The sequence below is a fragment of the Emydura macquarii genome, unplaced genomic scaffold, assembly GCF_026122565.2.
Source record: "Emydura macquarii macquarii isolate MOO-44397 ecotype Brisbane River unplaced genomic scaffold, CSIRO-AGI_Emac_v2 contig_2680, whole genome shotgun sequence".
Classification (NCBI taxonomy): Eukaryota; Metazoa; Chordata; order Testudines; family Chelidae; genus Emydura; species Emydura macquarii.
In genome coordinates, this window is record NW_027132817.1 from 628,483 (window position 1) to 879,217 (window position 250,735).

At 40.6% G+C, this 250,735-nt stretch overlaps 2 protein-coding genes across 8 annotated transcripts; both read left to right on the forward strand.

Moving 5' to 3' along the window:
- The first annotated feature begins 537 nt into the window (after positions 1-537).
- LOC137164623 (uncharacterized) lies at positions 538-27,882 on the forward strand. The gene is made up of 8 exons (XM_067565527.1): positions 538-576; positions 2,151-2,357; positions 4,458-4,709; positions 5,993-6,082; positions 6,833-6,910; positions 8,644-8,739; positions 27,565-27,592; positions 27,791-27,882. The coding sequence occupies exons 1-8, from the start codon at positions 538-540 to the stop codon at positions 27,826-27,828; spliced, it is 828 nt and encodes a 275-aa protein (XP_067421628.1). The 3' UTR covers positions 27,829-27,882.
- Positions 27,883-39,536: 11,654 nt separating this feature from the next.
- MLIP (muscular LMNA interacting protein) lies at positions 39,537-181,059 on the forward strand. 7 transcript variants are annotated; one of them, XM_067565471.1, is made up of 17 exons: positions 39,537-39,673; positions 76,632-76,715; positions 94,100-94,258; positions 96,600-96,986; positions 102,896-104,533; positions 120,307-120,378; positions 128,994-129,059; positions 129,144-129,227; positions 129,325-129,384; positions 131,546-131,590; positions 135,540-135,584; positions 143,527-143,652; positions 152,341-152,529; positions 168,652-168,705; positions 177,854-178,009; positions 179,705-179,739; positions 180,715-181,059. In XM_067565471.1, the coding sequence occupies exons 1-15, from the start codon at positions 39,611-39,613 to the stop codon at positions 178,004-178,006; spliced, it is 3,225 nt and encodes a 1,074-aa protein (XP_067421572.1). In that variant the 5' UTR covers positions 39,537-39,610; the 3' UTR covers positions 178,007-178,009; positions 179,705-179,739; positions 180,715-181,059. The 7 variants fall into 7 exon arrangements, with proteins under 7 accessions (XP_067421572.1, XP_067421574.1, XP_067421573.1 ...); XM_067565473.1 differs by lacking the exon at positions 152,341-152,529; XM_067565472.1 differs by lacking the exon at positions 120,307-120,378.
- The last annotated feature ends 69,676 nt before the right edge of the window (positions 181,060-250,735 follow it).

A 250,735-nucleotide genomic window follows, 5' to 3' on the forward strand; every position in this document is an offset into this window, starting at 1 on the left:
TATTGTCATCGATTGCTTTATTATTGTACAATACAGATTGCACTATCTGTTGTGCTGACACCAGTAATTTGTGTATGTGCAAAGTCTCGTGAAATAATGATGCTGCATTAAAAACACAAAAGAAATAAGAAGAAAACCATTTGTTATCAACCATTTGAATCAACATCAGGTTAAACAGCATGAGTGCCACCATGTGTTGAGGATGGAATGTTTTTGAGGCAGCCTTTTCTGAAGTTTGTCTTGTCTAGAACTGTCCTCCATCTCTTTGTTCTCATTGACATGTATGTGTCTGTGTATGCACACACACATTTATTTTATTTTACATTTTGCTCTGTGACTCATGGATACATTCAGAAGATGGACTGAATTCATCACAAATAATTTGTGTAGTATGAATGGGATGGAAACCTCTGCTGGAGTCCAAGTTAGATGTCTTGAAATTGGCAGGACCTGACAAAATAAATCTTAGATCACCTTCAACCAATTCTTTAAGTATTCTCTGAGCCATTAACAATTAACTTTGAGAACTTGTGGACGATGGGAGAGATCCCAGAAGACTGGAAAAGGTCAAATATAGTAACTATCTATCAAAAAGGGGAATAAGGACAACCCAAGGAATTACAGACCAGTCAACTTAACTTCAGTACCCAGAAAGATAATGGAGCAAATAATCAAACAATCAGTTTGTAAGCACCTAGAAGATAATAAGGTGATAGGTAACAGTCCACATAGATTTGTCAAAAATAAATCATGTCAAATCAACCGAATATCCTTCTATCACAGGTTAACAAGCAATAGATCTGTTATATCTCGACTTTAATAAGGCTTTTGATACTGTGACTCATTATCTTCTCATAAGCAAATTAGGGAAATATAGCCTAGAGGAACCTAGTAAATGGTGCACAACTGGTTGAGAAACCATATTCTGAAACCAGTTATTAATGATTCACAGTCAAGCTGGAAGGCCATATAGAGTGGGATCCCACAGGTATTTGTCCTGGGTCCAGTTCTATTTAATATCTTCATAAATGATTTGGACAACGGCATAGAGAGGATACTTATAAAGTTTGTGGATGATACCAAGATGGGAAGGGTTGCAAGTGCTTTGGAGGATGAGATTAGATTCCAAGATGGTCTTAGATTCCAAGATGGTTTTGGCAAACTGGAGAAATGGTCTGAAATAAATAGGATAAAATTCAATAAAAGGACAAATGCAAAGTAATATGAAATGTGTAAATTTGGGTGGGTAAAAGTGATGACTATTTTTGTATAGCTTTAATGAGAGGTCCACATGTTGTGAAAACTGGATTAAAATGCTACACCGTACATTATAATAGGGTGCTATGTGGCTCTCGAAGTTACCTCTTTTCTTTTCTCCTTAGTTTTTTCACAGTGTTTTGGATATCAGAGAACTTAAAAAAAATATATATGAATTTCATGTTTCTTATCTTTTGTTGGCAATGCTTTTAAAATAAAACACTTCATTCAAGGATAGCGAAAGCAAAAACTTAACTATAGCTGGGATTCTTAATACAAGAGGTGGGGAAAAACAGTAACAGCTCTCTCATACTATTGGTTTTAACAGAGCGGTATAAAAGCCATCCCATGGTGCCATCACAGACAATATTGTGAATTAGGTTTATGAGTATGAGCAGCAAGCTCCTTCTTTAAGATGCTGAATGTGGGCCTGATTCAATGCCCACTGATTTCAATGGCCTTCAGATCATGCCCCACGCCACCAGTAAAGCCTATTTGCTCCCTAAGGGTACATCTACACTGCAGTTGAAAGCATGATTTTCCAGGTCAGGAACGTGTGTTTGTGCTATCTTTAATCTAGCTAGCACAGATAAAACCAGCGCGAAGACATGGTGGCATGGGCTTCAGCTTTCAGTGTGTTTAGCTAGATTAAAACTGGTGCAAATCATACCTTCCATTGCAGGGTAGACATACCTTAAATGTCTCTGTTGGACTAAAGACGCTTTCCTAGGTGCAATGCTTACCTCCATGTAAGCCAACAAACCTTTTTGGTGATGACACACTCAACCATACTTGCCAGACCATCTCCCTACTAGGTAGATATTGGCTGTAATACAGTCACATTTTTAAAACGTATTCATTGCCCGTCATTTTGTTTTATTCTTCCTCACCAGGACTCTGTTAAGTGGCTTCCCAAGTCTCCTAAGCTCTACAGCGGCCATAACTGGAGCTCGCAGGGTTCTCGCTGGGCCTCATTAAAGGGAAGGGAAAGTTTTCATGGGGGCAGTCTGTACAAATTCAGCCCAGCCAATGAAAAATGGAAGGAAGGGAGAATCAGTCCTGAGCAAGAAGCAGAGGAATTGGAAGATCCTGATGAGGATGTAAGTAGCTTCCCTTACAATCTCACAGATGTAATATAGCCGATTAAAAATATATATATAAATTTTTCAACTGGTTAAATTTCTAAGTAGATTAACATCTGGATCCTCCTGGTTAGAAAGGAGTTGTAGCTTCTTGAACTGGACTGGTTGCTGTTGTAATCCACAGTTTCAATGTTCCTGTTTGTGTTTTGTGTATTTCTTTTGATGGAAATACATTTAGGCAAATGCCTCTCCCAGATTTTAGGAGCCTTAACAATTATCTAAAACAAAACCACTCAGGAGCAGAGCCCCTAACCAACACTTAAAAAAAAATAAAAATCTGGCTATCAATGAAAAAACGAAATAGCCTCTGTTTCCTGAGAAATCCCTAACCCTACAGATCCTCAGTTCTAGCTAAGTGGGCCATTCAGCATGAAGATCAGTGGGTTTAGACTATGGGAGGAGAAGGAGGAGGGGAATGGAGAGTGAATTCCAGAGACAAGGGACCTCAGGTTAATTAGTTATATCCATACAAATGCTAGTGTGGAGAAGCTATAGAAGTCTGAAGTGCTTTGAATTGAGTAAAGAGAGGTTATTCGGCTAACACTGCATTCAGTACAGTCCTTATGAAAATCAGTATATAAATCCATGACCAGTGCTATCCAAAAGCTAGATTGTGACTTGGTGTACTCACTCATATAAGAACTCCTCTTATGCCCCACATAGTGCGCAAGCAATTCCTACCCCTGAAGCATGTAGGCAGAGACTTGGCTCTTCCCCCTTAAATCACTGACCAGAAGAGCTGAGCTTGCTGTAATTTGCTTCTGGTACAGACCAGCAGCTAACTTCTACCCCTTGAATCAAAAGGAAGTAGTGAGGTATTTGTGCCATGGAGCCAGAATCCCTTACCTGTTCTTCTCCTGGCTGGTGCTGCTGCTCCAAACCCCATCCACAGGGTTTGTGGAAAAGCCAAAATCTAGCCTTAAAAATTAATGCCCAGGAGGAAAGGAAAATTAATGCTCAAGGAAAGATGGCATGATTAGGCCTATGGTCTTGCTTTGCATTAAGCACTGAAACTTTAGAAAGGGAGGCTGAAGTGCAGGCCCCGTTGTTCATGCACCATATGTATATGAAATCATTTTACTTCCAGCTAAAGGTGTAAAGGATGCAGAAGTCAAAAGATCTTATCCAAACCTTTAGCTGCCAAGTTAGAAAGAAAAAAGCAGCTGTATACAAATATGAAACCTGTAAATATGAGCCAAGTTAGAAGAGAGTGGCTGGGATTTGGTTAGCCAGCTTGCTAATGCCTCTCTAATAAAAATAGTATCAAGAAAATTAAAATGCATCTGTGAAGACTGGGAAATCTGTGTTCTTTGAAACCAGACCTTTCTCAAGCATCTGCTCAGCCTGAATTAATTATTTGGTGTGTTTTATGTGGGTAGTTTATATTTATGTTCTTCTTCACTACTTCTTGTAGCTTGAGCTCAAAACAGTGGGTTGGATCACCACTTGCTCATGGATCCTGGGGTTACTACACAGATCTCTGGGGATCCACAGGAGATATAAGGTCGTCTGCATGGAGGCCCTTTGCCTCTGCGCCATGCATTTGTCTCCACTGCCCCATTCACATTTCCTGGCAGCCTGGCGCCACGGTAGCTGTTGTACCAAGGATTCCAGCTGCCCCCTACTCCCTTAATGGAGGATTCCCACTGCAGAGTAGGTTCTACATATCAGGTAATCCAGTCCCAGGCTGAATGACCTTATCTCCATGGGTTCAGAGCAGATGGAGGCCTCAACCCTGCCAAGAAGAGTACACCCACTGCCCACCTTCACCCTTACCCAGTCCCCTCCTGTGGCTTGTCAATCCCAAACTGCATTCTCCACAGATTTTGAGAATTTGGAGGTGGTCCCACAGAGGCAGCTGTACGGAGGGTCCTCTTTGCACATTATTTTTGGGGACACAGTTAGGTCCAGTGTCTTCAGTGGAGTTACCCCCAATCTACACCAATGTGACCGAGAAAAATGACTCTAATTTTACTGAATATAATGTCTAGACTGCTAGACAGTAATTAGGTATTTACATTTCTGTTGTTTTCTTTCTCTTTTTTCCCTAACAAGCAGGAGCCTATATCCAAGTTTTCTGGCAGTCTTTTTGATACTGATGATAACATTAAAGACCAAAGAAACACTAGAACAGCTCTTCAGGAAAAGCACAAAGCAGCAACTAAATTGAAACCTTTTCCAGAGGCTAACAACAAGCCACAGAGTTCTGCCTCAACAGCAGGCAGCTTTCCAACAGAGAGCAACAGGTTTCCAGAGGAAACGAAAGAGCAGGTTCCAAGAGCTGCAGATGTGACACAGCCACCATTAAAGGTAATGCATCACCTCACTGATGTGGCTTTAATCCTATCCAGTTCTATGAATCTTGGTTTATACAAGAAACTTTGAATTTAAAGGAAGACAGTCTTTAAGTGTGACATGTAAAAACAAGAAATATCCTCATCTGACTTGCATTATATTCATAAATGTTGTCAGGAGTCCATTCCTGCTCCCATTGGTTTCAGTAGGAACAGGGGTTGACCCACATGCTTAGTTATTTGTAGCCAAACTTTTCAAAAACAGCTGCTCTTTTGGGTGCCTTAATTTTTGGATGCCCAGCGTCAGAAACCTTGGACTGATTTGTCAGAAGTGCTGCACACTCGCAAGTCTAAGTGAAGTCCATGGGAACTGTGGGTGCTCCGCATCTATGAAGATCAATCACAAGATGTCTCAAGCTGGGCACCCAAAACCAGTGGTTACTTGTGAACATTTGGGCCTTAATGACTCACAGCCTCACAGACCCTTACCTGTTTGTACAGGCCTTGCTTACTGGAATATCTCATTGAAGCTGATGGGAATGTTCAGTTGAGCAAGGACTAGTGTTATGAGTGGGAATTGCAAAATTGGGCCATGGATTTACAGAAAAAACTACTGTGTGGGTGGGTGGAGGGGAGACAGGGAAGGTTAGATCATGGTTTGACCACAGCCCTAGGCATGGCATTCATACCTAGGTGCACTTCCCCTGGAGTAGACAGAGAAGGAGCTGCATGCTTCCAGGTTGCTCTAGGGCCGTGCTTCTCAAGCTTTGTGATGCCAGGGACCGGCTTATTGCCTTTCTACATTGTGTCAAGGAGGGTCTCAAATGGATACCTGATGATCAGAATACAATGAATAGCACTAGCTATTTCACGTTGGGTGGAATCTTCTCCTCGTTGAAGTCTATGGGAGTTTTGCCATTGCTTTCAATAGGACTAGGTTTTCATCCATTCAGTAGTACCTGACTCCATAAATAGTCTTCTTAAAAGCCACGGGACTGATCACAGAGTGAGGTACTCTGTAGACAAGGGTGACAAAATCAGGCCCATGATGAGAACCTGTAAGCTTCCAGAATTGTCTTTGCATGGCTTTAAAACCAAATCTGGAAATGCCGTTTCTTTGTGCTTCTGGGCTGCAGCATAAACACCATATTACTATACCATAAACACCCTTTTTCTTTGCATTGAATTAGGCAGAATGTTTGTATACAGAATGGGAATTACAGTAGTGTTGCCTGTGTAATGTACGGGGTGCTGTTTGATTAATCAGGCCACTTGTTATTAACTATAATTCTCTTGCAGATAACCATTACTGTGTGCAGTCAAATGGGGACTCTTGGTATTAGCATTGCTGGTGGAAAGGGCTCATCTCCATATAAAGAAAATGATGAGGTGCATTTCATTACTCCAACATTTACCAAGTAACCTTTCAGAAAGAGGGGGAAAAAGCAATTTTTGGATGCTAGCCTTTTTATTTACCAAGTAACCTTTCAGAAAGAGGGGGAAAAAGCAATTTTTGGATGCTAGCCTTTTTAGCTGTTTTCTTTTCGAAGTTTTAATCAGTGTAATGCTATAATCTTAGTAAAACAGTTGACAAGGGGAACCAAAGGGTTGTACTATATTTGCCTCCCAAACTGACGTTGAAGTTGGTGATAGCTTTTCGACTGTGACGCCTCTTTGAGTAATGATCTTTGCAAGAAAGCATCATGTGAACGGTTAGTTCCTGAAGAAGGCCTCACAGCTGAAATCCCATTGGTTATTTTCCACCTGAATTCAAGATAACTCCATTTGCAGCCCACACATTAATGCAGCTTCCATCCCACCTACTCATTCACACTAACCCCTTTTTGACTAGTTCTTGTCTTTTCTCAGTTTATCATCACTGAAATCCTTATTCTCAAATATGTCCCTCATGGCACTGGGTAAACTGTTAATGACTTTTGTTCATTGCTGTTTGTGTCAGTCAGCATTGAGTGGTTTTATTTTTCTGTTGCTGTGCCGATTAAGTCATTTAGCTTCTATTTATTTAGAGGCAGCTGAGTGACAGGTTTTGAAAATCAGTTGCTGCCTGAGAACTTTTTAACATCCCAGAGCAATGGGATAAACTCTGTTGGATCTAAAATTTGTGTTTTATGTTACCAGGCAATCTTAATTGCACGGGTGGCCAAAGATGGCCCAGCAGACTTGGCTGGGGTACAAACAGGAGACAAAGTGCTGGAGGTAGAAAGCTTGATCTGTTAATGCTGTATTTTCTTATGTGAGTGATCGAATTCCCCCCCTCATCCACCACAGGGTCATATAAACACTTGTTTAATCTGACTTTCTATGATGCACTTGAACCAAAATCCTTAATCTGAATATCTCAGATTTTGGAATTTTGACTCCAGATTTGGATTTTGCAGTTTGGAATCATTTCTTGTTTCAATATGAAAATCATTAATGAAATGACATCCTTGACTTCTGTGCTAACTCTCATTATTTACTGTGTATTTTTCAGATCTTATACTTTCTAAGTGTATAACAAAATATTCTGATCTTTAATGACTAATTCATAAAGAAAAAAGAATGCCCTTAAAATGAATCTGAAAATGCAGTGCCTTTATTAATGGTTAGTGGCTTGCCAGGGCTAACTTGGGATGAATGTGACCCCCTGACTGGTGCTACTATTCCCTAACACCTATTCCTCAGCTATTGTTCTCAAACTAGTAGTCTTTTAGTATTGTTGCTAGCACTCTATTGTTGTTGTTACTAGAGTTAATACTATTTATTCTGACATGTTTCTTGGTGAATCAAAGTAGATTCAGTAAAGATTACTGTATATATATTAAGCTGTCTACTTTAGGGATATAATGCATGATCTACAAAGCCTACTTTTATAGAAAAGTCCTAGAGAATTTGATAGGGATACAAAAAAAAATAAGGATGTATAAAAATGAAACAGGATTCTAGAGAAATTACTCCAAGAAATTATAGAATTTAACAGCATTATATTCTTTCTCTTGAATATTTAAAACTACCCTGTAGAATTTAATGGAGGATTATATTCTTGTAGTTGAATTCTACAGACTGGTTGAAAAATTCTTGGGAAAGGTTATAATTCTCTGTTAAATGTTATACGACTTTTCCATTGTCTGAATACAAACTTTCTTTTGAATAAAGGACTATTATTACCTGAAAAAAGTTGGATTTTGGCAAACTGAAAATTTGAAAGAAACATTAAATTATCCATATATATTTCATATCATCAGATTATCTGCAAAATAAATCCACTTTTCTAATCACTATCGGCCCTACTGTGCCCTCAATCTTGAAGTAGAATTCTTGATTGAAATCAATAGAAAGTTCTGCGTAAAAAAATCAGTGGTGCAGTATGGCCCCATGTAGTAATAATACCTTAGAACCCACAGAGTTGCTCAGCACGTATTAGCTATTAAATACTGTTCAGTTGCTGAGCGTGTAAAATCAAGAACCAAAAAGGGAAGACATTCCTTCTCAAATATGCTGCTGATTCTACAAGTATCTGCATTTTCTGTGTGTGCCACAAGATGGCACCATTAGCAGAACAATTAATATATTTAAAGAATATGGGAAAAGATTTCACTTTTTTGCAAGATGAAAAGGAATTAAATACTTTAAAATATGTTAATAAGGGAGTTTTAATGTTTTGACCACAGGACATGTCTATGTTCAAGAGACTAAAATTGTCACTTGGCTTTGTGTTTTAAAAGTTTTTAGTGTTCTGACCTTTTCAAAAACTCAAACACATATATTTAGTGAATTAGAGAACAGTGAGAGAGGAATTACTGTACCCTGTTTGAATTTACCCTTGTGAAATCCTACATGACAATGGGTCTAGTCGCTGTTTAAACTGATCTGAGTGAGTTAGTCATCTTTTATTTTAGCAGTACCCAGAAAATAAAGGTGGTCATTTTATGCTTTTTTTTTCCCCTAAGGGATCCATCCTTTTAGAACCAAACACACCTGATTCTGGTCCTGTTGAAGCACCAGCTAAAAGCAGCCCATTCCAGACAGTAAACCACGTCATAACAGTAAGTGAAGATGGTGAATTCAGTTAACAGACAGCAATTTTTTCACAGATGTTTTGTGAGCTATGTGTTATAAATGCTGCCATGGCATTCCAACATGGAACATTAGCAAAAAATGTGAATTAAGCAAAAAAAAAAAAAAAGAAAAAAAAGTTGAATAATAAAAGGAACACTGAACTGGGGTCCAGATTATCAAGTACTTAAGCAGCCATAATCAGGATCAAATTTCCAAAAGAGCTCAACTCTGCTGCTGCTGATGCTGAAGAAGGAGCCAACCAGCCAGAGCTGTTCTGGGTGCTGAGATGCTTCAGTACATGGTGTTTTCTGCAGAGAAACCTTTACATTGAAATCTTCATAAATGCCTCTCTGCAAGAGACTTATTCACAGAAGTCTTTATGTTGATTTGTGCATATTACCGTGCCTTTGGCTCAGGGCAGTATACAACACTCTGTATCCTGGGGAATGTTTTCCAGTTGACTTTGGATCTAGTCAATCTGTCATGTTATGTTCTTACTCAGTTTTTACTCAGGCAAAGCTCCTGTTTACCCTGAGAGAGACTGCAGCATTGGGTCAATACATGGGGAGAAAAGACTTTTGGTATTCAGAGTGGTGGACTAGATGATGCAGATGGTCCTAACTAAAGCTCTGGTGGGCTAGAATCTTCCTCTTATTAAAGATCTAGGGCATAACATTATAATGTTATCTCCGGCCTTAGCAGAGTATTCTTCTCCCCTGTATTTCTGATCATGCCTCAAAAACAGAGAGGAACATCTTCCTCTACATTTATTCAGTTATAAATTCAGGAATAAAACACGTCTGTGTGTGTTTTAATCAGGAAAACCTCTCCTTTTTATTATCAATAATAACTTCTTTTCTTTCACCAACCTGCCTGGCCTCTTTTATCTCCTTAATAATGTCTCCACAGATGTTATCATTGCCATGACAAAAGATGTCTCCATAGATTCAATTTCTCCTCTCTGGTCTTCCATTCTTCAAAGAGTCGGTTGTTCCAGATTGTTTTGAAAGGCTCATTTGAATTTTATCTAGTCCAAAATCTAGATGCTTAAATGCCAGCTTTCAGATTTAATGCCACTTTGAATTATCAGTAATTAGTTGGACAAACAAGAAAAGCTCTTTCACTCTGACTCACTGTTTTTTCAAAGGAAAAATTAGAAACAGACTAACCTTTTTTAAAAATTTGTGATTGATCAGTTTAACTTTTGAAATTTACAGTCACATAAACTTAAATTACAATTAAATAGAGTTTTAATTGCCAAACTTTACAAACTTTTCATAGCTATCCACAAAATTACTGGCACACAGCAAAATGACAGCATCAGTTTTAATTCGCATCCTTTTTTATATTGGGGTAAGTCTGTGGGGACATTCTTGTTTCAGAATAAAAGTGTCTTAGTTTGAGTTATCTTAAGTTGATTCCTTACTAATTTAAACTAAATAAAAATAAGACGCTCTGAATCCACGTAAGAGTGTCCACACTCAGACTTCCAAAAAGGCTTGAATTAAAACTGATGTAGTCATTTCAGTGCCAGCTGTGTGCACCCAAGTCGTGAGAAGCCAAAAGACCAAAAAATACCCTAATGGCACGGGACTCAGATTGCTAACTGTGGAGCTCTGTGCTTCCAGGGCCAATCCTGACTTCACATATTTCCAACAGGACCACATCACTCAGGCTTGCCCTTTACTATGCTCTCTTGGATTCTGCATGCTTTTTATCTGATTCTATTTCTTTATCTTCCCCATCTTTCTCTTTTTCCTCCTGGAGTAATAGTTGCTGCTTCTGCATTGACCCTGATCCACTTGCACTGCCTGGCTTTCTCTAAGAACACAATTTTCTGCTATTTTATTTCTCTCAGTCTTCAGTATCTGCTACTGTTTCTAGAGACTAGACAGTTGCTCCTCAGTTTAAAGGAAATCACACCTTGTTCTCCAACTCTGAGTTTTCACTTCCAGTGGACTGTCTCCAATACCAAAAGTTATCCGCATCACCTCTCCTTCTCTTCTGAAGTGCTTCAGCATGTCCTCCTTCTTTTCTGGTCAATCTTTGTTGCAACTTTTGACCTATATTAATATTGACCTATCCTTAATATTACCAGACTGTTTGGACTTAATATCATTTCTAAGTCCTGTCATGTAATATCTCATCAGTGTCCTTTACAATTAATTCTCCTTATCTTTCTCTCTGAAACCTGCAAATTTCCCATGTTTCCTCTGGTGTAGTTTTGTATGTGGTTTATTAATAGTAATTGATAATTGCTAATTATGGCTGATTTTCAAAGAAGCCTACAAGTATTTAAAGGAGAGTGGGGCATCTATTCCCATAGGTGTCTTTCCTTCTCTCCCCCTCAGGCATTGCAATCATCAATCACACCTTATTGTTTAACAGAGCTGGAGGGGAAACATTTTTTCCATCTTGCGAAACATTGTTTCCATCTTTGGAAATTTAAAAAAAATTCCCATTCCTCGTCAGGATGAAACAGAGATCAGGGCAGGGACTTGAACCTGGGTCACCTGCATTCAAGTGAGTGTCCTAACTGCTGGGCCATAGAATCAGTCTGTCTGTCACGCCATGAATATTTCATTATTTATACAAAGTGGAACTGCTCCAACAGGAGAGACTGTGCAAGACCCACCCCAGAATACCACAGTCTGGTGATCAGGACACACCTGGGGTGTAGGAGACCCAGCTTTAAGTCCCTGGTCTGAATCAGGCATAGCTGGGCCTTGAACCTGAATTTCCCACAGCCCAGATAAATGCCCTAACTACGAAACTATTGGCTATTCTAGGGGCTTGCGCATTCTCTCTCAACCTGCAGAAGAATGGTGGTGGGTAAAGGATGTTCATAACCACTGCTTTCCCAGAGATCCTTGAGTTGGTCAGCACACCCCCAAAGAGGGTGGCACTGACCAATGAGTGTGCAGAGTAAAGTTCTCCTTCTGGGGGAGGCAATGCAAAAAAGCCCTGGTGTGAAAAGCCCTGGGTGTACATATCCCAATTAGTGGGTCTGCCCCTCAATTTGCAGCCCTCCATCAGTTGGGCTGGTTAATGTAGGCATTCATCACTCTGTCTTTCATTCACATGGCTCAGACATGATCCAAGAAAATTTTTAAATTAATTAGAATCAAAATGGACGTATCTTTTTCATCTACAATTAATCCAGGCTTTGCAAGAAAATGTCCTGATGCAGGACTGATTAAAAACTCAGATGTAAGCATCAATAATTTCTTTCCATTCTTCTTAGTAATTTTTGCTATAGCAGGAAAATGTAAATTTTTTACTGAAATGTGATAAATTTTCCTCTCCGTACTTGAGACATCACCTCATCTTTGTCATTTATTGAAAAAAAAGTAATTGAATGTTCAGCTCAAAGAAGCAGAAGACAAAACAGACAATTTAAATGGAATACAGAATGCTTTAATCATCTTCAAAGATAGCTCAAACTTTTCTCCTAAAATTGTTTTAAACAAATGAAATTTTCAGAGTGAATGCTCTGAGTAACCTATTATCCTGACATTATATGATTTGATATTATTTTCAGACCCTAAAGTTGTATATGAAGAATTGTATGATCATTGATCAAAAACACCTACGTGGTCCTTAGTGCTGTCAGATCAGTTTTTTAACATTCCCTTCTAATGAGGTAATTTTAGAGATTACAAGGTCTGCTTCTCAACAGCCTTGCCTCTTGTCTCATCATTTACACCTCTGAAAGTGTGTGCAAGATGCAAACATTCTGATTTGGTTGCACTTTACATCCACTTTGCACAGGTGGAAGGACCCAATCCTACAAAGCACTTAGGCACAAACATAGTTTGCTCATGTGAATAGTCCCCAGGAAGTCAATTTGGCAATTCATGTGAGAAAAGCCATGCATGTTCTTAACTGCTTTGTAGGATCAGGCCATGGATAATTACACAAGATGAAAGACAGTGGAGACTCAAGTCCTCCTGAATCTAATTTAGGGCATATCACTCAATATGGTTTTGTCTGATATTTCAGCATCATATGTTGCTAACTTTGATTCTAAGGCTCTTCTGTATAGGAAGTTAGTGAGCAGCAAGCTAGGGGGTGAATTTAAAGTGCTTGAACTAATTCTCTGTGTGGACAAATGTACTGCACACTAAAAGTACACTTTAAAGCGTACCAAGCTAAACCACTCAAGGGCACTTTTAGTGCTCAGTAATAGTGTCCATGTGAGGAATCAGTATTGGAGTAGCTAGTTCACAGTAAATTCACATCCTGGCTTTACTGTGATTAACCGTTTCCTTTGTAGATAAGCTCGCTTCAAATCACAGTGATGGACCTAGGGTGATGAAATGTCAGACAAAACCATATTGAACGATATGTCAGAAGATGAGGGAGCTGGAGTGAAGACATCAGCAACATCTCGAACAACATCTAAACCTGCTGTGGTCAAAGGGGGTTGTGAATGTAATGGGAGAATAAGGGAACACATTTGTCTTTCTCCATCATTTTTGCCTTTTGCTAAATCTGAGCCTATGCATTTTTCTCTAATTTCAGCTTCCTTGTTTTTAATTTGTTCCTTGGAGGAGAGGGGATATTATACTAGTAGCAACTAAGGAGAAGAATGGGGAGAAAATACAATTCTCTTTTAAGCTTGACTCCTCTGCCTCCAACAACATAGGAAATATACAATTTAAAAAACCACAACATAATTGGGGAAATATATAAAATATTTAAAGTGGGATCCATCTCTTCTTAATTATATCATGATTTAGTTTAAAAAAAAGTAACAGAGAGAAGCACTAAATCCTTAACCTTGTCTCAAAAAAAATCAAACACTAGAAGATTCAGAAAAGCACAGTAGAAAAAAGAGTCTGCAAGGATGTTCCCAAGGGCATTGGAAGGGTTTATGCCTCTCTTTTATTTTGTTCTTATTTTGTTCTTTGCTTGAGGAGTTTGCTTCTCTTTCATATCTCTCTGACTGGAATGAATTCACACTTTTATTTGCCTGTCTTGGCTGTCTTTTGAAGTTTGATATATTTCTTCAACACACAATCAGCTCATTTTAAGGCTAAGGCTTTTTCTTTCAATGGAAAAGCAAACTGTTGAACATGGAGATAAAGTTGAAACATTTAGAGCTTGTCTATTTAAAAAATACATGTCAACTGGAACATTTTAACAAACATGTTTTAAAACTACTATAGAGAAGGAAATCATATTGCATGTATACATTTAGCTGTGCAGTTTCATATGTATTTTGTATGCAGTTGTGTGCTTGATACGTTTGAAAATCTGGAACAGACTATAATGTCTGCCTATTTTGTCTGTCTAATCTATTATGCCAGCCCTGTAAGTGCTCAAACAACACAGTTATTAACTTTATCCCAATAGGCAAAGCTCCTTTTGAATTACACAGGCCACAGAACTTCACCCACCACTCCTGTAATAGACCCCTAACCTGAGACTGAGTTATTGAAGTCCTCATGTAATTTAAAGACTTCCAGGTACAGAGAATCCACCAGCAAGTGACCTGTGCTCCATGCTACAGAGGAAGGTGAAAACCCCACAGGGTCTATGCCAATCTGCTCTGGGGGAAAATTCCTTCCCAACCCCAAATATGGCGATCAGTTAAACCCTGAGCATTTGGGCAAGGCTCACCAACCAGATACCCAGAAAGAATTATCTGTAGTAACTCAGAACCCAACCTGCCTAACACCCCTTCACAGGCCATTGGACATATTTACCACTAGTAATCTAAGATCAGTCAACTGCCAAATTAGACTGTACCATCATACCATCCCTTCCATAAAACTTATCAAGCTCAGTCTTGAAGCCAGCTAGGTTTCTTGCCCCCATGGTTCCTCTGGGAAGGCTGTTCCAGAACTTCACTCCCCTGATGGTTAGAACCTTCATCTAATTTCAAGTCTAAACTTCCTGATGGCCAGTTTATATCCATTTATTCTTGTGTCCACATTGGTGCTGAACTTAAATAACTCCTCTGCTTCCCTGGTATTTATCGCTTTGATGTATTTATAGAGAGCAATCATATCTCCCCTCAGCCTTCTTTTGGTTAGGCTAAACAGCCAAGCTCTTTGAGTCTCCTCTCATAAGGCAGGTTTTTCCATTCCTCGGATCATCCTAGTAGCCCTTCTCTGCACCTGTTCCAGTTTTAATTAATCTTTCTTAAACATGGGAGACCAGAACTGAGGTCTGACCAATGCCTTGTATAACGGTACTAACAACTCCCTATCTCTACTGGAAATACCTCACCTGATGCATCCTAGGACCACATTAGCTTTTTTCATGGCCACATCACATTGGTGATCAACCAATACACCCAGGTCCTTCTCTTCCTCTGTCACTTCTAACTGATGCATCCCCAGGTTATAGCAAAAGTTCTTGTTATTAGTCCCTAAATGCATGACCTTGCACTTTCCACTATTAAATTTCATCCTATTTCTATTATTCCAGTTTACAAGATCATCTGGATCTTCTTGTATGATATCCTGGTCTTTCTCTGTATTAGCAATACCTCCCAACTTTGTATCATCCACAAACTTTATTAGCATACTCCCACTTTTTGTGACAAGGTCAGTAATAAAAAGGTTAAATAAGATTGGTCTGAAGACTGATCCCTAAGGAACTCCACTAGTAACCTCCCTCCAGCCTGACAGTTCACCTTTCAGTATGACCCGTTGTCGTCTCCTCTTTAACCAGTTCCTTATCCATCTTTCAATTTTCACATTAATCACCATCTTTTCCAATGTAGCTAATAATTCCCCATGTGGAACCGTATCAAATGCCTTACTGAAATCTAGGTAAATTAGAGCCACTGCATTCCCTTTGTCTAAAAAAATCTGTTATCTTTAAAAAGGAGATCAGGTTGTTCTGGCATGATCTATCTTTTGTAAAGCCATGTTGTATGTTGTCCCAATTACCGTTAGCCTCGATGTCCTTAACTACTTTCTCTTTCAAAATTTTTTCCAACACCTTGCATACTACTGAGGTCAAACTAACAGGCCTGTAATTACCTGGATCACTTTTTTTCCCTCTCTTCAAATTAGAAACTATGTTAGCAATTCTCCAGTCATACGGTACAACCACTGAGTTTACAGATTCATTAAAAATCCTTGCTAATGGGCTTGCAATTTCATGTGCTAGTTCCTTTAATATCCTTGGATGGAGATTATCCAGGCTCACCCGATTTAGTCCCATTAAGCAGTTCAAGTTTGGCTTCTACTTTGGATGTGGTAATTTCTATCTCCCAAGCCTCAAACCCATTGCCCCACCTGCCACTATCCCTAAACTTTTCATTAACCTCATTAAAAACTGAGGCAAAGTATTTGCATTCTTGTATCTTTAACTTGTGTTTTCTTTGTTTTCTCTCAGAGAGATGGTTGTGCCGTCTGCCTTGTATTTATTTAACTGTCACTTTATTACATTAATTTAAAAGCCAGCAGATGTCAGTATTATCTAACTCATGGGAAAGCTGATAAATACATTCACTACTACAATTCTCTGACACATCTTCTGATAAAAAATATTATTATTTTAAAAAAGAGCTATATGTAATTAGTTTTCTCAGGGATTAGTAGGAATGACCTCTTTCATTCACTCAGAGTAAAGAAATTTAACTACAATATCTGTTATGGATATAGATACCAATCCAAACTTTTGCTGGTGTATACACAGTAAAATACACATTTTCAATCTCTGATGAGTCAGGTGTGTAACGCTGTTTTACTTTTGTTAAAGTTTAACCATTATTGCCTTCATCAGTGCTAATTAGAAAACAATATTAATCTAGATTTGAACTTGTCAATACTTTTCACACACAAACCAAAAGTTCTGATCTAGGGAGGTGTGTTCTGTTTAAAACAAATCTCTCTAAAACATGTTCCTGTCTCAGGTGCTAGTACCACCATTGTTTCAGTAGAAAGAAAAGTGGGGAGTTGTATCCCTGCTGAAACAAACTTTTTTAAAGAAAGTTTTATTTAAGTAAATTGATCTGACCTTGTTCCTGTTTTCTTAAGCTTATTAAAAATTAGCTTGTCTGAAATGGGGATTAAAAATTCCCACCTTTCCAACTTCATCTACCACCAGCCAGTCCAAATGCCCCTTTCCCATCCTGTTTATCTGCCCTGGCTGCTCTCATCTTCTTTTGGTTACTGATTGCCAGCCTGGCTCCTCCTATCCCCCACTCAGCTAGTGCTGGCTGGCCTGGATCTCTACTTTCTCTCTTTGACCTATTGCTTCTGGATGACTTCGTTAAGGTGCTGGTAGTACTCTCCAAATGCTCCTAGCATGATAGTATCAGGAGGTATGTTCAGCTGTCATGCAACCTAATGATAATCAGCTGTGTTAAAAGACATGGGAAAGTACTTAAGACCTGATCCAAAGCCCATTGAAATCAATGCAAGTCTTTCCATTGGTTTTATTGGACTTTGGATTTGGCCTCTAGTGAAATGTTGCAGGGACTGGAATTAAATTCAATCTCATTTAATGTTTTCCATGACTTGGAAGAGTAAGCAAACAGCCTGTTAATTAAATCTATGGAAGACACTAAATTAGAAATGGGTTTTAAGTATGAAAAAGGGCAGAGATATATTACAAAGGCTGGTGAGGTGGATGGTTAAGATGGAAACACGGGCAGGGAATAAAATGAGATTCAAATGGGAAAACTAGTGACCAAAAAGATCAATGAAATGTGGTTTATATACACAAAGACGTCATGTCATGATGCCTGGTGAACCAGTAACCATTTGTTTTCTGTGCAGTTCTGGTGAGACCAGCACTGAAAAACAGTAGTGTATTTAGTTCTGGGTGGCACATCCAAGGGTGATACTGATAAAGCGGAAGGTATTTTCTTTAGGCTGTTTGAATCAAATTTATGGACATAGATTTTAGATAGCCTTCATCTCTATACAGAAGCCAAGAAGCAACATATAAACAGTATTCAAATGGAACCAGCCGAATGAGAGTTCTATCTTCCCACAATGTCAAAACTATTTCCAGACTCTTAGTAAAGTTTTGTTCCTCAAATTAAGATCCCATAGTGAAATGCATTTGAATATTGTCTCTCACTTGTGCAGTGGATGAACCTGAGAACATATCGATTTTTAAAATTTTTTTTTTTTAAGAAAAGGTCCTAAACAGAGAATTTTAATTTGGTACAAGTGAGATCAAGGAGTGGATTCTGATCTCACTTACACCAGTGTAGAACAGGAGTAACTAGCTTGTTGTCAATAGAGAGACTCACGTGAGATCAGAATCAGGTCTATGTGGCTTTTCTGGGCCCACCTCCATTAGCACCCTAAATCTCTCTCTCTTTTGAGTACCTTGCAACTGCAGATATTGGGGTTTATTATTCTGCAGCTTTCACTCTAATACTCTGAGTTCCTTTTGAGTGCTCTGGTTTTGATTAAACCAGAGAACTCAAAAGGATTTGATTTCATGTTCTAGACCAAATCTCTCTGCTATACTTTGGCAACAAGTGGTTCATACACGGAGTGAGAGAGTTGGCGGTGGGAGAATAGTCAGAGTCAGACTTATGATGACTCCACTACACGTCTTCTCTACTCAGTAAATGAAGGAATACACAGTGCACCAGCAGACGGTGTCAATGAGCAGGGAATGAGTGATTCTTGTGAGAGACTGCCTACTAGAAACTCGTGATGTGAGAAGGTGAGAGGGACAAGAAAGTGCCAAGAAAGCAGATAGGAATCTTTAGTGAAATCCCAGTCATACTGATTTCAGTGGGGCCAGGATTTCACTTGCTCTCTGTTACTGCTAAGGGCACTAGTTATGGAAATTTAACTAGAGAGGAGATCAGTAGGAAAGATGCAGTTTTTGTGAGAGAGAAATTAAGATGATGAGCTAGTTTTTTTTGTTTAGTTTTTGAGAGTGATTAGATCATACCCAACAAATGGCTTCTTTTAGAGGGTGCTATGACCACAGTCAGCACACGTTTTATTATGAGATAGGAAGGAAATTGTATGCATTGCATTGCAAGTGAGGTAGTATAAAACTGACCAGATGCAACTATAAACAAAAGTGAAACTGACTTGTCTCTTCATTGTTCAAGCAGAGAGAAATGTAAGAAGTAAGTGAACAGCAGAAATAGAAAAAATTAAGTCCTACAAACAGTTAATTTGGTGTAGGGCAAATTCTTTCTATAAAACATAATAGAAATAGAAATGATGTGAAATTTACTTTTGAATAACATGGAAATATATTTTCAGAAGAAGAGCAAAAATAACAAATAATCTGTTTCAAATTGTAACTCACACTTTTCTCCTGAAAATATATTTTTATATACATTTATGGGCTTTGAATTGATGCCTTGGTGCTATTACAATAATAATAATTATTTCATGACAGTAGAGTAAGAAACGGGAGACTTTGACTTTCAGCAAGGAACATTTTGGAACAATTCAGGGAACATTGAATAAAACCAAATGGGGTAGAGCAATGGAAATGATACCAAGAGGAAGCGAGATGTATGTATTAAAATATACATCTTAAAAATAACCCAAAAAGCAATGCTTGCCTTCTAAATAAAGTGAAGCTAAAGTCAACAAAGAAGAGCATAGAAATTTCAAAAAGGCAATAAGGGTAAGAAAGACTTGTAAATCTGAAATGTATAAAGCATTAGATGAAGATGAGGATTTGAAAGCAAGATAGAAAAATATAATGAAAATCAAGAATCAAACAAATGATAAGAAAAGCAAAGATGGATCATGAAAGGAAGACAATGGAATGGAATGGCTATCTCATTACAAGAAGTAATTTGCTCTGACGACCCATTCTCACCTCCTACTCAATGGTTGTCATCAAGCCTCAAGTACCCAGCTTCCCCATTGTTATCTATGCCCTTGGATATGTACATGTTGCCTTCTATATATTTTCTATGTTTCCTGTTTTGCTGTATCATTTCTATCAACTGCATCTGAGGAAGTGAGCTGAGGCTCACGAAAGCTTATGCCTACTGAAATTAAAATTGTTTGTCTTTAAAGTGCTACAGAATTCAAGTTGTTTTTGCTGTATACAGACTAACGCAGCCACCCCTCTGGAACAAAAGGTTAGGTTCAAATAAAGATTCTTCTGGGACCGGGGAAAATAAAAGAATTCTTTACCTCAGTTTTTCACAAAGAAAATAGGTCAATGACTTCTGTCATTTGGGCAAGAGTACCAGGATAGAAGAAGGACGCTTGAGTTTCCTGTTACTCAATTCTGTTTACATAGGGGCAACTCCATTAACTTCACTGAGGTTACTCTAGATTTACACTGGCGTAAGAATTATTTCATCATCAATGCCTACCGGTCAGTTCCAACAATGGCATTAAATACTCCGTTAGACATAGCAACATTCACCACTGTATGGAAAGTTAGCATGCAATGAAACAATGGAAGGTTAAGGGTGTGATGGACAAAAAGATTGGGGAAATATATGGTAAGGCCTAGCATGGGGTTCAGGAAACAGAATGACTAGAGAGACAAGCAGAAACTAGGTGGACAGGAGAGGAGGCACTGTGGCAGACTATAGACCTTTCCTTACAGTCTGGGCTGCAATTGGGCAAGATAAACCCCTTCTCACCTGAAGAAGAAACTCACTGGTATCCCTTCAGTAGCTGCAGTACTGAGTGTGAGAACATGCTCCCTTATGCTAGCTGGTGGTGCTTAGAAAGAATATAAAGGAATTTCTGTAGATGACAGCTGACTGTGCTCTCTCTTCCTGTGGCTCACAAGTCCCCAAACTCTAGTCCTTGGACCCGTATTGGTCTGCAAAGTGATTTAATATAGTCTGTATAGAGTTGGCTGATCACATGGTGATGACTTTTTTTCCCCAGCTGCAAAACTGCATGCAGAGACAGCTAAAAAACACATGAAATAACTTCCTGATGCTACTTTTTCATAGAGGCAATGGCTGTGGTTGCCATAGTGATGTTGTGGAATCAAGAATGAGAAGCAAGGTGGCCTGTGTCATAATAACGGGAGGTGTCTGAGAAAAATCTTTCTACTCATAAGTGTGCTACCTGCTTTCACTCAAAACGGTAGAGGCCTGTGTTTTTGGAACTAAAAGCTCAGTGTTCTTCTTGGAGTGATTGCTCATGTCCATTCCTCTATAGGCGAGTGCACGCCACTGTGCACGGTTACCGGAACTCTTTTCCCCTTAGCAGACCCCGTAGGGTTGGCTCTGGTGCCCCCTGGAGTCCCATGCGCATGCCACGGTATCTATGAAGCACTGCCAGACCTACGCCCCCTCAGTTCCTTCTTTCTGCCCGTGATGGTTGCTGGAACTCGCTTTGCTCTCTGCAAGTACTATTCCACTTCGTTGAACTCTTTGTTGTTCGAAATACTTTAGTTAGTTTTAAGTAGTTGTTAAGTGTTGTTAAGTGTTTGTTTGTTACATAAGAAGTCCCTGAGGGACTTAGAGTGGCCAGGCCATGCCCCGGTCACCTGAATTTAAGCTGTGTGCCTCCTGCAGGAAGGCTTTCCCGCTCAGCGACCCCCACAATTGGTGCCTTAAGTGCCTGCGGGAAGAGCACAGGAAAGATAAATGTAAGATCTGCAGGGCTTTTAAACTGTGGACTCAGAAGGACTGAGAGATCCGGTTAAAAGCCCTGCTTATGGAGGTAGTGCTCGCCCAGTGTCCGAGCTGTCCCACTCCACCTCGGCACCGAGCATCACCTTGGTGTAGAGTGTACTGCTGGCACCGGGCTCGACTCGGCACCGAGCAACATCCTTGGTGCCGAAGAAGAATAGACAGTGTGTGGAGTGCTGACACTCCCCTGCGCTGTTGGTACAGGCAGGGTCAAGTGCGGAGATACACTGGCCATGTCGAGCCTTCTCCGGTGCCTGCATCTCTGAGCAGGGAGCCTCCCCTGACTCCTGGAAGTGGGAGAGTGCCCCTGCTGGCGCCGGCGACACTGGAGGCTTTTCAGGCAGCAAGAACCTTGTTGGCCTTGCCTATTCCACTTCCTCCCTGCCCTCTACTGAGGGAGAAGGGGCTGGTGTCCCGGGGCAAGCCCATGTTGGGTCCCCCAAAGGGCGGTGGAGATCCCTGGTACAGGGAGCAAAGTCACCCACCAGGCGGCCACTGAGGGTAGAGCAAGAATGCTCCCCCAGCAGTCACTCCAGGTTGGCATCGTCGAGCTGGCCTGCTTTGACTCAAGATGTGGAGTCTCCCTCTCAGCACCGACGTTGGTCCCCAGCACCGGAGGAGCGCAAGGCAAGAGGCGGCACTGGTCAAAGTCCACCAGGCAGTGCTCAAACACCTCCTGCTCTAGATCCCGGGCACCGAGGAGTTCGCCTGCACTGAGGCGGCGCAGGACCTGGACACTGTCGGGGGACTTGGCACCGAAGGGTTTGACTGCACTGAGGTGGCGCGGAATCCGGTCACCATACAAAGACCCCACACCACGCAGTCCCCGACACAGAACCCGGTTGCTAGAGTCAGGCGTGGCACTGCGGAGTTTGGAGTGGTGCTGGTCTCGATCACCAAGGGGCAAGTGGCACCACAAGTCCTCTGTACTGAGATGGGGCTCTGGTACTGAGAGCTCTTCAGAGCGTGCCTCCGTCTGTCAGCACCACTCGTGGCGATTGGAAGTGGTCCTCGTCATTCTCCACATCGGAGACGTCGAGAGGACGGTCCCCGGCTCGGCACGGCCCCCGGGGCCGAGGATGGCCATGTCACCACCAGTCTAGTGGCTCGGGGTCCCACAGGGCGGACAGTCGTTGGGACAGCCGGTGGCACATTCAGCCTCGGTTTGGCCCCAGGGACAATGGCTGCAACAATGGCCTTACTGGGCACCATGGGGCATCCAGATGGGACCAGGGCCCCAATCCACCCTGTCAACTGGGGTACAGTCCATACCCCCGACACAAGAGAAGGCCCATAGACACCGCTCCTTGGATGAGGAGTCAGACCCCATGGAGGGACCCTCTAGGGGTGCATCCCTTCGGCAGGCAGGGGATCTGTATTTAGGATGACATTTCCTGGTAAATTTTACTTAAGTTAAAGATTTGTGTCTTTTAATGGACTGTTTTATTATATATATTTACTTCTATTAAGTGCTTATCTCTGTCTATAGTAACAAAGACAATAAAACAAAGAACAAAGACACGTGCAGTGGGCTGGGACTGCTCATAAACAAGCAGAAGTCCACACTAACTCCAGTGCAATGCATAGAATTAATTGGGGCCACCCTGGACGCTACTCAGGCCAGAGCCTTCCTGCCTCAGCCACATTTCGAGGTGATGGTCTCTATCATCTCCCAGCTGCACCGATGCCCCACAACAACAGCCAGGCACTGCCTACAGCTGTTAGGCCACATAGCGGCCTGCACATACGTAGTGAGACTAGCTCTCCTGAGGCTCAGGCAGCTTCAGGCGTGGTTGGTCTCAATGTATGTGCCGAGCAGACACCCAATGAATTGGGTGGTCACAGTTCCCCCGCCCATCTTAGCCTCCCTAGACTGGTGGAGGTCTCCCAGGGCAGTGTTGAAGGGTGTTCCATTCAGGGAACTGGTCCCGTCGGTCACCCTAATCTCTGACGCCTCGGATGTGGGATGGGGAGCCCACATCAGCACCAACCTGAGCACTCAGGGGCTCTGGTCGGGGGAGGACAGGTGCCTACACATCAAAGTGAAGGAGCTGAGGGCTATTCACCTAGTGTGCATGATCCCGCAGGCGAGAGAGGACATGGGATTTGGCAGAGCTGTGCTGAGGGCAGCTCACTGGTAACTGCTACCCACCTCCAAGGTATTGCTTGTTAGTCACCTATAGTGGAATGGACATGAGCAATCACTCAAAGACGAAAACAAGGTTATTTACCAGTAACTGATGTTCTTCGAGATGTGTTGCTTATGTCCATTCCACAACTCACCCCCCCCGTCCCTGCTGCCGGAATTGGCAGAAAGAAGGGACTGAGGGGGCGTAGGGCCAGCAGTGCCTAATATACTGCGGCATGCGCGTGGGACTCCAGGGGGCACCAGAGCCAGCCCTACGGGGTCTGCTAAGGGGAAAAATGTTCCGGGAACCGTGCATGGTGGCGTGCACTCACCTATAGTGGAATGGACCTGAGCAACACATCTCGAAGAATATCAGTTTACTGGTAAGTAACCCTGTTTTCCAGTCTTGGCACTCTAGGTATGTGTTATACTATGGAGAAGGCATAGTCCTTCCAGAGTTAAAACTGCAACTCTGTCCAGGTCCTTACCTGTCAGCTTGCCAAAGCCCGAATGTGGGATGAGATTAAGACTGAAATGAGTGATGTCTCTTGAATTGAAGGTTGTTTAAGGGCAACATTTAATTTTTTAGTTCCAGCTCACTGACAACGAGAATATTTTGACATTTTTGATTAAATGAAGTAAGCACTTTTTGTGATTGAAAGACATAAAATTGGCTCCTTCTAGACATTTTTTCAAAACATCTAATTTTTTGTGTCTCAACCTGCCCAATGAAATCAAATTACATCACGATATTTGAAGCATAGTTACATTTGACATTGGCTCATGTAAAATGCAGATTTCAAAAGCAGGGCTACTAAAATGTTTAAGAAATTGCTTTATTTGAAAACTAGACATGATTCTGACATCTCCTTCTAGATGTCTAGCCATCAGCTCAAGATCAACAGGGCTAAAACAGTTCTTAATCCCCACACACAAGCCTCCCTGGTACTTCTTTTCTCAGTCACTGTGGACAACACCACCTTTCTGCCTGTCACTCAGGCATTTAACTTGGGTGTTAGACTTCCCTCCGGATCCTCACATCCAGGCTATGTTTAAGTCATACAGAGTCTTTGCATAACATCTCTAAGATATGGCCTTTCCTATCTATCCACACAGCTAAAACCCTCAGTCAGGCTTTCATCAACTTTCATCTCAATTATTCCAACATCTTTCTTTCTGGCCTTGCTAAATGCAGTCTTGTCCCACTCATATTCATTCAGTATGCTGCTGCAAATATCATTTTCCTAGCCTGTCACTTTGACCATGTCACCCCTCTCTTTGCAACCCTCCATCTCTCTTATCTATCGTTGGCAACCATAAGCAATTTGTGTCCACTTACCAGGCCCTTTGCAGCCTATCCTGTCCCTACTTATCCTCTGTCACTGACTATTGAGCTATTGACTCCTGAATCTGATCAGCCCATGGTGCCAGCCTCCATTGCTCACTTGTTAAAATTTCAAACAAGCACCTTCATGCTTTCTCCCACTGCTGCCTCCCATGCCAGAGAAGAACTTCCTGTAAACATCTGCAAAACAAACTCATCATCCTCCTTCAGATCCCTCCTTAAAACTTCCCTTTGCTTTGATGCCTACAAAAATCTTACAACAGTTAGGCTGCTGGTGTGCTGAGATCATGGCCTATATGCTGACCATTGCTTCTTTGTACTCCCCCATCAGTCTGTCTGTATTCATCTGTTGTCTCTTGTCTTAGAGTTAGATTGTAAGCTTTTGAGACGGAAACTTTTTGTCTTTTTGTTCTGTGTTTGTACAGCACCTAGCACAATGGGATCCTGATCCAGGACTGGGGCTCTTTGGAGCTACAATAATATAAATAATTTTTTTTTGCCACTGAGATCTCTGAAGGAGAAGCCTAAATCTTTCCCACTAGCCCACAGTGCCTCTCATTCACATTAGTACAAATCTCTGTTAGGCCATCTGAGGTCTACTGGATTGGATGTTAGGTGTAGAACAAAGCAACTTGGGTTCTAGTCTTGGTTTTGATGTATAGCACCTTATGCCAACATTCACTGTTAAGGTAGGTGGTTCTATGTTTGGATGCAAAACTAATTCATCTATGTAGTGAACATACATCTTTTCTCAAGGTGTACTGAATGAGGCACATCTCCTCAGGAGCTCTTCTCAGGTTGTCTAGCACCTCACTCACTATTAATTAAATATGGTGACCTCTTTATCACATTTTAAAAAAAATTTCAAACACTGGGTCTTTAATTTTTTCCTTTTGCTTAGGTTAATTAAGATGTTAAGATGTAAGAGAGGACGGGAAAAAACAATGAACCAAAAATTACTTGGGAAATTCCTAAAACCAAAACCTAATTTTTTAGTTCATGGTTGAAGTTGCTAAGTGACATCTGTGCACTTACCTACCACACAGTCTACAAAAACGAAACAATTAAGAGCAAGGAAATGAATGGTTAAGGATATGATAAATTGTATTCTACCAACATAATTAACAAGCATGTCATTCTTATCAAGCATAAAGAAATGCACAGTCCAACACAATTAAGCAACCTTAAATCTTATCCACAATAACTACTACTTTCATCAGTACTCTCAAAATTTAAACATACACACACCTTTCTCAAAAAGAAACACAACTATATATATCTATGTTTCTTTTTGAGAAAGAATATATAAAATATATAAAAGAATAATATATAAAAATCGTGGACTCAGAGCGGCCTGAAAGGAGTGTGGGTCTCTGGAAGCAGAGGAGTTGCCTCAGCCAAGGGGCGGGGATGACTGAACAAGAATACGAATAGGGCTTTAACTGAAGAAATATGGCTCATTTATTTAGTCATTAATATTAAATAAAGAGCATAAATGTAAACAATACAAACATGAAACCAAAGAAGGATACAAAGGCCTAATATTTTTCTATGCATGCAATCATTTCTCATAATACACAATTCTATTATTGGTCATTTATGTTTACAGACAGATATTCGCTTGTAAACTCTGTTATTTACAAACAGATGGTCGTTTGTAAAATCCTAGTTACTTTTCACAGACAGATAGATAGATGTTCGTTTGTTATCTTAAAGCAAGTGCTACTTTCATACGTTACCAAAAGCGCTTCTCTCCTTAAGCCCTTTTGGCTGAGTCGACTATGATAAGTGTTAGCCGTCCCGTGGATGCCGCTGGTTCATAGAAGGGCTCAGTCCAGCTATCGAGGATCCCAGCGGGCTGCAGTCCGAAGTGCCACTCACTTTTGGGGGTTTAAATACTCTCAGGCTGATCACCAAACTGATGCGCTTAATCAGTATGTAACCAACCTGTGAACGGTGTCACTTTTGCTATCAGTATGTAACCAATTAGTGAACAGTGTCACTTTTGCAGTCAGCTTAACCAATCAGTGAACAGTGTCACTTTTGGGTCAGTATCATGATCAGTGAGCATTTCTGCTGAGGCATCCTGACTTATAGGCACTTTCAAGTGTTATTTAGCTGGGTGTGGTCAGTTCTGGTCAGCTTTTGTTTTTATGTTTGTCCTCTATTTGTGCTGTGCTGGTGCCCAGACAGCCCTTATCAGGTCCTTCCAGCCCTTTTCCCAAGCTATATCCTTTACTATTCTATCTTAAAGCACAAAACCCATTAAGTATTCTTTCTATAGTCTACGAAAATATATAAAATATAATATTTATAAATATATATAAAATAAAACATTCATCAGCCTCAAATAAAAATCCATATACAGTCATAATTTTACTATCAATCACAATGTCATGTACTTACCTATTAATAAAAATTGATAATTATTAAATAAAATTAAATCACACTCAACAATTCTCAAAGCACATCAGTTATAAGTACTTTACCAAAATTATTTAGTCATGTGACAAATAATATATTAATTGTTACATTGATTAACACTTCCCCCCCTTTTTTTAAATGTATCCCTTAAAAGAAAATACAAATACTTTAAAATCAAAATAATATATTTTTCAAACCCAAATAATTAATGTATCAGAGTTAAGGGACTTTGTGTTATGATGAAGTGTGCACTTCCTGATACCTAATAAGAATATTGTTTTGTTTGTTTTGTTGAGAATGAAAGATTTATGAGGTTCTTAATAACTCATTTCCTTGCTTTCAAGTGCATGGATTTTGTAAAAGGTATGTTAGGTAAGTTTATTCTTCATACACTTTCATCTGCCACAGATCTCTGCTGTATTGCTCATATCTGTTGCACATTTTAATTGCATTAGTTATTTTATTCATCGGCTGTGTTCGCTTTTCATTCAATATAATTTTGTTTTCTTGTGCTTTCCTGTTTTTGAACTCTCATCCCTTTTCTCTGAAATGATTTCTATTTTACCCAAGATACCTCGAATCATCCTAACACGCCCTTCCACTTCTGATGAGGACACCGACCAGTTAACCCAAGATCCAGATGACTTTGAGCCTGAGGAGACGGATAGTGCAGAAAGCCACGTCTATTCAGAGTGTTTAAATAATGCTTTTTATCCTCCCTAATAAAGTACTCTTATAGAAGAACTTCATGGTATTATTTTTTCACTGTTGTTCTGTTTCTTTTAAGGTAGTACTTGAACCACTATGCCTTACTCATAGTTGAAACCAATACATGGGCTGAATTTGAATTGAAGAAACAAAACCAAACTTACGTTTATGTTGATTTGCCTTGAATTTGACTTCATTTGGAATTAATACACTTGAAAAGGAATGATCTGTATAAAGTTATGTGAATGTCACCAGTCAAGTGTTTCAAATATCCACTTTAAGTGCATTCTGTAACAATTCAATGTGATGATAAAGATTTGTATCCATTTGGGGGGGTACCACAACCTATCTGGAAACATGATAAAAGCAAATGTATAGATGTATTTATTTTTTAAACCCAGGTGCATATTCTAAATGGCCAATCCCCTGTTTTATCTACATAGTCTTTTGGACTGTCCCCTTTTATGTTGTTTTCTATCTGAATAAAATATTACTCTTCAGTCTAAAGAATGGCTCTCTCTTTTGTAGATAGATGTAATTCACCCTGGAAATGTGCAAGTCACGCAAAAGAATTAAAGGAGGTTTCTCTGAGTACATATTTTATGTGATCCACATGTGAGATTTTTACAAAGACCTGTAAGTATGGATCCCATTAGATAAAAACTTAGAGAGGCCTCTGCTTTAGCCATGAACCAGGGAATGGGTTGAGAAAGAGCTTCTTAACCCAGAGTGATTTCCATGGCTCGTCTCTTCCTCCTCAATTTGCATATAAAATGTAACACCCAAAATTGGCTTGAAACTTTGGCATGTGTTTTTCATAGTAAACAGAAATATGTATGGTAAGGAACAGACACCAAATGTTCCTGCTCCTGAGCAGTCAACACTCTTTCTCTTCACCAGAATCTATACTTCCATACTGTTCAAGCACCTACCACATTTTTAGTCAAAAAATAATGGATTATTGGAACTAAGTACAACACATGGTATTGGCTAGTGTGTATATAGTTCTGTATTTCGGTGGAATCAGATGACTCAGGTGTGTGTTTGTCACTTAAGTGGTAAGTACTAATGGTACCAGCTAGTAAGGAAGGTCTCCCTTAGTTAAAGTGGTAGAGACCACTCCTACAGGAGAAGGATGTACTGAGTTTTATTCCAAACGTACATTAGGCCTGTTTTGCTGGTGACCCTCATCTGTGTTTATGTAAACATGGATTCTTTATAATGTGCGAACGCACTATAGCCCAGTGACTTGGTAGAGCCTCGTTTTCTATTCAAATACATGGGCAATCAGCTGATATAACTCTCAGAACGACTGAATGACATTGTAGTAGTTAGCAGTCCTAATCTACAGGATTGCTATCATATTGTTCGGAAATCACCCCTAATAAGCGTGAAGGAAATGTAATTTGAAAAATTAGGATAACACTGATAATTCATGATATGGGGATTTATCGTCCATCACTAGTTGTTTCCACCACAGTTTTCTCTTTATTTTGCACTTTGTTGAAATGAAGATAATTTACCAGTGACATGAATATTAAATTAATTTTCATTAATTCTGGGACTTGAGCATTACTACACAATCTGCTAATGCTGTGATAAGGACTATATTAATTACACAATCTTCCTAGTTTGACTCAGGGTATAAACCTCAGTGGATGAAATTAAATTTTTAAAAATAACATTTGTTCTCAACCTCTCTTCTGCCACACACATCTTTGCTCCATGGTGACATAGTCCTTATTCAGTGTACAATGCAAAATTATTATTAAAATCTGGCTCTCTCCACTAGTAAATGGCTTTGCAATCCAGTGTATGATATGCAATATTTTTATTTACTCTATCAGTATTGAATTATGTCTTCCTAGACTGCAGGAATAGGAAACTGTAGATATTACACCCTTATAAACCAATTACTGGTTTCAGAAATGAACCTCAGCTAACTAAGGGAATGAAATGAGGATTCTATTCTATTCATATTTTCATGACTTTGCTCTACTACAGCCCTGTCTTCTTTAGATATATAACTTTGATACTGCTTTCCAAAATACTCAAGAATGGCAGGGTGATTGTATGCTAGTGTATACTATGCACTTCAGCCTATGTTTTCAAAAGTGGCTTCTAATTTTCAGTGCCTTGATTTTTTGGGTGTTCATCTTGTGATTTCTTGAGGCTATACTGACTTCAGCTGATGTCATGGGCCTCTGAAATTAAGACCTTTAATGTTTAAGTTATTCCCACCAAAACAGAAGCACCCTAATTTGTAGGTTTTTTTGGTTTTTTGAAAATGTAGAGATTTATTTATTCATTTTTAATTGAACTTGCAAAATTCAGACGGCAGAGTGGAGATTTTTGCTCCAGATATGAACACAGACATAATTCTCATTCCAATGGATGTACTGATCACATGTTAACAGGTGGTGTTTTTATGGACTTTGTTCAATAACATCACTATACAGACACATTACTCTAGTGTATTATTAATTAGACAGCACCATGAATGTGCATGGCCCTTTACAAAAGATGAAAAGCCAAATCTTGAAGCCTTTACTCAATTTTTGCTCAGACTTTACTCATGCAAAATTTCCATTCACTTCAAGGAGAGGTTTGCTTCCATAGGGGGTAAATAAAAAATTAAGGGCCAAATTCTTTCACTGTGACTGGTGCTGTGTTATGCTCACACACTTGAACCACTGTTGACAAAAGATTGGGCAGACACAGGCCCTGAATGAAGCCTTCAGTCAATTCTGTCATAACCATTGCCCAGTTCTTATACTTATTAGTTAATTACAGCATAGACCAGCTATTTACAGCTCCCCGTGGAGCATTTGCTGGTTGTCTATGTGCTGCTGACTCCTCCTTGTTACTAGCTGCAAAATTGCATTAAAAGATAATTAAGAATGTCTTAAATACCTCTCTAATGTTGCTTTTTCCTTTTAAGAAATTGTTATAGTTGCCACAGGGATGTGATTCTGAGTGAGAGGAGTGGTTGGTCTGTACCAGGGATGCGTGGAAGGGTTGGGGGAAGGGATGATCTCCATGTAAACGTGGTTCACACTGTGAAGTAGTTTGACAATGCCTGGTGTAGACAATTTTTTTTTTTTGAGGCATAAATGTAGGGTATTGTGTGTGTGAAAACAATTACTCATGTTAAAGCAACAGATGTCAAATGAAGAAGGGCTTGTTTGTTTCTGAGATGTTCTTTACCTCTCAGTCATAGCATCTACAGTATGTTGTCATTGAACCGTTGTCTGTAGTAGTCCACTTTCAATCAATAAACTGACAGTAACTGTTATCAGAGTGGTCTGTTCTCAATGCCTACTGACTTTAGTGGAGCAAGAACAACCTCAGAATGGTCTGTTTAATGTAGTGCAATAAATAACCTCTGCAACATTCTTCCTAGAATCAATGCAGTCAAAAAGGTTCTCTTCTGAGGAAACTTGAAGAAGAGATTCATATACATTGTATGTGGTTTGTAATGCTTTTACGTATTGGTTCCCCATGTATGAGGTGAGGATTTATACTGCATGTAATAATTTCCCTCTTTCGCCATGCCTATTATCTCTCCCTCCCCTGAGTATTTACAGAGTAAGCAGATTGTCCAAGGAGTGACAGCAGCAGCTGCTGGGGTTGCTGCTGCAGACGTGGACTGTGACCCCTTGCGAGGATTAACTTCCCACCCTCAGATTCCATGTCAATTGAAAGGTAAGCATTCTTAGTATGAACTGCAGGCAACTTCAGCACGCATTCATTTCTGCTGATATAATATAAAATACGTGCTAGAAAAGCATCTGGAATCCTGATGTTTTATACATGTGCACCTAGCATATGCATGTGCACCTAGCATATGCAGACAGATACTTGCTGGCTTGTCATACTTCAGGGGAACAATTGCTAGAGTCAAAAAGAAATGAGAAATCTTAACTTGTAATTTCTTCATGAACTGCAGTCAGATGGGAGTGGATCGATCTATTTGAGTACTGTGGGATTTTTTACCTTTTGAATTGTTTTTTAAAATGAACAATCAAAATGTTCTTCCCAAACCTTAAGAAATCTTAAGATTTCTGTATTACTTGTAGACTTCTTAGCTGACATATATGGCTTATTACCTAAATAAGATATATGTCAGGACTCCATGTTGGACCTAACGGTGTGTTTTGGCACTGGACAGTCATAAAGACATTTGTCTCTGAAGTTAAGACAGAGACGATAAATATCAGACACACATTTCACACAATCTGGGGATCCAGAATTGTAGTAGCATGACTGGGTGCTACACAAATGTGAATAGTAAGCGAAATACTGGAGTTGTTGAATAAAAATGACGTGGAAATTATTGTTACTAACCTATTTTCTTTTTCCAAGCACTGCAGATTATTTGAGCACAGAAAATATATCTCATTAAATTGTCAACCTATAAAATGCTTCTATATGGGGACTGCAACAATTCCATCCCCCTCTCCCCCGCCAAATATGGGTCTCTCTCTTGGCCTCCTGCTGTGTTGCTCATAGTTTGGTGCCATGTGCTGAAAAGAAAAGTGTCAGAGTGAAGAAATTACTGGAAATAGTACAATAATGTATGGAGAAAAAGCCCATACAATACATATTACTCAAAATCCGAGGAGGAGTATTGTTCTTTGTAAACAAAAAATAGGAAATATGAAAGTTGCTGACACAGTATAGTAGAAATAATGACTTTACATCATAAGGACTAAATACTCCCCCTCTCCCCCCGAATAACCCAGGGAAGAGGGAAAAGTGCTTCTAGACCTATGTGGGGTTCAACTCGTAGGGTCACTACTACAGTCCTAAAATCATAGAACCATAGGATTAGAAGAGACCACAGGGTCATTTAGTCTAACCTCCTGGCAAGATACAGGTTTTGTTGTGTAACCATCCCAGACAGATGACTATCAGCCTCTTTTTGAAAACCTCAGTGAAGAAGCTTCCACAATCTCACTAGCCAGTCTGTTCCATTGTCCTACTGTTCTTACAGTTAGGAAATTTTTCCTGAGATTTAATTTAAATCTGCTATGCTGTAGTTTGAACACACTGCCTCTTGTCATGCCCTCTGTGGCAAGAGGGAACAACTTTTCTCCATCTTTTTTATGGCAACCTTTCAAGTATTTGAAGACATCTAGCATGTCCCTCTCTTAATCTCCTGTTGTCCAAATTAAACATATTCAGTTCCTTCAGCCTTTGCTTATATGTTCCTTTGATCATCTTTGTCACTTGCCTCTGGATCCTTTCCAGTTTTACTACATCCATTCTATACAGTGGTGACCAAAATTGGACACCGAACTCCAGCTGAGGCCTAACCAGCACCAAGTAGAGCGGTATTATCACCTCTCATGACTTGCATGCTATGTCTCTGTTAATGCAACCTAAGGCCATGTCTATACTAAGGGCGGCAAATTCACCGCCGCCAGATCGATCTTTCTGGATTGATTGAGCAGTCAGTGTAGATCTGCTCAATCGATCAGGAAGTCGACTGAGTAAAACTACCCCCTCAATTAGTGTAGCGCTGCGTCGACGGGAACGCTGTACCTACCGACACAGCACAGTGTAGACGGTGCACAGAAAGGAAGCAGAGCATTCAACGTGAGTTATGCAAGCCACTCAGCGTAGTTTGTGTCACTCCTTTCGACTGCCGCTAAATCGCCAGGTAAGTTAGACCAGGGCTAAAATTGCATTTGCTTTTTTAGCAACAGCATCATATTGTTGACTCATGTTGAGGTTGTGATCCACCAGAACTACCAGATCCTTCTTGGCATTGCTGCTGCAAAAACAGTTATCCCCCATTCTATATTTATGCATTTGGTTTTTCTTCCCTAAGTCCCTAAGTGTAGCACCTTACATTTCTCTTTGTTGAATTTCATTTTGTTGTTTATAGCTTAGTTCTCCAATTTATCATATCTTTGAATTTTAGCTCTCTCCTCCAAAATGTTTGCAACCCCCCCCAACTTTGTGTCATTTGCAAATTTGATCAGTACGCTCTCTATTCCTACATCCAGGTCATTAATAAAGATGTTAAATAACACTGGACCCAAGACTGATCCCTTTGGAATCGCACGTAAGACCTCCTTCCAATATGACATCATTCCATTAATAGCTACTCTTTGTTGTAGTTGTTTAACCAATTATATATCCACTTAACAGTAGTTATGCCGAGCCTACATTTCTCCAGCTTACTTATCAGAATGTCATGTGGGACTGTGTCAAAAGCCTTGCTAAAGTCCAGGTATATTATGTCCACTGCATTCCCCGTATCCACCAAACCAGTTACCCTATCAAACAAGGAAATCACGTTGGTTTGGACATAAGTCTCCCCTTGTGTTTGTCCTCCAAATCACAAAGAGTCTGAGGTTGTCGGGGGCATTTTGCTTCCAATCCATTAGATTTCAGGATGTTGAAGCCCCTTTACTCTATTTCCTGGGTTACTCTCCCCTACTGGCAGCAGAGTCACTCAGGAATCATGATACTGTTAGTCCTGATGCTACACCTATGGCTGACATTCCCAGTGTTTTATCCAGCAGATCATCAGAACAGCAGCTGCTCTCTGGTTTCATCCCTACCTTCAATGAAACTTGCTCCCACTCTGTGGGTGAGCCATGGAGAGCCAGTTGAATGCAATATATGGGGATGTGATTATGCATTCTTATAGGGAGTGGGGGAATAACTGCAGCTCTACATTCTGTTATTTTTACCCTTTTCAGGATTATTTTCCCACACATTTTTTGTATTCCTCTGTTCAGGGCATGGTAGATGCACATTGTGATGGAGACATTTAGCCCAATGTTTTTATAGTAAGAGACTTGGTGGATAGATTTAATAGGCAACACTGTCTGGGTGTGGATGGAAAATCATTATTGAAACATGAATTGTCTGTAGTCTCTATTTTAAATTGAATTGATAGTTCTGTGTTAAAGTATAGTGCCCCTAGGGAGTGAGCTTGGCTCTTGTGGCTCTACATTTTTCAGAGCAATAGGGTGAATGTTATCCTTTGATTCTCTTAAATGCCTTACGAACAGAAGAAGAATGAAGACAATGACCACAAATACAGTCACAAGTCAGGAATCTTGTCTGTATTATAAGTTGTACTAAGCAGATGATTAAGGTTACAATCACACATATGTATACAAAACCTGAGAGAACCCATTCAATAGCTACTGCTGTATTCATATTCACATAGAACATGCAACATACACAAAGATGTTATAGAGGCTGGTGGTGGGTCACTGGTGGGTGATTCCTACTGGAGTCTTCCCTCCCTATCCACACCAGGGAACCCTCTTCATTCTGTTATGACCACACCTAATACCTTATGCACATGCGTGAGGGTTCCTACTACCTCCTTTTCTTTATTCGTACTTCCACACACCATAAATGTGGGATTGTCCCATTTCTCATAGGTTGTTCTTCTAGTTCCCCTTACTCTTATTAACATCTTATTAACATTTACATAAATGTGTTCCCGTGGTAACTTGCAGTAAGAGCAGTGCTTTTCATAATGATTTTACAATCTGGTGCCTTGTGGTTTAGATTGAAGTATATTTTCCCACATCACCTATTGGCACATTCTTTTCAGTAATCTTATAACTTTGCTGGCATAGGGTTATTCCTGGATCACCAACTTATCTCAAACCTCCTTAAGGCTCTAAGCTGAAATCTTACAGGCTTTAGCCTATAGGCCTTGCATTATGGCCTTATTTTACTTATATACCTAATACACACTCGTCATCCCTAAATACTTGTCTATCTTATACTCCTATAATCCTGTCCTACTTGTGTCTATACCTATATCTACAGCTTAAATCTATTCATCACATTTTGATTAGATAGGAAATAACATACGAATTTGCCATGAGAGTAGATAACACAATTAAACGATAAAATGAACCTCATTGGGTACGTGTCATAAGGATCTTATGTTATTCTCAATCCCTCCCTTGATATCACTTGACTTTGAGACATCTTGATGTTAAGGGTGGGGTTGTTACTCAGTAACTTTTCTGCATGATTCAGGAGCAGCACTGAAAGGTTCTGGAGAGAGCCATGTCCAGGTGCCCTTGGGTGAGACAAAAGTGGCAACCATAAAAGACATTGAAAGTGAGTAAAAACTGGTGGGTCCTTAGAGCCCAAATAAAGTTTCAAAGAAGCATCCACCACCATGAAACATAAACCATACGCTAGTCTGCCCTCTATTGGGCCCTATTCTCCAATGGGCTGAATGGGACATCAGCATGACCACAAATTGTCCTTCTTTCTCAATGTCCTGTGCAGCTCAGTGATAATCTTGGGCCTGCTCTAAAGCTGATTGAGGTGAATGGAAAGCCTCCCACTGGCTGTACTGGGCTTTGCATCAGGCCATTCATGATAATTCTGTATGGGAACAAAACACAAGACTTACAAATACAGGGGGCTGAGCTTTCTTAGAAGCTGGTTCATGACTATTGCACTTGCTTTCTGCAGAGTTTAGGAACATCACAAAGCTCAGCGCCCACAGAGCAAGATTCAGATTGACTTTTTAAATTTAGCTTTCCTATAATAAGTAATATATTAAAATGCATAATCATATCAATAGGGGGAAGGAATTGAAAAGAATAAGATCTTTTAAGCTAGAGAAAGTGCTCATATATCATGGGGATGTGCCTGGTGCAGGCAGATTTGATTATCCTGGGAGTTATGCTCATGTGCTTATGTTCAGAAGGAATCATATGCTCTTCTTGGCTGCATTTGACAGGGGCCAGCAGACATCCTGACATCCTCTGCAACTGAACTATGTGTCCCTCAATAGCGTAGCTATAAGATTTACTACATGTATAACTTGCATGTCTTGTGTTAGCAAGTCGTGACTTTTCTAGTATAGGCAGTCACGTAACACATAGCTTAGACCCCTAATAAAGTGCAGTCTGCCTCCACCTCATCCTTGGATCTAAACCAATAGCCTGATCTAGAGGCCATCAAAGTCAGCAGGAAACTTTCCATGGACTTCAGTAGGCTTTGGATCAGGGGTAGTCCAAGGATTTATTGCTTCTCTATTTGGACACCCTGGGCCTGATTCTCCTTTCCCTTTCAGCAAAGAAAATCAGGAGTAAGTCCACTAAAATCAATAGAGTTACATTGGTGTAAAAGTAATATAAGTAAGAGGAGAAGCAGGCCACCTTTTATTAAAAATGCAGAGAATAAACTCTTACAGGCCAGATCTTCAGTTTGTGTCAAATGGTGTAGCTCCGTTGAAGTTAGCATCCCACTTTACTCTGTGCTCCGCAAGTAACTTTCTATTCTGGGCTTCACCACTACCTCATATTGGTTTTTCTTGCATTTTGGGAACAGAAGCAGATTTTCTAATGCATTTTTATGAATTTTGAGTATGTGATTCCCATCTGTCTATGTATAGTGAAAACACTAACTAAATGACCAAGATGCCAATGATGCAGTGATAAACTGTGGCTCCAAAGTAGAATTTATATTACATTGCTTCACATTTATTCTCTTTGGAACACCAGGGAAGAATATTTTGATTTGGGACAGTTTGGTTACTTTCTGTCATCTGAAATTACTTCAGAATGCCAGATTAATAGTAAAAGAGCTTTCAATTTTTCATCTGTGTTAAGGGAATTTTCAGAAAGCAGATGGTACAATTTTGTAATCCACTTAGCTCTGGCATACTCAAATTAGAAAATGCCTGGAAGAGAACAAGGAACATTGTTGTGCTTCTGTGGCACTTCTCCATGGACGGATTAGTGAGTTAGGGTGACATTCACCCCTTTGCAACAGTGTAATATAAGCTGCTATTTAAATCCCACTTAAGCACTGTTTTGATGGCATAAGTGGTGCATAGGCCTCTAGTCCCTCTACCCGGGGATGAATTTCATCCTTACAGAAGAGAGGTGAGACATGGATTCTTTGTACTTTTCTCATTCCTGATTGAGAGAGGGGTGATGCTATTACTTCCCTACATTTATGCCATTTATTTGTGTTTTTTCTGCCCTACCTTTTTCAGAAGAATCAATGAGGGTATATAGATATTTTTAGCCTCTGAATTTTAAGCAATTTTATATTTTTTTCTGCTAGTCTCACCCTTGTAAATTTGTGTGGTTCTTTACATTTCCCTTCCTCCACTCTTCCATCCACTGTCTTACACTTCCACAAAGCAAAGATAAGAGAGACAATAAAAGATAACCACGGAAATAACTTTTTCTTTGTTATGAACAAAGAAGGAAAAATGTGATTTTTGCCAACTTTTTCTTTGACAGTTTTATTTAATGTTGTCCTATGACTTTTCCCCACTCCTCTTTCCTTTCCACCTGAAGCTCTGGAGATCCTGTGAATACAATTCATAACAAAAATAAGCAATGCAGGAAGAAATGTGTTTAGCTTTGACTGTCACTTCCACAGTGACACACAAGTAATAATTCCAAGAAGCCAAAACTAGGTTTTTACTATATAAACCTGTTTCTGGTTTTAGTGCAAGAGTTTCAGGCAAAAGAGCAGGGTCTTGTACTAGTAACTGAAATTTTCATAATATAATCAGAGCATGTGACACCTACAATGCCAATTTCATGAAGGAAAGTTTAATTTTTCTGATATGTCCCAGAACCATCAAAGAAGCTATTCTGTAGCAAAGTAATCTGTTCAGTAGCAAAGTTTTTTTTTTTTTGTTTGTTTTTTTTTTTTTTTACAGAACTCTGTTTGCAATTGGACTTTTCCCTTTTAGTATCCAGGAATTTCAGAACAAACTGTGCGTGTGAATCACTCAAAAGTCAATCAGCATTGAGCTAGTTGATGTAGCAACCAGTGGTTGTGTTGTAAACCTTGGAATCTACAGCAGAGCCAAGGAGAGAATCTCCTCCCACCACAGATTCTAATATTAGACTCCTGACTTTATCATCAGGAACCTGAATCATGCTATTCTTCTATAGTTAACTCACTTTAAAAGCTCACAGTCCATCTCCCTTGTTATGTAATGGGCTTTAAATACAGTGATATTTTATATATACATTGAACAGTTCTTGAATGTATTAACACTTGTAGCACAGATATGTTCTGATTTTATTTCTGCATTTCAGAAGATCAAGACGACATTTAATATATCATGTTCTATTATTAGAAGGACATAAGGAGAATACATCTCAATATTAAATTCTAGTGGGACCACCCAATACCAGGCACTGGTAACTGAGAAAGATCAATAGACAAACGAATGTATCCTTTTTCAAATGTTGCTTTGGTTACTCTCGATGTCTATGTAACATCATAGCACACAAGCTGATCATATTTGTCATTTTAATTGGCTAATAAACTGTGCATACAAGAATAAGTTTTACTGCAATCTGGCTATTATTTTTCAGTTCCTTTTCAGGGAGTCTCTAAACACAAACTTATTTTTTGGGGGGCCAGGTAGCGAAAAAAACCTGTTAAAACAGTACTCATGTTAAACAGTTTGCTTTGATGCCAAAATAACAATTATTGTTATCTAGGCCAGCTGCCCGCCTTCTCTCTGGGATTCTATTTGTGAAGTTTCTACGTCTATAAATGGAAACACTAGCTAACCAGAAATTGTCACCAGCACTGCCTGATAGAGTTCTGTCTCACAACTTGAAAAGTACAGTGATATCTAATATGTATTCAGATTAAATCACTTCTACCCAGGATCTGAGACTTTTTTTTTTCTGGGATATGGAGTTAGAAAAGCATGAACGAGAAATTTCAGCAAAACTGTCCTTAAAGGAGAAGCTGACGGTAAGATTTGCTGAGGTTTATTCTAGAAACATTTAAAACTTAATGGTGAGGAGAAAAGGCAAAGCACTGTTGAAGCTTAGAAAGGTTCCAATAATATTTCCATGCGTCCCCTAGCCAGTGACCTTGAAGATTAACAGGTTCAGTGCTGTCTGTTGAAAATAATTATGATGATATCTTCCAGTGGAAATGATGGAATTTCATTAGTGACATTTGTGTAGCTGCAAAGTGCAAAACTAATTCAGAATAATTATATAACCCAAGTTCATGTCTATTACTCAGTTTTCTTCCAGGATTTTCTTATCAGAGAGTTTTCATGCCCTTGCAGTTTATTTTACATAACTGAACTTCAGTGAAGGGCAGGTTGATTAGGAAATCTTATCAGGTCGTTTACTGGAAACTTCAAAATGAATATAAGCTGAAATAGGTGACCAAAAGAAAAAAGAATGGTCAAAAATGCAATTTTATTTTTGAGTAACATAGTATTTAAATACAGGTCTACATTGCAAAATAGAACCTGTTAATGCCAAAGGTCATTTCCCAGACAGCAGCAAAATGTCATATTGTTCTTGACTTTGCAAACTGATAAGCTGTACTTAGTGCAAGTGGTGGTCATCTTTCTTTAAGAAACAAATAAGCAATGTACTGTGATCCTGAGAGCAAGGCAATACTATTTTAGCATTATTCACACTAGTTTCCACTAATTTGTCTTCAGTGTATAGTGTGTGTGAGCTATGATTACTACCTGCTGTATGACATACTAATTCTATATTTTATACCCTGTGAATTAGACTACACCGCAATATTTTAAATTCTGACTTATACTTTGCTGATTGTTCCAAATATTTCCACCCACGTGTTCACTAGAACAAAGATCTGATCACAGGTTTCTACAGTTCTCAGAAATTTTCAATGACTACCCATTAACCAGAGACTAGTTCATACTCAAGGTATGTCTTCAAGATGGGACAGCCTCACTGTATGTAAAGAAGTTATTGCCATCTGATTCTTTGATAAACAGGAATTATTGTCCCCTTACGTCTTCTGCAATCTGATTTTGTTGCTCATTCAACACACACTGTGGACCAGAACCTCAGCTAGTGTAAATCAGTTTACATTGAAAGTATGGATGATTTACTATGACCAGTGAGGGTCTAGTTCTGTATGTCCCCATAGACCCTGAAAGTTCTTTGTTTTGTGCCTCATAAATATATGGCACTCTGTTCTATCGCAGGTGAAGTCACTTAATAATTTCCAGACTTGACTTTAAAGAACTCCCCTTACCTGGGCTTGTTGGAGCAAGTCTTTTTATTGTCAAGCTCTCTGGGAGAATTTTTTTAAAAGGGACTGTGGAAATGAAAGGTTATGCTAGTTCTATTTTGTGACAGTAAAGTAAAATGAAATGTATACTTATATTTTAAAGAAACTCTATCTCTATTAATATTCAGTAGATCAGCCTAAACAGATTCATGGAGCTATCCTTTTACACTTCTGATTTTGGATTTTGTGATTCACGAGGCAGAGGGATTTCTGGATCTCCCCTATTGATATGAAGATAGATACTGAGTTCAAAATATTCATCCTTTTTCTATTCCTGATTCCTCCTCCACTGATATAGAAAGGCTTTTATTATATTTCACATTTTACCTATTTCTTCTCTGAACAATTTTAGCAAATTGACACAGAGAACGTGCAATCTTTGCATTAGCATTTCTTTAAGTTTATAAAATACATTTGACTTTTAGAATAAATTAAATAATGGTAAAGAAAAGCCACAGAGGGACAAATAATTAAGCCAAACAAATATGCAGAGTGGAAAAATTAGCATGTTTTGCTTGATGAGGTATTAGGACATATGCTCTATATAAGAAAGGAAGGCAGGATTTAGGCTAGTACAGAACCAAATGATTTAAATCAAATCCCCCAAAGGCAAAAGTTGCTATTATGATTATTTATGATCATTTACTGGTTATGTGATGGTAGCAGCAAAAGATAGACTCCCTTCTGGATCAGGCCCTCACTCTACAATTAGGAAGAGACAGAGCATGCCCAGCAGATTTTGCAGTCTCAAGGACCAATACCAGATAAGATATCACATACGGATGATCACTGGCACACATTTCAACTTACTTGCTGTTTGTTTTGGTGGGGGGTAGAGGAAAGGTAAAAGGAATGGCAGAAGTGGTCTCAATGTGTAAGGGAATAGGGAGGGTAAGGGGGATTTTGAAGAGAAAAAGGTAGCGTTGGGAAGCGCAGGAAGAGTGAGTCTGGTATTGAGAAGGAATAAGGGTGGGGCAAACGACGTATGAATGCTACAGAACTGTAACTGCTATTCCACTAGATGTGGCACTTGCTTTGGTGTAGGAGGGTGCCTGGTTCTTTTTAGTCCACTCCAGAGGGAGATTGTTCTCTGTTCACTGGCAACAGGATCAGGGGGTTATTCACTAGTGATGGCTTTTTATTTGTTTTTGCATGTTGCCTCAAGTCTTTGAGGATTCATGCCCTGGGTACTCACCTTTCTGTGAGAACTATTACAGTTTACAGAATAGGTAGCTCTGTGCTCTGAGGAGTCAGTGAAGCAATCTGAAGAGTGAGAGGTGATGAACTTTGTTTGGAAAGACGAGAAAGTAAAATGGTTTATCAGTAAAGCCAAACAGCACATTAGACTCTCAAACAAATATCCCAGTTTCCTCACTCTCTTGCACTTAGCCAGACCTTCCTGAACCCCACTGTCCCTGAGACATCCAAGCGGGACCTTAATCATCTTGCTAATAGGTGGGTGTATACACAGCCATCAGTGCAAGGAGCGCCATTATTTTTCAGGCCCATCTGGCAGACCTGTGCAGACAATGTAATTGTCTTTTAGACAATAGTAGAAATCTGTACAATAGAGTTGTGACCAGCTGCAGTTCACACCATCAGAGAATCTATGCTACAGGTCTTAGCTGTGTACTCCATCAGTGCAAAGGCCCATCACTTGAACTTCTCTTCCAACTTACCTGAGTGTAATCGAATTACTGTGCTGGCTGGGTCTGTGTGTGTGTGGCATGTCCACAGACAGCCCCTAAAAGATGTGATGCTCCTCCCAGACAGGAAGGACCCTGACTCAGAAATAACCCTGGAAAGAGGTTCGGGGTGGGATGTGGTTTCTGCCCACAGAAAGCAGAAATGTTTTGGAATCAGGATCAGGAGGGGAGTTGCCTCTGTCCCGACTTCCAGGAATAAATACATGCTCTGTTGTTACTGAGTTTATGCCTGTGTTGTCATTCTGGGGACTCTGCCTGCTTGTGCTAACTCACCAAGAAGGCGATTATGCGGTCATGCAACAGTGCCTTTGCAGGGCAGCCCCTCATCCCGGTGGGATATTCTCTTGTCTGTTGGCAGATCAGACATAGTTTCCATCTATTAGACTGCTACTGCATCAATGAGCAGGCAGCTTGGGTGGAGGGGTATCATGCTGTGGAACGCTTGTCCTCTGCATTTGTTCTTCTCCCTTCTGCCTGTGGAGGGAGTACTGGCTCTAGCAGGTTATTGTAAAGAGTAGTAACTGAGCTCACTTGGTTCAGGAAAGATGGGAGGGGACTTAGTGGTGGAGACAAACTCACAACTCTGCCAAAACTTTTCTCTCTCCTATTTTCTGAGCAGGTCTCTCCATTGACTCTGTTCTAGTTGGGGAGCTTGTAGAAATATGTTGTATCTTCCACACACTTTTTCTTCCTGTGACTTTCCTTGTCTAGTGGGTTAATATTGGAGAGTTACTCTCAGCAGTGTATGTCAAACTCTAAATAGGTGTACACAGTAACTACCATACACAGTTAGGTGCAGCTCTCTGTATGTGAATACATCATTCCAGTTTATCAGAGAGGAATGAGTTGCAGCCTGCTTTAAAGAAGGTTAGACTCCACATCACTCTGACCATCATTTGGGAGCTTGTGTCACAGCTGTGTTCCCCCCTCACTAGTGGATGTGTTGTCTGCAGTTCCTATATACTTTGGGGGTTTGTGAGCTTCCTTGTCCCAAAGAAGTGCAACTGGCTTGGGGGGTCATAGAAGAAGACATGGTCATTGCAATAGCTGGGTACATACCGCTGAATGGCTTTGAAGATCAGAATCAAAGGCTTGAGCTGACAATGAGAGTGGACTGAGAGTCCAGGGAACCACACAGATGTAATGCTCCAAATGTCCTGTCCGGCCAAGGGGGTGGGCTGCTGCACTGCACGAACTGGAGCTTCTGCATTGCTTCCCCTTGGAGCCCCTGAGATAGTGAGATATAATAATCCTGCCTGGAGGTGTGGAATGTGTGGTCCACCGTAGCCAGATTATCATCTCAGAGGTAGGAATGAACTTTCCTAGCAAGCTGTAGGTGCCAGAATGCTTGTCGTCACTCATACTAACTGATCGTCTAGCTTTAGTAATGAATCAGAGGATCAAAGCTGTTCACCATTTTGAAAAATGAGGGGGAGATTCCTTTGATGAAGGGGGGAATCCTGGAAAATCCTGGAAATGTTTCCCCGATCTGATCAGCATCACTTTACTTTTGCCTGAGTTGGGTTAAAGCCAGTTGCTCTTCATCCAAATGCTAGTCACATGCAGGCATTGTGAAATCCTTGGGATTGCATTGATTGCACCTGTGAAAAAGGAAAGCTACAGATGGTGTCATCAGCACATTCTTGGCAGCAGGTTCCTTGAATTGTCACCAAGATGATGATGAAGAGAGGAGAGGGACAGATCCTAAGCGAGCCTGCAGGTCAGGCACGTAAGAGATGATCAACAGTTGTATATTTGCCACTCTCTGGATCTTCTTGGTGAGGAATGACTGTCATTGTAATGTTGCACCATCTACTGTAGGAAAGGCATGGAAGATGATCAGGGACACATTGTGAGCCACTGTAATGAAGACTGTAGAGACCTGGAGTAGCATTAGCATTGAAACATAGCCTGGGCGGTATGCTGATCTAAAACCTGATTATGAGCCATTCAGAATGTTGGCAAATGTTGCTTGTTTCCAAAAGATTCCCCCCTAGGGATGTGAAATTGGAGGTAGGTTGATGGCTTCTATGTTCTTTGCTGGCTTTTTGACGGTTTGTCAACAATGGCATTTTTTTTTTTTTAAATCGTAGTTTTCATAGATTCATAGATTCCAAGGCCAGAAAGGGACCACTATGAACATCTAGCCTGACCTGCTGTTAACACAGGTCTTAGAAAGGCCCCAAAATAATTCCTAGGCATATCTTTTAAAAAAAATCCAATGTTGATTTAAAAATTGTCAGTATACACCATAACCCTCAGTAAGTTGTTCCAATGGTTAACTACCTACTTCTGTTTCCAAACCCTCTTAAGCCTTTGGTTCCTATCTTTAAACCAGTTACTGATCCAAGAGAGGACCTTCCCTTAGTTTCCTTAAGAGCCTTTGGTAAGAGATCTTGTCAAAGGCTTTCTGAAAATCCCAAGTATACTATAGTGAGTAGATCACCCTCATCCTCATGCTTGTTGACTCCCTCAAAGAATTCTACTAGATGGGTGAGGCATGGCTTCTCTTTACAAAAGCTGTGTTGACTTTTCCTCTAACAAATCCTGTTTATCTATGTGTCTGCTAATTCTGTTCTTTACTATCGTTTCTACCAATTTGCCTGGTACTGAAGTTAGGCTTAGTGGCCTGTAACTGCCAGGATCTTCTATGAAGCTCTTTTTTTTAAAAATCAGCATTGTGTTAGCTACCTTCCTGTCATCTCCGACAAAGGCTGATGTCAGTGACAGGTTACATACCACAGTGAGTAATTCTGCAATTTCATATTTGAGTTCCTTCAGGACTCTTGGCTAAATAACATCCGGCCCTGGTGACCTACTACTGTTTAGCTGATCAATTTGTTCCAAGTCCAAGTGTTTGAATGGCTTTCATTCCCATAGGATTCTGCCATGCTGTATTCCACTGAGTAGAGGATTCATACAGTTGGTGCTTAGCTGCCTTTGATGCAGCTAGAGTCACCCCAACCTCACCACACTGTTCCACTCTTATCTCATCTCTGTCTGGTGCTACCCCATGATAAAAGCCAGTGCTGTATGGGGAAACACTGTATGACGCTGGCCAAGGAAAAGATGGAAAGAGTTTGGGTGCACACATGACTGGAGGTTGGAGAAGAGAGCTGAAAGAGGCAGGGAAAGTGACTGGAAGAAAAGAGAGAGAGAGATTCCTTGGATGAGAAAGGGAGTCAGAAATGGAAGGAACACAGAAAAAGAATTAAAATAAGTATATAATAAGATGTATATTAAAATGCTAAAGTAAAAACACAAAAGGAAAAAGACAGTAGGAGAGAGGTCAAGGGATGTAAAAACCATCTAGAAAAAAACAACTCGGAATTCTTTTGGGGGAAGTTCAATGGCCCATAGGAGTATCAGAGAAGATCATCATAATGGTCCCTTCTGGTCTTGGAATCTCTGAATCTAATAGGAAAGAGATGAAAACATGAGCAATACTAAAAACAATACATGCAATATTTTAATAAACTGGAGATTGAACAAGGAGAGAAAAGAGAGAACAAAAAAGGGGCGACAGGATGGGCTGGGATGGACTTTCCACCCTCTCGCACTTTTTGTAGCCATTTACATCTGCGCAGAGTGCTCAGTAAGGTTTTTTATTAACTTAGTCCAATCACACTTCATTCCATTTATAAATAGTTGACATGGAGTTAATATAGAATTACTAGATTTTTTTTAATGGGAAATCAATTGTTAGAGTCCAACAGATCAATAGGTTGCTTATAAGTGTGGCTCATACCCATTTCTAGATCACCTTCTACTGATGTGCTTATAATCATCTATGGCCCATATAAAGCATGTCAGTAACATGACTTAACATCTATTAATCATTAAATATTTATAAACCAATCACAAATAATGCAGGAGGTAACATTTTACAATAAGGATTTGTCATATATTGCCTGGATAGGGTGTTTAAATATATGGAGTGAAATCTTGGCCCTATTGGAGTCAATGGAAGTTTTGTCATTGGCTTCCTTAAGGCCTGGAGTTGCCTCATGGTTAGGAGTGATTCTAGAGAATTACACTTTACTTACCATTACGTGCTTCCCCTGAGTTCCACATACTACCTTCTCCACTCTTCTTCAAACCAAGTTTTACACAGGGCTTGCCACCCAAGCCCTCCGGCATCCCAAACATGGAACTTGGATGCATTATTTACTCATCTTTCAGACTCTTCAATATTAATAGTTTTTTTTTAAAAATGGCACCTCTCCTTGCAGAGAATCCAAGGGTAGCTAGTTATCTGGCAATAAAACTTTCCCTCATGCCCTCGAGTAACTGTCTGAGTACAACCTCGCCCTGTGTGAGGAAAAACGTCAGCCTGGGAAAGGAGCCTGCAGTATAGTATCCGTTCCAGAAATGCACAGGCACTTTGCTTGGTTTACTTTACTATTATTATTTCCATGGTTAATTTCCGTTTGATTTCAGGCTATGTCCAACCTGGCTGTTGTTACTTCAGTGCTGAAGTAGCCTTCTCATGCATCAGCACATTGTCACCAAACGTTATGTGATTCCTTCTACCTTCCATTTTTGGTGTTTGCAGAAGTCTCTAGCACCATGGCTCACCTCCAGAGATGTGAGACGACTGATACATTCCAGCCTGACTTTAGTCTTGGGCCTAGGAATGAGATTGTTCTTTGCAGCATGCTGATTCATGGGTATGTTCTATTCTAGTAACCAGCATAAATGACCATGGAGCATTACTGGATGATATACATAAAATGGAGGGGTTGCTTTTGTTTGCAACATATTGAACTATATCATTGCCAGTTTATTCCCATACTCATTCGGATAAAGGTCCTGTTGGATTTGAAGCCTCTCGAGGAGCTAAGCAACTAAGCCAGGTCAAGCAGAGACACAAATTTGGGGCTCTCACCTCTTCGGAGAGTGCCCTGACCATTGGACTATAGGGTGTTCTGGAGGGAGGTCATTCTCAGTCTGTCTTGTTGAAGCTGTTCCACTGTGTTTAAATAATTACATGTTCTCTGGGTCAGAGAGACAGTTTTAGACAGCCTCTATCGTCTAGTGGTCAGGGTGCTTGCCTGGGAGGTAGAATATTCACGTTCAAGTCCCTGCTCCCCATCAAGCAGATGAAGTAGCTGGTTTAATTGGATGTTGGTTTCTCACATCCTGGTTGAGTGCTCTAACCACTGAGATTCCCCCAGTCATTTTGTGTTGGTTAAGATGTGCTCAGAAAAAGTCTAGTGGACTGGACCCCCAATAGCAAGATAGCTGGGGGAATGCCTACCTGTCAATCCTGCTGGGACTTGGGCATAAATTGGGGGCCAAACTGTGGCACGATTTCAGATCTGAGGCATTTGTATGCATGCCCAGCTCCCAAAATGTAGATGCCTCGGGCACTTTAATGGCACCAACTAGGTATGGGATTTGTAAATACCAATGACTCCTAAATGTTGTGCTTAGGCACCTAAAGTGCCATTCAGTGAATCCCACCCCTAGTTTATCCTGCTGCTTCTGCTTTTAGTCATTAATGGAGCCTCTGCAAGGCTTGGTAAGGTGAAAAGAGAGCCAAAGAGTCCATTTTCAGTCCATCACAAGAGTTGACTCTTATTATCTCATGTAGCAGATGTCGTAGTAAAGCAGTTCATTTTATGGCTGATGCTGTAAATAAGGACACTGTGCAAGACACAAAATACTTTTTGACACACAGGTTCTGAGATGTCCATCCAAGCTCGAGTGCTGCTTTGGTTGTATCTACAGCTGACCTCTGAGCTTCGGTTTTGACTGGAAAAAACACACGTATACATTTAAAAAAAATAACTTATGTGGCTGTTTTAGTACAGGAAAGCAATTGATTCTGATGGAAGCTGCATGGCTAACTGACATCAGTGCTTTCAAATGGAGGGACGGGGCCAGTTTTTAGCGCATATTAAACCATTTTAATGAGCACGGTTTCCCCTTCTGTCCCCCTCCTGCCATAGTAGTAAGGCTGCGGCAATTCAGTCACCAGAGTGAGTCACACAATAAGATTTTAGTATACCCTAGCAATAGAGTCTGTAGTCAAGTTCTGCCGCTATTCTTAGCAGTTCCACACCCTGTGCCCAAAAAGATGGAAGGTGAGCCTGTTGATGACGGGTCATGTTTCTGAGAAATAGAATGGATAGTATCAAGTAGATGTTTGGCTTCTAGGCCAGCTACGCTTATGAGTAAACAACCCTACTAAAATAATGTACAGGGAGCAGAGAACCAGACCAGCTGTCCCATTGGTGTAAAACTGGCTTAGTTGAATTGATTACTTGAGGATTAACTCAGCATAGGGGAATCCCTGGCTGGCATAGGGCTTCATACTGCCCCCACTCTGGACAGTTCCCGTGTAAGCATGCTGGGGGTGTTCCTGTCCAACAGCCATCTTCTTTCTCCCTTGTGTCCCACACTAAACATATTTTGGATAGACCTGAGTGTTGAGCCCAATATCTTTAACTTGCCTATGTTTTGCATGAGTGTTGCAGCCCCTATATCCCTGTTTTGGGGACTTTGAGCTCAGACCACTACGGAATCTTACATACTATGGTGCAAATTGTGGTATGTAGCCACTGGCCCTATTTGGGAGTTGCATCGGCCTAGGAGGCAATTATCCGCCCACAGGAAGTCAAGCCCTCCCCAGGAAGCCTGGAGAGCAGATGGTGCTGCCCGCATTAGGAGCGGCCCATTTTACGAAAGAAGCCTCTAGTGCGGCCTATCCTTCCTTGTTGGTCTCACTTGTAGGTTTCTTGAGTGTGTGTTGAATTTGTGCTATATATATATCCTCTGAAAAGGGTTAGTCATCCCATACAGCAAAGAGAAATGACAATGAAAACTCATCCTTCTTAATGCAGTGGAAATGGAGCTAGATGGGTTTTACTCTCTGCTTAAAAATATTGTTACCCCTTTTTGACCTGAGCAGCTAGTCAAAGTTCAAGGTCATGGGGATGTTTCAGCTGGAAGTAGAAATTGATGGAGTCTGTTGTTCTTTTTGATGCAGTCGTCTTTATGTAACCCATGTCTGCTTGGTGTGGCTCTCTGTCCCCCTCTAGTGGCAGCTATACCATCTAAAGATTGACGAACCTGCCTAAGCGGCTAAGAGAGATGTCTCTTTAGCTTATGTTGTAGAGGTTAAGCTCCAGAGATCCCAGGTTTGATCCGGGCCATCATTGACTGGGGTCTGTCAGCATTACATTTACAAAGACCTTCTCCAAACGCAGGATGAGACAAGTGGGACAGATATGGCCATTTCCTGCAGTATCTTGCGGAACTTTTACTGTATTAAGTTTATGTATCAGTATGGACCAGGGACTGTATGTAATTCCATGGGGGAGGGGGAACACAGCCCCCTCTGGGACTTAAGAACATTGGGGGCAGATTAGGCAAAGTCACTCAGATTGCAACATCTCCAGAGAAGTACCACCTCCTGGGGAGACTCCTATATACTAGTTCAAACTGAATTCTCCAGGGACCAACAGACACAGAAAGCACTTTTGGATAAACAGCCTGAATTTAAACTGTCTCAGGGCCTTCTTTCTGATCCAGCAAATGGACAGGACCTTCTGTCCCAGGGGAGGATCTCAGTCTTTAGGGCAAGGTTGGACAGACTGACATTGACCAGAGCCCTTGTTAGAGTTGGGAGTGTGTGATCTTTGGTAAGATTCTTAGTCTGGTTCTTTTGTTCTGAATATGTTCACTCTGTAATGCTTTCACCTTGAGAATAAATGTGCTTGCTTAGAAAGAGTGGTGTGGGGACTTAAAACCGTGGACAATTACAACCGGTCATAGCTTTTGAAGAGAAAGCAAAGCGCAGACTTTGGCCTTTTGGGTGGGTTAACTTACTGGAGAATTCACAGTGCAGTCAGGGAACTGGGAAGCCTGGAAATATCCTGGTCAGGAGGAAGAGACATGCAGGTCTCTGCCCAAGAGAGTTGATGACATTTGTGGAGGCAGAATCTTAAGAGCGGGTGTCCTTGATGGACCATAGAGGGGCAATACAGATGCAGTTGCCCTGAATTGTGACACTAAGAACAAAAGGACAGTTTCTTAGCTTACAGTCCAAAGTCTCTTTAGCCAACAGACCAAAAGCATGACTCTAGCTTTTTCCAGTGTCAACTTGTGCCTAAAATTGCTTGGCTCTCTTCCTGCCTCTTCGCTTCCCCTATTTTCTTGCTTGTCTTTCTCATCCCTTGTCACAATACCCAGTTGAACAAACGTGCACACAAGCAGCTCCCCCTCACAGTCACAGTACCCAGTCAAACTTTCTGCCTGCATGGTACTAGTTTATGGGCAGACTTTATTAGGCCTGGTTTTAGGTGTGGCTCCTTAAGTGTTTCTTACAACGATTTTAAGTGAAGGGTGTGTTCACACATCCATTTTAACAAGGTTTTAACTCAACCCCTAAAAAGGTTTCACCCCATTAATAACAATATTTTTCAAATGACTTTAGGTTTTTTCCACTATTCACAGACAGCCCATTTCTGGGAAGATTTAAATGTTTAATTAGTAATTTAAAGAAGGTTTTAAGTACAGCTGCTTTCTAAAGGTCATAGAGAACTTTTTGATTAATGCGTCTCTTTTGTGTGTGTGTGTGTGTGTGTGTGTGTGTGTTCCCTCGTATCTTTAAATTTTTCTATCTTTGTTTGTTTTTTATTTTGTTTATTTTCTCTTTTGTTTCTGTATTATTCAGTGCTCACTTTTATTGCCTGTTTATAAAAGGATTTAATTCACCACTGAAATACAGTAACCTTTGCATTAGAATGTGGGTGGCAGCTGTTTAACAGTGCACATGCACAACCTTTTAGGTGGGAAGTTAAGGATACTATAGACAAATGAACCTGTAGGGAAATTTTAGATTGAAATATGGCCAGGGTTCCAGGGAAAATATTCTTACTGTTGTGAAAAGTGCAAACATTTTCAATGGCCATGATTTTTAATGTTCAGAAAGAGCTGAAACTTCAACACCATAATAGGTACATCAATGGCATTTAATAATTTACATAGAATTTCCCTGAAGCTTTTTATCCTTTTTATATTTATTTTCATGTGTTGAATATTTATTTTTATTTCATAATTTTATTACAGTTAATATTTAGATTTACTTATTTATGAACCTCACATTTTAGAATAATTTATGCTGGTAGTTGTAGTCTTTTCCCACATAACCTGATTACATATTGTACTATGTCCTGATTCAAAGATTATAAGGCCAGAAGGGAACATTGTGATCAGTTGGTCTGACTTCCTGCATAACAGAGGCCAGAGGGCCTCCTGGATTAATTCCTGTTTCAACTATTTTATAGGAAAACAGCCAATCTTGATTTAAAAATTCTTTGGTAAATTATTTCTCACTGTTAAAAAATGCTGCCTTATTTCTAGGGCTGTACCAAAGTCATGATCCATTTTAGTCAATTTCACAGCCATAACATTTTAAAATTAGTCAGTTTCATGGCTTCAGATGTTTACAGCTGAAATTTCACAATGTTGTAACTGTGGAGATCCCAGTCCAAAAATGGGTCCTGGAACAAGCTGTCATGGGGTAAAAGGGAAGGTCCTTGCATGGATCAGTAACTGGTTAAAAGATAGGAAACAAAGAGTAGGAATAAATGGTCAGTTTTCAGAATGGAGAAAGGTAAATAGTGTTGTCCCTCAGGAGTCTGGATAGGGACAAGTACTGTTCAACATATATTCATCAATGATCTGGAAGAAGGGGTAAGCAGTGAGGTAGAAAAATTTGCAGCTGATACAAAACTACTCAAGAGAGTTAAACCCAAAGCTGACTGCGAAGAGTTACAAAGGGATCTCACAAGACTGGATGATGGGGCAACAAAATGGCAGATGAAATTCAATGTTGATAAATCCAATGTGCATTACACTTTGCAAAACATAATCCCAACTATATATATAAAATGATGGGGTCTAAATGAGCTGTTACCACTCAAGAAAGAGATCTTGGAGTCATTGTGGATAGTTCTCTGAAAACATCCACTCAATGTACAGTGAAAAAAGCTAACAACATTGAAAATCATTAGGAAAGGGATAGTTTCTCTCTTATTCTCTATCATACTGCCTCTATATAAATCCATGGTATGCTCACATCTTGAATACTACGTGCAGATCTGGTTGCCTCATGTCAAAAAGGTTATATTGGAGTTGGAAAAGGTACAGAAAAGAGCAACAAAAATTATTTGGGATATGGAATAGTTTAACAATGAGGAGAGATTAAAAAGACTAGGACTTTTTATCTTGGAAATGAGATGACTAAGGGGGACAAGATAGAGGTCTATAAAATCACGACTGGTGTATAGAAAGTAAAAGAGGAAGTGTTATTTACTCCTTCTCATAACACAACAACTAGGGGTCACCAAATGAAATGAATAGGCAGCAGGTTAAAAACAAACAAAAGGAAGTATTTCTTCACATAATGCATAGTCAACCTGTGGAACTCTTTGCCAGAGGATGTTATTAAGGCCAAGAATATAATAGGGTTAAAAAAAGAACTAGATAGCCATTAATGGACCTATTGTCCATGAATTTGTTAGCCAGGATGGGCAGGGATGCAAATCCATGCTCTGAAGTGTCCCTAGCCTCTGTTTGCCAGAAATTGGGAATGGGCGACGGGCTGGATCACTTGATGATTAACTGATCTGTTCATTCCCTCTAAAGCACCTGGCATTGGCCACTGGCAGAAGACAGGACACTGGGCTGGATGGACCATTGGTCTGACCCAGTATAGCCGTTCTGATGTTCTTAGGTGGGTCATGGGGTGTAGCACAGAGGTTGCCAATGTCACTTCTGCACAGCCTTGAGAGCTGGGTTCTCGGAGGTGTCTCTGATCTCCGCCAAGAGCGGCTGTGCAGGGGAAGGGAAAGTCCTGTCCCTCCTCAGCCCTGCCGGGGATCTGGTGCACAGTAGGATCCCCCGGCTCCTTTTCCTCCAATAGCAAGATCTCACAGGGAGGTCTGATTCAATGGCATACCAAGGGTCTCCGGTGCCTTGCGCACATTTGCGCACCCTAGGCCTCTTGCCTCTCCCCTCCCCGCACTTACCCGGCGCATGGTGCCCACCTCTCCTGCTGCAGCCCCGCAGCCCCGCGCCGGCTTGGATGGGGCAGCCTGGGGAGAGGGGCTGGGCCAGCCCTTCACAGTGTGTAGGGGGGGAGGTGCTGAAGGCACCCCTCAGAGCCTCATGCGCTCCCCGCACTTACCCTCCGCTTCAGCCCTGCAGCCTGGCGCTGGCTCGGATGGGGGGCAGCCTCACCCCCCTAGCTTGGGGGGGGGGGGGGGGGCGGGGCACCGGGTCTGTTCCTCATGTAGGGAACAGCCTGGGATCAAGTCACCCCTTAACCTTCTCTTTATTAAGCTAAATACATTGAGCTCCTTGAGTCTATCACTGTAAGGCATGTTTTCTAATATTTTAATTAAATTCATTTAATTTGCTCCAATTTATCAACGTCCTATTTGAATTGTGGACACCGGAACTGGACACAGAGTGGCACTGGTCTCTTCCTGATGGGGTTGTGGAAGGGGGAGGTGAGCTAGACAGAAAATTGGGCGCGGGAGCAGTTCCATCGTGTGGGCACATGCCACCCTTAGCTCTCAGTTCTGCACTGCTGCCGCTGGCCCTGCCAGCAGCTGCCACTCTCCAGCCGCCCAATGCCGAAGGCAGCACTGCTGCCGGCAGCAGTGGAAAAGTAAGGGTGGCAAACCATACCATGCCACTGTTACTGCTGCATAACGTTTGACCTTTGCGCTGGCAGGGGTGGCTACTGGGATGCTAAGGCAAATTTTGGGGTGGCTATAGCCCCTGCAAGCAACCCCGCCTCCCCCCAACGCACATCTGACTGGACATGGTATTCCAGCAGTGCTTGCACCAGTGGCATATACAGAGGTAATATAACCTCTCTGCTCCTACTCGAGAGTCCCCTGTTTACACATACAAGGATCTCATTAGCCCCTGTGGGCAAAGTGTTGCACCGGGAGCTGATTATCGACGATGATCCCCAAATTTTTTTCAGAGTCACTTCTTCCCAGCATAGAGTCCCCCATCCTGTGAATACGGCCTACGTTCTTAGGCATATGACTTTACTGGCATACTTTTTGCTTGCACCTAGGTTTCCAAGTGATAAAGTCAATAGTGTCGATGTAATATTCTGAGACTTCTGCAAGCATTTGACTTGGTACTGCACAACATTCTGATGAAAAAACTAGAGGGTACAAAATCAACATGGCACATACTAAATGGATTAAAAACTGGCCTGCTTCTGGGTCTCATGAAACCTGGGCCTCTTTGTCTGACATGATCTGTGCTGCTGCCTTCTCCTTCTCTCACACTCCCTGCCCTAGATCAGACTGGGGTGAGTATGTAGGGCTTCTCTTCTGTTCCAGCTATGGCAAACCTCCCTCTTCCCCCTCTTTTTAGCAACATCTAAAACTCCTCTCGCCTTCCCCCACTTGTTGTGTCATCTACTGTCTCCCATCTCCTCCCTGTTACCCTTCCTCTCTGATTTCAACTCTTGGCTAACTTGCTTCTCTTCTTCTCACTATCTCATATGCTCATCTTTAGTAACTTCAGCTTCCATTTTGATGGCCCATCTGATGTCTTAGCTGCATGTTTCCTTGCCTTCACCTCTTCACTGGTTTTTAGTTCTCTGCTCACTTCCTTTTTATCTGCCAAGATGAGGTCTAATACTGAATTCCCCAATGCTGAATGCAACACTTTTTGAGTAAGAAAACTGTCATCTATAACACATACATTCTAAAGTTGTTTTAGTCCTGGCAGCATGAGACCTCCTGCATCTGTCTCTCAGCATCTGTTCCTATAGTAACACAGCTTTTTCCCTACGCAATATAAATGTGTTTAAGAAGCCAGTCATCCTTGCCCCTAGTGTGATTTGGTGGTCTGTAGCAGATATCACCTGTCCCATACTTCATCTTTTTGGACATTGATCCATAAGTATTCAAGATCATTTTCTTTTGAGTGGTCAGTGACTCTGAAACAAGTGATGTCATTTATGAAATAGAGTGTCATGCCCCCCCCCCCTCCTTTCATCCACTCAATCCTTCCTAAATAGGTTATAACCATTGACTTTAACACTCCTATCACATAAATCTTCCTGCCAACTTTCAATAAGATCAACTAGATCAAATTTATGCTCATAACTGATCAATTACCGTTCCTCTTGACTATTACCCAGGCTCCTAGCATTGGTGTGCATGCAACTGAAGAAATTCTTCTCTTCACATCTTTTAGTATCATGATTAACTTAGTTCTCAACATTTTGATTTTTTGCTAAATGATTGCTCGTTTCATTCTCCCCTCTTGTTGTTAGTTTGAATGCCCTCGTGACTACTCTAGCCAGCCTGTCCCCTACAAGTTGGTTTCCTTCTGTTGAAGTGGAGGCCATCCAAACTATACTGCCCCCTTTCCCCATAGAAGGAGGACCAATATTCCACAAAACCAAAACCCTTCACCACTTACCTAGCCAGTGGTTCACTTCCAGAAGCTTTGTTCTTCTATACAAACTGAAATTTTGAACAAAGGACTGAGAGACCCGCCAAGCTGTGGATGTGTTCCAGAGGGACTTAACCATAATCTGATATATGGATCCGGAAGGCATATGTATGTATCTGATTGCTTTGATCATTTAACAACTATAAACCTTTGGCTTTAGATACTAAAGGACTGGCTGGCAGCGTGGTATTTTGGATAAGATAAGATCCAAACTAGTACTGATCTGGTAATGTGGCTAGCCCTTGGAGATCAGAAGAATATTTTGTATAGTGAATAGAATTTTAAATAACTTTTCACTTTACTAGATCTATTTGCTGATTTGTGAGACAGAGACTGGAATGCAATAAAGGGAGCTGTGTGATTTTGTTTTTTTCAGCTTCTTGATAACCAGTGTGGGGGGATCAGGAGCACCGTTTGTTACTGGTTGGTGAATCTAACTACAGTATTAACCACCAGACTGGTATATCTGTCAAATGTACAAGATCCTATTTCTCTTTCTCACCAGCATGATAGGGGATACAACGGCTGAGAAAAATAAGATAGGTATATGTACTGCAGTTTGCAGAAGTAAGCCCTCTGGCCTGAAGTCCTAGAGAGAAGGGAGCTTGCTTTTGACACCTGTTGGTGAAAAAGGAGAAAAGCATCCAGGAGCTGATTCAGAACTCCAGGCAAACAGATGTTTCATAGGGGAAAGAACTGTCTGCTGCCATCTATTGGTAAGCAAGGGGAAATGACTGAATGGACAATTTGGGGCATTTTGCTAAAAATTCAGTTAAATTTTTAGTTTGGAGACAATAAAACTTATTATCCCCATTGAGAAATGAAAGTACAAGAGAACTGCACCAAATACGCCTGGGCTGAGGGTGACCCTACCTGAAGCCACAGTGTGGCATGGTTGAGTACTGGAGTCTGGACACAGTTCAAAAGGGGGCTTCTATCCTCTGATGCAATTTTTTTTTTTTTTTTTTTGTATTTCTGGAGGCAATAGCCCTGTTCAGGGTCCTACCTGCAAGTGGTCTCTCTCTGAAGACTTTGGAAAGAGGTGGTGCAAAGATACCTTTTATGAATAAGAGGTGGTTTACCTTAGAGTCAGTTATTGCTAAATCTGCAGAGGGCAACAACATAGCTGAAGAATCAATAAAAGCTGTAATCATGGTGGAGCCCCAGAGCAGTCCAGGCAGCACTTCCTTTAGGACTGCAGCTGGTCCTTTCCAAACTCTGGGATTCGCTCTGGACGATAACGTGAGAATGGAGTTGCATGGGAGGAGGGAGGTGGCTACTGCAGGAAAACATTGCCTTGTTGGATGCTTATAACCACGGGTGGAGAACTGAGTTTAAGGTTATTGCCAAGACACCTGGGAGTGGGGGCAGTCTTATTGAATAGCTATATACAGACATTGTTGATTAATTATTACTGATTTTCTCAAGTTTATTCTGTGCCCCTTGCCCTCAGCCCTCCCCGCATAAAGTTTTCTCTGTCTGTACAACAGACTGAGTTCTTGAGCAGGGGAAGTATTACCTATCCAGGTTTCTGGGTGGGGACTTGAGCTGCTGTTATTTGTTAAGTTTACAGAAGGAACCCCTGAATAGTTGAACCCAGGGTTTTGCTGCTGACAACATCTGACAGAAAGGCTATACATATGTAATAATAAGTTATTTTGTTCTTCATAAGGCAATGTAGTCATCAATGTCTCAATCCCATTGGTGCAGTGCCTCCCATCCATATGTAGTCCCACTGAAGTAAACTGACTGACCCCTTTTGAAAGGCCTAAGCCACAGAATTGTCATTTATGCTAAAATGTTTTTGATATTCAAGATGTTGAACACAATTAAATGTCAATCTGACAACGAAGAGGAAAAAAAATTGTGCAGAGAAGAGCTATACTTTTGAGATTATGCAATCACATTTCCAACTATTTTCCCTAAACTTTTCTGTTATATGGCCGAGGGAACTATCTGCTGCCTGTGAGTATTTGGGAATTATGTTCTGTTTTTAGGAGGTGGAAAGAGAGATGTAGAGAAGAAATCCTAATGCTGTGTTTCAAACAGCTTACATAAAACTCTTTCTCAGTAATAATTTTCATAAGGACCCTTATCAAAGTAGATAACAAAAGTACATTCCTGAATTGCATCAATCGCTCTGTTTTCCTTGGAAGTAGACTGAAGATTTCAAATATTTTCATTTGGGCTGCAAGGAAGAATCTGATAGTGTCATTCATAAATGTGGGAAACAGAAAGATGTGGTGGTTAGAGGCTTCCAGTTCATTATACTAAATTAAATTATAACTTTATGCCTCAAGCCCAACAGTGAAATGAAAAACCCAGGCACTGGAAAGCATGTTGGACCACATTCTCAGCTGGAGTCAATGGAATTACGCCATCAGAGAATCTGGCCCATTATTCTTGGCTTATTTTCCACTTTTGTTGTACAAATGGAATGCAGAGCTGTTCAACACTCACGGAAAGAAACATGTGAAAACAGAAAACATTGTGGCAGATATGATGCCTTTGATAAAAGATGTTTTAGTTGCACACAGGGTACTTGGTTTATAAATAATAAACAAAGGAGTAACCTGCTGAGAGGGCACCTGGGGCATATGACAAAATGTGTTGAATGTCTCCTGATGCAGTAATAGCTCTCATCAAAGCACCTAGCTAGACAATGTGGTGAATACACAGCATCTTTCAAGATCTCGCAGTGCATACAAATATTAATTAATTCTCCCAGCACACACACACACACACGATTAAACACATTTTCCTAATGGATAAATTTGGGCCTGGAGGGGGTGTGATTAGGCTACGGTTATACCATGAGTAAATGGCAAAGGCAGGAATAACATCCAGGAGTCTTGACTCCTCCTCCCTTGCTCCAAGATCTGAAGCACACACCCTTCATATATTATCATCGCAGATGAATCCATTTAGCAAAAACATAACACAGCTACCTCATTCTCTGCATCAGTGCACCTGTCCTCGAACTTGGATGATTTGCTCTCCTGTTAATTCTTCTGTGGGAAAATCAGGACCCCTGGGTTGTACTCCCTCCTGTAATAGACTGCTCTGCAGAATAGTGTTCCCACTGGGCAGCGGGAAAAATTGCATAAATCATGAATAATTTAGTTCTGCAAAGACAGAATATGTGAGGTACTATTGGAAAAAGACAACGCCACCCAAAGCATGTAATTTGCGCTGGTGACAGTCTAACTGAAATGGAAAGGAAGTAGTATGTGAAGATTCTGCAAATAGCCCTGGTGCAGTCTGAAGAGGGAGCATATTCTTGTCATCAGGTTAGTCCCACACTGGTCACTAGATTGTTTGGTTTGATTTGTAAACTCTATCAGACTGAGTAACTGCAGCTTTAGCCTGAAGATAAGCAGTACTGCGTTGACATATACCCAACTGAACATTGGTTAGTTGCAATTTGCCACTTTTGGAAATTGTGAAATTGAAGTGGTTTTATTTGGTACTGGTGTGGAGGTGTAAAAGCTCTACCCTGATGGTGTTATGTCTCCAGTGGATCCACAAGGTCCACAAGGGTCTTGTGGATCTGAGGGGCTTAGACGGGGAAAGAGGGAGCCCCATTTGCCCAATGCGCGAATTTGAAGGGAGCTTCTCAAAGGGAATCTGAGTTTTCTCTTTCCTCCCAGCCCCTCCCCAAAGTAAGGAATGATCTCACCCGTTAAGCCCAGAATTCTAGTCCAAATTTCTCATTGGTTTCATTATACAATAATGCTCCTGGATGGGGCTCATCTGCAGGGACTGAACACGTGTGTTCAAAGGCACATGCCTCTACTGCTCCAGCTCACACTCCCTTGGCTTGCAGACAGTAACAGAGTCACAGACTGCTCTATATGTGGTCTAGGCACTTGGAGGAGACAAAGAGCTACACTGGGTTAGCAAGAATTATAATGAGTTTTAGCTGGGTAAGGACAGAGGCCGCATCTGTACAAAAATAAAACAAAACAAATTATAGAATGAAAGGAACCAAAGCGCATATGGATCCTGCCCCTTTAGCCTTTACTCTGTGGGGCTAAGTACCCACACGATCATCCCATTGGAGTCAATAGGGCTGCTTGTAAGAGTAACTGCTCATCCATGAGAGTAAGTGGCTTACAACCTGGTTCTTCCTGAATAAGGGTGCCATGATCGCAGCCTTACTAAGTTAAATTTCTCTAATTGAATTCAATACTCAGATTTCAGAAATAGAAACAAAAGACTTAAATGCAAAAGGCAAAGGAAGGACAGGGCATAAAACATGCTGTAAATGATCACATGGAACAGTGTTCTCTCCCATCTTTTGTGATGCGAGGCTCATAGGATTTTGATCTGGTTATTGCAGGAGGAAAACCACCTGTCAATGTTTTAAGGCATATCAAATGCCATTCATTAGCTTAGGCTGACCAAAGATATTCTCTGCCATGCTATTTCCCAGTCTTTTCTTTGTATGGTCTAGTGAGAATAATTAGGTATAAGAGGGGACCTACTATCATTATCACAGTGTATTTTCCAAAACGATGGGCCTGAGGCTAGCACTGCAGAAAGCCTTCAATTCCCATTGAGTTTAGTGGCAGATGGAGGTGCTTGGTACCAATAACCTCACATTATATGTTCATAAAATGATTTACTTAAGGGATCATGTTGCTTTTAATTTTTTCTATTAGGAAAAAAGAAGTCCCTAAGAGGATTCCACACATTTTAGGATAAAATAGCAGCAATATATCAAAGCAGTACACATGGCATCATGATATGAAGATTATTTTTAGGAGATTTATTCTAAAATAAATCTAGATTCTTCCTGTTTATTTTCAATTTTATATTACCTTACTTTATTTAGCACTGGCAAAATGGCGAGGGATAAAAAAAATAAATAAATAGCTGTAACACACACACACACACACACACACACACAATAGCAAGCTGGGTCACTGAACAAGGTAAGGCCCACTTTAGTAAAAGTGTTACTAATCATACACAATATACACTGGCTACAAAAATCTTGCATTTACTGTCTTTGCACAGTGTGCAAAGAGGGTGTAAACCACTACCAAATTGGAATTTGCTGCTCACACTAGCAGTAGAGCTTTAGAATCACCCTGTACAAGTCAATACACGGTGCAAAGCAGTGGGACATCAAAGTCTAGGCTTAGATTCAAATTCATGAAGCTTGCATTTCTGCTGTCACATTTTAGTCAACAGGGTTGCCTGTGTGTCATTGTAGGGGACTGGCCACATAACTTCTATTCAGTGTTTTCAGCTGCAAAGTCATTCAGAAACCCTGTAAATAAAACAGCACTCTGCAATAAACTCCAAACAAGTAAAGGAAGAAAGTATCCGCTGTGTCTGTTTAACTGTTACCTTTCCCTACCTTTGTATTGGGAACCTCACCACTTGTGGGGCAGAAAAAGTAACTCAGCTCTACAAATATCTGTAGAACCATACAAGCCATACATATTCTAAGGCTGATATTCATACGACAATAATGAAATGCGATGGCAAAATCTCAGATACTACTAGTGTTTAGAAAGGGGATGTGGGCTAAATCAAAATGTATAAGAAAGAAATATAAGCCATAGCTATAGATTCATGGTCATTAGAGATGGAAAATATCTATTAGGTCCTTATCTACTTTCCTCTGCCACTGAAGGATTGCTCTTGCCAGTGGATTACTGACCATTGTCCAGTTTTAAATAACTCTAGTATAAAGCTATCCTCATGCTCCTTGGCGTCCAATAGATGCCACTGTTGGGAAATGTTTCCTCATATCCAGCTTATATATTTCTTTGCTTCTAGTTCCCCAGATTCTCAGCTAGTGTGAATCAATGTAGCTTCTCTGAGGTAGATGGAACCATGCTGATTCACAGTGGCTGAAGATGTAGATCGCAATCCCTTTTTATCACCAGAAACAAACTCTCTTTTGCCTTTGTGTTTCCTTCTTCCAATAACATAAGCATATACTCCCTCATTTCTCCACCGCCATAGGTGTCCTTCAGCCATACTGTAAATTGTTAGGTTTTTTTTTTAAGCTGCCGCCATAAACTATTCCCCTCAAAGTTAACAATGTTCATTGTCCTCCTCTGAATTCCCTCTAACTGAAACAATTTCAGGGTTATTTTAAGATCAGTACTGTTGATATCATTTGAGATCTTAACATAAAAAAAAAAAAAGACTGTATTACGGCATAAATAGTAAATGAGCTCAACATTGCACCACATTATTCTTGTAACAGCTGGTTTAATAGCCATAAAAGATACCATTCTAAAGAAGCAATGACTGTCAACCCAGTATATCACCCTCGCCTGGGGAAGAACAAACAGCTAAACCTTGATGGTGTCACTTGTTTAACACGGACTCAATGATTTGTGCTAATGAAAGCGGAGTGGGTTTACTTATCCCAAAGGGTTTAATTACGGGGATCATGGCTCAGCTAGGAATTCCAAAGCAGGGTTAATGGCTTATCTTGTTAGCTGCATCAAATGTTTGACATATAATTTAGAAGACAAAGGATACTTACAAGTCAGGGTGAATAGGTCAGAGAACCAGGTATTATTTGCTTTTCCTTCCTCGGCTTCAGATACATAGATTAATTTATCAGTTCTGCTACAATTAGGCTTACTATTTAGTCCAATTTCCATAGAATGGTTATTTTCTGGAGCATATACATTTTCTGGGATATATTTTGAAGTCTGTTACAAAATATAATTCAGCAAAGGGTGTGAATAGTTTTTGCATGATTTTTAGTGCGAGATTGATTATGTTTGGAGATAATGGACTAAATGTATCTTTGACATCAGTGGAGTAGCCTCAATGTAGGTAACACCAGGAATGACTTTCTTCTGCAATGAGGTTGGGGGCGGGGGAAATGTAACTGGCTTTCTTGTCCAGCAGAACATTCTGCACAGGCAACTGCAAATATGTTTTGCTATGGTTTACAGATAATTGACTGGGATGATTTTATAACAATGAGCACCACAAATCTGAAGTCTCATTTTAGAGATAAATAAAGATGGCAGAGGTCACACTTTATATTCAGGTTAATTACTTTAGTTTACAAAGGGTTAATACATGATTGATAGATGTTTTATTGGTGAATAAATGGTTATAGAGTCTCACATGTGATGGATTATACTCATTGATAACACTCTTCTGCCGTGCTTATAACTATACATAGCACATATTACTTACATCTGGAACGTGCTCATAGCATCTATTAATTATTAATCTTATAAACTATTCATAAAGGTACCTTAATATAGAAGTATGAAAAAAGTCCCAAGTTATTCCACCTTTCCCATGGAGTTCTGCTTCTGATTATAAAAACACACCATCTTTCTTTGCCCTACTGCAGTGGCATTCATCTCAGCCATGGCCCACCTCTGAAAGCCCTCACACCTACCATGGGTAGAACACGGGGTGCATAAATAAATGAACAAAATGTAAGGAAAATAAATAAAATAAGGGGAAATAGGGAACAGAATCAGAATGGGGCAGAAAACTGAGGGAATAAAGTAGAGTTGGTTGCAAGTGTGCCAGGTACTTCACCAAAGCAAATCATATATAAGGTCCAAAACAACTTGACAAAGTAAGCAAAGCAGATGTCACGTTAAACGGTGTCATGGTCCTTCCTTTTCCAGTCCCCTGAATGCACCCCTTCTATGTGGCAAGCCCATGGCTTCACTTTTTCTTGAGGTGGGATCCCACAACCCAACCACACTCTGACTGGGTCTCCGGGTTATACCGTCTTGCCTGCCAACTGTGTTATCTTGCAGGTCCAACTGGGCTTGGGCCCTGCAGAGTCAGTAATAGCAGGCAATGACACAGAAGCAGTTTCTCTAAAACAAAATATGATTTATTTGCCCAAACAGTATACAGAGCTTACAGAAGGGATTTAAAAACATTAAAGAGACCTATTTGCCTATTGTTTTACCTACGTGTGGCATTCCCCTCAAGCCTCTAGGCTGACTTGACTTTAGCCTTGGTGTCTCCTTTCTCTCCGAGCACAAAGTTACAGCACGGTGGCTGCAGATCCTGTCTCCAAGGTCAGTCAGTCAGTCAGTCTGCATGTCAGCCTCACTGCATGCTGACACTGTCTCTGTCATCTTCCAGCTGAGCTGACCATGTCTCCCTCCCTTTCTGTCAGGGTTACTTTATTAATTCCATAGGTTTTCTGATCTCAGCTCTGATCGGAGGAAGAGAAAAACATCCTGATCTGGATGGTGCCAGCCAGATAGGTTTTTCCCCCAATTGATGGCCAAGCTATTGCTGTCTTAATGCCTTTGAAGCAGGTTCCTGCTTCTTTGCTGTCTTATCTGTGTCACTATTTTACTCTTCCTGGGTTCCTTAACAACCCCCATGTATAGCCTCCTTTGATTTGACTATATGGATTCAGTCAGACAGCAATATAAAATTGAATAGGGAAACTAAGCCATACATAATATTCCTAAGAAATAATTCAGACATTTTCCCAGTTTGTCACAAAAGGCATAAAGTTAGCCGTTGAAAAGAAAACAACAACCCATCATTCAGATAGTCACTCTTTAGTGTTGTAGCTTTTCAGTGACAATTTGTCTGAATTCCTTTAAAGTAATTCCTGAATATAGTGTAGTATTTTACCTTTAACAAAAAGATATAATTATTGTCTCGAAGAGAAGAAAATATTTTCTAATGTGCTTATGGCATTTTGTGTTGCTCTAGTCCAGATAGTGCTTTCTGTGCTTTCAACATGAAAGTACAATTGCTACCCAGATAAACTGATGAAGCTATTACAAAGAAATTCTTGGGTAATTTTGGCAAAGATTTTGCAACTAACTGCATTTACTTTAGTAAAATCATCAGATTCTCTGGGTAATAACGCAACTAGCACCTGTTACCAAGGATGCTTCAAATCTTGTGACACCTATCCTCTTACCTTTTCTTATGAAGTTATATAGAAGGAAGAGTAGCACACATGAAAACAAGAAATAAATAACCAAAGCCCACTTGTTACCACCCTGGTGTCTTCTATACTATGTAGACCAAAATATTTCCCTATGACTTTGTGTGATCAATGTCAAATAGTACAAATGTGTAGTATGACTTGGACTTTACAGTAGCCCCCAGCAATGTGATCTTCTGTTTCATAATCCATAAACATTCTGTTCTGGAAACTGTTAAAGTTTTCTGGATGCTTCTAGTGATGAGTTTATACGTCAAAGTGAGAAAACAAAATATGCAAGTGGATATAAGCTATTCCCAATCCACACAACCCAAATTCAGCCCCAGGGTTTTTGTTCATGACAGAAAGCAACATCCCTACCTCATTTGACAGGAATACATTCATGAAAACACTTCACGCAAAATTCTAAGGCATTAGAAAGCAGTTGCAAATCTTCTACTGACTTCAATGGGCTACAGTTTCCACCCTTACTCCCCATTGCATCCTTATATATTCAGAGGAACACCATTGGTTTCATTTTGTTTTAAATCCATGTATCTGAGATCAGAATATGGGCCTTAGTTGTATTACACTCCAGACCTTCTAGGGACCTGAACACCCTCAGCTTCCACTAACATCAACTCTTGCTGAAGTTTGCTTCATGGGCGCGAAGAGTTTCTCAGTACCTTGCAGGATCAGATCCTTAAACTGGAAATTAAATTTCTTAACAGATCAGGGGCCTTTCTTTAATTCATGTGATTTTTGTATGCAGAAGGGCTGCCGTCACTCAAAGAGGTTCTCATTTAGAAGGCTACATTATTTGAAACATCACATAAAAACACATAATTCAAAAAAGCTAATATTGCATTCATTTCAGTCTCTTGTGACACCTTTTGATGGCTGTCTCCAATAATAGAAACCAAGGACATGAGCCAGAATGATGGCACAATGCACAATGTCTTCTTTGTTTATCACACACTCAGGGAAGTGTGTAGAAAGTGGTTTAAGAAAGTATAAAAGTGAAACGTGCCATCTGCATGCTTCTGTCAGAATACTTCCACCCTTATGAATACTATATTGGGACCAACACGCACGTTGAAACTTGTGCAATATATTTTCAGGGTTCTTGTATAGATAGTCAAACAGTCTAACACTCTGCAACTTTGAATTTTACAATACCAATTGGATGATAAAGATGTTAGGAAAAATATCTCAGTCGGCACTAATACAAAAAACTTTGTTGTATCATCCATTCTTTGCTAGTCTCTTTTGGTCACTCACATTTGGAGGAATCTCAGTGCATTTGCAGTCCTTGAAGATTTAGGCAAGTGAACCTTTTCCATCATTTACTGATGAGGTAGATAGCCTTGATTTCTTCAGTTTCTATTAAGAAAGCATACTGACTGCCAGTACTTGTCCAGAAGAGACTGACATCTATTATGTTTTTCTAATCACTGGTTTGATACTTGCAGAGAAAAGTGTTGTCATGTACACAGTGCATTATCACTAGTGAAGTTTAACTGTTGTTCACACACAGGCATATTGCCATTAAGGCATCTTGATAATTGACACTGTTATTAGAAGCACCACTTTTGACACCAACTAGTCAAAACTTTGCCCCAGGACTCTATTTTGATGTACTAATAGTTTTAATGTGTATTTGTGTACATATCACATTGACATCCTCATGACCCATCCTTCAACATTACTGAGATTATTGTATACTGCTTTTGCTGATGCTCATTTGTTGATATTGACCTAGCTATCTGGTTCAGAGGACAAGACTTGTCTTCATAATGGTGGCAGATAGTGCATGTTGATTTAGATGTCGGCTGTCTCAGGGCTGACAGCTGACAACTAAGAAAGGTTGTCACACAACTTCACCTCCTTACAAACAGCTTGAAATATTACATGTAGGATTTGGTATCAGTGTGTGGCTTTTTTTGTGTGTGCAAAGGATCCCTGAAACAATTTTGAACATTTCCATCTAAATGAGCTCTAAATGTGTGAAAAAGTGAAACCCTGATATTATTAATAAAATAATATATTGTGTAATGTAGCTTAAAATGTTAGTCATCTAGTATCAGTTTGAAACTACTTTGGAATACTAACTTTGGAAGTCTGATCCATCCATCCAGAATCAAAATTTGTTAATTTGATTTGCTGCTGATGTGTGGAACCAAATACCTTGCAAATTACATGAGGCCTACAATGTCAATAGAGAAATTCCTCACAGATGTAGTTGGCACATAACATGAAGGTGGTAATGAGAAGCTGAGTTATATTACATTTGTATGCACAGCTGCATTGGTATAATTTACACAAGACCAAGATATATCAGTTTGTGTATATTCCTGAAATAAATTGGATGGAAGATTAAAATTAGAGCTGACCAAAAACATCTTGTGGGAATAGTTTTCTAATGAAAAATTCCCTTTTCACAAAACCAAAATTTTCCATGAGAAAACTTCATATTTGCTGGAAAAAACATTGATTTTTCCCTGGATAAAACTGAAATGATTGCTCCCTGGCTCCCCACTCAGAAGGCTCCTGTCAATTTCACTTTCTGCAAGGTGAGAGTGACAAAAGCAGAAAACCTCAGTTGCTTTGCCTCCCTGCCCATCCCCAGTTCCAGAAACCCAAAAGACAGAGAAAGCTCTGCCAGACTGGAGACCCTTGTCTTCTGGGGCCCACAGCTCCAGGGCAGCTCCACCATACCAGGATTTCCAGGAATCCAGGCTGTAAACTGGCTTTGGCTCCTGCTGGCCAGGGTTCTCAGACTTCCAGATTCTCTGCTGCAGAACCAAGAAGCTGGAAATCCTGGGACCAGCTCCCAGTGCCAATGGCTCTTGGGCCACCCCACTGCAGACCGCCGCATGCTGAGGACCCCAGGCCTTCCAGACTGATGGGCTGGCTGCGGACTTGAACCCAGACTGGGAACTTGAATCCACGTTTCCCACATCCCAGATGAGTGTTCTAACCACTGAGTTATAGGGTGTAAGTGGGGCAGTACCACTATTGCTGAGCTATAGAGTGTGAGGGAGTGGCGCCACCATCTTTTGTGTATGGCCTGATCCAGTAGGTGTACTCTTAGGCAGCCTTTGAGAATGCCTACTGGACTGGGCCCGGCGGTGAGAGAACGCTGAGTTTGAGTATCCCACCAGGCCTCTGGTGTCAAGCGGCTTCGTGGCGTATTGACTTAGGCAACTTTATGCATGTGCACTGGCAGAAATTGAGGGGCCCTTACTGGTGGAAATGCAGGGTATGTCTACGCTGCGATAAACAACCTGCAGCACCAAATCTCAGAGCCTGGATCAGCTGCCTTGGGCTCCAGTTGCCAGGCTAAAAATTGCAGTGTTAGGGCTTGTGCTGGAGCCTGAGCTCTGAGACCCTCTCTCCGGGTGGGGTCTCAAAGCCTGGGCTCAAGGCCGACCCCAAACATCTACATTGCAATTTTATAGCCCCGCAGCCCAAACCCCACGAGCCTGAGTCAGCTGCAGCTGTGCCGTGAGGCTTCTATCACAGTGTAGACGTACCCATGGACACCTACAGGGTTAGCCTGCAGCTAAGCTAGGCTCTACAGTTTGGATTTAGGCACCTACAGTGTCAGTTGGGCACTTAAATCTCTTTGTGGATCTAGCCTTTAGTTGCTTAGTTGAAAATTCCAACCTAGATGCTTTGTAACTGCACGTTTCTATTAGGCAGTTCCGTTATTTTGGCAAGTGAACACATTAGTTAGCAGTAGTGGTGCAGCACTTACTTTCGGAATGTATTTTTCCTTGCTTCCTCAGTAAGAGTTCTTCATCTGAGCTCTCTTGCTCTAGCGGCTTGTTGTTCATCAGAATGCTTTACTTTGAATGGTCTCAGGTTGTTAAGATATTTTATATTTTTATCAGAAATAGGCACTGTACAAACGTCTTTGAAAAAAATAAATTATAGGTGATGGAAAGAACAAACACTGAATTACTACGTTTAGTCGTCTCTCTTTCCTTCCCCACCACTCACTGCTATTCAGATAGATTGCAACATTTACTCTCAGATGCAATGCGTGGTCTACTTTTGGATGTGCCTCAGAGCCATTCTGGATCTTTATTCTCCTTTTAGAGTCACATACCATTAGTCACCAAGGGTGAAATTCACTCCTTTGTAGAAGACAAACATGAGGTGTGTGCACCAAATAAGTCCTTGAAGCAATGTTTTTGCAGATTTGTTTCATAAACATCATGTTGACCCTCTTCATAAGGATGAATTTCACCTTGAAAGAATTAAGCAAAGTTAGGCGTCAGAGCAGAGAGCATCTATCTATGCCTATTTATCTTGGTGATCAGCAACACAAAATACAGTACAAGGGAGTATTACCACATGTAGACTTTTCAAGTTTGCCCCTGTGGGGCAGGTATTCAAACATTGACCTCCAAAGGCTAGAGATTTAAAGTTGATGCAGTTCCTTGATGCTGAATGAAACCACTGTGGCATATTGCTGTATGGTAGAGTCACCTTTGAATTTCTTTGTTTTTGTTATTTTACATTGCAACCTTTGTTTCAGAACATGCAACATGTAGTGTGTGGGTGTATTGCTATGCCCTCAGAGATCCCCATTGAAATTAAGGGGAAAGAGCAGGATTGGGGCTTTATTGAAATGCAGCTTAATTCGGTTTACGAGAGAGAGAGAGAGAGAGAGAGAGAGAGAGAGCTTTATAAGGCACTGGTTTTTTAAGACTCTTAAAAATAATTACCATCTGAATGCATTACTGTATACAGAATGAAATTCTGAACCTATTGAAGTCCATATCAAAACTCCCATTAACATTGGCCTGGCCAGGGTTTCACCCATAGTATTTAAGCATGCACAATGTTTAGGGCTGTGCAATAGCTTTATTTTTTATCTGTTTATGTAATATGAGCCTGGTTTTGCAAGGGAATCAGAAGTGAGACAGCATGTTCTTGTGGTATTTGTGGTCTGACTGGAAGTAACAAGAGTGGGAAATCTTGCAAGGAAACCTCTGGTTTGATTTTTGAAGATCTAAGAGGTTTACATAGTTTGGCTTAACTTCAGCTAAAAATACAAACCTTTGGGGGCTTATTCAGAACTAGACTAAATGTCGAAACCTTTTAAGGTTTCTCAGTCACAGAACTGCAAAGGTGGGAAAAGGGTCAGTCATTTAGTATCTGGTCCATTGACATGAACTGGTATTTTACTTGTGGGATCAGGGTCTTAATTTGTACTTACAGGAAGTAATATATTTTTCATGTATTCCGTTGTAATAATATATACAATTCATTAGTTCCCCTATTTATAATGTTCATTCTCTCTCAGACCATTAATACACATTTATTTATTTTGATTTTTTAAAAATGAGTTCATTCAGAAACTGCACAATAAGTTGAACCACCATCTAAATTCTCCCAGGGGACCACAGAAACTAACCCACAGCTTCTGCATGAACCAACCCCCCTGGTTTTAAGAGGAGTTCATATGAAAGCAGAGGTATGCTCACATAGAGTTATTTGCAAGATCAGGGCCTAAAACTCCACCCAGTCCTCTCCCATCCATGCAGCTCTTCCCCGTCCTCCCACACACACTCCCTCCAAAAAGGCTGGAGTACAGAGAAGTCATAGAAGGATCTGAAGGGCAGCATATTCAGGTTCTAGGAAACCAATGGGGGAAAATAGATACCAAACTGTAGGAGGTGAATAGTTTGGGATCCCTCTGGTGGGATCCCTTATCTTCCATTGAAGAAGCTAGAGCAGCAGTGCGTTTATATGTTGCTAAACCTTGTATGTTTGTATATAGGTAATAAAAATAGTTTTTGAAATCCAACTGTGCCTGCATGGGTTCCTAGTATTCTTAATGGTGTGTGAAGAACAGAGGTCCAAGACAAAGATAGGCAATCCTCACTGTAAGCACTCCACCTCCAGCCCCTCATTTGTAACTAGTGATTTGTGAATTTGAGCACTTCTGCTGACCTCAAGTGCTGTATCACACAACGAGGGAGTTGCCAGCTGGGAGAGCAGAGCAAGAGGTGCCCTTTCAATGTTCTGCACAACTGATGGGTTGTCCATTGGAGATCCTCCCCATCTTCTTTGTGGACTGACATTCTGATGTCATCCCCCAAGGGCTGAGGAGGCAATGACAGCATGGGTAGTGCTCAGTGACCATGTAACTGTAATTTGTACTGCGGAGGTGTGAGCTTCCCTGACCACACGGGCAGTGCAGAGCCAGTCAAGGCAGTGCTCCCCCAACAGGCTCTGCACGTCTGTACTCCCATTTACATTAAAAGCAACTTTTCATTGATTTTAAAATGTCATAAGCTACCAGAATGTCAGCATTCCTACAAGGATTTTAGCTGGGAAACAGAGGGAAAATAAATCCTCGGTACAGTAGAGCTTATGAATCATTTCCAGAAATATCCTGCTTCATTTCCTTTGCTTTCAAACATGATTTTTTTCTTCAATGCTAACTTCTGAAGGATCCCTCTGCAAAGTGCTTTTGATCACGTGCAGGGAATCTGAGAAATGGGACGCTAGAGTGTAAAGACTGGGCGACATGATGTTAGACTGCAACTACTCTAAGGAAGCTTGAATGAGCTTGTCATTTGATTAAATGCCCTTTGAAAATATGAGAAAAGGCCTTTCAGAAAGGTTAATGGTCTGTTCCTGCAAACACTTGTGCATACGCTTAACTTCATGCAGTTGAGCAGTCCCAGAGAACTGTACCCTCTGTTGTAAAGTTGGTAATTTCTGCAAGATTGAGCCTCAAACTTCTAATCACAGGCCTTGCTTGAGGAAACAGATGTAATCAGAAGGAATGTAAAAATATTACCATCGAAATAGAATTTAACAGCATTAGTGCAAACAATAAACTAATACCCTTTTTGTTACTACAAAATGCACAGATTTTTTTTTGACATGCACAGAACATAAATGAGTAAAACTAGGTTATACCACAAATAAATTACCATTAGTGTATTCTTACAGTGATGCCTCATTCACCTTTTTAGCCCCTATTTACTTATAGCTTGAGCCAAGGTTCACTTTTTTCTCTAGGTCTTTTGAAGCTGTTTCACAACATGTTGATTATGAAGCTCACATGGTGCTTTATCCCCACAGATGTGAAAACTTTATTAGAAACACTTGTGATTCCTTAATATTCATCAAAAAATGTATACAATCTTTGGGATGAAGAATCTTAGCAAAAGATATTTGCAGAACCCTAAGAAGGAGAGTTTATTGTAGTTCAAATCCACAAATCTGTTTCTAATCTTTAAATCTTCTCACTTGTCAAAACATTGAGTAAGGGAGTAGCATAGGAGTGATCTAGTTTTCCTCCTGGAATTCAAATGAAGGATTTGTTTTTGGTTTGTGGTGTAATGCTTTAAGTACATTGAAATAAAAAAATGAAACATACTAAAAATAACAAAGGGAGAATTAAGGCATTAAAATTTCCCCTTCTTCCTGCTCCTGTATTTCCCTCCTACTTCCTACTATTTGAATGACATAATCTAAGTTTTTCCTGAAAAGTATATTTTTAGCAAGAGAGAGGAAAAATGGAACCCCCTGAAAACCCATTTTATGCCCCATGATGTAAAATGATTTGCACTTATTTCCAGTGCTTTTTGAAGTTGGACTTGACAAATCATATTTCACATTTCATCAGAAAGCATTTTTAAAAAGCATGAGTTATAACCCCTTGAAATCCCTGAATTTATAAAGCACTCCTTAATGAAAGAGTGGTGATTCCGAGTGCCTTCACATGCCATTACGATGCAGGTAATTTGAAATACCTTGCATGGTCAGAAGCGTTCCTCTAGGCTAATAGCAACCATGCTCTTGCTGACCGTTGTTACCACTCTGGGTAATAATGAAAACAGGAAGATGTATTAGGCAGAAAAAAATTTCCAAGTGGCATCTCAGACTTGTTTCTTTCCTTTCTTGTTACAAATCTGGGACTAAATTCCAAAGTCCTCACTCAGGTGAAACTCCCCTGGACTTCAGTAGTATTTTTCCCCCCCACCAAGGCATGACTAAAAACTCCACTATGGGGAAATAAAACAGTTTCTTTTCAATGTTTCCATCAGGTCACAGTCTTTGCCCTCCTGCAGAAAGGGCCTAAAAGTTTTACCTCTTAACCTACACATCTTGGAAGATCACAGGGAGCGAGGAGCATTTCCAAGCTTGATAAATCTGCTTCTTAGTATGTCCACATTGAAATCGGGATGCGTGTGACTGCAGCATGTGTAGGCATACATGAGCTAGTTTTAGTCTAGCAGGCTTGCGTACTGACAGCAGTGAAGCCACGGCAGCATGCGATGTTGTGCAGGCTGTACGAACCTGCTTGGAACTCTGGGTAGATACTTGGGCTGCCAGGCCCAGATGTACATGCTGCCATGGCATCAACTACTCTGGTACACCAAGCTAGTTAGATTAAAGCTAGCTCACGTATGTCTACATGTGGTACAATTACATCCCCAGTTGCAATCTAGAGATACCCTTAGGCCCAATGCAGCTGTCTGCTGTGAGGGTAAAGAAAAGAGAGCCTTCCCTGGTGCTAGTCCAAGGCTGTGTAACAAACTCCTATAAACTTAAGAATCAAGACAAACCTTACCACCTTCCACACCAAGTGCACTTCTTTGGCCTTTGGTAATACAAATGCACAGCGTGCTGTATAATTTTTAAAACTATCAAACAAAAAGCCCCCCCCATAAACCAACCCAAATCAAAACTCTCTACTGCACACACACTTTTCTCTTTGGGGGAGAGAATGAGAGAGAGAGAGAGAATGAACCATGCTTCACAGATGTTTTCCAGTTCTTAACATGCTACTGGAAGGCATTGAGGTATACGGCGATGATGCCGGTATAAGAACATGCATAGAATAGTGTAGCTGATATTAGAAACAACTTTAATAGTACAGGATGGGTTTCTATATAGTGTGGGAAATTTGGGGTTTGAAATGTTTTTTTTAAAGTTGATGCTAATGTTTATTTAAAAAAAAAAAATCCCTGTGACAGATCTGACAATAAATTGTCTAAATTGTTTCTTATCTAGAGCTACACAGATAGAGCTAGCCATAATTAACAGCTATCACTAGTTTTTAAAATAATCAAATTAAAGCTCAAATACACAGGGAGTGAATGCCGTGTTAGTATTTGTGTTATTTTTGCCACTTACAAAATCATTTTCCTCTAAATTATTTATATTCTTAAACTGAAAAATTTAGCTGCCCATCTGGATATCAAATCAAATGACAGTGATTGATTATTTCAAAGGGGGATTATGTCACTCTTTAAAAGAGTCATCATTTTGATTAGCTTATGTTAACATTCTGTTTGGATAACATTATTTACAGATGCGGCTAGCCCAAAGCCTAAAATAAGTAAAGAAATTTTGATTCTTTAATAAATAATACTGAATTGGCTTTGATCCATTCAGGGAAATAACGATCATACTATTTTCATTGTAATCCAGTTAAGATTGATTCCAGATGCACAGTATTATTCTTGTCTCTACTTGACCTACAAAGTAGCTGCTTTTCAGAACTGGATAAGAACATTGGGCAATTGGAGATAACGATGTATGAAATGCTAAGATTTTCTGGTGCCTTTGTAAAGGCTCATATTTGACTCTATCCACTGCTTAAAATAAAAGGAAACCTCCTATCCAAGGAATACTAACTAACATCAAGTAATAAAAGTGTGTAGTATATTAAACCATTTTTGAAAATCATTTCTGTACTTCAAAATTATCTACACTCCTTTGTGCTTGCTTTTGGAGGGATCTACTGTAGAAGAATGCCACCAGTAGTATATCAAGACCAAACTTGACTATGTCCTTTGTCAGATTTTCTTTCATCAAATGGGCCACATTCTACAGGTTTGCTTCATGTGCTGCAAAATCTATGTGGCAAAATTTGTATACAGTTTTGCAAACCGGGTAGGATCTTTTTAGGAGTCATATGTTATTTGACATAATGGAAGGAAGTACAAGTAGAGGGGGAGAGGCTAGTGGAGAGAAATACGACTCAGGCGAAGAGAAGACAGATGTAGATGAGAGACAGAAGAGACAGAGAGAATAGTAAGGGCTGTATAAAAAAGGAGGTGAAACCAGGATAGACGGCTGACCTACTAGCTGACCTGGGAATAAGAGGCCAACCAAACAGGAGAGGCTAGAAAGGAGGAAAAGCTGACTGCTGAGATAAGCAATATAATTCATATTTCAATTTTGACAGGGACATTCCCTGGCAGAAGAGCACAGATGGAGCTTAATTTGTGTATAGCCCAATGGAAAAGTGGCAGCCTTAATTGGATCCTTCTAATTATCAAAACCTCACCATTCTGTTGAAATGGGAATTCTGCCTGAGTAAACTATTGAATTTAAGAGTTAGGAATGCAGAGAGTTCTTCACATTCTTTTAGATAAGGGTGTGGGTGAATCACTTCAGTTTTATCTGGTTTCTTAGGGAGAACTAATAGCACCATTGCGCCTGTTATGCTAGCACTTGAATGCACAATCGCTGGGATACATGACAAGACAACTTCAGAACAAGTGCAGTCACAACAACAGTGTCAATACTTGGGTACCATTGCAAGCACTTTTGCCTGTGGATACCTAAGTAATTACAGACATGTTACAGAGTTACAATTATACATGCATTGACAAAATATTTAGGGTAGATAAGCTTCCAGTGGCTTGCCCAGAGTCACGCAGGAAGTCTGTGGCAGAGCTGGGAAAAGAAGCCCACCAGCCTAGTGCCCAGTTCTGAAGCTATAGGACCTTCCACTATTCATTATATTGTTTTTCTCAGTAAAAAATGTACAAGTAACTTCTTGAAAAGCTATTTCTGTTCTCTCCCTCCCACATTCTAAAACATTTGGGGAATGGAGCATGACTCTGTTTAGTGGATTGATTGAAGCAGTTTGCAAAACAGAAAACAGAAAATATATCTTTTCCCAATGAGACAAAGTGAAGTTTGGAACAAACAACTGAAAATTTCCAACAGAACCACTTTTATTTTTAAAAAAAGCATTTAGTAAAATGGTGCCATTACAACACATACAGCTGTTCTTGGAAATAAATAAATCCATACAAAAAATGGATCTGTTTAGGATGTATCACTTCTGTGGTGGCACTGATGTGCATATTTGGCATGTAGGGAAATTAACTTTGCAATTCAAGTGAAATATCAAATGTTTAAAAACAACTACTTTTAATGATTAGCACAATCAAAAAAGAAATAGAAATCATATGCTGACACCATCTCCTCTCTGTAAATGTATTCAAGAAGCAAACAATCATTTCATCTTTACCATGTTACATTTTAGTAGCTGGGTGCTTGAACAGTCTCTCTTTGTATCCAAAATTCTTTTAGGCCCACACACACCTATTCAGAAAATATCTTGTAGAAGGCCCTCTAGAAATCATTGCTGAACAGTGAAAAATTAAATATCATCTCTTCTTCAATCTCTCATACTGATTCACATGGTTGTTTAAAACCTGTCCTTTTATTTTTTTTCAAGCCGCATCCTACACATCCTGGACAGCAATTTGGAAAAAGAGACACACAAGTCACCAGTCCATTGAGTTTCCTTAGCACAGAACAGGTAAGACATTTTTTTTTAGAGAATGCTACATTGCATCTTTGTAAAATATCTCACAGAGATGACCAAAGGATTGATATTGGGATTTGTTATGCAATAACAATTTTTAGATTATCGTTCCCAATATAAAAGTCTGGCTTTAAACCTATTGTTAATAACATTTGGCTAAGTGCTGCAGTCCTTAACAGAGCAAAGTCCCAATTGACTTCACTTGTGCTCAGTTAAGGACCAAAGAATTTAATCTCTGGTGTTTTCCAGAATGTTTCATTAGTCTGAAATAGTGCTAATGAGAACACTTTAGGGCTCAGTTGTACGCTGTAATATATTAATTTCTATTTTGGAAGACCAAGCATCTGGTAGATGGTTGTATAAGACACTCGTTGCTGCTGGTTATGTGGCAGAAAGCTGGGCAGACCCTTAGACTCTAGTTATATAGTTGATGCTTTGCCTCGTGGATTAATCCACTGAATTAAGCTAATTTGGAACAAATCACTATTATTCTGGAATTAATCATGGAGTTAATCATGTATAACTCCCCCTGTAGAGAAGCCTGGAGACTCCTTTGAAAAACCAAGCCATGGTGCGGTAAATGCTGTACAGCTCTTTATACACATTGGTTCACTTCCCCTAGAATTTGTAGCCCTAATAAGACAAAGTGTCCAAATACCAAGTGTGGCACAGGTCTGCTGTTCAGAAGAGACGAGGTATTTGATGAAAAACTGTTGTTTTAAAGAGAGATTGAAAGAAGTTTGAATGGGTGCTTTGTGGATGAGGACAGGGAGAACGTCTGAGGCATAAAAAGACACGCAGTTGAGGGCAGAGCTAGCTGAATATTTGTATGAACTTTCTGTTGACAAAAAATGACTCACTGAGGAAACAAAAACTTGTTTTTCATTTTTCAAGTTTTCATCAAAACCCTCAAATCCTCAAACCAATTTGTTTTTGTTTTTGACAGTTTCTGAAAACTTCTATTTTTTTAAAACAAAACCTGAAAAATGCCACAAAAATATAAATGTATCTTTTTATATCAGCTGCAGATGAAAGAAAATTTAAGAAGCCAATGGGAGCAGTAGGTTGACAGAATTAGGGATATTCCTAGGGCATAGGAGACTGTAGGAGTAACATGAGAGCATTGTGGTTACAGCGACTCTACAGACATGAACATGTGTACTTACCAAAGCCAGTGCTGGGCTTCACATTTAGTCTGCAAAAAAGAAAAATGAGGGGGGGATTTGATAGCAGCCTTTAACTACCTGAAAGGGTGTTCCAGGGAGGATGGAGCTAGGCTGTTTTCAGTGGTAGTAGATGACAGAACAAGGAGCAATGGTCTCAAGTTGCAGTTGGGGAGGTCTAGGTTGGACATTAGGAAAAGGTTTTTCACTAGGAGGGTGGTGAAGCACTGGAATGGGTTACCTAGGGAGGTGGTGGAATCTCCATCTTTAGAAGTTTTTAAGCTGCGGCTTGACAAAGCCCTGGCTGGGATGATTTAGCTGAGGTTAGTCCTGCTTTGAGCAGGGGGTTGAACTAGATGACCTCCTGAGGTCTCTTCCAACTCTATGATTCTATGATTCTAGAGTATGGGGGACTGGAGCCAGACGGGGCTAACTTCTTAAACAATGGAGTACTTTCCCATCTTTTTTAAAAGCTACTATTGCATTTTTAATAGTATTACCAATAATCAATAGAAAAGTAATCCCGGAAAAATAAATGCAAAAATTTGCCTCAGCTGGGAAGCAAATTGCTCCACCTCCCGCAGAAGAAATGCTCATCCCTCCTGGGGGCGTCATGCCGGTATCTCTAATGCTGGTCCTCCAGTGGATCTAGTATTGAACGACAGGAAACATCAAATTAGTTCTGATGGGAGCTGCACGTGTGTGGAAGCTGTGGCACAGTGGGTAACTGTTGTGAAATGATTGACAGTGAGACTATCACAGCAGGCCATTTTGGGAGATCAGTACTGAGATGCATGCAGGTCTGGTACTGACGTCGCTGAAAAGAAAAACAATTAGACTGAATTCCATCTGGCACCCAACCGTCTAGGCATGTTTAGAAACTAAAGTGCAAATGACTGATGCATGCTGCAATAAAATTAAATTAAAGTTCCCCATTAACATCATCCCTGAGGACTGATCTCTCGACCATGACAGATAAAAGCTGAGATTCATTTCTGTTCTCTCTGCTTGATTTGATAATTATGTCTCCTTAAGATATAGTAGCTGCGGCTTTTAGAAAAGGAAAATAAGAAAAATTATGTCATGCAAAATTATGAAAGAGCAGTCCTAGAACATTGTGTGACTTACCTTGGGAGTAGGAAAGGTGGAACTGCAGTACTACGTTGTAGGACTGTAATCATGCAGTTTTCTCACAGGCAAAATTCCAGTTGAAGTTAATTTTGAAACTCTTACTACTATAGCACTGATAGCAGAATGAAAGGCAGTTCAAGGCCCTCAGTGCTGCTGCTTTCAGCAGAATATTTTATATACCTAATATATAAACACGTGCATATATTTTATATATAAACTCCACACTGCAAGTGGAACTAAGAGGCTTTGGATTATCTAGTAGATGCACTCGTAGTATCTTCCATCTGAGGACATCAGTGCCTTTCGAACACTGAGTTAAACATTACAATCCTATTGTTTATCCCTACTTTACAAGGAGGAAAGTGAGTCTGAGAAGTTAAGTGACTTGCCTAAGGTCACACAGCAAGTCTTTGGCAGAGACAGGAGAAGACCCCTGCTGCTTTTTCTTTGTATCCTGTGCGTTAGCCATAAAACCATCTTTACTCTTTGAGTGCATTGCTCACTTCAGTCCATGTCAACAATACTGAATCATCAGCTACAATGTTATGAAATACACTAGCAAAATCTAATTTAAATAATGTATTGTCGAAAGGAAACATTTAACTGGCACTTCAAATAGTAGATTACAATTCTAGAACACCTTTTCTCCAACTCTTTTCTAGTTCTTTACAGATATTAATTTTCACAACACCTTTTTACTTAGATAAGTTTTATTATGTCCCTCTTCTTCTTCTTTATTACATCCTTCTCTGGTGCACAGGGTGGAAACTAGCCCCTTCCATCCCTCTCTGTCATTGGCTACTGCTTCTTTCTGCTCTGTGTTGTTGAGATTGGCTCTCCCTGCTAAGGGTTTTCCTCAGGCAGCAGTTCCCAAAGTGTGGTTCGTGACCCCAGCTGTGGTCACACTCTCAGCAGATGGAGTCGTGGCGATCCCTCCCATGCGGAGGATATCATTTTGCTTGCAGAGCATGACCTCGAATGCGCAATGCATGAGGTCACACTGTACAGAGGACATCATTTTGTAGAGCAAAATGGCATCCTCCATGTGCTGTGACCTCACACGTAGGGTACATGCAAAGTCATAGTGTGTGGAGGATGACATACTGTTCTTCAAAATGGCATTCTCCATGCTGGGGTCCCAGCAGGAAAGACTTAATTAAAATGGGGTCATGCCGGCAGAAAGTTTGGGAACCTCCGTCCTAAGATTTCTCTTCGATTCCCTTGTTTCCTCACACTGTCGATTTCCATTTCACGAGGGAGTCTGTGCGTTGGCATCTGGAGTACGTGCCGCAAACATGTCCAACGCTTCCTTCTAATTCTTGTGGACGTGACCTGCTGGTTTGTAATTTCTTGCATCTCTTCACTGGCAATAGTGTCTCCATTCGATGCACAGAATCTTTTTTGGGCACTTATTTTCGAAAGCATCTCATTTTCTGTCTAACATTTTAATAGATCTCCAACTCCCACAGCTGCATGTTAGCACTGATATTACGTTTGAGTTGCAAATTCTCAGTTTTGTTTTGGTATTGTATATCTCTGATTTCCATACATTGCTGAGTTTAGTGAATGTCGTGGATGCCTTTCCTATCTTTGACATCACTTCTTTCTTGAGGTCTCTGTTTGGGTAGAATGGTGCTACTCAGGTAAACGAACTGTTCTATTTTCTTGAAGTTTTTGCCTTCTAATATGTTGTTACTGATTGATGTCTGGGTTTCAAGGATGTTTGCTTTGGTGTAACTGATTCTGAGCCCTGCTTGGCCTGCTGTTTTTGCTAAGACGTCTGTCTCTGTTTGTAGCTTTTTGGGGGTGCTGCTCAATAGTGCAATATCATCAGCAGAGCTTAGGTCTTCTAGACAGTTGCCATCTCTCCATGCTATGACAGTTTTTGTGTTGCTAATACACTTCTTCATTATCCAGTCTATTGCAATGCCAAACAACAGTGGAGATAGACTGCAACCCAGTGTTCACTGTGAACTACTCTGTCTCGTTGTTCACCCTCTGTATTGCTTGTGCAGCTGTGATGTTGATGACTTGAGCTGAAATTACATAAAAATATATGCCAATGCAGGCTGTCAAATGCCTTTTGAAAGAATAAGTGAAACTGATAATAAGAGGAGCCTGCCATTCTATACATTCTTCTACAATGATCCTTAGTGTGAATATATGAGCTACACAGGATCTCTTGAGCCTGAAGCCAACCTGACCTTCTCTAAACTTTGCATCCAATGCTTCTTTCATCCTTTGTCAGTATCGCACTACAGAAGACTTTCCCTACAACACAGAGACTCCTCTCCAGTTATTACAATTTGTAAGACCAACCATTTTGTGTATTCTGATAATTGTTCCATATTTTCACTGGTCAGGAGGAGTCTTTCTTTCCCAGACTTCATGGAACAGCTCTGCCAGTTTTGTTAACGTGGTTGTGTCAGCTGCATTTAACATTTCAGCTGTCATCTGATCATCTCCTGCTGCTTTGTTGTTTTTCAGCTTCTTGAGTGTAGACTGTGCTTCTGACATCTCCGTTGGACTGATATTGATATCTAGTTGATCAGGTTCACATGTTTCATCATACTCTGGGGCTGATGTAGGCTTGATCTGTAGAGCACTTCTCTGAAGTGCTTTGCACATCTGTTATTCTGTCCTATCTCAGTTGTTAGCATTTACCAACTTTACTTCTTATTGGCCTATTTCCTAGTTTGAAGTTTCCACACAGGGTTTTAGTCACTTGGTAAATGATTCCCTGGTTTCCTATCATAGCAGCAGCTTCAGCTTCAACTGAAGGTCTTCAGCATATCTCCATTTATATTTTCTTGCATTGTTTTTAATTATATTGTCTGCTTTCTTCTACTTCCCCTTTGCTTTTCCCAGCATTTCATTGGTCTTTGCATTCAGGAATTTTCCTTTCAGTGCTTTTTGGAACTCTTGGCTTATCATATTCTTGCTCTGTCAATGTTGATATCTCAACGTGCTGCAACTTAAATCATATTGTCTCTGAGCACAGCACATTTTTCTCCAGGTTCAGTCTGTGTCTCACCTTCCTCTGCCTCTGATCTCTTCTTTAGTTCAAGTTAGAATTTGTCACAAAAGGACTCTTTTGTTTTCAATTCTGTACTGTTGATTTTTCTTTGCAGCTTTTGGAATGTTGATTTTTCTCCGTTTTAATTTCAGTTTTGCTGCTGACACCTGCTGTTCAATATGCCTTTACATCTTGGACAGATGACCTCTATCTCAAGCTGATGCAGATGTGATTGATCTAGTGTTTTGTCTTGCCATCTGGTGAACTCCATTTTTCTTTTAGAGGGAATAGGGTGCGTGCAAGAAGTAGGCTGGACACCAAGCACAACTCAATGAGTCTCTCCCATTTTGGTTGATCTTTTCCAACCCATCCTTCCTCATTCCATTCTTTTGTTGTCACAGCCTAGTTCAACATTAAAGAAACCCATTTCAAGGTGTAAATCATGTTTTGGTATTCTATCTGTCACACTTGGAGACAATTATTTTTATTAATAATAATCACAGGTGATAAGTGATTTTTCCACAGACTCTGTCATAATGAGTGCTGCACTATCTGCGCCTACCATCATGATCTGAATAGATTAGCTGTTCCTTCTCCTGCTTGAAGTGCTTTTTATCTGCATCTGTCAGCCTGCTCTCTCTGATGCCCAGGATTTCAAGTCTATAGTTGTCTATCTGCCTCATGATCTGTGAGATCTTTGATGTTTGAAACTTTGTTCTCACATTACAATAACTGACTTTGAAGTGTTCTTGCTGCCAGAATCAAACTTTCTGTGGTTCTGGCTCCCAAAGACTGGTTTTTACTGGGAACCTTCGTACACCATGAGGCGTTGGCAGTGTTTTCTACTGAGCAGCCATTTTGACAGGAATGGTAGCCTGGTTCTGTTTCTATAACCATTGAGATTGGTAGTGTTTTGTTTTGTTGATAGTGAGGCCTTGTGCTCAATCATCCCCACTGTATCTGGGCTTGGGACAGGCAGCCATATTAAAGTGTAGCAGGCAGGGTTCCCTCTTTATGGGTAGGTAAACTGCAAAAGGTTAGGTGACTTACTAAGGATGAGACAGAGTATAAATGATAGAGCTAGGAAGAGAACTTAGGAGATCTGGGGTGAAATCCTGGACCCACTGAAGTCAATGGGAATTTTGTCACTGACTTCAGTTGGGCCCACGTGTTCACCCTAATTTTCAGTTCCACTTTTTAACCAGTACATCATATTTTCAGGGAATTACATTTATTGTTTGGATGAGCATCTACTACAGCCAACATTGTCTACAATGGGGCTTAGATGAGACATTATATAGTGGTCATCTAATCTGTTTTCTTTTGCTATGATATATACAAGTGAAGATGTGAGAATATTGCTGTAGATTTCTTATTTCTTGCTTTAACCAATAAAAGCTAACTATCTAGATCAGGGGTGGGGAACCATTTTTATGTCAAGGGCCTGATGGTGGCCCTGGCGGCGGGAGAGAATTCGGCAGCGGGGGAGAATTTGGCGGCGGCGCGGTTTCACGGTGGCGGCGGGGTTCCATAGGGGGTGGGGACAGTGCCCGCCGCCGAAGTCCCCCCGCCGCCGAAAAGGGACGTTCCCTACCCCTGATCTAGATGATGAGGCATAAGTGTTTGCATCTGTACTAATAGGTGAGCTTAATATTTTGTCTACAAAAAGTACTAGATTGATTCTGAGGCATGGCTTGGACTAAAATAAGTATAATAAAGTCTAATTAGAGGTTGGTCAAAATCTGCAAAACATGCTTCAGAAGGCGTATCATTTATTCACATGCACAAACATGTCTAGCCTCTTCTTAGAATCTTCCAATGACAGGGATTCTACAACCACCCTTGGAAGATTAACTATTCTTCAAGCTAAAAGGTTTGGCTTCACTGAGAAATTTAGGTTAGATATTAATCTAACTTAAATCTCCATCACGGTAGAATCATCTGATTACTTTCTGTCCTAGCTTCAGTAGACATGGAGGACAATTGATCACCATCCTCTTTATAACAGCCCTTAACATATTTGAAGACTGTTAGCAGATCCTCCCTAAGTCTTCTTTTCTGAAGACAATACATGCCCAGTTTTTTTTTAATTTTTCCTCATAGGTCAGGTTTTCCAATCCTTTTTATCATTTTTGTAGCTTTCATCTGGACTCTCTCCAGTTGTCCATATCTTTCCTGAAGCATGGTGTCCAGAATTGGAAAGAGTACTCCAGCTGAGGCCTCACCAGCTCCAAGTAGAGTGGAACAATTACCTTCTGTGTCTTAAACAGGACACTCCTGTTAATACACTGGAATTATATTAGCCTTTTCCAAAACTGCATCCCGTTGTTGGCTCATATTCACTATAACCTCAGATTTTTGACAACAGAACTACTGCCTAGCCAGTTTTTCCCAGTTTTGTAGTTGTACATTTGATTTTTTTTCTTCTAAACTGTGATATTTTGCACTTCCCTTTATTTCATCGTTTTGATCTCAGATCTGTTCTCCATTTTTAATTCTAAGCTTGTCTTACAAAGTTCTTGCAACCTCTCCCGCTTGATGTCATCTACAAATTTTAAAAGCATACTATCCACTCCCATTATCTAAGTCATTAATGAAAATATTGAATAATACTGGATCCAGGACAGACCCCACTAAATACGTCCTCCCAGTTTGATAGTGAGCCATAAACACTTTTTGAATATGGTCTTTCAACCATTTATGCACCCACTGTGACAGTTATGGCATTTCCTGCCATAGTTTTGAAATACCTTATTGTATTAAGTTTATGCATTTTTGTGGTCCAGGATCACATATAACCTTTCTCGGAGGGGAAATGTGATAGATTTTGCAGCCTCATACATATCTTTGGGGTCCATTGTTTAAAATAAATAGTTTATATATGATTGTGTGCTACTATGGGGTGGAGGGCTACCACAGCTCCATCAGGAACTGAAAACAGCAGTGGTGATTAAGGTAAATCAGAGGGGTTGTAACTCCTCAGAAAAGTATCACTTTCTGAGGAGGCTCTCATTTACTAATTCAAATGGGATTCTCCAGATACTGACAAAGAAAGACCTTTTGGATGAAAAGCCTGAGTTTAACTGGCTTGGGGCCTTCTTTCTGGCCTAACAAACAACAGGACCTTCTGTCCAAGGGGGCCCCAGTCCTTGTGGAAAGGTTGATAAGGCTTGATCTACTGTTCATAATCTCTGGAGAGAAAGCACAGTGTGGATGCTGGCCTTAGATAGTCTGGCTTGCTGTGGATATCATAATGTGGTCATACTTGAGAGCATTATTAGTGCCCACGGGGATGAGCAGTATGGGATAGTCATCTGAGGGATGGATGAGCCTCAGCAACCTTTCCATGATGTCTCAGGTGTGGGCTTCAGGCAGGCAGTGCACATCCTGGAACAGATGTCAGATCAGCAGATGGATGCCTTTGTCCCCCTCAGGCGAGGATCCCTGAACACCCCCACCTTATGTCTCTTCTTCTTGGGTTGGGTGGCCGTGAGCCTCTCAGCCTTGGGGGGATGTGGCAGTTCTTTCTCAGCCATTGAGATCTGCTCGAGAGGGCCAGCAGCCAATCTCCTCCCTGCAGAGCAACCAGTTCTCTTTCCTCCCCTGGTGTTGCTGCAGTCATCTGTAGCTGGCTAGCATCCTCTAGCTTGGATGTCTCCATATACATCCAGTTGTTGAAGTCCTCATGCAACTAGATGCTATGTAGATGAGCCACCTTTTCCTTCAGCTCTCTTACCTGCTACCTGAGGGACTCCACTAACAGACACCTCTCAAACTGGGTGGTTCCCTGTGCCTGGCTTTCATCAGCAGGGACATGCAGGCTGCGATCCCAGCAAGTTAAGACCAGGGCCTGGATAGAAGCTTCCAGAGTCAGGATGGCTGTCTGGCCAGGACCCCTCAGAGATGCAGGCAGAAGAAGAGCTCACTGTGAAGTTGGCAGTGTGCCATTTTCTTCCCATTGCAGGTTCTTCATTGTACACCCTGAAAGATAAGGGGTATAGGGAAGGAAACTCTTCAGTGGACTCAGCTGGCTAACTCTATAACCAGCCACTGAAAGCCCCAATGCTTTTGAAAACTTGGGCCTCCCACACAGCTGGAATGATGACTCACCCTGTCTCACTCAGCTGTCTCTAATTGCTGGCCTATTCAAAGAACCCTGAAATGCTCTGATGTTAAAGATCCCTGAAAGAAATCAGGAACTAACCCACCTAACTGCAGGGCAGCTTAATACAGACACTTAGCAACGAAGCCTAGATTTCAAACACCAAACACAGCAAACCAATAGACCAGCCCAGCATCCTGTGAAACTCAATGGCAGGTCCCAGTACAGAAAAGTGCTCTGTTTTTGTCCCCCAACATTAATCAACAGCAATAAGACAGAAGTGCTTCAGAAATACTCACCAGCTGGCTAACTCCCATATTTGTTATTTGTTACTTTCCCAATGAGCATAATATATTAATATCTGTGTTAAATGGTGCTCTTTTCTTTATTATTTCTTCAAATTGCATTGTTGTGAAGTAAATTTATTCTGTGACTCGTTTCCTTAGATTTCCTTCCTGACTGAAGATTGTTAATATGAAATTGATTACTGTTGTTGAAGTAACAGCCTTTTCCAGCTATTTGCTAAAGTAATCAACTTCAATAATAGCAGAATGGTAGTTCACTGCTAGTGTGTCAGAAAGTCTATTTTAATAGCAAACATTTACTTTTATGGGTTTTATGTATATATCTAAAAACATATCTGTACACACACACACGTATATATATATATATCTAATAATATGTTTTTGATATTTGTTACTTTGTTATTACACATAGAGGTATTTCTGTCTCTTCCCTTTCATTAAATAAATTCAATTAAAACCCATACAAGAAAATGTTTGCTATTACATAGTTAGTCTTGCTGACATAGTAGCAGTGAAAACTGCCATTCTGTTATTACTGAACTTGATTACTTTAGCAAATAGCTGGAAAAGATTGTTATTTCAATAACAGTGGTCTATTTCATATTAACAGTCTTCAAGCATGAAAGAAATCTAAGGAAACTAGTCACGGAGACTAAATTTAATTTACAACAATGCAATCTGAAGAAATTATAAAGGAGAGAGAGAGACATTTAACAGAGATATTAATTTATTATCTTCAGGCTCCTGGGGAAACAGAACATGTTAATTATGCATTATGTTTGCAAACCACTGGCAAGCCCTGGAAATCATTTACCATAAATTTCTTGTTTAATAACTAAGCACTCTGCAATGTCAGAGCCTGGATCCTTCCAGTAGAATTACTAACAGAAAAAACTATTCAGACTATGTTAAACATTAATATTCTTCAAAGGCCTAATCAGATAAAAAATCAGAATTAAAGGTAGGCAATTATTTCACTGTGAATAGAATAAGTTAGATAGACAAAAAGTGATTATTTAATATTTTCTTGAATAGATATAGTGGGCCAAATTTTCTGCGGCTGTAATTTCTGGGTTCCAGTTGAGTTACGCCAGCTAAAAGCAAGAGCCATTGAATTCATGCTGTTATTTTTGCGCTCTGGAATCTAGATCCCAGTCTGCTGTAGGTTTTTGTATGTATTCTGATGAATTTAGGGCTATTTTCTCTTTCTCAGATCAGTAACCTGTAGAATCCAGAGGAGCTGGTAAAAGAAATATAATGTAAATGCTGAGAGTAGCCATGTTATCCATTTCCTTCAAACTTTCAGAGTTCTGAAATGTCTGCCAGGAAAGTACAGCAAAGTAAGGAAGTAAAAATAAGTTAATTAAATTCTCTTGTGTAAAAGAGGTGTGTCCTATTTTATGTATGCCCTACTCACATTTCTTCACCTCTTTTGTTCTCTCCTTCCATTTCTTCTCATTTTGTCCATCCAATTATTTTATTTCTTTTTTTTCTCTTTTTCTTTCTCTTACTCCAAAAAGTAACAGCTAATTTCCTCTCATTATTGCTTTTTTTGTAGTCATCCCAATTATTTTGAACGAACAATGAAAATTCAAAATAAAAGTTAGATAACATTTGATTTTCCTTTTCTAGAATCAGTTTGAAGTATGAATCCTGATTCAAGAAAACACTTAAGCACCTCTTTATCTTTAGGGACTTGTTTAAGTCTCATCAATTTACAATTAAACTTAAGCACAAGTGCCTAAAGTTAAGCAGGTGATTATGTTCTTTCCTGAATGGGGATGCTTTCCTGATTTATGGTTTTAGAAAACAAATGTTATCTTACATTTGTCACCTGTTTAGCCTTCCTATCTTGCACTTTACTTTTCTTTTTAGACAACTTTTGATTAACTTATTCAGCTGGAAAAAGTGCAAAACAGAAAAGTCCATGAAAACATTTTCCAGCTGGAAAAAAACAGTAAAAAATTGTTGTAAAGTGGGTTGCTTTCCATTTCCATGCTTTTTGACCTTCATTCTCTTCCAGTGGGGGTGAGGAGGGATGGAGGGTGAGTAAATAACCAGGAGAGCAAGAGAGGGAGGGGAAACCTGCTGAAAATCTAGAAACCAAAAATGGAAAGCTGAAATCTTTGTTTCCAAAATCCAAACTGAAGCCATATTTGAACTCAAATAGAAATGATAATATTAATTTCAAAATATGTTTTGAAAAATGAATGAAATTAAATTTTTCACTGTGTTTTCAAAATTCCCATGGGAAACCAATTTTTCAGTGGAAAAAAGGATTTTTCCACTGAAAAACATTAGGTTTCTGACCAGCTCTGTTTATCAAGTATCTTCTCGTTCTATTGCTAACATAACTTAGCCTGATTTGCATGACTGTAGTTGTATCTGCTACAAGTTCCTGTCTCTGTTTGCAAGTCTGAGCGAATCAACAGGAAGTGTGGCACTGAGTACTTTCCTATGTACCATGTGGTTACTTGAAACTTTCTGTATAAGCCTAACCCTATATAACACAGGAAGAAATTCTAATTGGAGGTTGACACAGAATTAAAATATACTGAATTCAAACAATCATCAATTTAATGGCATCCTCCAAAAGAAGAAAATGGTGGTGAACGGAAGTCATGTAGTAGTTGGTGGATGATGCTGTCTAATTTATAAGTTCTTGCACACACCTCTTAAATTTAATTTTTCAAGTATAATTTTATCTTTCTATTAATGTTGATGGTTAATTCCATCATATATTTAAGTTAAAAAGCAATAAGGCCTTCACCACTGTTTTATTCAAGTTTTACACCAAAGTAATAGAGATATACCAGTGGTGTAACAGTGGCAAATCTGGCCAAGGGAATCTTAGCTGGGCTATATTCAATACCAGAAGGATGCCATAGTACAACGCACCAGTCGTTATATAATTTCTTCTTGCTTGCATTCCCATTTTGAAAGTATGCATATAAATAGTTGTAAAAAATGTTTTTTTAATGTTTGTTTATTGCTACAAATGCTTGCTCTCTGTGTACTTGGTATTCTCTCTGCTTCAATGAGCTTTTAAAAATGTATTAGTCTGAAAACTAACTAATAACCCCTGTTAAATATTAATATTACTTCCATGTCTGATCACATAAAATATCTGATATCAAGTGTCAAACAACTGCGTTGCAAACGAGGAGGTAACAAGAGAAAGCATTAGCAAATGCATCAGCTAGCAAGGATGCTTCAGTACTTGCATTTCTTAACTAGAGTTGGAAGGTCAAAGTGCAATCACAGATCCATAAAAAAAAATCCAAATTTGTTTTTAAAGAGATTTGAAAGGCTGCCTGCAACAGATTGCAGTGAAGATCCAGGTGCTGCAAAGACTGTGATGGATGGTGTCAGCTTTACAAAGCTCACTCAACAGCAACCTAATATGAAGGATGCCCCAGACTGAGGGAAGGTGATCACAAATGCCGTCATAAATATTTGCTCAGGAAAGTGCTGGGGTGATATCAATCTTTCTGTAAGTTTCTACAACAAGGAAATGCAATCTGCATGGATTGTGCTTCTTCTGAAAAGTACCAGCAGTTTTTGGTGTGAAGATTACGGACCGGACTGCATTCTAGTTACCCAATCCTGAAAACAAATATGCGCATGTGTGACGGTGGCATCCAGGTGAGCCATGCTGAGATGGCTTAAACAGGGCAATCTGCAAAGAATGGGGCAGGCAAAGCCCTAAATACTGGTGGTTTTTCTTCCATAAGATATACGAACAACAAACAGCTTCTGATGACCTTACTGGTCATTCAGTAGACAAAAACACAGTTTCCTTAAAGCTATCCAGTCCTTTGGCTAGCACCCAGACAGCCCAGTCAAATATGATGGGGGTTACTGAAAATCTTTATCCATTATATGTAAAAAAAATTCTACCAATCCCAAAGGATCAGACACATTTACCATGCAGATCAATGAATAGTTCAGGTCTCACCCAAATACACGCTTAAAGTCAACACTTATTAAGTAAAATAATATTTATTTAAAAAAAAGAAGAGAGAGTAATGGTTAAAAGGTCAGTGTACAAACTCAGATGAAAATAAAGCTCTTAGGTCAGTATCAGAGTAGAGATGATAATTGAGTTGCAAACCTCTGAAATTGCAAAGCCTCTGAAATTACCCAAACAGCTTGAGGTCATCAGTCCTTGTTTAGAGCTTCTTTGTTAGAAATCCAGGCCAGGGAAATGAAGACTAAATAGTCCATGTGCAGAGTTTGTTCAAATTCTCCCATGAGAATTAGCAGGATGATTCCAGCTGGTGCTGGGATCCCAGTCTTGTAATCCAAACTTTCCCTGACAAGCTTGGACAGATTTGAGATAAAAAAGGATCAGTCCACTAGAGTCTTTTATAGATCCATGCAGGCTGGCCAAAACCGTCTTGACAGTCTTGAACAATTAATAGATGATTACTTGGGACTCTGAAATATCTCCTATGTCCTGTGCACACTGGTAACTAGTGACATTAGCATAAGGTAATTGGCCATTTACAACCATTCACAGGTATTTACTACTTAAACTTCAAAGAGAAATAAAAACAATAGTATTGTTACATTCAAATTCCATCTAAATGTTAATATTCCCTTTCGACCTCTTAATCAAATAAAATAACCGTGATAGACAGGAAAGCAGTTTATCTACATTGCTAACCTCTAACTAGATATATGCAAACAACATCAGATAACTACCAACAATACACTAGCAAATCAAATCTCTATTCTACTTGTAAGGAATGATCCTCACTATCACTGTATTTTCCTATAGTATGTCTCTAAAGGTCAGAGTTGGGTCATGCAACTTGCAAACTTACCTAGTTTTTTCTGCATAGATCATGCTCATTCTGAAAAATACTAGCGTTTTTGGTGTGTAGATTACTGACCAGACTGCATTCTAGTCACCCAATACTGAAAACAAATATGCGCATGCTTACCTTTATGCACATGAATAGTCCCAAAATCAACAAGAACAACAAGAGTCCTGTAGCACTTTAAAGACTAACAAATTTAGTTTCTGAGGACATAAGCTTTTGTGGACTGTAACCCACTTTGTCCTATGTAAGGAATAGAAATCAAATAGGAAGTATATATATATATACATCTAAGGGTAAAGGAACAACAATGGGGAAGCAAAGTCCATTCAGTTAGAGTAGTTGAGGCCTAATCAAAACCATTGATTAGGAGGTGAGAATGTGTGAGCAGTGACAATGACTTCTTGTAATGAGATAACCATTCCCGGTCCCTATCCAGACCCAGTTTGATTGTGTCAAGTTTGCAGATGAGTTCCAATTCTGCTGAATTTAGCTGTATGAAATGGAAATCTACCAACTTCATGAAAAAACTCCCATACCCCTCCAGAAAATCAACACGATAACTTGCCTATGTCCCTCTTTGCAGGAGCAAGGCCTAGGTATTCTATTGTGTGCAGAATCCTTGCCAGGCTGCCTACCTGACAATTGCATCTCTGAGTCATGGAGACCAAGGGCCAGATGGAAGCACAGATCCCACTGGGGGAAAGGCAGAGCTGCATAGTTGCAGAGCAAACTCCAAAAAGCAGCGTGCCTTCTCGAAGCAAAATACCACCCAAAGCGACCCATGAAAAGGAGTATCTAGCCTTCACTCCTCCCCACAGCAGCCCGCGGGTCATGTGCCATGTTCTTCCATGCATTGCCAATCAGCTCCAGTCTCTCTCTTTTCCCCATCCCTTTGTAACCTGCATCTGGAAGCAAGGAGCAATTCTAGAATGTATAACACATTCAGATGGGTTTGTGAACAAAAGTTAAGACTTGTGAGGTCATATTGTTCACAAGCTTTGAGATGACTACCATGTATTCAGTGCTTTTACTTATGAAGATCTTAAAGCATTGCTCGTTCAGAATTAGATCTAGTGAAATACAAAATTGTTCTTGACTCTGTCTTGGAGAATAGAGCTCTTATCCCAAATTGTAAAACAAACTCCTTTTGTGTAAATAATCTGATTGCCTCATGTAGGTCATTTTCCGATAATGAAAACAGCAGTGACTCAAATTCTTTTATCTGAAAATCTGTGGTTCTCATTTTTAACATTGCAGCAGCTGGAAGGCTAGTCTTGCTTTGAGTTATATGAGTGTTTTTCATCTCTATGTCCTAAAATTGCTACTTGCTTAGAGATGCAAATTACAAAGGAGCGTAAATAGTAGCACGTTGCTCAAATTTCTGTTTCACTGTAAATGAGAAAACCATGGGGGAGAACTCCCTAGATTGCTGCTGTTCTGTTACAGCATAATTCAATTCAATTTAGTCCTGTATTATTATTTTGTTTGAAAATTAGATTAACCATTACAGTCTGAAGTCAGATTTTAGGGATAAACTCCATGAATTCCTTTCATATTCTTCCATCAGGATGATGGGTCTTGCACCCAATATCCACCCATAGAAGAATCAGTGAGTCCTGGTCCACAATTCTTCCCAGAGCTGCTATGGGGTCCTGTTGAGGCTACACCCTGGAGGGGCTTGCAGCCTCTCTCCAATCTCTGGTAGTTTTATAGCAGCTGCACTACAAGGGCTTCTTCTGTCGGCACTTTTCCCCCCATGACCTCCTATAAAGGGGGATTTCACTGGTTGTAGAGGGCCGTGGAAACGCTTTGTGCTGTCTTTTAGACGGAATTCCCATTATGTGCTGAGGAGAAAAATGCACAGCCCACCCTCTTGACCCCAGCCTGCACTCTTCCTTCTCAGTCTTTGTGTGGTACCACAAATGGGCAGGAAAGGATGAGAAGGAGGTGGGGCCATCCCTTGCCCTGACACCTTCCCATATATCCAGACAATTGGCCTGTGTGGGACTGGGTGTCCCTGATGTGGAGGTGAAAGAGGAAGTATACTGTAACCTCTATTTGCAGGGGCTCTGTTGGAAGTAGAATTCATCCCCAAACGCATTCATGGTTAGCAATGGCTCCATTCCAACTCTTACTTTGGGAAGTGTGTCATTTGCACAAACTAGCAATATGACAAAAGCAATGAAGCAAGTTTGGATTTTCTTCTATTTCCTGAATTATTTTCACAGGTAAAACACTTGGGTGGGTTGATTTTAGATAAGATATAATGGTTGTAAGAGAAAGCCATGATAAATGATTGCATGGTTCCATTAAGCTTCCAGCTCTATTCCTATGTCATTTGCTAAATTTAAAGGTGTCTTGTTTCTCAAACAGCTTTTTCAATTTGTGTTCAATTCGTACGCAAAAGGTTTTTCATCCATAACCTGCATTCAATCACACTGGTATAAAGCTGGCGTCACTCTGCTGAAGGCAGTGGGAGTTACACAGTAGCATATGCAGACTAGAGGTGAGCAAAACTGGACCCTTCGTTGCTGATGGAGGAGAATTATGGAACATCAAACTATGGGCCAAATTCTCCCCTGAGATACTCACTATGCAATTGTATCGATGCAATGTGGTAGGATTGGGTGTGAGCCTTTATGAAAATAATTTCTCAGAATCGATTAGAAAATACATATATTGTTAGGACCCAAAACCCATCCATCAGGAAAGCTAGTGCAATAAGCATAAGGATGTATGTGGATCATTCAAAGGAATTTAACTAATTATTTCTTCTTTGGCAAAAATAATCTCCATCAAGATTAAAAACTGCATTCATTGTATATCTTGTAGGTCCCCTCTGGAGAACCTGGAACCAAACCTTTGACCTTCACATTTGTTCCATCTATCGGACGACTTCCAACTCACTTTCAGGGTGTAGATGTCTCTAAACTCCTTGTGAGCACTTCAGAGGAGCCAAACAATGAAAGCAGTCAAAAAATTATAAATCGGGTAGGATTTTATATTTACTTAGTTTCACACTTATTTGAAAAGTATGGAAAAGTCTTCCTGACCATCACTGAACTGTATTGTTTCTCCTTAATCTCTTCCCTGTTGGGGTTTGATTGTAAATTCCAGGACCACCAGAGAAGCAGCCATGCTATATACAGAGACACATCGGAGTTGCTGTAATGGAGCAAACCGATGGTCTGCCTAATAAGATATTTTGCCTTTGGCAGAGTTTATACCTGAAGCAAACCACTCCCTACCTCCATAATGTGGTCTGCCAATTATGTAACAATATATCACAATGACATGTTGAGGGTGGGAAAGGGACATGAATAAGTGCATGTGAATTATCGTACTGGAATACACCAGTAAGTCACAGAATCCTGCCTTCAGCAGTGGGCCACCACTGCAGGAGCCAGTCCCCATTATTCTAATTATGCAAAAATACTGTGGTAAAATTGATGCTTCTTTTGTTTTGAAACCTCCAATGAGTTTGAGACAGATGCTCTACAGTTCAAATTGGGAATACCACAGGAAGCAGGTATCCTTTGCTAACTGGGACAGTCTTTAAAGTACAACCCCTGAACAGCATAGAGAACATGTCTTACTGACTTCAGCTGGTGATCATCTTATCTCCTGCAGACCAATATCCTGTATAACTTCTGGATTTAGCTTGTGTAACTACAAATGTTCCTCTTGATCATATATACATATTTTTTAAAATGCTGCTAAACTATTTGTCTGTGTGATTTCCTGTGATAATGAATTCCCCAAGCTGACATTACACTGCATAGGGTAAACATATTTCCTTGTGTAATTTGACAGCATAAATACGATCCTCTGATTAATTCCCATGAGTGCTTTACACACTCTTTTTGGTCTTGGCCCTCCACCTCCTTGTATGCTGCATAGCAGGGAATGCAATTTGGTGGCACTCCAGTTAAAATAAACATAAGCTACACGTGAGGGCAAGTAATGTGTGGCACTAGGAATAGTCTCTGAACTGAATGGACATCGCAAGCATTTTGAACATCCTCTCCCTGAAGGACAGCACTAAAAAAGCGTTTGAATGTGTGCATTTTTCTCCTCAGCGTGTCTGAGGAGGTTGAGTTTAAATGTAATCCTCTGCATGCAAATAAATACTCAGTTACCTGCTCTTTTGTTTGGCCGTTTAACTGCTACTAGCTGTGCTCTTAGTAAAGCAGAATCAGGTTCCCCTAAGTTCTGTGCCTGTCCATCCCATTTCAGTATGCTCTTATACAGACAGCACTCACGTATGCTGAGCAGCATTAAGATCTTCATAAGATCTTCATCTTCATCTCCTTTTCAAACTGAGCATAGCCCAGATTTTCACAAGTGAGTCACCCAAGCTCATACTTAGATATCTAAATAAGTAGTCTGATTTTTGAAAGAGCTGATTTCCCTGTAACTCCCATTGCAGTCAATAAGAATCTAATTCTGTAGCATGCCCCTTACAGAGGATCCATATGTATGCTCTATCGGTAGGATTTATTTCATATGTCCATTCCTTTCTCTGATTATCTACTTCTAGAGAAACAAACTATATCAATAGTTTCAAATATTGGGTGACTCAGCTATGTGTATGACAGAGGCAAAGGATAACACCAGTGCTGCTTTTACTCAAAGGGCACTTGTGGGGTTAAATACTAGAAACTGAAAAAAAGAGAATATTATCTGCTATAAAAAGAACAATTGTGCTTTGTGCTAAAATGCGTACCCTTAAATGTACAGTAAAGCTCCCTGACCTCCAATTCTTTTGTTTCCTCTTTCCAGAGAATGTCCTGGATTGAGATCCTTTGTTCTTTGTTGCTATGTATGGGTTTTGCCCCAGATTTCTCTGTCAGATAGTTGTGAGAGGTATTGTCTGCTTTTGTGGATCCCACAGTCAGAATTCCATCCTCATCATGTCTGGTTTAGACTGGCCTCATAGATCATTCTGCTTGACTGCACCTTCCCTCCTCCCAATTCCAGTGTTATTCCCAACATCAAGTCCAATCTATCATTTTGACTTGAGTCCTCTATTTCAGAGTTATGTAGCTAGAAAGATGACAAGTGTCTCCCTTTATAACAGACTTCATGTATCGGCCAGTGTGCTGGTGGGAGGGAAGGTGCTGGGAGTGGGAAAGCATGCTAGTGGAACAATAGAAGAGCCATCTTCTGTTTCTCTGACACGCCCAGCTTAGGCTGGAGCCTGAGATCATGACTTATCTTCTGGAAGATTGTAGCATAGTAACAGCTAGTGCTGCAAACTAAAGGTTCCTTCTGTTTTTATGGAGAACAAATAACGTTCAGCTACATTAGAATTTATTTTAATGTTTTGCAGTATAACGTAGGCTCTGAAGACCTGCCCTTAAAAAGTGGAATCAGGCAAGACAGTGAATACACCTATCACACAGGCACCAGACAAAAGATTTTCCAGCCAAAAGGGTCTAAGATGAGCAAAGGAGAAATGCAGGAGACTGACCTTTTCAAGGCTGAATTTGTCTTTATTACGGACTCTGATGAAGGAGATGAAGAGACTATTTCCAAAAACAATGTTCAACAGCCTTCTATAGGTCCTGGTAATGGGCACGCAAGATGCCAGTTATTGGCCACATCCCACATTTCTCCTGGTGGTGAGTCAAGCAAACCTCTTAGTGACCTGAATGTTCCTGAGTCACAATGTGCTGTGCTGTCTCCCAGTGCTACCAGTCGTCCAAAACAACGACAGGTATGTTGTTATTTTAACTTTCCTGTGTGGGTGCAGGTGTTTGTGTGGGTATGCGTGTCAAATTTGATTTGCCATCTCTTTTGGGATGTGGTCATTCAATTCAGCTCGTGACTGGGTGTTGATTACTGGCCGCTTTTTTACGGATTATTAGTAACTTCTCCCTTTTGCCACAGTCAATAGTTCTTCACTTCTAGCTAAAAGTTGGTATGTGTCTCACAATAGAGATGATGTATAAAGGGAGTTGTTAGCAGGGGTGGATAGCTGGGGCCGATCTGTTAAACTTTTTCTTCTTTCCCTCTCTGATCTACTCATCACAACACAATCTAAAGGTATAGGGCTAGATTCTCTGCTTTTGCAAATTGGCGCAGCTCCATTGAAATCAGTGGATCTTGGAACTATGCTGATTTACAGCTGAGGATCTGGTTTGTGAGTTTTCACTTCTTTGCACCTTATGCCATCATTTCCATCCAAAGAGGGTGTAAATGCTTCTGTTCTGACTTAGTGTCATTTTGTGTTGTCCTTGCACAGGTGTAAATGATAACTCAAGGTGTAAGGCCCATTCTGTGGGCTTGTCTTCACGGCAACAGTTAGTACACTTGAGTTACTGTGCTTGAGTCCACTTCAGAACCACACAAATAGTGACTGGATTAGCAGAATGATTACATCGTATTAGTTGATGATGAGTTGTTGTAATTTGAGCTACAATACACACCTTGAGCCAGGTAGGTTGAGTTTAGACTACAGGTTATTTTGTGTGGATGGGAGACAAGTTACGGGTAACACTTGAGTTATAACTCAAGCTAACTGTGCTGTGAAGACACACCCTCTGTTTATCCTATACAAGGCACATGATTTTATATTAGGCAAAATTTAGGGCTCTAAAGAAAAAAAAATTAACAAATGTTGCTCAGAGTTGATTTTATTTGGAGATGTATGAACTTGAACTAGAGGGTAAATAAATTGCAATTATGTTCAGAAACTTGATCTCTGATATCTCTGGAAAGAGCGCTGATTGGCCAGATCCTCAGTGTAAGTGTAAACTGATGTAAATCCCTTCACTTCAATAGAGCTATGCTAATTTGCACCATCTGAAACTCCAGTCCTTCAATGTTTTTAAAGAGAAAATAAGACCAGTTGCTTTCTTGGCCTAACAAAATGGATAATTCTTGATGCCCCAGGCTCAAATCCTGATGATGTCCTTCTTCAGTTTTTAGTCAAATTCCCACTGATGTCAATGTTCTCATGTGACTTTGTGACTGAGTAAAATTTGAACAAGAAAGGACTTTAGGATTTATTCATTTGGACATACAAAGTCCAAGTGGGGTCAATGGAAGTGTGTTGGGGCATACAAACCGCACACTGAGCAACACAGGGTTAAGGAGCTAATGTGGGCTCAGGCCACTTTGCCCCATGGCACCTGTGAGAGATGTCAGTATTGGAGAGAGGACCTTAAAAGGAAGAAACCCAGCTCAGTTGGTGGCACATCAGTCCGGAATGCAGGTCTCCAGTCCTCAGGGCCTGGAGCAAGAACTGGCTAAAGGCAAGAAGTCCTTAGGTGAGCACTGCTTGGAGACCCTTCTCGGAAGGAAGGAAGGACAAATCTGTTGTGGATCCACCTGTGACGGGACTACTGTTTTTCAGTACTGGTGACCTAGTTGGGCCCACAGCTTTCCAGAAGCATTCTGAGGGAAGAGAGCTTTACCCCATTTGTGGGATGACTTGTTGGTGTGTGTTTGTTGGCAACCCCTAGAATGGTTGACTATCCGGGACTCAGCCAGAAGGCAGAGCCTCATGAGACTGGACTGGCAAGCAGAACCACCTGGACACTGCAGAGCAGAGGCTTGGGTGACTGCTGGGGCCGGGCCCAGGGCATACCAAGTGCCTACCAGGAACCCTGATAATAGGGAGTTTTGTCTGAGTAAGGAGCAAAAGATCTAGTCTTTGTAGAGGCAGCTTTCAATAAATGAAGGATCTAGAAAATAAAAATTTACTTGTGGTAGTTTGAGCCCACATAGATCATGGAAGGGTTAATTAGGAATGTTCTCCAATGGCTGCTATCAAATGTATGGCAAAGCTTTTATGAGGGAAGTAGAGAGTAATATATATGCTGCAGTTTCTTGCATTTTTGAAGGTCTGACAAGCAATAGGAGACTTGATTGGCAGAGTAAGAAAAAAAAATAGCCTTTGGCCTTCTGTGCAAAGTTTGGAAGAATTCAGATAAAGTCTGTTCAACTGTATTAATCATATCCCTGAGTTTATATAGAGCAAATGTGGATTATGCCTGATATGTACACCTTAAGCATATACCTTTTTAGGTCATTGTTCTAAAAACATACGGCTGACAGATCAACAACTTTACGTATTCTTCCCATCTTCTTTATTTTCTAAATAATATCTGTTGCCCTGTATGTGTTAAACAGAATACATTTTGACTAAGCTGTTGTTCTCTGATGTTCAAAGTCTATCTCTACTGAGCCCCTCTCAATATTTCTACGATAACTATTTACTCTCAGTGGTTTAGTATTTAGTGTAGTGATCCACCCTAAAATGAAAGGAAATTATGAAAATTTAAAATAGCTACCTTACTTATCTGCTAGTAAATTTACTGGTATTCTCTACAGAGGATTCTTTTACATAGGGGTCTACGTGGTCAAATGATCTTGGTTATAAAATCGATATCATGATCAATTTAGGTGATTGTACATATAATAAAACATTTGTTTAAAAGACTCAATAACATATTAATTTCCTGTTGGTGGGGAAAGGAGAACAATGACTGACAATGAAGTAAATAGATATTCCAACCACCCTCAATTTGCTTGACCTCTGCTGCTAGAAAATTAATGCCATATTCAAAGTATGAAAAGTAATTCAGTATTTAAAATGTAATGATCTATTAGTTATCACTTCTTCTGCTCCTATCACTTCTTGTGAGGCAGCAGTGATTGCTGAAGTAGCTGGGAATTGTATAGCAGGCAGTGATCCTAAACCAACCAGTCCTCTCTTTTTTCTCTTCAGTAAGGCTCATGCTCCACCCACAAGGCATAATGCAGCACCAGCTTCCCCAGAAGCGAGAGCCACTAGATCAGCTCATGTGTTAATAAATTACTAACAGATCAAGAAGTCAATAGGGAGGAATAAACAAATAATGTTCCATGTTAAAATATGGCTTATGTAATAGATTCAGCTGATGAACGATGGCAGTTGCACATAAGGCCACAGGGTGGCTCATCCTTTGTAGCTGTGTAGGAGGGCATGGAGAGAACATTCCCTCATTTCCCCTTTGTGCCCCTACGTAAACCCCATCACTTTGTAGCTGGGGGTATTGGTTCTTTCTCCAATCCCTTCCGCATCTGCCAAGGAAGCTGGTGATGCATAGATGAGAGTGAATGGTGCACCAGCTCTGGGTACAGGTTCTCGCTTCAGGCCACAATCTAGCCCTTATTAGAGAAAATAAACTAGAATAATTTGTAGTTTATCAGCATTCTGGATTCTGTTCCAATGGTATCTTTGAGAGTCTGCTTTTCAGATTGGCTCCCACTCCACAGACTCAGTGAAATTTACAGGAAATGTGTAAGCGTTTCAGTATCAGATCTTTGTGTTTGTCTTTGGCTGACCTATGTGCAAATCCCAGTTTATCAGGCGGGATGTCCCAGATGGTTTTTTTCTGACCCTATTACGACCTAAGATTCCATGAAATAGCTAACAGGAAAGATAATCATTAAAACTTAAAAAACTCATTAACCTTTTCATGAATCCAGCCCAATGTTTTATGTCCTTACTGATCATAAACAGAAATAGAAAAAAATGCAGTCTGTTTATCTACCTCTAACATGTTCCACATGGTACAGGCACCTCACATCAACAAACACCTTTCATTCTTATTATGACATTGGATTTCAGTATTTCACCAATACTTTTGCAAGATCATCGTTTGTCTAGTGAAATTTTTCTTTAAAGTTGTGTTTGTGTGTATACATATATATATATAAAAATATATGTACATGTATATCCCATATATATGTGAAGGTGGGTATATTTAAAACCCAGTTATGAACATAATTATGAGAAACCTAAAAAACAACGTGCCCATCAAAGAGTTCATTGTAGCTTCAACTAGACTGTAGGATCCTTGAAGTAGGGGACATACTGTCTTTTGTTTGTAAACGGCCAAAGCCATTGCTCAATAGATGATAAGAATAGTCAGAAGAAAACAGACTGCCAGATGGCGTTCTTTCCTCTAAACTGCTACTGCACTAATCCCTTACATGGTGATAGCACAGTGCTGTAGGAGGTGCTGCTTTTTAGCATGAGACATTAAAAATTAGGACCTAAGCACTTCTAGGACCTGATTCTCATTTGCACAAAAGCCCGCTTTCTACTGCTCTGGCACTGTACAGAGGCATTAACATGGGAGCAAGTTACATCTACACCCACTTTAAGGCCTGATTACACAATCAGAGTGATGTAAAGCAGCTGTAAAGCAAATGAGAATCAGGCTCCTAATCTTTAAAGATCCAAATGTACTGTAATGTAAGAAATGGGGTGTTAGCCCTGGCGTCCTGTGCATATTCCATTTCTCCTGCATGTACTTATATTCTCTATTTCTACGTTTCCTCAATAAACTCTGCTCTTCTTCCTTGCCACCCTTATGTGTTGGTAGGCGGTAGCTGCAGTCAACCTGAGAGGAAGCTGCATTTCAGCAGTGTGACTTGATCTATATACACATTCAATGGTTGCCTTTTAAAATGTAAACAACAGTTACCACGAAGGGTCAGTTTCTTCCTGTACTTAAATTAGGAAAGACCATAACTGTTAGAAATTGCTGACTTTGTTTGAACCATGATGCTTTTGTTTAATTCTTTTTAGCAATAGAAAATAGAAATGGTGCTCGCTGTAGATAAAGGGCCTAGTCTTACTCTGATGAAAGCTAGTAGCAGTTTTTCCATTGACTTCAGTGGGGGCAAGATCATGCCTGAAGTTTTTAAATGGTTTGGGACCATCTGGAATGAAAGATGCTCTCTCAGTCTCAGATAATATTAGTAGTTAGAAGTATTTGTTAAAATGTGAAAGTCAATGGGTAATGTGTAGAAATTATTTGTTAAAAGAACTTAACAACAACCCGCAAACATTTTCCTCCTTATTTGTCTGACACAGATGTAACAGAGTCGTGGTAATTCAAGTATGGTATGATGCAAAGCAAACCCAGCAACATAGCTAATTATCTGAAAAATTCTAAACCATATGGACGAAAGCTTGAAGTACTTACTTAGGAAAATCATTGCCTGACTAAGGATATCCATACCTAGTCCTATATGAATTGTAGGGGGTTTCTATTGTATTTTAAATGGCGGGAGATATCTTTCACATGTGATTATGACGTTACAAGGGATAATCCTCTTGATAACAGATGGTCCAAATTCTGTCACCTTTATATTTAGTAGGACCTTATTTCATAAGGGACAGAATTGGGCACTAAATATATTATACATATTTTGGACCACATTCTGCTCTCACACCAATGTAACTGTTATTGTGATCACTGATATTGACATATATGCTGTTGGGCTACCATAACTTTGAGTTGCATCATATATTTATTGACGCTTCAGATTTTGCTTAAATGGAAAATACAATAGCCTTGAGCCCAGTGAAATGGTAACTTATTTATACGCACAAAATCTTCATCAAAGTAACTTATGTGCACAAGTTGTTTGTTCTAAGTCATGTCTCATTAGAAAGCAGCCCATCAGGCTGTATCACTGACCATTAAGATATCCCTGTGCCTTTAGCTTATAATATAGTACTAATATAAACACTTCATGCATGATCATGCAACTGATGTATAGGATTTCAACAGTTTCCCTGCTCTCACCCTATTTTAACACTTCTCTTTCTTTTTTCCCCAGTTAACTTCTCCTTCTACCTCTGATCATCTTTCTCATAAACCACCTGCTGTCTGCTTAATTTCTCCAACTAAACTGAAAGTAGAATGTGACATGGTTAATCCAAATCAAGCCTCTTCTCTGGAAGGATCCCATAACAAGTGGCAGTCTGCAACTAGGTCTTCTAAATATGATTCATCTACCTGTTTTCAGGCTACTGATCACAGTTCACCTCTTCACATGTCCCAGAGATCTCCCTCTGTATTAAACAGCCCTTCTTCCAGTGCTCAGTTCTCCAGTAACCTTCAAATGCCTAAAATCTCTATGCCTAACTATGTTTACAAAACATCTGAATTCACAACATCATCTGTTCCAATCAAGAGTCCAGCTCCAGTTTCATATTTTCCCAATTCTGCAGGAATGCCAGGTTCACCAGATCAGCCTGTATCTCCCTGTTCTTTTAAGAGATTTAACACATTTTTTGACACCCCTGTCCATATCACAACACATTCATTATCTCCTAGTCCTAAACCACTGCTCTCCCCATTTTATGGTTCCTCATCAACCATATGTAGTATAAATGAGCCTGGTAGCAGAATGTCATCTAGTGGAAACCTGGTAAAGTCAGGAATTAGGACCCATCTGCCAACCAGACTCTCTTTTTTAACTGCTATTCTGAAATCAGGCCCATCTCAGCAAAGATCACTCTCACCTGCATCCTGTCCCCCTACCTTTTCTCCTAACTCCCTTCGCTCCTCAACACTCACAATAGATCAAAAGTTTAAAACAAGTCCCCCTACTCCTAAGAAATCTGCCTCAAGCTTTTCTATTAGGTCAAATTCTCCAAGCCAAGAGGAACATTGGCCTTCAGTATTTTCTCACTCGCCCATTCATGTGCCTTTATCTTCAAAGCCCATCTCTGCCCCTTGGGCTAGGTCCTTTTCCCCTAAAAAGCACCCTCATACCAGAATGCTTTCTCCTGACTCATTGTGTCCTCTGTCATCCACCATTTCTTCCTATAGGAAAACTATTTTGTCTCCACTGTCACCATCCAAATCCTCTTCAATACCTTCCCCTGCCCCAAGACACTCCTCTTCCCTAAACCCTGTACTTTCACCTACAAAACGTCTGCCTTACTCTGTCCACAAACCCCACGGGCCTGAAAAGTCTAGGAGAGTCCATACCTATTCACCCACTTTCACTTGTAAATCATATCCTTTGTCTTCTCCTTCCAACCAAAGAGGCACATTCTCCCCTACCCTAGAAAAATGTTCCTCTTCTTCTCCAAATATTTTGTATTCAGCCTATAAATCAAAAACAGGTTTATCCCAGCCGTCTGCTCAGGAACTGAATCGTGTTTCCCCTACCCCTTCAAATGTCTCAACCCTTTGGTCTTCCTCACCTGCTAATTCTCCATTGCCTCTTCCCCCACTTTATAATATTCATTCCCACTCACCACAACTTAATTCTTCCTCAGTGCACCCAAAATATAGAGTTTATTCCTCAGATGCAAGACCTAAGCAGTTGCCCACTATATCAGTAACACCATGTAGATCTCCTGTCCCAGGGCAGTCACCTTGTACACTGTTGTCAAGATCCAGGGAGCTGAGTTCACCAAAGTCTTTTTCCCTGCCTCCTGCTCAAGAAAACCTGAAACCCAAGGTACTTGTCTTGCATGCTTATTTTCTAATAGACCTTTGGCTTTCATTCAAAATGTACACCCATTTTGCATGGTGATGGTAAAATTAAGCAACTGGGTAATTTTTTAAAAGAGCAAAACTTATTGTATTAATGGTGTACATTCAAAATCACAGCATCAAACGTTGCTAACAGCTTGTTTTATATTATGGATGCAGCCATTTTGAGAGTTTTGAGTGTAAAAAGGTATTGTCAACAGGTGGGAGGAGGAGCTGATGGAGATTGACTTGTTGGCCGTTGCTTGGCAATTGATTTGATTATTTTTTATAAAACTCAGATAAAACATTGCTGGATATAATATTAATCATTAAACTTGTTTTGTGCAAGTTAAGAGAGCAGATCCTCAACAGCTGTAAGTCAGCATAGTTCCCCACTGAAAACAATGGAAGTATACCAATTTATATAAGCTGTGGAGAGGCAGAGAAAGAATCCGTCTGTTCTCTCTGTTTTTACTGTTGATCTCTGCTGCTCTCATGCCCAGTCCTGGCAGCTTATTACATTTTGGCTAACGTCCCAGCTCTTCTGCAGCTCTGTCCTAACCCTTTTGCCTCATTCTGCTGTGTCCACATGCTGAAGAGGAGCTCTGTGTAGCTGAAAGCGTGTCTCTCTCACCAAGAGAAGTTGGGCCAATAAAAGACATTACCTCACCCCCACTTGTCTCTGTACTACACTGTAGATATGTCATCTCCATTAACTTGGTTGGTAAAGTGCTGACTTGATTCCTGTACTTCTGTGTCCTTGTTGTAAATTTTGTGTTTCGAAAAAAGAAACCTCTCAACTAGATTTGCTGCTGCAAATATGTCTGCCCGGCCCTCTGCTGAATCATCTGTGCCTCCGCTTGTTTGTCACTCACAAGAAGAGGGGGGGGAAAGTCCCAGCAGAGGGAGGACAAATAGCAAAGGCAATTGCTGTCAGAGGATTTGGACATCAGTGACACCTTTTTAAAATGCTTGATGTGGAAGGCGAAGTAAGAAAGAAGGAAGGGGGGGCAGAGAAAGGAAAAGATGGGTGGGCCATAAAGAATGCAACAGAAGTGTACATGTGAGAACAAAGGAAGCTAGAAAACACAAAAAGGAGATGATGACAGAAGAAAACAGAACTCATGATTTCTTTCCCCCTTAGCCATTATTTTGCATTCCGCATTTTCCTTTATTCCTCTTCTTTCTTAGCCCTGGTCTACACTTACCAGGCGGCAGTCAACAGGAATTACCCAAGCTACGCAGAGTAGCTTGCGTAACTCCCATCGACTGCGGTGCTTCCCTTCTGCGCGCCATCTTCACTGCACTGCGCCACTTGAGGGGATGGATTAACAGTGTTGATTACTGGATTGATTGAGCGGGTCTTCACTGACCGCTCAATCGATCCAGAGAGGTCGATCTGACAGCGGTGACTTTGCCGCCCTCAGTCTAAATGTACCCTTACCTCTCAGCTCTCCTGTTACAGTTGAAGCACAGTTACTATCTTAGAATAGTATATTTTAGTATACAGTTACTATCTTAGAATATTATACTTCATTTAATCATTCACAATCCAGTACAATATGGTTTCCTAGATCAAGGTATGTTAGATAGAAACTCCTAACATCCAAGCTGTTATGATAATTATAACTAGCTCAAGCTAGTCAAATTCAAACTAGAAATACGGCACAATTTTTATCAGTAATATTTACCAATAATTAACCACTGAAAAAACTTACCCAGGGATATGGCAGGTTCTCCATCACTTGAACTCTTCTAAATCAAGACTGGATGTTTTTCCAAAAGAAATGCTCTAGTGCAACCAAAAGTAACAGACTGGATTCAGGAATCCATGAGTGAAATTTTATGGCCTGTGTTATACAGCAGGTCATCCTATATGATCACAGGGCTCCTTTCTGGCTTCAACATCTATGAATTTATTAATGGTTGATAACAGTATCCATTAAATGCCTCCCTCCCCTGTCTGCACTGAGTTGGACCAAGAGCTCCACAAACTCACTGGTTTGGTAGGCTGTTGCTCATTTGTCGATTCTGGTTACCATCCCGTCTCAAATATTCCCTTTTTTTTAATTTTTAGAAGGTTGGAGGTGAGACAGCTCTAGCAATACACAGAGTTCACAGGTCTCGTTAGCCTCAATCAGCTTGATTTTTGCACTAAGTACTGCACAGAGACTGTAGTGACTGATATTAATTACTGCATAGCATAACATAAACTGTATATCTGAGTTTCTACAATGTGATTAAGCTGACACTGAGGGAAATAACAACTTTTGAATTTGTTGACTTATGAGTGCTTGATTTTGCATTCTTATTGCTGTATTAACACTAGTTTTTTGCATTTTAAAAAATTAATCTTATCTATCTGATGTGCTTTCAGCAACCCCATCATTAACACAAAATCAAAGTGATAATGCTTTCTCATCAACAGAGCGTAGTTTACAGAAAAAGTGTCTTAATGGAACATGACATGTTTGGGTGCTGAACCATTTGTGCTGTCATTTTTTCAACACAGATTTGCTAAAAAAAGGACAAGAATTATACAGAACATATTGACCTGATTTAATTTTTACTGAGGGGACGTGTCAACTCTAATGCGAAATATTGATTAAACCATTCAGCTGCCAACTCTGTTTTTCTTTGGTTTTGTTAGGAATGTACCATGCTAGTTTTATATATATACACATTTTAAAATGCTTATGTAACTGTACAAATGATTACATATATAGGTATAGAAATAGCATACAAATTTTAGTATTCTCAGAAGCTATATTTTTTTAAACTGAGTCTTTATTTTGCAATTTGCACAGTATAGATAAAATAGAAATGAGAATGTACAGAAAACATATTTTTAGCTACCATGCAACTACAAATTTCAATACAAATGCTGTCTTTATTTTGAGTAATTTTGAGAACAATCAGTAGTGATTTCATGGACTCTCACTCCTATTGATTGACAAAAACTAGGTCAGAGCCAGCTTTGCACTGGGTCTAACATTCTCTGTCTTAACTCTCTCCTTGCTTAGAAAACACTTGTTTACCAAGAGCTGTAAAGCCTGGAAAAACCACAGAACAGCAGCTTTCTAAAATGTAGGGATGGCTGAGCTTCTTTAGTCAAATGTCAATCACACTCAAAAATCCTGAGTTTGAAAGTCTGACTTGAACATGAAGGAGATCATATTCTGCTTACAAGAGACTGAGACCTGAAGAGGAGCTCTGTGTAGGCACAAAAGCTTGTCCCTTTCACCAACAGAAGTTGGTCCAGTAAAAGATATTACCTCACCCACCTCATCTCTGTGAGAAAACGGGGAGAGAACATTTGATGGACATATTAAAAGAATTTCTAAACATCATCTTAGTGAAGTGTGTAGCTCATTTTGGGGCACTGTATAATAATACATATAATGAATAAGTGCTTGATTCAAAAGAAAGATGGAGAAAAATCATTCCCTCTAGAGAAGGTCATCTCTAGCAGGCTCGCTGCCTCTGGGTCCTCAACGAGTCCCCATGTGTAATGGGTTCGCACAGGGCCCCCCTGCTGCTCAGGTCCTCTGCTCCCAAAAACCACTCGCAAGTTTCAGCTTTGTGCTTCCACCAGTGATCTTTATTTACAGGTTGTTACCCATCACCATCTGTCCATGCACACTATGGCATAACAGCCCCAGGAGCCTCACTGTTCCAGCCACTGTTCAAGGGAAGCACGCCCTCCTTCTGTAGCTTCTCCCTATGCTGGCTGTTTGCCCCAAACATCCCCCCTGGCATCCTTCCTGTGAGCCTTTACAGGGGCTTGCTAACTCCTTTATAACTAACTTTATAGTGGCAGCTGCTCCTCATCGGCCCACTTTGTGCAGGTTTACTCAGCTAGTTCCAATTCCCCTCAATCAGGGCTCCAGTGGCAGGGGGCTGATTCAGCCTGCTTTCTCCCAGCACACTGTCACAGCATCCCTTCTCTGGATATCTCTCAATCCTCCCTGCCAATGACACTTCTGTACTTGTCTCCTAAAGGACATGATTCAGCAACACACACACACACATGGCTTAGGCATGTGAATGGTCCCATAGACTTGCTGGTCTTGCATCCTCCACCTGAATGCTTGACTTTAGTAGAACCGCTCATGGGCTTAAAATTATATATGTGCTTAAGTGTGTTGCTGGCTCTGGACACAGATTCTCCTGAAGACCATAACTCTTTATCCATGGAATACTCCATTCTGCATGTATTTTTCCACAAAATTTCTTGGGGGAGAATAACCCCAATCCTCTTTATCCCCATTCGGGAAATAATGTATTTCAAATGCTAAAACTAGCCTTTCACAGCTAGAGACCTAGGGTAAAGCACTAGACCCACTGAAGTGAATGGGAGTTTTGCCATTGAATCCAACTGAGCTATGCCTTCACTCCTGAATTCAAATCTTTCCATAGGTCGCAGATGAACAAGTAGGCTCCAGTGCTGCAGGCCTCACTCATGTGAGTAGTCCCATTGAAGTCAGTAGAGCTATTCATGGAAAAGCTGCAGAATCCTACCCTCAGTGTGGTGGGCTCAGATGAATTGCTAGTTGTCCATATTACAAAGAACACTACGTAGTTAGTAACTGGCTGGCTCTGCTTAGGACTGGGACTGAGAGTGATGTAAGACAGGATGTACTGCAAGTGCATTGACACAGCAATGAAGGGCTGCATACAGTGCACCTGTCTGCACTGTGGGCCAGATCCAAAGTTAATTGACATCCGTGAAAAGATTCCAGTTGACACCAGAGGGCTTTGGATCACGCCCTGCTTGAGGTCAATCCTCTTAGTTTAATGGATACCGTATTAATCCATTAAAAGAAAAGCATATATTTTAAATTTCACAAGCACCGGCTACTTGTAAAAAAACCATCACTATCTATTGTCTGCTCTTTTCATAGTGGCCCTCTCTGTATAAACACTTTTGATCGGATTTTAATAACTGGAATGGCAAGTCATAATTGGAGTACCTGCAACTTGCAGGCACAAACTGGATTGTTTTCTTTCAATCATTTAATACCTATCTGACTGAGTTTAACTACTTGCAGATTCATGTATTTTTTCTCATTATGTGCAAATTAAATATTTTCTCATATTTGTATCTTGGGAGTACCTGTTCTTGGACTATGCTTTCTCGTGTGTATGAGAAATTTATTTCAGAAGCAGGTCTCAATAGCAGTGTTTGCACCTTGCCCTCTTCTTGTTTTGTGTATCCCAATCTATGAGAATAAGAGCTTGCAAAAACGTGTCCCCATCGTGAGGGCTGCTGAGCCCTTGCAGCTCCCACTGAAGTCACAGGTGGCCAGCTCCTCTCAGGATCAGCCCTGCAGAAAAAAAAAAAGTCCAATGCAACTATCTGTGCCTAAATTTTAATACATATATAAGTACTTTCCTGGATGGGGGCTTCATTGAATAAGTAAAAGAATGCATTATTGGAAATTATTAATTATCATCTGGGCTGGTGCAAATACTTGCATCAATTTTTTTTATTGAAAATTGGGTTTTTAATTAACTAATTTTTTGGTGTGGAAATTGTCTGCTTTCTTCTAAGTTTGGATTTTTCATTTGAAAAACGAAAACAAACAAATAACCCAATTAGCATTTTTGGCCAAAAAATTCAAGTTTGACAAAAAGAGACAAAATATCCCATAGGAAAAAAAAATCCATTTTCCATTGAGCTCTAGTTATCACCTTTACCAGTGAAAAATTCTTACATAGCCAGCAAGTAAGAAAAATACTGTTAACACAATACTTCTTAAAATTTAGCATTAGGAGATTAGTAGACATTACATCTGGTGTAACATATTTGCGTTTAGAAACAGTTGAGCTTTTTGTCTCCTTTTTTATCTCTCGCCTTTCCTTCCTCTTTCTTATTTTGCTGTAGTGTTGAAAATACTGTACTGATTGCCCCAATTATGTAGGGTAAGAGGATCATTCAGTACCAGTACATTGTCTTAAACATGCCTTTTTTTCTATGCTTCCTACATGTTTGGCTCTCAGTGTAATGTCCCCAGCATGTGTTCTGCTGAGGATATCACTCAACCATTGAAAGGCATTCAGGCATGTAGGCTTGTAAAGAATGGCATCCATTTTTCAGTGCTTCATAATGTTTCCAATGTTTCTGTCTAATAACCTTGATGTTGGTTCCTGGTTTCCCAAATCAACTAAGTAGATAAAACCCCTCCCATATTTTCCTTTTCTCCATTTTCCATGTTGTTCCCTATCACTCTTTTTGTTCCCACATACCTTGGCCTCCTCCTTTGTCTTAATCTTCTCCTTATTATGGTGGAGAACTTGTCTTCTGTCTGTGTAATATCTTTCCACAGGTTATGTTCCTGGGAATGTGGTCCCAGACAACAGCCACTTCTTTCAGCCTTTCTAAGGATGGACTTCAGTGGGGCCAGAATTTCACCTTGGAGTGTTGAATTTTCTGAGTTGGACAACTTGTTCCTTCATTGAAAATTCTCCAAGACATTGTGTCTTCCCAGAAGTATGGGTGGGGACTGCCTCCCTATGCATATTTGCTTAAGACTTGCAAATTTTTGTTTTACATAGAACAACTCAAAGATTGCATGGGCTTTGAAGAAGTCATTATGATCTCAGGGGAATATCCATAAGAATATTAATGAAAGAGCAGTTGGTCAAAAAGGATTGATGCAGTTTCAGTAACAGTGTCTGACCAATTTTTACCAGAGCTTTTAAGATTTGGTCATTTTGTGTGGGTCTATGTAGATTATATATATAAAATATTAAATACAACCAATATACTGTGCTTTATAGTAACACTGAAGGCCAAAGTTTCAAGGAATGAAACTAGTTTGCCCACAAAATCCACATATGTTCACACACAACCTGTGCTTCTGTTAGAAATCAAATAATTGAACATTCAGATAGGTATGCAATTACTACATTTGCTTCCGGATTTTTACAATTCTAATGAGCATGCCCACTCTTGAAAATTTCCCCCTAATGTTATATGATCTAAACCCAGAAATGTTTCATTTACTTTATTGTGCCCAAGTATTGCAGAAAGCTGAGCACAATGTGTGAGTGTCAGGAATAAAGATGAATGAAGGATATTTAACTCTGAGTTTCTTCTCTTTGGAGGTTTATCATGGTACATTGCATGACTGGACTTTACTTAATTGTAGTTTCATTGGTTATTTTCCCTTTATGGATCTATTTTCCTTTTTTATGTATTTTTTTAACCTGAATCTAGTGCCATTGAAGTGAACAGCAAAATGCTACTCACTTTGGTAGGAGGAGGACTGCGGCCCTTTTTTTCTGCGTTGTGCTTCTTTGTATATAATGACACTGACTCTAGCCTGGCCTCATATCAGCTTTCAGTATTGTGCATACAATTTTGCACATGGCAATTAAATGTGAGCATAAGTAGACCCTCAGATGCACCTATTTAGACATCCCATCTGACTTGCAAGTGCATTCAGATCATTAGGCACCAAAACATGCAATTGCTGGTGCAAAAAGGCATGCCCGTAATACTGAAGGGTTTTATTTGTTTTGAATATTTAGCTCTTTATGTATTTATATACCATAGATGTATATATATATATAAGCTTGTTCCATCTTCTGCCCTGGAAACTCTGGCTGGTAAGCCCTCATGGTGATTCAACAGCACGCACACATTCCACCACGGTACCTTCATCAACCGTCTTTATTATTTCTTGCCTGATGCTTCAGATACAGCACTATGTGGCAGCACATAGAAAGGGCCTCCCTCCTGCTCCCTGGATGAGCCTTTTATATTGCTTGCTTTCTTTTCTGAGCTATCCAATTCATGAGCTAATTACTTCACTAGCTCATCTGACGCCTTACAAGTGCAAATGATCTCCATTAACCTTCCAAACTCAAACTATGTAACTCCTTCCTACTCTAACTTCCAAAGTCAGCTTTTGTTGACAAAACAGTGGTGGTGTATGTAGTAAGAAGTGAGAGCTTAAGGCCTGTAAAACAGGCTAAGGCCTAAATGGAAAAAGCCAAGTGAACAGAAGTATAAGGGGTTACTTAAGTTAACTGAAACTGGTACAGGAAAGTGCTGATACTGCAAGATTGTAAGACTGCCAAAATATTACTAAAATATGTAGCAGGTATAGGAGGTACCAAGATACTAACTCTCTGAAATGACACTTTTATGGATAGAAATGATACATGGAGTGGCGGTGCCCAAATTAGCCAATTAACAGAAAAAGGTGGTATTAGACTACGTTAGGAGAGTGGCAACTACCTACGTTAAAGGGGACAGAACGAAAGTGTATGTAACAGTGTATAAAAGAGGGTGTCAGAGGGAATACCAGTGTCCGGTCTAGGGGATAACGGAAAGTCCCGTCGTTGGGCCGAGACCATTGTAACGCCGCCAATATGAAAATGACCCAGAGATACTCTGTAAGTTATTTCTCATTGTGCCGCACGCAATAAATCTGGCCTGGGTGCCTTCGTTGCTCAGCTAATCTGTGGTCGTGTCGACTCATTCGATCGTAAGAGCCGTCTCAGTTTCCTGATTAGAGCTGGGACAGCATCTACACAGGGACCCATGCACTCAGCCTACACTGATAAACATCGGTGACCAACACACCAATTACAACAGTGTACACACAGCAACCCCCCACCTGCACTGACGCAACTGCCCTGATTTTTCAACAAAACCAAACCACCTTGATGAGAGGCGTAGAGATTTTTTTAACCCAATTTGTGTCAACAAAACATCAGTATAGATATCACATTTGGTTATGTCGCGGTAAATGGCCTCCAGGAAGTGTCCCACAATGCCCTTCCAGACTGCTCTGGCCATCAATTTGAACTCTGCTGCCCTGCAGACATCCGCCTCACCCCCTTTAATGTCCCAGGAATTTTTGAAATTCCACTTCCTGCTTGGTTGGCATGGAGAGCCCACATCTCCTCTTCCCAGCTGACCATGGTTGCTCCACACATCAACCGTTCTCCCCTTGGAGATCTCATCAGAATTTGGGGAGAGGAGGCCATGCAGTCCCAGCTCTGCTCCAGTTGAAGGAACTACAATATCTATGGCCAGATTTGTCATGCCATGGAGAAGAAGGGCTATGAATGGGGGACACTGCAGTGCCGAGCAAAAATCAAGAAGCTGTGGCAGGACTATCAGAAGACTAAGGAGGCAAATCGTTGCTCTGGTGCAAGAGCCAAAGACCTGCCACTTTTATAAGGACCTGGAAGCCATCATCAGTGTTGACCCCACATCCACCCTTGGATACCTCCGCGGGCCTGGAGTCAGTGGACATTGGACTCAACCCCAATGAAGAAGTTTTGGATGATGGGGTAAAGTTGGATGATGCGGAGCTGGGGAATGGGTCATTTAGTGATGTGGGGAGTCAGCCTCTCTTCCTGACCCCAGAAGGTCACAGCCCTACAGCTCTGGCATACAGGATGCAGGAGAGAGGAGCTCTGGTAAGTGTTTTTTTGGAGCTGATGCTGCTTGTTTATAGGTGGTATGTCTGTCTTTTGCTTTGATAAATGATAGAGGTGATTAAAGGGATAGAGATGCACACAACTAGCTGTGTTTGCATGTGCTTCCCATTCCACTGTTCAGCTACCCAGTGCATTGGAGAAGTGTGTTAATATATGCTAAGATTTTACAGGAGTCCTCCAAAGAGATCTCTAGGAAACTTTCCTGTAGCTACTCGGCAATGCTCTGCCTGAGATTCCTTTGGAAAGCGGCTTTGTTTCTTCCCCCATTGTAGGACACTTTCCAACACCAAATGGCAATAACTTGTGCAGCTTGCACGGAGGAGATGAACTCCAGCATCCCTGCTTATTCTCAGGAGTGAGATATCAGCTTCTATAGCCCCCACCTATTGAGAATGTTGGCACAATTTGAAAATTTGTCCCTGTCCACTTGCATTAATACCTGAAACAGGCTTCCACCTTTTTCCCAGCTTCAGGACCCCACACCCCACCTCCCCGGACACAGCTCACTGTGTCCTGGTTGATTGTCGAGCTCTGAGTTTGCTAGGGGCCAGTGCGAAAGAGGTGTATTGTAACATAATGCATCAATGCTGTTATTTCAGTCAAAATAATGCATCTGTTCATTGTTTATTGTGCTTCTACAGGTGTGCCCTTGACACCAAAACATCCCACACCTGTGGAATGCCTGCGGTTGATAAGAAAATGACTTTGGAGAAGCAAAGAGAAGATGTTCCAAGAACTCCTCCAGGCCTCTGAGGCTGGAAAAAGAGAAAAAAAGGGCATAGAGGCACGCTGTGTCCGAAAGTCAGAAAATTGATAGACAGAAGAGAAAGGAAAAACATGATCGAGTACTAGCAGGTCACGAGCACATGATCAAAGCCATAGAGGAGCAAACAAAGCTGCTAAAGACAATCATTACAGTGCAGATAGGGTCCGTACTTGCTCGTCCCTCCTTGCAGCCAATACAGAACTGCTTTCCATACCCTCCCCAAACTCACTCCCCACACATTCCTATGAAACTTCTGGACTGTCTTGGTACCCCCTTCAGTCCACCCCTTCAGACAGCTACGAGAGCGATAGTTGGACATACAACCAGCTATCTCACTGACCCTCACTGCTTTCTCCCCTCCAGCATCGTGTTTTGTGTGTGTAATGAATTGCTTTTATTTAATAAAGACATGCTGAGTGAAAAGAACTCTTTATTTGTGTGTTGCAAATGGTGGTTGCACCTGTCATTGATGCACAGCTCAAGCTGTATAGTCATAGCAGTCATAGTGTGGCACAGTGCTGTTTACACAGACACCTTACTGGTGCTCATTGTCAAAAACAGTCCCTCAAGGCCTTCCTGATTTGAATGGCCCCCCGCTTTCCCTCCCCACCCCTCCATTGTTCCCCTCTTATAGCCCTGACGTCTGGTTGCTCATATTCAGATGCAAGGTGATCCACCTCTGTGTTCCACTCTGTGGGAAGCTTTTCACTCTTACATTCACATATATTATGGAGTACATAGCAGGCGGCTATACCCATTGAAATATTTGTCTTCATTTAGATCTAACCTGCCGTAAAGGCATCGCCAACAAGCCTTTAATCTGCCAAATGCACATTCAACTGTCATTTGGCTCCTGCTCAGCCTGATACTGAAGCACTCCTTGTTGCTGTCCGGGTTGCCTGTATAAGGCTTCATGAGCCATGGCATTAAGGGGTAGGTTGGGTCTCCCAGGATCACAATGGGCATTTCAACATCCCCCATAGAAATCTTTTGGTCTGGAAAGAAAGTGCCTGCTTCCAGCTTTCTGTACAGACCAGTGCTCCTGAAGATGCATGTGTCATGTACCTTCTCTGACCACCCTGCATTGATGTCAGTGATACGCCCGTGGTGATCCACAAACTCCTGCAGTACCACAGAGAAGTACCCTTTTCTCTTGATGTACTCCATTGCAAGATGGGCCAATTGGATATGCGTGCCATTTATTGCCCCGCCACAGTTAGGGAATCCCATTGCTGTGAAGCCATCCACTATTCCCTAGACTCACAGTCCTTCACAGCAGAATGCGATTAATGGCCCTGCACATTTGTGATAACACAGCGCCAACGGTGGACTTCACGACTCCAAACCAATTAGTGACAGATCGGTAGCAGTCTGGTGTTGCCAGCTTCCACACAGCAGTCGCCACGCAATTTGTCACCGAGAGGGCAGCGCTCATTGTGGTGTCCTTGCATCATAGGGCAGGGGCGAGTTTCACACAGAGTTCCATGAAGGTGGTTTTGCGCATTCAAAAGTTCTGCAGCCACAGCTTGTCATCCCAGACCTGAATAATGATGAGATCCCACCAATCAGTGCTTATTTTGCGTGCCCAAAAGAGATGGTGCACCGTGTGCAAATGCTCCGTGAATGCAAACAGTAATCGGGTGGTGTGTGTTTGCAAGGAACACACAGATCAGATTCTTGTTCTGATTGGGAGCTCATGATATACTGCATAACCATCTGTGATGTTTTCAGAACATGACAGCAACTGTGGAGAGCTGTGCAGAATCCAGCCTTTCAGCCAAAGATGGCCAATGCTCAAGAAACTCTGTTGGAGCCATTGAAAAATGCCATGAAATGCAGTTGGAAACCCACGGAATGACAAGACAGAAATCAATGCAGCATGGGATGTTAAGCCTGCACCCATGATGCACTGTGATCCTCTCTGCCTTTCCACAACTCTAGAAATACAAGGTGGCCAGTTGCACAGTGGGATAGCTTCCCACAGTACACTGCTCTCAATGTCGATGCTAGAGCACCAAGTGTGGACACTTTTGATCATCGCTGTATCTTGCGTTGACAAAACTTTCTAGTGTAGGCAGTGACTAAGCTATATCTGTTAAGGGGTAATGACTTGCACGTGGAGGGAGCTACCTTGATCTCCAGTTGTTTGTCTGTAAACAGCCAAGTGTACTGTGAAAAGGAGAGTCTGTCTGTAATTGTCTATCTGTTGGGAGAGGCAATTTGCCTGTTAAGGAAGCTGTCCTTCCTCCCCATTGTCTGTTAGGAAAAACTGCCTAGCTGTTGACAGTAAAGGAGTTTGTAAACAAACAGGGAGTGTCTTTCTGCCTATGTTGGTTGAGAATTTGTGAGTTGTACGAGGGGTGATACTGGATTCAACTAAAACCCAGGAAGGAAGTGTTCCTAAGCCTATATCTCTTGATGGTGATGACATTATGACACGGTTTAATACGGTTAGTGTCATAACTGGACTCCAGAATCCAGATGATTTTGATACTTCTAGTTTGCTTCTTGCTGATGTGTTTCTGAATAAGGGTAGTGACATTATAATGAGGTTGCATCCAGTTAGTGTCATAACTGGACACCAGGGTCCAGATAATCCTGAGACTTCTAGTTTGCCAGTCATTGATGTGTTTCTGGGTATGGATATAACAACTTTGTCTAAACAGGTTAATATCATGACTAAGGCACAAGGAAAGCATGAAGGAGATTTGACAATGTTACCCACTACCAGTGTAGAAATTTGTGACAATGAGAAAATGACATCTGAAGCCTGTATGTGTTCAGCCTGATAGCTTGCATGTTGTCAGAAAGACAAACTGAAGAGGTGATGGGAATGTCTCTAATCCTCTGACTATGGCATCTAGCAGCTTATCTGAAAGGGGGACTGTATATAAAGCCTCCAAATGTGCCAGAAATATTTCTGGATTTCAGTGAAACTCAGAAAGAGTTTATTGTGGTAACTCAGCAGAGCAATGTTTCTGTGGCGCAAGATATCGAGATTGTTCCTTAGGGAAACTTCTGGCAGAATAAAACCTCCTGGTAGCTTTTGCAAGCAATTTGCTACAATTGAAGGATGTAAAAGTGGTTTGACTGAGTTAGCTCAGAGTAAATCGCAATCTGTAGAAAGCAATAATTTATCTGATGAAAGAGGCGTGCCAGCTCTGATTGGCCAGAGTATTTCAAATGTATATGAATCTTCTAACCTTGAGATGAAGAGGGGTCCCACCTTGGAATTGGTGTTTCAAAGCTAGTGTCCTGTTTTGATGCTAATGACCTGCATGACAGAAAGGAGAAAAGCAAGTAAACCCTTGAAAGCAGAATATCCTTACAGTCTTACCTCACTCAATGTTAACACACCAGAACTCCAGGGATGTAATTAAACTAAAAGATTATGCAAAGGGAAACACCCAGGTGAAAAAGAAGCTGACTCATGGTGTGCAAAAATTCGAGAAGGGCAATAAGCAAACTAATCATAGTGACAAACACACTTGTGTAAGCATGCTTGTGATAGGTCCAATGTTGCTATGGATGCTAATAAATCTTGGAATGAATGCAATGTTAATGTCAAAATCTGTAAAAATGTACTTTGTGTTTGACTTATGAGAAAAATCTTGAAACATGCTGGAAATGGTACATGAGAACACACTCACTATGTGATAAAAATCCTTACGGTTATGCAGATTTGTTGAGTGAGAGCTCACTTTGTGGTAAAAAGCCTGATGATGTTAAAATTTTACAGCTAATGTCTATGATCAACCCTAGAACTTTTCATAGCAGAAAAGCCATTACAAATCTAATCTGCTGTGTAGAAAAGGGAAACTGAGGCACAACACCTCACAGACTTCATGCCTAAATGTCAGAGTGACTGCAGTTTGGAGGACATGAATGTCTATGCTAAATCAACACATAGGCCAGACCCCGGAATCACTAAAGTGATTCAGAGTGTTGACTGAATTACTAACCTTTGTCAAAGCATACGTCAATGTCTTGGCCCTGCAAGGAATTCAGTATGAACATGATTCATACCAAAAAAAAAAAAAAAAAAAAAAAAAAGGTGGCTAATGCCATATCAAGATTGTGAGGCCCTTGAGGTGTATTTAGGAGCTCTGATTACTCCCTCCTACACCAGTATCATGTTGGGGGTATGACACTGTGCTAGAAAGGGTTGAGGAACTCTGCAAGCTGCATGTCCCAGCTTCTTATGGAAGAAAAACTATCAGTACTGGGGGTCTGCCTGCCCCATTCTTTGCAGTTTTGCCCTGTTTAAGCTGTCTGAGCATGGTTCCCATGGAGGCCAACATCACAGCAGGAAAATGTATTAACTGAAGAACCCAAAAGTATAACTTGTTACCCAATCTTCAATGTAAGAATTGACTTGCCTCTGATACAACACAGTGAAAAAGCAAAGTTGATATTTTTGTTGCTTCATTTCTAGAACTGGATGAACACTGCAAAAAAAGTATTCATTAACATTTGTTTACATGAAAACTGACCATTCACTTTGGTGGTATTTGTGACCACTTTTTACTTACTTTTTTCATGACGATTCATGCGAATGAAATTTTGTTCATCAGAATATTTGTGAAAAGGAAAAATGTCACAAATAAACATTTAAGTATCTAGTCAGGCATGCAAATAATTATGTGAACAGTGGTGCCATCCCTCACAATATGGTATTTCACTAAAAGTTCTAGCCCTTTAAATCATGCAATTTTATGAGCATTTAAGCATTCTTTTTTTTTTTAAAGTAAGTTTCAAACTCTCAGAGTTGCGGAGAAAATCTCGAAAGTATGAACCCTAAAGGCTCATAAACTAGAAGGCAAATAAAAAGAATCTAAAATGTATTTTTTTAAAAAACTCATGATTTTTAGGGACCTGATTTATGATTTTTTGGATGCTTGAGGTTGGTAAAACTCTGAATATCGCACAGCTATATACAATGGAAGGGTCCACAGAGATGTCTTGAAAGATCTTCTTGGGTTTGGAGTTGCCTAGACAGGGATCAAAACAATACCACAGGTTAGTTTACCAATCCACAGAGCGCAAATAGTATCGAGGCAATAGGGCCTGAGTCTGCCTCATTAAAATCAATGACAAAACTTCCACTAGCTTCAATGGTCCAGAAGCAGACCACAGTTGTAGGGGACAGTTCATGAGAAATAGATAGACAGGAATATGTTTGCACAGTCCTTTCACTGAGTTATTTAAAAAAAAAGTTTTAAAAAAGAAAACAAACCTTTCTTTATAGATACTTTTCCAAGATAAGTGAAGAAATTGTGTGCTGCTAACAGTTCCCCAGCTCTACTTAATGTCTTATATATAAAATATTCATGGTAATTTTTAAAAATACTTATAAAAACATGAAATTAGCACCCTGGAGTAAAAACTATGTAGTTCTTCTATAAGAAAAAACGTTTTCAAACCAAATGTAATCACTTTATTATTGATAATTTGTCAGAGATTGGTAGAATTATCTTTAATTCTATCATACTTTTTTTCCCATTCCTGCTTTTCTGGCTTATCCCTTCTAGCAATACAAGATCAAGACAAGCTACAAGGCTTTTGCAGCAATCCCTACAAACACCTTGCTTATGGAGCAGAAGGTTAGTGTTTGCTCAAGAGCATGGAAATTGCCTTATGTACCCAAGGATGTTCCACTTAAGAACATTTCATAATTAAGATTTGCCTGACATTTATGTTGGGAATATTTCAAAACATAAACTCTGTGGGCTGACTACTCAGGATTTTACATGCTACTCTTCTTCAAGGCCAGTAGTTTCTTATAAAATATGTGAGACTTCATTATTCTGAATTTCTACAAAAATTCCCTGTGGAAAATATTTTTTCTCATGGGAACTGCAGTTTACATCACAGTGTCTAAAATGTTCTTTGCAAACTTCAAAGGGCCAGGTTTTCACAGTTCTGGGACCGTGACAAATGTCTGGTGCTAAATTTTGATTACACAAAGAAGGCCAAATTGTGCAGTTTTTACTCATACAAAGCAACCACTGAATACAATGATGCACATGAAAACTTTAATTTTGAATGAAAGATTAAATTTTCAAAACACCTGTGATTTAGAAGCCTAAGAACCATTGACTGTCATTGAAAATTTTGTCCAGCATCAGTTTTGTATTGTATTAAAGTCAATAGAAAGACTTCCATTGATTTCAGTGGGAGTTAACACCTAACCTGCTTTGACATTTTTGTAAATCCCATCCTCAGGCACCTAAATACCTTTGAAAAATTGGCTCGTAGGCGTCTAAGCCCCATTAACTTTCAATAAGACTTGAGATCATAAGTGCCCAAGTCACTTTTTAAAATAGGTTTTAGGGTCATATGTCACTTAGGGCATGGTTACATTGCATTGTAAACCTGAATATGTGGGACTCAGTGTCTCCAAAACTGCACTTGAGCATCCACCTTGTAAATTGTAAAGATCTCACATCTATGTTAATGTGTTCATACTGCACTGTGCAGACCTTCTGACCGAGGTCTGAGACTTGAACTGCATCCACACTGCAAAATGGCAGGGCTTGGACCCAAGTCACAATGGGTATTGGACTCTGACCCACACCTTCTAGTAAGGTCCTAGGACTTGGGTCCTGCCTTTTTGCTGATTGATTTGTCAGATTGATTTGTGTGTGGATGGAAGCAGGATTTGGGTTAAAATCTGAGTCTGAGCCTGGGCTTACTAGGCAGTGGAGATGTACCCATAGGTGCTTTTTAGAATTTTACCCCTGCTCAAGTATTATTAATGTAGCCCAGCAGATAATAATTGGCATATTTGAAAGTCACACCACTGTTAACAGATACAAACTTGATTTTTTTCTTCAAACAATGTAATATATTTATTTAAAAAAATTTTTAATGCTTGATTGAAGTTTTTTATTGATTGTTATTTAAGTCTTGTGTGCCCAACTTTTTCCTGAACATTGATTTCATGTATAACAAATCAAGGATGATTCCATTTTAGGAATGGAATGTGGTAATTTCTACCTTTTTCTAGTTCTATGCACCTTATTCCCAATACATTACATTGAGGTTGTAGAAACTGATGAGAGGGCCATCAGAAAATGAAGGTACTGTCTGAAATGACACCAGCATTTGGAGAGAAACCCTTGATAATCACCCTTTCTAATGAAAATATTGGTACATTCTGAGAGGGAGAAGAAAACAAAGTCATGTAATGTCAGTAGAAATTAGATTTTCTAAGGCAGGATTTGGGTCTCGTGATTAGATAATTTAGCCTATAATGTACTAGCTTATGCCTTTAACTGCCTAAACTGTACCACAAATAGGCATGGGAAGTATTATGACTCAAGGTACAGCTCCCTCCCTGCTTCTCTTTTATTTTGGGGTGGGGAGGAAGAGTAATTTCCTCCTGGCCTATACCAGCAGCTAATTATAACATCCTGCTCAGCTGGGTTGGTTGATGCACATTCTCCACCTATCAGGTCCAAGAGGGAGTAAGTAGACACACAGCACCTATTAACCCCAGGGCACTCAGTCCTGGTAGCCTGCACAATGTGTAAGGAGAGGGGGATTATTATTTCTGTGTAGGTATGTAGTTCAAGTCACAGTCTAGCCCACAGTTATTGCTATTGCCAATAATTTTTTCCCAGCTATCATTTCAATTTTTGAACCTAATGTTTTTGTAAAGAGAGGTGCAAGAGAACAAGGTTTGGTGATGCAAATCACTTTTTCTTAGCATATAATTCTTGGCAAGATAAGGGCAGTTTAGGTGAAAAGTCTTAAGGTATGTCTACCCATTGAGCTGGAGGTGTGGTTTTCAGACATAGTCGACCTAGCTGTGCTTGTGCTAGCACGCTAAAAAGAGAGTGCTTCTGTGGTTGTGCACAAGGTGGTGGTGGTGGGGGGTAGTTGCCCCAAGGACAAGCCCGTCTGGGACACTAGATACATATCCGGGCAGTTAGCTGCACTATTGTGGCTACACTTCTATTTTTAGCACACTAGTTTGATCAGAGCTAGAGTGAGTATCTCTTCTTGAGCTGGAAATTGCACTTCCAGCTTGAATTATAGACCTACCCTTAGAGCTACATTTATTGCACCAAGAAATGCTGTTCTGCAATATCCAACACAGACATTCATTTGTCATGATAGTCACTACTGAACACAGGCTGAGCATGTATCATCTGCTTATAAATTGATATCACTGCATAAGAGGTGAAACAAAGATTTTCTTAGAGGGGTAGCCTTGTTAGTCTGTATACAGTAAAAACAACAAGAGTCCTGTAGCACTTTAAAAACTAACTAATTTAATTTCTGCAGGCATAAGCTTTTGTGGGCTGCAACCCACTTCATCAGATGCAAGAAATAGAAATCAGATGGGGAGTATATATATACATCCAAGGGTAAGGAATAACAATGAGGAGGGTAGGCGTTAGCAAAGTCCATTCACTTTGGGTAGATGAGGCCTATTCACAACCATTGATTAGAAGGTGAGAATGTGTGAACAGTGACAATTACTTCTTGTAATGAGATAACCATTCCAAGTCTCTACTCAGACCCAGTTTGATTGTGTCAAGTTTGCATATGAGTTCCAGCTCTGCAGTTTCTCGATGAAGTCTGTTTTTGAAGTTTTTTTGTAGAAGTATGCCACTACAGAAAAATAAGACAATCCTTGTTTCACTTTTGAAGCAGAAATATCTAACTATTCGAGAGGTCAAGAGAAATGTGCTTGCCCAGAGCCTTGAAGTCTATGGTTGAGTCACAATTCATATGATGTACCATATTTCATGATAAAAAAGGTGACAGTGATTTTGTTTCTATTGCTAATATGTTTCCCTCCCTGTATCTAACTTTTATTTGTCCAATCAATCCATCTCTAATCACGCTTTCTCTCTCTGTATGCATAATGTTTGGGAGCATATATTTTTTAAACTTCCTTTTATGGATCCTCAATATACCATTGTCATTTTAACATCTGAGGGTCAAGAAAGATAATAATTTGAATCCTTTTTCCTCCTCCGAGTCTGCTGGTAGAAGTGAGGTCTTTAACTTTTTTCCCATTGTTAGATAAGAGGCTCATTATTTTTTCATCTGATGGTTTTTTCATTGTTTTTTCATCCAATTGGTCAATTAATGGAGCTCTTCACTCCCTGAGATTGATTTAAATTGGGATACTCTTGGGCCAGAGGCAGAAGCTCTGCAAAGTGAACTAAAGGGAAGACCCCTTGTGATCTAGACAGTAAGGGCAACTCAATTTTTTCCATGTAGACAATGCATCATTGTACATCATATGCTTTCCTTCCCTTACCAGTGCAAACATACAGAATCCTACTCTTATTGCCAACTGTAAAGTTGCTATCTATTTGTAAGCCAGTCCAAGCAAAGGTGTATCAAACCAGTGGAATACTCCATTCAAGGGTTGAACATTGCATAGGAAGCTGAAACTCCATACCAGGACCTCTGTAATCCAAAGGTGTTAGCTCTACTGGGGAGTGCTTCTACATGGCTGAGCCAAAATAAAATGTGCCATTTTCCTCCCTCAACTGAAAGTTACTTTCACAAGCATAATTTACTTCCTTAGTCCTTCAGGAAACTAGTTTACACTATTGCCTCCTCCCTTCTGCTCTTCACAAACCCCTATACAGTCAGAAATCAGTGGACCACGTAGGCCAGTGGAATTAGCCCATCTCTTTATCTCCACCATGCTCCAGTGACAATGTGACTCTAGTGAGCTACCTATCAATCTGCTAATGGCAGTCATCAAAGTGAATCTAGCAATGTATATCAGTAAAAACATTTATTTTGACATGTTAAAGGATTGCATCTTCATAAACTTACTACGTTATAATATTTGGCACAATTAATTCTCAATATCTGATTTGCAACAGGAGTCTTTAACTCCTTATGTGCTTTGCTGAATATATACCCCACACTGGTATCTCTTTCATTACTGAAGCATTTCATTTTTTCTTGTATCACAGCATCCATCAGTGTTGGACTAATGATGGGGCCAATCCTTCAATCATTGTGCATAGATAAGGGATGGAGGATTGGGCCTGATTAATACTGAGTAATATATTACCTTTGTTCAGCAAGTATCCAAAAAGCTAGGCCATGTACTGTGATTGCACTTATTATGTATTCTAAATTACTCCTCAAACCCTGATTCTTATATTCCATTATTTAAATATTATGAGGCTAGATTCTAATTCAAAAATTGCAGTTTTGGGACAGATTATTTCTTTTTCAAACATAATGTATTAATTATTTAGAGATTTCATTTATCAAATGTGCCATAAAGGTGCCTTTTACTCAAAATGGATCATGATAAAGGGCTTTGTTTCAAAGAATACTGAGTAAACTGACTCAAAACTATCTATAATGGACATTTCATTAAAGCTACTCTCAGGACTCTATTAAGGCTCTATTAGGACTCTATTTTCCCCTGAATAAAAGAGATTTTTAAAATAGAGCCTTGAGTAGATAATTCTTTAAATGAAACCATCTTCAGACTCAGCAACGATTGTTTGGTTTTCAAATAGAAACCAAATTGGACAGTTCATTAATGCAAAACCTCCAGTAACTCTGGAGTCACAAGCCAAGAAAGTCTGCCCTACTTTAGCTGATCTCTAGCTCTCAAGAGGGAATATTTATCCTGTGCTGTTTGTTTCTGTGACTTCTCATTCTGATTTTCATAAATAGCATACGACTATGGTATCATGTTTTGGCTTTGGAATACTGAGAATAACTTTACATTATTTGGATTTAGCCATTCAGGGATATGCTTTGCCATCCCCATTTGAATAATATCATTTGATTAATATCATATGGTTCTAAAACAATATTTCAAGAGGATTTAGACCCATATGATTATACAGGAAACCCTAATCATCACACATTTGACACATGAATATTTGGCATCAAAGAATCATGCTCACCCCAAAGAAAAAACATTTACTTCTTAGCTGGAGACCGATCTACAGGCGTAAAATGGAAAATAAATTGTTTATCAGTTCATGTGGTTGTTAAGATGGTAGAGCCCATCTGTATTGTCTTGAGCTTGTCAATATGCAATTTTGCAAAGCAGGATCTGGAGCTCCCTCTTTCTTTTTAAAAGCTATTGAAGACTTTTTGAGTTTTAACTGTATCAAACTTTCATGGTATTCAGGTCCCTTCAGTGTCATTTCTTGGGGTCTTTAAGAAATTATATTATATTATAATTATATTATTATATGAGAAGCTGATAATAACTGAAGTTCCCTCATATGGAAGGGACTTTTTGTACATGCTGAGGCTTTGGAAATATATTGATAAGGAAAAATGTACTAGAGACATGAAATAATACTTCCCCTTTTGCCCCACCCAAAGAAACCCTTCACCTGTTTTGCTCAACATAGGATTCTGAAAATTCATACGATAAGCAAATTGTTATGGAGGGTGGCTGGTACAGAACAGAGTATAGGCCCTAAACCACTTTAAAAATAGATAATTTCACTAGTGAGTGAAGTGATTCCTGTACATTCTATACTGTAATGAGCCTTGATTCTTCTAATCCATTATCCAGACCCAAAATCAGATTGTTCATCAGTTTCCTTTCTGCTTTAATACTGGTTTAGCAAACACAGGAATTTTTGGCGTCCATGCTGTCAACACCGACTTCAATGAGATGCAGGCTTGCACCCACAAAAAATTCTCACGTTTGGAAGGATAAATGAGCAGCTAGACATGTAATTATCTGATTTACACACTCAAATGCACAGAGAACTATATTTACACTCTCTCTATTACACTTCACTTTGGAAATATTTCTCCTTCTGTCTAATGGTTAAACAAAAGATGAAGTGCATAAGTAGAAATGCTATTTTTCATACTGTTAAACCAGTAGAACAGGATGACAAGCTTGACTTGTTCTGTCCATATAGTGGATAGCAACAATAATGCTGCAAAGTAATAGTATATGACATCACCAGTGGCTGGCTGAGAAATGCCAGTCTAAATTAAAAAAAAAAAAACTTTACTTTTCAAATAATTTAGAGAACCTACATGCTTTTTTTTTTACCATGTGAAAGTTCAGAATATTGCACTGATCAAAAAAGAATGAAGCTATATTTTGATATGCTACTAATGTATTACAATGAATCAATTTGGGTACAGGCACTGGATAACCAGTTTCCTCTTATCTCTTCCACTGCTTTGGAGAGAGAAAATAAGAGTAATTGAAAAGTGGTGAAACTCATTAATGTGTGTGGTTCTTTTTTTTTTAAATAGTGATGTAATGCTTGGGAAAGATCAATGACCTTAAAGATTTAAATTATCCATGTCTCCAGGTACAACAAGGGCAACAAGCAGCGCAAATTTCCCCAAAGCGGATATCACACCATAACAGCATTCCGAAGGGATTATTCATATGTTGTCTTAAATTGCCCACTTGAGTACTTTTGAGTACCTTGTGGAAAGACTAGTTAGATGCTGCTTAGGTAATTGTTTCCTCATCTCAGAGTGAGTTCAGCCACTCGGAGCAATCTGATGTTATAAAGCTTTTTTCTAGTATCCTAATGGAGGTAGATTTCTTTGAGAAGCTTAGCAGAGTCTCCATTCAGAGGGTTTACTTGGTTTAAGCATCTAAATAAAATAGGTTGTTTTTCTAACATATCCAGACGCATTACCAGTTACTAGAACTGGGCAGAGGGCAGAAATTCCATTTTGTGAAGGGTTTTGAGATCTCAGAATTTGTTTTCATTTTGACTTGGAACAAAACCCAAATATTTAAAAATTTTCCATGAAAGTTCTGTTTAAAAAAAAAATCCCTGAGATTGATGGAGACCTTTTGTTTTGATTGTGACTGTTAAATGATGTATTATGCAATAGACAACAATTGAAACAGCTGCAAAGGTAAAAGACCAGTAATTTTACAATTTTCTGTTGGAAGTCCTCAATAGCTGGGCAAAGAGGGGTATTCTGTGCCTCACTACTTAAACGCATGCTTATTTTCAAACCACAACATCTCGTGTGATGGGGAGCCTGGACATGGCTGAGATGTCACGGTTCGCACATAACCCCACATAAGCAGGGATCATGCAGCGGGCAGGGTAACTAATTTTAAAGAAATATATTTTGCTCTTTTCATAGCTTTAAAAAAATTAAATAATAAAAAGGAAACTGAAAAAGCACAATCTCTTAAAAGATCCACGGATCCGACCCCTGTAGTCTAGCCTCATCCTCCAGCGGATTGCAGGGTCATTATGGTATCTCAGCGTGGAGTCTGCTTGGAAGTCACTTCAAAGCAGGAGCAGGGTAACAGCAACTACAGTGTATGTCAGAACCTAGAAGAAGTAAGGAAAAGAGGAATAAGTTTCTGAATTCTCCTCTAAAAGCCTCGCTTTTGTGGGTACTCTGCACTTACCGGTAAAGTTAGGGATGGGCAAATTCACTTTCATTAATTTCAAGTTGATACCAACTGCGAAGGTTTGAACGTTTGACCTGTACTCAAAGCACACTGGGTTTGTGTTCTGCTTTGGAGGGATTGTGGTGAGAGGAAGTGAGGAAAAAAATCAAAAGGAAATCTGAACAGATACCCATAAATAAATCACCTACTCCAGCCACTGAGGTTTTAGCAATTTTTTCTTTCATTAATGTATAGCAAAGATTTTCTTTTATCTATACAATTTTTTGTTTAGAATCCCCACCCAAAAACTTGCTGCATCCTTTCTCAAGTTATATGGAATCTCAGCACTTCTTAAGTAGGAGCCATTTATTAAAGAAAGTAGCCACAGACACAAACCAAAAGGCTTCCACACAGATTTGATCCCAGTCTTTTCTCTCTTGTCGTTGACCACACTTTGTCTTGAATGCTGTACAGCACATAGAGACATCTAATGGCTATATAACATACTGCAAGTAAACATATTACACCCTTAATAGGGAGACAATGGGTTTAAATTACATGGGGGAAAATTGCCATCTAAGATACTGTTCTGAACTCCAGGAATAATTAGGCTCAAGACAACCGCATTCTGCAGGAGGTTCTCCCCCTGCCTAGTAATATCACAGGAATTTGGTGCTCTGTCTGTGGAGAACATCTTTAATGTCTCAAGATATCATCACTTTCATTTGACTAAGCTTAGTACAGAGCTATCTTCTTTCCCGGCTGATATGGGGAAGTACCAAGTAAGGAAACTTTCTGGCTAAAAATAAAAACATATTTTTCAGTATATCTAACATCTAAACAATTTTTATTTATCTCTAGGCATTAGAAGAGCCAATTAAAACAGAAAAAGGGACTGAGGACACCTCTTTGGATACACATTTGGAAGTAGGTAATCACAAATAAATCCCTAGCATTTCATTTGGAATCACAAAGCTAACACTAATCCAGCTGTTTCTTTTACTTTTCCAGATGTGCTCCCCTGCCAAGCTCAGGCAACAAACCGAAGAACTCTGTGCTGCCATTGATCAAGTTTTACAGGATCCCTTGCCCATGGTAATACAACACTAATGTGGAATTAAAACGTTCTCTCTGTTTTCCTTCTTCTCTTCTTATTAACAAAGTCTGTGCTCTTTTTAATCCCATTTTTCAGCGCCGGTGTGAATCTTCTCCATCTTCCCTGCACACATCAATGGATTCAGATGTAGGCAAAGTAAGTGGGTAAACTTGGCCACATACCATAGATACAAAACCTGTAGAAAGCTACAGAACGTCTTGAAAGAGGCAAGATCAATTCAGATCTTCCCCTTAGTGTCCATAAAAACAGATGGCGATGGAGGATAGGGCAGCTACAGCTCTTGAGCCACTTCCTCTCCACTGCGACATGTCTACTTGGAGGCAGAAATAGTTGCAGTGTCTGAAGAAAAGGAATTTGTCTTTTGAAGGTCCAGAGGTCAGGGAAGAATCCTTGGATACCTGGCCTTCCACAGAGGAGGACGTCTGAGTGAATGGCCAACAGGCTGGTTACTGAACCCAGCCGTAGGTGCTGCATAACTCACTCCTCCGGCCCCTTACTGCCGAGCCCCAGCAAGCTTTCTACACTCCCTCAGCCCAGATAATATAGCGAGGGCTCACAGATGGGCAATGAGGAAAAATTAGAGGCATAGACAGACTTATATTTTAGGAGAAGCCGTAAAGACAGTGACTGTTTAGTTCAGAGGGGAGGTGAATAAGAGACACTGAACCTTTAGGTCCAATTGCACCAGATTATTTGTATTTGGGGGGAGAGGGGGAAGAGAAGTTGGCAGCACAGGTATCCCTTCTGTAGGGCTGCTGGAGCCTCCTTAGGCAGTCACAGCTGCTCCATCTATTCCTGTCCCTTTGATGTAGCAGTGTACCTGGCAAAGGGGATGGAATTTATTGGCTTATTACAACAATCTGTAACCCTCTAACCCCTCTTTTTGTCCTATGACTGCAGGGGTGTTAACAGGCCACTTCTCCTTGAATAATCCTTTAGAATATGTGCTAACTACTTATGCTAAACTATCAGTTTGATCTTTTATTTAGCTGTGATACTCTCAATATCTTTCCAAGATCTGAAAGAGAACTCTGTGGAGCACAAAAGCTTGTCTCTCTCACCAGCAGAAACTGGTCAAATAAAATATATTACCTCATCCTCCTTGTCTCTCTAATATCCTGGGACCAACATGGCTGCAACAATGCTGCATACTAGTAGTGGCCTTGGTCAAGGCAATTTTGATGGAGTGGAGAGAGCAAAACCAGACTGGAGGATGGATAAGAGGACATCTTGGCAGTGGGACTGATCCAAAGCCCGTTGAAGCCAATAGGTGTGGTATGAATAGACAATACTCGCTGTTGCTCTGCATGTTGTCTGGTCATTTACACTAGTGTAAAGTGGGGGTAACACACTACCATACTGGAATGGGAGTATTCTACACCCACTCTGTATTGACTTTTCACTGGTGTAAGTGATTTCATGAGTTGCAGGGCAATGGTGAAGCAAGTCATAGGCCTCATGAGAGAAAGAGGAGGAGGAAGATAGGACAGTAGTTAGAGAAGCAGGTGGGATTGAGGAAAGATTTTTTTTTTGCTTTTTTTTTTGATACAGGGGATACTTGAACATGTCTGTAGCCTGATTCTTCACTAACTGTACCTGGTGTAGTTATTAACACCGAGTAAAGTGGATGTCAAATGCTACTACAGGTGGGAGTGAGATTTCTGATGTGATAGCTATTTATACCCACTTTGTACAGGTGTATATAATTACACCAGGTGCAAGACAGTGGAAAATTCGATCCAGAAGGGAAGAAACCAGAGTAAAGAGGAATGATAAGGGAAATCGAGGGAGTGGGAGAAGGAGAGATACAATGGATATCTTAGTCTAAGTGTCTTAGGAATGTCATGGGCTAGAGAGACAGCAGAAGAGAATCAGGTGAAAGAAGAGTTCTAGCAAGACAATAGCACAAAATAGAAGATAATTCCAATATATTTCCCAGGCAAATAAAAATGAAATACTGTTTGGGGATTGGATATTTCCCCTTCTGTCCATTAACAGGTTTATTCTGAGAATTCTCAGCGATTATGTGGTCATGATACCAAGGGCAACTATAACATCATGAGGTCACATCATGGGGTCACATCTTTATGACAATTAATAAGTAAAATAATTACTCAACACTGAGAGCAAAACTTTAATGAATCACATCTCACCAATCTGATGAACCTTTCATAATGGTTGCAGAATGATGGTTTCTTAGAATTTTAGCAATTAATATCTTACTACAAAGATGAAAGTTCGTGGAATTGTCCGATTACTGTTGGTTGTGTGTTATATCAATGTATCTTGTGTACAGATGTCTACAACACTGCAGAGAGCAGCTGGCCGGGAAACCAGATATGTAAGTCCCTTTATAATTACTCTGTGTTTTAGCTACAGAAATGTCTTATTTTTGTGGAATTAAGCATCCTGCTTGCAATAATGACTGGGTCTGGGAAGGGAGTAAATCCGTTTAGGATATGAAGAGTTCTGTACAGTGGTAGTGGAAGCGAATAGTTCAGGGCTTTGGAAATGAGATTTGAGACTTCCCATCACTATTTCAAATACACCTCAAGCCTTACCATCCTGTGGCAGTGCAGTGTGATGTGAGTTGGTGATCTCAGTCCAGTTCCTTTGTAGACAATTTTCTATATTACCCAAATACACCCTTACAATTGTGCCTTGGTTGCCAGCTACAAGAAGCCCTGTACAGATGCACAGGTTAGGGTGAAAAGATGTCAAAAGCCTCTCCTTCTTAATGTACCTCTGTGCAGAAATGGCCACCACCAAAGTCTACTTGAAGTTAATGCCTACAGAGGGACAGGCCACCCCAAAGAGGAGAGTGGAGGACCGAAGAGTGACCCATGGCTGTACCACAGGGTTGACACATATGGGGTTCTTCAAAATATGAAGCAAAGGCCACTCTGGCTTGCGTCCCTTCAGAACTCTCAAGAGTGCAGTGCCAACCTGAGGCAAAATGTCTCACCAGGAGCACTTGGTTGGCAGGGCATTCCTATCCCGTCGTACTGAAAAAACACAATTTAGCCCTGAATGGGCACAAACTATCCTGTCACCTCTAAAACTGGTCCCCACCAGAACAGGGCTAAAAGCATTTTTGGAGGAAAATTGGACAGTCGTTGGAGCAGCATGGGAAACTGAGGGAAGGTTTTTCTTTTCAGAGAGGGGATACACAGCATGTTTGCAGGCAGGTCTCATCTTCTCTGGTTGTGGTTGCACTTCCACTGCCCCATGCTGCACTTGTTTTACATGTACTGTGACTGGAAAAGTTGACTTTTTGCTATCCTTCCTCTGGCACCTTAAATACATGCACAGCATGCCTATACATGCACAAAATTAGTTCTCTTAAATAATTTGTTTTATTAATTACTAAAACTTATTAAACCCAATTAACATGTTTATTCTCATTAGCATAAATAGTTAAAGAAGGTACCTTATTTTACTTGTGATCCATTTATTCATATGCTGATATATGTCTGCTCATTATTCACCAATCTGCCTTTCTACTCAATCACAGATTAGGTACAGTGCAGGCAAAAGCAATACAGATTTTTCAGTTTGTTCCCAGCATACTGCTTGGTCAATGCAATTTTGTTTCTGGAGTAAGTAGCTACAGATGTGATTTTTTTTTTAATTGAATGCAGTTTTGTATTTTACTGCATACTGTGGAATGTGAATTTTAGTTTGTGCTAAATAGAAAACAAACTTCCATTTTTAGTGAAATACCAAAAAAATACCAAAACAAGCTCAGCATGATAACCTATTTTGCTCACCACTCCCGTGTAATTCTTATAATCTCTAAACTGTGCTCTAAATAGAATTATCTTTACAAGACATACAGTGACTAGCATTTCTGGCTGAGATAACATTTTTGGGGCTCACCTGTGTGTGACTCTTTTAATGGGGTCGCAGTCAGGTTCATTTTATTTGATCTTTACAAATGCACTGATATTTTAAAGTCTCACTTCAACTGAAATATATCATTTTTAACCAATGTCTCTTTAGATATCTTGTCTCATGAACAGTCTTCTTGCCCATGTTGAGTTTTTTATATTTTGCTCCCAGGTGTGAAATTGTGAGTGCTTGTGGAGTTTTGGGGGCAGGTGAATACCATAGGTTGGTGGAAACACAAGTTTAAAATAATGCACATGGAAGTGCTCAGATGGCTGCTCCTCAGGAGTTCAGAAAGCCAAGTCTGCTGCCACCTGCAGGGCTTCCTCAGAAGCCAGAAAAGCTGCTGCCTTGAGGGAATCCATCAGTGGTTGAGGATTTATGCCTGGAGAAACACCAACAAATTCCTGTGTGTCTAGGGGCTCAATTTCCTGTATGTTTCATCTCACCCCCCAAATATTGTCTGTTCAGGGGAGTCCCCAAAACTCCTTTTCAACTGCCCTTCCTCTCCCATGATCACTTATCCTCATGGCTGCTTTAACTTGCATTCTGAGGCCATGGCCTCCTAGGAACCCCTGTGGCAGATGAGAATACCCAGGTCACACTACATCTGCCTATAACTACCTATAACAGGGGCTGTGGAAGGGGCCAGTTCCGAATCATTAAGACAGCACTATGCCAACCAACGAACCACCATTTATCAGGGTTATTCTCTGGTAGCTTGCTTTGCCTATTTCATGCCACATAAAGGGGCTATATCATACAATTAGGTTCAAGTTTTCTATTTTGCACTAGTAAGAAAGTCGCATCTCTACTTAATGAATTCAAAAGTTAGGAACTTCTGTGATGGACCTGTTGGCACTGAATTTGCCATCCAGTATAAGGACGTTTATTGTATTAATATCAAACTGTGAGTTCATCCAGCATGCTTGCTACCTGATGACTTGCTTGGAGCAATGATTTTTTAATTTAATTTAATTTAATTTTTTTGATGAGGGAGTTGCACTATGTTTCTTTTTTCTGACATACTTATTTAGTTTGTTCAACTGAAATTCAATTTACTTAGAAAGATTAGCATGGTATTTTGACAGTATAATTATAATTATTTCTATGCATAATTTCTATTATTGGATGCTTGTTGAGATGCTGTCATTTGGTTACAAAAGAAAAATAGATGATCTTTTGCATAGTAATTTGAGTCAATCAAACCCAGCAAAAGCTGTTATCCGCCTAAGCTACTTTACCTATTTTCTTTACATTATATTAGTGTTTGTATACAATGACTAGCTAGGGTAATTTTAATCTACCTCATGGTAAGAGTCTATACAAACTGTTTGCTTGATATTTTCTCAAGGGTGTTTAAAAGTGAAAGTGCTGAATTCTCCACTGCTACTATTTCTCCTTGTGTTGCATTTGATACCAATTTTGAATTCACTTTCCACAGATGTAAGTGACCACACAAAGTACAAGGCAGTGGGAACTCAGGCCTGAAAGTGCTGTGGCTGGCCCTGTGCAGGCATAGGAAGGTGGGAGAGGGAACTAGGAGCTTACCTGGGTTGTGCCATGTGCAGGAACTAGCAACAATGTGACTGGGAGGCACAGTGTTGGTGTATGACCATTGGTGACACTATCCACCCCACTGGAGTTAGTGAAGACAGTTCCCTGGTCCCATCCCTCAACAATACCCAACAGTGGAGTTTGGTAGGAGCAAGGGGTGTGCATGTTCTAACCCTCCTTCAGGCTGCTGCTACAGTACCATCCAGCGCAAGCTGTAGGTATATGCCACAATCTGGGCCTTAATATGCTGCAACTGTAGCTTCAAAGCCCAGCTATTATATATGAAGAGTTTTTAATTAACTAAAGAATATTCTAAGTTTAGAGACCAGAGACCTTAACAGTGAAGAAAGAGGAATGTCTTTTATCCAAAAACCTAGTGATGTTCGATGGAATTCCCTTATAGGAGAGGATATTCCCCAGAAGATAGGTGGAATTTTAATGCTCCGGAACTGTCCATTCAGTAATGAGCCCCGTGAGACTTTAGTAAGGGATTAATTTCACATGGGGCTATAAATTAGAAATACATTTTCATGATTCTTGTTTTCATTGTCCACCCTGCTGAGGCAAACCTTCACATGTGATATAAAGACTTCTTACAGAGGAATATACTGTTGATCAAATGCCTTTCTTCTGTTAGGAAGACAAAAATACTTACATGTGACATGATAATATGTAAATGTTGTACTCCTGCCATCATCCAGGAACCACTGATAATCTATGGAAATACTCCTCCTCCTGGTTTCCTCTCTGTAGTGAATAAACATTCCTCCTTATCCCAGATTGTGTGACTGTTATAATGGATTATGCTGGTTTATGTAACACTGTATCTATTTACTCCTTTGCAGGCTAATCTTTACTTATTTGCACCTACAGTGACAGAGAGTCAACTGGTATGTATCATGTGTCTGAACTATATCGTTTTCCAAATTAAAAGCATAAAATATGAAGAAATTCCTGTGTCCCTCCTTAGTCCTTGGAAGGAAGCTTCATTCCATGCTTCCAGATGAAAGTAATAAGCAGTATATTGCTCCTTCCATACTGAACATGAATTTGAATGCAAAAGTGTGCCAACACCCATAAGTGAGGTGGAATCATAGGACAAACTGCAGGATTTGACAGAGGCCAGAGAGAATGGGTAATTTGGGTGGCCTACTGCCTCCTAGTGGCCATTTAAAAATATCTCAGTTTTGTTTGAAAATTCTTTTTTAAACATAGGCAAAATTCTGGGGCCGTAATCTCCTTGCTTCTACCTGTTTAAATCAAATACAGCTAAACTAGTGAAAAGTGAGATGAAAACCAGGCCAAAGGAAGCATTTTAAGACCAAAACATAACTCTTACATAGTGCAACTTCATTTTGTCCTTACAGCAACCTTGTGAGGTAGGGAAATCTTCTTATCCCCAGTTTACAGATAAGGGAACTGTACCACAGAGTGATTCAGGGCCAGACTGCCAGTGTAGCTCAGATTCCATTTAAGGATGTGGGGCCAGATTTTCCAAAGTGCTCAGCCCCTGGAACTTCCCATTATAACACTTATTGCAGCACTCCTCTGAAAATCTGGCCATAAGTGACTAGGCCATGATGACACAGGAAGCTAGTGACCATGGCAACTTCCCCCAGATCTCTGGAATATTAGTCCAGTGCTTTAACCACAAGACCAGCATTGCACATGTGCATGCAAGGGCAGATTGTGACAGATGGATATGCAGATTCACCAAACAATAGAACAGCAGTCAGCGTTTATAACCATCTAAAACAGAGAGCACTGAGCTCAGATCCTTGCAGGCCAGTGATACTAACCAGAATTCTAGAGGTGGGCTGAAGAGAAGGCTAAATATATTTCAAACATGTTTTAAAAAGTGAGAAAAACCTAGGTAATGCGCAGCATGATACATCTCATGTGGAAGGGTGTGGTTTAACTCTTAGGTGTATACGTAGCAGTTTTGAGATGTACTGCAAGGTAATTTAACAGCTTGAAGTGATTTTTCTACGATTCATTCAGGAGGATAAATGAATTACATGAACTCACTGAGTTTCCTAGGTTTAAAGCTGCTTAGCACTAAGTTCTGTGAATTCAATTAAACTATGACTGAGCAGAATAGCAATTAAACCTTGAGATTTATGGCATTATAACCCCCTTTGTTGTAAAGCAATCTGAACTTAATTCAGCAATTTCTTACCACCATATCCTGGCCAGTGCAGCATCTGGTGTGGAACACTTAACCATTCCAGGGTACAGTTAGGATTTGCTGCCCCAGATTCTTCCTCTGGGCCATTAATTTGCCCAGCTTGACTGCATTGCAACTGGGCACTGGGGAATGGCATCTGAGGAAGCAGTCTATACCAGATTGCTTTCTACCACTGAACTGTAGCCATCTCTTGGGTGAAACATAGCAGGTTATTTTTGAGAACACTAGGCAATCGTTCAGGAAAGACAATAAAGAAAGCCTGAGACTGTTGAAACTGCAGCAGGAAATGTAGATAGGCAGAATATAATTGCCGTAAGTGGAATGAAACAAAGGTTCCAATTATATGCCAGAGTCTCTTGCTATGTACTAGGGAACATACCCTAGAGTCCTCTCTGAATTGTGTATGGAGGCTAAGTGGCGTCAGGTCTTGCATAGTCTTTTAGTGCAGAGTTAGTTGAAAGTGTCATTTGCATTTGTACAAGTGTTGAAAAATTCATATGTTTCTTGAAATTCAAATATTTTTATGTAAATAGAAATAACAACCTGCATTACAAAGAGGTCCCTCTCCGGCTATTATGAGGTCTGGGATATAGATGTCCTGCTGCTCCATCAGCACAGCAGCATACAAAATAATTGTCCGTCCTCCAGGGCCTTTACAGAGATCTGTGAATGACTAGCCAGAGGGGCCTAAATCATTGTTTGCCCAGGCACTTGCCTTCAGATTTCAAGTGCACTGCGGAAGAACTCTGTTAGACTCTCCTTCATATCATAGAATGTTTTATTGCATTTATAAACTTAAGATTTGGACAGGAAAAGTCAATAAATGAGTCATTTTAATTACCTATCTTATCCCCATGAAAAATAGTTCATGACAAAAAAGCAATATCAGGGGAAATATTTTAAAATAATGTAAAACTCTGCTAAGCAAAGCACCTGATATTATACTGGAGTGATCCAAAAAATCCTCTTGGTATATGGAGAACTCAAATATCGTTACAGGGAGCTCAGTCCTACCAATGCCTAGGACTCCAGTACCCTCAAACCTGGCATGTTTGTGGGGTGTCATCCTTTTCAGTGGGATGTACAAAATGATCTAAGGTATCTTCCATCCCTAGGGCTCAATGCTCAACATCAAAACATCCATTTGTGGCTCCCTTACCTTGGGACCAATTTTTTTTTAAACCAAATCTATCAGCAGTGTTGTTTAGAGCAGCCTCTGGGCTTCCTTAGCCTACTCTGGATTGTAAAAGTCCCCAAGGGATCACTGCAGCAGCCTGTGTTTTCCCAAGCATGCTGTGCTCCATGAGAGACAGAGACTAACTCTCTTCTGTTATTAAATATTGTTGAGTCTGATGACACGGGAGTGTGTGTTATGGAGACAAACTGACAGAAAACAGCAATGAATAGAAAAAGTTCAAAAATGCAATCCTCTGTGAAGCCTCAGGAAACAAAACTCTTGCTTGCCGGAAGACTGCTGTAAAATAAAGGGAATTAATAACTGTAGTGAGCAGTGCACTCCTTTGGAACCATAGAAAAGCCCAGCATAGTTATTATAACCATGGTTCCTAACATCCCTAACACAGGGAAGAAGTAGTGATGCAGACAGTGGGACAGGAGAGTTCCAGAGGTAGGTGGGGCTTGGAAGAGTTCACCCCTCAGCTCAGGGGATGAGAGAGGACAACTGAGTCCCTCTGGAGCCTGCGTCACTAAAGGTAGCCCCACTTCATTGGCAATCTCTAAGCAAAGAAGGCTACTTGGGGAGCTGCTGTGCATTTTACCAGGAGCTTTAGATTTCTATTTCGGTGGGTCCTGGCAACCAAAACCTGATTTGCTTTTGGTTTGTTTGGGTGTTGAGCCACCAGACATTGAGGGACCTCCCAGGCCTTATCTACTCTAAATACATTGACCATGCAAAGAAATTATTGTTCCCCACCACACATTCATGCACAAAAATCCTTCAGTCGATTAGCAGGTGTTCTTGTGTACATTCCAAGCAGACAAACTGAACAGTAGATTTCTTTGGGGTGTATGTAAGGCGTAGAGTGAGGCTGCGGGGGAGGGGGAAGAGCTGAGAGGCTAGCTTTTGGAAAAAGAATGTTTCAACAAAATTTATCATGGAATATATCAATTTTTGTCAGAAATAATGGTCAATGCCAGCCTAGCCTGGATTTGTTCAGAGCCACCCAGGTTTGGACTCAAGGATAAAACTGAAATGACTTGGTGAGTGAATGTAGACAGGGCCCCAGTCAAAATTCTGACAACTGGTTGGTCTGAGTCTGTTGTCTAAATTAATAAATGAGGGAGGTGGCTCTAGGAAGAGTTTTCTATCTGTTGTCCTTTAGTAGACTGGCTGTGGGCTGCAGCCGGCTGCGCTCTTACATCAGGCATTATGGAAATGACAAACAGTGCAGACTTAATTCTGAGCAGTACTGAGTACTAGCTGAGTGTGTGCAGCCCCGTTGTGATTAGTGGGAGTGGTGTGTGCTCAGTGGCAATTCTCTGGAATTGGCCGGGTTGATTACATACTGTAATGTGGCACAGGCAAAAGCTGTAACAAGAATGTGGTTCAGTTTAAAATAAAGCAATAATTGCACTTGATATTTGTTAGTAATGACAGAAAATTTTATAGGGAGATGACTCCATAATAATAAGTAATACATAATTTAGTGCTTACTTGATGTTTTTTTTATGAGCTCATGATTTGTTTACAAAGAGATTATCATTCAGGAAGAAGCATTTCACTTTTATCTTTGAGAATTATTTTTTTTTATAGTTTGATATCAGCATTTAACCATCTAAAGCTTTACTTGTATGGGATTAAAGATATCGAGGCTGGAATGACTGTGTTAGTGGTATCCCCTCCAAACCAGCTTGCTCTGAAAGAATTTTATGCTATGCCATGTCAGAATTTCTTGCAAGCAGGATACAGCATCTGCGTTAAGGTCCTGAGGAATGTGTCTCCCAGGTCTTCACACAGATTCCAGCCAGCATGACAGTAAGTGTGAACAGAGAGCTACAGGAAGGCTCTGGCAACTGAAGGAAACTAGATTAACTTATTTCTTAGTGTAGGTAGCCGGTAGAGGAGGCAGCTGAGCCAGCTGAAGACCTCATGGTGGGGAGCTAATTTCTGGAGTGACCAGCACGGCGGCAAACAGAGTGGCTGAGAGCTCATCTCCCAGTGCAGGAAGCAAGGAGAGAAGGCAGCTGGATGAGGTGGGGTCATGGAAGGGAAGCACCATGGAAGGTGATAAATGGGGTCCTGGGTGGATAAACGGGGTGAGGGGGGGTGAGGTGAGGATGAGAGTGAATAAGAGACAGGTATGATAAGGAGATGGAAGGGCAAAATTGAGGAAGGGAAGTGTAGATGATATAGGAGAGGAGGAATAATTAGGAATGAAGAAATAGGAAAGGCAAAATAACGAAACAAAATATCCAGAAAGAGAGGAGATGAGGAGGGTATGGCTATAGAGGAAGACAAGAGAAAAGATTAGGCAGGAATCAGAGCCTCAGGGAGACAGAGAATTTTAAAAGGACCTAGATGTAATCGAAGATTTAGTAGCCTGTTAAAAGGCAGAAAATAATTGGAAAATACCTGGTATGACTGTGCACTTTGCAGAAGTTACCAGGTGTTTAAAAAAAAGACTATTATAGAATAGAGGCAAATCTAGACTCTGTAATTGACCAGGTGTCAAAAAAAAATATGTGAGAGTCAAAGCCCATCCCCCCTGCATGATGGAGGAGAGAAATAGCAAGGGACTTCTAGGCCAGTGGGGAGTCAGAATAAAGCAACCATAGAACAGGCTGGAGGTGAAAGGCCATCACCCTGCTGCCTAAATGCCAGAAATGCTTGTAAAAGTCAGATGGCAGCCCATTGATGGCTAGGGTCTTGGCTGTAAATAGTTGCTGGACTGCAACAGAGAGCTCTTGCGGGGCATCCAAGCACTGCTTTTCCTCATTGGTCAGATGGGGTAACCACTGGTGCAGCTCCTCCATTGCCAGCACATCACAGGCTTCAGGTGGTAATAGAGTACTGTAAAAAGAAAAAGCTGCTTTCTAGATGTCAGCAGGGTGAGCCGTCAGTTGACCTTCTGGCAGTAAGAAGCAAAAAACCTGCCCATGATCTGTAGACTTTTTCTCTAACCTAAAAAAGAATCTTGTGGGAGCATTAATTTCATCGAGCTGAGTAAAACTGGCCGGAACCAGGGCTGCTTGCTCCTTCCCTTCCAAGAAGCTCCTCAGGATCTGGTGCTCCTTAGTTAAGATTTGGTGAATCTGCTTCGGGTCAAGATTGCCAAGAAGGCACAAGATGTCTCATTCCAGGGCACTCATGGCCTGATGCAAGGACCACATGGCAGGCTGGGTAAACTGCTGGCAGAACAGTTGTAGCTGGACCTTCGCGACATCCCAGCAGTGTCTCAAAGATTCAGTCAGGGGCTTGTACTGCCAGCAATGCTCTCCAAACACAGCAAACAACGGAGTGAAATTCAAGTCCTGTAACAATGTTATTGAAGTGCCAGTGGGAAGCACAGGTAGGAAGAGGAAGAGAAACACTGAAAGACACATCATGATGATCAGACAAGTGAGTGGGAGACATGGAAGCCTGAACAAACATCTTCATGCTGACCTTCATGGTATAAAAGAGATCCAGTCTAGCCCCTGAGACTTGTTTGGAAGTAGCCTTCAGCCAAGAGTGCTGCCTAACAGTGGGGTCAGAGAACATGCAACCATCTACTAGCCTCAGGTCTGGAGGAGACAATCCAGGACTTGCTTCTGTACAAGCACCGGTTATGGTGCCACAACCAAAGGTTCCTTTGTGGGGCAGGGCAGCTCTCTGGATAATGGCAGACCACCTATGGCCTGGGAGGCAGGGAGATAGAATCTGGCAGTGTTCTGTGCAGATACAGGTTTTGTGTCCTGCTGGTCCCTTAATGTCCCTACCCCCTCCCCACTATCCTGGGATCCCACATTCTTACCAGGGACCCCCAAGCCAGCAATGTTTGGGCAGGAACCCCCCCAAATGCCCATGGTCACCACACAGGAAACATTTCACGTTTTCAGAGGTAGCAAACACTGTATAATCCACCCCACCCATGTGGTGCTTTAAAACCAGGTTCAGGGGCTGTTCAGGGTCATTTAGAACCACATATACTTGGCACCGGGATGATATAACATCTGGGTTCTTGCAGCCTAATGGCTTCATCCTACCAGCAGAAACTACCTTCCCATAATGGGGGAGATCAGACACTGGTGTCTCATTGTGAAGGAAGGGGGCGACATTGGAAAAACCTGCTTTAGGAGCAGGGGTAAACAAGGGAAATACTTGAACAAAAGACTCCTTGCCCCAGAGTCACTCCTGTAACCAACAGTTCACAAAGTGCTGCAGGGTCAGGAAAATCACTGTAGATTTGTTCATTTAGGAGGCAGATTTTATTTTAGCACAGCCAATGATCTTGCCTGTGTTTAGAAACACATCCTCCACAGGGCTGGAGACAGCAGGCGCACACCAAACCCCCCGTGCTTGTGGGTCAAACCACTAAACCCACCTGAAATAGATCCTCGGGAAAAAGCCCCCACTCCCCAAGGAAAAAAAGGGACGGAAGTAACAACACCCCTGAAAGAAAGAAACAACAAGTAACAAAACAAAAACAAACAGAAACCCACACAGCACATAACAAACAGCCTCACTTGGGGTGGGGAGGAGGAAGAGGAGAAGAGGCTGACAGACTGCATAATAACTCAGTGGTTAGGTCAAAAATCTGAAATGTGGGCAACTCATGTTGAAAGCCTTGCTCTGAATCAGGCAGAAAGAGGATTTAAACCTAGGTCTCCTACATCCAAAAAGAAGCAAATTTTGAAAATGTGTATAAACTGGAATTATTGTTTTTCAGCCAGCTGTACTCTGTAGAGTAGACACTTATTCTTTTCCATTCATTTCCTCCTTTATTGCTCTCCAGTGACTGAAGGATGAATAAGTTGAGATGTTAGCACTGAAAGGCCTAATTACATTTGTGCAACTGTTGTTTGCTGCTGTTGTTCATGGTCCGTTTCAAGTTCCTTACTGGGAATGCTGGGATAGCTCACATGATATTTGGCCACAGTTTAAGTCTGGCTTTTCTAAAAAGTGCTTTCTTACAATGTGTTGGTGCAAGAAATTAGTCAATATAACTGCATCAGCTCTTACCCGTCTTTACTGTTTTTCATTTTGTGTTGTCTTGAAAAGTTTGTACTGGAATTTGCTGTCTATAAACAGATGTGCTTATACATAATCCTTGACTTGATGAAGTTATTAGGATGCAGTTGAGCAGCTAGCAAGAGGTGGCAGAAACAACTGTTTGACCGGCAGGCTAGTTTCTATTCATTGTGTTGATAACAAATAGATCTTAATTAAGAACTTCCTGTGACTGCAAAATCACAACTGATAACACATTTCTCCATATTCTGAAATAAAAACAGGCCAGTAAATGAGGAAATTGAATGATTTTGCTCCTTGTATACTTTTTAAATGTCATCTTTTGAAATATGGTAGCTTCAATAAGACTGGAATTAGAATGTCCAAAAATAAATATAATTGTCTATAATCTGTTACTGCTTCAGGTTTTTACATTTCTTGTTCTTTCCCCCCCCTGTGCTTGTTATGGATCAAGACAAAGCCTGGTGTTATTCGTCCAGTACCAGTAAAAGCAAAAATCATATTAAAAATGGAGGAGCCCTATCAACCAAACCCTTTCAAAAAATACCTTGAAGAAACCAGAGATCCAAATATTGAGCAGGTGAGTGCTCTATTAAAACATCTCCCTCCAAAGATTTTGTAGTGGTTGTCAGTTTCCATAGAAGCTGATGAAGTTGAATCTTGGATTGTTGTTTATTTATGTATTTGCTGCTATTTATTTTATATAGCAGCAAATTTTATATATTATATTTTATATAAAATAAATAGCAGCAATATATATACCACCCTCCCATATATGGATATTAATGAATTATGATCATGGTCATTCTGTAACACTAAAGATAATTTTTAAATTTTAAATTTTAAATCATGCACTTACTAGGACTGGGAGGCTTTGTAACCTTATATAGTACCATATGCCAGCAAGTTATTGTGTCCTGTTGCAGAGCATAACATATAAGAAAAACTGCATGATTAAATAATAGTCCCATATTTCTGATGATTTCAACTCATGTTGATTTAAAATCAGATTTTGCTTTCAATATCAAACCTACCACTTTGTGTAATGTCATTAAGAACATCCTGTAGGGTCATTAAGAGCACCTTGTAGTGACCACATTTTTCATTTCTGAGCAGGGGCGTGTGCAGGGATTTCAGTTCCAGTGGAAGGGCATGTTCTGTGCCCCTGCTGGAGCCCTGGAGGAGCGCAGTCCCTCCCCGCTGGGGCCCTGGGGGATAGAGGAGCTCTGAGCCTCCCCGCTGATTACTGGGGGGGGGGCCCGGGCCTGGGCTCCTTCTTGCCCCCCACCCTGTGCATGCCCTATTTCCGAGCTATTTACTGACTGGGGTTGGCCACTGTCTCAAAACAACTAAATGTATGTGAATCTCTGAGTCCATATAGGTAAATATGTGCTTGTGCGTATTGCTTTGAATTAAAACCTTACTGCAATATGTAATTACATTCCTGGGGAAACTTACAATTAACTTATACAGTATGCTGTGAATCATCCATCTGCTGGGTAGTAGAGGATCACAATGCTTGCCAAATGACATGTGAACAAGGCACCTTTATAATTAAATTCCCCCTGTCTCTAGGGCCCTCTAATCACATTTTAATCACGTTAGCAATAAAAAGTAACAATTAAAAGCTTTGTTGTTAGTCTTTCCTTTTAAAGGTTTTTTTTTTTTTTCATTTTAACTGTCTCTCTCCCCACATTTGCAATAGGTTGGCTCCATTGACTTTCCCAATAGAGTTTCACTGGTATAAATTAGAGCTAAATCTGGCCTATTGTCTGTAATATCAATGGGCTCCAACATCCTGTGCGTTATATATAAATGCTTCTTTATAAAATGTAGAGTTTGTCTCTAGGGCTGGATGACCATGGGAGATAACAACACTTGGAACTTGAGTCAACAATGTGATGCTGTTGCAAAAAAAGCAAATGCAGTTTTGCATTGCATTGCATTAACAGAAGCATAGCATGCAAATCATGGGAGGTAATACTTGGCGTTGATTAGGCCTCATCGGGAGTGCTGTGTCTAATTTTGGTCACCGCTGTGTCGGAAGGATGTAAAGAAACTGGAAAGGATCCAGAGGTGAATCATATGAGCAAAGACTGAAGGAACGGGGTATGTTTAGTTTGGAAAAGAGGAGATTAAGGGGGTGGATCCTGATAGCGGTCTTCCAATACTTGAAAGGCTGCTATAAAAAAGATGGAGAAAAGTTGTTCTCTCTTACCTCAGAGGGCAGAACAAGAGGCATTGGGTTCAAACTACAGCAGAGTGGATTTAAATTAAATCTCAGGAAAAATTTCTTAACTGTAAGAACAGTAGGACAACAGAATAAGTTGCCTAAGGAAGTCATGGAATCTCCTTCGCTGGAGGTTTCAAAAAGAGTTGGATGGTTTAGACACAACAAATCCTGCATCTTGGCAGAGGATTAGACTAGATGACCTTGTGGTCCTTTCTAAGACCATAATTCTATAATTCCAGAGCTGGATGAGAAACCGTTTTCCTATCCCACAATCGTTTTTGTGATTTCAAAAATCTTTCCTGTTTTACATCGGGATGAAATGAGGTCCTTTGAAAAATTTTAATGAAAAAATTAAAGAAAGTGGTAGAGACAGATCCACCCTAGAATACTCAGGTGGTTAGCCGCTCACAAGGAATGTGGGAGTGCCTTAACCACACAGCTATAGAGTCAGGTTTCTCTCTCTAGCCCACTGAATATTTAATAATGAATATGTAGTGGGACAGGTCCAACAGGCGAGATTGAGACAGACCCTCCCATAATAGTCTGATGGTAAGGGCTCTTACCTGGAATATAAGAGGATCAGGTGTAATAGTGACTTGAACTTTGTTCCTTCCACATGAGTGCATCACACACCCCCCTCCAGTTTTGACCAGAAATTTCATCCTGTACCTGAAAAACTGTAAATTAAACATTCACATTTCTGCCAAAAGCCTGTTTTGGTGAATAAGTATTTTCTGACAAAAACCTGTTGTGTTGTAAAATTTCCAATAAGCTCCTCCCAGCACCATATATCTTCTGTTACTAGCTGAACATTCCTGACTGCTTTATAACTATTTATTTAGAAGGCTGAATGTTCTTATGTGTAGGAGTATGTTTATAGGGTCAGGACATGCCTAGTTTCTCTGTGAGCACCAATTGATGTCAATGACAAAACTCCCAATTTAAATTTAATTTGCTTTCTTTACTCTACATTAAACTTCAGCCAATGATTTTGATCTTAATATTAGAATTTGTGTATGTAGGTAAGTCCATCGGAGGCAGAGATGGTTAGTTGCAGAGAGGAACACATGCTTCCCTTTATCGGTTGACCTTAGGATTAATCCCTACCAGCTACCACATTTTAAACATCTCAGTCTCTGCCATCCCTAGGTGCTAAGTGGTGTTTTAAACATGTTAATGAACATATGTTAGCAAACATGTTTGCAAACCACACTTCATTTCGCTAGGCCAGACACGACCTTAAACTGTATCAAACATGAGATGCAATGAGTTTGTGAGACTAAGAGGAGTGGGAAGGATTAGCTAACCTAACCTTGACTCCTTTTCTTAGTCTAAAATCAGTGGGTCTCAACCTTTTCAGGTTGGTACTCCTTATTCAAAGTAAAAAATTTTCATGACTTCCTTACATTTTCAATCAAAGTATGAGTAAAAATTGTACCAGTGATAACAATAAGCATATATAATTTATTTGCGGGAATTTTGAGGGTTTGACAGAGAGTACTTGACCTTGAATGGTAAGGATGTGTGGGGAATCAGTTTACTTTAGATTGTACTAAAATATTCAATACCCTACATCCCCCATGATTGCCTTTGTTACCCCCTTGGGGGAGATTGCAACCCACTGATTGAGAAATACTGGTCTAAACAAACCTAAGGGGCCTTGCTGAACAAGAAGTAATTTACACCTCCCTTCATCTGATTAATTAATTTGATCCAAGTGCAATGGGTATTTTGTTGATGAAGGAACAATCCAATTGCCAAGCTCTGTAACTTGAAATAAAGACAAGTTGTACTTTATATCTCTGTTCAGCAGTCTTTCTTACATTTGAGGTTTATCATGGTGATAAACTAATTTATGCAACTCAGGGCAATTATATGCGGACATTTTGTGATGGTGTATACTTTGGTGTGTACATATGCCTATACACAGCAGCGGGCGTATCTTAAGTCAAAATAAGTACATTTTGAAAATAAAGAAACATTTCTATTAAATTTTTGTTTTATTTCCAAAATTATTAAACAATTACCCAGATTTAAGCTATATGAATAGAATGTTCATAAGCTTTCAGCATTGGCTTAACCTTCAATGGGAGTTTTACTATTGCCTTCAATAGGAGCAAAATTAAGCCAGTGCTGAGCCTATTTGAAAATCCTACCCTTTATATAGAATATATTTGTAGGCCTTCTGAGTCATCAATTTATATGATGGGCTGCATCTGGTTCCAAAGGTTATTTTGCATGATGTAGATTAGTACAATATCATTAATGCATCTCTAACTGTTATATCACTTGGGAAATTTTTAGTTTTTAAAAAGAATAAACAGAAGTTTAGAGATACATTGAGGATTCTCTGATCCTACCTTACAGAAACCAAACTATGTCTATGTGCAGTGATTTGCAGATCTCTAAGTAGTATATGTTTGAAGTTACTGAAGTTTGAGGAAACTAACAAAATAGTATAAAAATATGGTTGTTTGATAAAAGCCAAAATAAAACTAAAGCAAAACCAAATGATCAAAGTTCTCTTCTAACAAATAGACTACTGAATATGTCAGAAGGAAAAGGCTATATTTCATGATGAATGTTAAATACTACTTTCTCTATGTAAAAGAAAATTGCAATATGTGTTAAAGGATGCTAAAATGAACATATTCATCATGACATATGAAATACCATAAGTCTACTGTAAAAGACTTGTAATTTTTCAGGGATCTTTAATTGTCTCCTGAAATGAAAAACATAATACACTGTGTTTTGGGGGGGGATGGAGGATGGTATGTGGAAAGGAAACAGAATTCAGGGATGTTATATTATAGTGAATGAATACCAGATCCTCAGCTGCTGTCAATTGGCATATCTCTATTGAAGTCCATGAATGAATTAGGAGAACACTATTTAACCAGTATGAATTTTCAGACAAATAATCATTTGAGCCAAAATTTGTAAAATTTTTGGGATTTTCAGGCATTTTTATGAAAATCCAGAGTTGGCTGAATACACATGAATAACTTACCATAACCCCTGAAACATAGTGAACTGAACTTCGTACCTTTATTCAATAAAGTACTTCAGATTTTATTTTTAATATTCAACCATCCCTACTTGTACAGATTCACTAGATTACTCTTTTATGTAAGGAGCTCATCTAGCTGGAAAACTTGCCCATCTCACCTTTTTTCTTCCCCCTGTCTGCTAAAATATGATTGAAATTCCATGTTTAGTTCCTCACATTTTTCATATATGATATTTCTCTTAATGTCATTACTTAATGGAGCCATTGGGTCGTTTCACTTTTTTACTTGTTGTCACAATATTTAAATAGCTTTTTACATAGTGAGGCTGATGATCATTTTTGCTTGCTCAAATTTTTTCCTGACTACAGACTTTTTTATGTGAGACCAGTACAATCCTGCCAAATTATTTTTGATGTAATTGAAAACCAAGGTATTTTTACTGTCTGTATCTTTCTTCCTTTTTCATGGAAATTGGGGCTTTGGAAAGCTTTATCTTCCTTTTTGAAAAGGTTCATATTTCTGTTCTCTCTCTCTTTTCATTCTTTCCCTCTCTTTACAATACCCTGGTCTCCCCACATTGCCCTTTCCAAGTCATGTTGCCAACATCCTTAACATAGATGAGACAAAAGAGGAATTTCTTGATGTGGCTCTTCCTTTCAGTGGTAGAACTAAAAAGTGCAGATAGAGTAGCTGGTGTTTTAAATGGTGCTAATTGTATTTACTCTTCTCTTCTGATTTTTTCTTAGACATCTGCACTATCTCCCTCCTTTCCCTGTCACGCCTCCCTGCTTGACTCTGAGCACTGGTGATCATGTGGGGGATGTTCAGTTTGAGACTAGTGATGCAACCAACAGTATTTGGTGACCTTCAGCTCCATCTCCCTGTATAGAACTCCTAATTTGCATGGCAGAGAGTAGTTTTTCGCTTATAACAGGACAGGCAAACTCCATATGGAAAATATCTGTCCTTGCAACAAAAATACCAAATTTTGCTTTTAAGTTCAGCATTTTTCACGACGTTCTTCACGTATGTGTTTGTGCATTATTCATCTTCTACCTTTACCTGAGAGTCTTCATTTGTAGGATCATATTATGTAAAGTAGGAAAATATATTGTGCTTTGAATGTACTTTCATTTTGGCAATGTTGAAATGGTGTGTTGACCATATTTTTTCAGGCTATGTTAAATGGAGTTCCTTAATGTGTTAAAATTCCTCTGGAAAAGCTGTAGAATTATACAAATGGGTGGAGCTCTTTTTATCAATGTTTTGATCTTGCCTGTATGCCTAGGTGCCAATGAAATGTATATATTTAGGGAAAACATTGATTTTATTTTGGCTTTTTCTTGTAATGGCCCACACTGCTTTGCTGTTTTTCTGGCTTTTAACCGTGACCATTCACTGAACTTACTATCACCACTTATTATCTTTCTAATCAAGTAATGCTTCATGAAGTTACCTTTCTCTTTTCTCAGTTCTATTTTCAGCAATAAAGATAGATTTTTATATTTTTATGGGGCTGATTAATTATGGAAAAACTGAGGTTCAGTGCCTACATTTTCTGAGCCTTTAAGCATTTATGATTCTATGTGTCCGTTAAATGGATGAATACGTTTTTGATGGTTGAATAGAATACCATAATTTTTATCATTCTCCTCGTCATAGGAATAGTCTTTGTTCCTTGGCTGGTACATTTTAATGATGACTCTGCAAGTCTGCTTTAAAGGATATATTTGATAATGGACAGTGTGCATTATTTACAGTAAATACTTTCTACAAATGCTAATGAATGACAGACATAGTTTTCATTAAAGTATCAAATGATAGATTTTGTGTCTTGTGGATGTGAAGACCTTTATGGGCATAAAGAATTGATTAACGTCATGTATTATGCAGCTGTTTAAGGGCTCCCTATATTTTTTTCATCTGTGTATTATTCATTTGCATGATTTTTTAGAATGAAAACAGGATGAAGCAGTTTTCTTTTCTTCTTTTTTCCCCATATAGCGACTATGAAATGGAGCAAGATCTCATAATTACACATTAAGTTGTGGGCATTCCCCATTTGAAAAGAAACACCATAAAATAAATGTAAATGTGAATGAATAATATAATTTTTTGTATTCCTCCTAACATGCTGGCTTCAACAGAGGCTCACTGGAAGTAAGAGAATTGAATTCTGATGCTTTTTCTTTGGAAAATGTAATGTACCAACAGCAAAATGGTAATGTGTCCTAGAGAACTGCAAGCATTCACAGCTCCTTATAAATAAGAGTACATGCAATCCTATTCTTTATATTTAAAAGTAAGCCCATTTGGAATCAGGCTGAAGCAGTGGGGAATGAAACTTAATTTGATACAAAGCCAAATGGAACATTTGCCCAAACTTTGTGTCACTGGTGAAATAGGGATTCTTCTGAAAAACTGCAGCATGCAGAATTGGTAAATACTAATATCTTCAGGTGTCTATATCCTTGTACCTTTCTGACTATTTTTTTTTCTATCGAGCCCAACATCCACTTGTTTTCTATATTCATTCTATTGTGACAGGGCCAGACCTGATGGCTACAGGAGAGTAGTAGAGGGGGTCTATATTAGCCCCAGAATGAACAAATCCCTGTTCCCTGGGTGATCCAGCTGGGGCTACTCCAGGGCAATTAGGCCAGCTGAGGCCAATCAAGGAGCTTGCCCCAGCAGTTAAAAGCCTCCCTGTCAGGCAGACAGGGGCAGCTGGAAGGGAGTTAGGAGAAGGAACAGAGCGATGTGGTGCAGCGCAGCTACAGGACTTGGAGCAACCACTGCCACATACTACAACTCCAAAGGTACCAGAGACAAGGGGGGTACCTGTCTGGCTATGGCCAGGGACCCAAGGCACAGGCCTGAGGGAGAACCCCTCCCCACCCAGTTCCAGGAAGCAGACTGCGAGCAGTGGGGCCAAAGACAGGCGACCCAGGGAAGGGAGTAAATCACAGACCGGGCAGTTTGAAGACTACTCCACACAGGATCCCTGGGTCGGGGCCCCGGGCAGAGGGTGGGACCGGGCCCCCTCTGCTCCCACCCAGGCACGCCATAGTCATAGCAGAAGAGGGCACAGTACCCACGAGAGGGCTAAACTAGCTGCCCGCGCCACACTATGGCCTTTCATTATGTCTGTGAATAGTATATTATCTCACCCAGGAGCTGATTGCTACAATTACGAAGAATCCTGTTGTATGGAGTCTCCAGGTACTGTAAATGGGTGAACTTCGATGACCAAATCCAGCTCAGTAACTAGACTAGACGTGGGGGAGAGATGCTGGAGAGATTTGGATTTATCATAGCAGAGGCAAAACGTGATTGAGATTTTGCCAGAAAAGCATAGTCCCCTGCATCCAGCTGTAACTTTTATTAAAAATGTTAGGAGAATCATTCATAGACTCATAGAAACTTAGAGTTGGAAGGGACTTCAGGAGGTCATCTAGTCCAACCCCCTGCTCAAAGCAGGACTAACCTTAACTCATAGATCATTTCACATGCTCTTTCAAGTTATCATTTCAAGTGATCCTAAATGCTTGTAAAAGCCATTTTCTGTCTTCTTGATTACTCTAAAAAGCTGACAGCACAGAGGAGGGAAATTTCACGTGCGTGTACCTTCCCTAATGTAATTACTAAGCGTTCAGAATAAAACTGATGGAAACTTCTTGTCTATGCTTTAACTTTATTATGTTACCTAATATAAATTGGGTTAAATCTAACTTTCCTCTTATATAATAAATCGGTCACATTTAGAAATAAAATAACAGTATTTGTCAAATATTGTTTGTCTGCTGAGCACTGCTGCTACCAAGGCATCCCGCCTCCAACAGTCTCTTGACTATTTAGGCTTTGCATTCTGGCCCAAACTCCTGCCTTGGGTACATTGGTGCAATCCTATTAACATCAGTGAAGTTGCAGTGGAGTAACCAAGAAGATAATTTGCCTTTCTGCACAAGGCTTCTTTTTTTGTCCACTAATCAAACTCTTTATATGCTTTTCTTCTCTCTAGGACAACGCTCCCCTCCACCCTCTGTATCCGACTAAACTGGTCCCTCCAACTAAGTCCCCATTACATCCACAATCCTTCTGCCATGCTGACTGTCTAACCCCTGGGCCTTTCAGTCATTTGTCTTCCATCTTATGTGATGCTCATGAGAGTTCTTATAGGCCTTACAGTCCCAACGCTTTGTATAACAAGGTGAGCCTTCTGTGCTGCTATTGTCTTGTGTTATGTGTGATGTAATTCAAGATTCTTTTGCTCTTGAAAATAAATTTTAAAAGTGGATGGAGTTCAGCTGTGGCTTTAGACCAAACCCCTAGAGGTGAGCTGCCCAACAGACGCTCTGGGAGATGTTGTGCCACAGACAGACACAATATATCCTGCAGCTACAGGGAATAATGGTGGAATCATCATTCTTTTGCACAGCAGAATTTATGCTCCCTGACCCACATGAAAATTTATTTTGCCAGTCTTTGTGTGTATGGTGGGAAGAAATGTCAGGCCCTGATTTCCCCTCTCCATCTCATTTAAAGCTGTTAACTCTGCTGTAGGAGCAAGGGTCACACAATCTTTGCACTCGGGGATTATGACCCGAATTCTGTAAACATTTGCCCGTGCTTAACTTTCCTTATTTGAGTAGTCCTATTAAAACCAATGAGTTTAAATTAATCATGTGTGTGAGTATTTGCTGGAGGCATTTATGTGGGAAGAAATTCCTAGCTCCTCAAAGGTATTTAGGCACCTCTCATTGAAATTGATGACAGTTAAGTATCTAAATCACTCTGATGATTTAAGCCAGAATTTACCTTCTCATTTACCTTGATGGAATTAGACAAAATCTGGCCAAAAGTGGTAAACCAATATGCCATGAAAGTTATATGATCCTCGCCCTGAGACAGTACAGTATACCTTTTTTTTTAAAGTGACTTGATGAAAAAATCATATGGTGGCTGTTTCTTTATGCTATATCACAGTTTCTTCTTCGGGGGAAATTATATTCTCGAGATTCCGATAAGAATAACTGGTGATTGTTTGTTCACTTATTTTAATTTATATAAGGTTTAAAAAAAGCACAGATATGAAAATGTGCCTCCATATTGGGTTTTGTTTGCTAATCTAAGTTTTGCTAAACTTACCTGACATATTTATTTACTCAGTAATTTACAGTGAGATATTTTCAAGGTTGCTGATTATTAAGGATACAATTTTAATGACCAGTTCATACAGTCATAGCAGAAGAATGAATCTTTTGTTCCGAAGTGGGAATTTACTGCCACTAAACAACCACCAAGGCATTTCTTGAGAGTGTAAGACATCCTGTGCTTGAAAAGAAAGAGGGATGTTCCAGAAACTTAGGTAATCAACTCAGAATACTCATTAATATAAAGAATGAGCAGCTTCATTGAACACATCCATTCTTGTTGATACTTGCTAAGGGCTGGTCTACATGACACAGGTAGGTCGACATAAGGCAGCTTGCGCTGACCTAATTGTCAGTGTGTACACTACAGCCTTCCTCCCACTCATGTAAGTGCTCTACTACACTGATGACATAACTCTGCCTCCATGAGAGGCATAAGGCTTATGTCAGTGAAGTTGGGGTGACGCAGTGTCTGTATAGACAATGTGTCCCCTACATTGGTTGTTTGCTGTCTTGGATCACTTGATGACTGTCTGTTCTAATCATTCCTTCTGAAGCACCTGGCATTGGCCACTGTCGGAAGACAGGATACTGGGCTAGATGGACCATTGGTCTGACTCAGTATGGCCGTTCTTATGTTCTTATGTCAATTTCACAGCAGGAGCTTCATGAATTCAGAGCAGCACGATTTCAAAATAGTTGTTGACATCTGTTTGCATTTTACCTGTTTTGCAGTGATCTTACTCTGCAATTAGTATATAAAATTAGAAGGCAAAATGTTTGTGTTGTAACAGAGAGAATTCTGAGCTAAGGATCGATTTTTACACCAGATGGGCAGTCGCTTTTAATACAGAGCAACATTTTCAAAGTTTGGTGCCTAAAATTAGGTTTCTACATCTGTTTTTAGGCAGTTGAATAAAATGGCCTAATTTTCAAAAGTGCTGTGAATACCTGCAGCTCTTAGGATACATCTATACAGCATGTGTCATTGAGCATCCCCACCTGGGTGGACAGACTTGGGCTCATGGAGCTCACACTACCATGCTAAAAATAGCTGTGTCGATGTTGCGGCTTGCCCTGGAGTTCAGGAGCTGAAGCCTAGGAAGGCAGGGTGGACTTCAGATCCCCAGCTCCACCCCAAGCTGCAACTGTGTAGATATATTCTGAATGACTTTATTGGGATTTGTGCATTCTCAGCATTTCTAAAATTCAGGCCATTTCCAACTGGGTGCCTAATTATGGAGTGTAACCCATGTTTGACAATGATGGGCATATGCTATATTTAGAAGTTTTTCTGTTAGTTTCAGTTCCATTCACCAATACTTACACATTATGTAGATTTATTTTTTAAATTTTGAATTTCAATAAATCAGCATTTACCTAGCAGCCTGCCACATGACTGTGATAAAAATGTAGAATACAACAAATCTACACTGAAAGGGATGATTTGACAAATCTGTCTAGACTGTCTTAGGTGCGATCTATGGATGGATCCCGGGTCCCCTGGAGGAGAATATCCCACTGGCATAAAATTGGCGATGAAGTAGAGCCGGCTTCTGTGCCAGCTGCTTTAACCACTCTGGGTAGGGAGAGTGATGGGCAAGGAGTATGATGGAGCGGAATTCTATTACACTGAGTTTCCATTTGCCTCAGGTCCCTTGTGATGGCTCAACTAAGGATACTGCTTGAACTAACTCCTGTGTGTGACTCAAGACTAAGTTGAGAATGAGTTCTCCCCTAATGTGTTCTAGAACTAGCTGTTCCAAGAAGCAATTACTCACTGTTGAGAAATAGCTTCTCTAAACTTTGGCCATTGTTCCATTTTGATTAGTTTATTTGTGGGTAGTTGAAGTCCCCCATTAGTATCATTTTGTTCAACTTCATTGCCTCTGATCTCTCTTAAAGCTGTGCACTCAATATCCTAGTCTTGATCTGAAGGGCCAGTACTATAGTCCTGTTTGTGTATTCACATATTTACAGTTTGGGATTTGTGTCCACACACATTCAACTGAGTGGTCCTCTGTAGTCAGAATTTTTATTTTACTCGATTCTGTGAGGTCCTTTATCTACAGTGCTTCATACTTCTAGCCACATCTCTATAGCCTAATCACTTCTTCCTATATAGTTTAAATCCAGATGTTGCAGTATTTCATTGATTTATTTCATTCTACCATGTTTCGGTAATGCCTGCTAAATCAAGGTCCTCTTCCATTGCCAGGCATGTTAGTTCACTTATTTTTGCTTATAAGCATCTCATATTGGCCCATAGACATTTGTTTGTTTTTGACCATATGCCTCTTTTATTTAAGCCCATCCTACCTTCCCTGTGCTGAGCACTAATCAGACACATGGATTGAGCAGTTCGCAAAAAATTCTTGTTTGTGACAGGTTGGAGTTTTCTACCCAAGACAAGGATATATTTTTTTAAACAGTTTGTCTAGTGGGTATGGCACTGGACTAGCAGTCAGAAGACCTGGGTTGTAATCCAGGCTAAGCAACTGGCCATCTGTGTGACTGTGAGCAGAACAGTTCACCACTTTGTACTTCTGTTTCCCCTCCGACCCTTTGTCTGTTTTGGGCAGGGACCGTCTCTTACTATAGATATATACACAGGACTTAGCATAACGGCTCCTGATTTTGGTTGGGACATTTGGACTCTACAGAACATCTGGGCATTACCATAATACAAATAGTAATAATAATCCTCGCTGTTATATGTGCAATCTGGTGCTTTCCCAAAGCAAATAAATACAGGGCCTGACTCACCACACCAAGACACCAGTTTTAGTGTAACTATGGAAATCACACCAGTGTAGAGAATCAGACTCTTCAGAAGTGGAGTACGTAGCAAGAATGGTTTGGTAGTATTGAAATTTTTTGGGAAGAATATCTTTCCTTGTCTAGAATGTTAGCAGAGAATGCTGAGCATAATTCAGTTTCAACTTAGTTTCTTATTTTAAGAAACTTAAAAAAAAATTAGGACCAGATCTTTATCTGTAAATTGTAGGTAACTGTAAACTGAAGTAGTTTTTCCTTTGAATTTAACAGCCTTTGGATTAGACTCTACCTGCTTGCCTTAGTTGTAAAATATTTTGTATCTGAGTAACAGAGAGTGAGACTTTGGTTACATAGATAAAATATTGGGAAAGAGCTGGCTTTTGCAGCATATTCTAAAGTGGGTCAAACTTTGGCTCAGTTAATTTCCATTCCAAACTATCTATATTGAAATGAATTTGTTCACTGAATACTGAAGAGCCAGGTCGGTATCAAGAGGAAGAATTTCTACTAATATATATATTGCACTTTGCTTGCTTCTCCAGAAGAGGGCTAAACTCACTGCCAAGAAGTTCCTGGAAACTTTTAGAAATACACTGTGAATACACAATTGAAAGTAGGATATTTCAGTTAATGCAGTTGCCATTCTTCACTCTGAAAGTTTGTTTTAAAATTGTCTCAATGGAATTCCCTTTTAAATTAGCTTTATGAAAAACAGGATGATCATCTTTCTGTGAATTAGTATCTGTTCTGCTAGATTTTTGTGAGGGCTGGAGTGTTTATCACTTCATTTGTAGACTCGGGGCACATGCAGATAACAGGTGTTTTAATCTGAAATACATTAACAAAAAGATACAAGGATTAATAATGTGTTGACTAGATAGACATGAGGCAATGTTAATTCTGTTTTAGATTCTGATCCTGCAATTGGATCTTCACAGGCAGATATATCCCTGCACCCACGTGGACCCAGCTTGGGACTGGGGCCTTAGTTGATAATTGGACACAATGTTAATACAGATTTAGTTGATATTCATACAATATCATAACAGATTTTGAGTTTTCATGCTGATAAACCCTGTAAAATCTGTTATGAGTTTTTTTTGTTTTTTGTTTTTTTTTTGGCTCTAATGCCAGGAAATTGCAGGGGCTGTATATGTCACTGTCTGGTGCAAGTGGGGGAAAAGGTCTTTGCTCCTTCGCCCCATCCCTGTGCAGCTGGACCTAAATAAGGATGGGTTTCCCACTCTAGAAAAATTGATTCTGCTCTAGCTGGACCCACTCCAACTCTCATCACTGCTCCTGGGGCTTAAAAGACTCCAGATAAGAGAAGGTTACTGCTACCCCTATAACTATCATTGACCTCTGATGTCTGCGTCTCTTTCCTTCTTCTTTCCCTCCTAAATTATATCAAGGCTGAATTAAGGCACAAGCACTTTAGGTGTGTGCATAGGTCCATGCATCTCAAGAGGGTAACTCACTACTCTGGGGATCCCTGCCACCCAAAAGAGGACTCTGTGCGTGGCAGGAGAAGAATACAGGTGTTTCAGCCGACTCATGTATGCAGATACAACCCAGCTATGAGACCAAGTAATGGAGAGTCCCCTATTGCCACCTAGGCCTTTCTAGGAGGGAGCAGAACATCTGCTTTTCCGCTTCTGGAAGGAAAAAGGGAGCCCGGTCTGCTGCCCCTGCACCTCTAGAGAAGAGAGTCGCAATGAAAGGACAGGCCCATGGCACAATGGCAGGGCTGTGGGAGTAGAGTCGTGGATGGCCGCATGTCCTGGTGCGCCATTATTCAATCATAGGTGACACCGCATTCTTTAATACAAGTGAGATAATCCTCTGCTATACGAAGTAACTGGTGAATCAAGAAGCCAAGGAGAGAGGCTACCAGATCAGCATTTTGCTGCTGCTCTTTCTTCTGTTAGTAAAAACCTCCCTCCTGTAGATTATCCCTTGGGATCTTCTGTGATTTTTACATCCCCTAAAATTGTTTCTACTCATGATATATTATACGTGAGCCAATCCATTACTTCCCAGGTCCCAGCTTAAAAGGGGAGGTTCCATTAGTAGTTCTGTCCACAGATTCATTCTGCTCCTATTCAGATGGACAAAATATTGGATTAAATAATTGGCCAGTGAGGACAGAGAGTCTTAGATATTGACAAATCAGTAATAATCTTGGAAGAGAATGTGATGAAATATCAGTTCAGATGTGTAAGGGTGTGTGCAGATTTTCACAAGCAAAAATGAGAGGTAGATGCCCAACTCTCACTGACTCTCAAACTCCCATTTGTGTTTTTGTCCATCTGAGTTGGACACCTAATTCCCATTTGTATCTGTGAAAATCTCCATTTAAATGAATATCTTTACTAGCAAAATCCCAGCATTTGATCTGGGACAATGCTGCTCTTCAAAGACGTGTAGAGAATTTGAAAAATCGTGCCCCAATCCTGCAAACCCTTTTCAGATAAACGGCCTTTACACAGATATTACTTATGTGAGTAAAGGTTGCAGGTCAACATACAATACAAGCCTTCAGACTATGAATTTTCTCTTCTTTTATTATAGTCACATGGTATGTGTGAAGCTTCGATCCTGCAACTTGCTTCATACACCCTGGACCACGAGAGCCCCTTCTAAGTCAGTGAGGATCTGTGGGGACATAGGGATCTGCCTGGCATAACAAGTTGCAGGATTGAGACTTTGTATGTATGGAGAGTATTTTAAAGGAAACTTAGTGTTTTTAATACTGCACCACTGTTATAATTTAATGAACTCAGCAGTGTTTACTTCACCTCTTATCCACTAGAGTTTAAATTCTGATTCACATAACAGGAATTGACATCCTCTTTGTTAATTTCATCTTTTCTATGAATGGAAACTGCATTTCAGGGTTGCCATGGAAAAGTAATTTTTCCTGACATCGCACAAGTTACTTTTTGTCCTCTCTTTTGAAGCTTAATTAATTATTATATTTTTTGTAAAGTGCTTTGAACTCCTCTGATGAGAAGGCTTATATGCAGTGCGTGGAAAGTATTGTGTTATTTCGTAACTACTGCCTTTCCCTCTGTGCTATTAGCTGGCAAGGCTCCATTTTAGTGGGGAGTGAAATGAGATCTTAACATAAATGATAGGTGCAGAAGGTGATGGTCAGAAATATGGATCCTGATTAAACTTACACTAAGATGTGGGGTTCAGGATTGAGACCCAGTCAGGACTGTGCTGAAGGTTCAGATTTGACAAAAGTTTTGGGCTGCATTAAAACTTGAACTGGAAAACAAGCCCCATCCAGTCTAGATCCAAGAATATGAAGAAAAATGCAGCTTTGAATCTATCCCTCACTCCCTTCCTAAAATTTGAAGGCATTTGGATTGGAGGTTCCAGGAGCATTTGTGCTCTAATAGATAGAGCACAGGAGTGGGAGGCAGGAGATCTAGATTATATTCAGACTATGCCTCTATCTCTTTCTGTATGTTGATCAATGTCAATATCAACTCTCTTGTGTCTGTCATAGTTACCAGGCTAACTGCACCATCAATCCTTCCTGATTGCACCCCCTCTAGGTCTCAGGTTTCTAGCCACCATCTGTCTCTTGGGACAGAATCAGGCAATTCTCCCTTTCTCAGAGTAAGCCTTGGGTAGCAGTCCTGTTGTGCATCAGTTGTGATTTATCTCAGTAAGTCTAATTTATGTCCAGACCCTGCAATTCCATTCCCTCAGAGCAGTGGAAGCAAAGTGGCATTAATTTAAAACAGAAGTATTTCAGAGAAAATGTCTCCTAAAAACAAGCAAGCCGACTATACCCATCTTGCCATTCCTGCGTGTCTGAGGCCAGGCCCAATTTCTTTAGACTCCCTTCGCAGAGTCTCTTGGTCTGCCAGCCTGTGTCTCTAGACAGCTCCTGACAAGTGATCCCCTTTTGCCCAGTCAAACAGTTTTTAACTCTTCAGTCTTCTTTTGGTCTCTAGCCTCCCAACCGACCAAAACAAGGTTTGCAGCTCATCGGAGACATGATCCTTGAAGCGAACAGCTTGCGCCGTTGTCCTCCAGGTGCACAGTTGGGGCTGCTGATCGAGAACTGTTGTGTGGCTTTCCTGTTTGCTCTCCCAACAGCCCTCTATTAAGCTAGATCAATACATTCATTCAGGAAATTCTAATACCTCTCCAGCAGCCTTACCTCACTGACCAGGTCCCTTACAATATTCAGACCACTGTTATTCATAGATTACAAGAGAGCAACTCTACCATCCTCATAGTACGTATTCGGAAGAGTCCTGCATTAGCAATGGTATGAAGCCTCACGCACTGTTCACGGAGGAATCATTTCTCCTGGAGTTTCTGGTGAAGGAAACAGGCCCTCTCCTGTACCTCTTCATGTGGTGCTGTATATGTCCAACCCTTTGTGTCGTTTTCTCATTCTGCTGTGTGCCAGATGGAGTCAAGTCCCACCTCCTTCCTAGCCAAAGGGGTGCAACTCCTCCAGACCCAAGGAAGAGACATTCCTTACACACTCCTGTGTGTGCTCATGTAAGTCCCTGTCAGAATCTCACTCTGAATCTAGCTGGGCATCAGTTACGCCACCTGTCAAAATGGGGAGACAATTCTTACCTACCTTTGTAGAGGGTTTTGAGTTTTATGGATAAAGAAGTGCTACTAAATGCAAAGCAGCCGCGGTCTATACAATACAAATTATTCGATACAATATGTAGTGTGCTACGGCTAAAAGGCACAATATGAATTTGGTATGATTATCATTTAATATTAAATTTACTTTTGCAGAGAGATGATGGCCAAAAAACTGGATGCTTAACTGACTGAATCTTTTAAATGAATTAATAAAACATGGAATTTCAGAGAGTCTATATGTCATAATTATATAACGTCTGTTTCCACTTGTAGTTTTTTTTTGTCTCTCTTTAATTAGAAATAGTCCTCACGCCGCTGCTGTGAGTGTTTTACAATTCATGCTGTACTTGTATCCTTTACCAGTTTATACCAGGAAAAAGTAGGTATCTATAAAATAGTTTTAGACAAATGCCAGTCTCTCCAGAAAATCCTTTTTAAATGCCATTATAAACATTTCCCTGTCTTTGAACTAACAAAAGATTAGTAAGGCCATTCTTTATCCATCTCATAAAGAAAGAATAACTCTGCATTTCATGTGTCTGAACATCTAATTTAATTTTTAAAAATGGATTAAAGACTTAATTAAGTAATTAAAAAGAATGGTGTATATGTGATTTTTGTTGCTATAGTTGCAGCATTGTTATTTTTATATATATATCATCTCCCATTGATTGTGGGGAGCCTTACACCTCTGTCTCAATTAGCAAAGGATACAGCATGCTTCTAGACAGTGAATTAGTGCATTAGTACATGGTGCATTAGTCTGCATCAGGGAGAAGTAAATTCTAGAGTGCACTAGTGTTGTGCACTAACGGTCCCATTTGGACCCTGCTGGTGTGCACACTAAAAGTTCCCTAAAGCATGTTAACATAGTACTGTGTGAAACCACATGGACCAGTTAGTGCGCACTCGAATTTACACCCTTCTAGTGAGGACTCATGAACTATGTAGACAAGCCTTCAGTTTATGAAAAAGTTACATACTGCTAAGACTTTAGACAGCTTTAGATTAATTCAGTGGCAGCTGTGAATTACAGTGCAATCATGATAAATTGACCTTTTTAAGACAAACATAGCTTGTGGATTATTCTATGATGCTAAGTCTCATTACGTTGTTTTATAATCTCTGTTCTGAGCCTTGTTCAAGGTTATATAAGAAGCCTGTTTGGCATGGTGGATATTTTCCTTATGAACTTCCACATTAATACTTGATGATTTTCTGACTGTGCATTCTGTAATTTTCAGAATAGTTTCCATAGTCATAAATAATTACTTATTTTCCATTTTGCTCTTTTATGATCCTTAGAAATAATAAAAGAAACCCATCTGGTTTACAGGAGAACTGTGCAAGCTTGTGAAATTCCCAGGTTGTCATTCATAGAATCATAGAATATTAGGATCAGAAGGACCTTCAGGAGGTCATCTAGTACAACTCCCTGCACAAAGAAGGACCAATCCCACTTAAATCATTCCACCCAGGGCTTTGTCAAACTGGGTCTTAAAAATCTTCAAAGATTGAGATTCCATCACCTCCCTAGGTAACCCATTCCAGTGCTTCACTACTATTAAAAAAGTTTTTCCTAATATCCAGCCTAGACCTCCCATACTGCAACTTGAGACCATCACTCCTAGTTCTGCCATTTGCCATCACTGAGAACAGCTTAGCTCCATCCTCTTTGAACCCCTCCCCCCTTTGAAGTTGAAGGCTGCTATCAAATCTCCCCTCACTCTTCTGCAGACTAAATAAGTCCCGTTCCCTCAATTTCTCCTCTTAAATCATGTGCTCCAGCCCCCTAATCATTTTCATTGCCCTCTGCTGGACTCTCTCCATTTCATCGACATCCTTCCAGTAATGGGGGGCCCAAAACTTGACACAGTACTCCAGATGTGGCCTCTCCAGTGCCGAATAGAGGGGAATAATCACTTCCTTTGATCTGCTGGCAATGTTCCTACTAATGCAGCCCTATATACCGAGCAACCTAATTAAACTATGACAATGGAGAATTTTACAGTCAGCAAAGTAATCAAGGACAGAAATCAGGAGAATTATACCTCCCATCTTCTCCTACAGACATGAGAACAATCTGTCAAAATCACTGTAAAAGAGACAGTCTTACTGCCAGCCATTTGGACGTGGGGACGCAGGTATGCCAAGGGCAGAAAATGCCATATGGAGACTCCTAATAAGCCTATAAATATTAAAAAGAAATATGGAGCCTATTTACTTAAACCCCAGAATCAGAGCTAACAGACATAGGTCAGCGTTCTACACATGTCTGAGGTCAGAATGTCCAATTATATATTTTTCAGCAAGGGAAAACTAGGTTTCTTATCTTTCCAGAGAAATCACCCACCCCTGTTCATTTAGAATTTTCCAGGGAGACTTGGAAAATCAGGGCAGCATGTTCATTCAGTCAGACTTATTCTTTCTCAAAATGAAATAGATAAATTCCCCAACTCCATCTCGCCCACTTACGTCGATGCTTGTATTTGTCTTTATGGAAGCAATGGTTAGGTCTGATTATATTTTGGTTTTCAGATATTTTGATTTATGTTGCGGCAGGGCCTAGAAGCCTCACCCATTGTCCTAGGTGCTGTCATGACACATAGTAAGCAAGTCCTGCCCAGAGAGTATGCAGTCTAAGTAGGCAGACACACAAAGGAAGCATTTTACAGATGGGGAATTGAGATACAGAAGGTGTATCTACACTTGATACAAAGTCCAGGGTCTGGCTCAGGTTTGAGCCAAAGCCAGCCTTCCATCCACACACAAATCAGTCTGACTCGAGTCAGAAAGTTCTCAGGACCCAGGTCCTTGGACCCTGCATGGGGGGCGCACGTGGTCAGAGCCCAAGTCTTGCAAAACTCACTGCCAAGCCCTATCGTTCTGTACTATGGACGCAGCTCAATACGCAGACCCGAGTCAAAAGTCTGTGCAGTGCAATATGGACACTCGAGCACACCTGGGAGACCTGAGTCCAGTAATTGTAAGCCCAGGTTTACAGTGCGGTGTGAACGCTCAAGCTCAGGCTTGGAAACACCAAGTCCACAAGGCCAAGTGCTACAGACCTGGATTTACAATGCAGTGTAGACATACTCTGAATAACTTGCCCAAGGTCAGTGAATCTCTGACCGTGAGAAATTGAATTTAGATCTCCTAAATCCTGGTCCAGTGCCTTAAACATGAGTATTTGATCCCTGATAGGGCCCATTGTGTTTGAAAATAAGGCAGAATATTATTCTAATTATTAACTCTTTGATCTGTGGTAGTGCCCAAAGCCCCCACTCAGGATCAGGACCCTATTTCCCTAGGTGCTATACAAATGTATAGGAAGACACAATCACTCCCCCAAAGAATTTGCAGTGTAACCAAAGACAAGATGCAGCAAGTATAACAAATAACAGGAAGGGCCACTATTTAAGGATAAGTATAGCAGTGATAAGGCAGTTACATAGGCTAGCTATGTGCCCACCTGGATGGTTCTGCATCGTTTTAAAGTGCTGTAGAATGTTACATTCCCTTTTGCCATAATTAATCGGTTGGTTTCCTAGAGGCATCACAATTGAAGAGGGATTTGAAGGAGGCAAAGGTGAGACCAAGGGGCTCATGCCCATAGTGAGACACAATCTGTGCGCCTGCTCTGAACTTAGTTTACAGTCTAAATTCACAAAACAGACAAAGGGCAGGAGGAAAAGAGAGACCCTGAACGGTGAAGTTATTTCCCAAGGTCAGACAGCACATCAGTGGCCAAATCAGGTCTCTGGATTTCCAATACAGTGCCTTAGCCACTAGACAACATGGCCTCTCCACAGACAATGCTTAAGACTTTTTATACTTCAGAAGTTGGAAATAGGGTACTATCATTGGATGCACAATCCACTGAAGTCTAATACTGTATTATCATTCTTTCCTTTATTCTTTTACTGAAATATTCATTAATCGGTTAGTCAGAATTTTTTCATTCCCTCTCTTCCTCCCCTGCTTCTTTTAAATCAAAGGCATTGGCAGAGAGAATATGCATTGATACTGTGTGGAAACCTCAGGGTTAAGTTCTGGAGTTCTGCCCTGTGCGGGTCCCTAATGCACAGTGGCTTTTCACTTTTTGCAAGAAAGCACAAAAATGAGAGTAAGAGAAGGAGACAAAGGGTGAGGGTGTGGGGTGAGGGAGGTTGGCACTGTCATATGGGGTCCAGGAGGGACATAGGGGATGAGATTTGTGGAGTGGGAGAGGGCAGAATTGTGCCTGGGCTTGGAGAAGAAACATAAAGTTGAGTGGACAATAAGTAATGAGAAGAGAAGGCAGGACAAGGTAATAGTGATAAAAGCACATTTTTCATAGGTTAGATATGTACATGGTTTGTACACAGTGTTTTTTCCCCTCTTAATCAAGATAAATGATAGCCAGGGTCTCAGCTCACCACCTGCCTAGTCAAGTATTCTTTCTGCACAAGCTGTGGGCACTTGATACCCCCCAGAGAGCTTAATTGATGCCTGGTGGGTAAATAGAAAGCAATCCATCCAGAGCAGCGACCCACACTGATTGCACATTCCTTACAAAATAACATAGGCTTTTGTGTTAGGGTGAATAATGAATTTGCAGCATCCCAATAACTCATAAGCAGCATGTTAGCAGCCAGATTGGTACGGCTGTACTAGCGCTCTGTGTGGTACTAACTGTAGCATACAGCACCCGCTTATTTACTTGGAATGGAATAGGAGGGTGAGCCCCCAGCCAATGGAATGGATAAGCCTGCAGTGTGTATGTCTTCTTGGTGCCGACATTTAAAGTGCTTGTATTGCCAGCAATAAATTCTCAACTGTGAGAGTTAAGGTATTCTCTCCCAGCCTTATTTAACTTCACTCTCTGCATTCTTGGCATGCAACAATGCCAAGTCCTGTTGAGACAATACATTATCATTATTGGAGCAGTTTACCAAACTAGACTTGCGCTTCTATGAATAATGATTCAAAACTCTTTTAAAAAAAAAAAAAAAAAAAAAAAAAAAAAAGTGCAGGACTTAAAAAAAAGGCATTCTGACTTGATTTATAAATTCAGTTAATGATTTGTGCTAATAACTGACACAGAGCAGTGAAAACACTGAAAACTAGGTTTCTGTAAAGCTATATTCATGAAACCAATACATTCAGAGAACTTTACTGAACAGAACTAAAAATACGAAAACTGTATTTCATCTGGTTATTAAAATGTTGCAGTCCTATGAACCTACTATTATCTCTGTATTGTTTTGGTTCACCTGCCTAGAGCAGAGGTGGGCAAAATACAGCCTGCAGGCTGAATCCAGCCCATCTAACTTGTCTGTTGGCCATTCAGGAGCACTACGCTGGCGTGTCAGGCAGCTTTTGGCCAGTCGCTACCCGAACATTTGGCTTCCTGAAGCCAGATGTTCGGGTAGCAGCTGGCTGAAAGCTGCCTTACGCTCTAGCGTCACATGGCCCACGAGACTTACCAGAATTTGTGGAGGGCCCCTCAGCAAAAATTATTGCCGACCCCTGTCCTTGAGTCTAATCCAAAGCCCAATGGAGTCACAGGGAATCTTTACATTGACTTAAATGGAGTTTGGAGCAGGTACTTCAGTACTCAGATACAAATCACACAATGTTAAAGAATCACCATGACACAAACCCTCCCTCTGTATATACTAATAATGGTTCAACAGTCCTGTCAGTTAAAGATTGGTGTCTTTGAAACCCAAAGTGAGCTCTCTTGGGAGCTGTTTAAGAAGATATAAATGCTAAGTGTTGGAAATACGGTGAGAGTTCTATGTACTTGTATGTGCATTGTCTCATGTTATACCTTTCCTTTACATAGGCATTTGTCCTTGCGATGATTCTGACTGAGTCATTTCGGTGTGAAAAGTGCTTTTTAAAATTATATGACAATGTGGTTAGCTGGAAACCAGCCTATATCTTGGTCCAGAGATTTTCAGGGGAACAAAGGGTACATTTACACTGAGAGTAAAGATGTGATTATAGCACAGATAGAAATACCCATGCTGCTTGCAATCTAGCTAGCCTGGGCAACAATAGTAATACAGACATAACTTCAGCATAGACTAGCAACCTGCACATATATCCAGTGTCCCCTGTGGCTTGTCCTCAGGTGGCTAGCCAATGCTGAAACCCACTTTATACTACTACTATTGTTATCCAAATAACAAATGTCACAGGATCTTTTTCAGGTGATAAGGCAACAAGCCACGTTTATTGTGAATACAGAAATTTGGTAAATAGTATCAATAATGCAAATACCAGGGAAACAGGATCAACACTGTAACAATATCAATATTGTGCTTTACTTAGTGAAATGGAATCAATAATGTAAATACCAGGAAAACAGTATCAATATCAATATTGTGCTTTACCTAGTGATTACAAATACAGGGACTCTTGTTAATAAAGTATACTTCATTGACACATGTTTCAATTGGAACTTTCAGTCACACTCATACACACAGACAGGCGTACACAGACAGGGAGACAGAAAAACAAACATAGGGGTCTCACAGATGTTATAGTTACCAGCCTCTTGGTGCTCTTGGTAGTGACTGTAGCATGAGGGTGAGGAGCAAGGTTCTGCCGATGCGCATCGGTACTCCTGGTTGGTGTGGTGATGTAGACCTGAACCTCCAGCCTTCATCTTTCTGTCCCATTTTATAGGAAAAAGATCCCATGTAAGTCTATGGGCTTTTGCTCTGTCATGCTGCATCTGCATTTGGTGTGATCCTTAATCACCCACATTGTTGCAAGCCTGATCAGATTTTGTTCTTTGAAGTGCACTGACTCCAAAGTTATCAGTGTGGACTCCTCTTCGGCCAGTTGAGTGGTAAAAGTTGTTATCTTCACTCCTTTCTTCCTCCCTCAAAGGTTTGAGGTGAGGCTGGTGTTTTGTTCATCATGTTTAGACATCCCTTACTTAGATCAATTGTTCAATCACTCTCCCTGTCCACACCCACTTCAATTGCTCAGCCATTCACACTCCAATCACTCAGTGTAAACTCCTAGCTGAAGAATTTACATGTCTTTTAAAGTAAACATTATTTCATTTTTGACCTAAGCACATATAAAATAGGATTTTTACAAATATTCTGAAAGTGGGTAAAATCAACAGATAAAATCGTCAGTGGCATGGTTTTACAAATGTTAAAACAGATAGAATTATTCAAAGTAAAGACAGACTTAAATTATTACTAAATAATATGATTTGGAACCATGTCAAACAGGAATGTAGGACTTACAGAGAATAGTTTAGACAAAAATCTGGGATCTCTTGTTCCAATGATATGCAGTAAATGAATATTTTAAAAAGACTGAAGTGAACATTTCAAAGGGTGGAACAATAAAAGTCAGTTGAGGTTTTAGCTTTTGATTAAAGTTACAGTGTATCAGGCTGAAGTGCCTCTTGGTAGGAAGGAGGTGGGGGCGGAGGGTGTTTGTGGCTCTGTTCTTTCACGTATTTCGTAAAAGCAGGATTGGGCCAACACTATTACCTGTGCTTGAATCTATCTAGCACTGCTATGCCCACCCATACTACAATCACCCCTTTACTTGCCATGTAGACATTTCTTAAGAGCAGTTAGGTGCCCAGCTCCTATTGAAAGTCAGTGAGAACTTGGTGCTTAACTGCCCTTTGCATGTAAATTGTTAAGGCTCTTTGATAATGTTGTTTTGATGTCTACTAAAATGTAACTCATAACTGCATATTTTTTCACTTACACTCTCTCTGGGACATCCTTGGCATCTCTGCTCTGCAGCCTCGTCATCCCATAGTATCTATTCCAGAAAATGAAGCCCTCAGCTCTAAGGAGGTAACTGAATGACATTTACGTTTTATAACTACAGGCATGCTATCTATGAGCATCAGTTCCGCCTAGCGTTTGCAGTTAACATAACATGTGGGGGCCTCAGATGTACAAAAAGTGTACTGCAGAAAGGATTTTGGTCCACCACACGGACTGTGTAAATGATTGTGATTCACGGCTAGTAAAAACCAAAAATAATGTGGTTTTGGAGCCTGAGTTCTTCAAGAAGCTCAGGTAGCATTGTGTTCCATGTTTCTGATTTGTACGTGTGGATGGTTAAATGCCTGGGAGGGGGAACTAGTAAAACAGACACAGTGAGCTCCATTTGAAAACCCAGCATTTCACAATCTGCAGTGACTGTGGTAAAGTAGAAGCTCCTATTCTAAATACCAGAAAGGTACTGCTTTTATAGCAAATCCCTGGGGCTGTGAACAGGTTGAATTTGTAAGCATACCTACAATACCCTCTTTTAAAACACAGGGGACAGCATACAGCTCTCTACCACATATGTTGCCCAGGATTATTTTCTGAGCTAAGGTAAAATTCACTAACCTGGATTATACACACTTCATACGAGAGCTGATGCTATCTGCTGCTCTTGGGACAAAGCATAATAATAATACCTTATATAGCGCTGTTCATCAATAGATCTCAAAGCACAAAGGAGGTCACAATCGTCATCCCCACTTTATAGATGGGGAAACAGAGTCATAGAGAGGGGAAGTAACTTACCCCAGGTCACCAAGCAGGCCAGTGGCTGAGCTGAGAATAGAAACCAGGTCTCCTGAGTCCCAGTCAAAGTGCTCTATACACTAGGCCACACTGCCCAAAGAGAGCAGCAGAGCTGTCAATATGAATTTAAAATTATAGTCTTGATGTTGAAATAAATATTGAATTAAATACCAGATTCTTTAATGTAAGCTTTGAAATGAAACTGAACATTCTTAATTAAGAAGGAAAGTTGCGGGGTCTCAGTGTTATTTTAGAAATTCACATAAAGCATAACTTACTTCTAGAAGCACCTACACATTCACTGCAGTGTGAATTCAATGACAATAGATGAATAGCTATTGACTACTGAGGCCCCATTATTTTAGCCATGGTATTGTGGTAATCATATAAAACCTTTTAGATACATTTAACAACAGAAATAGGATCATCACTGACTAGTCTATTCTAGTCCATTAGAAAGTGCTAAAGGTGAGCTGGAATTTAAATACATGAGATGGCACTTTCCTATATTTACTACCAAATTATTGGCTTCCCTATTGGTTTGAAAAACAGTGGATGGCTGTTGGAGATAAAACGCTGATCCATTGGGGAATTACCTGAAAGTTTATGTGATCACTTGTTTTATTAACAGAACTTCTCTTCCGGGCGTATGATGGAGAATCTTAGTTTACATTAAAAAAAAAAGTTTCACTCTCTTCCACATGGAGTTCATATTAAAAACATAACCTGCTATAAATCAATTCCTAGGAGGGAATGCCTGGAGTCTACTTCAGCTCCTGGAGGCGGAGGAATGTAAAGACCCCTCCCTCTCATTTGTTCACACACTTTCATGGAATGTCAGTCAATAATGTTTGGGGTGCATGCCAAAAATCATCTTGCTAACTCCCCCGCAAATTGTCAAGCCACCCTTGTGCAGAGAGGTGTGATCATGGTGGACATGGTAGGGTAGGGTTTAGGTGGAGAGGGAGGGCACAAAATATTGTTTCTCTGGCCAGCCCAAAAATTCAAAGACTGGCTCTGTTTAGGTCAGGGGTTCTCACAACAAATTTTTTGTTGGCCTCTGAGTGCGGCCACCAACTCTTGCTAGTGGTCACACCGACACTTTTCCCTAAAATACTTAATTAACTTTAGGAAAAATAAATAAATATTGTGACAGGGGCTACGGGAGGGTAATAGAAGGGCGCTATGTTAGTCCAAGACTGATCAAAGCCCTATTCCCCTAGCAGCTGCCCAAGGTTTGCTTCAAGCTGATCAGGGCCAGCTGAGGCCAAGGTCAGCTGAGACCAATTAAGGGCTGCCTGGGAGCAGATAAAAGCTCCCTGCCAGCCAGGCAGGGGTCTCCTGGAATCTGGAGAGTTTGGAGGTTTGGAGTTTCTGGGAGAGTTTGGAGGTTTGGAGTTTTGGGAGAGTGTGAAGAGTGTGGAAACCAGGGTGGGGAAGCAGCCCAGAGGGAGGATTCTCAGAGTGCGTTATAACAGCAGCCAGCCACTGCTGTCAGCCAGGGTCTCTGGGCTGGTGTCTGAAGGAGAGGGCGGGCTCGGACACCCCCCACCCCACCGCAGAATCCCGAGGGCACTGCCCGGCCGGTGAAGGCCCGAAGGGAGACGGGCCAGAGGTGGGACGGCCGCCATTTTAGGACTGCTGGGAACCCCGGGCGGCCATTTCGTGCCCGCTGCACCAAAAGAAGCGCTCAGCCCACAGGAGCACGAAAGCCACCCTACCACAACTGGTGTCAGAAGTGGGATCGCCTTTTCCCCTAACAAGGTGAGAGCGCCCCGGGCACAAGGCCCTTGTACCCCGGCCCTGCCAAGATGGACGATGTGGTCCGCGCATTAGTACAGGCTACAGCAGCCCAGCAAGAGTCAACCCGGGTCCAGCAGGAAACCAACCAGCTGCTGATTAACCAGGCGGCACAGGACCGAGCCCTCATGCGGGAGGTGGTGGCCCAACTAAAGACCCTATCGACCCCCGGTCAAGGAGTAGGCCCCCCCCCAACACTGAAGGCCACCCATTGGCTACAGAAGATGTCTGCGGAGGATGACGTTGAGGCTTACCTCCTCACCTTCGAGAGGACTGCCGAGCGGGAAGCCTGGCCCCGGGACCAGTGGGCCGGAATCCTGGCCCCCTTCCTGAGTGGGGAGGCTCAGAAGGCCTATTTTGATATGTCCTCCACCGCGGCCGCCGATTACCCCCAGCTGAAAGCTGAGATCTTGGCCCGGGCGGGGGTGACGCAGGCCGTCCGGGCCCAGCGGTACCATGCCTGGCGATACCGGGAGAACAAGGCGCCCAGGTCACAATTGTTCGATCTTATCCACCTCGCCCGGAAGTGGCTATGCCCAGAGGCCAACAGCTCGGAGGCCATCGTAGAGCTCCTGGTACTAGACCAGTATATGCGAGGGCTAACCCCCGATCTTCGCACGTGGGTAGGACAACACGACCCTGCCTCATATGATGAAGTGGTCACCTTAGTAGAGAGGAGGCTGATGGCCCGAGAACTCTCCCGCCCTACCCAGGGAGGGTTGGGGCCCCGTCTGCGTCCGGGGCCCCTCCCAGTGGAGCCTGTGACGGGGGCCTCTGGTAGGACGGAGAGAAGGAAAAGGGGGCCTGAGGGCCCGACAGGGACTCCAAGAGAACCAAGGGGCACCCCTTCGTGGCCCGCCAGCCCCACGGCCCCGGAGGTAACCAGGGCCCCGTATCGATGCTACGCCTGCGGGGAGTGGGGGCACATGGTGGCCCAGTGTCCAAACGCCGAAGAACCCATGCAGTGCAACCTGGGGAATTGGACTAATCCCTGCTCCCTGGTCTACCTAGTGGGGATTGCTGATGCCCCGCACCGATATACGCAACCAGTGAAGCTGAATGGGGTCGACACCCAGGCGCTCATTGACTCCGGGAGCGCAGTTACGCTCGTCTCCAGCAACCTGGTGGACCCGACCCAGCAGGCTCAGTCCCATCACACCGGGGTAACCTGCGTCCATGGTGAAGTCGCCTACTACCCCACCCTCCCAGTGGAAATTGAGGTACAAGGAGCCCATATTAAGGTGATGGCAGGGGTAGTCCCGAAACTCCCATATCCAGTAATCATTGGCAGGGACTTCCCCGAGTTCGGAGCCTTACTCCCGGCAGAGGGGCCGGGAGGGACCAGGGCCCCGCAAGAAGAAGAGCCATCACAGGGAGAGGGGACAGTGCCAATATTCCCGGAACTCGCCCCCGACCTTTTTCCCAAACCGGGGAAAGGCAGGAAGACAAAGAGGGAAAGGAGAGCAGCCAAGGCATTAGGGACCCAGATCCTGCGCCAGGGCCCAAGGGCCGCCCTCGTGGGAAAAAGGACCCGAGCGCCCGCAGCCGATCCCCCCCTCCGGAGAGACCCCACCTGAGGCTGGTCCCCGGCGGGAGGGCACCGAGCGGGGCCTGGAGGGATCATCTGCGCCCCTCGAAATAGGGCCCCTCGGGCAGCAATGGAAGACCTTTGGGCAGGACCAGGCCAAAGATCCACGGTATGAAACTGCCCGAAAAGAGGTGATGAGGGTAGAAGGGATACCCATGGAAGGGAAGACGCCAGGGCCCGGACCCTACTTTATAATAGAAAGAGACCTGCTCTACCGAGTAGCGCCTGGACAGGGCCAGGACCAGGAGGTGCACCAACTCCTAGTCCCTGCAAAGCACCAGAGGGCCATATTAAGCCTGGCCCACAGTCACCTTTTTGGGGGACACCTGGGGACAGAGAAAACCCTTGCCCGAATTCTGCGGAGGTTTTTCTGGCCGGGAGTGCATGAGTCTGTCCGGCGCTACTGCACCTCGTGTCCTGAATGCCAGCTACACAGCCCCCGACCCCGGCTGAGGGCCCCCTTAGTACCACTGCCGATCATTGAGGTCCCATTCAAACGTATAGCAATGGACCTGGTGGGGCCCCTTGAGAAGTCAGCCCGAGGACACCAGCACGTACTCGTAATCCTGGACTATGCCACCCGCTACCCTGAAGCCATCCCCCTGAGGAGCGCGACCTCCAAGGTGATAGCGACAAGGCTACTGGAGGTATTTGCCTGAGTGGGAATTCCCAAGGAGATACTGACGGACCAAGGGACCCCATTCATGTCCAAGTTGATGAAGGACCTGTGCAATCTACTCCACGTACGGACCCTATGAACCTCGGTGTATCACCCCCAGACCGACGGTCTGGTAGAACGGTTCAATTGGACCCTCAAGTCCATGATCCAGAAGGTGGTGAGTTGTGATGGGAGGGACTGGGACGACCTACTGCCGTACCTCATGTTCGCGATCCGGGAAGTGCCCCAGGCCTCGACTGGGTTCTCGCCGTTTGAGCTGCTATATGGACGGCACCCCCGTGGGATCCTGGATATAGCCCGGGAGGTCTGGGAGGAGGAGCGTACCCCGGGAAGGAACGTAATAGCCCATGTGCTCCAGATGAGGGACCGGATAGCCCGTGTCACCCCTATTGTCCGGGAGCACCTAGAGAAGGCCCAAGAGGCTCAGCGTGCCTCCTATAACCGGCTAGCGAAGGTTAGGAGATTCCAGCCCGGTGAGCGGGTAATGGTATTAGTCCCCACGGCAGAGAGCAAGCTCCTGGCCCAGTGGCAGGGGCCCTATGAAATAATAGAGCCAGTTGGAGAGGTAAATTACAAGGTGCGGCAACCCGATCGGCGAAAAGGGGAGCAGATCTACCATGTTAACCTCCTGAAGGCCTGGCAGGCCCCGGAAGCAGGTATGGTCGCCCTCAACCTGCCAACTCAGAGGGGCGACCCCCGCAAACAGGTGACAATATCCCCTGACCTGACGCCGACACAGAAAGCCGAAGTACAGGAGATGGTAGGCCGAAACCAGGATGTGTTCTTGACCAGGCCAGGCCGCACGACAGAGACGCACCACCACATCCTCATGAACCCCGGCGCTAAAGTTACGATGCGACCCTACCGAATCCCGGAGGCCAAGAGGGAGGAGATCAGGGCCGAAGTGAAGAAGATGTTAAAACTAGGGGTGATTGAGGAGTCTCACAGTCAGTGGTCAAGTCCGATTGTGCTCGTGCCAAAACCAGACGGCACCACGCGTTTTTGCAATGACTTTCGGTGACTGAACGAGGTTTCCCAGTTCGACGCATCCCCCATCCCCCGAATAGACGAGCTGGTGGACCGGCTGGGTAAGGCCAGGTTCCTGACCACACTGGACCTAACGAAGGGTTATTGGCAGATCCCCCTGGCAGACGAGGCTAAAGAAAAGACCGCCTTCGCCACTCCAGACGGGCTGTTTCAGTATACGGTCCTCCCATTTGGACTACATGGGGCCCCAGCCACCTTCCAGCGACTCATGGATAGGTTATTGCGGCCCTATGGGCGCTATGCGACTGCATACCTCGATGACATAGTCATCCACTCACCCGACTGGGAGACCCACCTGGGAAAAGTGGAGGCAGTACTAGAAACCTTACGGCGGGCCGGCCTCACCGCAAACCCTGCCAAGTGCGCTGTCGGACTAGCGGAGGCTAGATACCTGGGACGCATCGTGGGGAGGGGCGTAGTGAGACCCCAGGTAAATAAAATAGAGGCCATCCAGACATGGCCCCGACCGAATCGTAAAAAGCAGGTCTGGGCATTCCTGGGCGTGGTGGGCTACTACCGGCATTTCATCCCGCACTTCGCTGCCAGGGCGAGCCCCCTAACAGAACTGATCAGGGCTCGGGGCCCCGACATGGTTAAGTGGACCAAGGCAGCAGACGCAGCCTTTGAGGACCTGCGTATGGCTCTCTGCAGCGACCCGGTGTTGATCGCCCCGGACTTTCATGAACCATTTATCTTGCAGACGGATGCCTCCGAAGTTGGCACCAAAAGAAGCGCTCAGCCCACAGAAGCACGAAGGCCACCCTACCACAATATGCACATAAACACATCCAAATCATTGTAATTTATTTATGTAGGATTTTTTTTTGCAGATTCTGTAATAAAAATAATGTACTGTTGTCTCTATCCTTTACTGGACCTAAACAGAATAGGAACACAAATAAGGTGGTTTGCATGTTCTTGTCTTTTGTTGTTGTTCTTTCTTTTGCTTTTTTGGTTGTGTTTTTTTTTTTTTTTTAAAGACTTGCTAGCTAGTAAGTCTGCTGCTGTGAAAAGTGATATTTGTATGTTTGTTAATATCACTTTTTCACTGCAAGCCCCGGGACAAATTAAGCCCTGGATGGGGGCATCTGGGGGTGAGGCAGAGGGGGTCAGGGTCTGGGAGCAATGGCAGGGGTGGGTGTTGAGTCCTGCTGCCCTGCAGATGGAGCTGGAGGCTGGCATTCGAAGCCCCATGGCCAGAGCTGGGGGCTGGCATCCAAGGTATCACAGCCAAAGTCTGAAGTCCAAAGTCCTGTTGTCTACGGTCCCACCACCCCAGGGCTGTAGCCTGAAGCCTGAGCCCTGAAAAGCTGGGGGGAAGTCACCTGGCTCCTCCAGGGTTGTGTGTCTCCAGAGGCCACACAGAGTGCCAACCCCTGCTTCAGCCACCAACACAAATCCAGCACATCCAGGAGTAATGGGGGTGGAGAGCCGCTGCTTTGCCCCCAACCCCATCACCACCCAGAGGCCTGTCATGGCCACACAAAAAGCTGCTGGTGGCTATATGTGAAGGAGATGGTGGCTTAGGTTATGTCTACATGGCCCACAGTTTGGACTACGGGTATGTGAATTGCAACATGCACTAGCCTGCTGTGCTGTGACTCCCCCTGTGGATGCTACTATGTGGATGCTACTAAAAGTACATCATTTGTGTTAATGTAGTCCTCTTTAACCAGGAACGAGGTACCATTTAGTTCATGCAGGGGAGCAGACGCAGCACGCTAGTGAGCACTGCAGTTCACACCCCTGTAATCCGGACTGTGGAGTTTTGTAGACAAGCCCTTACTAACATTTTCAGCCTTCGCTAAGGCTGACACTGAGCTCACTCTTGCCTCGGCAGGACTGGGTCTTTACTCCCCACCTATCTCCCCTAACAGTGCTGCTAGAAGCACAACATAACCTGCAAACACTCTTCTCCCTCTTGTCATACTCTCCAGCAGTGTAAAAGGAAGAGGAGAGCAGGGAGGGCTAAGCTGCTGCTGCACTAAGTCCTGCAAGCTGAATTTCTCCCCACCGGTGCCTATCTGCTCAGCAGCTTGGAGTCTGAACAGCCAGTACTGAGAAGGAACAAGGAGTCCCCTGACTCTCAGCGCTCCCCGGGTTAACCCCCGCAGCATCCCTGCCCCAATTTGATTTTCTCTCTTTTTAAATACATCTTATTTTTAACATGATGCCGTGACTCATGGACCGTGGGCGGGCTAACTTCACAAAGACCACCTCAGGAGAGAGCAAAGTCCTTCAGTGTCTGGGAAGAAGTAGAGAAAGTACAAGGTGTGTCTGGAGTCACCCACTCAGCCTCAGTCAAAAGGATATGGAGAGAGGTGTCCTCCTCTTCCATCGAGGCGCCTTGAAAAAGGACTGCAGGGGGCACACATAAAGGAAGAAGCCTGGGAACCAAGAAAGAGATATCAGCTATTGGCGGTGCAGGAGCCAGCCCTTAATCCCACCTTTAGGTCCCCAGTCCTGCAGATGGCAAGGGCCTGGCCCATGGTGCAGCTTAGAGCAACCTCAGTGCTCTTCTCAGTTGCTCTGACCGTAATGGTTCCCTTGGGACATTCTGCTGGACAGGTTCTTGCTGGAATGTGGCAGCGTTCTGGCCTTGCTGCCTATCACCTGGCAATTTACTCTACACTGGGGAATCCCCATCTGGAGAGTTATGCAGCTTTCTGCCTTGTTTTCACTGCAGCGAGAAAGAGGAGGTGGCAGGATCTGGCCCAGTGTGTTTAAAGTTGCAGGAATTAAGGATCTGTTTTACTACTTCACTTTTAGAAAGTAAGAAATACACCACCAGCCTTTCCTAATTATACAGACTAATTATGCTCAATTATACCTTTATGCTCTGTTTCTCACACCCACATTTATAGCTTCATACGCTTTAAAACTCAGCCTAAGATGCTGCATCTGTTTCTCAGTGAAGTCCTGTTTTTACAACTGAGGCATCAGCAATGTTGGTCTTGTCAGCTGACTGACATTCTGCTGTAATGAGAGCTCTGGACCCTGCTGTCGCTCGTCTCTGCTCTCCGCGATAGGGTTCTCTCTATTTAAAATCATCTATACATACATACTTTTTAAAAAAAAGTTTAATGACATGATGAGAAGAAATCAATTGTATCAACATGATAATAAGGAAGTTTGAATAGGCTGGTGCTATGGGAAACCCAAACATCTTTGTCTTTTTTTTTTTTTTGATGGTGTGGAGTATGCATGGTTGCCAGCCCCTCATTTCATTTTCCCCAAAGAGGATTCATTTAAAAATGGTTCCACGCTGGATTCAGAATAACTGTGTTCTATTTTTCATGCAACTTTAGCTTCATTCTGCAGCAGCATCAAGTAAATCAGATCAGCCGCCCACCTGTGACAGCAAAAGGACAAGCAAAGGAAAACTTCCAGCCTGCAAAAGCCCTGTCTGCAGTGAGCACTTTTCACTCAGCATGGGAGATACTCCTGCAAAACCCAGCTAAGCGGTACATCAGTAATTCTAATTAGCTATCCTTGTATGTTACTGTACATCAATCTATAGTGTGCCAAGGTTATGATGCACATCTATTATAGTTACTCTAGTAATTCTTTGAAATGAGTCTGGCTAATGAGTCTATGAAAACCATATCCACATGGAGTCATAAAACTTTCATAACAACATAAGAACGGCCATACTGGGTCAGATCAATGTTAACTGTATTTTTTAACCCCTATTTTTGATAAAATACCCAGTTATGCACTGAGTAAAACCTGGTCATGGGTTGAGTTAAAACCTCATCGAAAACAATGGTTGTGTGAACACATCCTTCAATTAACCTAACTGTAATTAATCCCAGTCCCACACCTAAAACAAAGGGGCTATGTGCACCTGCCAAGGCATTTTGGACTATGTGGGTGGAGGGGCTTTGGCTGAGTAGTAGGTTTAGGGGGAGGGAAGGTAGAACACAGAACCTGAGAGAGACTGTTATAGTCTGAAGAAATCTGAGCAGAAGCCTTTAAACATGGTGCAAGCCTGAGAGAAACCTAGGGAGAGATTGTACGTCAGGGGTGCTGACTGAAAAGAAGCATGGGCCTGTTAGCCAAGAAACTGCTCCTTTTGCCTTTGGTTCCCCCGGCGTTCTCCAAAGCAGGATTTTGTACATTCCTTGTAAATAAACAAGATTGCATCAAAGAAAATACTAGGCTTCATCATCAATTCCTGTTCCCAACTGGAACATTCCAAGGCCCCAAACTTTGACTGGCTGCTTGGGTCAAAAAGGCAGTAACGGTATAATTGGGTCATACTGTATAATCCCCTCCATGAGGCAAAACTTCCATTGACATCAGTCAGAGTTCTGACTGAGCAAGGCCTGAGCAAGGTCCGCTCCACATTCCTGTAACAATTTAGCTAAACGAAAACATACTAAACCTCTAAATGTACACTAAAAGGATGAGCCTCTACCACTTAAGCTAAAGGTGTCAGACCCTTGGGTGTTCGCTGTAGCAGGCTCATTAACTTTTTAAATGAACCAACCTCTAGAGGGGGACAATGACCTACATTTTCCTTGTGTGCATTAAAAAACTAGTAGGAACAAATTATGTTCATCTGCACCCATGTGAATCTCAAGTAAATCCACTGAGATTAATGGTATTACTCTGTATCTACAGGAGCGTAATAGAGCAGAATTTGGTCAGTGCTCTTTGCCAGCTTCAATGACATATGTACATGTTTTAGGGAAGCAGAAAATTAGTTATTGCTATTAGTACATTGTGATGCAAGGCTATTATTAGGACAACATAATATTAGTGGAAAATATGAGTGTTGCTTTATACTCTTGTGTTTTTGTATTATTTATTCCGAAAATATTTTCTAGATAAAATTACAGGGAAGACATTACTTAGCCACTTTCCAATCAGTTCAAATGCAACTGAAATGCTATCTGAAAAGATAGCAATGCATGTACCATATAAATAATCACTTGAATAACCCTATTTAAAGCAATAAGTATAATTAATAGTTTGGTGATCATTAGCGCAGAGATCTTTGTTTTTAAAAAGATGAGCTCAATGGGAGTCCTCATATGGGTAAAGTTATCCATATATGGGTAAAGTGTTTGTAAGATTAGGCCTATATTCCATACCGCAGTTTCTATTCTCTTCTGCACATCGTTTTTTCTCTTCCCCTTTTTTTCCTCCTACAGACTGCCAATGAGAGAGGTTCTGCTAAGCTGCAAGGGCAAGTATTACATTTTTTTCTTAAACTAAATTGAGTACTGCCTTGGTTACACTCTGACCACTAAAATGTACCCACAACTAAAGCTGGGAAAAGTGTTACAGCTGAATTTCAAGCAAAAAATGAAAATCTTTGGATTGACTGAAACATTTTGCAAATTTGTGTCAATTTCATTGAATTCTTCTTCTTCTACTTGATTAGCCACAAATGTTGAAGAACTTTTGTTTTTCATTGACCCCAGAGGAATATGTTTTTGGAACTGTCAGCAGCCTAGAAAACCAATTATTCTCACAGCTCTACCCACAACTTTAACTTCACTTTGACAAAGTTTTTCTATGGTCAAATAATATAACAGAATGTTTAGCTACATCATTTTTTCTTAATCTTAATTAGTTCAATGTGGGTGTGTTCCATCTCTGACTGATCTTTTCAACAGTATCCATTAACATATAATTCTGCTTAGTGATACTATACAGTCACTTTGGAATATATATTTAACTGTAATTTGTAAATCAGCTGCATAATTGAAACAGTTGCTTTTTAAATCGTTACTTATTTTTACTGTTTTTGTTAGCACCTAAAAGTAAGCTAGGCACTTTAGAGTAGGTATGCAAAGACATCATCCCTTTCCCAAAGAGCTTACAATAGAATTTTATGTGTGACACAAGTAATAGCAAGCAATAGGGGAGATGGGGTGAGGAATGACAAAGGTTAAAATATTATGATTACACGTTGACTCTGTTATGATTATGCACACATCAGGATAATTCCATTAAAGTTAATGAATTATTATGGTAAATTAAAATAGTTCTTGCAGACAACAGCACATTATGCCTGTGTGTGGATACGGAACATTGTGTATTTATCAGCCAGAACGTTTGGTGGGGTACACGGGGTTGACTTCATTGTCATTAGACGAGGTACACCTATTTCTAGTTCTAGTTACATGCATGTGAAAAGTCTTCTTTTCTTTTGCAGCTGTAAACTAGGATCAGAAGCTAAAACTGTAGAGTATTTTGAAGCCTGTTGCAATGCTGAGATGAAATCAATGCCTCAAGTGGATTTAAATGTTGTTGTTTTTTAAAAATGTTGTTTCCCTTTGTATTAACTGCACTGAATCAGTAGCACTCAGAGCTGTTTTTAGGAGATAATGTAGCCTATACCAGCACAGAGAACCCCTCGGACACAGAAATGAATGTGGCAAATTTATATACAGCATCAGCTGTACTTTTAACGTATGCCATAAAGCACATGGCACATTTTCTCTAGAAAACAAGCTATGTTTTGAAATTAAATAAAGTTGGACAGTGTGTGTATTGAAAAGTGTTTGTTGTGTTTTATTTTTCTGCATAAATCCAGTTCCAAATATTGGTAACTGTTGCTGACATTGGTGGCCACAGAATATTCCCACTAACAATACTTTTGTATTTTGGCAATAGTTAGTTACATTCTGTGAAATAGTCAAGGAAGTACATTTTTCCTCTTTATATATGTGCCCCTACCTACTGCAATCAATATTCGTAGTGATTGAGGGCTCTTCCTTCCTGTCATACAATATTTAACCAAATCAGCATCAGTTTCAGCCTGTAGACTGCAAGAAGAACAATCAGGGTTGAGATAGGTGCTGGTGCTTGAGTTGGGGGAGAATCACCACTCTCCAGAGTTAACTGTTCACTCTGCTGTTAACGTTGTGAGCTACACTTTCTTGAGCCTTCCCTGAATCTGGGTTCTGCATAATGTGTTTTCGGCACACAGTGCATGGAAGGGTAAGAGACCGAACAAAGTTTTCTCTTTGCCAACATTGGATACAACTGGACTTTACTCCTGCGTGTGATCTCTTGGTCCTCGAACTTGGAAATCACAGGGGTCTTCCCATATTGTGGGGCTAGGCGTCATGGGGGGCACCCACTGCAGGTGCTCTCGGGGAACTGGTGGAGCTCTGTTGCATGTCAGGGGTTCTGTTAAGATAATTTAGACTTCAATGGAAATTGATTAAGTTTCAGCATGTTTATTAAAAGAAATGTAATGTCGTGATCAAATAAAAAAAAAAGCCTTTATCAGAGCTAAGTAAAATGGAATTGGATTTTAATAGGCATTGAGGACACTTAGCACCTATTAGTATTGGACCTATCGTGGCTTTAAGTCACTGCCGAGTTGGGCTGCGTTTGAGTCAGGTGAAAGCCCCTATAGCCTCTTATCAGGTCTCCAAGAAATTTAGCACCCCATCCTGAAACCTTTTTCACCAACTGATCTGTAATATTTTGAACTAAAGTCTAAGCGTCAGGAAATTTGGAGCAAAAAAAGGCAGTAGTTAGGTAAAAGCTTTCACCGATATTAAACAATGCATATTGTCTTAGTCACAAGGGGTGCCACAGTTCAGGGCAACCGCACCTGTATTCCCCTTCTACGGTCTAGCAAAGACACCCACTTATCGAAGCCCATCTCCTCAGCTATCACCTCTCTTGAGCAGAGACATGTCTCTCCCTCCTGATGAGGATTTTTCCAGGCTGCACGGTTCCCTGCATTAACTGAGTTCCCCAGCAAGTCAGGCTGCCTAAGCAGGCCGCCTTTGCTCTCTCTCCCAGGGACTATAGACAGCACACTTGCCCACAGTTAGAAGTTACCTTTCATACAGCCTTTCTAAGCAAGTACATTATGTTAAGGTGGAAGCATTACAGAGAAAACATTCAACACAGTAGAAACCTACATGCATGCTAATAAGTTTATCAGACATCACCCTAATTCCAACCAGTCCTTCAGACCTCTCACAGGGGTTTTTCTGTGGTTACAAGTTCTTCACAGTCTTTGCTCACAACAAAAACTCCCATGAATCTGTGAGGCACTCCTTTATACAGTTTGGCCTTTGATCATGGGACCTCGGACACAGATAATCAGCGGACAATGACTTGCTCCTCAGGGCTTAGCTTCAAAAGGTTGGGTCCAGAGGTAGTAATTTGCATTCCCCCCCCCCCCCCAAGTATTTCCTAGGAAACTCTCTTAACAGAGGCCTTGTCTACACTAGAAAAATAAGTCAATCTATGTTAGGTAATCATGGTGTGGCTAATGTCCACTCTACCCTCCTTGGGTTGGAGGAGTGCATCCTCATCTGGTGTGATTCCATTGACCTATGAGGGGCAGTGTGGGCAGCTGAGAGCCTGGTCTCTCAGTTCCTTGCTGGGAGACCCGCCCCGCCTACTTTCCCTTCCCTGCTGGGAGCCAGCCCTGGGCTTCTCCCTTCCCTGTTCTCTGCCGGCAGCTGGGGGAAGCTGCACAGGGCTTCCCCCCTACCTATTCCCAGCCAGGAGTGGAGGGAGACCAGCCATCTGGGTTTCTTGTCCTGCTCCCAGCTGGGAGTGGAGACTAGCTACTCAGTTCTCGAGGGGCTTTCTTGTCAATTTCACAGCCCCAGCTATTACACTGAACTCATTTCTCAAGAGACTAATGGTAACAGGAATTAAGTGCATCCCTCTTGCGACGAGCACAGCCACCAAATAGGTGGCAAAAATGACTGAGAAGAGCACAACAGTGAGTTCAGGAGACTGTTTCAGAAATAGGTATAGGAATGAATAAACTCACAAAAAAAAGCAAGAAATAGAAAAATAAGTGGGTATAATAGGCCAAGCTTCTTCAAAGAATTCTTATGGTTTTTTTCATTCAGACACTGAAAAAGGATTAGCTCATACAGATTTTAATATTTGTTTTTAAAATAATGCTCATCGTTAACTTCAGTGTGAAAGATCTATGCTCCGTTTCTAAGAACAATGGTCTTTGTGACTTTTGAATTTCTGGACTTTTAGTGAAACTTCTTTCCCATTCTCGTCAGGCTTCACTTTTCTTACGAGATTCTTCAGACAATGATTTCTTTTTTATGCTTGGATTTTATCTTTGTAAAGCCTGAATCCTTCTTGGCTGCTCTGCATATTTAGCATAGATTATTATTCTACCAGTATGTTTTAAACTTTAAATAATGAATCTTTGTGGATTGAAGCCCATAAATAGAGGAAATACAAAAAAGATAAAGAGCTATTGGAGGCACAGTAAGTTACAAGAGACAAATTTCTTCATCGTCCCCTTGTTTTCTGAGTTTCTTTATCCTTGTATATTAAAAAGAACCCTCAGTTTTTACAGCTGTAGAAATGGCTTCTTTCAAAAATGAAAAGGAAGAGTATATTGGCAATTACAGTCTAAATGAGCCTATCCCTATTAAAAGAATAGAAAAAATATTTATTTTAAGGAACTATTATGAAGAGCAAGTGTCACCAGAAGAAACTTGATTGCTTTTTCAATAGACCTATAAAACTCATGGGTGGAGGGTATAACTTATTTGGTCCAAGTTTTGTGGTCTTTCCACAGTGTTTATTCTGTCTTTACTTAGGTAAATGCCCATTGATCCTACTGAGTATCCCAGTGATTCTTTCTTTCACTCTCTGTCACAAACACACGGGAAATGCAATTTCTGCACGGCGCTGAGGCAACCACCCCTTGAACACACTTCTGCTGTGGTGTGGTTGCTTTGGGCCACACCACTGGCACAAACCAGCCTTAAAGGTAGCCTAAGTGGTCGGCTGGGGACTTTACAAGAATAAGGAAATCCTTTGGTGCTATAGAGCTGGATTATGTGTTTTGAAAGGTGCAGTTAGGGGTATGGTCAGAGTGTTCCTGCTGTGTTCCAGCATTTCCTGGCTGCTGCAGCAGATTGCGGTTATGGAGCTGAACCCTGCCCCAAGCTCCAGGAGAGAGCAAAGGTGGCATAAAGCCCCCCTGGGTGCCATTCGTAAGCCATGTGCCAACCACTGCACAGCTGGCCCTGAGGGGCTCAGCGCACAACACCTCATTAGTAGAAAGTTATTTGCAAAATGGAGGGGTCCAGAGAAAAGCCACAAAAATAAGTCGGAGAGTCTGGAGGAAATGAATGATCAGGAGAATAAGGAAAATGAAGTGACCAAATTAACCTGGAATAGTCATTCTGATCTGTTCATGAGTTACGCCAATTGTGTCACAGCTGCTTTGCAAATCTTCCAGTGGATGAGTTGATGAGTTTAAATGGTCACTGAACCAGTGCATTTTGAGTACATGTTGAAGAATGTCTGTAGAAGGCAAACTGCCCCTTAGTAAATGCTCATATTTGCACCAGAAGCATGATTTTGTGTGTGATGTTCTTTCGGGACATAGAAATCCCAATATGACTGCAGCACATTTTGTCTCCAAACTGACACATTTCCAGTACAAGTGGAAGAGCATACCAGGAACCATTGCTAGCATTGTATCAGTGAATATCATACTTGCTGGGGACACAGACATCCACATTCTGGTGAGTTACGCTCTGTGATCTGTGCATGGGATATAGAGGGAGATCATAGGGGCGAGATGTTCTCTATGGAATAGGCATGCACACAAACACTCGCCTCATCGCAATCATAGTGGGATATGAACTACAATAATTAGGGACAACATCTACAGAGAGCTCAACTCAAAATTCTTCCACCCTTTAGAAATCTATGATGTATTACGTGCAATGAGTCACCAGCCTAGTTTGTCCTCAAATGAACAGGACAGCGCTATCATGGGAGAATTTAAGCAGTCCATGAGCAAATGGGGGAGGGAGGGGAGGGACTCTACCTGATTAACTGAAAGATCTTAGGTAAGTCAGCAGTATGTAATGGCTAAGGTTCTGGGCCCCATAGACTTGGGTTCTATTCTTGGGTTGGATGCTGACTTGTGATGTTAGGCTGCTCCCTTCCCTTCTATTTTCCTTCTCACCCTTTGTCTGCCTTGCCTAATTGCGTTGTCAGTTCTTCAGGTCAGGGACTATCTCCCATTGTATGTCTGTATAGTGGCCAGCACAATGAGGAATTGATCTCATTTGGGACCTCTAGGTACAAATACATTTAACAATAATAATAGCCACTGGGTCATATCAGAACTTGGGCTAAGATCAGGTAGAAAATGAATAACTTCCTGAAAAATTAACCTCGCCAATGACGCTGATTAAGCACTGCTGACAGCTGCCTTGTGGAACCTTAGTGACCGTTCACGCACAGGAAGTCATGATTCCCAGGCAGCTTATGTGCCTGTGATAACGGGCCGAATTTTCAGAGCTCTTCCAATGTCTATTTTCAGCTCTGAAAATTCTCCCAAGTTAGAGAACATCAAAAAACGGAGCATTCACGTTCTGGGCTGTGTTTCCAAATGGCACCATCTGCAGCGTTTCCTTTGACAACTATAATTCTTTGCTTCCAATGTGCTGCTTTTGGAGTGTGAATTGTAGGCAGGAGTTAACCATGTTGTCACATTCTAGCTGTAATGCCATGATTTAATTCTAAAGGAGTCTGGATAGTGAGGCCTTAATTGTAGGTGACCAGCTGATTAGAAATGAGATTTTAAAATGGCGAGGATGATTATTAAAATATGTCAAACACTATTTTGAAGTAACATGCCATGAAAAATCCCATCAATATAATCATGCTTGAGTATGGTAATTTCAATGGTCACTCATGTACTTCTCTAAGGAGAATGCTCAATAATATAGCAAATACTTAAGTATCCACTAAATCTGCTCTGCATTTTTAATCTAAGAGTCCAAAGCCCATTGAAATCTTTCCATTGACTTCAGTGGGTTTGAATCAGGCTCAAATGTCAAGACATTTGTGCTTAATTATAAAGGAATAGAACTGGCTCCTGAATTTTAGCAAGAGTTTTCACTAGCTCAATCTCCAAGGGAAAAAAAACCTTTTTAAGGTATAATAAACACTTACTGTAAATGAGCATTTTGCCCTTGGGCTCTCAAGACATGAGAATGAGAGTTTGACAGCGTTTTATTTACAAAGAAAACAGTTGAAATCTCCATATTATGCTGAACCACAATACATGATGCTCATGAATTTCTCAGGGTTACTCATACAACAACCAAGGACAAAAAAATCAGCTTTTACTGATGTACCATACCATATCTTGTGTTGCACAACAAAGGTGCTTGGAAGCACTGATTAATGCTTTCATCTTTACACTTCTTTAAAAGACACTCCTTTTTTACATTTGCAAACCGGTTCACTTTCATCCCAAAAAGTCTTCACCTTTGAGCAACTCTGTCAAGTTTCAGCCTTGAGCACCTCTCAACAGTTGACTATATAGCTTAAAAAAACAGAGGTTTGTAATTGGAAATACAAACATGTCTTTTCATCTACCTGTGCTACCTGGAATCACTATAACATATGATAACTTTGGAAGCTTGCTTTTCTTCTCATGCTTATTCAGAGCAAAGTAGTAACTTTGCAAAATCTTCACAAAAAGATCAAAGACCTGATTCTCGCTAACATCTGTGTAAACGAGGAGTAATTTTACTGATGTGAGAGAATCAGGACCATTAGTTCTAGGAAGCAACTCACTGCAATTCCTGTGAACATATCTTTTCTGAGCTCCAGTACACAATGTATCCACAATGAATCATTGCATTTTAGCAACAGATTCTTAAAAACATTTCCAGATGTTAGCACTAGAAGAGCAAAGGTTTCATGTCTGAGATTTATATTCTGGAATATAGGAACACAATGCAGAGTGCTTGCACACTGCTGATTCTGGCCCATCTACTCTTCTCAGTGCAAAAAAGCATATGGAGAGAAAGAAACTAATAAAGAAGATTGACCTGAATCTTTTTTTCTTCATCCTAAGTCCCTAGCACTAGTGGACATGTGGAGAGAGTCCAGCATAAGCAATCCTGGCCAGCAGCCAATGGTATTCATAGATTCTAAGGCCAGAAGAGATCATTATGATCATCTAGTCTGACCTGCTGTATAACACAGACCATAGAACTTCCCCAAAATAATTTGTAGAGAAGCTCTTTTAGAAAAAAAAAATCCAATCTTGATTTAAACATTGTCAGTGATGGATAATCTACTATGATCCATGGTAAACTGTTCCATTACTTAATTACTGTCATTGTTAAAAAATTATGCCTTATTTCTAGTCTGAATTAGTCTAGCTTCAAGTTTGAGCCATTGGAGCATGCTATAACTTTCTCTGCTAGAGTGAAGAGCCTATTCTTAAGTATTTGTTCCCCCTAATCTGTAATCAAATCACCACTTAATCATCTGTTTGCTAATATAAATAGACTGAGCACCTTGAGTCAATCACTATAAGGCATGTTTTCTAATCCTTTAATAATTTTCATGGCTCTTCTCTGAAGCCTCTCCAATTAGTCAACATCCTGCCTGAATTATGGACACCAGAAATGGATTGCTGCAACGGTCACACCAGTGCCAAATACAGAAATAAAATAACCTCTCTACACCGAGATTCCCCTGTTTATGCATCCCAGGATCTCATAAGCTCTTTTAGCCAGTGTCACACTGGGAGTTCATGTTCAGTGATTATCCACCACAACTCCCAAATCTTTTTCAGAATCACTGTTTCACAGAATAGATCCCCCTGTCGTGTACATTTGGCCTACATTCTTCATTAACAGATGTATACGTTTATATTTAGCCATATTAAACTGCATATTGTTTACTTGAGCCCAGCTTACCAAGTGATCTAGATTGCTCTGAATCAGTGTACGCCTCATTAGTTAATTGTCCCCCAACTTCTGTGTCACCTGCAAACTTTATAAGTGAAGTTTTTATGTTCTCTTCAAGGTCATTAATAAAAATGTTAAATAGCTTAGGGCCAAGAACTGATCTCTGTGGGAACCCACTGGAAATACACCCATTCAATGTTGATTCCCTATTCATAATTACATTTTGAGACCTGTATTAGTTAGACAGCATTTAATCCATTTAATATGTGCCATTTTAATTTTATATACAATGCAAGTACAACTCATCTGTTCTTTCGAACAAACATCATTCTTTAAATTCACATTCAGTATTAGTGTTTTAGTTGTTTCGAACAAGATTGAAGAAGGAGCTTAATATTCTAGTGAAAATCAATGGTCTAGAGAACTGGATTATATAACAAGAGTCACAAAGCAGCATGAAACTTAAATTTGGTGCAATTTCCAATAATGCAGAGAACATATTGATTAGATGTGGAATAGCTGGCAATGAGCGTTGCAGAGATGTTAACAGGCAGAACAAATAGTATCTTGACTTGCATCATTTGTGCTGAAGATATTTTAATTTTGGAAGTTAGAATAAAAGATGGTTGGATCACATATTGCCCCCTTAAGAGTACTTATCTGTACTAATCCTTCTCATCTGCAGAAGAACACATTAAACAACCAACAATTTAAACAGATGGATATTTATCCTCTGAGGATGAATAGATATGTTTTGTTTCCAACAAACTCTTTTTTTATCTTGGGTAAACAATGCAGTTTATAGCAGCTCTGACTAATGGTTAACATACAAAGATTCTGCACTCCAGGGAAAGTGTTATTTGCAAATTTCTGTTCAGACTTCTTTTTGAATAACAACAGAAGATTCTTGCACTTATGCTAACCAGTTAGACATTTAAAGGATTTTAGATCACTGACATATAAAACCCAACATATAAACTCAAGAATGTGGCTCAAAAGACAGATTTTCATCTAGTATTGCATTGCAACAGAAATTTGGATGGATAAACAATTTGTCTCTAAAAGTAATTAGCCATTAGAAGTTATTCTACTGAAGACCTCAATAATTCAGGATGGAGTAGACCCAAAAGTGCCCTATTCTGGAGAAGTTACTGCAGGATACGAGGCTGTTGTCTTGGAAGAGATGATGACTGAAAGTTACATTCTTTTTCCAGAAAAGCTGTTTGTTACTGTGATGAGTTCTTTACCTCGGATCCTCCTGATCCTGTAGATTGTTGTCCTGATTTCTGGACTGTTTGTGGTAGACAGCCTTCTTACTCACCCAAATCAGAACATCCAAGGACAACTCCCTTGGAACTATCAGGTAGGTACTAAGAAAGTGTTCAAATTACATTATTACAGCACAGTGGAAAAGTAACTAGAAGAAAAGCTACTGACTGAATTTTAGAATGTATCATTTAAAAGGTGTAGAATCTACATAAACACTGGAAAAGTTGGTGATTCACAAACTTACTAAAAGCAGAATCTAGAGCACTATTACTTCTTTTTCTCTAGGTAAATTTCCTTGGACATAATTAAATAAATGTCCGTTTGGATTCATCTTTTAGCCTAGCCTACTCATATCCAAACTTTTTCTAGAGCTAAAGTGAGAGGGCCTCATATGCTGCAAATTGGATACACCATCAAGTTCAATACAGTTACACTGATTAAAACTAGCTTAGGATCTACTCCCAGGTCTTGAGGGCCATAAAGCTAGCTTAACTAACTGATTGAGGATTCCCTCAGTGTGCCGGCCCTACCCCTGTGTATAAATCCAGTGCAGGAACACTGTGGCATGCTTCTTTCCAAAACCTAAGACCAAGCTAACTATTTCAATGACCATTTTTAAATTAGCTGTTCTTTTGCAACATTGCCAAGATATACATTTCAGTATTATGTTGTCTCAGGAGCTCAGAAACTCCTCAGGACTGTATGTTCTTTATAGAGTCAGACCTATTGTCAGTGCTGAATAAATAATGGATGATAATAATAGGGACTGAACAAATAGCATCAACAGTATAAAGTAAATTTGATTTACAAAAGTGTTCTTAATAATCTAGAGTTTTAGTTTTAACGTAATTAAATACATTTGTTTATTGTTTACTTATTGTGCACCATTGCCTGTTGCCTCATCCAGTCAGTATTTCATTGTAGTTGGCTCCTCACAAACATGTATGAACAAGAATCTCTGTTCCTTTGCTCTGATCCTACAACTTATTTTACAGAGGTACACCCCTGTGTCCAAGAGAAGCTCCATTGGCTTCAGGTGCAAGGATCTGATTAAATTGAACAAATTATTGGATTGAGGTCTAAATGGCAAAATATAACAGGTGGGAGAAGCAAGCAGGGAGGAGGGAGAAGATTTTTAATCTCCCCCTCAATCCAATTATTATAAACATTTCACCCTTTCATAATTATTGTACTGTATATTCATGTATCATCTGGAGAACAGTCAGTCCGGCCTGACTGGCAAAAATGCATTATTTTATCACTTTGGAACTATATAGGCAGAAAATAAAATATTGCAACCATCATGGCATTACTCTTCTATCTAAACTTGGGAAAGTGTTTGATTCTGTCCTATCGGCCTGAGTTGCTGATATCTAAAGGAACAAGAGAATACCAAAAGAAGCTGGCTTCACACCTGGCTATTCTGTGACAGAACAAATCTTCATAGTGCACCAGCATTATTGAAAGGCACAAGAATTCAACCACACTATTGACATTGCATTTGTGGATATGAAGGTTGTGATTGACTGTGACGGTGAATCCCTTTGGCTGATCTTGAAATGCACAGGCTTCCCTGACAAGTTCTGAAGAATGTTCTGTCTCCTAGATGCTGACTCCTGAAGCTGTGTTCTTGTAAGTGGGGAAACAATCACCTTCTTCTGAATCAGGCTGGGTGCTCAACAAGGATGTGTTGCCCCCCCAGAATTCTTCAATGCCATCATTGACTACGTACTTGACCAGACACTAAGTAAATTCATTTTTGGCATACATCTTCATGATAAGAACCTCGCCAACATAATTTTTTGCTGCTGGCGTAGCATTAGTTGTGAAATCAATGAACGAGCGAGTTGAGGGACTAAAAGCCCGGGAAACCTCAGTGGCAAAAGTCATCCTGAAAATTAATTGGGGGTTAAACCATAATTCTTCCAGCTGGCAATTTGAACTTGCTGTAGGCTCTAGTGTCTTAGAGGTCAACAACCAGTTGAGATTGTTAGTGATTTCATCTACTTCAGCTCTGTTGTCTTAACATGGGTGGCATTGAGAAGAAACTTGAAGCCCTGACTGCAAAAAATAGTCATCTCATGTAGAACATCTTTTGCAATCCAAACACCCTAATAAGTAGAGAGATGAAGCTGAAGATATATAATGATTTGGTGGTCCGTATTCTGATGTGGGACTGATGCATGGCCCCTCGCTGACAAGACTGAAAAGAAGTTTGACACTATTCTGATGTAGCATCTCCAAATGACTGAAAACATCAAATGGCATGAATTCATGTAGAATGAGATCAGTTTTCTAACTATACAGGTCCTGCTCTCTCAAACTGTTGCCCAGTGCTTTCTGCTCCAAATGCCTACAGAACCCCTGAAAGAATTACCTTTTGACCCAAAGAAATCAGGATAGAAAAGGCCCCCAAAAGTTCTAAAACATGATGGCTAACCTCCATCAACAGACACCTGTGCCTCACAGGCATCTACTCTGTAATGTGCCAGATTTGGCTCAGGACAGTACGTCATGGAGATGCGTAATGCATTCCTCCTCTTCACTGTCCAAGCAACAGCATGAGGACTAGGCAACGACCAACCAAGCACGGGCATATCCCAAGTATTGATTTTCAACCTATTCTTCCTGCTTATCCTATGGATAAGCTCGGAGTTTATCTTTTGATCTCACAATAAATTCCTGATTTTTCTGATTGATAAAATGCTGTAGCCATGGAAAGTCAGCAACTTTTTATTTGTCTTTTGTGTGTTTTTCAGATGCATACTAGCTTTAAAGTGTAGAAAGAGAATAATAAAACAGCAAAAACACAATGGGGGAAATGTAAACTTATTCAAAAGGAAGTTGTGGAATTGAAAGGATTGCAGAACAAGAAAAACAGAATTAAAGTAGGAAAAGAAAAGACGGAAGGAAAAATAAATGAATGCCTGGAACATCTTTTAAAAACAATATTACAGCTAACATAGCATAAACTCTGGCAAGTCTACTGTAAAAGTAGAATTAGTCAGGCAAAAAAAAAAAGAATTTGAAGACGCAAAAGCAAAAGACACAAAAACTAACAGCATTTTTTTAAAGTCAGAAGCAGGAAGCCAGTCAAACAATCAGTGGGGCCACTTGATAATTGAAATACTAAAAGAGCACTCAAGATCTTCACAGAGAAGCTAAATGAATACGCTGCATTGGTCTTCACTGCAGAGGATGTGAAGGAGATTCCCCACACCTGAACCACTCTTTTTAAGTGACAAATCAAGGAACTGTCCCAGACTGAGGTGTCAATAGAGGAAAGTAATAAACGGATGGTATTCACCCAAGAGTTCTAAAGGAATTCAAATATGAAATTGCAGAACTACTAATTGTGGTATGTAACTGTAGCTGGGAGGTGTGTCCTCCCTCAGAGATTGATGGCGAGAGAGAGCCAAACCCCCTCTGGGGGGCGGAACCCGGAATTACACCCCCATCTGACCAGAAGCTGAAAGGCGGGACAGGAAGTATAAAAGGCTGGCCTTCCAGGTCAGTGAGAAGGAGGTGGCCGAGGGAGAAGAACGTCTCTCCCTTGGTGCCAGGGCCTGAGTTTGGGCCAGACTGTTACCTGGAGGAGAGGCTGCCGGAGCTGCCAACTGCCTGGGGCCCTGAGGACCTGCCGGAGCTACTTGAGACCGGCGAGCCAGAGGAGACCCCTGGATCTTACGACCTGGAGGAGCTACCCGAGCTGCTAATCCCCTGCGAGCCAGAGGAGATCCCTGTGACTTGGAAGAGCTGCCCTCCGCAGACTACTCTGAAGAGTTCCCGTACCTGCCATCGAGCGACGAGGCCGAAGGATTCTGGAACTCCCCTTGAGCAGAGTATCCTGAGGAAATGGGGAGCAACACGGGGGACAAAGCACTCTAGGGAAGAGGGTAAGGAAGGAGCCCAGGGGAGCCAAACACCTGTCCGGCTGCATTATGGCCTGTAACTGAGTCAGCGCGTTTTGGCTGGAGCCCTGCTGAACCAGTGACAGGATAAACTGCCAGTGCCCTGGCGTAGGATGCAGTGAAGTCGGGTGGGCCTGTGTCCCCCTCCCTCCTTCCTACCCTGACCTAGAGGTGATCGCCCATTGAGGGCCAGAGACTGTTCCCCATTGCCTGCCCCGCCCTGCCTAAGCACCAGGGATTTGGACTGTTTACTCGCCCTGCTGAGGGCTAGAGACTACTTCCCATTTGCTTGGCCCACCCTGCCTAAGGGCCGGGGCCGTGAACTGTTTGCTCACCCTACTGAGGGCTAGAAACTTCCCCCCTTTTTGATAGAACTCCCCACAGGACACAGGTGCCGGGAGGTGTGGTCTCCTTCGCAGACTGACTGCAAGGGAGGGCCGCCAGCCCTGCCCATGCCTGGGTACCTTTACAGTAACCTACTGCTTAAATCAGACTCCGGACCAGATAACTAATGTAGTGTTGATTTTTAAAACAAGGCTCCAGAGGTGATCCTGGCAATACAGGCTAGGAAGCCTAACTTCAGTACCAGGCAAATTGGGTGCAACTACAGTAAAGAACAGAATTATCAGACACATAGATGAAGATGATATGTGAGGGAAGACTCAGCACAGCTTTTGTAAAGAGAAATCATACCTCAGTCTGTTGGAATTCTTTGAAGGGATCAGCAAGCATGTGGACATGGGCGATCCAGTGGATATCGTGTACTTGAACTTTCAGAAAACCTTTGATAAGATCCCTCACAAAAGGCTATTAAGCAGTGTAAGTAGTCATGGGATATGTGGGAAGGTCCTCTTGTGGCCCAGAAACTGGTTAAAAGATAAGACACAATGGGTAGGAATAAATGGTCAGTTTTCACAGTGGAGAGAGGTAAATAGCAGGGTCCCCCAAGGATCTGGAATGGGACCAGTGCTGTTCAGTGTATTAATAAATAATTAATAAAAAAAGCAGTGAGGCAGCAAGTTTGCACAATACAAAATGACTCAAGATACTTAAGACCAAAGCTGACTGTGAAGACTTACAAAAGGTCACAGAACTGGGGGACCGAGCAACAAACTGGCAGATGAAATTCAATGTTAATAAGTGCAAACTAATGCACATTGGAAAACATAATCCCAACTATACGTACAAAATTATATGATCTAAATTAGCTGTTACCATTCAAAACAGAGATCGAGGTGTCATCATGTATAGTCCTCTGAACACATCTGCTCGATGTGCAATGGCAGTCAAAATAACTAACAGAATATTAAGAACCATTAGAATAGGGATAGATAATAAGGAGGAAAATGTTATAACACCACTATACAAATCCATGATACTCTCACACCTTGAATACTACATGCAGTTCTGGTTGCCCTATCTCAAAAAAGATATATTAGAATTGGAAAAAGTAAGCAAATGGCAACAAAAATGATTAGGGGTATTGAGCAGCTTCCATATGAGAAGCGATTAAAAAGACAGGGACTATTCAGCTTAGAAAAGAGACGACTAAGAGGGGGGATATGATAGCAGTCTAGAAAATCATGAATGGTGTGAAGAAAGTGAATAGGAAAGTGTTATTTACCCCTTCACATAACACAAAACCAGAAGGCACCCAATGAAATTAATAGGCAGCAGGTTTAACACAGACCAAAGGAAGTATTTCTTCACATTATGCACTGTTAATCTATGGACCTTGTTTCCTGGTGATGTTGTGAAGGCCAACAATATAATGGGTTTAAAAAAGAATTAGATAAGTTAATGGAGGATAGGTCCATCAATGGTTATTAGCCAAGATGGTCAGGGAAGCAAGTCCATGCTCGGTGAGTCCCTAAACCTCTGACTGCTAGAAGCTGTGTTTGGATCACTCAATAACTGCCCTATTCTGTTTACTCCATCTGAAGCATCTGGCCCCTTGGAAGAGAGGATACTGGGCTAGATGGTCTATTGGTCTGACTGGCATGGCAATTCATAAGTTCTTATGTTTTACTAAATGAAAGCACCTCGATATAGCTTAGAATTAATCAAGTACTAGCCAAACTGCTTTTCATGAAGAGTACTTTGATCTCTTGGTTGGCTGTGGTTAGACTGTCAGTACTATATAAGTCTATTTTATTCTTTCAACTAATCTTACAAACTGAAGTACTTTAGGTGACATGGAATGTAGAGCACTTAAACAGCTACATGTTTTATTTAAGACTGACTATGCAACAAGGTAGTGTGTGGCAATAATGGGTGCTTCCTTTATTCTTTTTTCCATTGGCATGCAGAATTCTCAGGGCCACATTCACTCCTGTTTAAATAGGTACAACTCCATTGATTTTATCAGTACTTAATTTATCCCATCATCTCTGTTATACATTGTCAGGAGAAGTTGTACACATTTTGGATGCATTTGATATTGAATAAAAGTTATGGCTCTTTATTCACAAGAGTCCTAGGGTCTGATTAATCATTTTACTTATTAACCTTTTATTTTTTTTCTGTTTCAATCACTTTATTGGTTTGATAAAATATGTATGTGTTGCCAAAGTCAATATATTAGATCTCTGTATAAAGGATAGGTTTCACAGTGTTGATGGAATTGATGGGTTTTATACTGCCATAAAGGAGGTAGTTGGCAGTGTATTTTATGTTATAGGCCAGGTTCAGAAATCTGTTACATGTATATAAATCTGGAGTACTTCCACTGACCACAAATCATTCTGGATTTATATTGGAGGATTTGAGATAAGAATCCATTTTCAGTTACTATCCAGTTTTGATTTGGTGACAGACAGTCACATACTGTGAGTCTGTTTTGAAGTGTCTCTGACAGATCTGAAAACTGAGCCATGGAAAGATTAAGTAAGTTTATTGGGTGTATTGCTGATTAGGTCAGGATATCTGAATTCTTCTCATCCTGGCTGTTACACTAAAGTGATCAACCTGAACATCAGCTCCCATCTGTAAAATGAAGGGCAACAATCATATAGTGTCAGTGTTAACCGTGGTTCCTCGACACCAAAGCTCTCGGTAACTTTACTCTCTGCGAGGCAGTGTCAGGAAATAAACCAAAGGAGACGCAGCACCTCCGTCTGCTGTGTGGTTGGCATAAATCATACAGAACCAAGTACTTTCACTTAAATCCTTCAGTTTATTAGTCTCCAGCAATCTCACAAGAATGTCTTTACTCAGTCTCTGCTTTATTTAGTCTCAAGCACATACAAACACAATAGGTTATAAAGCAACCCAAACTAATAGTTACCCCACAAGTCTGGAGTAGTCTTTGGGTGATTCAGCAGCAGATTTCCGGTGGCCATCCTTCTGTCTGCTGCTGGAGATCTTTCTAATGTATCCATGAAGCGATCCGCTTGATCTAGCCCCACAATTCCCCTCTTATACTCAAAAAGTTACAGAGACATATCAATCTAAAATGTTACATAGCTAACCAAACAAAATCAATTGTTGGGTCAAAAGCAGGTGTTACAAAAATATGTCACACACAAAAAAATTTTTTTAAGCAAGCAGTTTCAAGCCATTAGTCTGGCAGCATATATCCTCATAATGACAGTCCTAAAATAAATCCTTACTTCCTGTTTTTCACAGGCACATAGCCCAGCATATCAGGGAGTATATATAGAGTCAGACTCACTCTTTGTGATTGCCCCCTCCCCTCTTCCTGGCTTTGCCTTAATGATGGTAAGTTCCTACAGAGGCCTACTAAATGCAATAAGCAAAATAATTGATAATCCATTCCAATCATTGGCAGTGGCTTGGATAGTTGACTGATTGCTTAAAAATGCCCTTCATCATCAGAGGCCCATGAAATAATGTTAGTACAGTGCTATGAGCAAAGTACAAACTCAGAATATTGTTAAAGTTAGTTGAGGGGAGAGGTGGGAATAGAACTTGAAGGTTCTTGGTCCTGAGCACTGTATTGACTCCTGTAGACATTTAAGGAGATTCCTCCTTACTTGTAAGTGGTTGAGAAAGCCTGTGTTTTCAGGCTGTAAGTTGTCCTAAGTTCGTGGGAAAAGCATTAGCAAAAGTTAAAAACGATACTCTATGGTATGTTGTGAGCAGAATTAATAGTACTATGTGCCTGATCCAATGCAAGTCCAATGCATAAACTGTAATGGGCTTTGGTTCAGGCTCCCTATTAACATCTTCCCTGGCACTTTGAAGGCATTGTGTTGTTGCGGACTCATTTTATGTAGGACACTTTATGTGCTGGCCTCAGAGAATTGGTCAGGACAATTTTCAGGCCTAGTGAACAGGTGTAAAGTAGAAAGTATTTTGGGAGAAGCTTGTGTGCGTGGCAAGTACAATGTTTGGTATCTCTTTTCTACTGAGTCTCGGAAAGCCCATGAAATCTACATTCACATCACATCATATCTTCAGTATATTTAGTGCTGTGAGAATTAAATTATTATCTATGGAAAACTTCTTCTGTAATTAATAAATTACAACTGATTCTGAATAGCTGTTAGGACTGCTTAAAAAGAAAAATTCTGAATGTTATTCCATTTTATTAATCATCTATCAGAAAATATGAATAATTTTGTTTGAAGGAGAATGATTCACAATTAATCGATATAACGGTCTTTTTTCAGCATGAAGTATGAAATCCATCCCCAATCTTATTAATTACAAATAATAATGTTTTTAATAGAGACAATTAAAATTCATCATATGGTCTTTGTTACTTGGCACAAACTGGAAATAGATGTCATCTTTGATAAAAATAATTTATGCATATGACTTACAAGCAATTAATTCACTACTAGCATGAAGTTTGAGCTAATTCACTTAAAAAAATTATTACCTTTTTCACACATTTATTTACTATGTTGGCAGGTTGTTACAAAGATGGTCAGCATTATGGAGAAGAAGCAATAATTAAAGACAACTGCAAATACTGATAATGTCTGAGAGAACAGTAAACTAAATTGCATTTAGCATATTTTAAGAAAAAAAATTTGATCCTGAGACGTAGCGAGTATCCTTAATTCACATTAAATGTGCAACTCCCACAGAAGTCAAAGTGACTAGAAGATCTGTCTTCATATCAACATGCTCAAAGGATTAGATTAACCGCTGAAGTCAATGGAAAGATAGACATCAATGGGCTTTAGATCAAAGCCTAAAGATGGAATTTTCAAAACCGCTCTATGTTGCTTTATCTCTGCTCCCACTGAAGTTAATTCCATTGGCTTTGACTTCAGTGGAAGTGACTTTGGTGAAAGCAGAATTAAGATAATGCTGAGAGCTTTTGAAAATCTCACTCTCAGGCATTTGGGGCTCAATCCTTCAAGGTGTTTAGCAATACCTGAAAGTATTGCACTGAACTTCCAAGAGTATGTACCCCTTTGTATGATAGAGCCGCTATAGATTTGAACATAAAAAAGATAAAATAAAAATCCCTGAAGATTAAAAAGATACCTTATATTGTCCTCCCTCTGTTTCTTTGGCACTCATGAAGGGGTTTAGATTTTTACACAGGCAAAAACTCCACAAAACTGCAGGAGCTGAACATAATGTAGCAGACTGAGTAAATAAAAGCGTTTGTTTTGAAAGTCATTCCTCCACTTTAAAAGCCTGTTAAAAAATAACAGCAGGAAAAAAAAAGGGGGGGAAGGGGGGAACTTTCTTCTTGGAGAGCAAATAATTTTGGCAAAGATACTGAGCTAGATTGTGGCTGGTCCTGGCATGAGAATCCAAAGAAGAGGTGTGTGAAAGGAATCTCTCCTCTTTCTCCTTTGCACATGCTGTGTTAGGGACAGCCACGTTTGAGCTCAGGGACCACTTCATGATTTCAGGGGGAGTTAGGTGCCTAAATATCTTTGAGAATCTGGGCCTAAGTCCCTGCACTCACTCCACACTGACTAGTGGAGGTGGCGAGTTGCAGAATGGAGAAGCATGCTGAATCTTCCTAAAAGGGGGCACAGGACAGAACTACCCTGTGCAAGGAAGAGTTCTCTAATGCCCTGGTCCTGGTGCTCTTGCCGGGAGGGATCCAGTAGGACAGGCTTGAGCCTTCCGGATACAATTCATCCATTGTTTGTTTTCTCTCTCTCCCCACCCCATGATTCCTGTCTCATAGCTTTACAATGTAAGATTCCAGCCTAAAATAAAACAGTATTGAAATCTGAGCAGGCTTGCAAGTGAAATTATTCATTTTCATATTAGAGAGAGTAAAATTAATTCATTTGGTCCAGGAAGTCAACAGCCATTATAATTCTTATCAAAATCTATTTACACACTATTGGAAGTATGCATTCTGCCCTGCAAGCAGATAGACCAGATCCTGCACTCCTTGCCCTCCCAAGCTCCCACTGAATTTAATGGGAGTTCTGTCTGTGCAAGGAATACTGGGTTGGCATACAGAAGACAAGGGGCTTACAGTCTTACGGCCTGACACGGAGGGCTGCTAAACACTCATGCCTCCTATGGACAGCAGTGCATGTTGGAGTGCTCAGCTGTCTCACCTCAGGAACATGTTACACACCAAATGAAGGACACCTTTTGGTTTGGAAATGTTAGCCATGGAGGTAGCCTTAAGCAACAACATTATCTCCTTAACAATGTACTAACAATTTTTTTTACATACTTTGTTTAAAAATATAGTTTGGCTTTTATTTGAATAATTGTCCTTTGTCAATGTATTCTGTGCTCGTTAATTTTCTCGTCCTTGCAGAACATGCAGCAACAGTGAGTGGGAAATTTGAAATACGCAACACACAGCACACACTTGTTCACTCAGCTTTAGTACAGCACCTCAATACTGAAGATTATGGGTGAGAACACTCCTGTTTTAAGGTCCTCTTCAAGATAATCATATTTCTCATGGTACATAGGTACAAATAACAAATTATGCTTTTTTCCCCTCTTGAAATCCCATTAAGAGAATAGATTCATAGATTTCAAGGCCAAAGGGACCATTATGATCATCCAGTCTGACCTCCTGTCTAACACAGGCCATAGAACTTGTTACACTTATGAAATAAAACAGCAGGATCTTATTCAGGGGACAAGGCAGTATGCCGCGTTTATTATGAATACAGAAAATATTTGAAACAGCAATTGCCTAAAACACACTTACACACACACACACACACACACACAGTTCTGCAGGAGGAATATAATTACCAGCTGCTCGAGCTGGATCACCGGCCAGGTGACTCAGACACGAGGATGGAGCCAGGCTCTGTCGATCGCGACAGGATGCTCCTTGGGGTTTGCAGAACGAACCCAAATTCCAGGTTTCTTCGCCCTATTTTCATACTTACCCATTCCCATTTGGGTCTATGGATTTTGTCATGTCAGATAGTCTCCTTTTTGGTGTAATCATCAATTACGTTTGATATCGCAAGTGTGACAGCTTTCCCATTATTTTTTCATTCCTGTTTTACACTTTGTCTTGTTCCTGTCCTTGGGTGTTAACTCCCCTGTACTCCGAGGTTATCTTGATCTTCAGCCATCTGGGTTGTAAGTTCTTTAAACAAAAGCATCTTCTCTCCCTCCTGCCCTTGGAGGCTGCAAACCATTACCTCAGCAATTACTTCCTCGCTGTCTTATCTCAGCAGACTCAGACTGCATTCACTCCTCATTCATACTTACCAAAAACTATAACATTCTTATCCCATTACATTGGTGCATTATCTTATACTTACTAACATAATAAATTCCTTATACCTACACAAATTCTATTAATACCAATTTTACTAAAAGGAAATAAAAGAAATCTTATTTGTCCCATGATTTACACATCAACCACTTTCCTGATATGCATTGGGCACTTTACTTCACTTGTAAATTATCACAATTAGATTTCAGGATGTTCCCAAACATTCATACGTAGATCTTCACAAACAGGGCTCCAATGTGTCATAAATGTTAAATCACAAAATGTTTAGGCAGGATGTTCCCACTCATATGTTCAAGCAGTCAATTACCATAGTGGAGCCTGCGGTGGCATGAACAAACAATCAATGTGTCCAGAACATTCCTATCTATAATGCCTAGTTTTATTCTTTCTCAGTGTGAGGATTAATCTTTAAGCTTCAAATATGTATCCCTGGTCCAGGCCTGCTCTAGTTCAGGCCTACATCATAGTGCTGGGACCTACAAACTTCCCTAGAATAATTCCTAGATAATATAGTTTAGAAAAAAAATCCAATCTTGATTTTAAAATTGTCAGTGATGGAGAATCCACAATGACCTATGGTAAATTTGTATAAGATTTACAATTTACCAAGGGCCATGGCGGTTTCTCCATCACTGTCAATATTTAAATCAAGATTGGATGTTTTTCTAAAAGATCTGCTCTAGGAATTATTTTGGGAAAGTTCTATGGCCTGTGTTATACAGGAGGTCAGACTAGAGGATCACAATGGTCCCTTCTGGTCTTGGAATCTATGAAAATTATTTCAATGGTTAATTACTCTCACCATTAAAAATTTACTCCTTATTTCCAGTCTTAACTTATCTAGCTTCAACTTACAGCCTGTTATGCCTTTCTCTGCTAGACTGAAGAACCCATTATTAAATATTTGTTCTCTATGTTGATACTTATAGATTGTAATACTGGAGATTAACCATCTTTTTGTTAAGATAAATTGATTAGTTCCTGGAGCCTATCACTGTAAGGCTTTTTTTAATTATTATTTTTATTCATTTCATCATTCCTGTGGCTGTTTTCTGAACACGATAGTAGAACAAGATAAATTCATGTTTGGTAGCAAATTTATAGCTGCAGAAAAGTTTTCCCAGGCAGTTTACATTTACAGTCCTAAATTAGGAAGACACTGAACAATGACAATTTGTTATCTTTGTGTATTTTTGTTCCCTTATATTGGACATTCTAGACACCTTCTGAGTGCTTTTTCCACTGAGATTTGGGGTGTGCAAATTTTCCTCTGCAGGGACTGTTTGCAGAACAGGTTCATGCACATGTTTTGTGAGTGAAATTTAGCAGCTCATGTTTTAAGTTGTGACTGTGAGTGCTGCACCATCCTGCACCTTGTAATCATATCTATGATTTCTAACAACAATTCTGTAGGTGAAGAATTCAATATAATACAGAGATTTCCAGTCAGTCCTCTCCCTTGAGAACTGTGGCCCAATATTTTTAAAGGAATAGCTCTCTGATTTGTGTTTCAAGTTTGGATTGCTGTACAGATGTCTGTTCTCAGCTAAATGTTTTTATTTGTGAAGTTTTATGTGTCAGACATTATATACTGATTTGGGGCTAGGTGCACAAGGGACCAGGTGGGTAAAGAGGATGCGGAGAACCTTTTCTCTCACCCTGGTTACTTGCACAGAACCCAGGCAGAATATAGCTGGTGGTGCTTTCTGAATGGTGCATGAGTGTCACACCAAGCGGTGCGCTACAGCCTCAAGGTAACATGACCAGCTGTATGTGGCCCCTACTTCTCAGTTGGTATCTGGTTTGAAGTGTAGTTTAAGCATACTTTCAAGGCAACAGGAATTGCTACAGCGGGACATCTGTCTTCAGCACCCCTCTGAGGCATTGTGCCTGCAGTCTGCCCAGTGCAAACAGAATGTCGCCTTCAGGACGCTCCATTCATCCACTGCCATGCTGCTCACAGTGTGAAAGCCAGCATTTGGCTCGTCCTGTATATAACATTTCAGTATTGAATAAGCAGTTTTCAAATAAAACTAAGTAAATTTGAACTAAAATCTTTTCAGCTGAGTTTGTTGTTAGTGGTGGAGTAATAAGGAAAGCAATATGCTATTTACTTATAAGAGCAGTTGCAGCACCTTAATCATGCACTCGTGTTTTTTGTTTGTGAGGCAGATGGAAAGCCAAGCACTATAGTCAGTTCTGGAGAATGACACTAGAAGAAGGTTTCAATGATCACCTGGGCACATTACCTCCATCACCTATCCTGTTGGACAGGAGTGAAACTGCAGTATGTACAGTGCAATTGTTTCATTGTGTTTATTGGTCACAGGACCAAATATAAACCTATATATACATTGGCTAAATAAGAAATTGTTTGTCTCACAGGAAGTTGGTCCACTCTTCTGTGTGTAAATGTAGAATTTTGCTTGCTGAGAATGTGCAACTCTGAACAAAACCTCACATTTTCCATTGTGTTTGAAGAAAGTGTGTGTGTGTGTGTGTGTGAGAGAGAGAGAGAGAGAGAGATATTCTCAACTCAGTAATTATGTAAAAAAAACCAATCCAAAATCCAACCAAAAACCCAAGAAGAAAAGGTACTCTTATGTTAGTTACTTTTCAAACACAGCAGAGCCTTTGTTCTAGGTAATGTTGAAATATTTGGTTTGAAGTAAAACATTTTTAGCTGTTTCTTTGGCTGGCATATTCAATCACAAATCAGGCTTCACCACATTAATCACGTCAAATTAAATTACATCATAAAGCTATGTCTGAGCCTGGGGAATTTACTGAAAAATACAAAGTTCTGGAAGTTGCTTTTAGAATTTTCAAAAAGTTCTATTACCAATGAAATATTCATGCTGACTGTTTGTGAGAACAGCATGATCCTCTAGGGATACGCAGTGAACAGAACAGTTGCAAAAATATCAGGTATATTCTCATGAGTAAACATTAGAGAGAAAGGAGTCAGCCACAAAATTAGGATGTAAATCCAAACTTCCATCAAACTGGAGGCACATCTAGTTTTAATGGGATCTATCACTTTTAAAAGATTAGCAGATATTTAAATCTGACCAAGGTAATAGACCATTATGATATACTAGCATTTTCCAGAAGAACTAACAGGAGTTTATAATACATCTACTGCAGGAACTAAGTCTTGGCTCTGAAGTCTCGGCTGCAAAGCCTGGCTGGACATGACTGTAAATTGACAACTAAATATGTAGACCAAAACTCCCGTATCTCCTAACAAAGTTGAAAATATCAAGCATGATCACTGCACTTTATTTAAGAAGGCGTTTCTAAACTGCTTATTTGCTGTAAGTGGAGGTGTACTGATTTCTTGATTTACTGCATATCTGCATAAAAATACCTGCTATTTATTAGAAAGCAAAGTGTTAAAATGACTTCTGTGTCACAACACAGTGTGATACATACACCTCAGTGTTATGTCAGTTCGTCTTATGTCAAGAAGTATGATGTAACTGTGAGGTTTGTGCATTATTGCACAGTGTATTTGCCTTCCACACTATTTACAAACAATAGAGCAGATATGTAGGTTAATGTGGCACTTTTTTGAAAAGCACTAAATATCAAGAAAATCTTAACCATTATGTTAGCAATCTACAGGTTAAATTTCATGTGGTAGAAGGCACACAGCTGGTTTATTAAAGATATGGTTATTCTGTCTTTCTGTGTGTGTTCATGTGTTCATATTCCTTCTCAATATGGAAATTATTCCCACATACAATTTGTCATAGTACAATAATTCTGGGTTTTATTCCATCTCCTGCTTGAATCTATATGGTAAAATGGAGGGTAATTGTGCCAGTTTTGACTAAAAGGCAAAGTGGGTAGGGAGCAGGAAGTATATTATCCTTTAAATCTGTAAGTTACAAATTTGGCTACTGCTTTCCCTTGGAAAAAATGTGTCTAGTTTTGTGTAGATGTCTCATTTCCCATATGGTGGCAGTGTTTCTGAATACCAGAGCAACTTCTCAACAGGCAGCAGTTTAGGTTTCTTATGGCTCTTAGTCAGTGCTATATTTTTCAACTGATAAGAGCAGAGGGTTAGTGAGGGGTATTTGCTATGATTCACAATTTGAGGCTATTAGAGACATTGCCAGCAATTTAGGAACATGGAAATTGCCCTATTGGATCAGACCATTGGTCCATTAAGTTCTTAATCCTGTCTTCAGCTGGATAATTTGCAGTATTTTGCAGGGTTATTGTCTATATAGCATGTTAAATAAGCCTTGCCAAATTCTACTTGATGATTTGTGCACAGTGAACAATACAATACAATACTATTTCTTATTTCAGTCTCATCAGTCTTCAGGTTGAAACTTTGTGCATGGGCTGGTTAATTGTAATGATAATTTTGCAAGACAGTATTCAAATCTAACAGATGCTTTGTTTGTGCCATTGGGAGCTGTCAACCAGGCATTTCTGACAGATCTTTGAGGAAATTAGCCTTTGCAATGGATTGATATTATTGGGATTAATGGTTTATTAGGAGTCAAAAAAGATTTGGACTATTATGGATAGGGATATATGTTTCATTATCAAAAGTGACATAGGCATTTAGGACCTTAAGTCCCACGTGCTGAAGGCCCAGCTCCTCAAAAGTATTTTGGCATCTAACTCTCACTGATTTCAGTAGGAGTTAGGAACCTAAATACTTTTAAGAATCTGGGCCTGAGTCACTTTTGAAAATGGGATTTAGTTCCTTAGGTGCTTTTAAAAAAATTACCCATCAAGAATATCCGGAGGTGTAAGAGTAAGGATTTAAAAATCCCTAAGTTTTGGAAGGGATAGAAACCCTCATGCTTCAGGACATAGGCCAATTTGTAGCTAAAGGTATGTCTACACTACACTCTCCTTATGCCAGCAAATAGCGTACATGCACAGCACACCTCCCTAGTACAGGTATAAAGAGCAGTGTAAACAGTGAGGCACTGCTTAGATAAGCAGAGTGAAGACACACCAGAACCCTATTGGTATGTGTAAGGTTGACAGACCCCGGTCGTCATCAGCCAGGATTAAACCTGGGGTCTCTGGAATTTAATACACGAGCCCCTACAGCATGAGCTAAAAGACAAATGTCTTAGTCAAGGCTATAGTAGTCTCATCAATATCTAGCTCAGTGCTTCCCAACCTGTGGCCCATGGGCCAAAAGTGGCCTGCGGGGGTTTTCAAAGTGTCCTGCCGCTTCCCTCCCAATGGCTGCAGAAGGGAACCACTGCCTAAGGACCCAGGCGGAGCGCTTTGCTGCAGAGCTACAAGACTGGTGCAGGCTCTTTGCTGCAGCCAAGGGAATGGGATATCAGTGCTCCCCTCGCCCTGGCTGTAGCAGGGAGCACAGGAAAGTGCTCCACCTGGGTCTATAGGCGCTGGGGTCCCCGCTGAAGCCAGAGGGAGGGGAGATCAGTGCTCCTTCCTCCTGGCTGAAGAAGGGAGCCACTGCCTAGGGATCCAGGTGGAGCGCACAGGGCTACAAGACACATGCGGTTTCCCTGCTGCAGTCAGGGAGACAGGAGATCAGCAAGGAGGTCTCGCTGAACTTCTTCTGTCTGGCTGTAGTGGGAAGAGGGCTGCTGGTGGAGACTGGTGGCCCTTCAGGGTTATAAAAATGGTATCTGTGGCCCTTGAGCCAAACAGGTTGGGAACCACTGATCTAGCTGGTCTAGCTGCCACTAGAGGGGGACAGAGTGACATACGAAGCAGAAATTACATATGTACCCTATCTACACACCTAAGCAGTGCTTCTCTAGTCTACATTGCTATTTTTAGCACTGTAATGTCCCCCTGACTCCCCATAGCCAGAGCCTTTCCCCAGTGCAGTGAAAGGCTGTGGCAGGGGGAGGCAGTTGGGAAAGGCTCTGGCAGCAGAGAAAGGCTCCAGCAGACATGTGCTGGAGCCTTTCCCCACTGCCAGAGCCTTTCGTTGACACACCTAGCTGCACACCACAGTGTGGATCACAGGCAGCTTTTCACTGCAGCGTGTAACTACACATGCCGCTGCCAGTGGTATGCAGCGCAGACATACCCTAAAGCAGTGGTTCCCACCTTTTCCGCTCGAGGGCCACAAATATCATTTTTCCAACCCTGAAGGGCCACCAGTCTGTCAACTCATAAAAAATGTATTGACAGATACACCATTAAGGACTACAAACCACTACATAGTTAAAGGAAACATTTTGATGCTACTGTGCTCATTTTAACATTCACTGTTTTACACCTACAAATTACTCACAGTCTGTCACACACTCACAGACAAAGCACTAGTGTAGATGGGTGACTGTCACTACACATTGAAGCGCATGGCTTGGCAAGTCATGGTGGGTGGCCTGCTAAGTGCAGGTCAAACCTTAAGGCACTGATTTTTAGACTCCTGCCCCTCCTCAAGCATGGTAGGTCCCGGCTGCTCCGCCAGCAGCCCCCCTTTATGCCCCACTGCAGCCAGATGGAAGGAGTTCCTGTCCCCCTGGCTGCAGCAGGGAAATTGCATGCGTCCTGTAACTGTGCGCTCCACCTGGGTCCCTAGGCAGTGACTCCCTTCCGCAGCGAGGAAGACGGGAAATCAGTGCACCCCTCCCTCTGGCTCCAGCTGGGACCTAGTGACCCAGGCAGAGCGCTTTGCTGTGCTCCCTGCAACAGCCAGAGAGTGGGGAGCGCTAAACTCCCATCCCCTTGGCTTTCGCAAGGTGCCTGCACCGGTCTTGTAGCCCCACGGCAACACACTCCGCCTAGGTACTTACGCAGTGGCTCCTTTCTGCAGCTAATGGGAGTGGAGCAGCGGGCCACTCTGAAAGACCCCGCGGCCCACAGGTTGGGAACCACTGCCCTAAAGGGAGCTAGAAAAAGTTTTTCCTTGGAGGGAGGTGGGAGAGAAGGTTGACCTAAAACTGCCTACTGCAGACTTGTATTTTGGTCTGAAGCAGCCGCTTCTGGGTACTGTTTAAGACAGAATACTGGAGTGATCTGATTCTGTATGGCAATTAAATGTCAACATAAAAGTGAAATGGATCAATAGCTTAGATATTTAAAACATGGCTATTCAGAGTGGATTATGAGCAGTTGTACCAGATGGTGCTTGAATATGTGAATATTTAAACAAACCTCGGAGGAAGCAAATTGACACAGTGCTCAAGATGCCGTCCCAGGTGTGCCAAACAAGGGCATCCCGCAGGCCCTGAATTGCCATCAGCTTGGCATCAAATCATGAAGGAGGAGAAAAATACCAGATTCCATTCAGAAAAAACAAGTGCCATAGGTTGAAAAATCTTAGTGAAGGATGAGTGAATAACACTGTGTTAACTTTTGCCCTATAGTAAATAGTAAATATACACATCTGTGGCCAAGTGGAAGGACATGTGTTTCATAGAGAAAGTGTATTTTACATAACACCATAACATATGCACAATGGTAGAGCTGACTGGAAATTTTCCTTTGGAAAATAGCTATTCAAAAAATCAAAACATTCTGAGGAAACATGTTGAAATTTTGATGGAAACCAGGTTGGTTTCCAATGCAACCTTGTCTGCTGAAAAATTCCTGGCTTCTTGCCAGCTTACCCCTTCTCCATGCTCCTTGGTAGCTTGCCAGATAAACTGCTGGGGAGAACGGGCTTCCAGGAAGGCCCGGCCCTAGATCAAATGGCGCCCCAGGAAAAGAGCGTCTTCAGTGCCACGCCATCTCCATTTGTTAAACTTTTGAATACTTTATTTTTTATTGCCTGTGTAGCCCATTTCACGACTTTGATGCATGATTTGCATGCATGCTTTATCCCTGTCCTATAAGATGATAAATTTTCACACTAGGATTTCTAAATCTAGGCGGTTCAAGGAAAATGTAGTTCTCAGAAAGTCTGGAAGGTTCCACAGGAGTCTACAATTTTTTTTATTCCTTCTTGGAATTATATTTTTTATGATCTTTCTTTAATATTTTTTTAATTTAAAAAATTCCCATAGAATGGGAATTTCAATTTCCAGCCAGCTCTACCCAACGGTGTGAGGCCTATCATATATAAAAAGGTCTATTTTCATTATTAGTTCATCTATTCATCCAGTAATCTAAAACACATACTGATTTTATAATATTTGCATAGAAGTTACATATCTTTTTGTTCCATGTGGCTGACTTCAAGATGACAGGAGGATTAGGTTTGCTGAACACAGTCAAGGCTGTATCACATATATAGTAAAGTAAGTGTGTTAGCACAGGAAACTGTCTGAATACATTTCCTCAGTATGGAAATAAGTCAGACCCTTGTCTATGTGCTTTGTTTTTAAGTGAATGCACTTTCAGAAACAGACTTTCCCAAGTTTTTTGCAGCCATTTGAGTGGCCTGGGTGGATTCATGACCCTTTGGATCAGAGAAACTGTGGAGTATCTTGGGTTTTTTCAACTGCAAATCCTGTTATTTTTATTCTCCTTGTTATAGTCTTGCACTGTATCAATGTGGCAGAAGGTGACTGCACTTGTACTAGAGCAGTGTCAGCTAGCTCTTTGTTTTTTTAACGGCAAATGATAATATTTTTACAAAGACTACACCTTGTCCTGTAAGAGGTCTCAAAGGATTTTTTAGAACATAGTGTGTTCCAGAGCTTTTTCTTTGCCCTTTACAGCCTAGATAAGGAGGGAAAAGAGACTTTATGGTGAAAGAGACAAGATGAAGTGAAAGGCAATGAACTGGCTGCACCATACAGGAATTGGTACAGCTCGGCATGCTTGAACATTGCAACAGCCAGACATCATGTTTTCATATATTTGGTCATTCACCATTATATGACCCTCTTTACTGAAGTAGATTACACATATTTACAGGCATTTTATTAGGAAATATATCTGATATTACTCAAACATGTAGGTAAAAATATTGTCAAATTACATGAGCAAAGGGGAGTCAGAGGTTTAACTTGTTCTCATTCTACACAGCTGCAGTGACAAACTCTGTCTGAAGAAAATAAAAAGGCATTGGAATGGCCATTAAAATATATGTTCATTTGTTTCTGATGCTGTAAATCACACGAGGATACATAGAAACTAAAGAAAAACAAAGTATGATCCTTAGGTGATGATCCCTCCCCATGGATGCAGGTTTCTGCAGCTGTACCTTTAAATCACAGAGTCAAGAGAGGGAAAAGAATCCTTGGATTAGCCAGTCCTTCTTTCTGCCAGTGCAGGATTGCTCCCTCTATGCTTTCATCAGTGTTTTGTTCAGTCTAGTTTTAAATTACACAAATCATGGGGCTTCTACTACTTCTCTTGGGAGAGTCTTCCTGAGGCTAATGGAGTTTGCTGTGCGGAAGATTTCAGATATTCAGCCTAACTTTTGCATTTCTTTATTTGGACCCTTTATTTCTATTCCTACACTTATTTGTTATGCTAAATAATAATCCTCCCTTTTAGGTGTTTACATGCTTAAAATGTCTTGCATCTGTATTCTTAAATCCTTCCATCTAAATAACTAATAATAATGAGATAGGATTCTCATTCCAGTGCTACACAAGGATATGCTACACCGCATCTTCCTCTTATGTGTCATTAATATTAAACAATCCCAAACCCCAAGGATATAAACTTCCATAAGTGTTTTGGTGTTTTGGTATTATGTAACACCACATGGCTACGTAATGCATAATGTTGTTGTTAGGGTCTTACATGTGTGTGGTCTTGAACTCAGCCCTACTCTCCAAAAGCCTTGTCCAAAGGCCATTGAAGTTAACATTGATGTCAGTGGGCCTTATGATCAGGCCTCAAAAATGAGTGTTACACTAAAAATAAAGGAGAATGACATTTAGCTAATGGTGATAATAGGCAATAGGACATGTAGCTTCAGTTCCGTCTTGCCACTAGAACGCAAGACAAGAGCAAAGTGATGAATAGGTGAGCAAGACTAACCTATTCCATCCATCAGAGAGAATATACATAAAAGCCAATGCATACTTTCAACGTTGAGCTTCATATTTTTAAGTTAAACATTTTTTGCCAAAAAAGGCAAGTGTCTATCAGGTTAGAGCCACAGTCCAATTCACTTATATATGAATATCAAAGAAGTGTTAAGTGTTAGTATGTATTCAACCTAATTCACTCATATGCTAATAGAAATCAAAAGAGATGCTCATGTTATTGTATTTACTTATCTGTAACCGGTTATCAGTTATTACGTTACATTTGCATTTCATACACCTCTGTAATTATGTTTATATTATGCATACCCTGATAATTAAATAACCCTAGATAAAAGGTGTGTTAAAAATGTACTTGATATGGAAACTTCATGAAAATGAATGGAATGTTACATGTATTGTTCTCACTTATCCATTCCTATATAATGGCTGGCATATGCATTATATATATCTTTTTGGCTAAATTACTCATCAAAGAAGAATGTTAACTTCAAAGCAAGGGCCACTGAGTTCACAATGGGAATTCATAGACTCAATCTTCATTTCTCATGCACAGCCAACAAAGGGGAAGGCCCATGTGGGTACAGAAGCTGTCAGCTAGCTATGTGAAGAAGATATAAAAGATGGATTCAAGGAAAGAGCCTTCATCTGTGAACTTTTTGGACACTCACAGGGAAGCATTCCAGATGCAAGACAGAGATCCCCAAAGTTATTTGGGGGTAATCCTGAGATATTTATGGAAAACTAGCAGATTACTACATCTTGGCTATCATTTTGGATTTACACATTTAGACTCACCTGTTAATGTATTTTACCTGCTTTAACCTCTCAATAATTCTCATTTCCTTTTCTTAATAAACCTTTAGTTAGTTTACTAGAGAAGTTGGCTGCCAGCGTTGTCTTTGGTATAAGATCGTGATTATCCATTGACCTGGGGTAAGTGACTGATCCTTTGGGGTTGGGAGTAACCTGATGTGATGTAATTTTTGATATAGTGACCAGTATCATAAAGTCCATTTTGTCTGGGTGGCAAGGTAGGCTGGAGAACCTAAGGGGACTATCTGTGACTCCATGGTAAGACTAATATAGTGATCCAGGAGTGCACATTTGTTATTGGCTTGGTGAAATTTAATTATAGAATACACCACCAGTTTGAGTTGTCTGCCCTATTTTTTGACAATCTGACATGAGATTGGCACTCACAGTTGTGAGCCAGGCCAGACAGTGTGAGAGGAGGAAGGGAATGTGGGGCAAAATGAACTTGTAGACCCACATTCAAAGAGGTGGTGAGCATGCATGTCTGCTGTTAAAGTCAATTGGAAATGAAGCTGCTGAGCCTCTTTCTAGACCTGGCCAAACATGGGAGGTCAGACAAGATGACAAAAATAGTCTCTTCTGATCTATGATAAATGAATTATAGTAGACCAAACCATGGTTTTATGTCCTTGTACAATACTGAAAATTTCCTTCAAAACCCAAAAATAATTTCCTTCAAACTGATTTTAAAGAATCTTATGCAATCAGAAAAATTCTATGATTGTGCTTTGATGCATCTGTAATGATAATCAGAGATGATACATAAGTCTAAACATAGAAGGTGTTTTTTGATAAACAGATTTTTTTTTTTCCAAACAGTTGTTGCAGCCAATAGACTAGCAATGCATTCCAATGGTCAGTTCACTGACAACCTTTCACCACAGAATTTTATCTCTTGCCATACCAGGAATCAACATGAATGCAAAGCATTGAGAGTGCTTGAGGGTACTTGAAAAAAATTGGGTAAATATTTTAATCTATTTGTTTAGATTTAAAAAATCCACCTAACGATTTATTTGAGGTGAATGTACAGTAAAGCCAATCTTAAACCCTTCAAAATGGACTAGTGAAAAAATTCAACTCTGCCTTACCCAAATTAATGCTTTAGGGCTATCAACAAACCTCCTCAGATGTCTAAGAGATACTTTCCACTATGCCGGAAAGGTTAACATAATAGAACTCTTTCCTCTGGGAGAAGCATATTGGAGAATTAAGACCTTTTGCTGAGAATGCCCTGCTAGCACACCTCTCCTATTTAAACCTGGAAACTACTGGCTTCAATGCTTTAGGTGACCAGAGCTGCCATGGCACCATGGGAAGAGAGAGATAGCCGGGACCTAAATCATTAAGGATTTTGTAGATCAAGAACAGCACCTTGAGTGTCACTCAGAGATGGACTGGAACCCCTTGTATAACTCGGGTGTAATTTGCTCTTTGTGTTAAGCATCACTGAATAAGCAGCTAGCTGCATTGTGTTTTATCCAAATATTTTGTATGGTCTTCAGGTATTGCCCTTATGTAAAACATGTTATTTCAATCCAATCTGAAGGTGACGGAGGTGTGGAGTATTGTAACAAGGAACATGTCCAGGGCTTGACTGACCGGCTCAATCAGCCTGGGCAAGATCTTTCCAGTAGCCCTCAAGTTCTACTTGAACAGTTAAAAAAATACTTCATGTACACAAATATAACAATATAAATTAAAATTCTACTTTGTAAAATCAAATACAAACTCAGCTTCTCCCCCCTACAAAAAATTATTTGTTCCTCCTATTTCCCACAAAAATCTGTGCCCCTCCTAGCTGCTCCACACTAATTGCCAACCTTTAATTCCGGTGTTCTTTAATTCTTGCCAGCAGAGTGGCAAGCTAGATACATCAGGGCTGGGCTATTCCCACAGTTGTTATATCAGCCCTGAGATCTAGGTTAATTCAGAAGAGTTGTTATTCACATGGACATTAAAATATCTAAGGCAATCAGTCTGAGTGTCTATTGCAGTAGACAGAGATGAATTACATCTGCTTTTGTGGTGCTACAAAAATATTCATATATCAAGAGCTCCTCTTTCATTCTTTTCCAGGATTTTCAAGAACACAAGCACTGGGGAACACATTCAGTCAAAATCATTGGGTGAGTGAAATCTCCTCCTTTTTTTTTTTTAACTGTTAAGAGGTCAGTTATATTTTAGTATGAAACTTGGAAACTAATGGCTTGATTTTCAGAGTAGCTGAGCATCGGCAGCTCCCATCATTACATATATTTTATTTTATTCTGCATGACTGAGAATATTACAGTTCATTGGAAAGAATAACTATTACCTGTTTTTGTTTAACCATCATTAATAGTGTGGAGGTGGGCCTTTGTTAACTTGAAATGGTATGATATGAGATGTTGCAGGATAACTCTGAAGTGAAATTGTATGATGGGGTATGTTGTAGGTCAAAGATCAAATATCAAAAAGAACATATGTCAGGGTAGAGGTTTCCCCTGCATCAAGCCTCCATGTTTTGGGCATTTTAGAAGAGCCACCCTGTTTGAGTACTGCCAAGAAATGGATTGCTGTGGCACTTACAATGGCCAAAAGAGTCATTTTATAAACATTGAAATCTGCTAGTCCCCCCTGTGATAGAGTGCAGGGAATGAGTTCTGGGAAGAGGGTGGGTACAAGCCCGCTCACATCTGAAGGCCCCTCCTCCAGCCTAAGGGGACGAGCCACTGAACCCAGGGCTCAAGCAATTCCAAACAACTAATGAAAAACCAGGGATGGGAGTGAGGGTTACAGGATCAAAATCAGAGATCCAGAAGGGGACACTGAGCAGAGAACCCCCAGACAGCGCCCACTGCTCCTCAAAGTTGTCTAGGGAGCCAGTGGACATGGCCCAAAGGAACTCTGCCCAGATATATGATCCAATGGAGGAGCTGAAATAGGCCCCATAGTCACAGAACACCTCCCCATCCAGCATCCTCCTCCTGGTGCAATAGCTGGCCATCTTGGCTTGCATCAGGAGGAGGTTGATGAGGAGGTCTTGCAACTTCATGGGGCCATGGATAGTGTGTGCATAAATCAGGAGGTGTGGGGAAAAGTGCAGCCAGAACCTAAGAAGAAGGTTCAGGAGGAGCTGGAAAAGGGACTGCAACATGCCACACTCAATGTAAATAGGCACCAGGGTCTCCCTCACGCTACAGAAGGCATTATAAAATATCTTAAAAACCACACTGATTTTCCTATTGGTGTGTGTGACCCATCCATCTGTGCCTAGGGTAACCCACTTGAAAATGCCAATGTCAGGGAAGGCTGCTAAAGAAGACTAGATTCTCCAAAAACTGGTGGCTAACAATGAAGTTAGATTCCTCAACCAGTCACAACGGTGCTTCTGATTCCCCACACTGATTATCAAGAAGCTAAAACAAGAAGTCTCTGGCTCCCAATCAGCAACTAGGTCCAGTAAAGAGATAAATTATTTAAAAGCTCTATTCACTTTACCAAAATGTTCTCCTGATCCCCAAAGGGACAGCCACTTACCAGATCAACAAAAATAATTAGGGGGCCGGAGCACAGGACTTATGAGGAGAGGCTAAGGAAACTGGGCTTCTTTAGCCTGCAAAAGAGAAGAATGAGGGGGGATTTGATAGCAGCTTTTAACTACCTGAAAGGGGGTTCCGGGGAGGATGGGGCTAGGCTGTTCTCGGTGGCGGCAGATGACAGAACAAGGAGCAATGGTCTCAAGTTGCAATTGGGGAGGTCTAGGTTGGACATTAGGAAAAAGTTTTTCACTAGGAGGGTGGTGAAGCACTGGAATGAGTTACCGAGGGAGGTGGTGGAATCTCCATCTTTAGAGGTTTTTAAGCTGAGGCTTGACAAAGCCCTGGCTGGGATGATATAGCTGAGGTTAGTCCTGCTTTGAGCAGGGGGTTGGACTAGATGACCTCCTGAGGTCCCTTCCAACTCTAATATTCTATGATTCTATGATCAATATGAATTTGGATCGTACCCAAAATACCACACTGCCAGCCAATCTTTTAGTAACTAAAACTAAAAGGTTTATTATAAAAGGAAAGAAACAAATAAGATGAGAGATGTTAAATAATCAAATCAAATCAAATCATATACATACAAATGACTTCAAAGTCCATATATACCAGATTCTTAGCAGTATTGGAGTTTGCGGGCTTCTACAGTTCCTCTGGTGTACATCCAGTAACTGGATGGGTCTCAGTCTTTTGTTTCACAGCTTCAGCTGTAGAATAGTTGATCCAGAGGTAGGAAGCAGGGATGAAGACAAGATGGAGATGGTGTAGCTACATTTTATAGTCTCTGGTCTGCCATTTGGCTTGTTTCAAACACAAGCTCACAGCCCATGGGCAGAGAAAAGCACTTGCCGTCCCCCTGACCACAGGCATGTCCCTACATGTCCTGATGACTCATAGGTGTAGCCCTGACTTCACTCCCGAGGCTCATTGTATAGGTGGTGTACCCTTGATAAGTCATCAATGCTGACACTAATCTGCCTGGGTGGTGTACCTCAGTAGCACTGCACAAATTTTTAGATACAAATACATCACACGTATCCATAACTTACAGTACAAAGATGATACATACATATAAACAATATTATCACACTTAGCAAATTATAACCTTTCCAAAGGTACCTGACATGGTATATCTTGTAAGAATCATTGCAAATTTGTCATATTGGTATTAAATAATATTACAAATGGTCACCCCTAATCCAGACAGTGTCATAGTGTGTTTTAATTATAGCATGATACTGTCGCCAGGATTTTGTATGTCAATAACGTATAAGTGATGGACTGGATAAAGTTCAGGGAGTCCTTCTAATAATGATCCTGGAGTAAAAGCAAATCAGCAGTTGTTGCAAATAAGAAACATGACTAAGAAAAAGGAAGAAGTCAAAATGTTATGGTGTCACCTTTACAACTATACTATATTTTGGTGGAAAGGTTAATGGCCAAAAACAATCTGACAATAAACTGTCTTTTTTTTCCCTTCAGGCTTTCTAATATTAAAAGCAGTTTGAATACTCAGTAGAAAATAATAGTGCTTTTTGAGTCACATTACATAAGGACCCAAAACTCAGAAAACTAGATCCTCAGTGGTTTAAATTGATACCAGCTGGGGATGTAGCCCAGCAATTAGATATAGAATTAGAGTTGGAACTAAACTTCTCCAAAGCTTAATGTGGGGAGGTCAGAACCAAAGGTTTGATTTGGGCCCATATCTGAATTCCTTTTAAAAGAGTTGCCTAAATGTATTAAAACACTGATACTTATTGGTCTTTGAGACTGGAAATAAATATTAGACAGATGGAATGATCCTTCATAGCGCCTGAACCTGCAACTCTTACTTGGGTGACATTTTATTGATTCGAACAATTTTGAGGCCAGAAGAGACCATTAGATCATCTAGTTTGACCTCCAGTATAACACAGATCATAGAATTTCACCCATTTACCCCTGTGCTGAGTCCAATAACTTGTGCTCCACTAAAGCATATTTTCCAAGAATTACCATTCTCTTCAGTGAGAATTTTTCCTGAGTAAAATCTCCATGGCTCTTATTTCCTGCCTCTGAATTTATGTAAAGAGCTGTGGATATGTTGATAATGAGATACAGAGACCTGACACTTCAGAGAAAGAGGTGACAGCAGAAGTACATTGATTTCTCTAGTTGAAGTACTTACTATATTTTCAGGTTCTTGACAATTGCTCTTCAGAAGATACTGAAGATAGAAAAAAACACATTATTTTAGTCTTTTTCTATCACTATATAATCTGATATGTTGAAAATATATGGCAATCATGGTCAAACAGAAATTGGTGCAATTTTCAGACAAACGGCTGTATTATAGAGTTCAGTGGAATTACAGCAGAGACTAATTTGGCCTCAAATTTACATCAGGTACACTCAGTTAAGTCAATGCTACCAAACCAGTGTGCGAGGCATATTATCTGTAAACCTAAAAAACTGACTCATTTCTCTCTGCTGACTATACCTTTCCTCCCTGCAACCCCTCTGGGTTCCTCAGTGCCATCTGAGGGGGAAAATGACATCAAATAAATATAATGTAATTAGGTCAAGAGAATAATGGAGCAGATCCTCAGTTAGTGTAAATTAATACGGCTATGTTGACTTTAGTAGAACTACACTGGTTCACACTAGCTGATACACTATATCTTCTCTTTAAACAGAACATGGTGGAGCCAAGAACTCAAGATTGTTCTTTGCTACTTAGCCAAACAGAATCCATCTCACTTATGCTCCTCCATTCAATTCAGCTTCTATGCCATGGCTACAATACCAGAACCACAGCTATGGCAACTGTAGTGACCATGGTTGTTGCCCCATTGCAAATGCTAAAATTTTGGAAGCAGCCTCAGGGGCCCAAGAGATTTTAAAAGCCTGAGTCTCAGATAACAAGCCAGAAGCAGGTATAGTTCAACAAGGTCTGTGGTTAAGACAGGGACACCATAGTAATTGCTTTCAGGGCAAGCCTTAGATGCTACACAAAAAGTGCTATTTACAGCTGTTTATAAAGGTGGTCAGAATGTGACAAGCTTTCACGAGTTGAAGGGGGAACATATCCATTAATGAGTAGCTCATTGTCCTGCTGTCAATGAGTCACTAGAAGTGAGTCACATTTAAAATGTGAAACTGCAGCAGATTAGAGAAAAGCATGGGAGCTGAGAAAAGCATGGGATATAGATTGAATTAGCTGCTGCTTAATACAAATGGCCATGCAATCCGAAGAGATGCACTGGTTTTCTTGCTGAGTGTGCAGCAAGACGGGGTGATATACTAGCACTTAACAAAATATGAATCTAATCCAAAAATAGATGAATCACCACCACCCCCAAGTCCAATAATTTAAAAAGACATTTACTTACCAGTAGTTGTTAGTGAAGTCCGTTCCTTCATCTTTGAAGACGCTGCTCTCTCCCTCATTGTGCTCACTTGTTCTCTTCCAACTCAGAATAGCAATAAACAATAAGCAATAAACAGTATCTTGAACCACAGAAAATCATGTCATGAATTACTTTCCTTCTTTACACAGAAACATCGAAATGCTCTGTTTCAACTATTAGATGACAGCACTCACATTATAGAACTGAGTCAAACAGTTCATAGTGTATTGCAATATGGAAAAAGTCACTACAGGAACTATTATCTTATTTTCCAAACCAATAAACTTCACTCATTACACATGCACATGCACGCATACACAGTCCCATGATTACACAAAAATACCCTGCAGAAAAGAAAAATACAATAAAGTACTGCGGAGCAAAAACAAATACAGTATTTGGTCTTTCACACTGTAAAATCTATGAGCATGTCTCCCATACAATTTTGTGTTGTGTCCTGTGGCTATCACTTAGGTGTTGACTCACACTGATAATTTCATACATTTTTCAAGTCCAGACAAAACCGTTCTATCAGATTCCATTCTCAAACCAGATATATCTGTAAAATGATACTGACCAGTATATCTGACTCTTTTATTTGTAAATGAAAGATAAAGATCAAGTACTGCTGTCCTTTCTAATCTACTAGATAAAAGTCCACTTCCTGAGGAAGGTTCAGTGTGTTTGGTTAACCTGGTGGGAAGGGGTATCATGCACAGGCTAAATGTTTTTGTTGTGCAGTGATACTACGACAGTAGTGAGCAGGGCAAGTCTATAAACTGAGTCCAGGGTGGAAATACAATTCTGGTGGGACAGGGATTAAAGTTTTAGGCTTGGTGTATTTCCCAGTAAAACAAAGAAAAAGCACTTATTCCCCCACCACACCCAGGTTCAAGTCCCCAACCTGCCTGACTCAGAGCAGGGACATAAACTCAGGTTTTCTTCATTCTAGGTGAGTTCCCTGACCACTAGACTATAGGAGCATTCTACAGAAAGTCTTGCTGACTATGTCCTCTTCAAGCTGTCTACTGTGTATAACTAATTAAATATTCATTGGACCAGAGCAAAAGGGTAAGAATGACTCTATGGCCTGGTGGTTAGATATTCACTTGAGTTCCAGTCCCTTGTGCAATAAATATTTAATTATTTATATGAAGTGGAACAGCTTCAGCAGGACCACTTGAGTAAGACATAGTACATCACCCAGGGATAGCACTTACCTGCAGTGCGGGAGACCTATGTTCAAGTCCTTGCTCTGAATCAGACAGACTTGGGGGGGACCTGAAACCAGGTGAGAGCTCTAACCATGAGACTATAGGATATAAGTGGAGGTAGAACTGCTCTTCCTCCAGTTTTGTGGCAATGGTATTTACCCCTGCACTAAATCATTTTCATATACAGCACCTAATACAATGGGGTCCTGGTCCATGACTACAGTTCCTAGATGTTACAATAATAAAATTAATAAATGATATTCTCTTTCCTTATTTTTATCCATTATTGTCTGCCTTGAGCCATTTCTTCATCCACTCAACAATGGCACATATAATACTGACTAGCTTTGTGGCCTTGTTTACCAAGCAGTCCTGTTTCATTTTATTTTTTTTTTTAAATTGAAATTGCACCTTCTACTCCTTTCCCAATCTTCTTTGTTTTACCTCATGAAAACCTGATATATCATCAGGGATTCTAATCCTAATGCTGACCATTGTCATCATGTATTTCTTTCAATATGTTGATCTTATTCCTGGTGGTTTAATGTCTACAGAACCTGACTTTCCATTCATTTTTTTCCCTGAAATCATATGTTATGCTTGTGTATCTTCAGTCTCTGGTACTTTCTATTTCTCCAATGACCAGATAAGGATCTCTGTTTAAAATAGTAATTGCTTTTTCCAGCCTTTGGAATACCAAGGTGAAATTTAGCTGTAGAGTTTTATCTATCTTTAAAAATTTAATTTTAAACAGGGCTTATAGTAATTTCTATTGCCTTTTTGTTAATTTTTATGGATTTAATATTTAAATATATATTTTTTCCATTTTCTGGTACTTCTTTTAAACCTCAAATATAGATTTCATTTTTCTGATATATCCTGTTTGTACAGTTAGAAGTTTCTTTCACTATACTTCAGTGGTCAGAGCATTTTTGTTCTTTTCTTTTTTACACATTTAGATATTTGATGAGTTTGGAGATTTTAAATAACATTTCTAATTTCTTTTTATTATAGTAGCAGGTCTCCTACTCTGATATCTTATCCATTGGACCATACTGCCTCTCTACTTCTTGCATATTTCATAATTGGTTTTTAGTGGTTTCGTCTATATTTCAGACTCATCCTTCAGAGAAAGCACATTTTGTTTTATTGTCTGAGAATGGGACTGTGATCCAGGAGTTCCTGAATTCTAATTCCAACTCTAACTATGACTTTACTTCAATTTTCCCATCTTTAAACTCAGGATAATTTATCATAACTATCTCATAGGGAAACTGAGGGATTGAAACAGCTACAGTTGTAAAGTACTTGAAAAGTGTGATATAATGCAAGTACTAAGTATTCTATTTTTTTTATTACATTCTACAGCATCCATAACAACAATTTTGCTTTTTAAATAATATCCCCATTCTCCAATTGACTTCAGTGAGATGTGCAGGACAGTCAGCATTTTTGAAAACCAGACCACTTCTTTAGAATTTAGTTTAAAGAAGGTTTTAGCAGCATAACTTTAGACATCCAGTTTTTAAAACCTTCCTTCCAAAGCTTTGGAAGATCATGCAACACTTTCCTTGGGCTACTAATGTCCAAAGAAAACAATCTGAAATACTAGCATTTAGCATTATTACTGGTGATAATATAATAATACTTTTAACATCTGTAGTGCCTTTTGCCTAAGGTGCTTTATAATTTATTATTTTAAATTAATACTTGCAACCACCATTTGTTGTAAATTATTGTAAGAATTATCCCTGTTTTCAGATAAGGAAACTGAAGCACAAAGGCCCTGATTCAGGAAAACACTTAAGCCCATGGTACTTAAGGCCATCCCTGTTCAGGAAATTTACTCAATTTAATATAAGCACATGCTGAAAGTAAAGCACATGCTTAAATGCTTTTTCTGAATGGAGGCCTGGAAGATAGAGGGATTTGCAACCCTAAGGTCTCTCAGGGGCAGAGGTGAAGCTAGAATCCAGCAGTCCAGACACATTGTTCTGTGTTCTCAATTCTGGATATTTTGCTCTCCAGTTTTGGAGAAATGTTTCATAAAAATGAAATATTATGTTTTTAAAAACAATGCTTTTGCCATCCTATTTATTGGCATGTCAATTAATCCTGGTTGCAGTAACTAGGGTGTCCATAGCTTGATTTCAATACAGTTCATGGGGTGGGCAAACATTTGAGTGTTTTTTTGTGTAACCTGAGCCAGTGTACCGACCACTAAATTTAATTTGATAATTTTAAGACATTCTTATCAGGAGGCACATGTTCATGCTTTGAGGTGCAGTTGGTATAGCAGTGAATACAACAGCAGTCAGAATGGAAGCTGAATTTATTATTGTAAATTTATTTTACATATTTCTTTATAACAGAAAATTCACTGGCACCTTCAGATGACTGGCTTTAGCACTAGCAAGAATATTTGGAGATTTGTTTTCCCTGGTGAAATTAAATAAGCTGAAGAGGAAGCTCTGACTTTTTATCCTTGCAGCTTACATTTGACAGCGACAACTGAATGATACAATTGAGAATTGATTTGTAATGTCTGTGAAGCTGGATTCATGAAAGCTGCTTCTTACTCAGATATCACAACATACACTGGGAAAAGGACTCCTTTGAAAGCACAGTTAGGGAAATTTTAGAAGATCAAATGGCCAAGTTTATATTTACATTATGAAAGGTATGTAGTGTCTCTGATTCATATTTAGAAAATATAATTAGTCAAATACATATTTATAACAGCCTTGCCACAGAAACTCTTGCAAAAAATGTTTAAACTAACTGAACAAGAGATAGCATGTGTTATGTTAATTGTTTTATTTTATTTATCTGGAAAAGTTTTGGACTTTTTGAAAATAATTACCTTCCCTTTGGAAGGTATATTCTTATGGACCAGGATGTTAAAGTTCCAGAAATGCTGATTCCCTGAAGATCTCAGTCATACCCAGATGTAACATGAATGATGTTAAATTGTGCTGGCATAAACACTGCCATTAGACAAATAATACATGCCTAGAACATTTCACAGAACAATAGAAGCATTCAGCTATAAAGTAAAAAGCTGGGATTAGGATAAACAAACTAGTTTGGTCTAAAGGAGAACTGGGTTAAATCTTAACTGCCGCCTTGAACCAGACCTGAATCAAAAGATTATTAAGGTTTGGCAAATGCTAGTGAAGTTTTCCCAACATGACTGGGACTCCACACTACCTCTAGTGCAAGTCATCTTTGAAGTTGCCAACCTGCTTTACCTTCCTATTCAAAATTGTCTTCCTGGTTTGGCCTGCTCTCCTAGTCTGGTTGTACTCTTTGGATGGAGAAAAGTAAACCTGATGTTCTGCTTTTTTTGAATAGCAGCAGAAGTTGAAGATCTGGCAAAGTCATTTGCCTGCCCACAATCTATTATCATATAGAGTTATTTACTTGACATGATAACTCAGTACAATGCACATGTACTGAAGAACACTATAGAGAGGAAAAACAACGAGAGTCCTGTAGCACTTTAAAGACTAAAAAATTTAATTTCTGCAGGCATAAGATGCATCTGATGAAGTGGGTTGCAGCCCATGAAAGCTTATTCCTGCAGAAATTAAATTTGTTAGTCTTTAAAGTGCTACAGGACTCTTGTTGTTTTTGCTGTATAGAGACTAACATGGCTACCCCTCTGGAACTTTTCACTATAGAGAGGTAGTGTCACATTTAATAACTACTGTACTTTCATTTAGGAAACAAATCGCAGTGGGAATGGATTATCGAGTCAATAACTGATCTTTTAAAATCACAAGAAAGATTTGCCATGGAATATATGTTTTAGTGTAAGCAAAATTATACATGGATGCATGGGCAAGTACCCAGGCCACCAAAGCTAATTTCACAACTATTAGTCCTAGGGGATAAAAATCTGTATTTCAGATATAGACAAATGCATATGCATTCTGCATAGTGTTGGCCAAACATGATTTTCCCATGATTATTTGAAAATCTAGTCCTCTATGTGTGTGTGTCTTCTCATTTTTCTATCATTGCAAAATCTACATTTAGTAGTAGCAAAATAATGGAATTTAGGTGTAGGTGGTGGGTTTAAATGTCTCCTTGAACCCTTTGAGGTTCAGCCAAGTAATCTGAATGTTCCCAGGGAGAAGTATTTCTCACCAATAAATTCAGTTTGAATTTGAATATACATTTTAGGATTTTCCAAGCTGGCTAAGGCACATAGTTACATAACTCTGCTTAAAAATAATTGGAGTTGAGCACCTAAATCAATTGTCTGAAAATCTCAAGCAAAATGTTTAATCACAATTATGAGTATACAAGTGGGGGTCATCATCCTACACAAAAATATAAGTTCATTTATAATAGTGGAAGTGTGGGCACTCATGTAAGAGTGTTTAAACCGGTTTTCACCCTCATTTCAGATTAGTGTAACAATCAGAGTGTGTTATGGAAAATGGCCCTTAAAGGGAACATTTCACCTTTACTTGTCAACTTTGCCTACCAATTTTTAGCTGTCACCAGCCACTTCTCTCATACTGACATTGTGCCAAGTGATGTGATTTTTGAGTAAAGTGGCCACCATTGCAAAAAGTAGATCTGAATTTGATATGAAAATAGATGTTTTATATTAATTTTGTATTCGTGATTATGAACTGATATATGACAAATTATTTTAATAATCACTGAACTTTTACATTGCTGCTGTGCACAGAAATAGCAAGAAGGGGTAGGTTTTTTAATGAGAGATTTTATGCAATGATCTGGATCACCAGCTTCCTTTTTATGACTCATTACATTTAATGAACTGCAACATTTAATAAGCTGCTTGACACTATGATCAAAACTTCTTGTTACTTTTCCCTTCATCAAGATATTGATTTCCAGAGTAGATATTTTCTATTTAATTGCCCTTGTGTTTTACTCCAATATTTCTGTCTGAATAATTGACTTTTGTGACCAGGTCTGGCAGTTCCCATAAGGCAAACAGCAGACCAGAAATATGTCTTAGCTATACTATTCACATGAATATTTGGAAAAAAACAATGAAAAAACCCAACAACCAACCAACCAACCAGCCACAAATCTTCATTTACTCAGCCAAATCGTGAAAGAGAGAGGATTCAGTTTCCTAAAATGCTAGAAAGGTTGTTACCAGCTATGGATGCTGCTACTACATGCCAGCCTATCCACTTGCAATTTAAAAGGGGACCTGTTAGGTACCTAAGTTTTTAATGTTTGTTTTTTATTCTCTCTCAATGAAGTAATATTGCACCCATCCCTATGATACGCAAGTGCCAGACTCTCCTCCTTAACAACTTTAAAATATATTAGAAGCTTACAAATACATTTATTTATCAATATTGTGTTTTCTCTAGCAAACAATTCCCCCATCCCCACTCCCACCCTGATCTGAAATTAACATGACTCTCTTGTTTAACTGCTTTTCTGTTTGCCGAGCATTAGCAGGATAACCAGAAATTTCATAATCTTTGTGTTAAAATCATCACATCCAATGAAGTTCATGTATTTTACAAACAATGCCATCAAAATCTTTACATTCACAGCTCACCGTAATTACATTTTCCATGGTATTTCTGGTATTCCCCTTCCTAAATATGTGTGACACTAAGCCAGCAAGGGTTAAGGTATGTCTATATTGACGACGGCACTGTTGGCGTCGCCGGATCGATTCTGTGCTAATGTGAAGACGGGCCTTAGAAACCGCTAAGGAGGGAGATTCTACCACTTCCCTAGGTAACCCATTGTAGTGCTTTATCACCCTCTTAGTGAAATGTTTTTCCCCATAGCCAACCTAGACCTCCCCTACTGCAACTTGAGACCATTCCTCCTTGTTCTGTCATCTGACACCAATGAGAACAGCCCACTTTCATCCTCTTTGAGGTAGCTGAAGACTGCTATCAAATCTCTCCTCACTCTTCTCTTCTGCAGACTAAAGAATCCCAGATCCCTCAGCCTCTATTCATAAGTCATGTGCCCCAGTCCCCTAATCATTTTTGTTGCCCTCTGCTGGACTCTCTCCAGTTTGTCCATATCCTTTCTGTAGGAGGGGCCCAAAACTGGACACAATACTTCAGATATGGCCTCACCAGTGCCGAATAGAGGGGAATAATCACTTCCCTTGACCTGCTGGCAATGCGCCTACTAATACAGCCCAATATGCTGTTAGCCTTCATGGCAATAAGGGCATACTGTTGACTCATATCCAGATTGTCCATCGTAACCCCCAGGTCCTTTTCTGCAGAACTACTACTTAGCCAGTCAGTCCCTAGTCTGTAGCAGTGTATGTGATTCTTCCATTGAATCTCATCAGATTTCTTTTGGCCCAATCCTCCAATTTGTCTAGGTCACTCTAGATATCCTCCATCATATCTACTACTCTCCCCAGCTTAGTGTCATCCGCAAACTTACTGAGGATGCAATCCACCCCATCATTAATGTGGATGTTGAACAAAACCAGTCCGAGGACCGACCCCTGGGGCACTCCGCTTGATATCGGTTGTGAACTAGACATCGAACCTTCCTGATCACATTCCTCTACTCCAAGTGCTTCAGAATCGATATCTTGCAGACATGCTCCATGATTTTCTGGGGGCTGAGGTGAGGCTGACTGGTCCTCCTTTTTCCCTATTTTTAAAGATGGGCACTATATTTACCTTTTTCCAATCATCCGTGATCTCCTCTGTTTACCACGAGTTTTCAAAGTCAATGGTCAATGGCTCTGCAATCACATCAGCCAACTTCCTCAGCACCCTCGGATGCATTGCATATGGCCCCTTGGACTTGTGCAAGTCCAGCTTTTCTAAATAGTCTTGAATCTGTGCTTTCACCACTGAGGGTTACTCACCTCCTTCCCATACTGTGCTGCCCAGTGCAGTAGTCTGGGAGTTGACCTTGTCTGTGAAGACAGAGGCAAAAAAAGTATTGAGTACTTTAGATTTTTCCATATAATCTGTCACAAGGTTGCCTCCTCCATTCAGTAACACTCCTCACTTCAGTAACATCCTCCACACTTTCCCTAACCTTCTTCTTGTTGCTAACATACCTGTAGAAACCGTTCTTGTTACCCTTCACGTCCCTTGCTAGCTGCAACTCCAATTGTGCTTTGGCCTTCCTGATTTTACCCCTGCATGCTTGAGCAATATTTTTATATTCCTTCCTAGTCATCAGTCCAAGCTTCCACTACTTGTAAGCTTCCTTCTTGTGTTTAAGCTCACCAAAGATTTCTCTGTTAAGCCACGCTGGTCACCTGCCATATTTGCTATTCTTTCTGCACATCAGGATGGTTTGTTTTGACACCCTCAATAAGGTTTCTTTAAAATACAGCCAGGCCTCCTGGACTCCTTTCCCCACTCATATTAGCCTCCCAGGCAATCTTGCCCATCAGTTCCCTGGGTAAGTCAAAGTCTGCTTTTCTGAAGTACAGGATCCATATTCTGCTGTTCTCCTCTCTTCCTTTTGTCAGGATCCTGGACTCGACCATCTCAGGGTCACTGCTCCCCAGGTTGCCATCCACTTCTACTTTCCTTACCAATTCTTCCCTCTTTGTGAGCATCAGGTCAAGATGAGCACAGCCCCTAGTTGGTTTCTCCAGCACTTGCACCAAGAAGTTGTCCCTAACACTTTCCAAAAACTTCATGGATGTCTGCGCACTGCTGTATTGCTCTCCCAGCAGATGTCAGGGTGATTGAAATCCCCCATGAAAACCAGGGCCTGTGATCTGGAAACTTCCATTAGCTATCTGAAAAAAGCTTCATCTACCTCATGCTCCTGATCTGGAGGTCTATAGCAGATGCCCACCATGACATCACCCTTGTTGCTCTCACCACTAAACTTAACCCAGAGACTCTCAACAGGCTTTTCTCCAGTTTCATACTGGAGCTCTGAGCAATCATAGTGCTCTCTTACATACAGTGCAACTTTTCCATCTTTTCTCCCCTTCCTGAACAGGCTATACCTATCCATGACAGTGCTCCTGTCATGTGAGTTACCCCACAGTACAAATAGGACTCTGAGCAATTTATTCTGAGATGAGAAAATCTGAGATCATAAATGGTTCTAATTCCATTAACTATTTTTTGTAAAGGTATTGGCTGAGATATAAGTGAAATGTAGAATGGGGAGATGGGTCCTTCAACTGAACCTCTGGAGAAATATGTTCATATGTATTTAAAAACTTCCATACACTTCAGTTCAGTTCAGCTGGTAGCCTTCTCTAAGGAGGGACCCTGTGAAGGAAAAGATTACATTATTGCAGTGATAGGCTAGAGAGACAGTTATGTTTGGAAGTTTCTTTAGTTCCCAATGGCAATTTGTTTGTAGTCAGCAGAACGCTGCCCTCACTTTCATCAGCACCAGAGTTTACCAAAAAAAAATTAAAACATGTCTGTCTGCTGTTTTGTGTTTGAGAAAATCAAGTAACAAAAGCTCTTCCTTCAGGCTCTGAAATATAAACATCTAAGTAAGACATCTCACTAATGTCATGTCTTCTAACAGGTGGAGTGCACTAAAAGATGCAAGTGAACAAAAGCGAACATTTTGGATAAGTGAATCCTTATCATTGTGCTATGTAAAGAATAGAAGATAGGATATTCAAATCACTCAAAAGGCTCCTCCACTGAATCTTTCCTTCTCTAACTCCCTCTTTCCCTCCACATCTTGTTCTTGCCTCCTCTTCAAGGCCCTGCATAATTGTTCCCCTCTCTACTTATCTGGCAATTGTTTATCACCATGCTCCTTCCGCTTGGCTGTTAATCCCTGCTTCAAATCCTATTTCTCCTCTATTTCACCTACATCTGTGCTTTTATCCACATCACCCCATAACTTCCCTATCATGCTCCTCCAAGCCATTCTCCTCTCTTCATTCAAATTCCTCCATTAGACTCACCTCTTCCCCAGGGCTTACAAAAAAAAGTCAGTAGTATTTACTGTCATTTGTCAAAAACAAAAAGATGAGCCATGTTTGTTTCTGCCAAGTGGATTGTGTTTTGTTTCTTCAAATGTGGAAGAAAATTGTGGAGGCAGTGGCTTCTGTTGTTTTGAATAGGTCAATTCTTATCACTTTGATAAAATAAGTGGCCTACACAATTATCCCTGTGGCCCGCAGGAAGTGATTTGCAGCTGATATAGCTCATGGAAGTGCTCCCAGAATTAAATCCTAGTCCTCATGAAATCCATGGCAAAACTCCTATGGGCTGCAATAAAATTAAGATTTGACCCACCATGCCAATAGGTATCTGAATTATGCATCGTTTATTTGCGGTCATTCTTTCATTATCCTGGATCTCTCTCTGAACTCATTGATTTCATTCAGAATTTTGACCTTTATTGTTTAAGTGAATTATCTAATGATTCCTGCTTAAAGTTATGAAATCATCTGGTGGAAGTAGCACTAGATTTTATCGCCAATGGTTTGGATCCTGAGGGTTTGATCAAATTAGAGCGGGTCAAGTTAACAGGGATCAGAGTAAGTGGGTGAGAGTGTATGATGCACATTGTAGATTTCCAGCAGCAGTGCTATGTGCGTCTTTGAAAAACAACACCATGTGTTTACTCTACTCATTTACACTTTGTACCTTTAAAATTAAATCATACAACTGGGATTTATTTTATTTTATTTTTTCTCTAGATTGCTGCAAATTCTTGGGGAGAAAATGGTTATGTCCGGATTTTACGTGGACTAAATGAGTGTGATATTGAGAAGATGACGATAGCTTCTATGGGACAACTGTAGCCACTATGGAATTGACTATATATTTAAAGACAAAATTCATAAGTTTCCTACATTAATGGAATGTACAGGATGTAGCTTTGTGCGTCAGCCTGTGCCTCCCATTACCTTATCTCTGCTGCTTATTGCTACTTCTAGATAAATAAAAACACTAGCAATAAGATGCTTAAGCATTTTAAGGTTCCCTGTAATTTGCCTTTCTTGTTGTTGCATGGTTACTGACTCTCTGGTGCCTTTAAATACATCAGCACGTGCATTAAAGATACATTTAAAGCCTCAAATGATGCAAGCATCCTTTTTTTCCAAATGGTAGCTTATTCTGTGACTACTGAAGAACACAGAAGCTTTCAACAAAGCAAAAATCTCCCTCCCTCATATCAGTTGACCAAGATGTTAATATACTGACAGAAAGCGACTGACGCATCTACAGCTAAAGTAATGGAATTGTATTGGTGGTAGAGTTCTCTAAGCCAGCGGTTCTCAACCGGTGGTACGCGTACCACCGGTGGTACTTACCGGAAGGCTGGGTGGTACGCGCGCCGCTGAATCTGCCGCCCGTGTGAAACCCTGCCGCGGAAATGGGAAAACGGCGGAAGGGTTTCGGCGGCGGATATTGTTTCCGCCACAAAACCCCGCCGCTGCGAAACCCCGCCGCAAATCCCTCCCGCCGCCGCCGCGAAACCCCGCCGCAAGTCCCCTCCCTTTTTTTCCCCGAGTGGTACTCGGGTCGGGTACAGTCGGGTCAAGGGGTACTTGACCCGACTGTACCTGGCCCGAGTGGTACTCGGGGAAAAAAAGGTTGAGAACCGCTGCTCTAAGCGATATGGAGTGTCAAATCCCTTTGGCAATATCTTGTATTCTAATACATTTTGATATGGGAGAAGAGATCTGGTCACACTGGATAAAGACTCTCCACAAGAAATATAACATGAGTTCTTCTCTTTTTTACTGCATAGGTATCCAAAGGCCTGGTCTATACACCATTTTTTTACTGATATAACTCATTGAGTTAAGTGTATGATATTTTTTTACCAAAATAATTACACTTGTACAACACCTAGTGTGGATACAGTTTTACCAGTATTAAAGTTCTTTAATTCTCTTCCCTCATGAGAACGTGTTATACTGGCATAAGCACCTTCATAATATAAACTGCGGCCCCATGGCAGGGAGTGAGTATGTATCGAACTGCTTTAATGGTATTGGTATAAATAAAGCACTACAACTTGTGTATGTAGAAAAGGGCTAATAAGAAAGGAAGGGGGAAGGTGACAAATCCCAGAAAAATCTGGTTTAAAAATCAAAGTCAGGTTATGTTACTTACAAGGCAGTGACTTGTAAAGATATATTTGAAAAAAGTGCGATCCCATGAAAATCAAAGAGAACTAATATCCTATCTCCATGTCAGCAATAGCTATGTGGGGCCGATCTCTGAACCACTCCCCCAATCCCAACCAACAGTTGTCTTGGGGGTGGAATGGCCACAAGAAAGGAGAAGTATATGTGCCACTCCCCGCTCTGTTTCCTCTGCCGTGGTTCCTCCAGCTCACTAACTTCCAGGCCAGCTCTGTGGATAGCAGTGTGACAAACAGGGACTGAATCTGGTGATGTTTTGCAGGCGCAAGCAGCCAAAAACTGCCTCACAACCCATCCTGAGATGCTAAAGCTGGGTCTGCTTGTTAATATTTTCAGTCCTTTCTGAATGCACCTACTACTATCGCTGTGGTTAGGGCAGCTGGTGAAAGAGGAACTCCAGCCTGAAACCACCAAGGGACTAGATGTTGCAATGCTTAACTTTTAGGGGCTTTGAAAATCACCATCATCCACAAAACCTGGGTTAGGCACCTAGGCTCCTACTCAGTACATGGGGAAGTGCCTCTGAATGGGAGTTACAAAAGCCAGCCCCTCTCCAGTGAGTGCCCTAACTACTGTACTGCAGAGTCATTCTCACTCTTTGCTCTGAGCATGCTCACCTGATTAGGGCTCACAGGCAAGATAGATGGGCAAACTTCTGTCGCCACCTGGCTTGAGGATTGTGTTGGGACTTAGGGGTGAGTCAGGCATCTGGGCACCTGGCTGAGTCAGCACAGTGCATGACCAGAGGCAGAAAAGTAAGAACCTAAGGAACTTTTATAGTAGAAATTTAGGGGTTTATCCAGTAAGACAGAAGCTGAGTGAGGGTTTTGTGGATTGCGGTAGTGCCTAACTCTAGGATTTAGGAACCTATGTTCCTTTGTAGATCTGGGCCTCCCTTCTAGTGGTCCAACTAGTGTCTCTTGGTGCATTTGGAAATGTAGAAGAGAGTGGGCTGCTCTTGTGTGCTCTCTTGTGGACAGACTGCCTCTGCTCTGCCCTTTAGTCTCCCTTTTCCCAGGCCCTTTTGCAGAGACTCCTCCCACTTGCTTGACCAATCATCACTCTTTTAGGGGTCTGGGGTTTGTTCAGACATTAACTCGAAAGTAAAACTCAGAGTCCCAGAAATCTGTCCCAAGACATGGCTCCTACCTCAACCGGGGTGAGCAAGAGAGTGCCTACGTCTAGAACTTCTTTTTTTTATGAGTTCTTGGGGGTGACCCACCTGGAGATTCAGCTTGCAGCTGTCCTGCTGAGAGCTGACTTTGAAGATTCAGCTACCTCAAATACCTGCTTCACCTCTTTTATAAGGAACCTTCTGTTTATAGTTCCCTTCCTATGTCAGGCATCTGTTTAGCTCATTTAGCAAGCTTGCTCCAGGCTTTAAATGTCCTCCAGGCACCTCCCTCACTCCCTTTACTCTTTCACAGGCAGACACACAAATTTGCCCTGCAACCCTCTCTCCCACCATTGTCTATAGCGGAAGTTCTTTTGTCTCCACCCGAGGGGTCTTCTGCGAGATGTCCCTGAGCTGCTGGTATTCTACCAGCACCTCCTCGGGACCCGGAGGCTGGTCTCGGCAACCAGATCAGTGGCGACTGCGGAGGGGGTGGATCTCCTTGCAGAGCCCCAGCTACACAATCCCCATCTCAGTGTGCAGGTGGCGGAGTCCCTCCTGGTGCGCCAGGCTGGTCCTGGCAGGCATCACCAAGATCGGTGACCTCTTGGACTACAACAGGGGGGACTGGGTGGATCTCCAAGCACTGGATCGGTGTGTACTCTAGGAGGTGAAGGCAGCCTTACTGACCGCTGCTTGGGACTACCTCAAGCGGGTCCTGTGAGAGGGCGCTCCCCGCCCGCCCCTGACCCTGGGCCCTCAGGACCTTTTCATTGGACCCCTGCCCCACCAGTGCCCCCAGCCACTCTCTCCACACACCCTGAGCCAGCTGCAGAATGTGCAGCCGGTGCACTTCCAAACCGCGCCACAAGCACACCTATACTCGCTCATGCTCCATTCTCCATTTCCTCGCCCTCGTGTCCTGCCCTGACACCAAGTGGCAGGACCTTTTACCACCTGTTGAGGGTGAGGAACTCTGGTGGGCCAGTTTGTATTACACCTTGGTTCCACAGCTCACCAGGGATATTAGCTGGTGGCTCCTTCATGGAGCTGTGTTCATGGGCATATACCTGGCGTGGTTCACCCCTTGTCCCAATACCTGTCCCTTTTGTAATGTGAGGGAGACCCTGGCCCACATATATCTGGAGTGCACCAGGTTGCAGCCCCTATTTCGGATCCTCCTCCTGAGGTTCTTCTCCCCACACTTTCTGATCTATGCAGTCTGTCCGTGGCTCCACAAAGTTACAGGACCACCTCATTGACCTCCTCCTTGCCTTGGCCAACCTGGCCACCTACAACACCAGGAAAAGGCTGTTGGCCGAGGAGATGCTCTGCGACTGTGGGGACTATTTCTGTTCCTCTGTCCGATCAGTATCCAGGCAGAGCTCCTCTGGGCCATGTCCGCTGACTCCTTAGCTACGTTTGAGGAGCAGTGGGTGCCGTCTAAGGTTCTCTGCTCGGTGTCCTCTTCAGGTTCCCTCTATTTAGCCCTCTGACCTTCACACCTTTTCCTGTTTTCTCATTTGCTTGCGCCTGCCCACATCCTGGTACTCAAACAATACACCAGCTAGGCGAGGCTTCTATCAATCAGGGAAGATTTGCCCACCTCATTAACAAGAGTTGATCAATTCTCCAGTTGATCATCCATCCCCTCCCACCCTGCTAACCAGTCAGCCCAACCTACAGATAGAGACTCCAGGAAAACTTGCCTGTGACCATTACTGCTGCCATGAAGGATAGTTGTAGGTAGGAGAAGCACTACCAAGTGGAGTGTCCCTGGGGTGCTGGGAAACATGGTGAGTCCTGGGCATCAGGGCTGGATAATACGGGTGGACGGATTGACCGATTTCAGAGAGGGGAGGGTAGAATGGTTGGATGTTTTGGGGAGAGAAAGAAGATGAAATTAATAATTTTGGGGAAAGAGTATAAAATGGGGAAGAAACACAGATTTAAGGAGGATTTTTTTGGGTAAAGGATATTTTATCCAAGGAATATTACACAGATCAGTGGCTAAGGCAGAACATTTTTGAGGGAGTCCCTTATTTAAATGTGACTAGCACATCATTAGAGCAGTCTAGAATGAGCTCTGCTTTTTGGCCATTAGTGCCATGTAATAAGCCTAATTTAAACATATAAATTTAAATCTGTACTGAAAGTAGCTTTTTATAGTATTAATGAGATACTAAAGCCTATAGCAGTGAACTGATTTGAAATGGATAAGGCCTCTGCAAGAGGAAATAACTTTTTTCTTAGATTTGATGAGGCATTCAGTACTTGTGAGGATAATGAGCTAATAACAACTGCCTTGAGCCACATCTATGGCCAGATCCTGACCTCCTTTACCCACACAATTAGTCCTACTGATTTCAGTGGGACAAAGGTGAGAAGGATTTGGCCTTTAGTTGGGTGATGCTGTACAAAGATATCAACGCAGCTCTGGCATTTCAACTCACTTTTCACTTGTCATGCCCCTGTTGTTCAAGTGTGGAATGTTTCTTGGGCAACTATAGTGAAGTGTGTTGTGGTTTCCTTGTGTGAATGTGAATGAAGTGGTGAGTGTAATATCATGATGGTAAAAAACCATCACTTTCTTCTAACACTGAACAAGGAACTTTATTAGAATAAGGAAAATATTTATATCCCTAAAGTACTTCGTACCTCTGCTTCACCATAAAGCTTCTGTCTAGAACCTTCTCCAGCCCCCTCTCCTACCTGGCTTTTAGTATAGGTTTAAAGAAACAGTACAAATATCCTTATACTGAGACTCACAAATTTATGGGAGGTTTGTATATATTGGTTCAAACTGGGTTTTCCAGAAGCTAATAGAAAAATAAAAGGCTTTTAGTATTAAAAGGCTGAGTTTAAACTGACAGAGGGCTTTCCTTCTGACCTAGCAAATGGACATGAAACTTTTGTCCAAGGGAGCACCAATCTTTCAGAAGGTTTGGAAAAGACTTTTTTTACTAAGGCCCCACAAGACTGAGGGGTGTTTCCTGGTATGTTTAATGTGTGTTTACCTCTATTTATGGTCTTTATGTTTCCTCTGTAATGCTTTTACCTTAAGAATAAATGCACGGCTGAGAGAGCTGGTGGCAACTTGTAACTACTGACAATACATTATTAACAGGCCTTAGCGAGAAAACAATACACGGGTGCTGGCCATTAGACAGAGTATGTCTACACTGCAATTAAAAGCCCGCAGCTGGCCTGTGCTAGCTGACTTGGCCTAAGGGGCTGTTTAACTGTGGTGCAGACATATGGGCTTAGGCTAGAGCCTGAGCTCTTGGATCCTGCAAGGTGGGAGGGTCCCAGAGCTTGCGCTGCAGTCCAAGCCTGGATGCTTATATCGCAGTTAAACATTGCTTTACTATTGTGGCTTTGCCATTATGGCTGCTACTCTACCATCCTTTTTTGTTTTAATTTTTAAAATGTCCCAACAAGACCGGGCCAGAGAAAAGAACCCAAATAACATTACCACTTTCACCAGCTTTAACTAAATTTTCAAATACCACTTGGAATGTGAAATGTTGGTCCCCCCCGCCCCAGGGTATGTCCTCTCCCCCCCACTCCCGACCTTATTTTTTTTTAAAACTGTTTGGAAAAAAATGTTATATAGCAGATTATTGTGACAATTCATGAATCTTTATCCACTCTTCACCAGATAGCCTAACAATTGAAGTAGGCCTCAAATTACTACAATATCTCCCTTTTTTTATGAACCAATTCCACCTAGGACTGGATGTTGGTTCATACAATTACAAAACTAAACAAAAATTTAACAATTTATATATTAACAATACTTTTTACACTAATTATGCAAATTAGCATTGCCTTTAGTATTGTTATTTTATTAGATATGAAAAGTATATTGGTTTAAATACTTACATTTTTGCAAAATAAAGTGATTCTAAAATAACGTTGTTATTGCTGCTTTTTACTATGTGGAGTTGCAAATGGCTTATAAATGCAAAAGTGGTTCCAAAAGTACATCATCTTCTCACTTCTTTGTAAAAGAAAGAAATACACTTGGGTAAAAATGCCATCAAAGCTAAAGTTTTCTCTCCAAGCAGCATCCCCACATGGCGAAGGGGGATGAGGGGAAGGGTGCACTTTACTGGGGCCCAGCCCAGGCTGCTACCCCCATTACCATTAGGAAAAAAATTTTCATGGCTCATAAGATTGTATGTATGGGATGAGGGATTGTGGTATGTGTGTGTGTGTGGGAGGGGGCCCAAGTTACAAGTTTGTACTGGGCCTGAAAAAATTATGCTTGGGTCCAGTCTCCAAGTAAGCAAGTTTAACCCCCAGTATATATAATTTTCATGATTTGTGCAAACTTCAACTGTATATGCAACAATAAAAAGGGAAAGTTTCTTCCATCTTTACCCATTCTGAAAGGACAGCCAAAAAAGTAATAAAAGCCACTTTGTTTTTAAACATCTTACAAATATTTAACAGCTGCAGTTTTAAGTTGTATTTTAGCTTCAAATAAATAAGTTCTTTGTTAACATCTGAAACGTTTACCTGTAATTTTTATAACATCAAACCAAATGAGATTTGTAAATACCAATTTTGGAATAAGGAATTTGCAAATCTTAAAATATAATGAAGTTTTCTTCCCCCTTTTCTCTATATGCTTAAAATGAAATAAGGATTTTTGTCTGTAACTGTAATTTTACAATGTGAAATTTTGGCCTGCCACTCCACTACCATGTGTCCTTTTCTTTCCCCACATTATTTCCTCCCTTTCCTATCCTTTTTCTTTTTTTCTTCTGCTCAATGAGAGTCTGGCTTGGCTGGCCAAGACAGTGTATTTTACAACACTGTTGTAAGTCTGTAACCAAAATGAGGCAACTAAATGGCATGCCCTAAACTACCCAATTCTGGTACAAGTTTGTCAGGTCTCTGCTTCCTGGTTTCAGCAGATTGAACTTGTAATGATACCAAAACTGGGTGAGTTGTGCCTGGTTTCAGGTTTCATTACAAAACAAAAATTCAGGCCAGGTTCACAAGCCTTTCAGCAAGGGTGGGCCAAGTTTCAAGCAAGCCTGAACAGAGTGATAGTTTTTACTGGAAACCACTTGAAAGGTCATCTTAAATAGTTGAAACGCAAAACCCATCCAAGCTTTACCCAAATTCCTCTTCTATTTTCTGGTTTTGTACTAACATGAAACTAAAAGGAACTTAAAGGATGTGACCCAAATGCATTAAATTGGAAGGATTTTTTTTTTTAGAAAAAAGAAAAAGGTTTGCTTGAAGTCTGGTGAATCGATACTGCCAAGTTTCAGACACATTTACTGGAAGCATAAATAGTGAAATACCCTGAGGGTGGCTTGTGGCATTTTCAAATCAGTCAGAATTACATGGTGGTTCATCCAGTACACAAGCTTTGATAGAAAAACAGAGTCACCACCAATCCCTCATGGTTCTAAACCAAAAGAATTAGTTATTCCACACTGAATCAGACCTCTCCACTTTTAGAAATGTAGACTAACAACTGGCATTTCACTAATTGGCTTTACCAGGATTTTCATTCATTGTGCAAGTGGTCCTCCACCTGTTTGTAAAGCATTGACTTTTATTATGTTTGTGGCTGTCTATTTCCTTTGGCATTATTAACGTACTCTTATATTTTGAACAATAAAGGATATTAAAATAAGATTTTAAGTACACCAGCTGTGTACGCTTGGAAGATCCCTCTGGCATATTTTTCCATGATGTTTTGAGGGAGAGGCTGATTTGAAATCAGTCCAACAGGGCAGGGAAACAAGAATATGTATGATTTGTAGGTACTGAATTTTTCATCCACGGAGCCATTATAGTAGACTGGAAAGAAGAGTGAATATTGACACTTTCACAGTTTGAATTTACAATATTGATTTTGATCCTGATATGTTCCTCAAATGAAAGAGTTAGACTTGGGCGAGTTATAAGATGGGCCCCAGAATTACTGTGATGGGCTCAGGCTGCAAAATTCAGATTCAGATTTCAACAACCCTCCATCTCACCCCAGTGACTGGGGTTGTTCAGATCTGGGGGTTTTGACTGATTGAGAAGGGGGCCAGGTGTCTGATTCATATCCAGATTCAAGGTCTGAGTCTGAATTCCTGCCCCCATCCCAAATTTTAGGGATATCTGGACCTGGGATTTTGGCTCTGGCCCACTAATTATTACTAATTAAATATGTACATATTCTTAAATATTAAAGCTATAAGTAGTCCAAACTGTAGTGTTTCTGCCTGTTGTCAATCTCATTTGTATGAATACAGTCGCTTTGTGAAAGGGGAATTTCAAATACTTTACCCTGTTTTCCTAAGCACCAGTTAGAGTTTTTTGTTTTCCCCAGTTTGCGTCTCTGAAAGAACATATAAGGTTGCTCTTTACTGTTTGACTAGAGCAGAGGGGGGGAATAATAATTAGCATTTACATCTTCAAGGCATGGAATTGTAATAGGATGCGTCGGCCGCATCAGTGACTGGAAAGTGTTATCCAGCAGTCTGAGGCTTAATTAGTCACATCTGGGTTGATGCCTATTTATGCAGTAACTGTACAAGTGACAACCTAGGAGAATTCTATGACAACGTAATAAAAGGAATTGCAGCAGCAGTTGATCTGGCCAACAACAAAAAAATGAAATTGCTCCCAATTTAAAAATCCAGTTCTCTGATGGAATGATGATTTTGCAGATTAACAATCAAGGAAAGCGATAAGGCATACAAGAAAGCAAAACATACAATGGATAATAAAGATTTAATGAATTATATGTGAAGCGGTGGGGAAAAAGGATTATGAAAAACTCCAACATTCTTTTTTTGTCTAACTTCTGTGGGAAATTGAACAGACTCAAAGCTTCCAGAAATATATAAGCAGATTGAAAGAATGAATTAAATTCAAGGTAAAAGTAAAATGTATACCTGGGCCTACTGTAAACAATGAAATTGAGGTCTCCAATTTAGGACAGGCCAATATTTTAGAAAAAGAATTCCAAAAGATCAGTAGTGATATGAATCAAACAATGAGTTTGGTGAAAAAAGGAGATGTATTGAGGATAACTGTGAACTATTAAATGGCTGCAGAGGATCTATATGACCCCTATACCAAGGGTTGTCGTAGAATCATAGAGGATTAGAGTTGGAAGGGACCTCAGGAGGTCAAGAAAGATACCCTTAGGTGCTTTCGAAAACCCCACACTGGCATATTAGCAAAACTGAGATATGTGTATAAGACTCCATTCCTCACAAACAAAATCTTAGTTGAAAAAGGTTAAGGCTAAAAACATCTCTTAATGGAGACCAGCTAACACCTTCAATCAATATTTCATTTCCCTTACAAGAATCTACACTTTCTAAAAAACAAAATGTTAGACTACAGGAAATGAACAGATAAGGTACTCAGCCTATTCTCACTAGTATATGATTCTTCACTCACTATCACTCTCACTTGATTTACAGCTACCCAAACTTTACTTTGCCACCTTGGTTATAAATATCCTTTTGCATTAACACTTACTGATTTTTATATTGGTTATGTAGAACCTGATCCAAAGTCCACTGAAGGATTTATGTTTTGTAGTGCATGTTAGTTCTGTAGGTCCCAATTCAGCAAAGAACTAAGCACATGCTGAGGTCAAAGCTTCCAATCAACTTTTTTTTTTAAACAAATGTTTTTGTGTGTGAATTTCCCTGCATTTTGTATTGGTACCAAAAGCTCGAAGGAGGTGAAGCCTGCTCTGATACCTTATGAGATGACTCAAATCAGGGATTGTCTCCTGCAGTGATTTACAAGGAACTGGGTGGGTGAGCCTGAGTGCGTGCATGCGTCTGCACTTGTTTATATGGGGAGGAAAATCTTTAAGTGGGTGGAGTAATTGGAGTCGTGTCCTGTGAAAGGGGAGGGTAGAGGATTTAAACCACACTATAAATGTGTGTATACATACGTACCATGTGTGTATGTAATATGAGCCTCTCTGGATCACATGTCACATATCTACCTTGTGGATTGCTCAACAGAGTATATTAATTTGCACTGTGACAGGTTTTAGTTGGCATAAATACACATTAGCAAGTGCAATTTAGACTCTTCTCTCTCTTTTCTAGTAACCATTGTTTGCCTGATAGATGCCTTTCAAAACCACAGTTCTGCCTGTGTTAATGTCTGTGCTGAACTAAAACAGAATTCTTATGTCACTTTCAGCTTGTGTTGGGCAGAAAACAAACTTTCTATCCTGTGAAAAATTAAAAGATTTTGAAATTATTTTTTATCTCGAGTTGGGACAAAAGAGAAAATTAAAAAAAAAAAATCAAGTCAATTAAATTATTTCGTTTTGATAAATTCAAAATGTATGATTTTGACCCTTTTATATTTTTACTTAAAGTAAATTTCAAAATGAGAAGCCAATTCAAAATGGAATGTTGTAATATTTTGAAAACTGTTTGTTTTTCTCAGTTATTTTAAACAATTTCATTAAATTTGTAATCATATTTTTAATATGTTTATTCAAACATTTTGAATTTATCAAAAATGTATGTTTAATTGAAACAACACTTTATGATGGAATACTGTTTTGACAAAAGTTTTGACCAGTTCTACTTTCAGCATGTACTCAATAGCTGCCTTTGCTTTTTAAAGCTGTTTCACATTCAATAGGAAGGTGAATGTAAGTACAGTATGAGGCAGTATGAGGTTTAAACTGCTAATGTTTTATTGTACCAAAGTCTTTATTAGTTGTCTTAAGAAAACATTCTCCATGAAACCATTTAAAAAAGAAAAAGAAAAAAAAAAACGGCATTAGTCAGGCTACTGCCGAAACTTTGCCTCTTTACCAGCTTCTCCATTTGGTGGTTACCAGTGAGCTGTTTTCAGGAGTTCCCTGGCTTAACTTTGCAATCCAATGCTTGGATAGGGCTTTGTCACAGAAGGTTTTCATTAGAGGTGGTTAGAAATTTTTTTATTGAAATGTTTTTTGATGGAAAAATATAGTTTTCCTCTAAATCAAAACCTTTTGAAAATGTAAGTTTTGACAAATTTTGTTTAGGTGGGAAAAAAAAACAAACCAAAACAAATGTAGTATTTTGGTCATTCCAGAATGTCCTATTTTGGCATGTTCAGAATGGAATGTTACAATTTTTCATTTCAGAATAAAAATGAAATTCATTTTGTTTTTTAATTTTTTAAAAAATTAAAGGTTGAAATTAATTAAATGCTTTGATTTTATTGAAACAAAATTAAATTATTTTGTCATTTTGTTTCATGGGAAATTTCGAATTGTGTTGGTTCTTGGTCTATTTTGGAATGGAAATAAAATTTAGAATCCCAGAATTTCCATGAAACAGCAAATCCAGTTCCTGCTCACCTCTAGTTTTTGTGTCTCTCTATCTCTCATCTAACTCAAAATGATGAAATAAGTGCTTACTGGATGTTCATAAACATTGTAGTACAGATTTATGGATAAAATGATGTCTTTTTAAAATCTATTTATTCCTACATTTCTCTTCCCTTTAGAACACAAACACAGGCCACAGAATTGGAATGTCAAGCTGTGAGAAATTATTTTTAGAAAAACCGCAAGATCTTTGGCAATCTCATCAGCCCAGGTATAATTCTACTTGATTGGTATGAGGTCATTAGGCTGTAAATATTAGCCTGTGTATGGAGTCCTCATTCATTTGTTTCTTTAGACATGCATTGTAAGAAACCACATTAGTTTCTTAAGTTTTATTTAATTGTATTAAAGCTTGCAATGGATATGCTTAATAGCATGCATTAATTCCTTTTCATTATAAAAGCATCATGCTGACCTTAGACCCACTGCATTCCTTTAATTGAATAGTACTGCCAACCCCAAGCATTCATAGATTCGAGTGAGTCCTCTAAATAAATAGATCTCCTGTGATTAGCTTAAAATTCCTAATATTTTAAAATAATAATAATTAATAATAAGTTTGGGGTTATTTACATTTGCCATTAGGTTTTTGAGCCTTTACGGAACACTATGTTCATGTTCTCAGCTTTACTTCACAATCAAGAGAGGTAGAAATTTATATTTAATAAATAGAGCTAAAATTCCCACATGATCACCTGACTCCAGGAGGTGAGGCTTTAAAAAATCCCAAATATCATAAGACTAGTAATAACTTCATGAAAGTTTGCCACACTGGGTGAATGATGTCTAAAAAGCTAACTTTTATAGAGTTAAATTAATATGCTTTTATGATATCTTGCCGGGAAACAGAATTCTGAAGATAATTAAAACAGGAAATAGCTATTTTATTTCTCACCCTCTGTCAATGTTTTATATTCGGTAGTATTAATAGTAACCATTATACTTAGCAATTATATTGTCCTTTTCATCTTCAAAGTGCTTTACTAACCCTTTGTTAATGTGAATTTTAGGCCACATTAGGCAGCTAATTTAGACCTCCCCAGGCAACTATAAGGATGATCTGTGTCTCAATGGTGCACTGGAGCAGACCAATGGTCTGCCTACGTCTATAACCTGTCACCAGCAGAGGCCATCTTCAGAAGAAGATGCAAGAAACTCCTGCATGGAAGATTAGATAATAACCTTGTATAAAGAAAGTTTCTTCCTAATCACACAGAATTGTACCCTGAAGGAAAATGATTCATTTTCCTTATTTTTAAAATCCTACTGTATCGAATGGAATTGTGCATATTACTATTCATATAAAGATGTCAGTTCTTTTGTTGAATCCTACTAAGATGTTAGTCTTAACATTTGGGGCAGCAAGTTTCACAGGTTAATTATGCAATATGTAAACAAGTATTTTCTTTTATCCGTTTTAAACTCATTGCTTTTTTTATGTTAATTGGATTTGCTACTTGTTCTAGTATTTTGAGTGAGAGTAAATGGGAACACCTGATTCATTACTTTAAACTTTTATACACCTTTACCATGTCATGGCTTATGCAAGCCCAGTCAAACATGGTGATCCACTGCTTTTAGAGGCCTTCTATTGATGTATTTGAAAAAGATGCCTCATCAGAATACCAATAGAATTTTTTATTTGTGTGTTCCTTGGAAATGTGAACCAGAATATATTATGATGAACACTTCAGGAGTTGTGAGTTTCCTTCCCTGTTCACTCTTCTAAAACTGTGCTAGGACTCCTGGCTTTAGATCACAAGCTGCTTTATATTCCATTTTAGAAATGACATGTATTGAGCCAGATTCTGCTCCCATCAAACCAAGCAAAATTTGTCCCTCTTGTTCTGGAGGCATCAAAAGACTTCTATGTTGATTAGCTATGCAGCCCTCTCGTGCTGCACTCTAGCCAAAAACATGTACTCAGGGTGCTGTGCTATAAACATTATGCACATTTTTTAAAGAAGTGTAATATTCTGTAGTTTGGGTAACTGTGATGAGGTGTACAAACCTCACATTGGGCTTGAAGTAGTTAATGAGAGCCGATGGGTGCAATCAGCCTCACCCCAGCTACACCTGCAGTCAGGTTAAGCCCTTTTATCTCCTCTTTCAAGGCTTGACCTCTACTAAGAAGGAGAGCATATCTCTGGATGTCTTTCAATGATAGAAGCCTGGTTGGAGTCAGGGAGCTGGTTGGACTGTTGGTCAGTTGGGCCTTCGTAGTCTGCAATGGGAAGCCTCAGGCAGCTGGGAAAGAAAATGATCGAAAGTGAGTCCACCCAGGTGTGATGCTGGCAGCAGCTCATACCAAAGCCCCAGGCCTCACTGGACAGTGACAAATGCATAGCTGGAAACCAGTCTGGCTTACCTGTGAGTTAGTATAGTTAAAATAGCTATTAGCGTGTATAAGAGAGTATTTAGACTTTACAGAATGCTTCTAGAACGCTGCATGTGTTATCCTACTTATAATATCTGTATCCCATGGTATAAGGTATTGTTTAAATGTTTGCTCTGTAACTGTAAAAATGCTCGCTAGGACTATAAATCCCCCACAGTCAGGGGAGAAGCGTTACCAAGCGTGGAAAGCTAGCTCACCAGAAGAGGTGTTATCTTCTCCCCAACAAAAGAAGGCCTGCAGACATCAGACAAGCCATTGTGGAGCAAAGATTTTGTGGATTGCTTCCCCCATACCCCTGAAGAGGGTAAGTGCACAAGCCTGCACCCCATCACAGCTTGAAGGCTGCGAGGAAGGGAATAAAAATGCCCATTAAAGGAGACGTTTATGCTGTCTGGACTGTGAGGGGCAAAGATTCCTAAACATAAGCAAGAGATCCACCACCGGGAATAGTCCCACCCACGCTTTCCCTGAATAGTAGATCATCCAGCTATGGGCTGATGTAAAGTTGCTTGTCTGGTGTCCCAGAAATCATCTGTTTTGCTTGCTCTATAAAGCAAGCATATGCTGCAATGATGTTTCCAATCTGCTGTAGTTCATGCTCTCTGATATGTCCGGTAAAATTTAATTTGTGATGTCATTCATACTCAGACTCTCTCTATCAGATAGCCCTCCAATGAGTTCTCCACAAGTTAGACATAACTTCTCTTATCTTCCATGTACCTTTTGGGTAAGGTGGAGCCTATACAGGAAAGATAGGCTCCATCTAAACCAACATAGACCCAGATTACTGGCATGTAAAATTAAAAAAGGTTATAGAGGAGTTTTTAAAATTAAGGGCTGGGGAAAGCCAACAAGTGCGGAGGAGCACACAGTTCAGAAAGACACATCCCTTAGGGAAGGAATTAATAAAAAAGGATACTCTGTATCCTAGTGAAGAGGAGAGGATAAAAGTTGATAAATTACAGGTAGGAACTGAAGAAAAATAGTCAAATGAAAATGATCCCATTCTAATTACATGATATGAAGGCAGACAACTAAATATTGACAAATTTTACAAGTGCTGGTATACAAATGCAAGAAGTCTAACTACTAAGACTTGGATGAACTTGAGTGTCTGGTATTAAATGAGGCTACTGATACAATAGGCATCACAGGAACTTGGTGGAACAATGATAATTAAAGAGACATGGTAATACCAGGATACAAAATATAAAGGAATAACAGATTAGGTTGCAGTGGTGGGGGAGTGGCCCTGTATTTGATTGAAAGCATAGAGTCAAATATAGTAAAATTCTTAAATGAATCAAACAGAACCATAGAATCTCTGTGGATATAAATTCCATGATTGAATAATAGGTATAGCAGTAGGAATACACTACGACCCACCTGACAAGGATGGTGATGGTGATGTTGACTGTGAAATGCTCAGGGAGATTAGAGAGGCTAATGGGGTAATAATGGAGGATTTATACTATCCCCAATATTGGTTGGGAAAATATCACCTCAGGAGATAAAATTTTTGACATCATTGATCATTGCTTTCTGGAGCAGCTTGTTCTAGAAGCAAAACGAGAAAGACAATTCTTGATTTAATCCTAAATAGCACACAGAATCTGGTCCAAGAGCTGAACCAGTGGGTAACAGTGACCATAATGGAATGTAAACTCATCATCTTTGTGTGGGGGGGGGGAATTCCAAGGAAACCCATCACAGGTTTGAGGAACTACACAAAAATGAGGAGGCTAGTTAAATGGAAATTGAAAGGAGCTGTCGTCAGAGTGAAATACCTGCAAGCTGCATGGGAACTTTTAAAAAGCATCATAATAGAAGTTCAAACAACATGTCTATCCCAAATAAAATAATTAAAAAACAAAACAAAACAGTAAAAGGACCAAACAATGCCACCCTGGCTAAATAACAGAACAAAAAAGGTGGTTAGAGACAAAAAGACATCTTTTAAAAATTAAAAGTCAAATCCTATTAAGGAAAATAGAAAGAAACAAAGTCTGGCGAGTCATGTGTAAAAGTATAATTAAGCAGGCAAAAAAGAATTTGAAGAGAAACTAGAAAAAGACACAAAAACTAATAGCAATTTTTTAAAGTACATCAGAAGCAGGAAGCCAGCCAATCAGTCAGTGGGGCCAGTGAATGATCAAGATGCTAAAAGAATACTCAAGGAAGGCAAGGCTGTTACAGAGTAGCTAAATGAATTCTTTGCATTAGTCTTCACTGAAGAGAATGTGAGGGAGTCTCTTTGATCTGATGTGTGAGTCAAGCAGTTCTAACTCTGCGAAGACCAGCATCCAGAGTGGCAGAAATCTGAGCAAGTACCAGCTGCCAAGACCACCACAGGATTCCAGAGCAGGGAGCTAGGAGAGGACCTTGCCCCTCTTCCATGGGCAAAGACACTATAAGAGTACTTTTTCGTTTAAGCCAGCCAACATTCATAACTGCAGCATGCATCCTCAGTGTAGCATCGACCTGGGAAGGTGCCAAGTGGGACTGGGAGTTAGGAAATTTGTTAATGTTTTAATATTTAATAATTAATTTTGACCCTTTCTTTCCCTAGATATTAGTCCTCCTTTGTTATATTGTTGTTTTGGGGTGTGTCATTTCTTTGCGGAGGTTTGTGTTGATGTACTTTTATTGTTTCAGCTGTACTGCATTTTAAACTCCTTGCCAGTAGTGGTAGCATTAATCATTTCCCCACGGGAATGTGTCTTGAAAATCAAGGCTACCTGATCCATGTTGCACACAACACAATTAAAATTCCTTGTACTAACAGAAAAAACGAGAGTCCTATAGCACCTTATACAGACCAACACGGCTACCTCTCTGGAATTTTTGTCCTAATAGGTACAATTTCAGTAAACTAAAAAACTTGGAGGAATTATTTTGATTTAAAACATCTAAGAGTCCACAACAGGAGTTTAAAAATACCAAAGGAAATATGCCTTACCCCTAATTGACCTTGAATTAGAAAAGTGACCTTTCTCGTCTTATATGGTTTTATAACAGCGGAAAAGGAATCCAATTTTAGAAGAGAACACTACATTGTTACTCTTTACTTCTGATATTGACATGGTCTAGGACTCTTGGCATGGCACTGTAATGGTAAATGGCATTGGTGTAATTCATAAAGTCAAAATAGTTGAGAACTTCACTGCTGAATGGTGACAGAGTATGGAACCCAGCCATGATTCAATTCGGTGATATTCTGAACAAAAAGAGCCCTCATCCATGGCTGTAGCTGTTTTCATTGCTTCAAACTGACTCAAACAGCAATTTTAGGCCTTAGAGTGACACACACAAGTGACAATCCTGAAATCTCACTCTCTAATAAGTAATTGAGGGCCTGATCCAAAGCTTACTGAAGTCAATAGAAAGACCCTCTGTAACTGCAACTGGCTTTGGAGCAGGCCCTTAAGATAAGAAATAATAGCATTTAATAATATTAATTACTTTACAATTTTATTTTTTTTAAATTATCTTGCCAGGATTTACTCAATGGCTTCTGGGCAGAGAAGTTTAACTTTGCCAAACCATCAGGGACCATGAACAAAGTCTTTCAATTTCTAAAAGGAAGTAAAAAACAATGTTTTTCTTTTAAATAAATAACCTACCAGGGTGCCATGCAGCCCACCAAATATTTTGTTTGATAAGATGAACTTTATTTTTATTCCATTGTCAGCAGCATTGTAAGGTCTCAGTATTTCTATCTGAGGAGTTTATTTTGCAGTGGAAAATAATTGCTCAGGTCATCTTAATATGTTTCTTATATTTTCATCTGAGCCTCTCAACAATAACAGCATGAGGAGACATTATCTGATGGTCTTGGCAAAAATACAGGACCAGTTCTCCGGAGAGCTAGATGTTCTCAATCTGACACTGACTTGCTGTGTGAGCTTGAGAAAGGTAATCACATTTTTCTGTGTGTCATTGTACTTACACACTATTCTAGAGGCAATGGCTTCAGCAGGAGACATTCTCTCCCTTCCCATCCACAGAGCCAATATCCTCTCCTTTTTCCATATGGAAGCCAAACCAGTGGCATGCCAATGGTCTAGCATCTTCCACCCTCCTTTGTGCCTGGTCAGAAGAGTGTTTGCCTGACCCGTCTGAAAGTTCAAAGGATGCAGGGTCCTGCAGCGCAGTTAGAGAGGAAGGATGTTTTTGTAGCTAAGGAATTAGGACTCAGGAGATCTAGGGTGAATTGTTTAGTGTCTCTAGACCACCATCCCCATTTGTAAAGTGGGGATGTTCTAACTTTCCTATGTTGTAGGCCTGTTATGAGGATAAATCTATTACTGCTTATGTACTGTTGAAATACTGCTGTGGTTGGAGGGAGGGGATATAAGTACCTAGGAGGATGCAAAGGCAGAGAGAGCTAGGAACATTATTCAACCAAGTAGATTAGAGGAGTGCTGAGCAATTTGATTAGCTTTCAAGAGTAGCTGACAACTGCTCAGTTCAGTTTTCACCTCACCAGAAGCTGTATATGGCTCATTCCTTAATCTAATTCAATCAATCCAGAGAGCTAGTAAATTGAGTGATAAAAGCAGCATAATTCAAGATAAACCCCCACATTCCCTCTGTGCCTTATATTTAATAAGCATTTATCTGTGCTCATCACTGAGGCAGCTGGGTGCCTCACATCAATACAAACAATCCATTGCACAATTGTATCAAACTTTCAATTTATAGGCTAAGTAAGAGAACTCTCCTGCAAACTCTCCAAGGCTTGCCAGACTGGTCTGCAGACTCAGCCCCCACAAAAGATTAAAAAAAAAAAGCAGTGTGCTGGAGGGTGAAATGGAGGGAGCTGGGAGATCAAACACCGCTTTAAAAGGCTTAGTTTGTAGAAGCACTTCCCACTCAGGAAACAGTATCAACAATCCTCACCTGTAGGCATTTCCCAGCACAATTCCTGGTCACATTAGGACACGGTACCATTAGCAACAATGATTTGATGCTGAGGTGGATGCACTGGGTGTGGACTTCGTGTTCATAGCAGGCTAGAAATAAAACTTGGAACTACTTTGGTTTGCCTTCTGTTTTATTTAAATCTTTGATTTTTGCATTTCTGTCATTTGCCAATCAGACTTCGGTTCATAGCTGGTTTAGGCATATTGCTGGCTAGCCTTTAACCAGGTAGATGCAGTCACTCAGGCCTGGGTCTACAAAGGGACTTAGGCATTGCAACACTTAGCATCACAGCACCTAACTTTTAGGTGCCTAGAAAATCACTGGAACAACACTGTAATCCACAAAGCCTGAACTAGGTGCTAGGATCCCCATACAAAGAATTGGGAGAGAGAAGATGCCTTAAAAAAGCAATCCACAAAAGTCAGCTGCCTAAACTAGCCAATGGGAGATGCTGAGGAGGAGTGTGTCCTAAGACCCTCTCTTTCAGGGAGGTAGGTGCTTAAGACTGAGATGCAGTCTTGCAATTCCCAATCAGGAACCCTGTCTCCTGGTGTCAGGTGATTCAGAGGCACCTAAGCTGTTTCTTGTGACAATGAGTTAGTTGTCTGCTTCCCTCCTCTCAAAATGGGTGGGAGTGGTGCCTATCTTAACTTTTATCCCAATGGTGAGAGCACTCACCTAATCTGTAGGAAACCCAGGTTCAACTGCCTCCTCTGCATCATGGACAGAGAAGATTTGAACAGCTCCCCTGCTCTAGCAACTGAGTTATGGGATATTCTAAAGAGGCGCTCCCTCAGTCTTTGCTGTTGAAGCTGTCCCAATACAGATAAATAAGTAAAGAGTCGGGGTCTCTCACAGTCATATTTCTCCCCCTGCCCTCCCTCCCCCCACCGCTCTGGCTCAATGAGTAGCTAAGTATTTATCCAAAGTGGAACACCTTCAACAGAAGAGAGCCTGACGTCAAACTATACGTAGAACCTTCCCCTAAGGGGTGGGATGACCCTGGTTCAAAGCCTCTTCCCACCCTCACTTGCAGATAGAGAGAGAACTTAACCTAGGTCTCCCACATCCTAGGTGAGTGTGTTGACCACTAAGCTAAAAGTTACATAGCAGGTGGTGGTGACAGCAGCATCACCACCAGATTTTGACTACCTAACTGGTCAGTGGCCGCTGAGCACACTCAGGGCTGGATTTAGGGGCATTTTTCAAGTTGTCTGTCAAAAAATTGAAAGTTTGTAATGAAAATTATTTATGGGTTTTTGACCAGTTTATAAAGCTTGTCAGTTTCTGCTCAAAATTGAACATTCCATTCAAAATATTTCAAGCAAAAATATTGAAAATTTTATCATTTTCAAACCAGCTTGAGTTGAAAGAGATTAATGAGGGAATAAAATCTACTAAACAGCTAAATGGGTGACTGAAACAACTTAAACTGGAACTCTATGATAGTTTTCTGTGGTCCATTTTGAGATCACCTTCTGGATTTATTTCATACTGCTATACGGGTAAAAAAGGAAACTGCTTTGCAATATCTTTACTTGTACTTGAACAACTGAAATGATTGCCCATGTGGAATGCACTAATACTTGCTCTTGCCATGAATCATTCTGCAAGCAAGAAACAGGTGTTAAGAATTTTTCTAAACACTTTGAACCTGATTCTGGATTTTCAGTGACTTCTAAAAGAGCAAGGCTGGGCCTAGTGTGTAACTGATTGGGCTCTGATTAACTTTAAGGGCATTTGGTTTTTAGTAGCATGGCCACTGATAAACTGAAGGGGGACTTTGGTGGCTCATGTGAGTCCCTTGTTAAGAGAAGCAGTCTTTAGGCCCTGTCAATGAGACCCTCAGCTTTTGAA

Coding starts and splice junctions, on each gene's coding strand:
- LOC137164623 (XM_067565527.1), top strand. CDS start 538: ATGGGAGAGATCCCAGAAGACTGGAAAAGGTCAAATATA. Junction 6,083..6,832: donor CATATAAAGAAAATGATGAG/GTGCATTTCATT, acceptor TTATGTTACCAG/GCAATCTTAATTGCACGGGT. Junction 6,911..8,643: donor CAGGAGACAAAGTGCTGGAG/GTAGAAAGCTTG, acceptor TTTTCCCCTAAG/GGATCCATCCTTTTAGAACC.
- MLIP (XM_067565471.1), top strand. CDS start 39,611: ATGGAGTTAGAAAAGCATGAACGAGAAATTTCAGCAAAACTGTCCTTA. Junction 39,674..76,631: donor CCTTAAAGGAGAAGCTGACG/GTAAGATTTGCT, acceptor TTTTTTTTCAAG/CCGCATCCTACACATCCTGG. Junction 129,228..129,324: donor TACAGGATCCCTTGCCCATG/GTAATACAACAC, acceptor CCCATTTTTCAG/CGCCGGTGTGAATCTTCTCC.